At 37.4% G+C, this 257,904-nt stretch overlaps 5 protein-coding genes, 1 long non-coding RNA gene, 10 other non-coding genes and 1 pseudogene across 24 annotated transcripts; 5 read left to right on the forward strand and 12 right to left on the reverse strand.

Annotated features, from left to right (window-relative positions):
- Positions 1 to 96,262: 96,262 nt before the first annotated feature.
- Positions 96,263 to 150,249, forward strand: Cep295 (centrosomal protein 295). The gene is made up of 30 exons (XM_026396091.2): positions 96,263 to 96,356; positions 100,967 to 101,097; positions 101,897 to 102,097; positions 103,231 to 103,355; positions 104,069 to 104,162; positions 110,368 to 110,463; positions 119,588 to 119,728; positions 121,969 to 122,152; positions 122,576 to 122,743; positions 125,095 to 125,313; positions 127,855 to 127,947; positions 128,101 to 128,204; positions 129,689 to 129,826; positions 130,232 to 130,329; positions 130,597 to 134,044; positions 135,262 to 135,439; positions 135,577 to 135,720; positions 140,825 to 140,977; positions 142,028 to 142,131; positions 142,655 to 142,754; positions 143,672 to 143,920; positions 144,713 to 144,852; positions 145,767 to 145,941; positions 147,037 to 147,689; positions 148,309 to 148,443; positions 149,324 to 149,411; positions 149,498 to 149,662; positions 149,806 to 149,905; positions 149,982 to 150,081; positions 150,164 to 150,249. The coding sequence occupies exons 2-30, from the start codon at positions 100,993 to 100,995 to the stop codon at positions 150,200 to 150,202; spliced, it is 7,737 nt and encodes a 2,578-aa protein (XP_026251876.2). The 5' UTR covers positions 96,263 to 96,356; positions 100,967 to 100,992; the 3' UTR covers positions 150,203 to 150,249.
- LOC113188008 (small nucleolar RNA U2-19) lies at positions 142,230 to 142,309 on the forward strand. Its single transcript, XR_003301488.2, has one exon. It is a non-coding gene; the product is annotated as a small nucleolar RNA U2-19 (small nucleolar RNA).
- On the forward strand, positions 142,504 to 142,573 carry LOC113188007 (small nucleolar RNA U2-30). The gene has a single exon (XR_003301487.1). It is a non-coding gene; the product is annotated as a small nucleolar RNA U2-30 (small nucleolar RNA).
- On the reverse strand, positions 150,230 to 159,660 carry Taf1d (TATA-box binding protein associated factor, RNA polymerase I subunit D). 8 transcript variants are annotated; one of them, XM_077796888.1, is made up of 14 exons: positions 158,695 to 158,920; positions 158,473 to 158,596; positions 157,471 to 157,569; positions 156,190 to 156,568; positions 155,313 to 155,488; positions 154,479 to 154,530; positions 153,934 to 154,100; positions 153,155 to 153,203; positions 152,629 to 152,671; positions 152,359 to 152,400; positions 151,620 to 151,711; positions 151,278 to 151,325; positions 150,551 to 150,971; positions 150,231 to 150,312 (listed from the first exon to the last, which is right to left on the reverse strand). In XM_077796888.1, the coding sequence occupies exons 3-7, from the start codon at positions 157,539 to 157,541 to the stop codon at positions 153,954 to 153,956; spliced, it is 825 nt and encodes a 274-aa protein (XP_077653014.1). In that variant the 5' UTR covers positions 157,542 to 157,569; positions 158,473 to 158,596; positions 158,695 to 158,920; the 3' UTR covers positions 150,231 to 150,312; positions 150,551 to 150,971; positions 151,278 to 151,325; positions 151,620 to 151,711; positions 152,359 to 152,400; positions 152,629 to 152,671; positions 153,155 to 153,203; positions 153,934 to 153,953. The 8 variants fall into 8 exon arrangements, with proteins under 8 accessions (XP_077653018.1, XP_077653016.1, XP_077653019.1 ...); XM_077796892.1 differs by lacking the exon at positions 153,934 to 154,100 and having other exon boundaries at positions 150,230 to 150,312; positions 158,695 to 158,921; XM_077796890.1 differs by lacking the exon at positions 153,155 to 153,203 and having other exon boundaries at positions 150,230 to 150,312; positions 158,695 to 158,921.
- On the reverse strand, positions 150,388 to 150,516 carry LOC113188014 (small nucleolar RNA SNORA25). Its single transcript, XR_003301493.1, has one exon. It is a non-coding gene; the product is annotated as a small nucleolar RNA SNORA25 (small nucleolar RNA).
- On the reverse strand, positions 150,776 to 150,897 carry LOC113188004 (small nucleolar RNA SNORA32). Its single transcript, XR_003301484.1, has one exon. It is a non-coding gene; the product is annotated as a small nucleolar RNA SNORA32 (small nucleolar RNA).
- On the reverse strand, positions 151,098 to 151,170 carry LOC113188011 (small nucleolar RNA Z40). Its single transcript, XR_003301491.2, has one exon. It is a non-coding gene; the product is annotated as a small nucleolar RNA Z40 (small nucleolar RNA).
- On the reverse strand, positions 151,409 to 151,539 carry LOC113188015 (small nucleolar RNA SNORA1). The gene has a single exon (XR_003301494.2). It is a non-coding gene; the product is annotated as a small nucleolar RNA SNORA1 (small nucleolar RNA).
- Positions 151,780 to 151,918, reverse strand: LOC113188013 (small nucleolar RNA SNORA8). Its single transcript, XR_003301492.1, has one exon. It is a non-coding gene; the product is annotated as a small nucleolar RNA SNORA8 (small nucleolar RNA).
- LOC113188010 (small nucleolar RNA SNORD5) lies at positions 152,511 to 152,582 on the reverse strand. The gene has a single exon (XR_003301490.1). It is a non-coding gene; the product is annotated as a small nucleolar RNA SNORD5 (small nucleolar RNA).
- Positions 152,710 to 152,841, reverse strand: LOC113188005 (small nucleolar RNA SNORA18). Its single transcript, XR_003301485.2, has one exon. It is a non-coding gene; the product is annotated as a small nucleolar RNA SNORA18 (small nucleolar RNA).
- LOC113188009 (small nucleolar RNA SNORA40) lies at positions 153,342 to 153,469 on the reverse strand. Its single transcript, XR_003301489.1, has one exon. It is a non-coding gene; the product is annotated as a small nucleolar RNA SNORA40 (small nucleolar RNA).
- A 56-nt stretch (positions 159,661 to 159,716) lies between the features above and the next one.
- Positions 159,717 to 176,544, forward strand: Bkgd (beta-keto-L-gulonate decarboxylase). Its single transcript, XM_026396092.2, has 9 exons — positions 159,717 to 159,820; positions 162,772 to 162,926; positions 165,218 to 165,316; positions 168,025 to 168,098; positions 168,281 to 168,382; positions 169,586 to 169,762; positions 170,928 to 171,077; positions 173,567 to 173,683; positions 175,137 to 176,544. The coding sequence occupies exons 2-9, from the start codon at positions 162,872 to 162,874 to the stop codon at positions 175,308 to 175,310; spliced, it is 948 nt and encodes a 315-aa protein (XP_026251877.2). The 5' UTR covers positions 159,717 to 159,820; positions 162,772 to 162,871; the 3' UTR covers positions 175,311 to 176,544.
- On the reverse strand, positions 174,956 to 183,801 carry LOC113187966 (uncharacterized). The gene is made up of 3 exons (XR_003301480.2): positions 183,640 to 183,801; positions 175,249 to 175,321; positions 174,956 to 175,007 (listed from the first exon to the last, which is right to left on the reverse strand). It is a non-coding gene; the product is annotated as an uncharacterized LOC113187966 (long non-coding RNA).
- A 129-nt stretch (positions 183,802 to 183,930) lies between these two features.
- Positions 183,931 to 208,780, forward strand: Med17 (mediator complex subunit 17). Of its 2 annotated transcripts, XM_077796887.1 has the most exons (13): positions 183,931 to 184,302; positions 186,882 to 187,048; positions 189,568 to 189,787; positions 191,359 to 191,495; positions 191,587 to 191,671; positions 192,178 to 192,330; positions 193,197 to 193,327; positions 194,501 to 194,685; positions 201,381 to 201,518; positions 204,919 to 205,036; positions 206,973 to 207,132; positions 207,508 to 207,657; positions 208,120 to 208,780. In XM_077796887.1, exons 1-13 carry the CDS (start codon positions 184,053 to 184,055, stop codon positions 208,152 to 208,154), a joined length of 1,929 nt encoding a protein of 642 aa, XP_077653013.1. In that variant the 5' UTR covers positions 183,931 to 184,052; the 3' UTR covers positions 208,155 to 208,780. The 2 variants fall into 2 exon arrangements, with proteins under 2 accessions (XP_077653013.1, XP_077653012.1); XM_077796886.1 differs by lacking the exon at positions 208,120 to 208,780 and having other exon boundaries at positions 207,508 to 208,072.
- A 4,723-nt stretch (positions 208,781 to 213,503) lies between these two features.
- On the reverse strand, positions 213,504 to 214,017 carry LOC113187988 (cofilin-2 pseudogene; annotated as a pseudogene).
- Positions 214,018 to 217,609: 3,592 nt separating this feature from the next.
- Positions 217,610 to 243,362, reverse strand: Vstm5 (V-set and transmembrane domain containing 5). Its single transcript, XM_026396133.2, has 4 exons — positions 243,272 to 243,362; positions 218,052 to 218,378; positions 217,804 to 217,944; positions 217,610 to 217,674 (listed from the first exon to the last, which is right to left on the reverse strand). The coding sequence occupies exons 1-4, from the start codon at positions 243,360 to 243,362 to the stop codon at positions 217,631 to 217,633; spliced, it is 603 nt and encodes a 200-aa protein (XP_026251918.2). The 3' UTR covers positions 217,610 to 217,630.
- Between the last annotated feature and the right edge of the window lie 14,542 nt (positions 243,363 to 257,904).

Genomic DNA, 257,904 nt, shown 5'->3' on the forward strand with positions numbered 1-257,904 from the left:
GTATTGGATAGTTTGGGTAAAAATTTTGGGATGTTGAGTAATTTACAGGAACTCCAAAAAGGCAGAGAACAAAACTTAGAGAATGAGCAGCTAAACCATCCCATCTACCAATTTCGTGAAGGCAACAGTTGTCACTATCAGGCATTAGACACTCCACCTCTATCTCCAGAAAAATGGGCTTCATTCACCATGGCTTGCTTCTGAATCTATGACTCCCCCAGAGGAGGCTTTTGACAGAGCATAAGTCATGTGCCTGTGCTCCAGCTGCAAAAGAGACTGGGAAAGTGGATTTATGGCATTTGCCCTGGGAAGGCAGGACTCCCAGTGTGCAAATTTCCCTAAAAGTAGAAAGGCTTTCAGGAGATGCTAAGCTTCCAGAAAGCATTGGAAATGTCATTTCAGCTGCCATTCTTTTTTTTTTTTTTTTCAAAAAGGAGAATGAAGACAATCTGATCACATGTTGGGAAAGTAAATTAGGATAAGGTGGGTAATGCCCGTGTATTTTCTGGGAAGATGGACCCCAGTGTGGAAGGCCATGGAAGACCATCATGAGTTGTTTTTTTTCAATTTCTGCAGATGGCTAATTGTCACTTTGGAAACATCTTGACAGGTATAGGCAGTCAGAAGAGCAGTAAGGCAGGAGTAGGCTAGGAAAGTTAGGAAGTGTCTACAGGGGAAGGACTGAAGGTGAGTAGAAAGAAGACCTCTATTTAATACAGGTCAATCTAACCAGCTCCCTGAGATGGGGCAAGCCTAAGCTGGGTCCAACATGAGTGAATGAACATCCAGCCCCCACAATGTCAGTCTAAAGATGAGAGTTTAGACAAATGACTGGCATCCAGTGGAACCACAGGCAAGATGAAGGAGCAGAAGACAAGAGGTGCAAGCAGGCGTGAAGCAAAAATGAGTGACATCAGTCACTGGTTCCCACTGTAGCACAAAGCTCCAGTTCAGCTTTTCTGAGAAGGTAAGTGAAGGAGTTGGTTTGAGAAAGCAAGTGGGGGGATTGTGGGACTGAGCAGTTTTTCCATAGGGACATCCAAGTAGTTCTCTAATTGCTAGAGATGATGAACATTTTTTTTTCATATATTTGTTGATTGATCGTATATCCTCCTCTGAGAAGTATCTGTTCAGGTCCTTGGCCCATTTATTGATTGGGTTATTATTATTATTATTATTATTATTATTATTATTATTTTGGTGCTTAGCTTTTTGAGTTCTTTATATACCCTAGAGATTAGTGCTTTATCTGATGTGTGAGGGGTAAAAATTTGCTCTTAAGATGTAGGCTCTCTATTCACCTCACTGATTGTTTCTTTTGCTGAAAAGAAACTTTTTAGTTTGAATCCATCCCATTTATTGATTCTTGATTTTAATTCTTGTGCTATAGGAATCTTATTAAGGAAGTTGGGGCCTAATCTGACATGATGGAGATTAGGGCCTGCTTTTTCTTCTATTAGATGCAGTGTCTCTGGTTTAATTCTTAGGTCCCCGATCCACTTTGAATTGAGTTTTGTGCATGGTGAGAGATAGGGGTTTCATTTCATTTTGTTGTATATGGATTTCTAATTTGCCTAGCACCATTTGTTGAAGGGCTATCTTCTCTCCAATGTGTGTTTTTGGCACATTTGTCTAGTCTGAGATAACTATAATTGTGTGAGTTAGTCTTTGGGTCCTCTATTCTGTACCATTGGTCTACCAGTCTATTTTGGTAATATGAATTATAATGCATTCTGCTTCATATATTTTAAAAAATTAAATAATAAACTATTTATATAGGTGGAAAAAGAGAGAGAGAGAGAGAGAGAGAGAGAGAGAGAGAGAGAGAGAGAGAGAGACATCCAGGTATAAGGTAGGAACTGAGAATAAAGAAAAAAGGCAGAAATACATCCTGCTCTAAGGAAAAGTTAAAGTCTTCTAAGACAGATGCACCAAGTCTTTATTTGTTTGTTTATTTTTTAAATTTGTTCTAATGTTATATATGACAGTAGTATGCATTTCAATTCATGTTACACATACAGAGAACAATTTTTCATGTCTATTTGTACACAAAGTACAGTCACACCATTTGTGTCTTCAAACATGTACTTAGGGTAATGATGTCCATCTCATTCCACCATTTTTTCTATCCCTGTGCCCCCTCCCTTATCCTCCCACCCCTTTACCTTATCTAGAGTTTATCTAATCCTCACATGCTACCCATCATCCTCATTATGAATCAACATCCTTATATCAGAGAAAACATTTGGCATTTGGCATTTGGCTTACTGCACTTAGCTTGATATTCTCCAGCTGCATCCATTTACCTGAAAATGCCATGATTTTATTCTCTTTTATTGATGAGTAATATTCCATTGTGTATATATACCACATTTTCCCTATCCATTCATCTACTAAGGGCATCTAGGTTAGTTCCACAATTTAGCTATTGTGAACTGTGCTGCTATAAACATTGATGTGGCTGTGTCCCTGTAGTATGCTGTTTTTAAGTCCTTTGGCTTATAAACCGAGGAGTAGGATAGCTAGGTCAAATGGTGGTTCCATTCCCAGATTTCCAAGGAATCTCCATACTGCTTTCCATATTGGCTGCACCTATTTGCAGTCCCACCCAACAATGTATGAGTGTGCCTTTTTCCTCACACTCTTGCCAACACTTACTGTTGTTTGTATTGTTAATAGCTGCCATTTGGACAGGAGTGAGATGAAATCTTAGAGTAGTTTTGATTTGCATTTCTCTAATTGCTAGAGATGTTGAACTTTTTTTTATACATTTGCTGATTGACTGTGTATCATCTTCTCAGAAGTGTCTGTTCAGTTCCTTGGCCCATTTATTAATTGGGTTGGTTTTTTTTTTTTTTGGATGTTAATATTTTTGAGTTCTTTTTATATCCTAGAGATTAGTGCTCTATCTGATGTGCATGTGGTAAGAATTTGCTCCCATAATGTAGGTTCTCTATTCACCTCACTAATTGTTTCTTTTGCTGAGAAGAAGCTTTTCAGTTTGAATCCATCCCATATATTGACTCTTGATTTTAATTCTTGTGCTATAGGAGTCTTATTAAGGAAGTTGGAGCCTAATCTGACATGATGGAGATTTGGCCTACTTTTTCTTCTATTAAGCACAGGGTTGGGGCTGGGGAGGTGGCTCAAGCGGTAGCACGCTTGCCTGGCATGCGTGCGGCCCGGGTTCGATCCTCAGCACCACATACAAACAAAGATGTTGTGTCTGCCAAAAACTAAAAAATAAATATTTAAAAAATTCTCTCTCTCTCTCTCTCTCTAAGAAAAAAAAAATTTTAAAAAAGCACAGGGTCTCTGGTTTAATTCCTAGGTCCTTGATCCACTTTAAATTGAGTTTTGTGCATGGTGAGAGATAGGAGCTTAATTTCATTTTGGTGCATATGGATTTCCAGTTTTCCTAGCACCTCCTAGAACTAATAAATGAACTCAGCAAAGTAGCAGGATATAAAACCAGCATCCATAAATCAAAGGCATTTCTGTACATCAGTGACAAAACCTCTGAAAGAGAAATGAGGAATGCCTTTTTTAGACCCTCAAAAAATAAAAATAAAATAGTTGGGAATCAACCTAACAAAAGAGGTGAAAGACCTCTACAGTGCAAACTACAGAACGCTAAAGAAAGAACTTAAAAAATTGACCTTAGAAGATGAAAAGATCTACCTTGCTCTTGGATAGGCAGAATTAATATTGTCAAAATGACCATACTAATAAAAGTGTTATACAGATTTAATGCAATCACAATCAAAATCCCAATGATATTCCTCATAGAAATAGAAAAATCAGTCATGAAATTCATCTGGAAAAATAAGAGACCCAGAATAGCCAAAGCAATCCTTAGCAAGAAGAGTGAAGCAGGTAACATCACTATACCAGACCTTAAATTATATTACAGAGCAACAGTAACCAAAATGACATGGTATTGGCACCAAAATAGACTTGTGGACCAATGGTACAGAATAGAGGACACAGAGACAAACCCACATAAATACAGTTATCTCATACTAGACAAGTATGCCAAAAACATATATTGGAGAAAAGATAGTCTCTTCAATAAATGGTGCTGGGAAAATTGTTTGTTTATTTTTTTATGGTGGTAAATATATGTATCATAAAACTTATCATATTATCTGATTTAAAGTATACAATTTAGTGGTAGTAAGTACATTCACAGTGCTGTGCAACCATCACCACTATGTAGTTCCAGAACATTCTCATTACCCCAAATGCAAACTCCATAGCTATTAAACAGTCACTCTTAATTCCTCCCTCCCCAGCAGCCCCTGGAAACCACTAACCTCCTTACTATTTTTGTGCATGTGCCTACTCTGGATTTTTCATATTTATAGGAACTCATAAAATACGTGGTCTTCTGATATAACACGTGAGCGTCTTTGTGTCTGGCATAATGTTTCTGAGTGTTGTCCATATTGCAGCATAGGATGGTTAATTTTATGTGTCAACTTCACAGGATCACAGAGTACCAACATTAATTGAAATATGAAGATGTGTCTGTGAGGGTGTTTCTGGATGAGATTAGCAGATGGTCTTCCCAGTATGGTAAGCCTCTTCACTGAAGGTCTGAATTGAACAAAAAGGCCAACAAAGGGAACTAGTCTGAATGTCTTCTGAGACACTAGTCTTCTCCTGCCTTTGCACTTAGATTCAGACTAGAAATTATACCATCAGCTCTCAGCTCTCCTGGTTCTCTGACTTTTGGTTTAGAACTGGAACTATGCCATTGGCTTTTGTGGGTCTCCAGCTCGATAGCTGCAGAACTTGGGATTTCTCACCCTCAACAGCACTCTTTGAGGACCACAGTGGACCAGACACTATGCCAGGCTCTGGAGTTATAAAGACAATAAAACCTGAAACCCCTACCCTCAGAAACCTATCAAGAAGATAGCAACACGTACCAGGGACTGTTCCTAAACTTTACTGTTTTAGCTCATTAGTTCCTTGCAACAGTGGTTTGTAGTATCAATCATCACTATGGTCTGGATTGTTTGTGTCTCCCCAAAGTTAATTTGATGAAATCCTAATCCACAAGGTGATGGTATAAGGAGGTAGAGCCTTTGGGAAGTGATTAGGTCATATGTGTATATGGGACTAGAATCTTTATAAAAGGCACAAGAAAAATCCTTACCCTAGCTGTTATTTGGGTTTACAGTGAGAAAAATGGCCATCTATGAAGAAGCATATCCTCTTCAGATACTGAATCTGCCAGCTCTTTGACCTTGAACTTCCCAGTCTCTAGAACTGTGAGCAAGGAATTTCTATTGTTTATAAAGTACCTTTATGGTTGAGTTTCAGTATGTATTAAATGCTGGTATGCTGTGACCCTGTCAAGTTGACACATACAATTAACCATCCTACGTTGCAATATGGACAACACTCAGAATGCCTGTGTTATTTTGTTATAGAAGCTTGATCAGACTAAGACAATATCATCATAGATACTATTATTATCATCTTCATTTTCCAATCGGTCACCACAGAGCTTACAAAACTGTAGGCAGGGAAATAAAGAAACATTAGGAAAAAAATAATCGTGATCATGAAAGGCTCCAATACATTCTCCTCATTTCAGTGACTTAACAAAGTCATGTAGCTAATGACAAAAAAAACAAGTCAGCCTGGATTTATACAGTCCACACTACTAATCACCACCAGATTGAGCTTCAAAATGTATTTACATAATAGACCTCTTGAAGAACACAGGAACATAGAACAGAGCAATTAATTTCATCTGAAGAAAATTCAGGGAGGCATCAGATGTGACTATGTATCTTTGCCAAGAAAAATAAGTAGGATTTCACAGGGAACCGAAGGACCAGCAAGAGCAAACATCTGGAGCTGTGGTGGAGTCAGGGACCTCAGTGAAGCCCCCAGTGAAAAGAGCAGGGGCATGCAGGTGAAAATGAGGAGTAAGGGCACAGGCCTGCCCTAAATCTCCTTTTATATGTCTTAGTGCTGTCACTGCCCTAAAACTTGTACCTATGACCCTTCATTTTAGGACAAGAAATGCTCATCTGTATGCAAACAATCACACTGAGGTCTGAGGAAGCACGTACCGCTGCTGCCACCTAAAACAATTGTGCTTCCACTGGATCATGAAATGTCTGTTATACTTCAAAGTGCATATTTTAAATGGCTGATATTACTAAACAAACATGGTGAGCATTAAATCAGTGCACAGCAGCCTCTTCATTCCACTCAGTGGAGGAGGGGCTTTATGCCTGCAGTCCATGTCCCCTTTTCAGAATGGCATTAATCTAGTCATTCTGATTTCCTAAGTCCTGCCCCACTTCTACCATCATTGCTTCCAGAACAAATGCTGTCCTTGTTAGTGTGGCATTCACCTTTTTTTTAAACCATTTTTCAGCCTAACCTTCAACCTCATGTCTCTCCTCTCCTCCCCCTCCATCCTCATCCTCTCTATTCCAAGCACCAGCCAGCATCAAGCCATTCTGCATCTAAGAGAAATCACTGGTTGCCTGAATCGTCAGCCTTTCTGACAGCCTCCGCACACCTTCCTCCCACAGCTCTCAGCTGTGAGCTAGTGCTCACCTTATCATCCAGCTCTCTCTAAAACACAGAGATGTTTCCCTGAGGTTCACCTGGCCTGCTTTTTTAATAATCACTGAGCCAACATATGTACATACATCTAGTGACCATGTGAAAACTAGGCCTGTTAAGTTATAAATATTAATACAGGTCACTATTAATAAGAAATATATGGATTTTTTTAGCATTTGTTACTATATATTCTTAATATATATATTCTTAACATATATTTCACCAAATCTCTGCCAAACACCTGTTTCTTACACACACCAGGCACTGTGATGAAACGGAGGGCAAGACAGTGGTGAGGAAGCTGTCACCACAGAGCTTATAAAACATTGTAGGGGCGACAGGGCAGGGATAAAGAAACATTAGAAAAAACTAATAACCATGACCATGAAAGGCTCCAATACATTCTCCTGAGAAAGAACCTATCAGCAAAAAGGAATATCATAATTGGAGGGAGTTGCTTCGATTAGGTGGGCAAGGACAGAATTTCCAAAGAGGTGATGTTAGAGCTGATAGCTGATGAATGCACATGAGCCAGTCAAGAGAAGAACCAGAGCAAGAGCAAAGGCCCAGAGCGGGAAAAGGGTTTTGTGAGTATTTGAAATAGAAAGGAGCAGGGTGTGGCTGCTGTGGAAATTAGAGAGGAGGTAAGATAGGGCCATCATAAAGATTAAGTGAGAGACAACATCTAAAGGGCTTGGTGGGAGCTCAACAAAAGCTGTCTATCCACCATCATCATCATCTTTATTATCATATCATTTCAGCAAGATAGGAAATAGATCATACAGGACATTGCATCCCATAATAAGAAATTTAGAATTTAACAACAAAAACAAAAAAATTGAAAATTCGAAACCAGGCTCAGCAACTTGGCGAGACTCCGTCTCAAAATAAAAAAATAAAAAGGGCTGTCAGCACATCCCTGGGTTCAATCCCCAGTACCACACATACAAATACACACACAAGGAAGTTTCATGTGTTTTTGAGTCTGTTACACATTTTGACAGAAAGTGTTTGAATATCTTCTGATGCTGTGTTTAAGTCATGGATAAATTTATGTTGCTCCCTTGAGAAACTCATGGAGTTGTTCTCCAACACCAATGACCAAGTCTCCAAATTTCCAGGCAACAACAGGCTGTTCTACAATTCCATTAAATTCTGACACCATATGGAGATTGACGCATATCCCAGAAATTAGAGCCATAGTCCCACAACAGTGCCCCCACCTCAGACACCACTTACCAATCCCCAGGCACCCTTCCTTCTTACCGACTGGCTATAAATCAGGAATTCCCACAACTCCTTCCTCATACTGAGAATTTTCTAAAACAACACATAGAACCAAGAAGGTATCTAACTTACTACTATCAATTTATTATAGCAACTGTAGCTCAGGAATAACCAAATGAAAGAGATGTGAATGTCTAGGAAGGCAGGCAGAGAGGTTCATGACCTCTCTAGGTGTAACACCCTTCCAGCACCTCCATGTGTTCACCCACCTGCAAGCTCTCCAAACCCTATCATTTAGGAGTTTTTATAGAGGTGTGACCACACAGGCAAAACTGATTATTAATCTCCAGCCCCTATTCCTTCCCCAGAGGTAGGGAATTGGGGCTTAAAATTTCAGGTTTCTGATCAATGTTTGGTCTTTCTTGGGATCTGCTCCTAATCTGAAGCCATAGAGAGGCCCACCAACAATTGCCTTATTTAAACAAAAAAATTACTCCTATCACCCCAATCACTCAGCAAATCCCAAGGATTTAGGAGTTCTGTCAGGAACCAGGGATGAAGACAAAATATATATGTTTTTATTATTATCAGCTTTTATTGGACTAATTTAAGTAGTTTTTAGAAGAACATGCTATAGCTAATTGCATTTAGAATCAAATCTATGAATAAACAAATAATATGTTAGTAGTCTATTAATAACCACTAAAATCTGCTAGAATACTTTACATCATGCAGGTAGATCTTGTTATTTTCTAATAAATCACTGGCTTCCCTGGCCTCACAGAATGTGTTTTGCATTCCAATACAGCGGGCATAATAATTTTTGTGTTTGTATTAGCGAATGCTTGGTATAATTCCTGGTACATAACAGATGCTCAATAAACATTTCCCAAATGCATGAATGAACACTATAGAAATACTGCAGTAAGAAATTATTCCTTATCTTCAAGGAGCTTGCCGTCCATTTGGAAGGAAAGTAGAGACACGACACTTAGTAATAATTCTTTTCACAAACCTCATAAGAGAGAGGTACAATGGTGATCAAAGCTCTTAGACTATGGATTTAGCCTGAGCTCTAAGGACTCCTTCTGTGTGTACTTTGAAGAGTTACTTTACCTCTCTATGCTCCCTTTCCTTTCCTGCCAAGAGCAGTTTTGAGAAGTAGATAATGCACTTAAGTGCTAAGAGCAGTGCTTGGAACAAAGAAAATGCTACTCTTTGAACCCCAAAGAGGACATCAAAGTAGCACTGGTGTCAAGGCCAAAGTGTTTGTCTGGGTTAATAAGAAACAAGATTAAGAATGAGATGATTCCTGTGTGATTTGGCAACCTGTAAACCTTGGGAGCTTAGCCTCAACTCAGCAGAGAGGTCTCTGGTCTTCACAAGAGCCACTCACATTGGCAGCTCCTGCTGCAGAGCTTGGACCTTGGCTGGGTCCTGCACAGGTCCCTGCTGGAGTGTCAGCTTGGGAATGATCCAAGGCATGGCTGTGTCTGAACCATCTCCAAGAAGCCCGTCACTCTGTTTTCAGCTGGAGGAAGATTTGGGTGGCCTCTACTGCCAATTTCAGCTGGGCACTAGCCATATGCTGGCAAGCAGGCTCTGGGAAAATGTGACCTCTTATTGTGTATCCATCTCCAGAGCTGGTTCTTGGTCTCTGCCATGGAACTGGTTCAGAGCAATGAAGCAATGGCTGCCTTGTGGGAAGACTGGTTCATCAACCTGTGTTCTACCTGGGTGACTTGGTGGCAAGCAGGTTACTCCTGCTCTCCTGACTCTCATCCCTATTCCAGCAGGAATTGGTGCCCTCCTAGCTCTTTCTCTAGATCTTGGTGGTTCGTTCCATGGATTTAAAATGCTAAAAAGATGCAGAGATAAACCATATTTCTTCTGTCTCATTCCTATCCCTCACTCTTCCCAAATGATCAAGGTATGTCTCAGTTCAGAAAACCCAACAACAGAAGCCCAGCAGAAAACAAGCCAAGGCTGCTCAGCTCTTGACACTTCAGTCTTCAACTCAAACATTATCTGACACATTTCTAGAACACAACATTTTTACAGACCACTGGATATGATTATGGGTCTAACTGCTCATTTCTAATGCTACCCTGAATCTAGTTCAGTGATATGATCCATTGCTCTTCCTCTCAATTTCCTATTACTTGTTTCCATATTCATATATTAATTTAAATTATAATTTATCTTATAGTTGATCTTTTTTTTAAAAAAAAAATAATTTATTTGTTCTAATATGTTATACATGACAGCAGAATGCATTTCAATTCATAGTGCACAAGAAGAGCACAGTTTTTCATGTCTCTGGTTGTACGGCAAAATAGAGTCACACCATTCATGTCTTTATACATCTACCTAAGGTAATGATGTCCATCTCATTCCACCATCTTTCCTACCCCCATGCTCCCTCCTTTTCCCTCCCTCCCTTTGCCCTATCCAAAGTTCCTCCATTCCTCCCATATTCCACACCCCCTCCCCCACCAACATTTAATCTTTATAACAGGGAAGCAGACTATCAGGTGCTTAAAGTTCAGATGAAGGAGTCTGATGGCCTGGGTTGGAATGGAATGCCAGCCTCAACACTTACTAGTGGGCCACCAGGAGCAAATCATCACTGCTCTGTGTATCAGTTGCCTCATCTGTAAAAATGGGATAAATGTGCCAAAAAAATCACACATGTAAAACATTTAAAGGTAATCTTCTTTACTAAATCACCTTAAGTGCAGGAAGCCCTCAGTAAATATTTGCCAGTAATGTTCTTATTCCCAAAGCTTCTGATAAGTTAGTTACTCGTATCATTACCGTTTTTTTGTCTTCTGGTCTACTAATTACAAATATAACAGGTCATTTATATTTAGTTCATTAATTTATCAAGTTAAGTGTTTAATTTTTGATAACGTGTTAGTAGGAGTTCTCCAGAGAAAAAGAACTAATAGGAGATATATCTAGGTACAGATACAGATGAGAGAAGATTTATCATCAGAATTGGAAATAGAGAAGCTGAGAAGTCCCATGACCTGCTATCTGCCAGCTTGAGAACCAGGAAAGCCAGTGCTGTAGTTCAGTCCAAGTTCAAGGGCCTGAGAGTCAAGAGCTGATGGTATCAATTCCAGTCTAAAGGCCCACAAACCAGAAGTGCCAATGTCCTAGGCAGGAGTCCACAGATGTCTTAGTTTAAGCAGAGACAGCAAAATTCCTCTTCTTCCACCTTTTCATTCTATTCAGGCTGTTATGGTTTAGATCTTACCTGTCCCCCAAAGATCCATGTGTTAAAGTCTTGGTCACCAGCCTGTGGTGCTACTGCATGGTGATGGAATCTTTAGGGACTGGGGTCTAGTGGAAGGTTGACAGGTCATGGAGACATGCCCTTGAAGAAGATCTCAGGAACCCCATCCCTTCTTCTCTCTCTTTGCTTCCCAGCTTCCACAAAGTAGGCAGCTTTCTAATACCATGCATTCCTGCCATGATGTACAGTCTCACCACATGTCCAAAGCAACAAGTTCAAATGATCATGAACAGAAACCTCTGAAACCAAAAGCTAAAAATAAATTTAAATTTGTCTATCTCAGGTATTTGTCATAGCAATGGAAAGCTGGCTAATGCACAGGCCAATCATAGATTAAATGATGCCCACTTGCAAGGGTGAAGATAATCTTCTTTTATACTAAATCTACTAATTTAAATAATAATATCTTTCAGAAATAGGCTTACTCAGAAATCCTGTATTGCAAGCTAAATGGGCACCCTGTAGCCCAGTAAAGTTGACTCATAACATAAACTATCAAAGTAATGACACAAATAATATTAAAGCAGGTATGGGGGCACACACCTATAGTCTTAGCTATGAGGGAGACTGATATAGGAGGAACACTTGAGCCTAGGAGTTTGAGACCAACCAGATAACACAGGGGATCCTATCTCAAAAAATATTAAGTAGTAGACAGTAATATTTATTTAGTACTCTGTATGTCATGCTGTATACACTTGACTATTTATACATGTTGCCTCATTTACTCTTCATAATTAATGGATTCCAAAGACTGGCCATTGACTAGTGCTGATTCAAGGTTAAAATTTTCATCAGTCTACAATAAACACAGTGGGAAGCTTTTTCCTTTTAAAGACATTTCTATTTAAAAGAATTTATCTTTCTTACTTTTTGGTTTAAATACTTTCTTTTACAGTGATGGTCAATGTTAATCTCTTTTATTTGGATTGTTCTTACACGGAAAAATAAAAAATTGGCCACTCTATATTAGTCATTAGAACTTTGTTGGTTTGGTGCCTATTAGGTCCAAAAGTCTAAGATCTGTTTCTCACTACAACTCTGAAGTGTAGATGTTATTATTCCCAAGGCTAAGAGTGGTTACGTGACTTGCCCAAGGTCACACAGCTAGCAGAAGGCAGAGCCTGGATGTGACTCTAGGGACCTAGTAGCACTTGGATTCTTGATAATAACATGGACTGCATATAGGACAAATATTTCATTTCATTTCCTTAGTCATCATGTTGTAAGGTGTGATTCCCCATTTTACAGAATAACAAGACTCATTTGCATGGTCCTATCTTCTGGATCTATGAGAGCAGGATTGGCACAGAGCTCCTCGATTCCAACTCCTGTGTTCTCTTTGTATCTCCTATGTGCCTACAAAGCCAGGCTATCATAGATAACTGAAAAATGCGCTCTAGTCTCCAGGGGCTCATAATCTCTGCAGAGAGAGTCAAACAATTTATCATGAAGCCCTGATAAGCAGCATACTAAAGTGTGTGTATGGCACTTTGAGAGCACGAAGATGGAAGGAAGAAATTAATTCTGAGGCCTTTTCAAACATTTCTAATGACATTTTAATATCTTGCATTCATTCTTAAAGAATCCTATATGAAACTGAGGGTTGCCTATGACTATATTTATGAGCTCTTGGTGGAAAATCTTTTCCATTAGCAGCATATTTCTTATATTATAATATGATGCTTTGATTAATTCACTTAATGAGGATTTTCTGGGATTTTTAGACTAACACATTTTATTTTTAAGGTGAAAAATATTTTTAATAACAAAAAGAAAACACTTTAAATCGTTCAGCTTCCATTGTATCCTAAAGTGATAAAATATTTCTTCTTATGTCTTTAACTGTTCCAGTTGGAACTTTGGCAAAAGACTAAAAAGTCCTTGATTCTATTTCCCTTCCTTAGTGTCAGCTCTGTATTTAGAGTTTTATCTAGCAGTTTATAAATACTAGAATAGGAGAAAATACAAATGTGATAGCATCTGAAATAAATTACATAAAGGTCAAAAAAGCAGAAATGTTGAATTTCTTTTTAAGTCCCCAAACAGGTAGCAGGTGAAATCTTCAGTCCAAATCCTTCTCTCCAAATTACACGGTGAAGGCTGAGTCAGACACGCTGACACAGGGAACTCTCACTGACGTCAGCACACATTTGGAGAACAGGCTATTAAAGCTGCAGTCAGTCAGGCTGGCAACTCTTGCAGCAAAGATGTGCCCTTGGACTTTGTCTTTGAGGGTTAATTTATCACTACATTTTTCCAAAATGTGGACAGCCAGCTGGCTTCTAACACAGGGTAATATGAATTGCTAAGTCCTAACCTTTGGGGAGGGATATGTTTCCTGGCCTCAAAGAGTACATTTCTCTGCAATTTATAGTATCTTTGAGTCTTGTTCATTCAAAGTGAATGAGTCTCTGACCCAAGACTTAGAAATCAGATTTTCATCATCCTAAAGATCTATTTTTTGCTTAATCCAATTGAAGGCTTGCTCTGAGTAAGCTCCAGGTACAATGAACAGTAACCACAAACATGCAGATCCAAATATACATGAAACTCAGGGTGGAGGAGAGATAGGCACTGACTGATCACACAAGTGAACATGTAATACTGAATAGGGATAAATAGACTCAGGAGGGAAATAAGGTTCTTTCAGAGTGAATAATAAAGGAACCTGTCCTCTATTGAAGACTCAGGAATGAGTAGGGTGAGGAAGATTTCCAGTCAAAATCTGGACTGTGGAAGGGTCCTAGAGAAAATGGCATGGAAAGAGAGATCTGAGAATGGGCAGAGATATGCCAGGCAGAGCATGAGGGCCTAGCTAAAAATTTGACCCATATTCTAGAATGATAGGTACCTTTGGAGCATCCTAAGCAGGAGAGGATATGATCAGATATGCCTTTGGAAAGAAGTTCTAACAGCAACCTAGAGAACAGAATGGGAGAGGGAGGCTATCAGATAATCTGTAGGAAGACCAATTAAGAGACTATTGTGATGGACCACACCATATGATGGTGAGGATGTGGAACAGGAAGTCTCATTCATTGCAGAGAGTATGCAAAATGGCACAGTCACTTTGGAAGACAGTCTGGCAGTTTCTTAACAAAATGAAACATATTCTTACCATGCAATTCAACAATTATACTTTAGGTATTTATCCAAAGAAGTTGAAAACCTATGTCCATACCAAAACAAACAAACAAACAAACAAACAAAAACCCCCACTGTTTTTAGAAATTCTATTCACAGTTGACAAGACTTGGAAGAAACCATGTCATTCAGTAGAGAAGTGGATAAATAAGTTGTTGTACAGTCACATAATGGGGTAATAATTAGCACTCAAGAAATGAGCTATCAAGCCCTGAAAGATATGGAAGCAACTTAAATGTATATTAATAGGTGAAAAAAAACAATCTGGAAATTTTATATACTGGGTGATTTTAACTATGAAATTCTAGGAAAACTATAGAGATAGTAAAAAGATCAGTGATTACCAGGGGTTGGGGCAGGACAAAGGAATAAATAGGCAGAGCATGGAATATTTTTTAGGGCAGTGAAAGTATGCCATATACTATAATAGTAGGTAAACATTGTCTAACCCATAGAATGCACAACACTAAGAGTATACCCTAGTTAGGTATGAACTTTGAGTTATTATGATGAGTCAACTATAGGTCCATTAGTTGTAACAACTCTAACACTCTGGTGGGGAATACTGATGATGGAGGAGGATGTGCATGTTGGGGGAAGAGGGTCTATTAGGAAAATCTCTATATCATTCTCTATTTTGCTTCTAACTTAAAACTGCTCTTTAAAAATTAAATATTTTTAGCTAGATACAGTGGCACATGCCTGTAATCCCAGCAACTTGGGAGGCTGAGACAGGAAGATGACAAGTTTGAGGCCAGCCTCAGCAACTCAGCAAGACCCTCAGCAACTTAGCAAGACCCTCAGCAACTTAGAAAGACCTTGTCTCGAAATTTAAAAAATAACAACAACAAAAAAGGACTGGAGATGTAACTCAGCAGTAGAGCTCCCCTGGGTTTAATATCCAATATGGAAGACAAACAAAGAAACAAAAAAAATATTTTTTAAAAACACCTGGAAGGGGGAAAAAAGACTACTATAGTGGTCCAGCCAAGAAGTGACAACACTTTGGGCTGGAGTGATGGTGTTATAGATTGGAATGTCCCCCCAAAATCTCATGCATTGAAGGCTTGGTCCCCAATGCAGCAGTATTTGGAGATAGGGTTTGGAGGAAGTGAATGGATCATGAGGACTCCAACCTCACCAATGAATTAATTTGTCATAGTGAATGAACTGTTAGGAGGTGGTAGAAATTGTGGGAGGTGGAACCTAGTTGAAGGGAGCCCGTCTTTGGGGGCATGCCTTTGGGGACTATCTTGTCACTGGCCTCTTTCTTCTTGTTTGTGTTTCTCTCTCTCTCTCTCTCTCTCTCTCTCTCTCTCTCTCTCTCTCTCTTTCTCTTTCTCTCTCCCACACACACCCACACATACCCACATCCACACCCCTTCCTGGCTGCAATGGGTTGAAGTTTCCTTCCTCCACCATGCCTACTGTGGTTTGGGTGGAAAGTGTCCCCCAAATCTCGAAATCTCCTGTGTTAACATGGGAATAGTCAGAGTTGAAATGATTAGATTATGAGAGCTGTAACCAGATCAGTTCATCCTAATTTGAATGGACTAACTGGGTGATAACTGTAGGCAGGTGGGACACAGCTGGAGAGGATGGGTTAGGGTGGTCATGCCCTGAAAGGGTTCCTCTTTCCTGCCACCCTTTCCCCTTCTTTCTTTGCTTTCAGGCCACCATGAGGTGCAACTTTCCTCTGCCCTTCCACATGATGCTCTGCCTCACCTAAGGTCCAAAGTAACGGAGTCAGCCCACCATGGACTGAACCACTGAAACCATGAGCCCAAATACACTTTTCCTCCTCAAAGTTCTTCTTATCCGGTGTTTTGGTCACAGTGAAGCAAAACTGACTAACACAACACCCTTGCCCTATGATGTACTGCCTTGCCTCAGACACAACTCAGTGAAGCCAGCCAATCATGGATTGAAACCTCTGAAACTATGAGCCATAATAAATATCTCCTCCTCTGAGTTGTTTTTCTCAGTTATTTTATCCTAGTGATGAGAAGCTAACACAAGTGGCAATGAAGATAATGAAAAGAAAAGGGATTATTTAAGGTGAATGTGACAGGATTGAAGATAAATTGGACATTAAAGTAGGGGAAAAAGAGGTACAAAGGATGGTGCTAACTTTTGGTGTCTAACTTTTGGAACTGGGTAGATGCTGGTGCCATTTGATTAGATGGAGCCCTTGAAGAGAACCAGATGGCAAGAGGAAAGTCAGTGATTCAGTTGGTTATAGGAAATTTGCAGTGCCTTTGATATACCCCAAATTGCATGTCTGCACATGGGATCCACAGAGATCAGAGCTGGAGATACAAACTTGGGAGTCATCAGTTAGAAATGGACAATTATGATGGATTTGAAATCCTCAAAGCCAGGGGAGTACATGGCATTCAAACAGAAAAGGGCTTTGATGTGACTTTAGGAATTCCATCATGTGGCTTGGCAAAAGATGAGCATTTAAAAAATCCTGAGGTGAATTAGCCATAAAATAAGTCTCCTTTGCACAGGTTCTCTCCACGGCCTTTTATTCACAATTTTGTATTCTTTTAAAGATCACCCCCCCCCCAAATTGAAAATGCTTCAATCTCCATGAAATCTAGTTTCACCCTGGTATTCTTAAGGTAGGAGGGAATTTGGGGAAATATGCACATATGAAATCAACAGAAGAGAGTGTCTCACCTTAGAGGGACTGCTTCTAGGTGTTAAAGGGTGCTGAATGATAAAACAAGATAATGTGCAGAATACAGATCTGACAGGACTTAGAAATCATCAGGTAGGAAGGAGGGGAAGTTGTGAGGGAGCGTCGAGGACTTCTCCCAGGTTTCCAACCTGCAGGAGGGTGGAAAATGGTTCTGAGGTGGAATACAGTGAAAGGTGCAGGATTGGTCCAGCTCTCTCTAAGGCCATACACAATCCCCTTCTGATGGCGGAGATCAACTGTTAAGATGCCATTGGGTCTCTACCTCTTTTCTCAAAGTGAAACATACTTTTTCCTTCACTTATTCTTGTTACCTTCCTTTGAACAAATTCCACTTAGGCCCTGAAGGCTTTCTCCCGGATGTAATTCGTGCAGACCACATGAGCACAACACCCTCCCTCTGGAGTCCTCGTCTCATGCTTCTCCACAGGAGCGTCCTTTCACAGCCTTGCTAATTGAACACCCTGCTTTCTGTTCACGTTCCACTTCTAAGACATATCTCCCTCATTCTAGTTGTATTATTGAATATTTTTTAACCCAAATGCTGAGTCTTACATTTTCTCAGGACAAATCTCAGATTTGTAGATTTTCCACACCTTATTAAGGATGTTTTCTATCTGTTATTCTTATTGTATTGCTGTATTGTCTCTTTAGAAATATCTATGCTGTATTGCGGTGGTGACTTGTGACTGCATTCTATAACATGCTCTCTGCTTAGTTGACTGTATCTAGCTGACTGTATCTTAGTTGACTGTATCTAGCTGAACACAGGTGCATTCTTAAAATCAGAGTTACATGCATGGATATGTACGATCTAAAAATATGTTGAACCAAAAAAAGACAAATTGCAGAATATATGCATGATTTTATTGTATAAAGTTTTAAAGCATGTAAAAATAATATTATCAATTGTTTATAAATTATGAATTTATGCATACATGCTACAAAAACACAAATAAATGATAAACACCAAATTTAGGAGAGCAATTGCCTCTGAAAGGAAGGAAAGTGAATGATATTGAAAAGAGGTACCCAGAAAGCTTCAACTATATCTATAAATATTATATTTACTTTTTAAAAACATCTAAAACAAATAAAGCAAAATCGCTCAAATTTTAAAAGAATGTGTACCTGAGAATTTATTTTATTTTTCTCTATACTTTTCTAGATGCTTAAACATATTTTTAAACTTTAAAATATTTTTAAGTTCACAATCCAGTGAGAAAATTATAAGTGATACCAAAAAAAGGCACTAAAAAATGATTAGGAAGAGAAAAAATATTTTAACAGGAGAATTTATGTTGCCAACTTAATCACTAATAGAAGTATGGCAATGTAGGTAGGTGTCTTGTTCTTTTGATTCAACAAGCATTTATTAAGCCCCAATGTGTTAGTTGTTAGAGGACCAGGTGTGACTATGGCAGAGTCTGCATCACCAAAGCATACAATCTAGAAGGGGGACAGACTTTGTGAAGTGATAATCAGCCAACAACACATGCGGGTCAAGTAAAAGGTTCAGAGATACCCGTGTCTTCTTGGGTAACTGGGAAAAATCTTCACAGAAAACAAGCATCTAAGAGATCTAATAAATAGAAATGTGGAGAAAGGGCAAACTAGGTGACAGGTACAAGCATACATAAGAGTGTGGAGTTGTCAAAGTTCAAGGTGACTACAGATGAGTCTTGAGAGGGACTGATCTAGGAAAAGGTTCTTCATGGTGTGTTGCATACCTGCCTCTTCTAAAAGAAAAAAAAATATTTGTGGAAGGAAGGAATCTGTATCAACCTATTGACAAAAAGGCAGCTAAGGGAAGTATTTTATCTAGGGAGTGCCAAAATATGATTAGAAGTTTTGAGAAGGAAAGTGTTGGGTGGAGTTGAGTGGAAGAGTGGAATAAGACAGGAGACTCACGTTGGCACAGTGGAGAGATACTGTGGACCCAGCAGGAGAGAGTGTAAGAGCAGAGACTCATTTGAAAGAAATGTTTGAAGTCAATTTAGGAGAATTTAATAATGGATGTGTTGTCGGAAGTAACAGAGGGGAGAAAACGAAACATATTTTTAAATCCCAGTCGGCCCATTAAATCAATTTTAAAATGATATACTTTACATAAAATTCAAATGTATCTATTTTAAGTATGCAGTCTGATAAATTCTAGCAAATATATATACTCATGCATCCACAACCAAGGTGTGGAATATTTCAACCATCCAAGAAGTTCTCTTATGCTCTCCACAGTCAGAAAAAACTCCTCCAACCCACCAAACCCAGAAAACCACTAATATATTTTCAGTCATTATAAGTTAGTTTCCTCTTTTCTAAAATCTCATGCAAACAGAATTGTATAATAGGCTCTCTTTTTGTGTCTGCCTTCTTTCACTTTGCATATTTCACTTTTTTTTTTCTGGAACTGGAAATTGAACACAGGGGCACTTAACCACAGAGCCATATCCCTAGTCTTTTTGAATCTTTTTTTTTTAATTTTCTTTTTTTTTATTGGTTGTTCACAACATTACAAAGCTATTGACATATCATATTTCATACATTAGATTGAAGTGGGTTATGAACTCCCAATTTTACCCCAAATGCAGGTTGCAGAATCACGTCGGTTACACATCCACAATTTTACATAATACCCAATTAGTAATTGTTGTATTCTGCTACCTTTCCTATCTTATTTAGAGACAGGGTCTCACTAAATTGCTTAGGGCCTAGCTAAGTTGCTGAGGCTGGCTTCAAACTCATGATCCTCCTGCCTCAGCCTCTCCCAAGCTGCTGGAATTATAGGCATGTGCCACCAGGCCCGGCTCATATTTCACCCATTTATGTTGCCTATATCCGTAGTCTGTGTTTTTATATGGTCCAGTAGTGTTCTACTGTGTGGATATACCATATTTTATTTATTCAGTCACCTGGATAATTTAGTGGGTTCCAATTTGGGGCTATTATGACTAAAGTTGCCATGAATACTTATGCATGAATCTTTGTGTGGGTATGTTTTTACTTCTCATGGGGAAAATAGATAGGAGTGGAATTGCTAGAGCACATGTCAGCGTGGATTTAAATGTACAGGAAGCTTCTGGTCAGCTCTCCAGAGTGGTTGTACCATCTTACACTCCTACTTGCAGCATATGTAGATTCTAATTGTTCCATATTCTTGCCAACACTTGCATTGTCAACCTTCCAACTTTGGACATTTTTATAGGCATTTAGTGGTGTCTCATTGTGGCTTTGATTTTTATTTTTCTGATGACTTGTAATGTCTGTTCTTGTGCTTCTCAAAATGTCTATCTAGTCTGTTTGGTTTTAAGAATTCTTTATGGACCTGAGAAGGTAGAGAAGTCATTAACTTAGTGAGGAAAGAGCAGTTTCATGAAGATGGAATGGAGCAGGAATGATGAGTTCAATTTTGAATCATTTATATTTTAGGCACTTACAAGACATTTCAGTCGAGATTCAGGAAGAAAGCTGGAAAAGTTCTGGGGTCCTGAGAGAGAGTGATCTGCAAATGGGTTGTGTTTCAAGACACATAGGCTCATCTAAGAATGTCAAATGTCGAAAAATTAAGTAAAATAAAAACTAAAAGCATGGAATTCAGCATTAATTTTAAAACTGTGAGCAACAACTTGCTAGAAATCAGTTTAGTGGATCGTGACTAGTATTTTTTTTTTTAAGAGAATACAAAAGTGTGTTACAGGTATTGTAATATAGTAAAGTTAAGTATGGTTTCATGAAACTTTTTTTCTCTTTACACAAACTCTTTTTCATACACCACATACTGGGTCACATTATAAAATATCTCTTTGGACAGTAGTAGAAGAAAATCTTGAAAGAAGAGGTCACAGATGTCCTCCCCAATGTTATCCTAGTAAAGGGTAGTGACTAAAGATTCAGACTACAGACTCCATCAGAACTGGCTTCAAATCCTGGCTTCTTCCTCTTTGTTAACTGTATGATTTTGAATAAGTTATGGAAACTTTCCAATTTTCTCTTTCTTTAAGTACAGATTGATAGCAGTAATAATATTTGCATCAAACAGCATTGACAGGCAGCTTTTGTGAACACTGGATCCTAGGACCTCTCTTTCTCTCAGCACAGAAACAACCTAAGCGAAGTTCTCAGCTGAGTGCAGGTCCAGAGTGGATTTCCATCCCTGACTCTTCTACACTGGGCTGCATGTGGAGACCAAACTCCACAAGCTTCTGTCCCAGGAGGAGTAAGTGGAACTAAGCTTGCAAAGCACTCTGCACAGTGCCTAGAATAGAGTGAGCTCTCCATAACCACGGGCTGTCTTCAGTACTGATTATTACTCTTGTTAAAGCAGAAATCAAATGGCATTAGATTTTTAAAATAGAGATAATTCATATGCCTACCCTTAGAATGTTTGATTAGCACACTACTTGAAAAACAAGTGTTATATCCATATAATGGAATATCACTGAGTCATAAAAAGAACAAAGAATTGATACATGCTATAAAATGCACAAACCAATCTAAGTTGAAAGAAGCCCATCACAAAAGGATTGAATATGAAATATTCAGAGTTGGCACACCCATAGAGACAACCAGCAGATTCATGATTGCTTGCAGGTGGGGGTAGGAGGGGATGGACATGGGTTTTCTTTTGGGTTGATGAATATGTTCTGGAACTAGGCAGTGGTGATAGTTGCCCAACATTGTGAATGTGCTAAATGCCACTAAATTGTGTTTTAAAATTATTTAAATGGTAGATTTTACATGTAGTTTACCACAATTTTATTTATTTAAAAAAATCCCTATTCAATTTAAGGATGCTTCACATCCCTTTCTGTCTCTTCCCAAGCTACGTAAAAAAAAAAAAAAAAAAAATGGCTTTGGGAGCACAATGAGAAAGATTAGCTCCAGAGGTGGTAGAGCTAAGGTATGGCTCTCCTAAGAATAGGCAGGGATGAGGATGTTTGGAGGAGAAAGTGAGCTAGAAAAAGGGAAAGTGACTGGGGAAGAGGGGAGCAATTTCTTTTGCACAGAAAATTTCTATGTTCCCCCGATTGGCACGTGTTTCTGTCTACCCTGAAGGCTTAAGGATTGTGCTGCCTGCTGAAAGGTTGCAGGACTGTCTCTGAGTCAGGGGAACCCTCAGCCGAGGGGAGGACACAGGTAGACCCCTCCTCCCTCATCAGATGAGGAATGCATGTTGTTACTGTTCCTAAGGAAGAGAAGAACAATTGGACAGATAATTAATAATAAGCCCTCCTCTGTCAAGTGCTTGGCTTGGCCCCAGGAGCATGGTAGCTAAATAATTCTCTAATATAAACCAATTTCTCAGTGAATGGCATTATTGGAATTAATAATTAGAGTCAATTTACTATTAAAAACACTATTGAGTAGAGCAACACTGTGTGTAATCCAGAAACCATGAGATCTTTTAAAAATGCTTTCCATTGTTTTATAGGTATTTGATGCCTCAACAGTATATTTACTTTCCTGATTATGTCTGACTTGGGATAGTTCGGAAGTCATTCTCAGAGGTGAATCCTGCAAGCATTCCTCCCTTGGATCTTTTCCTCCCCCTAACATGGTTCCTTCTTTCTAGTCTAATAAATTTTGTCCTCAGACTAAAATCTGGTTTTTAAAAATTATATAACTACAACCATTTAGAACGATCATGACAGTAATTGATAAGTTTTAGTCTAATCTGTCTTAATATATTTTGAAAATATTTACTAGTCAATAATATTTAAATCTTCTTTCTAGTCATTCATTCAACAAACAATTTTGAGGACCAGGTAGCATGTGCAGAAAATACAAAAATAAGCAAAATATGATCATTGCTCTCAAGGAACCACCAGTATAGTAGAGAAAACAGTAATAGATATTTACTTTCAAATTTAATAAATATAAGTAAAAAGCAACCAACTCAGCCTGGAACCACAACATTCAATGAAGATAAACATGAAAACTATTTTAAAATATTGCTTTATAGGGGTGAGGTTGTGGCTCAGTTGTACAGCACTCACCTAGCATGTGCAAGGCACTGCGTTTGATCCTCAGCACCACATAAAAATAAATAAATAAAATAAAGGTATTATGTCCAACTAGAACTTAAAAAAATAATGAATTATAAAAATATTGCTTTCTATGATCTTAAGAGTTTGTTCATGTACATAGATCCAATACAATTAGATTATTATTCATACTTTCAGTAGACCTCAGACTTTCTGTATTTAAAGTATTATTAATGTTTCCTTTTTAATTATTATTATTATATCATCATTATTTTTAACTGATATGTTTCAGCATTTTTCATCAAACTAAGGATGATTAAAATGTTTAATTGCTTCTGTTGTTCTAGCAAATGTCTCAGGGCTACAGTTTACAAATGGGAGTTTTTGACCATCTGCAAGAAGATTGATGGTCACACCAGACTTCAGCTGTGGACTGAGGCTGACCATCTGCAGGACTTTAGATACTGTGTGGTGTGGGCATTTATTTGTTCTTGGCTGATTGATGGCCTCCCTCTGTCCCTGACCTATCTCTGGGCAATGCAGTCCAAGCTCTCCAGGTCTAGGGTGTTGGTGATAAAGACACTGGCAGGATGGTGAGCATCGTTTCACCCCTCCCAGGCCTCTAGGTTGATATCACTAAGGTCCAGTTTTCCCTCAGGCTAGGGAAAAGTCTCTTAAATGCCGTCCCAGTAGAACAGTAAAGAATGAAAAGTTAATAAAATTCTAGGGTCATCTCAACTCATGTCCCTTTCCCTTTTGTTCATTCATTTATACATGCATTGATAGTTAATGGGTGCCTACTAAATAAAAGCAGTGTTCAGGGTCCTGGGAACAGAACATACCATATAGGTTGGCTGATGTATGGAAGATAGTCTGTTAGCCGAGACAGACAAGAAACAAACAGATAAAGAAGGCAATAACAGATCTGAAATTAGCAAGGTGGGAGTCCGGGCAAGTGAAAATGAAGCAGGCAATTTAGATAGGGGAGAAATATCAATTATGGACAGAATATTAAGCCAGATGTTACCAGATTAGGACTGGGAGCTTTGACTGGAAGAGTAAAATTACTATAAAATAAGAGTTTAGCTGACCTACAACAAGTTTTCAAAGACTCAAAAAGAAGGTTTAGTGTACAGAGAGATATGCTTTGTCTTCATTGGTCATAGAATTTTAGACATTACGTGGTGTTGGGAGATAAATTGTGTCCCCTGAGATTTGTGATTTCAAGCCTTAACTCCAAGTACTCAGAATTTGGAGATGGGACCTTTAAACACTTGCTTACCTTAAAATGAGGCCTATGGAAGGCCGAATTCTACTCTGACTGTTATCCTAATAAGAAGATACAGAGAGACACTGGGGGTGTCCATGCAGAGAGAGAGAAACATGTGAGGATGTGGCAAGAAGGTGACCATCTACAAGCCAAGGAGAGAGTCCTCAGAAGAAACTAAACCTCTTCACACCTTGATCTCAGACTTCTGGCCTCCAAAACAGTAAGAAAATAAATTTGTGTTCTTTATGCAACTCAGCCTGTTATGATATTGTTACAGCATTCTTAGCAAACTAATACACTAGCCTAGGATCACTAATATAAGATTCTTATTAATGAAGAATCTTGCAACCTGTACTGCATCTAGACTAACTAAATCATAATGTATGTGGGGAAAGGGATAGAAATCTGGATTTTAAATAATCACCCCCTCAGTAAAAGAGTTTCTCATCTACACTGAAGCTTGAGAACTAATAGTATTAAAACCAACTTGTTCATTTTACAGATGAGAAAATTAGGACCCAAATGAGAAAAACAATATGCAGAAAGGACCTATAAGCCCAGCCTTCTAGCACAGAACTTGCTGCTTTTACCATGACCCCAGAAGGGCCTGAGAAGTGCTATTGAGTGACAGCTTAACTGAGAGGAGAGACTGTAGCAATGATGTGTAAGCAATCACAGTAATAATCCAACAATGTTTCCCTGGAACCAAGATTGAGGGCATGTGGGTGTGGTAAGGAACAAAGACTGAAAGAAAGTAGGCCAAGGAGGCCCTTATCTCTTAACCCTGCCTACGCTGTGTCCTTTGCTGATACACTGCAATCACGTGGACTTTTAGTAATTCTAGAATGAGGTTGTACTATGCCCTCTAAACCATTCTAGCTGTAGATAAAGCCTGTTTCTTCATTTTCTCTGGCTGGCAAAGAAAAATAATTGGCCACTATTGTTGATAATAACTCTTCATGTAACTAAAAGTATTGACTGATAAAATTTTAATATTTTCCTTGAAAAAAACACCAACTATTTTTCTTTAGTGAAGTCCATTTCTTGACCCATTTATGAATTTGGTTGTTTTATAATTTTTCAAATGCTTCCTACCTTACAGGACCCCAAATAACCATAATACAAATTGAATGCTCCAGGCTTAATGGTGTATGCCTGTAATCCCAGTGGCTCAGGAAGCTGATGCAGGAGGATCTGGAGTTCAAAGCCAGCCTCAGCAAAAGCGAGGTGCTAAGCAACTCAGTGAGACCCTGTCTAAATAAAATACAAAATGTGGCATGTGGCTCAGTGGTCAAGTGCCCCGGAGTTCAATCCCTGGTACAAAAAAAAAAAAAAAAAATGAATGATTATTGAATAATAACATGAATAAATGAAAAAATGATGCTCCTTTTGTCCCCTTCTTCATTTTTGACTCTGAAATTTTTGTGGCTTTAAAAAAATATTAAAAGAAAATAAAATAATGTATGCATTTATTCCCAGAAATTTGATCCTGCAAAAAGTTAGTAAGAGATGCAGATAAATTGTGTCAGTTTTAATATATAATTACCAGCTTGTAATGACCGGGTGTCTATAGCTCAATCTACTTCTTTAGATACCATGTTCTTTTTCTATCTTCTGTTCATCTTGCCCTTTACCTCAATCTTGTTTTTATCACCTTTCATTATAAAGCAATTTTTTCCTCTTAAATAATGAGAAGTTGTTGTCATGGAAAACTTCAGTTGTGCTATTTACTTAGCTCTACCAGGGTCTCAGAGATAGGGTAGTAAGGGATCTTCAGGGACATAAATAGATCTCAGACACATTAAAGTAGGTATGTAAATAAGCAAGGGTCTATACAAGATCAAGCTGGACTTATATTTAATAACTTACTCAAACATAACTGAATCTTATCACTTTTCTGCTCAAATATGTGTGTATACATGTGTACACACACACACATATATATATGTAAATATATACACATACATATATAGCTTAACATGGATCCTGGCATAGTACTCATACATGGATATTTATGCATTAAGTGTATGGTAGCAATTGACTAGGAGAAGAAACAGAAAGAAAGAGACCATTTTTCTGGCAGCCAGAGCATGCTTTTAAGGATAATGGGAGAATTTGCTAATGGATACATCTATAAAGGGGAATTGCTTGATTAGTGGCATTTTCATGGGATGTGAACTGTTCAGGACTTACAGGGTACGTTCACCTAATGTCTGGCCCTTAGGACCGAGACAGATGGTGGCTAATACACTCCAACAGTCCATCAAGCACCAATTTAGTTCAGTTGCCTGGCTTCATCTGTTATAAGCATTGCCAATGACAGAAGTTTGATCCTAGAATCCCAGTGAATAGAAACCACTGCAACCAAGGCTCCACCCAATATGTAATGGCAGTACTGCTTTGTAAGATTGTCCTGAGACTTGAAGGGTCAGTATTTGTCAAGCACTTGGAACAATGATATATGTTGGGGCCTTTAGGATGTCAGTTAAATAAGTAGACATCACTTGTTAAGCACCTACTGAGTGCAAGCCCTAATCAATGGACTGTACAGACGTTGCATTATTTAACCCTCTTATCCACAGGCCCTTTCTCCACTTCAACCATGAGGAAACTCTGCAAGATTAAGGGACTTGTCCAATATATACTGTTAAAAAAGTGGTGCTGTTGGGATTCAAATGTAGAAGTCCATGTTGTTCTCAATGTTAACCACAACATTTCAGTACCCTTCACAAGAAATCCTCTTTGGGCCTGAACAGCTACAGGGATAGAGAACTTGACCTTCAGAGAATGTCCCACTCTATTTATGGAAATGAGCAGCGTTGTTTTCCAGAAGAAAGAACACTTCTTTACTGTGAGCTGAAATTTGCCTCCTTTAGTGCTGCTTCTCAATAAGCTATTTTGTGGAATAAGTTTCTTTTGCTCTTCTGTTCCACGGGTCTCCAAAGGCTTCAGAATAGCTAACAGGAGAGACAACAAACCTAGAACTTAGAAATCCTCATCAAACTACCTTAGGTGTGTTTAAGTGATTCACCTGAGAAGGGGTCAAACTGGGAGAAAAGTCTGAATGCCAGGCCACTGTGCACTTTAGTCTTTGCTTTCCAGATGCTCAGAGACCATTCTGCAGATGGTAGATCTGTGAGCAGGTTGCTGTGGTCCAATGGGATAGAGATGGGGTCCCTGAGAAGTTGGCTCCTGTCAAGTTTCCTTCTGCAGTAACAAGCTTTAATTAAAGTGAGTCTTCAGCCTGCAGCAGAAGACTGCCAGTGCTGTGATGTTGGTGTCCAGTGGGGGCAACAGAACTGCTGACCGGGGGAGGCAGTGGCCTGGAAGCAAACACTGGAGAACACTCAGAGCAGAGAGAGAAAATGAACCCTTGCTGGCTGCCAATAAGATGTGCAGATGGGCAGATTGAATTCCAATCCGGTTCTGACACTCAAATCACAGTAGAATTCAGGCAGTTTATTTATGCCTCTGCCTCCCCTACCCTACATTGTCTTCCTCTGTAAAAGGAAAATAATAATAATGGGTTGTACCCTACAGAGTTGTTTTTCATAATTTACGGATATGAATACATGTCAGGTATTTAGGAAAGTGTTTGGCATTCCAGAGTTCCTTGATAAACATTAATTAGTACTTGAAAATCTCATATATATATATATATATATATATATATATATATATATATATAATCATCACAGAAATGTTTGGAACAGATTGTTCTAACCCCATTGTATAACTGAATAAATTGGGGTTTAGATAATTCAGTAACTTGCCCAAGGTCACCAGGTTACAGAGGGAGAAGTGATAGTGTGATGCTTCTGAGGTCCTCTTCTTCACCAGCCCAATAACCAATAGGAAAGACAAGCCAGGGAAATCAGTTCCACCAGGTCTGGAGAGTGGAGTGTGGAGAAGGCAAGGGAGATGAAGAGGGAACAGTATGTGCTGGATGGAGGCAGGAGTTCATCGGATAGAAGCCCAGAGGAAAGCATGACAGAAAGAGAAAGGCAGCAAGTTCTCTGGCCTGGTTGAAACCATGGCAGGAGTGCTACAATGGAGTGTAATGTGCAGAGGACCAATGACCTGTTCCAGGAATAAAGCCCTCAAAGCCTTTGCCTCCCTGATTCCTTCACCCAGGCAGGGAAATGTTCCACATCAGTTGGGTCTCCATCCCCAAACCCTATGTTTCACTTCTTTCTATCCTAGAATTCTTTCATAAGGTACAAAGCCTTTCATTCTGCAATCTGAGAAAATGTAAAACGCAAATTTGTTTGAAAAACATATGCCCTGTTTTCAACAGGAAAAGCAACATTGACTTACACACTACACTTTGACCATATCTATCTTGTTTATGGGCAAGAAACTAAACCCTAGCCTCACACTTCATAGAATGTAATATATATATATATATATATATACACACACACACACATACATAAATTTATAAATACTGATATCAAAATACTGTCTGAGAACATATTTTCTAGTGTCTGTCAGATAGTGCTCAATGTATGTGGAAATTAAATCATGTTCTTACAGGAAGAACATCTCATGAAGGCAAAGAAAAGCAAACTAGCTAATTTCAAAATTTTCTTGAAACAGTTTTGTTATAATTGCTCTTTGCTGTTTGTGTAGGACTTAACTTTTTTCATTTGCAATTGGGCAGTACAAGAAAAGAAACTTATCAGAAGGAAATGGCACACTTTATAAATGTCATTTAAAATTAACGAAAACGTGTGTGTGTGTGTGTGTGTGTGTGTGTGTGTGTGTATGAGAGAGAGAAAGAGAAAGGCCATCTCCATAGATTTTGAAACTAATTTTAAGAGACAGTTTTAATAGATTGAATTGATGGAATAGGCCTAGCATAGTGTGAGACTTAATAAATGTCTGATAAATTAGCTGAACAGAACTGATATATATATATGCATATACATGGAATACATCCATACATGCATACATATGAAACTGAAATTGAAAAGGGAGTTTTTAAGTAAAGGTAAATTTTGCCTTTGAACAGTTCAGGCTGACTTCTGCACCTTTTGGGTTGGTTCATTATTTCTTTGCAGAAGAATTTATTCTAAGATGAAAGATAGACTGGTGAAGTACGTGTGTATTGCTCTGTGCAGAGGCCTCACCCCTTGTTATTATCAGTTTCTTTCCCTCTTTGTTTTGCCCCTGTTCCTTTTTCCTTTAATTCTTTTGAATCTATAACATTGCCTCAATGACCTTTTTCTCTTTGTATGCACAAAATATGTATTAATCATGGGGGACATTCATTCATTCACAGTGAAACTTTCCTCAAAGGAACTGCCTCCGGTTGTTGCTTCTCATGGATACTCCAAGCTTCTTCATTTCCCTTTCATCAGAGAAGTGCTTTCCAAGGTTGCCATCTGATCCTAAGAGTTGCTAGACCTGAATAAGTGACTTAAGATCAACTTGAAAAGCAGGCATCTGAAGTTGCAGTAGTTCCTTAATGTCTTACTATAGTGACAGCCTCTCAAAGCTAGGATTGGTGAAAACAATGAGCAAATACTCAAAGTTAAAAAGTTGATTTGGTAGAAGTAGAGAGTAGAACAGTGGTTGCTAGAGCCTGAGAAGGGGGTAGGGGAGAGAATAGCTATGGTTGACAACAATTATATATTTCAAAATAGCTAGTAGAGGGGATTTTTGAATGTTTCTAACACAGAGAAATGATTAATGTTTAAGACCCCCTTATCCTCAGCCAGGTGTGGTGGTGCATCCTGTAATCACAACTACCAGGGAGGTGGGAGGATTGCAAGTTCAAGGTCAGCTTCAACAATTTACCAAAACCCTGTCTCAAAATAAAGAATAGAAAGTGCTGGGGAAGTAGCTCAGTAGTAGAATACCCTGGGGAAAAAAAGAAAAAGATCATTTACCCTGATCATTACATTATACATTGCATACATGTATTGAAATGTCACACTGTACCCCTATAAATATGTATCTTATGATATATATGATATATATATATGATATATATATGATATATGATATATATATTATGATATATATGATATATATATATGATATATATATATATATATATCTACTACAAACAAAATATTTTTCATCAGAAACATTTAAATGAGGTACAGACTCTAACCAATAATATTTTTAATATTTTAGATATTTCCCACCTCAATGTGAGTCCATTGGACATGGATTAATTTTTGCTTGATTACTCATATTCATATTTTTCTGTGCTGGGGGTTATCAGAGCACTTCATCTCTTACATCAATGACTCCAGATGGACAGGCATGTTTACATGTCTGCTAAACCAAGTGAATTGTCGCTTCCTTCAGTGTTACATTATTAGCAATTATAGCTGCCACTACCAGCACAAGTTGCTTCTAATCACCTGCTGGCTAAGAAACCAGCCACTCAGGCCAGTTAACATTGCATCCAAAATAAGAGCAAGTCCATTCTGAGTAAAGAATCATGAGTCTTATAGTAAGAAAAGTACGTGAGTTTAAGTTCCCTGATATTAGAGCAATTTGTTTTATTTTGCTTCACAGTTTTTTGTTGCTGTTTTTGTTCTGAGGAATGAGGCAGATTTGATTTGATTTAATTTTATTTGATCTTTTGCTTCTGCTTTGTTTTAGCTAACAAGGCTGCTACCAAAGTGATCTGATTATTCTTTAATCCCAAGAGTTTGTCTCAGGCTTCTTGGTGTCTTTCAAGGGAGAATATTTTGGCATTATAAGATTTAGTTGAGTGGAAGAGTAGATTACTAGAGTTACTGGACTAGGATTCAAATTCCTGACTTCTAATATAAAAGCCCCTAATTCAGAGTTTCAAACATTGTATATGCTCAAACAATAACAATTCATATCCCTTAAGATCATGCCTTTATTCCCATCCTCAGAATTTATGTGACATTTGGCTTATAACTTGTTTTCTTTTTTCTTTCTTGGTTAAAATTAAAATGCTTAAGCCCCGTGTGGTTGGTGGCACATGCCTGCAACACCAGCAACTGGGAGACTGAGGCCAACCATCTCAATTTCAAGGACAACCTCAGCAACTTAGCAAGGCCCTTAGCAACTTAACAAGACCCTATTTCAAGATTTTAAAAAGGGCTGGGAATGTGGCTCAGTAGGTAAGCATCCCCGAGTTCAATCCTTAGTACCAAAAGAAAAAGAAATAAGGGAAGGAAGGAAGAAACGAACTAATGAATGAACGAAAGAAAGAAAAGAGAGAGAAAGATGAATATATGGCTTAAAACACACACACAGCCGTGCACGGTTGTGCATGCCTGCAATCCCAGTGGCTCAGGATGCTGAAGCAGGAGGATCGCTAGTTCAAAGCCAGTCTCAGCAATGTCAAGGTGCTAAGCAATTCAGTGAGACCCTGTCTCTAAATAAAATACAAAAAAGGGCTTGGGATGTGGCTCAGTTGTCTAATGCCCCTGGGTTCAGTCCCTAGTACTCAAATGTGTGTGTGTGTGTGTGTGTGTGTGTACACATACACACACACACACACACACACATCCCCTTTAACTGAAGCTATCTCTAAACCTGAAGTAATGAAACACGGACATGACTGAAGTTTATTTCTGAAAGGTTACTGAGATAAATAAAGTTGCAAGAAGAATACTAAAGACTGAAAAATTATTATTATTGTTAATAATAATAATAATGTTGAAAGATTGCACTTCAGAAGTAAAGGTAGAGTATATCTTAAATGCTTGGAAATAGATTGTTGCATTCAGGTTGTGGATTTTTTAAAAAATATTTGCATAGACTTTATTACTTGTTATCCCTAATCTGAAACTCTGGAATTCAAAATGTTCCCAAATCCAAAACAGTTAGAATCTATCATTGGCTTACTGCATGTACAGTCACTATGTAGATTATAAATCTTTGTCATAAAACCAACCTCCAAGAATATTACGTGGCAAAATTTGTACCTGGGATGAGTTACTTATTATTTGTATTTAGGAATGTTAAAGTCGTATTTCTTTGAAAACATAACATGATTCAGACATGTTTTCCCCCCCACTTAGTCTCAAAAATCAAGGTTTTACAGTAGCAACCTGGAGAAAGAAATTGAACCAAAGCAATGCTGAGGATTCACTTTATTCTTTTCTCCCTTTCATCTTTTAAAAGGTGAGGGATACTAATCTTTTGATTTGCCTGATGTATTTTGACAGCATGTACTTCTAGTTGTTCCTATAAAGACGCCAAGTCCAGGACAGTTCTCCTTTGGACCATCATTCCCTCCCCCACCATAACTTTTAAGCATGGCATATTCCACAGATAATTATTAGATAGATAAGGCAGCTATATTTTAAGAATTTCTGATGTGGTTCAATCAGCATAATGGGTGTACTACAGGGAAGATGCATTTTAAAGTATTATCACCAGGTGATATTTCCCAAATCCCTAAGTCATATGGATAGAAATAGCAATTTAGGAAGAAGAGAGCAGAAAGTCTTTATATGTGCATTTCATAAAATGGATTGTACTTCATGAATTTCAATGCAGCAGGATATTCGCTCTGCTGTCATGCCATTACCAAACAAGATGCTTGTTATAAAAAAGAAATATGTATGATGGTTGAGGATGCTGCCTTATTAATGACTGTGTTCTGCACTCTGTAAAATACTTCACTGGGATGTTGTCACCTGTACTAAAAGATATACACAAACTTTCTTACCTAAATTATCTTGCAGAAGACATTCAGAATATGCTAGCTCCACAAATCCCCAAATAAAAAGCCAGTTTAACAAGCCCCATGTCCTTAAATTTTATGTAGAAATAAAATACCAGAGCTCTGATATCTATGGATGGTCCTTTTCCAGTGACTTGTAAGATATTTCTCTTTATTTAATTCCAGTACAGTTAGTTTTAATATCTGAAAGCTATGTAAAAACCAAGTGGCATATATTTTTAATCTGAGAATATATGGTTGGCTTATGAGGCATACATGCATAGCACTTGTCAGTCAGAAGATAGGAAGGGCCAAGGTTTGCACTGGTGGGAGTAGGATGTGCCTCCTTTCTGAAACTAACCATTCCTTCCCCTGAGCTCTTGGTCACACCTCTTCCAGGCTTTTCCAGAATTTTGTTCTTTTCAGTGTCATCAGTCTTTCCTTTTTCTACCAGCTCCTTTCTCTTAATCTATAATTCTGCTCAAATTGACCTCATTTGAAAATTTTCCCTTATTCTATTTCTAAAATAGATCTCTATTCTATAACATCTGTATTGGTCTTGTTCCCTGACTGAGCCCTGCCTGATCCACCAGCCCTACACACCTCTGTCATCAATACCCGAACCATCATGTTCATGGCTCATTGTGCTCTCTCCCATCCACGCATCTAGACCTTTGCTGCCAGATTCATACTCACCATGATGTCCAAAGGGTAAAAAGTGACCACTCACTGCCTGCAAAATAAAATCCCAGGTATGGCCAAGATCTTTTGCAGGGCTTAGAATATAGTCCAATGGTAGGCATGCATAAGGCCCTGGATTGGGTTTCAGTGCTGAAAAAAAAAAATCCTTTGCAAGCTAACTTCCCCAAAGTTATCCCCCAACATTCACTCTATATGAATCATTTTCTTGATCTACTTCCTGTACCCTGATACTCCTTGTTTTTACCCACTGTACATGCTCCTTGACCCCACTTCCTGACTTCTGTCTGTTTATTCAAACCAAAACATCCTGGAGAAGCCAGTTCATACCCTATTTCCTCCACAGACTTATGTCTCAGCTACAGATTGCTGTCTACTGAGTGAGCTCCTTGCGTAATAAGGACCTTCTCTTGACAGGTCCCTTCTCTCATATGTGCCAGAATACTGATTTTGAAAATGCTTTCTCCACTTGACCCAAGATAAAACTGTAATAAAGAATTTCATTTTAATAGACCTTAGTTACCAACAAATAAAGGTAACAAGCACTATGTACTGTTGAAGTATATTTTCAGAACAAATAAAACATACTGTTTTTATGAAGTTTTATAGTTCTCTATCTTATAAAGTGAATTAGACTTCCATTCCCATCAGTGCTGAAAATTCAACTAAGTGAATGAGGTCATCAGGGCTAGGGTCAAAGCTATCTGCATGCTTATGTTTGTGCATTTGTGCCTGTGTTTGTGTTCATACATTTCCTTGCTCTGGGAAGGCCAAAAGGCAATGAAATAGCAGTAAAATGAACAATTTAGTGCCCATATCTAAATACCATTCTCATGCAAAGGAACAAAGTTTCCTTGGAAAATAGCTAATTCCAGGGCTGATGCGAAGAAAATAGAAGATGTACCTGGAATATCTTATGCCAGAAAATAAGGAATTGATCCAAGAATGATGTATATTTTAAATACATAAATAAATATTTTATATACATAAATGTATATATAAGTGGTAATTTAGTTTGGGTTTGATCCTGAAGTTACAAAGAACATTACTGGGACTATCAGAGAAAGTGGAATGGGCTCTCTAAGGATATGATGCTAGTATGTATTAGTGTTACTTTACTAATTTTGATGATTGTACTTTGGTTAAGTAGGAGAGTGTTTTTGTCTTTAGAATATATACATTGAAGTATCAAGGACTAATGAGAATTTGTATCTGCAACTTATTCTCAAAGGTTTAAAAGGCCATATAAATACACATAGAGTATAAAAGGCAAATGTGTCCAATGTAACTATCACTTTAGGGAGCTAGGGTTAGGGAATAAAGTATGTGGGAGTTCTGTTTTACTCTTCTATAAATAAATTTACTTTTATATAAATTTGAAACTATTTTTTTTAATTACTAAGGAATTATATTTTAATCAAATACTTTTAAGCCAGTCTATGGCTCCCTCTCTTTCCTACTGGGGAGCTCAGCCCCTTCCAAATTCTACAAAGTTAGAAAAATAGCAAAGGGGGGAAATGACAAGGTAGTATAAGTATTTATTGTGATACTGTGGAACTAAATGCAATCTCTGCTGAGTTGCTCCCCAACACCACCTTCGGTCTCTGGGAAAGTGGGAAAGCTTATCTTTTTCATTTCTCTCTTCACAACTCAGGGATGACCAATACTGAAAAAAAAAAAGTTACTTTATTGCCATTATAAATAATAAAGGTGCCAACATGACACTAAAGGCAGAGGTTTTTTTAAATGATCAAATATATGTATTAAAATATTGGTAGAGACGGATTCGGTGGCACACGCCTATAATCTCAGCATCTGGGGATGCTGAGTCAGGAGGATCACAAGTTCAAAGCCAGCCTCAGCAATTTAGTGAGGCCCTAAGTAATTTAGTGAAACCATGTCTCAAAATTAAAAAAAAAAAAAAAAATATATATATATATATATATATATATATATATATATATATATATATTAAAAGGGACTAAGAGATTAAATGCCTGGGTTCAATTCTGGTACCAATTTTTAAAAAAGATATTAATAGTGTCATATTCTAAGTTATCTTCATTTCTAGATATTAAATGTAATTTCTTTAAATGATAATAATTCATTAGTTTAAAAAATTAAGTGTTGAACCCCTAATAAATTTTTAAACAATTCAATTTTTAAAATAATGAGCAGAGGTCACAAAGAGGACAAGAGTTTGTTTCAAATTATCCCTCCTTCCCTCGAGTTCCCTTGCTCCCTTCTTTCCTCCTGCCTGCCTTCCTCCCTTCCTTCCCAGGAGTAAGCACTGTGTATAAGTTTTGTCTGTGTTTAAACTCCCCAAGCAGATTTAATGCTCCTTGAGGTTTACACTTTCTTTGTCCCCTAAGGCACCTACTTGCAGGATAGCTTTTCACATGGGTGATTGGGTTGCTGAATGAGACAATGGAGTTTTACTGCTAATGCTGAAAAAGACAGTGAGTCCCTTAGGAACAATAATCTGAATTGTCACCATAGTTGATATGAGAGTCAGAATGGAATCAAGTCCCAACAAAAAGCCCATGTTGATCCAATGAAATGAAGTTTTCTAACTCTCCCGTTGTCACAAAACAATTTATAATAGGCAGCAGGGATGTGAGGAGTTGGCTCTGAACTCATGGAACGTTTTTTCACTTGGGCTGTTCAGATTTGTTGAATGCTCTCAACCTGATGTTTTTAAAGGGCCCTGCTGGGTTTCTCTTTAGGGAAGATTAATAATGTCAATCGGGAGCTTCTATGCCTGTTTACTTTTTGTCAAGTATGCTCCATCTCTTCCTTAAATTCTTAAAGAAGTAAAGAAGAATGTTCAGGACTGAGTATGTGAATAATTAACAGGCCCTGCTGCACTGTAACTGCAAGTATGGGAGAACCACCAGGCACCTAAGGAGAGCTGGGAGGAGCTGCCGGGCTTGGAGGCATGCCCTCCTATTCCATAGGCTTTTCCCAGTTTATGGGCCTGACTATGGACAGACAACCAGGTAGCTTTGGGCTTGACCACTGAGGGTGGTGTCCTCAGAAAAACCAAATAAAACTCACACCAACAAATTGAGAACTATTTTAATATTTTTAGGATACAGGGTCTTGCTATATTGCCCAGGCTGGCTCCAAACTCCTGGGTTCAAAGGTCCTCCCGCTTCAGCCTCCTAAGTAGCTGGAACTACAGATGAGTCACCACATCCCTATGTATGTATATTAAACCAACTTAATTTTTTTCAATCTTTAAAGCAAGTTTTTCTCTGCACTTTGGCAACTCATTAGAAAATTGCAAAAGAGGTGCTTTTGCAAATGGGCCTTCACACATGTTTTTTCAGAGCAGGAGGAAACATTCTATGGTATCCCATTTTTCTCTCTTAAACTCCTCCAAAGTGATGCATTCAAACTGGCCAAAATTAAAATTTACAATTGAGGCATAATTCACACACAGTTAAATTAACAATTAAAAATTCTAAACATATGAAATGACTACAATAGCAAAAGAGGCATATTAGAATTTATCCTCTAAAATACCATGGTTTTGAGGTGTTAATACTTCCCCTTTACCCTAATAATTTATACCCATTAACTGGTAACTTTTTGCAAATATAATGTACAATTAATTACTGATTGATGTAAACAACAACAACAACAACAACAACAAAAAAAAATCCATGTAGTAAAACATTTTAAGTGGACCCTAGGGGTTTCATTTTAAATGTTTCATCAGGTGTTTTACACACAATTCATAATATGTATAATTTTTAAAATTTTCTATATGAAAATTTGTTCTTCTCTGTCACCCTTTTGTAGCTGGTAATGTTTAGTAACCATTTAAAGTGCCTTTTAATTACATACCGCCAATCAAAATCTTAGCAAGGTGGGCTACACTTTAGTCCCAGGGAGACAGTAGTCTTTAATTACTGTTGCATTGTTTTTAATTCCACTTCCAAAATATATTCTCATTTGTAGTGACAAGATGTAAAAGAATAAATAAATTCATACATTAACACTTTGCACTTACAATCAAAATTGCACAGGACACAATGGTAATCAGACTACATTGTTTCAATCCCAAACCTAACAGTTTGGGAGATGGGACTCCTAATGGAAAGAATTAATCAGGGGCTTTTTTGATATTCATGGAACTGGGAGATAATCTTTCTGCAGAGTGACATCTTTTTGAGAGGGCCCAGCTTCTAGCTGTGAAACCCGTTCCTATGTGATTTCCTTCTAACAAGCTAGAAAGCTGCTTTAATCTTTAAACATGAAGCCTCGTGCTTACAGTATCAAAGGTAGGCAAGTTCTCCTACTGAGGTTCAAAAGCAGATAATAATAAGAACCCAGTTGCTAATGTCAGGCTGATGTCAGGCCTGAAATCACTTTTCACTTGATTGAGCCATTTTGTCCTCAGAATCACTTTGTTCTGTTCGGCCAAATTTCCTCTAGCCCCTAATCGAGCAGCTCACCGCATGCTTCCCCTGAGACTTCTTGTCAGAAGTTAGAGCCCCAGCACAATAGACATGTTACTTAATATCCAAACTCTGAGCAGCCCAGAGATAGCCAGGGAGTTCTTCTAGATGGTGCTCCTGGTGCACAGGTCCAGCTGCCCCATGGGTGCTGTTGCTTCCCAGATCAGCTTGATCTGGTTGGGGTGGCCACTCCAACCAGGCAGAGCCTCCCAGATGCCAGATTTTCCTTTTGCCTGAAGGGACTTAGCAAGATGCTAGGTTTCATGATGATTTTCATTGTTTAATTATGCAATTTAGGGAATCATTCTATAAAATGTCTATTTTAAACAATAAGTGGCACTAGAGAAGATTATGCTAAGTCAAGTTAACCAATCCCAAAAAAACAAATGCCAAATGTTTTCTCTGATATAAGGGGGGTGACTCAAAGTGGGGTAGGAGGGAGAGCATGGGAGCAAGATTAATTCTAGATAGGGAAGAGGGGTGGGAGGAAAAAGGAGAGGGAAGGGGAATAGCAAGGATGGTGGAAGGTAATGGTCATCATTATACAAAATACATGTATGAAGATTTGAATTTGGTGTCAACATACCTTATATATAAACAGAGATATGATAAATTGTGGTATATATGTGTATTAAGAATTGTAATGGAAGGAGACCCTCATTGTTATACAAAATTACATGTAAGAGGAAGTGAGGGGAAAGGGAAAAAAAACAAGGAGGAGAAATGAATTACAGTAGATGGGGTAGAGAGAGAAGATGGGAGGGGAGGGGAGGGGAGGGGGGATAGTAGAGGATAGGAAAGGCAGCAGAACACATCAGACACTAGTATGGCAATATGCAAAACAGTGGATGTATAACCGATGTGATTCTGCAATCTGTATACGGGGTAAAAATGGGAGTTCATAACCCACTTGAATCAAATGTGTGAAATATGATATGTCAAGAGCTATGTAATGTTTTGAACAACCAATAATAAAAATTTTAAAAAGAAAAAAAGAAGAAGAATTGTAATGCAAAAAAAGAGAGTTACATGTATAATGGAATAATTTGGCATGAACATACTTTATATTCAGAGTTAAGAAAAATTGTGCTGTAAATGGGTAATAATGAGTGTAATGCATTCCACTATTGTCATGTATGTAAAAAATTTTAAAAAACCAATAAGTGAAATAGAGAAAATGGCTTTCAAGTGACATTCCCTTAGATAAAGGCAAATCTGAGAGGAAAAAAAGTTAAATAAATGCATGCCTCCTCAGATTATTAGCATCTAACATTTTGTACACATGCAACAGGATTTGAGAGAATATACAGCCTGTTCTTTAGGGTGTAATCCAAGTTTTTTTAAGTCCCCGAACTCCAACCATCAGTCTCTGGTGATAAAAGCCACCTTATATCACTTTACTTCACTGTTTATAGTAGCTTCCTGTGGCTGCTATACCAAATTACCATACTCTAGAGGCTAGAAGTTCAACATCAAGGCATTGGCAGGGCCATGTTCACTCCAGAGGCTCTGGGGCAGAGGCTCTCCAGCTCTGCTGGCTGCTGGCATTCCTTGACTTGTGGCTGCATCATTTGAACTTCTGCTTCCAAGGCCTCTTTATCTTTTCCTCCTCTATCTGTGTAATACCTCCTTCTGATTATACAAGTAATTGCATTCAGTATTCTCTTCCCATCTCAAGACCCTTAACATAATCTTTCTGCAAAGTAATTTCGTGCCACATCAGGTAACATTCATAAACTCGAAAGATTAAGACAGGAACATGGGGGTAGGGGGGCATTATTTAATATACCATATAGTTACTGATCACTAAAACCTGACTTCTATCACCTGAAGGTGAGGACTTGCTGAGAAAAGAGAGCTGAGAAGTGCATCTGAGCTTGATCCCAGTCTCCTGTGGCCTTTCCTGATTAAATCTACCAAATAAGACAGAAAACTTCAGTTTCCAATCAAGTTGAGAGCCCCCCAGATAATGGAGTAAGTTATAAAAGGTTTTTCATCCTACCTTAAAACTCCCTTTTGGAGGATCCACAAAAAGCTATTTAAATGTGGTTTGTGTTTGATTCAAATGAGCATACCTTCTAAACTAAAATAGGCAGAGGTAGTGTGTAAATCTAAAGGTGCTGGGGAAATGGTATGACATCACTGTACTATCTTTTTGAGCACTCACAGCTATGAGCGAATAGTCAACTGTTAAGGCTTCAACCACCTTTCAAGGGACTAGAGCAAAAGTTAGTGACATCCGAATGTTTAGGTATGGTCCATAAATCCTGAATAGTTTCTAGCATGACCTTAACCTAAAATTCATTGTGACCTAAATTGCCTGGCTTGCTGATCTGTGCTAACCAAATATACTGAATAATTATGCAGTATTGAACTTTTCTTCGGTTGGGTACACACATTTAATGTATCAAAAACAGCAATACAACAATGCAACTTAGAAATGTAGAAGCAGCAGGCCTCAGTTCCTGCACTGGATTTAATGGAAAATGCACACGTATTGAGTAAAGCAAAAGTGAAAAATAAAGCAAGGAATCAGGAAACCTTGCCAGAAAGCTGGTGAGTCTTTGAAAGCTTTTCTTCTCAACTCCGAAGCCTGCTTGCTTGGCTTGACGGATCCTGAGCTGCTTGCCAGTAGAGTTTACTCCATATTAACTCTGAGAACATTCATATTGCATAATGTCCACTAATAATGACATCCCTTAGCTGCTAATTGATTGTGAAATGCTTTAAGAGCTTTATGATGGAAGGAAGGTACAAATAGTTATTATTAGATCATGCAATTCATTAACTTTAAAGGGCAAACAAAACCTCAATGGCAAGTGTTTCTGCATATCTCCTGTGAGAAAATAGACTTGTCGGGGCCACTGTTCTCTGCTGTTAGCAATGTCACCTCCTCACCAGAAGAGAATCTGCATATGTAGTTACAATATGAAATTTTCTCCTGAATATAGTTGGGAACAGAGATATTAGTGTGTTAATTTAGAGGGTCTGCTCTATCTAAAATATAATTTAGCCATCATATCTAATAACCAGTACTCAAATGCAAAAGCTTTTTCAGTGTTTTAAATATCACAGAGTTAAATGCAAAAAAAAATGGAAATCATGAGTTTAATACTTAGACTTCCATCAAAGGGACTCTACATCTGTATTAAAAATATTCAAATAAGTTTAATTTAAAGAGAAATATTTAAGTGGTACTTCCAAAATAATCTCTTCTATATAAATTATACTGTTCCACTTTCTGTTCCTTGAAACATCTTTGCAATGAGAAATCTCATATTGTCCTTTGAGACTCACCTTTGAGAGTAGTTTTGGCTAGCTACCATCAAAAACATTCTCTCTAAAAATGGGGACCTGGAGAGTGAAGAGTATTCACAAGAAACAAACCTAGAAATTCAAGTTTTGTGCATGTTTTTAGTTATCCCACTGATTAGACAAAATATTTGTTCAAAGTGTTTATATATATTATCTTTGTTGGGAAATTGTTTAAATTCTTTAATTGTCAGGGATAGAAACCCAACTGTACCATCATAAGCTAGGGGCTGTATTGGCTTATCAGGTCATGGAAAGAATAGAATGGAGCTGATCTTAGAAATATCTATCTGCAGAAATCCAAATGCTCTGGGGATGCTGTCCAGCCTGTCTGTGCTTCTTTCTGCATTTTGACTTAATTTGCTTTATTGAAAGTGGAGTTTCTCCACATGGCAAAGGTCATGGCACAGACTTCTGTGGGCTTACAGCCCCCTAGCTTTAAGATCCTTCGGGAAGGGGAACTTCTCTCTCCCATATGTTATTGAAAAAGTCCAGGGAAAAGCTATATTTGGCAGGGCTTGAACCACAAGACTATACAAGGACGAATCCCTGAGTATAAAGTGTCTTTAGATCTACCCATAACCATATAAGTACTGGGTTTTTTGGTATACACATCTTCACAGAAGTTTTAAGAATTAATGTCATTTGAGATCATCAATTCTTCAATATTGTTTGAGTTTTGGTGTCTTATTTAAGAAACCCTGCCCACCTGTGTGGGATACAGATGCCCACCTGTGCAGAACCCAGGCCCAGGGTAGGTCCAGGTCTGTCACCCCTTCACACACCCAGGAACCCATGCTTAACCCACTTCCATCTTGGGACATCTCAGACATCACCATAGTGTTCCCCATACAGTAGCCTCTACCGTTTGACAACAGACAGGGCCTAGAAGAAACTGCATCTTGGAGCATGCATCCTAAAGCCAGTGGAAGGCCCATCATTTCAGCCCCATCTCTGAAAGATCTTGCATTCATCTTGGGGCACCTCCACTGCTACCTTGAGTTACCTCTGCTATTGATGTCACCACCTTTAGTTGCAGTAGCATCCATCCTGGGACACCTGCATGGTCCAGAAGCCCAACATCAAGGTAAGGTGCGGATAATCTGCATGGATACTACAAGATTATATGGTAGAAACTGTATTATCTCAGGCCCACACTGCAGAAAAGGAAGATACACAGACAACATAAGAAAACATGGGAGGAAAGTGCGCCCCAGACAAATCAGGATACTACAATAACAGAACCCATGGACAGTGAAGTTGATGAAATATCAGAGAAGAAGTTCAGAATGTTTATAATTAAAATGATCTGTGAATTAAAGAATGACCTAAATGAGCAAATACAGGCAAAAAATGATTACTTAAACAAAGAGATAAGAGAGCAAATACAGGTATCAAAAGATTACTTCAAGAAAGAGATAGAGACTCTGAAAAAAAATCAGAAATCCTTGAAATGAAGGAAATAATAAACCAATAAAAAACTCAATAGAAAGCATAACCAACAGACTAGACCACTTGGAAGAGAGAACGTCAGATAATGGAGAAAAAGTATACAATCTGGAAAATAAAGTTGATCACACAGTGAAGAAAGTTAGAAACCATGAACAGAATATTCAAGAATTATGGGATAGTGTAAAAAGACCAAATCTAAGAGTTAGTGGTATAGAGGAAGGCACAGAGATTCAAACCAAAGGAATGCACAATCTCTTCAGTGAGATAATATCACAAAATTTCCCAAACATGAAGAATGAATTACAAAATCAAATACAAGAAGCTTACAGGACACCAAATGTATAAAATTACAACGTTATAATAAAAATGCCTAGCATAGAGAATAAGGATAGAATCTTAAAGAGAGGAGGAATCAGATCACATATAGGGGGAGACCAATTTGTATCTGAGCAGATTTTTCAACCTAGACCCTCAAAGCCAGAAGATCGTGGAACAACACAAACCATTGTAAAACAATGATGAAAATCAGCAGAGGGAGGTATTACAATAAAGGAAAAACTAATCAAAGGAGAAACCAAGTCAGGTTAGATAACAAAAATGTCTTGTAATACAAATTATGTCTCAATAATAACCTTGAATGTTAATGGTCAAAAATCACCAATCAAAAGACATAGACTGATAGATTGGATCAAAAAAGAAAAAAAAAAGACCCAACAATATGCTGCCTCCAAAAGACCTATCTCATAGGAAAAGACATCCACAGACTGAAGGTGAAAGTTTGGGGAAAATCATATCACTCACATGGACTGTAATAGCCAGCAGGGGTTTCCATCCTCATCAAATAAAGTAGACTTCAAGCTAAAGTTAATCAAAAGGGATAAAGAAGAACACTACATACTGCTCAAGGAAAACATGCACCAATAACACATAACAATTATAAATATATGTGCCCCAAATAATGGAGCATCTACATTCATCAATCAAACTCTTCTCAAGTTAAAGAGTCAGACCACAACACAATAATTCTGGGTGACTTTAACACATCTCTTTCACCACTGGATAGATCTTCCAAACTAAAGCTGAACAAAGAAAATATAGAACTCAATAATACAATCAATAACTTAGACTTAACTAACATATATAGAATATTTCATCCTTCAACACACTAATACACATTCTTCCCAGCAGCACATGGATCCTTCCTTAATATAAACTATATATTATGCCACAAAGCAACTCTTAGCAAATACAAAAAAAGTAGAGATACTACCCTGCATTCTATCATATCATAATGGAATGAAATTAGAAATCAATGATAAAATAAAAATAGAAGCTACTCCAACACCTGGAGACTAAATAATATGCTTTTGAATAAACAATTGGTTGCAAAAGACATCAAGGAAGAGATTAAAGCATTCTTATAGGTAAATGAGAACACTGATACAACATCTCAAAATCTCTGGGAAACTATAAAGGAGTTCTCAGAGTAAAGTTCATTGCATGGAGTCCATTCCTTCAAAGAAGAAAAAAATCAACAAATAAATGACCTAATATATTACATTTCAAAGCCCTAGAAAAAGAGGAAAAAAGCAACACCAAAATTAGTAGAAGACAGAAAATAATTAAAATCAGAGATGAAATTGAAACAAAAGAAACAATTGAAAAAACTGACAAAACAAAAAGTTGGTTCTTTAAAAAATAAATAAAATTGAAAAACCCTTAACCATGCTAATGAAGAGAAGGAAAGAGAAAACTCAAATAACTAACATGTGTGATGAAAAAGAAAATATCACACCAACACTGCAGTACAGAAGATAATTAGAAATTATCTTGAAAACTTGTACTCCAATAAAATAGAAAATATTGAAAGCATTGACAAATTTCTAGAGTCATATTATTTTCCCAAATTGAAGCAGGAAGATATACACAACTTAAACAGATCAGTTTCAAGTGATAAAATAGAAGATACCCCATCAGTTGCCTATCAACCAAGAAAAGCCCAGGACCAGATGGACACACAGCTGAGTTCTACAAAGACATTTAACAAAGAACTAATACTAATATTTCTCAAATTATTTTGTGAAATAGAAAAAGAGGGAGCACTTCCAAACTTATTCTATGAGGCCAGTATCACTCTGATTCCATAACCAGGCAAAGACACATCAAAGAAAGAAAACTTCAGACCAATATCTCTAATGAACCTAGATGCAAAAATTCTCAATAAAATTCTGGCTAATTGAATACAAAAACATATCAAAAAGATAGTGCCCCACGATCAAGTGGGGTTTTGCAATGATGATTTCTGTTCACCATACGGAAATCAATAAATGTAATTCATCACATCAATAGACTTAAAGATAAGAATTATATGTTCATCTCAATAGATGCAGAAAAAGTATTTAATAAAACACAGCACCTCTTCATGTTCAAAACACTAGAAAAACTAGGAATAACAGGAACATATCTGAACATCATAAAAGCTATCTTGGCTAAACCCCAGGCCAACAGCATTCTAAATGGAGGATAATTGAAAGCATTCCCTCTAAAAACTGGAGCAAGACAGGAATGCCCTCTTTCACCACTTCTATTTAACATAGTTCTTTAAACTCTAGCCAGAGCAATTACACAGGTGAAAGAAATTAAAGAGATACAGATAGGAAAAGAAGAACTTAAATTAGTACTATTTGCCCGACAATCTATACCTAGAAGATCCAAAAAAAAAAAAAAAAAATTCCACCAGAAATCTTCTAGAACTAATAAATGAATTCAGCAAAGCGGTAGGATATAAAATCAACACCATAAATCAAAGGCGTTTCTGTACATCAGTGACAAATCCTCAGAAAGAGAAACTAGGAAAACCACCCAATTTACAATAGCCTCCAAAAAAAAAAAGAAAAGAAAATACTTGCAAATCAATGAAAGAAGCGAAAGACCTCTACAATAAAAATACAGAATGCTAAAAAAAAGAAATTAAGAAGACCTTAGAAGATGGAAAGATCTCCCTTGTTCTTGAATAGGCAGAATTAATATTGTCAAAATGACCATACTACCAAAAGCAATATACAGATTTAATGCAATTTCAATCAAAATCCCAATGACATTCCTCATAGAAATAGAAAAACCAGTCATGAAATTCATCTTGAAAAATAAGAGACGAAAAATAGCTAAAGCAATCCTTAGCAAAAAGAGTGAAGTAGGTGACATCACTATACTAGACCTTAAACTATACTACAGTACAATAGTAACAAAAAAGCATGCTGTTGGCACCAAAATAGACTGGAAGACCAATGGTACAAAATAGGAGACACAGAGACAAACCCACATAACTACAGGTATCTTATATTAGATAAAGGTGCCAAAAACATGTATTGGAGAAAAGATAGCCTCTTCAACAAACAGTGCTGGGAAAACTGGAAATCCATATGCAACAAACTAAAATTAAAATCCTATCTCTTTCAATGCACAAACTCAACTCAAAGTAGATCAAAGACATAGGAATTAAACAAGAGACACTTTGCCTAATGAAAGAAAAAGTTGGCCAAAATCTCTATCATGTCGGATTAGACCCCAACTTCCTTAATAAGATTCCTATAGCACAGGAATTAAAATCAAGAATCAATAAATGGGATGAATTCAAACTAAAAAGCTTCTTCTCAGCAAAAGAAACAATCAGTGAGGTGGATAGAGAACCTACATTGTGGGAGCAAATTTTTACCACACACACACATCAGCTAGAACACTAATCTCTAGGGTATATAAAGCACTCAAAAACCTTAACACCAAAAAAACCAAATAACCCAATCAATAAATGGGCCAAGAACCTAAACAGACACTTCTCAGAAGATGATAAATAATCAATCAACAAATATATGAAAAAATGTTCAATATCTCTAGCAATTAGAGAAATGCAAATCAAAACCACTCTAAGATTTCATCTTACTCCAGTCAGAATGGCAGCTATTAAGAATACAAACAACAATAAGTGTTGGCAAGGATGTGGGGGGAAAAGGTACACTCACAATCTGCTGGTGGGACTATAAATTGGTGCAGCCAATTTGGAAATCAGTATGGAGATTTCTTGGAAAATTGGGAATGGAATCACCATTTGACCCAGCTATCCCTCTCCTTGGTCTATACTTAAAGGACTTAAAAACAGCATACTACAGGGACACAGCCACATCAATGTTTATAGCAGCACAATTCACAATAGCTAAACTATGGAACCAACCTAGATGCCCTTTAATAGATGAATGGATTTTTTAAAATGTGGCATACATACACAATGGAATATTACTCATCAATAAAAGAGAATAAAATCATGTCATTTTCAGGAAAATGGATGGAGTTAGAGAAGATAATGCTAAGTGAAGTTAGCCAATTCCCAAAAAAACAAATGCCGAATGTTTTCTCCGATATAAGGAGGCTGATTCATAGTCGGTAGGGAGAGGGAGCGTGGGAGGAATAGACAAACTCTAGATAGGGCAGGGGAGGGGGGTAAAGGGAGGGGATATGGAGTTAGAAATTATTGTGGAATGTGATGGACATTATTATTCAAAGTACACATATGAAGACATGAATTGGTGTGAATACACTCTGTATACAACCAGAGATATGAAAAATGTGTTCTATATGTGTAATAAGAATTGTAATGCAAAAAAAAAAGGAATACAAACAGGGCTGGGGTTGTGGCTAAGTGGTAGAGCGCTCACCCTGCACCTGGGTTCAATCCTCAGCACCACATAAAAAATAAATAAAATAAAAGTATAAAAAAAGAATACAAACAAAAATAAGAGTTGGCAAGGATGTGGGGGAAAAATCACACTCCTGCATTGCTGGTGGGACTGCAAATTGGTGCAGCCAATATGGAAAGCAGCATGGAGATTCCTTAGATAACTGGGAATTGAACCATCATTTGACCCAGCTATCCCTCTCCTTGGTCTTTACCCAAAGGACACTATACTCCAGGGACATAGCCACATCAATGTTTAAGGCAGCACAATTCACAATAGCTATCCTGTGGAACCAACCTAGATGCCCTTCAGTAGATGAATGGATAGGGAAACGTTGGAATATATATACAATGGAATACTATTCAGCATTAAAAGAGGATAAAATCAGGCAATTGCAGGTAAATGGATAGAGATGGAGAATATAATGCTAAGTGAAGTGAGCAAATCCCAAAAACCCAAATGCCAAATGTTTTCTCCAAGGATGCTGATTCATAATGGGGTTAGGGGTGGGGAGCATGGGAGGACTAGATGAAATCTAGATAGAGCAGAGGGGAGGGAGGGTAAGGGAGAGTGTATGGGGGTAGGAACAAAGGTGGAATGAGTTAGACATCATTATCCTAAGTACATGTATGAAGACACGAATGGTGTGACACTACTTTGTATACAACCAGAAATATGAAAAATTGTGCTCTATATGGGTAATATGAATTGTAATACATTCTGCTATCATACATAACAAATTAGAATTTAAAAAAATAAATCCTTCTATAGACTTATGGTCCTAGAAACAGTCTCATATTTTCTTCTTTATATTGATCCACTGGGAATTTATTTTTATGTATGGTGTGAAGTTGGGATCTAATTTTCTATATGAATGGCCAGTTGTCCAGAACTATTCTTTGGAATGTCCATTCCTTCTCTATTGAATCATAACCTACACTGTTGGTGTAACATTCTTCTATATGGATGAGGCAAATCCTGAATTCTTTATTCTGTCCCATTTGTTTACTTTGGCACTAATATCATATTTTTAAATTAATGTAGCTTTATAATAAGCATTAACATCTAGTCAGACTTCTTTTTTTTCCCCTCACATCGTTATATATGTAATCTGTATAATGATGAGGGTCTCCTTCCATCTTCCGTGCAATTCCCCTTCTCTCTCCCTTTCCCTCCCACCTCTCTTCCCTATCTAGAGGTAATCTTCTTCTCATGCTCTTCAAATGAGAAATTATATCCCATTTGATTCAAATGTATGAAATGTCAAGATCATTGTACTGTCATTTGTAACTAATGAAAACAAATTTAAAAAATCTAGACAGCAAGTACAATTCTATTCTTCATAATTCTCTTGACTCTTCTGGCTAAAATATAGAGATTAGTGTACTGGACACCATGTCTGGCACACTTAAGGAGGTGCATAGTGACTAATAGCTATACTCTTAATCACTGTGCATCACCATCAGTTTATTCATCAGATACACCATCAATCCTGAGTTTCTTGAAATAAGCTTTTAAAATCTGGTTAGATGCATTGTACCATTGTGGTTGATGTCTTCCAAGATGGATGACAAAAGTATGCTGCTTCTGTCATCAAGAGGCAGAGTTGATCTCCCTTTCCCTTGAATCCGTCTGGCTTTGTCACTTGATTTAACCAACAGAATGTGGTGAACCTATACTATGCTTATTCTGGGTCTATCTCTGAAGAATTTAGAAGCCCCATTCTCTGATTCTGCCTCTTAGAATTCAGCACACAAGCTCTATGGGAGAACAGGTTATCCTCCAGAGGTGGAGAGGCCCTGCAGGATGAGACCCAGGTGGACAGACAGACTACCTGAGGAAAACAGCACCCAGAGGACAGTCAGCACCAGGTTTTGTCTGTGTAAGATGCCCACATTCCCTCTGCCAGCTGAATGCAGCTGCAGGAGGAATCCCAGACAGCACCATGAAGAGCTGAATTGCCTGGCTAACCCACAAGTTGAGGAACATAATAAATTGTTGTTTCCAGACATTAAGTTCAGGGTGCTTTGTTATCCAGCAATAGAAAACAGAAACAATCATAGGCATAAAAGCTTAAATACGGTGGTTGTATCTCCGGAGACTAACAGAAAAACCTCCTCAATCCATAAATAGAATACATTTTCGAAGAGAAATAATAGAAAATTTTCAAACTGATCTGGAATGCCTGGAAAATCCAAAAGAGGTCTAGCTATTGACATGTAAATGAAGATAAGAGGTCTCCACTAGAATCAGACAAACTAGCAAGGGCTCCTATACCTGAATTCCTATTCTTTCCCCTGGGGCAATCTGTGTTTTAAAAAGAGAAGAAGAAAGAATCATTTAAAGAAAAAAAAAAAAAAAAACCTTCAGTTCCAATCACTTTTCAAACTTAGGCAGAACGACTTTCACAGCTTCAGTCAAGTTTGTCAAAAAGTAATTTTCTACCTAATTTACTTTCACAGGACGCAGACCTTCTCAGAGGCTGGAGGAAAAATTCCTTTCTGACAAGGGTGAGAATGGAACTTAGATTTCTTCCTCGCTTCCTTCCTTCTGGCTACTTTGCACGTGTCAGACACCAAGGACAGGCTCTGCTTCAATCCTGGGCACAGAGCGTGGAGAATACCTCCATGGCAGGGCAAGAGCCTGTTTGTGATTCCCTGCCACCCCTGCTCTGTTAGCTCCAGAGTCATGGTCATCAAACAAAAATACTGGGTCCTTGGGGGCTGTGACACAGCTAAGAATATGAGGAAGCTCAGTGCAGCTTCTTGTTTACAGAGGGGTCAAACAGAGGTGGAACAAACTAAAAACCAATTCTGACCCCAGTGTCAATAAGTAATTTATGACAATGCAGACAGAAATAAAATCTTCCCAGAAAAAGAAAAGTGGGCAGGAAAATACTGTGGCTTTCCAAGTGATCTCTAGATTTTTGGCTTATCTCCTCTCTCTTCTTTTAAGCTGCACATTTGCTTCATTATTTCTATGTATAAGAAAACTTTATATTAGTGAATAGCCCAGAAGGATGGCACAGATGTCTCCTTGTCTGGTGTCTCCACCCCACCTCCTGCACAGCCCAATCTTCTTTGTGTCCCTAATGCATTTGCAGGACTGTCATGAAACATTAGTGATTTTTAATTGCAGAGTCTAATTACAGCGAAAGAAATTATAATGCAGGGAATAATTTCATGCATGCACCAGGATACTCAAACCTTTTCAATTGTGCTCTCATTTGCATGGACTCACCTGTATATGCCATGTGCTATAGGGAAAAGTTGAGAAGGTGGCTGAATTCTCTTGCAAACTCTGCAATGAAGATGTACAAAATATGGACAGTTTGGACATAGTGGGGAAAATATGATCTTTGCCAGAGCCTACACTCACACTGACCAAGGGCGTCTAAGTCCAGAACTCAATCTTGCCACAAAGAGGAAGCTAGGGGGAGAATACTATGACTGACAGGGTAGGACGGACTTCCTAAAGTGCATTTGTTCAGCACTTATTATGGGATGGGATAGACGCTTTATACATACATAGTTTTCTCATTAATTCTCGCAACAGTCCTATGTGTTCATACTCCCACCTCTGTGCTATGGGTGGTAACTTCACCTCTACCTCAAATGCTCTTCCCCCAACTGACCCTAGTTCCCTTTCTGCATTTACCTCTAACTTATCCCTTAGGACTCAGTCATTACCAGCTTCCCTGAGAATGTTTCCCTGACCTCCTCTCCCCTGGACCTCTCAACTCCCATGGCAGCCTGTGTTGAGCAATAGGAGAGCTGTTACTGTATGCTGTGTGGAATTGTTTATTTTTCTATCAGCTTCCAGTAGAGTCCTGAAGGGAAGAATTTCATCATATTTATCTTTGACTCTCTCAAACTTAGCACAGTAGCTGGCATGAGATCTGTGCTTAGTTAATGTTTGTGGACTGAAGTGAATAAATTATCAAGTTAGTAAGGGGTGGAGCTTCCACATCAGCTTAGGTCTATTTGACTCCAAAGCCTTATCACAATAGCTGCTCTTCAAGAGTTTTTATTAAGGAGACAGTATGTAGAAAGCATAGTTTCAACAAAAAAAGAGGAGAGAGGAAAACTCATTGTCCAAGTTGAAAATGATGTGGGGAGTCTTAAGGAATCTTGTGGCATTCTCAGAGATGGGCATTCAGTGGTATGTTGCTGGAGAGCACAGGGTTGGAGTTAATTGTTTATAGACATCACAGCAATTCTGCCCCTTTCCCAATCTCTCTGTGGCCCAGGGGTCACTAGAATATAGAGAAAAAGGAATTATCCATTCGTAAGTGATAATACAGTGATAATGAACCTGAATCCCTTTCAGTATGACTGTTGATTTTCTTCCTGAACAGAGAGAACTAGATTTAAAGCAGATTGTTTCTCCTCCATGCCTGGTAGCATGAGGCCTCAGGAGACACCCATGTTTAGGACAGGATGGAGGCCCACAGGGCATGTTCCTCTCTACGACAGACACTTAGGCAGTCACAGGTGGTAAAAGGGGTCCATCTGGAGACTGGCCAGAGGCCTAATGGACAGGATGATGCAAGCCCCAGGAGAGCACCTGCTCCACCCATACCTTGGCAATCTCTGCTGCCCTGGCCCCTGACTACCAGAGACCTGGCAAAGATTTATTCCAACTTGCACTCCTCCCTAGTTCTTTCATTCCCCTTACTATCACATAAAATCTGAATTCATTTATTTGATACTGGCACTCCATGAACCTCTTTTCTGTCTTCCATTTTTAGGATAAGGAAGCAAATTACAGGTAAACAAGCTATAATCAGAAATTTATTTAATTTTTCTTTTTTAACAGCACAAAGGAGGGTATATCTTTCTTTACAAATCTTTATTTAACAAAGAACTTTTGTATCCATTAGCTCATTGATTTCCCCCACAATCTTCCAAAATAGGGAAGTCAGAGATTATGTTCACATTTTAATTAAGAAAACTGGGGTGTGAAGAAGTTGACATTTATATGGGTCATGTGTGTAGAAAATGGTGAACCAAGACTCAAATTCAGCTCTTGTGACTTTGTGTTCCATACTCTTTATTACTACATTAGTATTTATTAAAGTGATTGTGGTGAGCCGTTTCTGTGTACTGTGGCCGCCATTACAAGATGGCGCTGGTTTCCGCTGTAGTCTGTGACAAACAACTCCTTATCAGAATGAGTTGGCACGCTGTGACTTGGCACCCTATGAGAAAAGTCCACGTGGCAGTTGTGCATTGGGGCTTTATCTGCTTTATTAAGGCTGGGGCACACGGGAGTAGAGAGAGAAACAAGCTAAAAGACATGTCAAAACAAAGGCCTGAATAAACTGCTGAAGGAAGAATCCTGTGTCGTGTTTCCTTTGCTGGCGAGGGGTCGCGGCAAGTGATTACTATGTGCCATACTTCACAATGAGGTGTGTCATTTATTATCTCATTTAATTGTCCACACTTTTTTTTTAAATAACATTCCTAGTTCACCTCTAAATCTCTACATCCAAGATGAGAAACATTTCAAAAGGAGTGAACCAGGACAGCACACTATTCAAAAGCTTCTTCTTTAATGACATAAGGAAAATAATCAATGCTGACTATTAGTGAACATTGTTCTTTGTAAGACTGTGCTAGGTATACAATATCGAAGTTGAGTTTGAGTTGATCCCTTGCTTTAAGAGTCTAGACCAATGCTGCCCACTAGATCTGGAATGATGGAAATTTCTTACATTTGTATTGTCCAGTATGGTAGCCACTAACCACATGTGGACACTGAGCATTTAAAATGTGCCTAGCATGATGAGGAATTAAAATTTTCAATTTAATTTAATTTTCATTGCCTTAAATTTACATAAGCACACATGATAGTGGCTGCCATATTGCAAAGCATAGACTCCTACACTATCAAGTCAGGCAAACCTGAATTGAAATTTCAAATCTGCATGACCTAACTTCTTTGAATTCTAGAAACCTAAACATGAATATAACAAGATCTATTTCACATAAATGGCAGATGTAAACTGTTCAGGAGAAGGCCTGGCACCTAGTAGGTGTTTTTTATTTTACCAGTTACAATCTCTTAGCTAATGTCTCCAAAACCTGCTGGATTATAAGCTCCAAGAGAGCAAGAACTCTATTTTATTCACACATGCATTCCTAGCAGTTGGCACAGTATACCTAGAGGGCACTCTGTAGAGGAATTAATAAAAGATGGCAAACTGGATAGAAGCAAATTCAACAAGCAGTGATTAGAGCCTGTCATCTGTTATCATTTGGATATAAGGTGTCTTCTGAAAGCTCATGTATAAGACAATGCAGGAGTGTTCAGAGATGAAATGATTAGATCATGAGAGCTGTAACCTAATCAGTGGGGTGATTCATTTGCTAGATTAATAATCTAAAAAATTTACTGTACTAATTGGTAGCTGTAGGCAGGGAGGGTGTGGCTGAAGGAAGTAGGTCACAGGGGACATTCCTTGAGCATTTATATTTTGTCCCTGGTGCCTCTCTCTCTTTTTGCTCCCTTGTTGAGGGAGCTATTTTCTCTGCCACACTCTTCTGCCATGATGTCCTTCCTCACGTTAGGCCCAGAGCAATTGAGTTGGCAACCCATGGACTGAGGCCTCTGAAACTGTGAGCCAAAATAAACTTTTCATCCTTTAAATTGTTCTTGTCAGATATTTTGATCACTGCTATACTAAGATGACTAACACAGTGATGCCTTTATCTGCCTCATCCCCAAAAATGAATTTTTCCTGAACTGCATGCACTTGGGGTAACACCTGTATGTATTGGAAGATATTGCAAGAAACAAACTATAGAATTTGTGTAAGTGTTGTTATGAGGATGTAGTTGAGGATGTTGCTCACCATGTCAAATAGCTTTATGAGGTTATGCAGAATAATTTTCTATTTTAGAGTAGAATGTAACTATTTGAGTAGTTATGTTCCATATTATCTCATGACACTGTCAGCTATGCAAAGATGAAACTTTTATGTTCACATTGGCATACTTATAGAGCATCTGAAAAACCTGGAAATATAGGAAAAACTTGTTTTTAAACAATACATTAGTTACTTTTTCAAACAGCATGATAACTAACATAGATCCTTATCCAAAATAAAGGCACTGTGGGTTATTAGATTGTCAATCTGAAAAAAGTATTATAAATATACTATCTATCCTGTGTTTTGAAGCCACTCTGTTATATACTTGTTATATTTTTTCATATTAACAGTTGTACCCACTGCTTAAAATTTAGAGGTACTTCACTTGCAAGGATGTCAAGAGTGTATTATTTGCAAATGTAATTTGCATACTGTAAAATAATAAGCTTGCCCCACATTTCCAGACTTTATATATTCTATATACAGTCAAATCAGGGTCCAGCTTTCTTTATTCAGGGATTGTTTACTTAGAACAAACAGAATTCACACAAGCTAATTAAACCAAGAAGAGAGGTTTCTGGAAGGAAATAGCATTACATGACATTGAGAACTCTCTCTCCCAGGAGACAGAAGCTGAGTCATCTGTCCGGGCAATGCTTTGTCCACCTCATCCCCCCAGTTCCTAGTCCAATCCTCAGTGGCAGCAGCAACAGGCTCACCAAAGTACAAAGTTGGCCACACAGAAGTGGCAAAGGGAACAACTGGCTGAGACTGGTTTATCTGTATATAATGTCTCCTATATTCTTTATATTTTGGGAAGAGTCCTTATAAGCTATCTTAAATATTTTCTGGAAAAAGATGCAAGAGTAGCAGGGGAAGTAGGAGGAGGAGCTGTGGATGCTGGGGAGCAAAGATTAAATTATCATTTATTTAATAAACATTGATTCAGTGCCTGTAATACAAAACTACATAGAGCATATTCTAGTAAGCCCAGTGAAACTTTAGCCTAAGTGTCAACTTTGGCTAATGGTTGCTAACACCTTCTCTTCATCTTTTAGACTCTAGGCCTATGTGATGAAAGCCAATGTTCAGATTAATGATCCTGGCAGCCCAGGATCTTCTATCACTACAGAAAAATGAATTTATATTTCATAAAACTATCTGAGGGTGGAAAATGACTTGTTTATTTGGAAATATTTTGAACAATATCTGGACCAAAGGGATTTTTTAGTTCATTTTAAGCTAACCTTTCAATAAACAGGACATTCAGTTTCCTATCTAAAAGCCCTTACTATAAAAGATTCATAGCAGGCTAGACACAGTGGCACATGTCTACAATGCCAGCTGCTAGGGAGTCTGAGACAGGAGGATTGCAAGTTCCAAGCCAACCTCAGCAACTTAGCAAGGCCCTAAGACACTATTTTGCTGGCTTTGTAATAAGTATTCTGTATAAAGTGATATTCAGCACTTTTCCTATTCTCATTCAAACTTCAGCAGAAATACCAGGGAAAATGGAAGAATATGTGATACCTGCAACTTGGGTATTGTTTTTATGTACATATTGTTTTATGTACATACTCTATGGAATAGAGTTGTTTGAATGCTATAGAACTATCTTGCTAGGATTCCATATATTCAATAAACAAACATGGAAAGCAGAAATAAAATGAAATAAAAAATGAAAAGGACTGGTGATATAGCTCAGTGGTAAAGTACCTCTGGGTTCAATCTGCACTTCCCCCCCGGAAAAAAAAAAAAAAAAAGGATTCATGTCAGTCACAGTAGGAAAGTAAAAGAACTGAGAGTGAACAACCATGGAAAAATATCTTTTGGATCATTTCTTGCATGTATGACCTGAGTATACATGTAAAATGATGTAAAAGATGTGCTAACCCAAAGCCTACTGTTTTAACATAGCAGAATGAGAAACTGGGAAAATCCTAGAGGGAGCCACTGCATCCTAATGGCAATGATAGTTACACCAGGAACCATGTTAAGCACCTGGTTTGTAATAACTTATTTAAACAAGACACATGTATATATCTTGTGCATAACTATGACAAATGGAGATTATTATCACGCCCATTTCACAGAAAAAGAGACCGAGTCAAAGAGTGAATAAAGCCTTTTGATTACACAACTCAGTTTGTTTTTTAAGAACTGTTGGTGGCCTAGTAAGACCAAGTCTAAAGACCAGAATAGAAAGTGGAAAGTAAATCTGTGAACAATTTTGTAGCTGTCCAAACACCTAGTCCAAAAAGTTCTGCCTCAAAAATGGATTTGGGATAAGTAGGATTTAATTTTACTATTTAAACCAGGAATAACTTCCACCAGAAATCATACATCAAGGTGACAACAACTGATAAAAATCCCTGACAAGTTTAACTCAAGTTTAGCCATGTAACTTGGCCAAGAGGCTTTCTTAACTCAGGCATAACGTGATGGAATGGCATAATTGCACTGAGTCAAAATCAGATTTGACAATAGGCAAGTCATCTATTAAAGAAAATCATTCAAGATCATGACAGAATTGCTTGTTAAAAGCAATCATAAACCACGGTGCAAATATTGATGTTTATCAACATTTTTATTATCATCATTTTAGATGGATGGCTTAGCAGACTATTTGTTTATCTGCTCTGGGGCCTCTCAACTTGGCGCTAATGAGTTGGCCTTATAAAATTACTGAAATCAGACCCTGCTGGAAAAGCAGGGACTGAGTGGCCCCATAAGGGCTTCTCAGTATAATCAACAATCAACACATACTGTATTATTGGAAGGGGACAGTGCCATGTGAAATGGCAGAAGGAGTGAAGTTGCCTTTGGCAAGAATATATAATTAGATAGTGTTGCAGCAAAAAGAGAGAAAAAAAACACGCTTTTCAGTTTTTCAGTCACCGATGTAGTCAACAGCCCTGCTCTTACTTTCCAGTTGAGCTCTTCCTCCAGGCTCTTTGGAAAAGAGGAATCCTCTTCCTGTCTTCTGCCCACTGACCCCCAGGCCTGTGTGCTCTTCTCTCCCCATTTCTCCTAATGCTATACTTGTCTATTCCGGTATTACCTTGCTTCACTGTGGCCTGGGACCTAAGGGCAGAAAGCAAATGTCTCCAGTAGGAGATCAGGTAGGCAGGGTCACTCTGACATGTGAGCAGGACCCTCCGCTGCAGCCCAGGCCCCTCCACATCCTGTGTTCCTATCTACTCCACATTCTCATGTTAGATGCTCCCCAGAACACAGCACAATGTACTCATGAGCTGCTGGTGGGTCGCAATTCCAGATTTGGCAGCTGTGGAAGTTCTAACGTGGTATAAAGAATATGTAAAGGTAAATTTTAAATTCAAGCTTAAAGGGGAATGAGCTATTTTGGAAAAGGGTTTTATAGACGAGGACATTTAGAACGCAAATATTTAAGAAACTAGTTATAGTTATTTGCCTCTGGGAAGAGGCAACTGGGATGGGGTGGATGTGTGACTTAAGTTTTGCTGTACTTAAATCCAGTTTCATATTTTTTATTTTTTATCATTTGTAATTTTTAAATTAGACTTTAACAGAACTAGCAGTTCATCTAGTTGAAGTTGAAATATGAGGAATAATTTTTCTAAAATGGAATCCTTGACAACTGTCCATCTGCCTCTCTCCTAGATCTCCCAGAAGTCCTCTCAAATGGAAGCAATCCATTTGCCTATTCCTCATGTTTGCTCACAAATTGGCACATGAGTGCAGGGCAAATGTGTTAATGCTCTTCATGCTGCTTCCGACACATTGTTCATGCACCTTCATATAAACACTGGGTCTTCAACGCTCTTACCCTCCAGGTCCATGCTTAGTAACATCTACACTCATTGAGATTTGTTATTTAACATCTTCTTTTTTGTGCAGCTATCATAAAACACCACAGACTGGGTAATATATAGGGGAACGAAATTTATTTCTTACAGTTCTGCAAGCTGGAAAGTCCAAGGTCAAGGGGCCTTCTAAGAGCCTTCTTGCTGCATCATGGTGGAAGGCCAAGCACAAGAGAGATCATACAAGAGACAGAGAGGAAGGGAGTTAAACATATCTTCTTATAAGAAAACTACGCTCTTAACAACTAACCTCCTCTTACAATAAGGGCATTCATCTATTAAGGAGGGCTCTAGTCAACTCTTGAAGTTCCTACCTCTCAACACTGTTGCATTGAGGATATTTTCCAGAATATGAATCTCAAGGGATACATTCAGGCCTCAAGCCATAGCATGCTCTAAATATACAATCTGATTTATTGCCATTTACAGATGTGAAAGCTGAAATTAAGACAAGTCAAGTGACTACATGAACACTGGGATTTGAATTGAGATTTAAGCCTGTACTCTCAGTTCCAACACAATCCTCTCTCCCTCTCTGGTGCTCATTTCTATTACCTCCTGTCACCCCTACATTCACTGAAGGGTTTCCCATGTGAATTGGTATTTCTATGCTCTCCCTCTAGCATCCTTATCCTAGGTTGGGGGAAGGACCATGGAAGGGCATCTAGGAAAGATGGAGGAAAGAGAATTAAGGTCAAGAGTGCTTGCCCAGCATGTGTGATGCCTTGGGTTTGATCCCCAGCACCACGTACAACAAAATAAACAAAATAAAGGTATTGTGTGTCCACCTACACCTAAAAAAAAAAAAAAGAATTAAGGTTTCTAGGAAAAAACAACCATAAGGAACATTCAGCTCTATGTCTTCCTCACTCTTTATCCCTACTCACCGCAGTGCACACACACATACACTCACACACACACACACACACACACACACACACAAACACACCACTCCTCCAGTGCATACACCCCCACACACACATTCATATATGTAAACAACCATACTAAAGTCCCAATAACTATATGACCCATTCTTGAGAGTTTTGTTCCTCTTCTTTCTAAGATCTTGTACTTTGGCTTTTTATTTTATCTTTTATTAGAATAATCACTAAAAGTTTCACTGAAAAAAAAAAAAGAAGAAGAAGAAGACCTGTATGGTAGGTGCTTGCTTATTAGAAAAGAATGCTTTCTCACATGGGAAGGCTGTATGGAATTGGAATGGACACAATTCAGTCTGGAACAAGAGAATGGGAACAAAGGCTGTAGCAACAGGCTGAAACAGGATAGAGGAGAGGAACTGGGACCAGGGATGCTCAGGAAGACTGAAGGAGAAAAGGGACAGTCTTAGTCTGCTTAAAATATGTGTCAGCCTTCTGTTATAGTAACACATATCTTCAAAAAATCAGTTTATAAAGAGAAAAGGTTTGTTTTGGCTTACAGATTTTGAGGTTCTAGTCTATGATTGATTGGCCCTGTTGCTTTTAGGCCGGTGGCAAGGCAGTCTATTGTGTTGGAGACCATGTGGTAGAGGAAACTGCTTTCCTCAAGGTAGTCAGAAAGCTAAGAGAAAAGAGGAAGAAGCCCATGTCCCACAGTCCCCTTTGTGGTATGCTTCCAGTGATCTAAGACCTTTAACTGGACTCCACCTCTTAAAGTTCCCACTATCTCCCAGTAACTCCAGGGTCTAAGCCTTTAACACATGAGCCTTTGGGGGACATTTCTGACCCAAACTATAGCAGAAAGCTATAACAAAATGCCATAGACTGGGTGGTTTAAATAATAAAATTTTATTTCCCACAGTTCTGGAGACTAAGAAGTCCAAGATAAAGGCATAGGCAGATCAGATGTCAGGAAAGGGGTAATTTCCTAGTTTGCAATGGATGCTGGGTCTCAGTGTGTGCTCACAGGCAGAGAGCAGAGAAACAGCAAACTTTTTTGTGTTTCTTACAAGGGTATTAATCTCATCATAAGGGCTCTCCCTTCATCATCTTAGTTAACCATAATTATCTTCCAAGGATCCTGTCCTCCAATACTATCACATTGGAGGTTAGGATTTCAACAAATGGAAATGTTTGGGGTGCCCAAACATTCAGTCCATAGAAGGAATTTTTTTACTTTAACTTTTACAAAGCAATCATAGGAACAAAAAGGTTAATCACCTCCTTCCCCTTCCCCCTGGTTAATCAGTAGCCTGAAAATAAATAACTGAATCACTTTCCTTCTCTCAGCTACTCCCAATAAGCCATTCCACAGTAAAAAAACAAAACAAACAAACAAACAAAAAAAAGCTATAGGCAGAGTCTGTGTACTGGAAAAAAAAATAAATAGACCACCTTTGGTTTTCAGACTCAGAAGTAGTTGCAACAGCCTTACTAAGGAAGTAGCTCACCTGGACTCACACAGAAACAAAGTAGCAGAATTATCTGGATAAGTGTCTTTGTGTCTTTTGAATTTCCTACACCTTGTGTCCCAGGCAGAAAAGATATTATTTCAAGCTCTGTCAGGGGTCTGGCTTGGAAGAGAAACTAAAAGATATAAACTGTTTTCTGAATAAGGCAAAACTCAAGCTGTGGAGAAGGTTCATGTTGTTTTTTTCTTATTTCCCCTCATCCTTCTATTTCCTCCTTCATTCTCCCTTGCTGTGCCCCTGATCAGCTCCTTTTCCCATTATTTCTTCTTTCCTTCTTTTTTACAAAAACTATCAGACAAAGTAGCCATTGTTCCAACTGTATCACAGTGTTTGGAGAATTAGGAAAAATAAATGTCATAGCTCATTAGGAGACTGTCAGCCTTCAGAAAAGATCCAGGTAAGAGATGTAAGAATAGCATACCTGGAGCTACCAGACAGCAGCTCAGAATCCCAGAGATGAGAAGAGCTATGTGTTCACAGGAAGGTTACTTCATTCTCTGGGTTGATGAGAACAGATACTCGAGTACTTTTGCTGACGTTAGCGCCCTAAGCATAGGACCAAACCTGCAGTAGCTCTCTATAAATATTTTTACAGTAGGAAATCTTGGCAGAAGATATAAGCAAGATCTCTAATATTGCGCTGCTGGTTTGAGAGCTACTCTGACTCTATCAGAGATAAGGGTAGTGAAAATAACCTAGGTAACTTTTAGAGATGTCATGAGTATAAGCATCCACATGGAAATCGGGGGGGGGGGGGGGTAAAGAAGCCTGGAATAGAAATCAGGCAAAGCAAACAACATCTGTTGTGGAACCCATGCTAAAGGAGTATGTGGTTCCTTCCTGGCAAGTCCTAAGTCTGCTGGAGAGGTAACATGTAAAGAATAAAGTGATAGACTAAATAAAATGCAACAATTAGTCTAAGAATCTGTATGGAAGAATTTATTCTGTGCTAATGAGTAGAAAGAGTTTTCCCAACAACCTGTAGCCTTGCTGTCTTCTGACATAACCAGCTTCTCACCTCTCCTCTCCCATCTACAGCCGTGGGCCACCAATGCTGATATTGTTCCTACCCAGACAGCTGCAGGCAAAGACTTTTCACCTCTGAGAACCTCTAGTCTGACCTGACCCTGGAAGCCAGAAGTCCCTTGGTCCTTGATGGTTCCCCAAGCTCCTCACTTTTAGCCTATTTTCCACTTGAACTAACCACCCTCTCCTTAGCCCCTGCCTAGACTTTTGGGATACCTGATATCTGTCTGTTTCTATCCACTGATACCCCACTCTCCTGGGTCTTCGGCTAAACTCTGAGGTAGTGATCTGGCTTTACTTGCTGCTTTATCCTCCCCTTTACTTCCTACTTTATCCTCCCTTAGCTGAAGGGAGTTCCACACAATGTCTTAAAAGAATGTAAGAAGGGTAGTATTTGTTCTTGCTGTGGGTTATCCTTGGCTTGGTGAAGTTACCAACCACTTCTTGTAAGGTTTTGAATCCAAAAATGGTTTTTCATGGCATTAAGAGACCAAACAGTGGGACACCATGTCATAGTAATCCTCATCCTCTTCCTAAGCAATAGAATGAATTAACCTCACAGAGAAATTCAGCAAGTACCATCACAACATTCAAGAACTCTAAAAGGTACTGCAGCTAAACCCTCTAAATGTTCATGAGATGTCCATCTTATTCAGTCTGGTCCTGGTGCATCTTGGGTCTGTATGAAGAAGGAGTGAGGGAGAACTAACAACATGGACAATCCATGCCAGCTTCATTCTTTATCTTTTTCTTGATCTATGCACCAGAAGTAAAAAGACTATTCCTCCTTTGCAGGGGCCTTATGAGTTCTTCCACGATGGACTAAAAGCCTGTAAAATGGAGAAAACAGATCACTTATCTTTATATGCCTTTTATGCTGGGGCAGAATCTGTCACATAGTAACAACTTGATTAATGTTTGAAGAGCGAATAAATAGGACTCTGCTTAACTCTGAATCTTAACTTTGAATCTGCTTAACTTTGAATCTTCCAATTAAGTATTCCTCCAATGAATACTTTTTAAATTCAGTTCATTATTAAAAGAGGTTAGGGGTTCTTTTATGAAATGTTGGCTCAGGAGACATAAAATTTTTAGCTAAAACAATGATTCTCCTTCTATTGATGCAGCACATAATCTTTGGCCCAAAATACTTTAATTTGGATTCAACCAAATCCGGATGCTAGGGATTTCTTTCTTAAGGTTGATGTCACTGATGTCACAACATTTAGATATACAGTCTGGGATTTACAAGTCAGAATCTCAGATTCAACTAAGGTTGAGAGCAACCAATTGAAATGGAATTGACGAAGAGTTTTTCATTTGGACAAATTTTAAATACTCATCTAAAAATTATATTGTGTTTTCTTCAAAATGGCAAGAATACAAATGGATAGAGGATGTAAGCCTCTCTCTCTCTCTCTCACTCTCATAATACTGAAGCACTTAATTGGAATCTTGAATAACAATGATGACTTGGATATGGCTTTTGAAGCAGTGACAGTGCTGAGGACCACTCCAAGAAATTGACTGCATTACTCCTGTCTGCTACTTCAGGCAGTGCTACACTTACATATAAGACCAAGTGGGGATCAGTGGAGCAGGACCCAATCCACTGGGAAATGTCTTTCATTTTCCTTAACTTACTAATCTATTCTCCTAGAGATCATGCCAGGATTCAGAGAGTTAATAAGACATTTTCTAAACTTCTTAATGATCTCCCAGTCACAAGGCCATTCTCTGTAGCATTTGGTCTAAATGATCACATCTGCTCACCAAGACTTAGCTTCCCAGGGCAAACTTACTCCAGACAATATTGTAAATATGTCCGGTTCATGTTTGTGACTTGACTTGATGCCCTATATATTCTCTTACCCGTCTGGGCCACCTCCCTCTGCCTAGCCATCCTTTAGTTACCCCAGACCTATAGGTGAATGCTCTCCTTTCTTAGCTCACAGGAAAGGCTCATCACATGAATTCAAGTGACTGGATTTCCTATTGTAAAAAGTGTTCTTGTATAATGAAAATCTTTGTTTCTTCTCATTTGGGGTGGGGATAGCAAAGAGGTGTGTGTACATTGATGTGTGTGTATATATGTACATATGCACATGCTTATGGCTTTGTCCAATGCCTTCAAATTCAACAGATGTATTCTAAGCATTTTGGAAGGGTGCTGTGTCAAGCTTACCTTAGGATCACTGAGGAAACTTTTGAAACTACCAATGTCTGGCCTTTACTCTAGCCCAGTAACCAGACTCTAATCCATGGCTTAGAATCACCAGCATGGTGGAACACACTGAGTTTTAGTATTGGAAGGAGACAGGGGTTCAAATTCTAGCTCTGATACTTACAAGAAGCACAATTTTGAATAAATTACTTAACACTGACATGTTTTAGTGTCTCCACTTGTAAAATGAGGAGGTGATACTAATCTTACTGTAGTATACAGAAGTTACATTACATGCAGGAACCTAACTCACTGTAGAGGCCAAGTAATTTTGATTTCTTTTTCTGCAGTCCACCAGGGATTTGAGCTGGTTGCCAGAAATGACAAATACAAAAAAATCAAGTTCCTTGACAATGCCTTGTCGGCATAAACAGATAATGTCCTTTTGAAGAAAATAAAAATTTCCTTTGGCTCTCCAAAAACCTTCACCCAAGAAGAGATTTCTCATCTCTGGATGTATTTATTTATTTATTTACTTATTAAAGTATTATTGAACCCAGATCTTATGCATGCTAGGCAAGCACTGTACCACTGAGTTACATCCTCCAGACCCTGGATACACATTTGAATCACCCTGAGTTTAAAACAACAACCAAAAGAAAAAAAAAAAAGAGCTGGGCATGGTGGCACAAATCACATCTAATTCAGTGGTTCTGGAGGCTGAGGCAGGAGGATCGCAAGTTCAAAGCCAGCTGCAGCAACTTAGCAAGGCCCTTAGCAACTTAGTGAGATCCTGTCTCAAAATAATAAATAAAAATTGGCTAGGATGTGGTTCCTAGCCAATGGTTGAATACCCCTTGGTTCAATCCATGGTGGAGAGAGAGAGAAAGAGATGTGGGGAGGGCAGAGAAAGGAAAATTAAAAAATTCCACCCTATGGGCTGGGGATGTGGCTCAAGCGGTAGTGCTCTTGCCTGGCATGCGTGCGGCCTGGGTTCGATCCTCAGCACCACATACCAACAAAGATGTTGTATCCGCCAACTAAAAAAAATATATATATATTAAAAAAATTCCCTCTCTCTCTCTCTCTCTCTCTCCTCTCTCTCCCCTCTCACTCTCTCTTTAAAAAAAAAAATTCCACCCTAAAGATGGTGTTTTAGTTGCATTAGGATAGGACCTGGGTAACAGTATTCCTTAAAAATTTCTAATTTAAGTCCAGGATTGAAAATATACTTCTCCAGAACAAGGACATGTATTATTTTGGAGACCACAACAAATAAGTGGACAAAAGATGAATTTGCCTTCTAGCTCTGCAAAACTGAAAATGGAGATTATATTATTTGACTTAAAGGATAGTCATTAGATCAAATGAGATAATGTAAGTGAAAGTGTTTTTCAAACCACTTGGGAATTTTAGTACTTATCATTTTGAGATGACAATGTTTCAAGTTAGTGGCATGATAGGTCTACAGAGCTTCTAAGGTTTCCAGTACCTGAAGGAGGGTTTGAACTTAAGAACATTTCTGAAAATCATGATTTTTTAAAATATTTTTAATTTAGTTGTACACAACACGTTTATTTTGTTTATTTATTTTCACGTGGTGCTGAGGCTTGAACCCAGGGCCTCTTGCATGCTGGGTGAGCACTCTACCACTGAGCCACAACCCCAGCCCTGAAAATCATGATGTTGACCATAACAAGACTTTACTCACTTCCTCTAGGGAAAAAAGAAGGGTTTTTCTCTGGGTCAAAAAAATCATCAAATTTCAAAGCAAATTGAAATAGAAAATTCCTTACCATCCCAAACAACAATTTATCTGATATGTAAATAGTTGCTGGAACTTCTTATTTCTTCAATATAGCTTTTACTTCCCAAATTTGGCTCCCTCCCGTTTCTACAATACTCCTCCACTGACAGGTCTTTGAGGTAGATTGGAACAGTTCATTATTCTAATCACGCAGATCCTGGGTATCAGGTTTAATTTAGCTGCCTGTGCAGGAGGATGCTGGGTTATTTTCAAGCCTTTAGCCCTTGGCACTGTAAATCAGTCTGAATGTCAGCCAAGGAAAGTATCGAGATGTAAGTTAGCCTTGTGTCTTCAAATGCCATTCATTATTTCTGTAATGAGGAAAAACAAAACAATAAATGTTGCATTTAAACCCTACTTTGCGGCAGGTCATAAATATAAAGAAAGATGAATTGGTGAATTTTTCTAAATGCTGCTGTGATTCCCCACTCCCCTCAGTGTTCAGACACTCATTACAGTCTGCAGTAACAAGCCATTCTAATATTTCCTTAATCAGTGATTCTCAACCTTTGTAGTTTGAGAGAAATCCAGATCTCAGGCCCCATCCCAGACTTGCTGATTCAAAATCTGCATTTTAACCTGCACAGGCAATTCCTACACACATTAAAGTTTGAGAATGCCTATCTGACAAAATCATCACATCAAAGCCTTCCAGTCTAATATCATAGTTATGACTCTATCTCACAGATGTGGCAACTGAGACTCTAACAGGAGTGATTATGTGACTAAGTCAAAAACACACAGCTAGTTACTGACAAGCTAAAACTGGTCCCAGATCTACTGATTCTGAAAGAAGAGTACTTTTCACTTTATAGCATTGGTCCAGATGTAGGATTGTAAGGGTCTTTTTAAATGATCATTGAGGACACTGTGTCTATAATTTATTTTGTATCTTCTGCACAAAAGAAGCTGCTCAAGGATTATTCTTAAATAAGTTAAATGAAAGCAGAAGTAAAAGAAAAAAGTTGTGAGAGACATGCCACCCAGTAAAAGCAAGATGATGTAATGTAAGATTTCCAGGTAAGGACTTTTACCAGATAGCCAGAGAAAGACTTCAATCTATGGATTTCTGGTAACCCTGGAAACCTGCACCTCTGCAGCACAGGGATAAAAAGCCTCAGAGGACTGATATGAAGATTAGTAACATAATTAAATAGAAGGCAGATGGAACCCTTTGAGAAAGAAATCAATACCCACAAATATACAGAATACCAATATAAGAACCCTCCCCCACCCAAGTGATGTCCTCTGGCAAAACGCTATGGCCAAGTCCTGGGAAGAGCTAAACATGAAACATTTCGACTGATGACATTACCCCTACCATCTTGCATTCTTGCCCTACCTGATCCAAATTCTATACAACAGCAGTCCAAACTGTGCCAGAAGTTGAAGGAGTAGGACTAAATCATGGGATGAGTATGGGTAGACAAATTAACAGTGTAACCTTAGAAAAATTACCTAACTTCTCTGAATCTGTTTTCACATCCTCTACCATGCGGCCTGCGCAGTGGTTTCATTAATGAGGTTCTAGGCATAAAGTTAGTTAGACGAGATGGAAATAAAAACACAAGACTCAATTACCTTAATTCTATTGCTAGGTCCGAGACGGCTCCCCTCTCTGGTTCGCTCCCCTCTCTGGTTCGCTCCTCTAGCCGCCCAGCAGGGCAGCAAGGATTACTCAGGGCTAGCAGGAGAGAGAGAGCGAGCACGCCGGGGAGTAGCCTTTTATTAGGGAACCAGAGATTCAGGGGAGAATTCCATCCAATGAAGGTTGAGGGGGGGCGGCACTCCAAGGTCAGGGTCAGCGATTGGGTCCCCGGGGTCAGTGGTCAGGCACACCCCCACACGGATGGGCTCTCTCATCAGGAAAGGGCCGGGAAAAACTTCGACTTGTGCCAAAGTGCCTCAGACCCTCAACGGGAGGCACCCGATCACGTGTGAGAATGGCTCCCCACAACATCCCTACAATGGGAGATAATAAACCTGCCCTATTCCATCATGGATTTTTTTTGGGGGGGTGGGGGTGGAAGGGGGTAAGCAGGGATTGGGCTCAAGAGTCCTCAACCATTGAGCCACATACCAGCCCTTTTTTTGTATTTTATTTAGAGACAGGGTCTCACTGAGTTGCTTAGCACCTCACTTTTGCTGAGGCTGGCTTTGAACTTGCAATCCTCCTGTCTCAGTCTCCCTAGTTGCTGGGATTATGAGCATGCGCCACTGCACCTGGCTCCATCGTGGACTTTTTGAGTACTTGGTTATTCCACATGAAAGTATTTGAAAAATCATGAAAGCTAGTGATAAATTATAGTCTTATTAATTGCTAGTTTTTTCCTGGTCTTGCAGGCACAAACATCTGAGACCCAGATCCACACTATCATACTGAAAGTTGCCAATACAGTACAGAAGCCATCTGCTGCTGGGCTAAGTTGTGTGTCAAGCTAGATGCTCACAAATAGAGAAATAAACTGTGAGAGGCCCCCCTAATAAAACAACTACCGCTTTCAAACTACATTGCCTCACGTTCCATTACTATGGTAATATTTGCTTGGTTGAAACTGTCTTTGTGAAGTTTTGAAATGCAAATTTTCTTAGAAAAATAACATATTGGCTGGTTACTACTTACACTTTAGTTTGAATTAATCTATCCACAGATTCCTCAGGTACTACTGTCCTAAACAAATGTCCTGACCAAGGGCTTCAAACAAGGGAATTATGTGGTAATTTTGATAGTAGAGAAAAGAGAGAGAATTTTGGAGACTGAGATCCTGCCTGGAGAGGCAAATGTGGGTACCGTGTTGAAATAAGATATCAGGTACTCAGGGTGCCCCACAAGAGGTAAGAGTTCCAAACTACAGAGAGAATACCAAATAAGGGTGGTAGACTTTGCTGAACCAAACTCACTTTTCCTTTTTCTCAAAATTTAAAAGGAGAAGTATTGGATCCTATGTCCTTTTACCTGATCCAAGTCCTTGTTTTGGTAAATTCTTGGTCATTTCTCCTTTGTAGCAGAGTTTAGCTTCACATTGCTCCAGGAAATGGAAAAACAAAGCTAATTTTCTTGACTATTATTCTTCATAAACCATCATTTATCCCAGAGAAGCAGTTACCTGCGAGGTTCTCTTAATTCTACTATCTTTTTTTAATCAAAATCTTTTAAAGTAAGTTGGAAGGCCAGAGTTTCTCCAATGTAATTTATACCTATTTTAGGGGGAAAGCATTCAAGATCTTAAAAATGACTCTTTAAGGTCATAGACCTGGGAAATCTACAGAACCCTTTATTGGTGTAACAAGCTGCCTCAATTTCTCCAGGATGATCTAAAGATAAGACAATGACTGCACAACATTCGGCTGAACACAAAATCATAGCTCACAGCACCCAGGTGAATCCTGACAAGTTTTTTCTCCCCAAGGCTGCTCTTCATGAACCTTTAACACATCCAGTTCTTCCATTCCCCAGCTAGCCACTGATCCATGGCTACAAACCACGCAGATATCTCTGCAATTACCCTTGATCCCAACTTTGCTCTGAATCCCTGTGTTCCTCCAGTTCTGGTGGATTCCAATCTTAGCTTTCATTTCTGGCCTATTTTCATGCATTGTACTTGACCCTAGAATTTAGAACCCCAATGTAACTCAGACCTCTTTAGCTCATCATAATAGTTTAGATTTACTTGTCTCTAAATATTATGATTCTGTGTCCTGTGATTAGATTTTAAAAGCCTGTCCTACTGAACTCTGGAGTAGTTTTGGACTCACTTGGCCATAGAAAGTGGTCAGAAGAGATACCAAGAACTAGACAATGGTTTAACATCTCCCTTCTCAATGACAAGAATATTCCAGAAAAAGCCTAATCTCAGCAAAAAGATATGGAACAGAATGGTAGCTGGCCCATGTTGGACATAAGAGTGAGAAATAAATCTTTGTTATTATAAACAAGGAGATTTGGGAGTCTTATTTGTCACTGTACTATAACTGATTCACATATCCTCAGATTCTTACTTTTTACAGCAACTTCAATCAGACAGACAGACTGCCAGATATGACTCCAGCTCCAACATACCATGACCTTTAAAGCAAAGGAATTAACCCACCAGTGGGGAGAAGCAATGTGTTCTGTGATGATCCTAAAAGTGAGTAGGGCTGTACTGAGTCCCCTGATTTCATCTGTCTTTCTGGGTTAAGCTGTTAACAAAATCTCATCTCAGAATGTAGCATCCTACTTGATACCAGGATCCCCTGTGGGTAAACTAAGCATTATCATATGAGAAGGCCATGGTGGACTTTCATTATATGGATCTCTTTTAGATTTCATAAAAGGAAATCACCAATCTGGCCTTACCCAGTCCATCTATTCATCTAACAAATTGCCAAACTCTAATACTACAAAATTGAATTTCTAGGATCCAGCAGTAGTCATTAGAGGTGTAACTTTCTATGTCAAATTTTCTTCACATATGGATTTTCATTTCTTCTCTTCATTGCCTTTTCAACTATAGAAATAATGTGGCAAGGTCAAAATAATGCTTCTTGGGACTCTGAGAAACATAGGATCTAATTACGGTGCATTCCTCCAGTGTACCCTTGGAGCATTTTCTACCCTCTCTGGGCTCCACCTCATCTGTAAGTCTAGGATAACTTTTCAGAGATCGCCAGTCACGTGAGGTGTCTCTGGCACTAAGTAGGCATTCCAAAAATTATGGCTGAACACTGTTGTCACATTCCTCAAAGCCCCAGACTATCTTTTTATGGATAATAGAAAATTCTAGGTAGATGTATTTTGGGGACACTTTGTTTCATTAAGCTAATGTGTTCAAATTGTATATGTATGTTTTTTTCCCTGTCTTCCACCTCTCCAGAAGACCATGGTACCTTGAGGGTTTTTAAACAAAATAATGAATGAATGACTCAGAATGATGAGTCTTTCAATATGATTTACAACTAGTTATTCTTTCCACTTTTCCACTCTTAGTTCTCTTTCTGTTCATGCGTAGGTCCTGCGCTCACTTGTGGCAATTAAGAGAACATGAATGCATGTGTGTGTGAAGCACCCTGAGTTCTTCAGAAGAAGAATGTATGTCTATATGTATATGTATATGTATATGTATATGTATATGTATATCTATATCTATATCTATATATATATATATATATATAAAACTAGAGAAGAGATCATGTACATCCATGGCTAATTACTGCTCATAGTTCTTTAACGATGTCCCAAAATGTTTGGCAAAGAACAGATTGATTCTGCCTTGGTAGTTGATATTTATTGTCTGCAGTTTATACACGATTTATAAGCAGGAGCTAAAGCCATCTAGTAATTATCCTACATCTAGTAAATTATACATAAAGTAATAATAAAAATTTTAAACGGTGACCAACATTTCTGCCTGTGTTCAATTTCTAGTGTGAAGAATAACAACCTTTGGGATTTGTTCTTAAACAATATCAGATCTTCCCTTATCTAAACTCAGTATCTCTCCATTATCCAACCAAATCCCTCCTTTAATATATGTGTTCAGCTGTAGCAGGACTCCATGCATCTTCCAAAGCTTGGAAATGGACCCAGAAATTTCTTTGGAATCTCAGTCTGATGGAAAATCTTTGTTATTCTCAGCCAAGGTCTCATTTTGAAGTGCTCTGGAAATACAAGGTAGTTCTCCAAAAGCATGTTTAGTAAGTATAATAAAATATAGTGCTTTGCAAATTATGTTCTGTGGCCACTTGCTTCAAAGTGCCTGGGATAGAAGGGTTAAAATGCTGATTTATAGGCTCTGCCTCAAATGGTTGGAAGAGAATTTCAGGAAACAATATTTTTAACAAGCTCTCTAGGTGTATCTTCCATATACTAAATTGTGAGAATCACTAGTATATTTGTTAATATGAGTTCTAGAGTCAGGTGAAACCAAACTGAAATTCTTACTAGCTATGTGATCTCAGACAAGTTACTTAACTTTGCTGGACCTCAACATCAACACATCTGAAAAACTACCCTATAATTGTGTCATGGAGCTGGGGCCTTTCAAGAAACTGAAGCAATGCAAAGACCCCCTCTTCAAACCCTGATTTCTTGTTATCAAGTCAGAAAGATTTCAGACATGTTGCTCAGAGTAACAGAAATTAGTTTATTTAAAGGATAGGGAATAGGCAAAGGGGACACTCTAAAGGGGGAGAGTGGGACCTCTCAGAGAGGAGAGTGGACAATGTGCCTCTCCTGTACTCCAGTTTTATTGGGGATCCCACAGAAGTTTCCAGAGAGTCCCATGCAGGTACACCTCTTGACTTTTGAATGACTGAAGAATGATATCAGACTTTTAAGTCCCCACTGTCTTGGCAACTCTAGGTCACATTGGCCCATGTTGATCAGTTCATATCAGATTCTTACAAAAATTATGGTTAGGAGGAACGATCCTTGTACATATGCACATGCTTATGGCTTTGTCCAATGCCCTTATCTCTGAGAGTTTCAGGATCTGGTAACAAAAGTCTCCTCCTTCAGGGTAACTGGGTTGCTCTTATCAACATTATTGTGGGCCTGAATTTCTCATTCAGTTAACATGTATTTGCTGAGAAATGTGACATATTCTGTCCACTTAGGCCAGGCAGGGCTGCAGGCACATTACATCTTGGAAAAGCACAGTGGGCCTATTTTACAGAATTGTTCTCTTAACCTTGTGTTCCCACCATTCACATCTGTCTGTCACACAACAGTTGGAAAGATAAAAAGATTGAAAAGATTATCCATGAGTGCTTGCCTAGCATGCACAAGACCCTGGATTCAATCCCCAGCACCACACACACAAAAATTAAAAGAAAAGAAATTATGCATATAAAACAGTGTTTCTCAAACTCTAAATGCATAACAATCACCTGGGGATCTTGTTAAAATGCAAATTCTGATTCAGTGGTTGTGAGGTTCTGACTTTTTGTAGCAAGCTCCCTACTAAAGTCCATGCTGCTGGTCCCCCATCTCAACTTGAGTAATTACTGGGCACTCAGGAAATTCTTAATAATGTTCATTTTTCCAAGATTTGGCAGGTGAAGATAAAAAGAAAGTAGGTAATAGCCTTTTTTTTTTTTTTGGTTCTGGGGATTGAACTCCACCACTGAGCCACATATCCAACCAAATTTTGAATTTTATTTAGAGACAGGTTCTCACTGAGTTGCTTAGCACCCCACTTTTGCTGAGGCTGGCTTTGAACACGATCCTCTGGTCTCAGCCTCCCAAGCTGCTGAAATTACAGGCTAGTGCCATTGTGTCCAGGCAGGCAATGGCCTTTTTGAATGCTCATCACTCATTAAAATCACATGTAGTGTTTTGAAAAATGCAGGTCCCTGGGCATGCATTTCAGAAGACACTGGTAGAGGGGCCAGGGTTGTGACTCAGTGGCTCAGTGGTAGAGCACTTGCCTAGCACATGTGAGGCACTGGGTTCAATCCTCAACACCACATAAAAATAAATAAATAAAATAAAAGTATTGTGTCCAACTATAAAAAATAAATTATATTAAAAAAAGAAGAAGTCAACCTTGGTAGATATCTTTATGATTGAGACCAGAGTTCATTATTCTTGTTACACAGTTGGGGCCTCCTGGGCATTGTGAAGAACTCCCTTCAAGCCCCAATTCTTGCCATCAATTCAGAAAGATTTTAGACATGTCACTCTGAGTAACATAAATGAGTTTATTGAAGAGGTAGGAAAAGGGAAAGGGGACCCTCTCAAGAGAGAAAGTGGGTCCTCTCAGAGAGGAGAGGGAAAGTATGCCTCTTCTACACTATAGTTTTATTGGGGTCCAAGAAAGTTTCCAGAGAGTTGCACCAAGGTCCAACTCTTGACTTTTGACTGACAGCAGAATAACATCAGACTTTCAAGTCCCCACTACCATGAAAATTCTAGGTCACCTTGACCCATGCCCATCAGTTCTAATTGAGTTCTTAACCATAAATTCTTAATTTTATGGTTAGGAGGAATTATCGTTATCTCCCTAAGTTTTGGAATCCGGTCTATGAAAAGGACCACAAAAGTCTCTCCTTCCTGGGTAACTTAGGTTCCTCTTACCAACATTGTTTTGGGCCTGCATATCTCCTGCTGATAATAGTTTGCTGAGGAATGTGACATAGCCTGTCCACTTAAGCCAAGCATTGCTGTAGGCGAATTGCTTTTTCCAAATTCTTTTGGAAAAGAAAGTATGTGGGGGTCAGCACAATAGGCCCATTTTACAGAATTATTTCCTTAACTTCATGTTCCCACCATTCACATCTATCTGTCCCCTAATATTCCTAAAGTGCTACAAAAGTGATGCAGGATAGAAAACTATAGGATCTAAAGCAATAAGTATCTTGGGCAAAGTTTATTTGATAGCCACTTAGAGATTGTCCAATGTCTTCCTGGGGAAAAAAAAAATCTTATTCATCAAAATTCCAGTCTAAAGTGTACTGCCTGAATCATGGTCATTGAAGAGGAGAGAGAAAATTTTGGTCATAGACCCTAAATTGTTCTGGAACCTCTAGCAATTTTATGGTCAGTCTCCATTGCCTTTCTATCCTTTACTATACAAAGGAAGAAGGAGTTATAAGAGGCAAACACCAGGGCTGGGGATGTGGCTCAAGTGGTAGCGCGCTCACCTGGCATGCGTGCGGTCCGGGTTCGATCCTCAGCACCACATACCAACAAAGATGTTGTGTCCGCCAAGAACTAAAAAATAAATATTAAAAAAAAAATTCTCTAGCAAGATTGTGGAATCAGCCTAGATGCCCTTCAATAGATGAATGGATAAAAAAAAATGTGGCATTTATACACAATGGAGTATTACTCTGCATTAAAAAATGATAAAATCATAGAATTTGGAGGGAAATGGATGGCATTAGAGCACATTATGCTAAGTGAAGCTAGTCAATCTTTAAAAAACAAATACCAAATGACTCCTTTGATATAAGGGGAGGAAACAAGGACAGGGTAGGGACGAAGAGCTTGAGAAGAAGATTTACATTAAACAGGGATGAGAGGTGGGAGGGAAAGGGAGTGAGAAGGGAAATCGCATGGAAATGGAAGGCGATCCTCAGGGTTATACAAAATGACATATAAGAGGAAAGGAGGGGTAAGACAATACAAATGGAAGAAATGATTTACAGTAGAAGGGGTAGAGAGAGAAAAGGGGAGGGGAGGGGAGGGGAGGGGGGATAGTAGAGAATAGGACAGACAGCAGAATACATCAGACACGAGAAAGGCAATATGTCAATCAATGGAAGGGTAACTGATGTGATACAGCAATCTGTATACGTTCATAACCCACTTGAATCAAACTGTGAAATATGATGTATTAAGAACTATGTAATGTTTTGAACAACCAACAATAAAAAAATAAAAAATAAAAAAAAAATTCTCTCTCTCTCTCTCTCCTCTCTCACTCTCTCTTTAAAAAAAAAAAAAAAAAAAAAAAAAGAAGAGGCAAACACCATAAGGGGATCCAACTCCATCACCTGCTAGCTGTGGGATCTTGGGCATGGTACTTTAATTTCCTGATCCTCAGATACCTGTATATGCTTAGGCAATATCTATCTCACCTACCTCACAAACATATTATGAAAGTAAAAAAAACAAAAATACTCTTTAACCTTGCAACTCAAATTGTGGTCCGTAGACAATCAGTATCAGTACCACTAATACTACCACCAAGAGAGCTTGAAATGCAGAATCTCAAAACTACTGAATAAGAATCTGCAGATTAACAAACATGGTAATTCCTATGCAAAATTTATAAAATACTGCTTTATGATATTTAAAAAATTATTGGAAGGGTTATAAGATGAAATCATTCTTTAAGTTCTCTCAGTCTTGTTGGAAAGGAGCAAGGCATATTACAATGAAGAATTGGAGATGGATACAAAGTCAACAAATCAGGGTGCTAAATAATGTCCATACTTTTCTAGAAACCAGAACTCTTAAAAGAAAAAGCAGCAACAACTACATTATTTGGCACTCTTTCTAGCTCTGATTAATCAATTCTCTCCAAAGGTTTTCATGATTATGAGATAAGAGGATGATAATATTTTTACCTCAGTAGTAAATAATAGAATGGGGTTGTTTAAGACCAGAGTCAATTGTATTCAGTTGTCTTGGTCATTGTTGAGAGCCACAGCCAAAGGGGCCCCAGCAAACTTCCAGCTGCCAGCAAACTTCCAGCTACCAGCTGATGATTGGCTCACGGCGGCCCCAGCAAACTTCTAGCTGCCAACTGATTGGCTCCTCTATAGTGATGCTCATTGGGCTGTTTCCCCGCCCTTTCAGACCACAGAGCTGCTCATTGGGGGACTTTTTTTGGCTCCACCCACGCCACCCAGCCAATCGGCCTCAAGAGCAGAAGGGGTGGGGGAGGTTGAGAGGCTTGTGGGAAGCCGGTTGTGGCAGTTGGGCTCTGAGGGTTTTCCTGAGGAGCTGTGTGGTGCGGTGTGTGTGTTCTAAAAATAAAGTTTGTTTCTTTTGACAAGTGGCTCCTGAATTGTGCCCAGCCAGACTGTGGCAGTCATAACTTCTGGAACATAAATAGGCAGACAATCATCTGAGCCTTTTGTGAAAATGCAGACTTTAAAATAAAGTCTCAGAGTGCAGCCCAATGACCCAGGAAGAGGCCCACCCCAGGACCCCACACCTCACAACCACAGAGAAGCGGCACCCCGCATGCTGGGTTTCCTTATTCACCAAGGCGTGGCTCCACAGCCCAATATCAGGGTATACATAGGCTTAAGGCTTCCATCATCAAGAAACTGGGATATCGCCACTTCTATCAAGGGACAACAATAAGGACCTAGTATAATGTCACCAAGGTCCCTGTGGGCCTGGCTACACCAGAGGTATCTCTATTAGGGGTGCTAACAGTTCTCCTGTTGCGGAAGTAACAGGGAGTCTTGCATGGTTTGCCTATCTCTTGTTTCTCCTAATAACAGCCAACATTTTATGATTAATGTTTCACTAGTCATAAAATTTAATACCTTTATATTCTCACATCCTACTTCATAAACATCTCAGCCAATCCCCAGGCCCCCCTTCTACCATTAGAAACTGTAAACCATTACACAAACCTATTGACTATATGGTAGAAAATAAAACTCATCATTTCTGATTATAGTGACAAAACTGTAAATGTAAAAACAGAAGCTAACTGATCTATGGCTGTACATTGGGTACATTGAGTGCTGTAATATTGATCTCCCCCTTCAAGTTGATGTATTGGTAACCTGTAGGGATACTATAAGACAATAGGGCAGAAGCTGTAATACCTCGGATCTGCACTGCAAGAGAGGAAGACACATAGATATCATGAAAAAACAAGGAAAGAAAGTGCCCCAAACAAACCAAGACACTACAACAATAGAATCCATAGATAGGACAGTAGGTGAAATGTCAGAGAAGGAGTTCAGAATATACATGACTAAAATGATCTGGGAATTAAAGAATGACATAACTGAGCAGATACCAGCAAAAATCGATTACACCAATAAAGAGATAAGAGAGCAAATATAGGTAGCAAGAGATTACTTCAAGAAAGAGATAGAGATTAAAAAAATAGAAATTCTTGAAATGAAAAAAACAATAAGCCAAGTAAAAACTCAGTAGAGAACATCAACAACAGTCTAGATCACTCAGAAGACAACACCTCAAACAATGAAGACAAAGTATACATTCTTGAAAATAAAGTTGACCTCACAGTGAAGAGGGTAAGAAACCATGAACGGAATATCCAAGAATTATGGGATACCATCAAAAGACCAAATTTAAGATTTATTGTGATAGAGGAAGGTTCAGAGATTCAAACCAAAGGAATACACAATCTCTTCAATGAAATAATATCAGAAAATTTCCCACGTATGAAGAATGAATTAGAAAATCAAATACAAGAGTCCTATAGAACACCAAATGTACAAAATTACAACAGATCTACATCAAGACACATTATAATGAAAATGCCTAGCATACAGAAAAAGGACAAATTTTTAAAGGCCACAAGAGAGAAAAATCAGATTATATATAAGGGAAGACCAATTTGTATCTCAGCAGATTTTTTACCCAGACTCTTAAAACCAAGAGATCCTGGAACAACATATACCAAGCTCTGAAAGACAATGGATGCCAACCAAAAATTTTATATCCATAAATTAAATTTCAAATTAAATTTGATGATGAAATAAAACCTTCCATGATAAACAAAAGCTAAAATAATTTACAACAACAAAGCCTGAACTACAGAACATTCTTGGCAAAATATTCCATGAGAAGGAAATGAAAAAAAAAAAAAAAACAACAATGAAAATCTGCAAAGGGAAGAACTACAATAAAGGAAAAGCCAACCAAAAGAAAAACTAAGTCAAGTTAAATACCAAAAATAAACAAAAATGACTGGAAATTCAAATCATGTCTCAATAATGACCCTGAATGTCAATGGCCTAAACTCACAAATCAAAAGACATAGACTGGTAGAGTGAATTAAAAAAAAAAAAAAAGACCCAACAATATGCTGCCTTCAAGAGACTCGTCTCATAGGAAAAGACATCCATAGACTGAAGGTGAAAGGTTGGGATAAAATATACCATTCACATCTGCATGAACAAGTAGGAGTTTCTATCCTTATATAAAATAGACTTCAAGCCAAAGTTAATCAAAAGGGATGAAGAAGGACATTTCATACTGCTTAAGGAAACCATACATCAACAAGACATAACATATGTATAAATATATATGCCCCAAACAGTGGAGTATTTACATTCATCAATCAAACTCTTCTCAAGTTAAAGAGTCAAATAGACCACAACACAATAATACTGGGTGACTTTAACACACCTCTTTCACCACTGGATATATCTTCCAAACAAAAGCTAAACAAAGAAACTATACAACTCAATAATACAATCAATAACTTAGACTTAACTGAAATATATAGAATATATTATCCATCAATGAGTGAGTACACTTTCTTCTCAGCAGCACATGGCTCCATCTCTAAAATAGACTATATATTATGCCACAAAGCAATCTTAGCAAATACAAAAAAGTAGAGATACTACCCTGCATTCTATCAGACTATAATGGAATGAAATTATAAATCAATGATAAAATGAAAAATAGAAGCTACTCCAACACCTGGAGACAAAATAGTATCCTATAAAATGAACAATGGGTTGCAAAAGATATTAAGGAGGAGATTAAACGATTCTTAGAAGTAAATGAGAACACTGATATATCTCGAAATCTCTGGGACCCTATGACAGCAGTTCTAAGAGGAAAGTTCATTGCATGGAGTTCATTCTTTCAAAGAAGAAAAGTTCAACAAATAAATGAACTAACATTGCATCTCAAAGCCCTAGAAAATGAAGAACAAATCAACACCAAAAGCAGAAGACAGGAAATAATTAAAATCAGAGCTGATATCAATGAAATCAAAACAAAATAATTGAAAAGATTGACAAAACAAAAAGTTGGTTCTTTGAAAAAATAAATAAAATTGACAGACTCTTAGCTATGCTAATGAAGAGAAGGAGAGAGAAAACTCAAATTACTAACATGTGATGAAAAAGGAAATATCACAATGGACATTACAGTAATACAGAAGACAATGAGAAATTATTTTGAAAACTTGTACTCCAATAAAATAGAAAATATCGAAGGCATTGACAAATTTCTAGGGGCATATGATATGCCCAAACTAAATCAGGATGATATACACAATTTAAACAGATCAATTTCAAGTAAGGAAATAGAGGACTCCATTAGAAGCTTACCAACCAAGAAAAGCCCAGAACCGGATGGATACAAGCTGAGTTCTACAAGACCTTAAAGAAGAACTAACACCAATACTCCTCAAACTATTTCATGAAATAGAAAGAGAGGGAACACTTCCAAACTCATTCTATGAGGCCAATATCACCCTGATTTCAAAACCAAACAAAGACATATCAAAAAGTTCATCCCAGGGATGCAAGGTTGGTTCAACATACAGAAATCAATAAGTGTAATTCACCATATCAATAGACTCAAATATAAAAATCTATGATCATCTCAATAGATGCAAAGAAAGCATTTGACATAATACAGCACCTCTTCACATTCAAAACACTAGAAAAACTAGAGATAACAGGAACATATCTCAACATCATAAAAGCTATCTATACTAAGCCCCAGGCCAACATCATTCTAAATAGAGAAAAATTGAAAAACATTCCCTCTAAAAACTGGAAAAAGACAGGGATGCCCTCTTTCACCACTTCTATTTAACATAGTTCTTGAAACTCTAGCCAGAGCAAGTACACAGGTGAAAGAAATTAAAGGAATACAGATAGGAAAAGAAGAACTCAAATTAGCACTATTTGCCAACAATATGATTCTATACCTAGAAGACTCAAAAAAATTCCACCAGAAATCTTCTAGAACTAATAAATGAATTCAGCAAAAAAGCAGGATATCAAATCAACACCCATAAATCAAAGGCATTTCTGTGCATCAGTGACAATTCCTCAGAAAGAGAAATGAGGAAAACCACCCATTTTACAATAGCCTCAAAAAAAAATACTTGGGAATCAACTTAACAAAATAGGTGAACTACAGAATGCTAAAGAAAGAAATTAAAGAAGATCTCAGAAGATGGAAAAATCTCCCTTGGTTTTGGATAGATAGAATTAATATTGTCAAAATACCATACTACCAAAAGCTCTATACAGATTCAATGCAATTTCAATCAAAATCCCAATGACATTCCTCATGGAAATAGAAAAAGCAATCATGAAATTCATCTGGAAAAATAAGAGATCCAGACTAGCTAAAGAAATCTTTACCAAGAAGAGTGAAGCAGGTGGCATCACTATACCAGACCTTAAACTATACTACAGTGCAATAGTAACAAAAACAGCATGGTATTGGCACCAAAATAGACCTGTAAAATAATGGTACAGAATAGGAGACCCAGAGACAAACCCACATAATTACAGTTATCTCATATTAGACAAAGGTGCCAAAACATATATTGGAGAAAAGAGAGCCACTTCAACAAATGGTGCTGGGAAAACTGAAAATCCACATGTAACAAAATGAAATTAAACCTCTATCTCTGACCATGCACAAAATTCAACTCAAAGTGGATTAAGGACCCAGGAATTAAACCGGAGACCTTGCGCCTAATGGCAGAAAAAATAGGCCCAAATATCCATCGTGTCGGATTAGACCCCAACTTCCTTAATAAGATTCCTATAGCACACGAATTAAAATCAAGAATCAATAAATGGGATGGATTCAAACTAAAAAGTTTCTTCTCAGCAAAAGAAACAATCAGTGAGGTAAATATAGAGCCTACATCTTGGGAACAAGTTTTTACCACACACTTATCAGCTAGAACACTATTCTCTAGGATATATAAAGCCCTCAAAAACCTTAACAAAAGAAAAATAAATAACCCAATCAAAAAACGGGCCAAGGAACTGAAGAGACACTTCTCAGAAGAGGATATACAATCAATCAACAAACAAATAAAAAAAAAGTTCAACATCTCTAGCAATTAGAGAAATGCAAATCAAAACTAAGATTTCATCTCACTCCAGTCAGTATGGCAGCTATCAAGAATACAAACAACAATAGTGTTGGCAAAGATGTGGGAAAAAAGTCACACTCATACATTGCTGATGGGACTGCAAATTGGTGCAGTCAATCTGGAAAGCAGTATGGAGATTCCTTGAAAAACTTGGAATGAAACCACCATTTGACCCAGCCATCCCATTCCTTGTTTTATACCCAAAGGATTTAAAAATAGCATACTAGAGGGACACAGCCACATCAATGTTTATAGCAGCACAATTCACAATAGCTAAATTGTGGAACGATGCCCTTCAGTAGATGAATGGATAGGGAAACCTTGGTATATGTACAAAATGGAATATTACACAGCATTAAAAGAGAATAAAATCATGGCATTTGCAGGTAAATGGATTGAGTTGGAGAACATAATGCTAAGTGAAGTAAGGAAATCCCAAAAAACCAAAGGCTGAATGTTTTCTTTGATATGAGGATACTGACTCATAATGGTGATGGTAGGGGAGCAGGGGAGGAATGAAGGAACTTTAGATAGGACAAAGGGGAGGAAGGAGAAGGGAGAGAGCATGGGGTTAGGAAAGATGGTGGAATGAGTTAGATACCATTACCCTAAGTACATGAATGAAGACATGAAAGGTGTGCTAATATTTTGTGTATAATCAGTGACTTGAAAAATTGTACTCTATATGTGTAATGTGAAATGAACTGCATTCTGCAGTCATATATAACAAATTAGAATAAATAAATAATTTAATAAAAAAGAAGTCTCAGAGTCTGCATTTCTACAGACTCCCAGAAGATGCCCATACTGCACAAACAGTAGTTTAAAGAGTTCCGGTTGGGAATTCAGACCACCAGCCTATGCCAGAGGCCTTGACTGTTGGAAAGAAATATTTTTAGTACACCTTAACCCATCTGTGCCACAACAAATGGGAAGCACTATCCTAGCTTATGCCATTCAGATGGGTCCAGAAAATGTTGCTCCTGTACCAGAGGATATCTTTAGTACCTGACACACATGCAAATGGGCGGATAAGAAGACACCTGTCTTCCCTGTGCATACATATGGCAGCACTTCATGGTGTCAACCAATACTACCAAAAGGGGAAGGGAAATATCAATTCTTGTGGATATATGGCTTGGCAAGCTGAGAACCCTGTCAATGTAAACTTTTCCACTTTTCCAGAACTGTATAATGGTGTTCATTTACATGTCTCTCCTTGGAGCAGAATTATGTGAGTGCGCAGCTCCCAGGAACTACATAATATTCTCCTGCTGGTATCTGCTTTGTGCATAGATGTTTATCGACTGTCTCAGCTCACCCCTCCCTGCACTCCCCAAATAATTTGTTTTATGACAATCTGCCTTGGCATAGCATTCCTACTTCTCAGATTCAAGGGACTGTATGTTTTTTTATGTGTGTATATTTTTTTAGTTGTTGATGAACCTTTATTTTATTTATTTGTATGTGGTGCTAAGAATCAAACCCAGTGCCTCACACATGCTAGGCAAGTGCTCTACCACTGAGCCCCAACCCCAGCCCCTCAAGGGATTGTATGTTTGATGAGCCAAGTAATACTATACCACCTCCTTCTACCTTAACTCATGATATAGTATGGTAGTGAGACATTTATCTACAAGAAAGAATATGCTTAACAAACACTACCAAGAAAGCCTGAGTGGGCTCAATATTCACATATTCATTTACATACCTATATTCTTTTTTTAATATTTATTTTTTTAGTTGTAGTTGAACACAATATCTTTATTTCACTTATTTACTTTTTTTTAATGTGGTGCTGAGAATTGAACCCAGTGCCTCATGCATGCCAGGCGAGTGCGCTACCACTTGAGCCACATCCCCAGCCCCACATACTTATATTCTTAATGAAGAAATTTTAAAAAGCTCAAGGGAAAATTAACGCATTCGACTGCATAAAAAATTGTAACTTCTTTTTGACAAACACTAAAAAACAAGGGTGAAGACAAATGGCAACCTGGAAAAAAATATTAGTCACTTCAAGATTTAATATACAATGAACAAATCAATAAGGTAAATGATCACAATAGAAAGATGAATAAAAGATGCAATATAGGAATACACACAAACAACGCACAACAAATGGATGATAAACATATCCATAAAATATGCAAATAATTTTAAAATTTAATTAAAAATAGTTTGCCTATCAGAATACTAAAGGGCTGGGGTTGTGGCTCAGAGGTGTAACGCTTGCATATCATGGATAAGGCACTGGGTTTGATCCTCAGCATCACATAAAAATAAATTGAGGGTATTGTGTCCACCTACAACTAAAAAAATAATAATAATTTCACTACAGGTGAAAATATTGACAAAATCCTTTTTGGTGAGGTATGGGCCAGCAGAACCACAACGTGAACTGTTAATGGGAATATACCTTTAAGATTCATACCTTGGAGTGGTTCAAACCTACAGTCCTAGCTAGAAGGCTGAGCCAGGAGGATCACTGGAGCCCAGGAGTTCAAGGCTGGCCACATAGGGAGATCCTTATCTCAAAAAAAAAAAAAAGATTCATACCTTGGAATCAATCATCTCATTCACAGAAATCTACCCTAGGGAGACATTTGCACAAGAAGATGAACATTCATTCATTCAACAGACATTTATTTATTTTTCTTTTTTTCTCAGTGTTGGAGATTGAATCTAAGGGTGCTCTACCACCAAGTTACTTCCCCAGCCCTTTGTATGTTTTGAGACAGGGTCTCACTAAATTGGCTGAGGCTAGTGGCCTTAAAGATGTGATCCTCCTGCTTCAGCCTACCAAGTAGCTGGGATTACAGGGACGTGCCACCATGCATGGCTTGAAAAATGAGATTCCTATATATAATAAAACCATGGACATTGCACCTTAATAAAATAGTACATTATGTGAATAAGAATAATCTAATATGCTTGAATACTTATAAAATATTTCTTCACTAAAGCAATGTAGCTTAGTAAAAGAAACATGCATTTTAGAATCACAGTTAAGTACTAACTCTTATTTACCTACTTGTAAATTAAATGTTTCAAAACATTGGCAGTCATATCAGAATTTTTTATCTACAAAATAGATGTAGTTATCTCACAGGGATAGCATGGGGATAGAATAATGCAACATCTAGCACATAGAAAGGCCCAATAATGCTTGTTTAAAAATTGGATATTTCATTTCCAGTCTGATTCCATTTGGGGTTTACAGTAAGTCAAAAATGTCTTGTTTTTTCAAAGTGAATTATGATAAAAATATTAGGAATGTTTAAAATAAGTACAGAATTTTATCTAGGATGATAATCTCCTTTTATAAGCTAATAATATATTTTTATTTTACATTTCCTATTAAACTAATTGCATTCCTTGATTAGTTACTCATCATGAAATGGAAAGTCATGTCATGACATAAAGGACTAAGGAATTTTCCATGAATTGTACGTAAGACTAAAATTAACAGTGTTATAATAAGAAACAATGAGAGATACTAGATTTAATAAAAGGTTGATTAATTGCTAATTCCCAGCCCTTCTTTCCTTCCTATACCTCATATAAGGCTAAATTCCATTGTTTTTCTTATTTTTTCCATAATTTTTATTGGTGCATTATAATTGTATTATACTGATGGGAGTTGCTACGTATACATACATGTACACAATACACAATGTCATGATATAATTTGGCCAATATTACTCCTCAGCACTTTCCCCTCACTCCCCATCTCCTACTCTTTTGTCTTGAGCCTTTATGTATATGAGGCATTAAATTAGGAATTAGAAACACAGCTGGAAATAAAATAGGCAAAAATCTGTGACTTCAAGAAGCAAACATTATGATCAGAGAAGACAAATGACAAATCATGTGTGTGGGGGTGGTGAAGAAAAATAAAGCAGGGTTAGGGCAATAGAAGATGGAATGGGCTGTTCCTACAGCCTGATTAGGAAAGTTCTCTCTGATGAGGATGCAACTGAACAGAGATGTGAACAAAGTAGAGAAGCAGAGCATGGAGATGTCAGTGGAGAGATGACTACAAGCCAAGGGAAGAGGAGATACAATGGAAGGGGCATATTAGTGTGTATAAGGGTCATCCAGGAGGCCAGTGATTCCCGAGCAGTAAGAGGGAGGGATAAAGTGGTAGAAGCTGGGGCTGGCTGAATGTGGGGTGAGGTGGGGTGGGGATGGCAGCCTGCAATCATGTAGGGCCATGTCTGTCTTGATAGGGCCAGTGGGATTTTACTGTCAATAAGACAAGCAGAATTGGAAGACTTTGAGCAGAGCAGCAATGAGCTATGATTCTAATTTGTAAAGACTCTCTGGCTGCTGGATGGGTGGACAGCAGAAGTCTAGGCAGAAAGACCACTCTGGGAAGTGATAATAATCCAGGTAAGATGTGATGGGGGAAGGGCAGAGAAGGCAGTGGAAAGTAGTTGAATTTCAGATATGTTTTGAAGATAGTATCTTCAGGATTTCATGACAGAGAAGCTGTGAGTTGTAAGAGAGAGAAAGGGGTCAAGAATGACTCTGAGATTTATGGCTAGGAAGCATATTTATTGATATGGGGAAGCTCATAGGAGGAGAAGTCAGGTGAGGTAAGGTCAAAGAAATCAAGAGGCTTCCAACCTGTTGAATTTGGATATTAGTAGAGATGTCAGGTTAGAATCTGGGTTATAGAGCTGAAGTTTAGGCTGAAGATATGCATTTGGGATGATATCCATAGAATTTAGTCCTGAGACTACATGGGATTGCCTAAGGAATGAATGTAGAAAGGGAAGAAAAAAGGCCTGAGAACTGAACCCTGGGATATTCTAAAACTTGGGAGTTAGAACGATGATGGGGAAACCAGCAAAAGAGACTGAAGAGCTGTAGCCAAGAGGAGGGAATAATGGAAAAAGAATGGACAGAACAGAGGGTAATGGTGGGGAGTAGGAAAGAATTAATTGGTCATAACTTTCCTAGCCTTATTGTTTGTATATACGACCAAGGTAATTCCATATTATGTATGATCACAAGAGTGGAAACCTAATAGAATAAGTTACACTTTATATATGTATATTCTGCCAAAATACATTTTACTGTCATGTATAACTTAAAAAATAAATAAATAAGCAGTAGCCAATAAACAGGAGAAATTATTGAGAGAGAGGTATCTTGGAAGGCAAATAACAAGGTTCAGAAATAAAGGAATAATTGATGAGTGCAAGGCTGATCACAGGTCCAGAAAGATGAGTAAGGACAGAGCCCTGGGTTTGACAACAGGGAGGTCAGTTACCACTGGTAACTCGCCACAAACTGTGTGGAGAAATCCATAAGGGAAATGACTTGAGTGTGTTCTAGAGATGTAGGAGAGAAAGTGATATTGACAAAAATGAAACTCTTTCTAACATTCTAGCTGTCTAAGGAAACAAAGAAAAAGGACTATCACTAGAGGTGGAATGATCTCAAGGACTCTCTTTTTTTTTTTTTTTAAAGATGGGAGTTATTATCTCACATTAGTTTTCTAATAAATGGTATGACTAAAAGGGGAAAGATGACAAGGGAAAAATAAAGGACAACTATTAGACTAAGGCAGATGAAATAGAATCCAATTAATAAAAGAGCTTATATATTAGATAGAAGTAGATACAAATAATTTATTACACAATTATTTATAATGGTAAAAACCATGAAAATTAATGAAAAGTTTATTTGTAGGTACTTGATACATGCCTAAGAAAGTATGGGTGTAAGTACAACAAATTAAAACAAGTAATTAAAATTTAAGGTGAAAATTCTGTACTTATCTACATGATATTGTCTCTGAAATAAAAAGCAAGACAAACAAACAAAAACTGGTGAAGTAGAATTTTTAAACAAAAATTGTTTAAAGTGCTTTATCTACATGAGATTTAGAAGTTTTTGCTTTCTTTATAATATTCTATGTAGATTATTTTTTTACAATAAATAAATACATAAAACTATTTTCTTCATTTAGAGCTACTACCTGAAGACAGGTCCCTCCCTGAAGCCCTTTTGGAGACATTAAATCATTTATCACTTAATTTCAAATCCTTTCAAGACTCCCCCCTTATGGTGTCTACCCCTCAAACATCAATTCAAAGACCAAATCTGTCACTTAAGTTGCTTGCCTTTGAGCAATATATTTAACTTTTATAGGCCTGTTCTTTCATCTATGAGAAACTGCAATTTTATTAATAATTCACATTAAATTATTAATGTAAAAAAAATTTAAAAATCTGCTTCAGAAAAATGTTCTGAAGATCAAAAAGACAAGATAGGTAAAATGCCCAGTCCATTGCCTGGCACATGATAGATACTTATGGCTAGGTTGTTTTTATGTGATACTGCTGTCTGTTTGCTTCATGGGGCAGGTCTGGTATGCTGTGCACACTTAGAGATGATGGGGGAGCACCCTCTTATCAATAGCAATGATGCTGCCTTGGCTTTTTCTTATTTCTAATGACACCGATCCCTTTTGTATATAACCTAGGGCAATTTGTGAGAGCAGGAAAAGTAAAAATTCCCATATCTTCCCATGCACAGAAAATATTCCAAAGTTTGGCTCTTCTGTCCTCTAGTGGCAGACTTTTAAATTTTCACCCATTTTCTCAGCATAAATTGAAGAAATTTTGTCCAGAAGGCCATCTGAAGTTCTCCTTCACCTTCTACTATTGGTCCTGCCACCATCATATACATGTGAGAGCATCTATATCTGGCCCATTGCCCTCTTCCTTATTCTAAGTCTTAGAAGGTCATTCTTAAAATGCAAATGTGTCTAAAAAGAGTAGTGTGTGAATCCTTTAGTTTGAATTAAGCCAGACTGAGCAATGAGACATAGTGTAGACTACTTTTTTCAGCAGGAGAAGGGTCAGGAAAGTTGATGGGAAGCTAGCCATAATGGTGAGCCATAAAGGGCGCTCCTCACTGCTCCAAGGGTGAAGATAAGGAGGCATGAGTGCCAATAATGCTTCCTTTGCACTCAAAAATCATAGTTGTCTATCTAGGAGTATTACCTTCTAGGTGGATACAGTAAAACTGGAACATAGGTCTTGAATGGAAATACGTAAAATGTTCTAGTCCAAAAGGTGCCCTCTTTAACATGCTGACATAAAGAATCTCAGATTTGGGGTCAAAAAAGAAACATGCGGCCAGGGACATGGTGGCAAACGCCTGTAATCCCAGCAGCTCGGGAGGCGGAGGCAGGAGGATCTTGAGTTCAAAGCCAGCCTCAGGCAACTGCGAGGTGCTCAGCAACTCAGTAAGATCCTGTCTCTTAATAAAATACAAAATAGGGCTGGGGATGTGACTCAGTAGTTGAGTGCCCCTGAGTTCAATCCCACTCCCACCAAAATAAGAAACAAACAACAAACAAACAAATGAAACCACAGGGGTTGAATGCCACTCTTGCTATTAGCAAGATGTGTAGTACCAGGCAAACAATTTGACCTTTCTGAGCATAAGCTTTCTCATCTGTAGAATAAACATGATGATGATAATTCTGCTCTCAATGAAATACTTGGGAAGTCACAGAACATGTAATGGTTTTGTTTTTTCTATTAGGTCTCCCTAAGAGTGGTGTACTGTAATTAGTGTTGAAGGGCATGTGCAGAAAAGGAACACCCACCTTCTCACTGGGGCCTGGTGGCTTGATGAGATCGGAACAAGCTATGAAGTCCTAAGCTCTTTAGTAAAGCAGAGAAGAGAATGCACAGGATAGATAGGTCCCTATTGGAGGACTTGGTAAAAAATCCAAAAGTGGAATCCCAGTAGTGAAGCCTTAGGATTTGGGAAGAAATTGAGGGGGAAATTGGTACTTGTAACCTGAGAAATACTGTGGGAGATGAGCTATTCAACTCATAATACTAGAATATGGGCTTTATCTACAGAAGAAAGGTCAACATGAGCTCAAATGTAGAACCTATGGAGACGGTTTGAAAGAGATGGAACAAGCTGGATGGGACTCTAGGTCCTCTATAAAAGGTGGTTCTAGGGTGGGTAGTACTGGAAGGAAATGGTGGTAAGATCATTCTCAATGATTTAACTTGAAAATAGGGTTATCAAATGCCATTCCTTTAGGAACAAGTCAAGTGTTATACCAGGGACATTCTTACAGCCAAATTTTTATCACATTAAACATATAGGAAACAAGATCTCCTGCTGGCCAACAAATTAAATCCCAGAGTTATTTTTGAGATCAGGCCATAATACAATATAAAAGATAAGTCTGTTGTCTAATATTTGTGGGTACATACATATTTTCATTTGTTCATCAGATAATTACTGAAGGCTACCTGTGGTTCAAACACTACGCTCTTCCTAGCACGGAAGAAATAAAGGATAAATCAGACATGGTGATTTCTTTCAAGATAAAAGGCATCATTAATGTTAAGAGAAAGTTTGGGACATGGACAGATCTTAGCTGGCTGGAGGAGGAACACAAATCACAGATAATTCTTCAATATTTATACAGTAAATATTTATTGAGTTACTAGTTACAATAGAGCAATTAGAGAGAAATGCAAAGACTCAAGTGTCAGAAATATCTGAGTAAAAACCCTGGCTCTGCCACTTGAACTATGCAACACCAGGCAACATAAGGGCTCAGTTCAATACTAGATATTAGAATTTGAAAGACTACCTCAGCCTTGAAAGATGAATGCATTTTAGATTTGTGGACATGAAGGAAGGCCATTTTATCCTACCACTTAGCAACACATACTTGGCTTGATGGTCACATATTAGGCAAGCAGAACAGCAGGTATGCTAAGAGGAAGAGAACAACACTTGGATCCACACCACACTGATCCCACACTAACAAGGCGCAAAGAATATGACATAATTTGCACATCCACAATATTATGATCTTGTACTGTGAAATTCTGAGTTGTGACTATGTGAACAAATGGAGTTTTGTCATGTACTTTACGATCTTTGCACTTGCTTCTAGAGGAAGCATTATGGATTGAATTTTGTCTCTTGAGAACTGATAGGTAGAAGCCCTGAGCCCCAGGACCTCAGAATATGAAGAATATGAATAAAGAATATGAATAAAGTACTTTATTTAGAAATAGGGTCACTGCAGATATAATTAGTTGAAATCATACTAGAGTAAGAAGAGACCTCAAATCCAGTATGATTGAAGTCCTTATTAAAAGGGGGAGATCCAGGCACTCAGGCACCCACAGGGAGAGTGCTATGTGAGACAAAATGCAGAGATCAGGGTGATACATCTATAACTCAAGAACCACCAGAAGCTAGGAGGCTTGGAGCAGACCCTTCCCTCATGCCTTCAGAAGAAACATGGCCTTGCCAACAGATCTTGATTGTTGGACTCCCAGCCTCCAGAAGTGCGAGGCAACAAATATCTCCCATTTGAACCCACTCGGTTTGTGGAACTTTGTTAGAGCAACCCTAGAAAATTTACACAAGAAGACTTTAAGGCTTTTGAGAAAGGGGAATAAATAATGTTTGGGGTAGAAGTAAGAGTAGGAGGAAGGGAAGGCAAAATGGCTGGTAACAAAACATAGAGAGATGGGTAAAGAGAATCACACACAGTGTCTGAGGCCTGGAGCAAAGGTACAGATGACACTGATCTCGGGTGGATGACACAGAGATAAAATTTCCCAAAAAAGAATGACTTTGAATAGCAGCAGGTCATACTGACTCTAGGAAATAAGTGTTGGAAAGAGGAGACTCATGCTGAGGGGTCTGCCATGATCCAATCAGAAAACTAAAATTGTAGCTAGGAAATATAGTGTCATCATTTGATCCCCAAATAGCAAAGCACAGAGCTTCCTTCCTTCTCACAGGACTCTGTGTTCAGTGGCACTTCTCAACTATTAAAGGGAGCATGAACTGTGGCTGCGCAGTTTAAATCTAGTTAAAATATAGATTCTAGAGGCTGGAGGTATAGCTTACTGGTAGAATACTTGTCTGTCATGTGTGGGTCCCTGAGTTAAATCCCCAGAGCCATAAAAAATTAATTAATTAAAATGCAATAATACAGATCCTGATCAAGGTTTGGGCAGGGCCTAAAAGTCTTCATTTCTAACAAGATCCCAGTTGATGCCAATGCTCCTGGTCCTTGAGCCACACTTTGGGTAGAAAATGTGCTAATTACCACTATGTTTATAGATAATTGGAAAATATGTTGTATGAAGAGAACACCACACAAATAGTAATGATTCTTGTACTGGATAAATTAAAGCAGGTCAAGTGGTAGTAACAAATAAATGGTAGCATGAAAGTTAATGCCCTAAGTCTGTTCTGATAGCCAAACCATAATATGATCTCATACACTTCTAAGCTTCTATTTTCCTAATTTGTTTTTAAAACTTAATGGTTTCCTCTGCCCCCTGTGTTGGGGGTTGAGCCCAGGGGTACTTAACCACTGAGCTACATGCCCAGTCCTTTTTATTTCTTGAGACCCAGTCTCATCAAGTCTCATTAGGGCCTTGCTAAGTTTCTGAGGTTGGCTTTGAACTTTCTTTCTCTTTTTTTCTTTCTGCCTCAGCCTTCTGAACCTTAGGATTACAGGTGTGTGCCACTGTGCCTAACTATAGCTTAAGTTTTTAAAATGTAATCTTTACATCTGCTATATAGGATGAAATGGATATTAATATTTCTAGCACATGGAGTACCAATAAATGTGTATCTTTGTCCAATTTTATAGAGAGAAACTGTTAGAGAGGTTAACTATTAGTCAAGCAGAAGTTCAAACCCATACCTTCTGACTAACCTGAAAATCTCCCCACTCTATCAAACCCTTGACTGCCATATGCCTTTCTGGGTTATAAATGATCTCCTTTTTATCTAGACTTCCCTGTCTTTTTAAGCATGTAGATCACAGTCTATATACTTTTGATTTACTATATATTAGTGATTTTGAGAGGTAGCATATTAATATGCCACGAAAGATTTAAAAAATGAAACAAGATAATAAATTTCCCTATTCTTTCCTTTCATTTTTTCCTCTCAGAAAATGACTCAATTTTTTTTCGTTCAATACCTGCTCCACTCTTTACAAATAAGTTTTTTAAGAGTCTATTCAGCCCATCTTTCCTCTCATGTACTTTTAATTAAGCTCACTCCTATCTAGATATTGTCTCTTGTAAAGCTCTTGTGTTTATGCCAGGGAGAAAGCGGGTACTTGACAGATAGGTAAAGTTCTTCTGTTATTTCTGGGATCCTCTTCCTTTTGGATTTTATATGTAAGAATTGTTGAGGTTACTCCCCACTTAAATATTAGTTTCTCATACTTGATATGAACTAGGATTAAAGTGAAATCAGAACAGTGAAACCATTACCATCAGATAAACAAACTGCTCCACCCTAAACAGCTTTGGTTGCAGCATTAGGTGGAAGTCAGTCACACTAATGACATTACTGCCAAGGGGCAATTCTTCCTCTTGATTCTAGTTATTAATTGTTCATTAATTTAAAATGGGTTAACAACACTAGAAGCTAAACATACCTACTTCTCCCTAGGTATCTAATGTACAAGGATCTAATTAAAATCAAACCCCAAACACCAATAAACACTTTTAAAAGTTTTATTTCATCTTATAATCAGAAACAAATGTATTAAAATATAATCACCCCCAAAAGGATAGCAAACTATTGAAAACTTTGTTCTAGGCACTGTCTTAGCTTTAAACATCACAACAACCTTTAGATACTTTTACATCTTTTTCACAGGTAAGGAAACTGACTTTTAGGGAGGTTTAGTCACTACCTCAAAGTTATAGAGTAGGTCAGCCAGAAATTTAAATCTAAGCAGTTGGACTCTAGGCCCAAGATCTTAAGCAATATTCTGTTCTATCTCCCAAGATGCCCATATGTTATATAGGTTAACACATAAACCTAGAGCTTCTTTTAAATAGCTCCTGTCATTAAAGTACAGAATGAGCAGGCATATCACCAACCTCAGGAATAGCTGGATCTGGGAATTTGAACACTGTCAGGATTCTCTTTCCATACTCGTTGCTGGGTGTCAGACTCATTCTTTTAGATCAGCTTGTGGGGAATGTGGGTTGGTCAGTTTTGCATCATTGTGACCAAAATGCCTGATCAGAACAACTTAAAGGAAGAAAAGTTTATTTTGGCTTACAGTTTCAGAGATTCAGTTTGTGGTGGGCTCTGGGCGCAAGTGAGGCAGAACATCATGGTCAAGGGGCATGGAAGAGGAGCGCTGCTCTGTTCATGGAAGCCAGAAAGTAGAGAGGAGAAGCCATGGGAACAAAATAAAATCCCCAAGGATATGCTCCCAGTGACACACCTCCTCCAGCCATGTTCTATTTGCCTATAGTTACCACCCAATATAGTAGTCCTTTCAAATTATTAATCCATCAAATGGATTTATCCACTGATTCAATTACAACTCTCATAATCTCTTAATTTCATCTCCAAACATTTCTGAATTAAACAGGAGCTTTGGGGAGAACTCATAGTCAAACCATATTGAGAAGCTCTAGTTTCATATATTAATATAAGCCCAAGAAGAATATATTCATTTCTGCTGGTTCCAGAAACAATTCCTATGACTCTGTTTACCCACTTTAGGTCATATACCCATCCTTAGATCAGTCACAATATCAAGACAGACAGAGAATTGCAATTTTTCCAGTCTGTGTCACATGCCTAAAGGGCTAGATCTGTACCAGAGGAGGAGAGAAAGATGCTGGATGGAAAAAAAAATATATATATAATAGCTGCTTACCTAACACATGTATAGCGCTGTAGAGTCTGTAAAATGTTCTCATATGTTTCTTGCTTTTTGAGTCACAAAACTACCCTATGAAGAGGGCAATTCAAGTATTACTAAGAGAACAGTGGTGGGTTAAAATGACCACAAGATCTTTGTCACTATTTCCATTAAGAGATGGAGTTCATTTCCCTTTCACTTGAATCTGGGCTGGCCCTATGATACTTAGCAAATAAAATGTGATAGAACTTATTACAACTTCTCCTCAGCATCACCTTCAGAAGCATTTGTAGCTTCTACTTTCTTTGAGAATGCCCAATCTTAGCATACTCCTTCTGGAAACCAAACCACTAGACAGTGAGTTGTTCAATCCAACCACAGATGCTCTGGTCAAGAGTTCCAGCTGAAGGCTGGGGTTGTAGCCCAGTGGTAGAGTGCTTGCCTAGCCCATGTGAGGCACTGGATTCGATCCTCAGCCCCTCACAAAAATAAATAAAATAAAGATATTGTATTTATCTACAATTACACACACACACACACACACGTAGTTCCAGCTGAGTTCTCAGGTAATAGCCAATGTCAATGGTCAGCTGACATGAGTGAATCATTTTGGACATTCCAGGATAGTTTGGTTGCAGCAATTAACAACCTAAACAGACGCAGAGCCTGGTGGTCCATGCCTGTAATCCCAGCAACTCAGGAGGCTGAGGCAGAAGGATAGCAAATTTGAGACTCTCAGCAATTTAGCAAGAATCTGTCTCAAAATTTAATAAGGGCTGGGGATGGAGCTCAGTAGACATCAAATAAACAAAAAGAAAAAGAAAAGGAGGAAAAGGGGTCAGAGGAGGAGAAGAGAACCAAAACAGAAAATAAGAGTCATTCGTTTAAGGTCCCACTGCTAGAAAGTATGGGTTATGATGCTAAGCCAGACATTCTGACTCTAAGCCCACTGGCCATTGATTCCTCATTGCCTTCTATTTAAAACAGAACAAGTCTCCATTCATATCACCATTTGTGGAATTTCTTCCCAGGATGCCAGCAGGGAAGTGGAGCATATAATTTGTTCATTCATCAGCTGGTCGACAAACATTGGAGAAGGTCTATATGCCAGGCACCTGAACAAAATCCACTCACAGTTCTCAAGGGACTCAAAGTTTACTCATTGGAGAGCCTCGTTAACAGCTGATTTCAATAGGAACTCACAAATACCCTGATGGGGAAACTGCAGAGTGCTTTTGGAAATCATGGCCCTGCACTAAACCTAGCCCAAAACATGAAATAATAGGCACATCTTCTAGGGTGTGGAAGGGTAAGTCTGAATCAATATAATTATTCATCAAGATGTGACAGATGGAGGGCAGGGAAGAAAAACCCAAGTATTTGGGAAGAAACATGAATTCTAGTCCTAGTTCCACTCTTATATGTTCTTTTGGCCAAGTCATTGAAACTCTCAGCTTCCTGGTCAATAAATCTGAGATGGGATCACACTATTTCTTCTTTATGTACTTGAGAGTTCCTACCTTCAATTCCTGTCTTTAAGTTTGGTATTCTTTAGTTTGGTTCTTAGGTCAATGCGTTCTCATGCTACAGATTCTTCTGAAGTGATCCGCTCCATCCACTCCCCTAGCTTTTGGTTTTACTCACAAAATAAAACCCATATATGCTTGAACCAGTTATTTCTGTAGACGCTCTCTGAACGCATTTATCTACTTTACATTGTTAGATGTTCCAAAGGCACACGAATTCCAAAATGTACAGACCTGAGCTCATTATCGTGTCCACTTAACTACCATTTCTGATTGCTTCCTTGACAATCAGTAATCAACAATGCTACACAAGCTAGTGGCCTGTGAGAGTAACTTCACTGTCCCTCAAACTCACATGTAATCATTTGTCCAGTACTGTTAATTTTGTTTCCTAAATATTTCTGGAATTCATCCCTTTGTCCAGATAGCCCACCTTCAAGATGGAATCTTAACACCAAAGTCACTCCCATAGCTCTGGGCAAATAGCTTTCCCTTCGGGACTTCCGTTTCGGGACCTGTGAAAGGAGAGAGTCCTGAGAAGGAGAGTAAGCCCTCAAGTCCTAGTAGGTCTGAGAAATAATAGGCCTCTACGTAGGGCCGCGCGTGCTGGCGCGCCTAGTGGCGCGCCTGCGCGGGGCTCCAACAGGCGCGGCCTTTCGGCGGCCCCCACAGGGGCAGGAGCGGGCGGGATTTCGCGGTTTGGTCCCGCCATTGGCGGGCGGTTTGAATGACGGAAGTGACGAGGGCTTGGCGATGGCCGCTCCGCAGGCGCACAAACGGCTGTTGGGAAGCTGGTCGGCCGCCGCTGTTGGAGTCGGCTTCTTCTGAGCCGGGGCTGCAGGCTTCGGGCTCCCGGTTCACAGGTGAGTGAGGGTTTGCACCTGTCTCCCCGCCGTCCTGGGTATGCACGACGCCCGGAAGCCCAGACGCTGGGGGTGTGCACCCAAGGAAGGAAGTCCCGGATTGCAGCCCGGCCCGCGGATCTCGGGTGTCGGCAGTCAGCGGGCCTCGGCTGCCGTCGGGCTGCGGCTGTACTGGGCGCACGGGATAGGAGACGCGTGCGGCCCGGGCTGCTCCCTGCCCTGTTGCACGAGTGGTGTTGCGTGCCTTTCCCGGGCGGGTTCTCAAGGGGTTCCCCTGCTGCCTCCCCCGCCCCTAAACTTCCACGCCGCGGGGTGGGAGGCTGGGGGTGTTTGCTGCTGCCACTTCCTGCAAATCACTTGTGGATGTGGTCTGAATCCTGGTAGCTGTTTGGAGTCGTATTCTGCGAGCAGATCTCTTTTGGGGTCTGCCACCCTTAAATTTCTCTGGTATTCTGTCACAGAGTCAACTTAAACAATGACAGTTTTGAGTCTTTAATACAAAATGTATTTGGAGGCTTCGCATTGAGTAAGTCACATAATTACTAGAACAACCTGTTGGGGAAGATATTACTTCCCTTAAATCATTTTGATCTCATTTTCTTAAATTGTTTAAGTGATTTGTCCTGAGTCGTCTTCTAATAAGTGGCAGCGGTGGATCTTGAACCCGCGTCGTGAAAGTCTAGTATTTTGTGTTTACCAAGTGCCAAGTACCGTTTTATTCTCAGTCTGAGATCTTACAAGACAAGTAGAAATAGGGCAGCACAGGGAAAACGTCCAAAGTAGAATTCCATTTGGTAGGCATAGAAGGAAAAATGTAAATTGAAAATAACATTTATTGTTAAACACTATAGTAATTGATTCGGACAATAATTGTCAATGGCTATTAAAGTAAGTAGGCAGAAGTATGGTGAAAAACATGTTTTTTTTTTTTTTATATATAACCTCTACTATATCAGACACTTATAAGAAATATAATAAATATAGTGGAGGCACCATGTGATAGGCACCATCTTAACCAAGTGGTCAAAATTGCATCACAAGTAGTAAGACATATCATCCTGATAGGTCTGGATGAACTTAATTATGTAGTGTTTTGCCAGAAATGCACAACCTCTGCCTAGTCACAAGTAAAGATTAGATGAATTTAAATTGAGGATGCTGAACTAAAAAACCGGCTGGTGTTCTTTTTTTTTTTTTAATTTAAATATTGGGGTTTTGAAAAGAATAAGGAACTGTGTCCCATATTAGAGGATACCTGGCAATCATGAGAAAGTAACCCACAGACATTCATTTCTTGCATTCTAAACTCTATTTACATGGAGGCCATGCTCCCAGCCATTGTCAATGGCAGTGTCAATAGACCTAAGAGAGGTCTATTGCTATGAAAACTCCACAGAGGTCTCTGAGCCTGCCTTAGCATCCCCTCTCCTTCACTCAGTGTCAGACTTTTATTGTAGTCTGAGTGCTTCTAGCCTTTTCCAGCTCCTTCCCTGTTTTCTCTCCCAGAGGCATCTCCCCTAAATTTAATCCCATCTTGTCTTTTGCTTTCTGGAGCATCCAGATAAACAACACCAAATGCCTAAGATTGGGTCCTGATCCAGAAAGTAGATGGTAGTAGGATAATTGACAAAATTTGAATAAGGTCTGTAGGTTAGTTAAAAGTATTGGGCCAGTGTTCATTACCTGATTTTGGTCATTGTGTTGTGGTTATGTAAGATATTGACATTTGTAGAAACTGAGGAAAGGTGTATGGTAATTAAAATTATTTTCAAATAAATTTTAACAGTTTTAAATTATGCATGAAAAAAGTGATTAGATAAAAATAACTATAATCCTCTGACAAATGATGATGAATACTCAAAAAGAATATGAAAAATTAGTTTTATCCTTTTATATTAGAGTATAATTTAGAATAAAATACCCAGATCTAAGCATTCCATTTGAGGAATTTTTACATATTTGTATACCTGTCTAACCATCATACAGATCAAAATATAGAATACTACAGGCAGGCTCCTTTGTGTCCCACTTGGAGTCATTAATTTTCACAAAGGTAATCCCTGTTTTAACCTCTGTCCTTATGGATTTGTCTTGAATTCATTGTTTTTGAACTTAATATGAATGGAATTTTATTATATGCTCTTTTTTGTATCTGGCTTTTTTTTCCATTCAGTGACATTTTAAAATTATTTTTATACACACACACACACACTTTTTCTTTTTCTCCATCCAGTCATATTTTGAGATTTACCAGTAATTAATTATAATAGTTTGAATATGAGTGAATTTTTCAGACAAATTAAAAAAGACACATGTGGAAGACTAAATTTAGTCTTACTCATTTTTTCCCCCATACTTCTTATTCTTCATCTTCCCTCAGAAAAAACAATTTAAATAAAACCTTTTTCAGTCCACATATCAGAAAGTCAAGAAGCCAAATGGAATAAGGAAACCAGATTTTCTTAGCTTTGCCACTAGATATTGTCACTTAGGCAAGTCCTTTAACCCAGAGGCCTTTATTTCTTTGGGTATTGTTGTGGTTTAGATGTGGTGTCACTCAAAAGCTCATGTGTGAGATAATGCAAGAAGGTTTGGAGGAGAAATGATTGGACTATAATATCAACCTAATCAGATAATTAATCCCTGATGGGATTAACTGGGTGTTGGCTGGAGGTGGTGAGGTGTGGTTAGAGGAAGTGGTTCATTGAGGGGCATGGCTATGGGGTACATATTTTGTATCTGCAGAGTGATGTCTCTCAAGAGAGCTGCTTCCCTCTGCCATGCTGTTCCACCATGATGTACTGCCTCACCTAGATCCCCGAGTAATGGAGCTAGCCACTTATGAACTGAACCCCTGAATCCCGAAGTAAACCTTTCCTCCTCTACAGTTTTTCTGATTGGGTCTTTCAGTCACAGCAGCGAGAAAGCTGATTAAAACATGTATAAGATGAGATAGTTAGCATTTTATCATTACCAAACACTTGGGAGTATCAAATCACTAAGATGCATTGGAAAAAATTGTTAGGTGCAAGAGTCCTGTGGAAGATCCTAATTGACTGTATTTATGTAGTACTTTACATGAATTAATTTGCTGAATGTCATTCAGTCAATATACTTACTGAAGTACCTATGTAGGTTCAAGACACTGTTTTTAGACTATGGATATGAAACAGTAAATAATACTATATGTCTTCACTGAGTTTACATTCTGATGGAGAATTCACAGAAAAAGTATTAAACCCATAGTTTGCCAGCCTCTATTCTGTTTGCACCTGATTGAGAAGACTATCATTCATAGCATGGGAAATAGTTTTTATTTTTCATATTTATTTGAATATTAGCATATTTTAGATCATAACACCATCCTTCAATTGTTAGGAATCTTGATCCATAAAGTGGCAGACTGTAATTAACAGAAAACTGGAGTAGGTCATACCTAAACAATATAGAATTCAGTCCCATATAAATGTACACAAAATATATATTACCATTGGGCAAGTTAGGGGTAAGTGAATGAGTGGAGCAGGAATTATTAGAGGGCAGCTTCATGAAGGAAGCTAGTCTTATGCCAGCTTTAGAAAGATGTTCTATCTATTAACGCAGTTTACCTCCCTGATTATTGTGAAGAGAGTTGAGAAGTGTTGACGTGTCTCAGATGAAAACATGGTTTTGCATTGATGTTAAGTGTATAATTTTTCGAAGTGGTAGTAACATGAACAAGTTGATATCAGAATTACTTAAGGGTTTTCAGATTCTACAGTCTACAGATTCTTAACTCCCCCCCCCCATCCATTTTACCCATATAGAGGTATATTAAAAACTGGGGAAGAGTGAGAGATTACCTACCTGAGTATAAAAATAGTTTTAGAAGAATATACCAGGAAATGGGGTTGGGTTTGTGGTTTCTTGGTAGAGTGCTTGCCTGGAATGTGAGAGGCACTGGGTTTGATTCTTAGCACAGCATAGAAATAAAAAATAAAGGTCCATCAACAACTAAAATAAATAAATAAGATAGATATTAAAAAAAAAATACACCCGGAAATCGAAACACTGACACATTCAATTATTCTAGAAAGGATTTTTAAAAATAGTCATCCATTTAAAACCACACCATTGTATTATTGATGAATTGTTTATCGGGTTGTATGGCCCATGGAATTGATGTGATCCCATCAGATACAGTGATGCTTTGTAATTGAGATAAACAAGAAACCGGGAGCTGAATCAAGTGACCAGCAGCCCTTTACTATGGTATACCAGTCTCACTGTTTTCAGCAGTTTGTCAAGAATTCTAAAGTATTAAACTATATTATGAAAATATTTGTTCTCTGCCAACACATCTTTTTAAATCTTCTGCTATTTTACATTTAAACTAAGTAAACTCTGGAAAATACTCATCAAGGACAAGTCAGGTCTTTTCCCTCCCCTCTGAGAAGCACTGATCTAAGTGCTGGGTTTATAATTGCTATTTGCAAACAAGTTGGAAAATTTATTTTATTTGCCTATATACAGCCCTCTATAAATATGAATTTTTAAAATTATTTTAATCCTTGCTGCTCTTTTTCAGTGGCATATATCCTTATAGACATTTTTCTTTTTAAAGAAATCAGATCCTTTACATTTGAAGTATACAGAAATGAAAAGAAAGGTAAATGCTGGCAAGCTGAGATTGAGTCCCAATGAGGAAGCCTTAATTTTGAAGGAAGATTATGAAAGAAGACGAAAACTAAGATTGCTACAGGTATGATTTCTTCTGAATAAAGCTTTAAAGTCTTTCTTTGTCTCTCCAAACTGTTTAGGTTTTTATGTTTTGTTTTGATTTTGCATCAGAATGTCCTAATTGCACTTAAGAGCCTCTTCTGGCAGTTTAAAAAAAAAAAAAAGGCTCTGGTTCTTTCATATTAACTAGTTTTGAAACATTTGAAAAATATGGTGAGATGGTAAATATTTTGGGGATAGTTAGAAGATAGGTATTATTTGATTAAATAAACATTAGAAAATAGGTCTTTAAATATTTTTAAATGATCTATTGTCTGCAGATGAGAACAGAACATAGAGTGATTTCCCAGAAGACTTGTTGAAACAATTATTTGTTTTTAAGACAAATTTAATAGAAATTGTAGATTGTTCTTTTTTAGCTGTCTAGAATGTTTTGTGAAGCATGCTATTCTGTCTAGAATTGGTGATGATGTACCACAGAAATGGAGTTCTCATCTGGCTCTATCTCTGCTTCTTTGGGCTGTGAATTTCATTAAATCATATTTACCATTTTAACCTTTTATAGGTTATTAGAGTGATAGTAGCAGTTCCATTAGAGGTGTAGGGGAGAAAAACAATACAAATAAAGGCCTTTGAAGTAGTCTTGATTCTTATTTTTTCGACATTGTTAGGATTCTCTCTTCTACAAAGAACTTAAGATGAATCTTCAGAAGAATTGATGGGCCTGAAGAGAATTCATTTGAGTTCCTATTTCCAGATAGCTTTTCAAAAGAGTTTCAATAAGCCTCCTTCACATAATTCATTAAATGTTCATTCTTTAGGTTCGAGAACAAGAAAAGGATATTGCCTTACAGATAAGAGAAGATGTAAAGCAGAGGAGAAATCAGCACTTTACTCGTTTGGCAGAGGAGCTAAGGACAGAATGGAAAGAATCACAAACTCAGAAAATACGAAACTTGGAAAAATTGTATTTGGCAAGCTTAAGAAATATGGGAGAGGGACATCGACAGGCCAAAGAAAATGTGAGTGAGCTTCTTTGACTATCGGATTGTGGCAGTAATGTCAGTTAAAAGTAAATTATATTTGTTGAATGCTTGGGTTATAAAAATATTTTCACGTATCCAATTTGTTTTGGGCAGCCTGAGCTTGCTGGGTTTTTTTTTTTTTTTTTTAATCAATTTAATTTAATTTGAAAATAGTACTGTCTTTCCCCTAATAAGTTATGGTCAAGTAAAATATATCTTTCTGGGATGTTTAAATTAGCAGTATTTTCTTCCAGTTCTTTCTTACGTATATAAATTAAATAATCACCTTATGAATTAGAAGTTGTTTATCTCAAGCATTTTGGACAGATTCAGTGGAATAAATTCAGATTTCTAATTTCAGTGTCATTCCTTATACCTCTAAACATGTATGGTTGGGTGTATTACATATCCTTGGATTTCATTTACAAATAATAACAATTTTTTGATGACTTGCAGAAAGGAAAGGTAGATCTTATTCAGTATTTAACGCTGCCTCCTTAGTTTATTTTGATTTGTTTACTGTCGTCTGTGGTTAGAGAATATTACTTTGCCATTTCAGAATCAGTCCTACAATAAACAGGCTGGTTCCAAAGAAGATAAATCTTTGATAAAGATTAATGAGAAAAAGAAATATCTTTATATAACGAGGCAGGCAGTCTGATTCTTGGTCCTAGTTTTGGTCTGTGTTTTTAGCATTAAGTTCAGAGATCATATTTTTGTAGCTCTATGTTTGCCATCATTAACTTTGTGCTTTAGTGCAGTTTTCCCCCAACTTTAGTCATTTGTGTGGCATCTCATGATTTTTGCTCTGGCTAGTAACCACTTTTGTTACCACAGCTTGGCATTTTAATTTTAAAGGATTCTTTTATTATTTAATTTAACCCTTGTCCTAGTACTTTGATAGTCTCTTTTTGTAATATAAGTTAAATGCTTATGTTAGCTTTAAATTCAGTTGTTTCTATATTTAGTCCTTCCTGATATAACATATTGTCAGTGGTACCACTGAATATTTTGCTGTAGTGTGTAAGGAAGTATGCCAAAATTGAAAAGTCATTTTTATTCTGAAATCAAACAGTTGCATTTCTACTAATCTTGTTTAACATGACATTTTAAGTATTGCATACTTTTAGGAACCTGATTTAGATGCTCTGGCACGTCGGGCAGCAGAAAGGAAAAGAAAAGCAGACATAAGGCATCAAGAGGCCCTGAAAGTACAGAAAAACCAAAAAGAAATATTAACGAAACAAAAAACCTGGTAATGTATTAATTTTCAAAAACTAGCATGGCTAGAAATGGGTGCTAACTAGTGTGATACAGTGGAGAGTGGTTTACTGAGGTAAACTTAATAATGAATGAGCTTTCTCTTCTAATTTGTAATCTGAACATTTTGAGTGTTATAGTAGTTGCGAAGTTTCTAGAGAAATATATAACTGGTTCAGAATGTACAAGTCAACCAAAATCTATTTGACTGATGTAAAAGAGGAATAAAAATCAGTGTAAATTAAGAACGTTAAAAGAAGGCTAGAGATGTAGTGGTAGAGTGCTTGTCTAATGTGTGATGTTCTGGGCTTCATCTATGGTACTAGGGGGAGAAAAAATATTGAAAGTGGTAGAGACTATAGATTCTGAAAGTCATTAGTACTTTTTGTATGCCGTAAGAAGGAACCTATTACTGGTCAGCAGTGGTCATTTTATACAACATTTCTAGCTTTAACTCTAAACTGTTCTAAAAAACATTTGATGTTTGTTGGGTTGGTCTACACTGTGGAGCTTATGTTTTTAGATAGTCCTTTTATTGGTAAATGTTGTCATACACATCCAATGTGTATAAACAGTATGCTGAGCCTGTGGTATCAGACTGTAGGACTTGTAGAGATCCTCTGCCTTTTTTATTTTTAACCCTGAGATATTACCTTAGAGATTAATTGATCTCGCTCTCTCTCTCTCTCTTTTTTTTTTTTTTTTAAGGCATATAAAAGCTCGAAAGGAAGCTTTGCTTGTGGAAAAAAAGAGATCTGCTAAAATTACAAGTCGGCCACCACCTCCTCCAACTCTTTTCGAGGTGAATTACTTTGAGTTTTGTGGGGAACTAGGTTATGATAAAACTTTGCTGTTAAAACTCAATGGAGTTCAAAATAATTTTCATTTGTTTAAACTTAATTGTACAAGTAATGCATAAGTATAACTGGAGTATTTTAAAATAACTATAGATACCATTTCACCCATAAACACTTCAGTATGTATGTTTTTTAAAAAACAACATAATATTGCTATTTTCCCTAATATTTTGTAATGTTCAGTGTATGTTCAGTTTTCCTCAATGGTCTCAAAGTTTTTTATTTGTTTATTTGAAAAATTATAATGGTTTTGGTTTTCAAAAAATTATTAATAGTTCTGGTATGTTTTGAATGGTAATTGAAGATTGAATTCAAAGCCTTGTACTTGCTAGGCAAGTGCTGTATCACTGAGCTACATCCCTAATCCTTTTAAATTTTATTTTGAGGCAAGGTCTCACTGAGCTGCCCAGGTTGCCCTCAGACTTGGAATCCTTCTGCCTTGGCCTCCTGAGTAGCTAGAATATAGGCACAAGCCACTGTGCACAGCACCTTTTTATTCTTTATTTATTTATTTTAGTTGGATTTTCAGTTATTTATTTATTTGTTTTTTGGTTTCAGGAATTGAACCCAAGGGCATCACTTTTATTTTTAATGTGCTTTATTTAATGAAAAAGAAACAGCATAAATTGTCATATAGATGTTTCCACATTTTGGATTTGGCTCACTATAGTCACCATTTCATGGATAAATTAAGGTTCAGATAAGTATTTCAAATTTCCTCAGATTATGAGATAATGGAAAAGATTTATGGAAGTAAAATGTGTGCTTTTGTGATTGGAACTCATTTTTTAAAAAAAGTTTATTGAGCCAAGAAGAAATTAATTTTTTAAAGTATTTCTTCCCTTGTTTATATTAGCTTATAGTGATTGTTGAATTAGCTACTTTGATATACATAGTTATTTTTGTCTGAAAATATAAGTAGAAGGAAAAAAAAAGAAATTAGGGATGTCTAATTTAGTTGTATATTCAAGTATATTTTATGTGCATGTCATCAGCATAGTACAAGGTATTCTCTTAGGTCTTTAATTTTGTTACTTTCATGCTTTTACTTATATATTTATCTTTATATATATATTAGTTGTAGTTGGACACAATAACTCTATTTCATTTATTTATTTTTATGTGGTGCTGAGGATTGAACCCAGGGCCCCACACATGCAAGGCAAGTGCTCTACTGCTGAGCCAAAACTCCAGCCCTATTTTCATGCTTTTATGATGAACCATCTGCCATGTAAACATTTGATCCAATAGGGTTCAGATGGAAGAGTCATGTTTCAGCCACTCCCTCAGTACCATGTATGCTGCTAAAAACACAAGCAGTGTTTTAGCCATGATGCCTTTTGATTACTTTTGTCATAATTTCTAATGTTCATAAAATGTCAAGATCAAAAATTTATAAAAATCAAACAATATTATCTGTGTAAGTGTTTTGGTAGGTATGAATTATATGTAAATATGTGGTTGTTCTTTTTTCCAAATTATTATGAAAATTTTTCAAATACATAGAAGTTTAGAGGACAGTTAATACCTTTTATATACAGGTTTTAAGTAGATAAGTGTAACTATTTGCACATTTAATGTAAAATACAGGGGTGATATTTTACCCTAAATATTTGAACATGCTTCTTATAAGAATATTCTCTTATATAATCACAATACCATTATCACTCTAAGAAAATTAGCATTAATTCCTTAATATCACTTAATATGCAATCCATATCACTATTTTTTGATTGGCCCTAAATTCTCTAGTCTTATAACTTTTTCTTTTTAAAATTAGGGTCTGTCTTGGTTCTCACATTGCTTCTGTTTTTTTTTTTGTTTCTCTTCTCTACAGCATTATCTACCCCAGCTCTTGCTAACTTATTTGTTTTAGACTTTTGAAGAGACTAAGCTAGTTTCACATATTCTGCCCTTGTCTTATTTCCACATGGGTTTATGCACTGTATTTCCATTAAACTGGAGGTAGGCTTAAAAGCTTGATTATATTTTGCAAGAATACTGTATAGGTGATGTTGTGTAGTTTATGATGTCACTTCAGGCAGTACAGAATGGCGGTTGCTTTCCTATTAATGATTCTAAGTTTGATCAGTAGGTTATAGTGGTGACTATGAAGTATGTCTATCTAAAAGGCATAATTTTCCCTTTTCAGTTACCACCTATTCTGTGAGGTAACACTTTGGAGCCTGGCTGGTATTGTCATCCTGCATTTATTCTATTTCAAAAAAGAAATATTTCTCATCAATGGGCGTGAACTTGAGCTCCTTTTAAGAATACAGATGTAAATTTGTCCTTCCCTTTACCAAATTTTGGAGTAAAGTTTTATTGTGCTTATCACAGTGCTGGAAAATCTTTTTTTCCTTTCCCTTTGTGACTATAATTGTAGATTAGTGAATTTTTATTTATTCAGTCTTAGTTATTGTCATTATTCTTTTTCTTCTGATGTTTGCAGTATCTGAAATTTTTATCAAAAGCAGACTTCAAGCTGGCTCTATTTTCTCACTGCTTCTTGAGCACATCTTTGTTCTCTAGCCCAGGTATGACCCAGGCTCACTGTGACCTCCCTATTTCCACATCTGGAGTCTCCAAAGAGCCCAGATTGTTTTTAGTGATGATTTTTTCTTGTAGACCAAGATCTGGGTGATTATATTTTTAATTTAATTAGAAAACATTATTTTAGAAAGAGATCCATTACTGAAGCTTCTAAAGGCATTGGGAAAGAACAGTGTCTTTGAGTATGTTTTGAATTGGTTGTGAATGTGTGTATTGAAGGGAGGGAAAGGATTTGGGTTTAAGTTGTGCAGTGAGTATCTGGGGACCCTGGAAGTATACCCTGTGAAGGAGCAGTGTCATATACACAGAATATAGGTACATTTGTAACTCTGTTCACTCAAACAAATACAAATGTGAATGTTGAGAAGTCTGGGGAAATGGGACTGTTTAATCTTCTCAAACTATAGAAGGTCTTTCCTTAATTAATCCAAGAAAATAATGTGTTGTGTGTGTGTGTGTGTGTGTGTGTGTGTGTGTGTGTGTGTGTAATAAAATCTTATGAGAAAACTTTCTATAGTGAAGAGAATGGACTCTTTTCATGTACTTATAGATTTTAGTTGTCTTGGATTTCTTATTTGTATCTCATTTAATCACTATAGTACCTCGTCAGGGTAGAAGTTATCTCTGTTTCACAAGTGAGGAACATTGAAGATCAAGGACTGAATAATCTGAGCAAAGTAATTTAATAGTTAAGGGAAAGAATCGGAGTTTATGTCAGGGTCTGTCTAATTCTGTAAATCTTATGATCTTTCTATTGTGATATTTAGCTTTCCATGAATATACCTTCTCTGTTTTCACTTTTTTCTGTTAAACTATTATAGACTCTAAATTCTGAAATGTAAACAACCATAATCTTTATAGAACTGCTAAAGAATAGTTTGTATTGAGACCCCTGAGATGTTATAAGGGCTCATATCTCTGATATCTTATACCATATATATTTTTAAAGCATATTACTTCCAGGTACTGTGGTACATACCTATAATCCCAGCAGCTTGGGAGGCTGAGACAGGAGGATCGCAAGTTCAAAGCCAGGCTAAGCAACAGCGAGGTGCTAAGCAACTCAGTGAGACCCTGTCCCTACATAAAATAAAAATAAAGCTGGGGATGTGGCTTAGTAGCTGAGTGCCCTTGAGTTCAATCCCTGGTACCCACCTCCCCCCCCCCAAAAAAAAAAGCATATTACTTTTCTTTTTTTGCATGGCTTTCAGAGAAAGTGTACCAGTGTGGGAGAAAGTCAGTTCCTTTTATCTGTAGTCATGGGACTTCTTCTTTTAGTGGGTGCCCTTTTTTCATTACTCTTTTAGCCCATCTCAAGTTAAAAAGCAAATCTTTGATTAATTCTCAATCTTATACTTTTTCCCTTCTGAGCTTGTGTTGAATTTTTTATGTCAGTGCTACCACTTTATAGTTTTAGAAGTATTTTTTTATACATTATTTGATTCCTACAACAATTGTCACAGTTGGTGCATTATATATAATAGGATTCGTTGTTGCATATTCACATGTGCACACAATATAACAGTATAGTTTGGTTAGTTTTGTTCCCCAGTACCTCCCTTTTCTCTCCCTTCCTCCTTCCTTGTGGTCCCTTCCTCAGTTCCCTTCTATCTTCATGAGATCCCTCCCCACCAGGCTTTTCCCCTGTTTTCTTTCTAGCTTCCATATATGAGAGAAAATATACAAATGTTAGTCTGTTTTTTCTAGTTCTGTAAAGAAAGTTATTAGCATATTGATGGAGAATTTATTGAATCTATAGATTGCTTTTTGGTAGTATAGCCATTTTAACAATATTAATTCTGCCTATTCATGAACCAAGGAGGTCTTTCTTCTTTCTTTAATTTCTTCATTCAGTGCTCTACAATTTTCATTGTAGAAATCTTTCATGATCTTCGTAAGATTGGTCCCTAGTTTTCTATTATGTTTCTTTTTTTTTTGTGAGACTATAAATGGAATTGTTCCTGATGTCTTTTTTTAGCAAATTCATTATTGGTGTTTAGGAAAATTATGATTTTTTGTATTTTAATTCTGTATTTTGCTACCTAATTTTCTTGAAAAAACCAAGGGACAGAGAAGTTATAGTACATTGCTATAGTTTCATAGCTAGTATATTGTGTAGAAAGAAGAGACTCAACAGAAATGTTATTTCTTTGTGAACATTCGTTTTGTTATGTTATATACAAAATGATTAGAACTTCTAATGATTAGAACTGTTACTTTGAACTCCTTCAAGGCAGGAGCCATTATTTTATTTTACATTTCAACATCATTTACTGTGCCTACCTCTTTTACGTATAGTAGGTACTTAGGAAATTCCTGGTTACTTTAGTTAGTTTAATTATATATCAGTACATAATAAATTATAGATTGAATCTGCTTTGGTGAGAAAGGCAGAAATATGAGAAAACGAGTGAAAGAAATAGTGTATTTATCTTTTTGAGAGTTGTTTTGTTGTGGAATAAGTATAATTAAATGTTAGCTAATGGTTTGGGACCAAAAATTAATATGTATCATTAAACTATAATGGAATTTTTGTAATTAGATATGGAATAGGATATAATAGTGTGTGTGTGTGTGTGTTCCTATGAATTAAGTTCTTGTAATTTGATTTGACCAGTCTTGTAAACCACTTTTACTCAGATGTTTTAAAATGGAATATGTCTCTAAATTACTTGGAAGTTGAAGTGAACTTCTAAACTGAAGTAAAAGATATTGATTATATTAAAGACACTTGGAAAATGTTTTGAAGTACTAGTGGATCTGGTACTTTTGTTAAAATTCATAATAATTTAACTTTGGAAATAGTGATTTATTTCATTGTGAGTTTTAGCTAATGTCAAATGAGGTTTACTGATTGTACTAGTTCATTTTCTATTGCTAATAAGATAGTACCACAGACTGGGTATTATAAAGAAAGGTTTATTTGGCACTATGGTTCTGGTGCATGGTGGAAGGACTGCATCTGTTGATGGTTTTCTTGCTGGCAGAATCACAAATTGAAAGCCAGGTGCAGTGCTACATGCCTGTAATCCCATCGGCTCAGGAGGCCGAGGCAGGAGGATTGTGAGTTCAAAGCCAGCCTCAGCAATAGCAAGGCGTTAAGCAACTCAGTGAGACCCTCTCTCTAATAAAATACAAAATAGGGCTGGGGATGTGGCTTAGTGGTTGAGTATCCCTGAGTTCAATCCCCAGTACCTCCCCCACCCCCCCACCCCCCGGCAAAAAAAAAAGAATACCAAGTTAATGTTTGGGGCCTCATATTGCACCAGATAGGTAGTATGCAAGAAACCAAATTGACTTTTATAGCAGATTCATTTTGAAAAAAATTCATTGATGATTTGAAAGGGTTTATCCATTCCTTAGAAGAGAGCATTCCTTAGAGATCACTTCCTGGTGATTCCACCTCTTAATATCATAATGGGGATTAAACTGCAATATAAATTTTAGAGAAGACAAACCATATTCAAACCCAAACCCAAATTATAGCACTGATTAAAATGCAAGTTGTTTTTGTGTTTGTTTTTACATTGGATCCAGCGTTAAGTGAAAATTAATGCTTTTAACCTAAGCTCTCTTTTTTATGTTTGTGTGTTTCAGAACATTGAAGTAAAAAGAATTTCTTCAATGAAAACCAGTAGTTCTACCTACCATCATATTTCTACTCTTGTGAATAGAGAGATGGTCACAAAACAGGTGATTCACTTATTGTTTATTCGTACTCTCACTTTATTATTTGTGTTCACTGAATTCATTTCTATTTTGGTTCTGTGTCTGGTTTTGCCAGATTTCAAAAATTTGAATAATTCTACTAATCATACTAGGACAATAATGATCAAAATCATGTAAGTATGTTTTGGATTTTCATGTCAGATATGCAGTGTTCTTATATGAATAAAAGAAAGTAGATAGCTATTTAAATGGCTATCTTTTAAAATGGTGGATTTTTAAAACTTTCTTATATAAAGTAATAAATTTATGCTCTCTGTGAAAAAATTTGGAACTATGCACATGAGTGTTAATTAGGGAAAGTACCAATGATTCCATGACCAAAGGGTAGTATGGTTAATATATTTAATTCATTAATCTGTCTTTATAAACATATACATATGTCCCCCATGGGATTTGAACCAAGGTCACTTTACCACTGAGCCATATCCCTAGTCCTTTTTATTTTTAATTTTGAAACAGGGTCTTGGTAAGTTGCTCAGGGCCTCGCTAAATTGCTGAGGCTGTCATTGAATTTGCTATTCTCCTGCCTTAGCCTCCCAAACAGCTGGGATTAGAGGCGTGTGCCATTGTAGCTGGCTTACACACACTTTTAAAATTATTGTTTTTGCAATTCTGGTGATTGGGTACTTTATCACTAATCTATATCCCTAGTCCTATTACTGTTTATTTTGAAATGGATCTTACTAAGTTGTTAAGACTGGTCTCAAACTTGGAATCTGCCTCAGCTTCACTAGTCATGGGTGCATCACATCTGGCTAAAAACATAATTTATAATAGCCATTTAATTGTTTATTATAGAATTTTAAAAGTCATTCCTATGTTATTTTGGTTTACTTGCTTCTATAAATGATGTAAACATAATTATCTTATACTATTTATATCCACATCTGATTTTATATTGCAAATAGACCCCTAGAAGAGTAATTATTTCCAAACTGTATAACAGTTGATATAGGTAATTAAATTGCCTTTTATTTTTATTTTATTTTATTGATTCTTTTTTGCTGTACATGACAGAAGAATCCATTTCTACATAATTATACAAGCATGGAATGTGTCTTATTCTAATTCAGTCCTCAGTACTTCTCCTTCCTCTTCTCTCCCCCATCCCCTGCTCCCTTCCCTCTACTGATCTTTCTGCTATTTACCCATAGTTATTATTTTTTTAAATCAATTTCTTGTGTTTGGACACATTGGTGAAATTCCCTGTGGTATACTCATATATGCACAGGAAAGTTATGTCAGATTCATTCTACTGTCTTTCTTTTTCCCCCTCCCTTCTCTTTATTTCCCTTTTCTACTTCACTGGACTTTTATCCTAAATCCTCACCTGTCTTATTGTAGATTAGCTTCCACATATCAGAAAAAAAAAAAAATTGGGGGCTGGGATTGTGGCTCAGTGGTAGAGCTCTCGCCTAGCCGAGCGGGACCTGGGTTCGATCCTCAGCACCACATAAAAATAAAGGCATTGTGTTGTGTCCATCTACATCTAAAAAATAAATATTAAAAAAAAAAGTGAAACAACTCTGGAGCTGTGGCTGTGGATGTAGCTCAGTGACAGAGCACTTGTCGAGCTTGCGCAAAGCCCTAGGTTCAATCCCCAGTACAAAAAAAAAAATCCTAAAAAATGAAACTCCTGCTGAATAAATTCTGATTGAGTTGGAAATAAAACTTTAAAAAAACAAACAAACAAAAAACATTTGACTTTTGTTGTTTGGGGGTTGACTTATTTCACTTAGCATAATAGTCTCCAGATCCATCTATTTACTGGCAAATGTCATAATTTCCATCGTGTATGTGTACCATATTTCTTCATTTTTATGTGGTGCTGAGGATTGAACCCAGTGCCTCTTGAATGCTAGGCTAGAGCTCTATCCCTGAGCCACAACCCCACCTCCACCTTTTTTTTTTTTTATTAATCTATTTAAGTCAACCTAGGTTGACTTCATAGTTTAGCTATTGTGAATTGTGCTGCTATAAACACTGATGTGGCTGCATCCCTGTAGTATGTTGACTTTAACTCCTTCAGATATACTGAGGAGTGGTATAACCAGGTCAAATGGTAGTTCCATTCCTAGTTTTTTGAGGTATACCCATACTGCTTTCCATAGTGGTTGCAACAATTTGTTGTCCCACCAATAATGTATGAGTGTGCCCTTTTCCCCATATCCTTGCCTGTGTTTATTATTTGTATTCTTGATAATTGTCATTCTGGCTAGAGTGAAATGAAATCTCAGTATTGTTTTAATTTGAGTTTCTCTAACAGCTAGGGATATTGAACATTTTTTCATAGATTTGTTGACTGTATTTCTTCTTCTTTTTTTTTTGGTACCGGGGCACTTAACCACTGAGTCATATCCCCAGCATTTTTTTAATATTTTGTTTAGAGACGGTCTTGCTGAATTGCTGAGGCTGGCTTTGAACTTGTGATCCTCCTGCCTCAGCCACCTGAGCTGCTGGGATTATAGGTGTGTGCCATTACACCCGGCCTGGTATTTCTTCTTTTGAGAAGTCTGTTTCTTTGTATATCCTGGATATTAAAACCTCTCTGAGAAGAAAGTGGCAAAGATTTCCTCTCATTCTGTAGGGTGTTTCTTCGTGCTCGTTTGCTATGAAGAAGATTTTTAATTTGATGCCGTCTCATTTATTGAGTTTTTATTTTACTTCTTGCACTTTAGGAGTCTTGTTAAGGAGGTCAGTTTCTGAGCTGATATATTGGAGTGTTGGTCCTATGTTTTCTTTTAGCAGGTGCAGTATGTCTGGTCTAATTCCTAGGTCTTTCATCTACCTTGAGTTGAGTTTTATACAGGGTAAATTTCATTGTGTATTTCCAGTTTTCCCAGCACCATTTGCTAAAAAGGCTTTTTCTTCTCCTATGAATGTTTATGGCACCTTAATCAAGTATGAGATAACTGTATTTATGTGGGTTTGTCTCTGTGTCTTGTATTCCGTTGGTCTTAATGCCTGTTCTGGTGCCAATAACATGCTCTTTTTATTACTATAGCTCTGTTTTATAATTTACAGTCTGATATTTTGATGCCTCTTACTTCTTTTTCCTTGCTGAGGATTGCTTTGGCTATTCTGGGCCTCTTATGTTTCCAAATGAATTTCATGACTGCTTTTTCTATTTCTATGAAGAACATCACTGGAATTTTGATTTGGTAGTCGTTTTAGTCAGCTTTTTCACTGCTGTGACTAAAGGACCTGAAGAACAATTTTAGAGGAGGAAAAGTGAATTTTAAGGCTTAAGGTTTCAGAGGTCTCAGTCCATAAACAGCTGGGTTCATTCCTTGGGACTTGAAGTAAGGCATCATGACAAAAGAGTGTGAGATGGAGGGAAGTGGCTCACATGATGATCAGAAAGCAAAGGGAGACCACTTGGCACATAAAAAATATATACCCCAAAGTCTCACCCCAGTGACCATCTCCTCTAGGCACACCTTATCCATCTTAAGTTCTCACTTGGTTAATCCCATCATGGGATTGAATTAGTGCTGGGGTTAAGGCTGTCATAATCCAATCATTTCTCCTCTAAACCTTCTTGCATGTCTCACACAGGAACTTTTGGGGGACATCTTATATCCAAACCATTACCATACTATGGCCATTTTGATAATATTAATTCTATCTATCCAAGAACATGGGAGTTCTATCCATCTTCTATAGTCTTCTTCATTTTCTTTCTTAGGGTTCTATAGTTTTTATTGTAGAGGTCCTTTACCTCTTTTGTTAGATTGATTCCCAAGTTGTTTTTCTTTTTTGAGGTTATTGTGTTTAGGATGGTTTTTCTAATTTCTTTCTCAGTAGATTCACCATTAGAGTCTAGGAAAGTGATTGATTTATGTGTTGATTTTTTTGTATCCTGCTACTTTGCTGAATTCATTTATGAGTTCTAGAAGTTTTCTTTTAGAGCGTTTTGGATCTTCTGAATAATAGGATCATGTCCTTGGAGATTGTTTAAGCTTTTCTTTTCCTATTCATATCCCTTTAATTTTCTTTTCTTGCCTAATTGCTGTGGCTAGAGTTTCAAGGACTGTGTTGAATAGAGGTGGTGAAAGTGAGCATCTCTGTCTTCTTCCTGTTTTTAGAAGGAATGCTTTCAATTTTTCTCCATTCAGAATAATGTTGGCTCTGAGTTTGTCTTATATATCCTTTACAACTTTTGTTTCTTCTGTCTCTAGTTTTTCTAGTGTTTTATACATGAATGGATGCTGTATTTTGTCAAATGCATTTTCTGTATCTGTTGACAATAATGTGATTTTTGTGTTTATTTATGTGGTGGAATACAGTTATTAATTTTTGTATGTTGAGCCAATTTTGCACCCCTTGGATGAACCCCACTTGATCATGGTGCTCTATCTTTTTATGTGTTTTTGTATGCAATTTGCCAGTATTAAGAATGTTTGCATCTGTGTTCATCAAGAGTATTGATGTAAAGCTTTCTTTCTTTGGTGTGGCTTTGTCTATTTTGGCATCAGGGTGATATTGGCTTTATAGAATGAGTTTGGAAGAATTCCCTCCTTTTCTATTTCATGGAATAATTTGAGGAGGATTGCTATTAGTTCTTCTTTAAAGGTCTAGTAGAATTCATCTGAGAATCCATCTAGTCCTGGGTTTTCCTTTGTTGGTAGTCTTTTGATGCTTCTTCAGTTTCGTTACTTGAAATTGATCTGTTTGAATTGTCTGCATTCTCTGGGTTTGATTCCTTCATCTTAAGGATATCTGATTGGTTGTTTTTCAGAATCTCTATTTCCTTAGTGAAGTGATCTTTCACTTCTTGTATTTTTCTTGATTTCACTCCCAAATCATCTTTTACCTCATAGTACAGTTTAACTATGAACTTTTCTAAATTCCTTCTGACATTTCTTCCATTGTGGTGTCAATAAAGTCTGTTGTTGAGGCATTTGGGTTGTTTGGGGTGTTTTGTTCCCTTTTATTTTCATATTGTTTGTATGTCTACACATTATCATTATGGTTATGACTCCTTTTTTTAAGTGAAAGACTACTTTTTGAACTTCTTAAGATCCCTGTATTGGGTGAATATCCAGAAAATGGTATTTAAATTCACTGTGTGATTTCTGCTGATCCCAATATCAGCCCAGCTTTAAACAATGCCTCTGAGCCTATTTGCTATAGTTGCTTCTGGCCAAGGCCTCAATATATTCAACCTTATAAGAATTAAAAGTTATTGAAGTTGATCACTGCTGTTTCTCAAGTTCAGTTATATACATACCTATGGTAAAATTCTCTTAATTTTGCTTTTCCTTCTGTGCCTCCCATTTGTGCTGTGAGGAAATCTGGAACTGCTGCTTAGCTCATCTCCACCATCTTGCCTCTCCACATTATTTTGTGGTTATACAGTTTCCAAAAGGGAAATGGTCAGACCCTGTATGTCCTGAAGCTCACTTGCCATGTTCTTGTTACATAATCATGAAAAACTTTTGATAGTAAATTGTCTTTTTAAAAAATATCAATAATATGAAAATGGTTGTCTTACCATACCATTGCCTGCATAGAATACTATGGTTTAAAAATAGTTGACAATCTTAAGAGTGATAAATGATATATTGTTATTATTATAATTATTAATTCTTTGTAACAGTGGATTTTAATATTTCTGCTGAATACTTTTGGTCACTAGGAAAATAAGCTATCAGTAGAGTATTTGTGTGGAGTTTAAAATGCAACAAATGTACATTTTGGTTGACTGCTTAATAGCAAGTGTTAACCATACTCAGTTAATACATAGCATGAATATCATCATCATAGAATGAACCCCTGAGAATTGAGACTAAATATGAGATTTATTTAAAAATTATACAAAATATAATTATGTTTTCAATGTCATTGTAATACAGGAGTAATAACTAGTGTGTTGCTAATTTGCCCTCTTTGTTTCTATACTGCATTTTTGCAGTTTTAAATACATGTTTCCTTTTAACTGAGATTGATGAAGAAAGATTTTTCTCCTGTCTTCATCAACATAGGTGATAATGTTAGATTAAGTCATTAAGCTTGCCTTTTTGATATTAGCTAGACCTCTTTCCTCTTCAATTTCTGGACTTTTTAAAGATTGGACCAGAAGTTAAAAGAGTTTCATAACAGTAGTACCCCAGCCAGAGCATTTTGTACTGATTAAAGAAGATGCTCTCTGAATATTTTCAGAATAGATTGATGATTTTACAGTTTTTATTCTAATATTTTATTGCTGCTTTACTCCCTCACTTGGGTAAAAATCTGTTCTTAAATCTTGGATTTAAAAAGTAACAACAATGAGCTTTGCTTTCAAGATAAAATCATCTCTGAATTTTCATCTGTATCTCACATGTATAATAATTTAGCATCTGCTCTGGAATAGAATATTCTGATCTTAACAGCAAGTATAATAAAAAAAAATTGTGTATTATTTTCATAGGTGTTTGAGTATTTTTCTTCTTGAGTTTTTTTTTTTAAATAAATAAACTGCTTTTGTTTGTTCAGTATGCCTTTTTAACTTATAACAGTTGATATTGTGGAATTTTTTTGATATTCTGAAACAGCAGTTCCAAACCTTCGTATCATTAAATTTGTCTTTTGCTGAAAAAGAATAATGACATTAGCCTGCCATGCTCCTACTTCAAGTCAGTAATTCTCTGTTATGTTTACTTATTCATTTTCAGTACACACCAATTAACAAAATATAATATGTTGGCCTTTATATTTCTCTCTTTGTCGATGAAAATTGTGTACACTTTTTCAAAATATGAGTCCAAAAGTACTTTTCCAGCCTCATCCATTATTTTGTTTTCTGATTTTATTACAATATCGTATTTAATTTATCAGATTTAAGTATGATAGTTTGCCATGCTATCATACTTAAAAAGACTTCTATCCAAATAACTGATGGACAAGATGAAAAATGTATTTATTAAACTGCTTTACTTTTTTTTTTTTTGCACTACAGATTATAACTCATGAAAAAATTTTTCAGAAATATCTTTTTGAGTGGTTTTCATAGTTTAGCAAATTTCACATTTTTCACCTGCATCCACTAAAAATGAAATCTAACAATTTCATTCAGATTTTTGTTTAAAATTTTCTATAGGGGTCTAAAGTGTTCTTGTAAAGCCTCGTTTTGAAATTTGGTGACTAAGAACAAAAATTGTTTGGGGATCATAAATTTTATTTTTTTTCGGTGCTGGAGTTTGAACCTAGGGCCTTGTGCATGGTAGGCAAGAATTCTACCACTAACCTAGACCCACAACCTCCTTAATTAAAAAAAAAAATATTGTTGCATTATAATTATATGTAATAGTGGGATTCATTGTGACATATTTAAACATGTACATAACATAATTTGGTTAATTTCATTTCCCAGGATCTCCCCTTTCCCTCTCCTCTCTCCCCCTGGTCCCCTTCAACTCTGCTAGTCTCTATTTTCTTGAGAGTCCCCCCACCCATTTTTTTTTTCCTTTTTTCTCTAACTTCTACATATGAGAGAAAACATGACCCATGACCTTCTGAGTTTGGCTTATTTGCTTGCTTGATATAAAGCTCTCAAGTTCCACCATTTTCCTGTAGATTACATAGTTTCATTTATTGGTGAATAAAACTCCATTCTGTATGCCGCATTTTCTGAATCCATTCATTCATTGACAGACACCTAGGCTGGTTCCCATAATTTGGCTATTGTGAATTCTGTTGCCATAAACATGTCTGTGCCTGTGTTGCTAGAGTATGCTGACTTTAATTCTTTAGGATATATATACCAAGGAATGCTATAACTAGCCTCCCTAATTATTTTCTCTTTAGATCAAGTATATTTATTGTTCATGTTATATACTATTTGTAAGGTTTTCCGTTCTTAAAATTTTGGTTTACCAAAATTGACATTCTGCTTTTAATTCATTCTCAAGAGTCTGAAGAATTCCTAAGCAGTTTTTTTCTTGAAAATTTCCTGATCTCAAAGGAATAATATGTTCTCAAAGGTTATTTTTGTTAAATGTTTTGCATGTTATTACACTAAATAATTCTATGGAGATTTTACTTTTTATTCGTTTTTGTTCTGCCTCATATTATTTAGGTTTGCATAAATATTTACTCAAAGGTGAAAAATATTTTTATTAAACTTGTTTGTCCAGTATATTCTTTCTTACTAGTCATCAGTTTTTTTTAATCTGTTTTCCCACTATATGAGAGTTTTTAGTTATACATATAAAGTTTGTTATTGTTTTGATTTATTGATAGAATTTCAACATATAAAATATATAAAGATGTTAGCTCTGAGCTAGTAGGCATGTTGGTTCACACCTGTAATTCCAGAAACACGGGAGACTGAGGCAGGAGGATCACAAGTTTCAGGGCAGCCTGAGCAATTTAGCAAGACCCTGTCTCCATATAAAAAATTAGAAAAGGACTGGGGATATAGTTCAGTGCCCTGGGTTCAATTCCTCCTTTGACCTGGTATATTTAAAATGATTACATATATTGATCATGGTTTTCAGATAATACAAGTAAATCCAGGTTATATTACTATTGTTATGTTAATGAGATGGTGATTGGCTATACAGTGGCATAATAATTGCTATACATAAGATCTAGGAAGCCAGAATTTATATTAAAGTTAGTATTTTAGTTTTTCCTAGACCAAGCTAAGTAGCAGATGTTTGCTAAAAAAGAAAAAAAAAAACCAGACAAATCCCTTTCTTTATATTAATTACATGACTTTGGATGTTTGTCATTTGGTTTCTTTATCATATTTGTGAGACCTTTCAACATTGTCATTTTAATATTTTTTAACTTAAAAATGATGGGCTGGGGATATAGCTCAGTTGGTAAAGTGCTTGCGTTGCATGCACAAGGCCCTGGGTTCAATCCCCAGCACTACCAAAAAATAAATAAATATGATGGAAAACATGTGCTTGGATAAATAAACACTAAATACATGCTATTGATTCTTGTGGGCATTTAAAAACAGCTCTTCTTAACAGTGTAATTTTATGTAAGTAAAAAACATGATTATAAATTTTTTGCTGTTAAATTATTTTGTTTCATACTTTTATAAAAAATTATCTAAAGTCAATCTAAAATGTTACTGATTGATTGCTAGCCAGATGCTCACTTGGCCGCTGAAGAAGAAGCTAAACGACTGGAAGAACTGCAAAAGCAGGCAGCACAAGAGAGAATGGAGCAGTTTGAAAAGGCACATGTACGGGGTTTCCAAGCCATGAAAAAGATCCATTTGGCCCAAGTAAGAATTAAATTGTACCTGTAATAATTACTACTACTAATGGTACTACTACTACTGATAGGCTTATAATAGCATTGCAGAACTGATTAGTGAATGAGCTTAAAGTAAGGGGTGTGAAGGTGTTAAATATAGTTCTGATTCATGTGATTTGTTTCCTAACCTCCTTTGCCATCCTACTTTGATATCAGGTTGGAGTAGGCTATTTTCACTTTCAACGTATTGCTGTAAATATTTTACTTATAAATTACTTTTAAGTTCAGTCCAGAAATAGCCTGAGAAGAAATTAATCATTTTCCTAATTTAATAATTTGAATTGCATTTGTGCTTTATTGAGGATTCAATTCATTAAATATTTATTGAGCTAAGCACTTACTGACGTTGCATAATATTGATTGAAAGGTAAAGTCATGATCCTTGCTCTGAAGAAGTTTTGAAAAAGTGACTGTTGTAGACCTGCGAAATAGTATCATTTTAGCTTCTCTTCTGTCATACTTATTGTTCAGTTAGTGCTTATTTCTGAAATAGTATAAAAATTGTCCTGTTAAAAGCCTCATTTTATTTCTTGAATTTGACTAATGAGTTTGGATATTTTAAATACCCACCTTGGGGATGAATTTTTAAGCACTTATGTAGAAATTAAACACTTACCTTATAAAAGTTTTATTTGTATGGTTTGGACTAAATTATGATCTTTTCCCTTAAATTTTAGACTTTTGCCAACTGAAAGTGTATTATGACGAAAATAACTTAATGTCTAAATTATTATTATTATACTTCTAAGGCTTAAATCTATAGAAAAAAGCACGAAAAGCAATCATAAATTAAACACATTCTTCAATAAGAGCAATAGTGTTTAGTGGTTAGGAAAGTGGTCCCCACAATAAGTTTGCCTGAATTTACCTCTCTTCTTTACTCCTTGACTGTTTGATCTCAGGCAAGTTACTTAACCTCTCTGAGCTCTGTGTCATCATCTCTGTAATGAGGATTAAATGAGTTTAGTAAAGCCCTTAGAAATGTGCATGGAATTTCATAAGCTCACAGTAAATGTTAGTGATCATGGTAATTGTCATTATAAATTAATATAAGAAGAATAATGTAAAGATTTCAAGGAGCCAGAATATTACACTTAATCAAAAGTTTTGAATTAGTGAGGTGATTTGAATCATAAATGAAGAGAATTTGTTAATAATTTGATTACTTTTCAGATTTAGCAAAAAAAAAAGTCATCTCCAAATGACATAATATTTAAAACTTTCGAAAGAATAAGGAATATGTATATATCATCACTGGACAACCACCTAAGCTGCAGACCTTCTCTACCTATTGTAAACATGCTTCTTTCATACGAATGGTTAAAGCTGTGTAATGTCACTGCTAATAAGAGATTTCCTTTTCCCTGTCTGACCCTTTTTGCTGCAAACTCTGTTGTGTTCTGGGGCCTTATTTCCTGCTGGAGTCTGTGGGAACTAGTATTTGGCATCTGTCTGCCTCTCAGTTTAATCTTTTTGCCTTTACTCGCCCTTGCTCTCCATGCCTTAGCTATAGTGAGCTGTTCACTATTCCTGAATACTCCCTGCCTTCATCTCCACACCTGTGTGCTGCAGTTGTGTCCTCTTATTTGTACTTCTCCTTTACCCACTTTTATCTAAGTTCTCATCCCAAGGACTGAGAGTTCTGTCTTCATTCTCTCTCCTCTTTACCTGATACCACCAGTATTCAGTTAGATAACCTCACTAAAATGCTGTACTTAAACTTTAATATAAGCCACACCCCATAGATACATGCAGACTCCTTTAATCATGAGAAACGATAAGCATGTGGAGTAAGACGCCACATTCCACAGTAACTCTGGATCTTAGTGCTTCCTTGAGACAGGTATATTGAGAATTGGACCATAGTACATTGCAGGAGTTGTGACAAATTAAATAGAAATAACTTCATGACTTCCCCCAGAAGGGAGAACTCTAACTGGCAGAAACTTTATGACCTAACCAGTACCACCTTCTCATAGTATTAACATAATGCTAGTTGTTTGTTGTCTCACTACTAAACAAAGGTTGGGTTTTTTTTTTTTTTTCCCTAGCATTTTTCATAGTAACTGACATTCAGCAAATATTTGTTGAATAGTAGGGGAGAGGATAGATCCCAGGCCCTCTTTCTCCCAGTTTCCTCACTTTCCTCTCACTGTTAATGTAACTATCTAAAGTTTGACTCAGCTGTTTTAATCCTCATTCTTAAAGAATCAAGAGAAATTAATGAAAGAACTCAAACAGCTACAACAAGAGGACCTGGCACGTAGGAGACAGACTGTAGCACAGATGCCACCACAACTAGTTGAACTTCCATACAAGCGCAATGAAATGAAAGAAGACTGGCAGAGAGAGCTGGAATTTGCCTTTGAAGATATGTACAATGCAGACAGGAGTAAGATATTTTCAGCAGTGCTTTTAAATGTTTTGGTGCAAAAATAATATTTGTGATGATAAAGCAGTTTTTGTTTGGAAATGTTCTCAGTTTGAAAGAGGACTTCATATTTTAGATTTAAAAACTATGATGGCCTTTAAAATTTTATGATCATCCAGGTGCAGTAGTTCATGCTATAATACCAGCAACTCAAAGAGTCTGAGGCAGGAGGATCAAGAGTTCAAAGTCAGCCTCAGCAACTTAGGGAGGCTCTAAACAGCTTAGTGAGACCCTGTCTCAAAATACAATATAAACAGGGCTGGGAATGTGATTAAGTACCCCTGGGTTCAATCCCTCATACCTAAATAAAATAAGGTAAAATTTTATGTTCAAATTCTTTTTAATCATGTTGGAATGGAAGCATGTGTCTATTTTTCTTTAAAGAAGTGAAAGGAAACCTGATTTTGCACCTTGAACCAGAGCCTTTGCCTGCTGTGACTGATCAGATCCAAGATGAAGAACTAGACCTTTCAATGGAACAAGATAATGCAGGTGAAACTGAGAACCTTCAAGGAAAAGAAGCTGAAGTAATATCTCCTAGTGAAATAGACGGTAAAAGCACCTTCTGAGCTGACTATTACAATATTTCACAGAAAAAAAAATGTGAATCATTTATCAACAGGAAAATCTGGTGTAATTTAAATGCAAATAATTTCTAATGGGAATGTTGGCAAGATGAAATGATGTTTTCGTATATTTTTCATTAGAGATCTGCTTCATATACCTGGTAGGAAAGCTGTTGTATTCATATGTATAGGTACTTTGGAGTTCTTTAGGTTATTGAGTGAAATGCTCAATTCTGAAGTCATTGGAGTCAGATTTCTTTTGTTTTTAGATTTTAGAAAATCATCCTTTGTTTAATTACTACTGGGTACTTCATGTATAGTGATGAATAGCACAAAATTTCATCTCCTGAATTTTATCTTATCTCCAACATCCTGAACTTTATTTTAGTTTGGCTTAAAACTCAGTGTCTAGCAATAAATTTATCATTATCTCTTGCCTACATCTTATCTTCCTATCTTTCTTATATTAGTTAGTAATGGTACCACAGTTTGCAGTTACGAAGTCAAACCAATGGGAGTTACATTTAACACTTCCCTTTTCTACTTCCATATCTCTTTAAAGGCCAAATTCTTTTCATTAAATGGCCCTCTTCCCCCCCCCCCCCCCCCCGCCATCTCTCCTGGTATTACCCTTGTTTAAAGCCATTGAGGCTTTTCTTGTCATTTGCACCCTACACTGTGGATGTAACCCTTTATGTAGGTCTCCTATTGGACCCTTCAGGTAGGGTCTCTAGGCTTTATCCTTGTCTTCTTCTCTGCCAACATTGCTATTCAAACAAGTATAAGGTTGCTGTATTTTGGCTTTGGCATAAATTGGGTGGAAGATGGTTTCAGGGCTCATTTGACTTTCTAGGATTCCCACTTAAATTTCATTTCTGGCTTCTGCCAGATCAGCAAGTTCTTTAAAAACATATTTTTACCATTTCATCTAGCTTTTTTACTTATTTTCATCGGAGGTATCATTTACATCTCTAGTTTGTCAGAATTGGAAGTTCTGAAGGGATAGTCACTCTTCAGTTCCTACAGATTCCATTTTAGGATGCTGACTTCATGTTATCAGATCCTTTCATTTTTCATAAAAGCAAGGGAACTGGACATTATGGTATACATCTGTAGTACTAGCTGCTAGGAGACTGAGGCCTCAGGAGGGGCTTGAGCCCAGGAATTCAGAGCCATTCTGGGCAACATAGACCCTGTCTCTTTAAAAGAAAAAAAAAAAAAAGTCATCTAGGAATTTCATTGTTTATTAAATCTTTGTTTTTAAATTTTAGCAACTAATCCATATTTTTCAAAATGAATGGATTACAGACTGATGGTAATTGAAAGAAGATAGCCAGAAAAGATTACTCAAGTATATGATTTCCATGTTTTATGAAGTTGAAAAACAAAAATAGGCAAAACTAATCTGTGGCTTTGAGGTTAAAATAGTGGTTATTTTCACAGCATGTTGACTGGAATGGGTATGAAGACACTTGTAGGCTCTGGAAATGTTTTATGTAATGATCTGGATGGTGTTACATAGACATATCTGAAAACTCATTAAATTGAATGTACACTTAGGTTTTGTGCATTTTATTGTTAATAAGTTATAACTCAGAAAAAAAAATGTTCTTTAAATGTGGGTCATACAGAAATATAGTTGGCTAGTTTTCAACCTTTGTAAATATTCTTAAATTTTATTCCTTATTAAGCCAAAGAAATATGTATTTGCACCACAATTTCCATAGAGAATTGTTAATTTAGTATTGAGTTTTAGCATTTTACTATCAGTCTATGTGGACAAATGTTTAAATTATTATTACCTTGTTTTTTTGATAACCAACAGGATCTCTTTATGAAGGTAGATGGAAGAGAAAGTTTCCCCAGGTAGTAACAAGAATAACTTGGGAGGAATTAATTTTCTCTTAAAGTTATAAAGTGATGTTTTCTTCTGTAGCTTATGTTTGTGACCATACTATAGTGCAGAGTATATAGAACCTTACAGCATGTATTTCAAAAACTAACCTTACCCACAGGTTAATTAGGAGATATTCAGTCTGTCATCATTTAACAAGCATAATAAATACCCTTAGCTTAGAATTTGTGTTATATGCATATTGTTGGAAAATAGTTGAATTTTGGTACCTTTATTAAGTTGAAAAAAATCATTCTTGGTTATAGAATTATGATTGGAATCAAGTAGCATTGTTGTATTACTGCAAATTGTAAATAATGTGCTTTTAAGTAGAGATTATAGCAGTAAATGAACATAAAGATAGAACAATTTGACTGCATATGATAGATACTGAATAAGTTGTGTTTTATCTTTTGGGTTTTTGTTCTTGTTTTTCCTTTTAGTCACCTTGGCAATGAAGACCCAACAGGTCCCTTCAAGAATTCTTTTTAAAAAATTGTTAAATAGGATTCGAAGCCAAAAATCTCTCTGGACAATTAAATCCATGTCTGAAGATGAGAGTGAAATGATTACGACTGTAAGTGAAATTGAGAGTAGAGCACCAACAATTGAATCAGGAACAGTTGCCAGTGAAGAAAGAAAATCTTCTGAGCAGGAACAAGGTGGTTGTCTCTACTAGATTTCTTCTTTGTATAACACATAAACCTTTCTTAAGTTGTTCAAAATTATGCTCAAACTTGAAAACTCAGACTAGAGGTCAAAATTAAGAAACATAATCCCAGAACTTGAGGGCAACAATCAAATGTTGAAAACCTTAGTGAATCTCTTAGACCACTTTTATTGTATTATTTTGCTTATTTATTTATTTATTTACATATATGTATTTATGTTTGCATTTATAAATTCCAGCGTAACTGATGAACCAAAATTAACCAGTCCCCTTTGCTAAGACATTTAGGCTGTCTCTCATTTTGTGTGTGTGTGGGGGGGTATTTCTAGTGAAGTCTTTTTATTTCCTTAGGAAGAGCTTTTGAAAGAAGTAGTTCTTAATGAAAAGATAGGACTATGTTAAATACTTTTGAATGTGTTGTGGCTTTCTTTTACATTCCCATCAGAGATTTGGTTCCTTTTTTGGTAATAGATAGGCTACTTATTTAGTAAGTGAAAACTAAGATGATAATAGGTAAGATTTAGGGTTTTTTTAGAAATTACAAAGATCATACTAACTATATCTTCTTCAATTATGTATGAGCAAATGAGATGTGATTAAAGTGTATGAAAATGTTTTGCTAGCAGGCTATCAGGAAACCTTGAAATGTGTCCTTTGGTTGGCCTCTTCACTCCACCTTCTCTTGGTTTTCATTTCTTACTGGTTCCTCCTTTATCATTTCCTTCACTATTTATCCATTTAAATAACCACGAGTCCTTACCTCCAGAGCTCTTTCTTAAATATTTTCTCTGTATCAAAACTCCCTACTTGGGAGGCTGAGGTAGAAAAATCTCAGGTTCAAGACCATTCTGGGAAACCTGGTCTCAGTAAAATTTTTAAATGGACTGGGAATGTAGCTTGGTGGTACAGTGCTTGCCTAGCACGTGCAAGGACCTGTGCTCAATTCCCAGGATCAAAAAATAAAACAGAACTCCTTAGTTGATCATCTATATACTAATGTCATCCAGAGAGCATGTTTCTGAGCTTGGCCTCCCTTTGAATCCAACTCATTTATTTGACTATTTGACATCTTCCCTTACATATCTAATAACATCTTAAATTTGTTCCAAACCGAACTCTCATATCCTCCCTTACCCTATACCTGTTTTTCATATAATCTTTCACAGTTTGATAACTTGCAATATTTTAATTCCTTTGATACAGCCAGAAAGCTAATGTTATTCTGGTTTCCTTTGATCATATCTGACATATGAAAGATTTCAGTGAGAAAGAGGGCTTATAAGATCATCAGAGGGATTTTGGCATCTAGAAGATGGCTAGAGTAAGGACAGGCCGTAAAGTTATTAAAGGGGAGTGACCAGAGAAATAGAAGAGAATGGGGTTTTGGAATCTAAAACAAAGGAACCCTAATATTCAGTCCATAGCAAAGTTATTTCAAAGGGGGCCCTGTTTGGGTAGACTTTCTCTGTTCTTACCTTGCTTCATTCCTCCACTTGCCTGACTACACCCCAGGCACATGGGTCTCTTTCAGTTCCTTGAATGAGCCAAGTTGTTTTTATCCTCACAGGGCCTTTTATACCTGCTGATCTGTTTGGATAGCTCTCTTACCTCCCGACATACTTTACCTGCCTGATTTTTTTCCTCACCTTTCAAATTTATGCTTAAAGGCCATTTCCTCGATAAATCATATCTGATCCATTAATTTAATATTATCTTTATTATATAGCCCCTCATTTTCCTGACAGTGCCAATCATAATTTCTACCTTTATAATTTTTTCTGTGATAATTATGTTTCTAATCCCTCACTCAACCTGAAAAACTTCATTGAGGTCTTTTCTCATTCACCATGTTTCCAGCTTCGAGCATGTGTGTGGATGCCTAATGAAAAAATGAGAAAGTAAATGGGTGCTCCATGCAGTGTGTTGGCTACCCTTATATGATAAAAATACACTGCTTTAAATTCCTTCTCTGCTTTGGTTTTATAGTTAATAAAAAATTCTAGTTTGAAATGCATCAAAGATCCTGATATTTCTTTATCTTCTCTTTTTTAATGTTGCTATCATGCTTATTATTCTGCTCCCTTTTATGCTTTTCCATTGTATTTGAAAACCTTGCCAGCATACCTTTTCAAACAGTTCTTTCATTTGTCTTGTTATATTAACTTTGAATAATACAAGTGGATACATATATAGTCATCAAAAAGTGACTGGATCTTAGCCAGGTGGGGTGGGACATGCTTGTAATTCCAGTGACTTGGGAGGCTGAGACAGGAGGATTGCAAGTTGGAGGGCAGCCTGAGCAACTTAACAAGACCCTGTCTCAAAATAAAAAAGGTTGGGGATGTAGCTTAGTGGTAGAGCATCCCTGGGTTCAATCCCTAGTGCCAAAAAAAAGATGATGATCAGATCTTTAAGTAAGACGTTCAGGTAGACCGAAATTGAATGCTTAATCTGAGTGTAGATTTGTGTTAGTTTGCCCTCTTTAAGCTTGACCTGATGATATAGTCATAATATCAATGATACTGTCTTACAGTTGTTGGAAGTGACATACTGACAATTGAGTCTGGACCACTTAGTAGTGAAGACAAATCACTTTCATGCCAAACAGATGCCAGAAAGGAAGAAGGTATTTTTTTTCCCACAATTCAGATTAAACTTGTTTAACTCTTCACATCTTTTCCCAGTAAAATTACATGTAATAAATGAATGCAAGGGTATTAATAGCAGTGTCAAAATTCTAAATTTTTAAAACTTATTTTTGTTTTGGGGATTCTCATAGAAACAAGTGCAGTTCCATCTGTCACAACTCTAGCTCAGAGTTCAGTTCTACTTCATCCTCAAGAAGAAGCAGTCAGAGTTAGAATGTCAGCAAGGCAGAAACAGGTAATTGAAAATATTACTTTTACAGTTTTTCTTCTCCTAGGTACTCCAGCTTTATTTGACCCATGTAATTTGTCTTAATACCTGGCTGGTTTTGATGTCATGTTTTCTACCTTGTGATACATACACTCAACTGATAAAATGCATTGTCTTTACTTGTGCTATTCATTTGACCCTTACTGTGTCTTCTTTGTATTTTGTGCTTTGTATACATTTTATATTCCCTATGAAATCTATAAGGTTTTTAAAAAAGGAAATTGTTGTCTTTAAAATAGTTTATTCTACATAATTTCTGATATAATCCTTTGTACAGAGTAAGTGCTTGATAAATATTTATTGATTTAATGAGTCTTTGTCATAATATATTAGATGGGCTTTGTAACCCTCCAAAACTTTTGAAAAGTAGTATTAAGAGGAAAAATTTCAAGTTCAACCTCCTTAACTGTAAATTTGGTCTCTATTCTACTTTTAATAAGTGATTTTTAAAATACAGATTACCTTGAAGGAGGCTAAATTATTCCTAAGCCAGTTTTTAGGTATAGTTTTTCAGAGAAATATAGCTGGGGAGTGAGAATTCTATGAGTTGGTATTTATTCTCAGATATTCTAGAACAGCATTGTCCAATAGGACTTTGTGTGATGGAAATGTTCCACATTTGAACAATGTGGTAGCTACAAGCCCCTTGAGCTGTGAGTCCTTAAAGCGGCTAGTGCAAGCTGAAGTATTAAATTTTAAATTTTAATTTTAATTCATGTAATTGTAAACAATGATGTGTATTGACAGTGCAGTTCTAGAGATGCTATGGAACTGTCAACAATATAAATTCGGTGGATCCTAAGTGAAGGAAACTAAGACGAGGACAGGAACACCACTCTGTATAGCCACTATTGCCTGATTACGTATAAGTAAAGTATTAGATCGAAACATTCCTCTTTGCAAAATACATCTGTGCCTTTTCCCACTTTTTCATTCAGTATTTTGTGTATCAGGAACTTTTCAAGGTGTTGCCTGTACATTTGACAGGCAACAAAACAGACTAGTCCTTTGGTTTCTAGATAACTTCTCTCTTAATGGGTATTCCTAAGAAATAAGAGTGCTATGGGGGTTTCAATATTTAATTTCTTCAGTCATTTATACTGGGAACAATGTAAAATTAAAGATGTAAAATAGAATTTGACCACACTGCTTGCTGTTTCTCTGGAGGAGGTTCTTCAGTGGCGATTAGGCTCTCCTTGTACTCCTATAAAACAGAATAGTTAATGTGTTTACTCCTTCTTATGCTTTACCCTTCTTTTCATTTTTTTTTTTTCCTCCTTTCCCATCTTATACTCCCACCCTTCCTTTGACAGTGCCACTAACAGATAAAACACCAGTTGTGGTCAATAGGTATTCTTGGTGATGAGAACTATTTCTTGTTACTGTAACACATTAACTTTTCTTTTATATGAGTTTGTTGTTAATAGACCAATAGTATTTTTATTACCTAGATAATGGAAATAGAAGAGCAGAAACAAAAGCAGCTGGAATTACTTGAACAAATTGAACAACAGAAGTTAAGATTAGAAACTGATTGCTTCAGGGCTCAGCTAGAAGAAGAAAAAAGAAAAAAAGCTCAACACTCTGGGGTAGGATGCCAGAAATCTTGTCACTGCATAAATCATTGGGGGGCAATATTGAAAATATGAACAGTCCTAGCATTCAGAAAAGTAAAATGTCTAATTGTTATATATTTAATAATGTATATATAAAAAGTGTCTACCAACCTAATGGCTCTCTGCTTTTAGTTTCTCTGGGATGCCAGCATAGACATGACTATGACTTGTGTGTCGTGTATATGTGGAACTTTTGGATTTGAAACAGAATGGTGATTACTTCATTTCTTACTTCTTATAAAAGTGTCAGTCTTTTTATTAAAAAAGAATATAAAAAGCTATATGGAAATCTACAACTATAGAATTTGAGTTTATATAAGATACTTTAGTGTTTGTTCCTGAATTTGCCTTTTAATTAGTAGCTCTGTCTTTTCTTAGGTTGGCATTGCTTCTGTACCATGCACTGTGGTTGCTGATGACAACAGTCATAGGCAGATGATCCACGACTATCAACAACAGCTTTTACAACAAAACAGGTATTAGCTAGTGTATCATTTCTATGTGACAGTAAGCTCCATCTTTGTGATTTATTATTTGGTTTATATGAAGATCTAATTGGAATTCCTTTAGCATTTTTCTAAGGGAAGTATAATATTGTTCCTTTTCCACCATGATTATGACCAACCCTAGATTGCTGTTTTTTTTGTTGTTGTTTAAATGTAATATAAAAACACTTGAAAATGTGGGGCTTTTTTTTTTTAACTAAAAAGTAATATTAATTTTTGTTTGTTTGTTTTTGGTAGGTTACATAGGCAATCTGTTGAAACAGCCAGGAAACAATTACTTGAATATCAAACTATATTAAAAAGAAGGTACCCATCCACATCAGCTTCATCATTGATTTCTGATCCTATTATATCAGTACCACCATGGAAATCTGAAAAACCCACTGCTGTATCAGAGCACTGGGATCAAAGTCAGAGTCATAACAAATATCAACCTATGCAATCCATACAGTTCTCAAAATTAGAACAAGATCATATTCAGGTACTGAGACAAAATCACTTTCCACAAGGACAGGTAAAAACAACAGAAATATTAAGCACTTCAGATGTTTTAGCCAAGCAGTCTTTGGAATCACAAAAATATCTAAGACAATCCTCTCAAACTGAAACACAACAGAGTGACTATGAATTGATTCCTAAAGTTTCTCACATACTTTCAAGAGCTTTGTCACATGATAGGCCAGTGGAATTGCAGGACACTAGAAAAATATCTAAAACATCTATGGCAACAACCTCTCAGACTTTAGATTCCCAGCAAATATTATCAGAGAACAGTGAAAATTTATCTTCCAGGCTAACTGAAACTTCTTTATTCCTACCTGAGGGCTCTTTTAGTATTCCTCCTGTTAAAGCTGAATCTGGAAAAGTTCAGGAAACAGTGAATAGAAGTTCAGTTTCTGTAAGTCATTCTGTAATCAGCCAAATACATGATCGACCTTTGTCATCCCCAGAGACTATCACAGCCCAGCAAGATAATTTGAAGTCTCTCCAGAAACAATTAGAACTACAGAAGGAAGTCCTTCAGGCAAGACAGGAAGCTCAGGAGCAATTGCTTTTGTCCAAACAGAAAGAATTGGAAGAGCAAATTGGACGCCCTGTATTCCTCCCAATGGTAACTCCAGATGTTTTTACTTCACTGCCTTCTGCCAAAGCTGAATCAGGGAAAATCCAAGAATCTTCTACAACCAAGAATACTACTACACTTTCCTCAAGTGATCCTGTCATCTCAGGCCTTCAGGATAGGCTTTTGAGTTTTTCACAACCTATCTTATCACAGCAAAATAACTCTAAACTTCTCCAAGAACAGTTGAATGTTCAAAGGGATAACCTTCAGGCTAGACGGGAAGCCCAGGAAGTCTTATTCATACCTAAGCAAAGTGAGTTAGATGGAAAAATAAGTTATGCACAGGCCGAGCCTTCTTCTCTGCCACATCAGGTAACTGAGCATACACGTTCTTCACTACCTTTTGCAGATAGAAAATCTGGGAAAATCCAGGAGCAGCAATTCTCCAAGAGTGAAAAAGGACTTCTCTCAAACCAATCTGAAATCCCAGAATCTCAGGATGGGTTTTCAAGTTTTCTACAACAGTTCCGACCTCTGCATGATAGTTTAAAGTTGCTCCAAGAACAGCTGACTACACAGAGGGATACTCTTCAGGCCAGACATGATGCTCAGATGGACTTACTTTTCCACAGACAAAGGGATTTGGGGGATGATAAATCTGGGCAGGTGAGTTCTTCATACTCAACAATGGTTGCTCAACATTCAGATGACTTGCAGGTTTCTGCTAAAGCTGAGCCTAGGAGAGTTCAGAAACTTTATTTATCTGAGGAGGAGAATATAACTCCTCCTAGTGATTTGATGATCCCAGCTCTTCAGGATAAGTCTCTCAGTTTTCCATACCATATCCTGCCACGACAAGAAAATTTGACAACATTCCAGGAACAGTCACACATACAGAAGGTAGTACTTGATGCTGGACAAGTAGTACAAACTCAGGAATTTGTTCCTGAACAAAATGAATTGAAGAGAAAAATTTCTTCTGATCAGACTGGTATCTCTTTACCTGTATCCCAGGTAGCTGAATCTGAAAGATCACAGGAGTTTATGTCAATTAAGAGTGACAGTACAGTTCCCTTAAGCCATTCTAAGATCCCAAGATTTCAGGAAAGATTTTTGAGAATTTCAAAACATATACTACCTCTACAAGATAATTTGGAGGAGCACCAAGAATGGCTAGACACAGAGAGAAAGGATTTTCATTTGAGCCAGAAAACCCAAGAAAATACATCTTCTGACCAGACTGGCTTGTCTTCCTTCATACCCCAATTAAGACAACTTTCATTTACTTCCTTCGCTTCTGCTGACTCTGTTACAATGCCGGAACCTCTTTCAACAGATAGTGATAGTAAAGTTCCCTCCAGGCATTTACAGATTCCAGAATTGCAGGATAGACTTTTGAAGATATCACAACGAATCCAGCCTCAACGAGATAATTTGAAGGCAATTCAAGAACAGTTAGCTACACAGAGGGAAGCCTTCATTCAATCTAGACAGGAAGCTCAGAAAGAAATGCTTTTAGATAAACAGAGTAGGTGGAAGGGAAGGATGTCCCCTGAGCAGGTGGGGACCTCTTCCTCACTACTGCTATCTTTATCTCCTACTGAATCTGAAAGAACCCAAGAACTTTGTCCAACTATCAGTGATAGTATAATTTCCTCAAGTCATTCTGAGATGCAAAAATTGCCTGATAGGCTCTGGGGTTTATCATCACCTGTTTTAACTCAACAAGATAATTCGATTGTACTTCAGGAACAGTTGAATGCACAGACAATTTCCTTTCCTTCTATTGAGAAAACTCAGAAAGAGTTTGTGTTGCCCAGACAATGTAAATTTGAGGAAAAAGTATCTTTGAAGGATTTTATCCAACCTCACCATGGTGATATGAAGGTGCTTCAACAAAAGTTAGATACACAAAGGAAAGTCATTCGATCTGGACAGGAAGTCCAAGAAGAACTGCTTTTGCAAAGATTAAGTAAATTGGAGAAAAGGGTATCATCTGAGCAAATTAGTTCCTCTTCATTCCTTTCCCAGGAAACATTGCCTGCTGCTAACTCTGAAAGAATGCAAAAATCTTCTGCCACCAAAATTGGTGATACTGAAACCGTAAGATCACAAGACAGGCTTTTGAGTTTTTCACAACCTATTCTGCCTCAGCAAAATAATTTGACAGCACAGTTTTACCTAGAAAGGAGCATGGTAAATTCTAATGAAAAACCTCAGGAAGAACTGCTTTTAAACAAACAAAGTCAGTTAAACAAAAGTGAATATGCTGAGCATGACCTCTCTTCTTTGTTTCAATCTAAGGAATTAGAGCATTCATTCATTCCACTACCTTTTGCAGAAGCTAAATCTGAAAGCATTTGTGAATTGTATTCACCTAAAAATGGACACGCAGCTCCTTCAAGTGATTCTACAATTCCAAGTTTTCAGTCTAGACTTTCACAGCCTGTCTTAGCACAGCAAGATAAGATGGGTCTTCAGAAGCAGATGGATCTACAAAAAGAAGTTCTACAATATGGCCAAAAAGCCCAGGAAGAATTGCTTTTACAGAGACAAACAGCATTGCAGCAGCAGATCCAGAAACATCAGGAAACTTTGAAGGATTTCTTTAAGGGCAGGCAGGTATGTTTTAAACTTATATACTTAAGAATTAAACGTTGGAGCCAGGAGTGGTGGCGCACACCTGTAATCCCAGCAGTTTAGGAGGCTAAGGCAGGAGGATCGTGAGTTCAGCCTCAGCAACTTAGTCAGGACCTATGCAACTCAGTGAGACCCTGTCTCTAAATTAAAAATATGTAAAAAGGGCTGGGAATGTATGTGGCTTAATGGTTAAGCACCCCTGGTTCAATCCCAGGTACCAAAACAAAACAAAAAAACAATGCAGGGTAAAACCTCACTCAGTTTTGATCCTATACCAACAAGTTTTTAGTTACTGAGAATAAGTTTTGATCTTAACTGTGCTTAATTTCCTACCCTACACATTGGAAATTAAAACAAAAATTGATCAATCTTCTGTGGTAATTATGAGATTATTTGAAACTCAACCAATTTAAATGCAACTATCACAAAAGAATATAGATTCTTATTTGAACGTTTGTTATAGTGGGTTTTAAACTCATCGTAGATTAAAATTGTAAAAATAAACTGTTTAGCAGAATTTTTCATAGGCATTAACACACCTTGTACTCTTAATGTATAACACTTTGTTGACATTTATATATGGATCAAAATCAGTTCTGTCTTCTTCCTTAAGGGACCTATTGACTGACTTTTAAGCTATCATGATTTTAGGCTGATGGAGAGCTGGACTTGGGTTTGAATTGTTGACAAGACTGGTATAGTCACTCAAATTCACAGTTTATCTACATGGGAGTTGAAAATGTGCTTTCCTAAATATGAATGTATCCATTTTATTTTAAAATGCTACTTCTTAAACCTTATTATTTAGTATAAATAGTTCTACAAATCCTTGATGTTCAGGAGAAGCTTGAGTTGAGTGAGTCCAGGAGCAGTTAAGTCCTAGGGACTTAATTTGTCATTTGGAGGAAAATTAATGGGAAAGAAAACCAGAGGAGGATACCCAAGTATAATCTCTTATTGAAAGGAACAGTGAAGGCTTAGTTTTAGTTGGATGCTAAGCATGGTTATATTTTTTAAAGGGAATATTACCCTTTTAATATTGGAAGCATATCTCTTTTTTAATCTGGAGAAAATTATAATAGTATAAGTGATGGAACTATTTACTTGAGTTTCTAATTTAGAAAGAAAAATGTAAATATAATTCTTCTCATAATTCCTCCACTTTTGTCATCCCCACCCACATCTGCCCACTTTTTTAGGCAAGTAAGCTCTCAGTCGAAAATGTTTTAAAAACACAGGAGATGGAGCAGCTCAGAGAATGGCTTCCTCATATCCAAGACCTAACAAGAAATGATCAGCAAAGCATTAGAGATGCAGATAAGAGCAACTCTGATGATAATTGGTTGTTTTCTGAAGATGGTAGTGCCAAGCAAAGTGGTAAGATAATTGCATTTTATTGTAATTATTCTGCTGATTATTCTTTGCTTTCATCCCCTGAAGTTTCCTGGTTGTAGAAAAATTTACAGTATGTTAATAGATTTTCATTGTGCCTAACTTTGTCCTTGATGTGATAGGTGAGCACCTGGACAAAGAACCAGGTAGAAGAACCTCAAAGCCACCTGTAGCCAGAGTTAAATCTGGATTAGACTTAAACCAACATGAACTTAGTGCTATACAAGAAGTAGAATCTCCACCTAGTGGCAGAACTTCTATACCAGGTAAATAGATGGTTTGATAAGATAAAAAGATATTTTCATGGTTTGTTAGTTTTCTACCTTCTTTGAAGATGCTAAAATTTAGAGACTTAGTTGTTGAGTACTTTTGAAAGGAAAAAACTGATTTACATAAGTAGTATTTATGTAATAGTATTTCTTGGACTTAAAGACATGTGGCATTGGGTAACCAGTGTATCTGACATGTGAGGGAAACAAATTTACTGCAGACAAAATTCTTTGATATTCTGTTTCTGATGCTCTTTATTCTCTCTGCTTCTGAACTTGTCTGCATTCTAAACTTGTTTCTTGTTTGTTTTCTCTTTTCCCTTATCACTTTTCTATTTTAGTACTTTCACAACTTTTTTCCTATGTCTATTGCAGGATAATTATTAACACTTAAAATCCTGGCTTTAATGACAATTAGAACAGATGTATTTCTTCACCATACTTCTTCCTACATCCATTTACCTGGAAATATTCCTTTCTGCAATATTTTGTGAGCAGTCCTATCTGAATTTCATAATTATTTTTAGATTTCAGACTCACCAAATAATTTTTGTGATCACGTTTATCAAAGCAAATCTTTTAAGGAGGAAATTGGCATCTTTAATGATAATATAATTATGTTATCTTTAATGATAATATAATTAAATTAATTAACACTGGCTGTTTTGGTCTTCAGCCATAAAGTATTGTGTCTTCATTTCTGATTGTTTGGAAGAATTAAGGAAGGTAGAGAGCCAGAGTAACCCCTTTTTTAAAATTCTTTATTAGTATATTAAAGTTACACATAATAGTAGGGTTCATTTTGACATAATCATACATGTATAAAATTTGATTTGCTCCATTTGGTCCCCAGTGCCTTCTCTTTCCTCCCCTTTTCTCTCCCCACTATTCTCCTTTCTTTACTCTAGTGGTCTTCCTTCTATTTATCTGCTTACTTTTATTATTGGTGCTTTATAAATACACATAAAAGTGGAATTCACTATGGCATATTTATACATGCACATAGCATAATGTTGTCAAATTTCATTCTGAATTTCTCCCATTTCCTGTCCCTCCCCCTCCTCAGTCTCCTATCCTTATGATATTGATCCCCACCCCCCTAATTCCCCATGAGAAAAACATTTGATCCCTATTTTCTGATTCTGGCTTAATTCACTTAGCATGACATTTTCTATTTTCATATATTTACCAGCAAATGCCATATTTTCAATCTTCTTTACGCTGAGTAAAACTCCATGTGTACATAAATGACATTTGTTAATCCATTCATCTATTGAAGGGCACCCGGGCTGATTTCATAACTTGGCTATTGTGAATTTCACTGCCATAAACTCTGAGTGGCTGTATCACTATAGTATACTGATTTTAATTCTTTTGGATAAATACCAAGGAGTGGGAAGATTGAATCATATGTGGTTTCATTCCTAAATAAACAGTAGAGGAATCTCTACTGTTTATAGAGTGGTTGTACTAATTTGCAGTCCTACCAACAATTATGAGCTTATCTTTTTCTCACATCCCCACTAGCATTTATTATTATTTGTATTCTTGATGATTGCCATTATGACTGGAGTGAAATGAAATCTCAGTGTAGTTTTGATTGGCATTTCCCTGATTGCTAGGGGAATTGAACATTTTTCATAAATTTGTAGGCCATTTGTATTTTCTTCTTTTGAGAAATGCTTGCTTAGTTATTTTGGTAACTTACTAATTTGATTTTTTTGTGTGTGATCTCTTTGAGATCTTTATATTCTGAATATTATTTGCTTATCAGGAGTATCTGGCAAAGATTTTCCTCTCATTCTGTAGGCTCTCTTTTCACATTCTTTTTTTTTTTTTAATTTTTTTTTTTTTTTTTTTTAGTTATTCATGGACACAAAATCTTTATTTATTTTTATGTGGTGCTGAGGATCGAACCCAGGTCTCACACATGAGAGGCGAGCGCTCTACCACTGAGCCACAACCCCAGCCCCTCTTTTCACACTCTTAATCATTTCCTTTGCTGTGCAGAAGCTTTTAAATTTGATGCTGTCCCACTTTTTAATTCTTGGTTTTATTTCTTGAGCTTTAGGGGTCTTGTTAAGGAATTTGGAGTGTTGACCCTATGTTTTTTCTTCTAGCATTTTCAGAGTTTCTTTCTGGTCTTATAAGTTTTTGATCCACATTGATCTGACTTTTGTGCAGGGTAAAGAATCTACTTGTATTCTTCACGTGGATTTCCAGTTTCCCCAGCACCATTTCTTAAAAAGGCTATATTTTTTCCAACATATATTTTTGGCACCTTTGTCAAGTGTCAGATAACCATAACAATTGGGTTTGTCTCTGTGTCTTCTATTCCATTGGTCTTCACATCCACTTTGATGCCAATACCATGTCCTTTTTGTTAGTAATAGCTATATAGTATAATTTAAGATCAGGTATTATGATGCCTTCAGAATCACTCAGAGTAACTCCTAAGAACCAGTCCCCTTTCTGTTTGGGTTTTTTTTTTTTTTTTTTGAGGGAGGAAGATGTACCAGAGATTGAACTCAGGGGGCACTGGACCATTGAGCCACATCCCCATCCCTATTTTATATTTTATTTAGAGACGGTCTCACTTGCTTAGCACCTCGCTGTTGCTGAGGAGGCTGGCTTTGAATTCGCAATCCTCCTGCCTCAGCCTCCCCAGCCTTTGGGATTACAGGCATGTGTCACCATGCCCGGCTCCCTTTCTGTTGTCTTAAGGAGCTTATAAAGTAATGATTTTATTACTAGGCTTTGAAGTTTTTTTCCTGTTTTGCATTATTTGACAAACCACAACTCTTTAGGAACTGATTAGTGCTTTCTATAATTCAGATTATGAGGAAGTGCTCATCAATGATTTTTATAATTTAATGAATCATGTTTGAAATTGCAAAAATGTCATCTTGTCTAAAAGGGAAATTAACATAATCCCTTATCTCCATTCTATCTTCCAGCCTTCTTTTTTCATTAAATAGTGTCCACATTTCAAGTCTCAGTACTTCTCTTATTGATATCTCCCAACACCCAATAAACTACCAAGTCTCAGTTCTACTCTGAACTCTTAAATCTGCCCACTTCTTTCCATTCCTGCTGTCACTCGTTTAATTCAGACTATCATTTTTTTTCTTGAATACCTGCTAAAACTTGCAGTGTCTCCTTATTTCAACTCTTGCTTTATTCCTGTTCATTTTCCAATGGCATATTCAGAGTAATCTCCCTCTTTTTCCCCACTTAAAACTCTGCAGTGGTTCCTGTTGATTGGAGGAATGAGTCTAAATTAGCTGAAGGCCCTGGCTTCATCTACAAGGCCCTTCATGATCTTGCTTCTTGATTTAAGCGCCTTTGTCTGATAAATAGGTTTCTGTATAATGTCTGTCCTAACACTTCTTAATATAATTTTTTACATAGTTTATAGTTTACACTGTTTTCTCTGTTTGTGGAATATCTTTTAGTTGGAAGTTGAATAAGGTCAATCTTTTTTTTTTTTTTTTGGTACCAGAGATTGAACCCAGAGGTGCCTTTTTAATATTTTACTTAGAGACAGGGCCTTGATAAGTTGCTGAGACTGGCTTTGAACTCTAGATCCTCCTCCATCAGCCTCCTCAGATGTTGAGATTACAGGTGTGCACCACTACGACAATATAATAAGGTCATTCTTAACAAGAATGTTATTTTTCCCTAAGGATGCAAAAACTGGTTTGGAGGAAGATGAAAAAAAGGTATTCTTGTTATGTACAAAGCAGTTATTAAAATGTCATGCGGACGGGGCAATTATCAAAAAGTCCTAAAAGACTCTTTTTGGAGGCTGATAATAAAAATGAAGTTGAATACACTGATTTATATTGATCTTCCAAATTTTTTTTTTTTTCCTCTGTTGTTCATTTCTATTTCTTTTCTTTTTGCTTTCTGGGCAACTTTCCTTAACTCGTTTGAACTTTTCATCTCAATTTTTATTCTATTAAATTGTAATTTCCCAAAGGTTGGTTTTTCATTCTGTCCCTGTTCCCCCCCCCCCCTACCCCAGCCTTTTCATAATATTCATTCTGTTTCATGGATCTAGAATGTATCTAAATATTTACAGATTTTTTTTATGTTTGTTAGGGTTCTGTATTTTCTGTTTATCTGGAGTTCTTTTGTTTTCTCTGTCTGACATTTTAGAGGATTTCCTCTAGTGCTTTGCATATTTGAGTAGGATACTAAAAGTCCTGCTGGAGGACTGGTGGGAAAGGTATGCCTTTTTCATCAGAGACTCTCAACTTAATATCTGTAGTTCTTTTTCTTAAAAGGAAGATCCTGTAACACCTTCACAAGCCTTTCAATTGGCACTGTAGCCAGACCTGAGGAAGCTGGGTTGACAGTGCAGACTTTGATGCCTGATTCCCTCAATGTGTCTGTCACTCCCACCCTTGCCTCATTTCTGTGCCTAATGCCCCTGAATTCAGAGTGTATTGAATACTGTTTATCTAGAAAACAGGCCTCATCTCGGGATGATGTTGAGAGATAGGGAGATCAGGAGACCAGAAGACCTAATTGTTCCAAGTATGTAGTTTTAAACATGATCCCTTTTTTCTCTTCCTGGACACATCTTCCTTTCATAATATTCTAGTCCGTTTAATTCCCAAGTTTTATCTGATTCCGGTAGATTGGCTTGCTTCTTTAGGGTATCTCATGGGCCTCTGCTTGTTTTTATTTTTGTGTCAAAGTATAACAACGAGATACACCAATTGTAAGGCTTTATTTCAGTGATTTACAAGTCACTGAATAAACCATGTTTCTTTTACCCAGGTCAAGAACCAGCACTTGAGAGAATCCTATAAATCCTTACCTTTTGCCATCCTGATTACTTTCCCCTCTCTTCTGAGCCCCTCATTTGATGTCTTTCTATTTGTTGTTGCTATTTTTGAACTTTATATTATACCTTAAAACACTACTAATGTTAATAAGTTTTCCAGGCATTTTTCCTGTGATCAATAATGAAGTATCATCAATGTTAGGATATGGGGGTATCATTAGTTAATCTAAATTGTCATTTTAGTTTTAGCTAGCTCTGGAAACTTAAGCAAAAATTTGATGACTTTTTTTTTTTAATTCCTCCCAGGTAATCAAAATTTTTATCAAGACAGAGACCCCATGAGGGTCTCAATAAGCCGAGAACAAATTTTCTTTGAGAGCCCAGTGACCCGTGTTCCAGTTGGTTGTCTTCAACCAGCTGTCCAAGAGAGTATCTGCAGCAGTGATGGTGATGAAACAGGTGAGAGATGAATATGGTGGTGTTGTGCTCAGGGATATGTGGACTAAATGATATTTATTGTAGGGTGATTTCTAAGATGATGAATAACCTCAGTGACTGTTGGTAATCAGATCATTATGGTACACCCATACTCTTGTTCTGTGCACTTGTTAAAAAATAATGAGGGCAAAGGCTGGGGGTATAGCTCAGTGGTAAAGTGTGTACTTAGCATGTACAAGCCCTGGGTTTAATCCCAGCACTATCTTATTAAAGTGGATCAATGATAAAAAAGAAGTAATGGACGGGAGCTAAAACAAAAAAAAACCTGGTTATAAAAGGTAAATATTTAAAAAGTGGTTTACAGCTAATAAAGCAGTATTAGAACTGTATTCTATATAGTCAGTAAGCATATTATACATAAAACAGTTGGAGATAGATAGATATAGAGAGGCTTTACCACTGAACTATAACCCCAGAGGCTTTATCACTGAACAGCTCAAATATAGAGTGCCAAATATAGAACTTTTTAAAGATAATATTTCATAGTAGTGTATCTCATTTAAAATGTGAATTGTTACAAATAGGCTTTAAGCACAAAACTTGTAGAACTGCCAGCTATATAAAACTTAACAACCCTCATAGACCTCCTACTAGTATTTACTTAATGAAACTATTTAAAAGCAAAATCACTAATATTCTAAATAAATTTCACTTCCCTTGTTCAACTTTTTCTGTATGAAAATAATAACATGCTTTTTGTAAAAAAAAAAAAAAAATCTATAATAAATGAACATATAAGATTGAAAATAGCCCTTTTCCATCTTTTAGCCCTAACATTCATGTATTTTTAAAGGATTTTATTCATGAAATAATAGTGACAACTACAGTTAAAAAAAAATGCTACTCAGTGTTTTAAACAAAAACTAGATTTTCTTTTTACTCTAAGACAAGGCAATTTTAAAAAGTAAATTGTAGGAAAGCACAGATTGGTGCTCTCTGATGCTAAGAATTTAATTTTTTCTAATCCAAACCATTTCCTCCTCATTTTGAATTCTGAAATTCATATTTTAGTTAAAGTCAAAGAATCTGATGTTGAGAATCATGCAATATTAAGTTATGCTCTGGAGGAGGAAGAGCGTGCACATCTGGGTCCAGCTGTAAAACCAGATGATCAGGTTAGTAATGTCTCTGTATATACTAAATTTTGGAACTTTCTGGTTTCATATTCTCTTTAGTTTGTCTATGTTCTCTGAGATCTGCTCTTATTAGAGTGGATCAATGATGAAAATAGCCAAATCTGAACATCAGAAGACATCCTAGTCAATCTGATGCATGATCTGTAGTGTTCTGAGAAGCAAAACTGTAGTCATTTAAAACAATTGGGGCTTGTGTCTGTGTGTGTGTGTGTGTGTGTGTGTGTGTGTGTGTGTGTGTGTGTTTTTCACAAAGGTAACTGAATAACTGAGGACATGCTAATGGATGAGAGAGATTGGGGAGGGGAGAGAGAGAGTTTATCTAAGAGTGTTTATCCAAGGCTAATCATTTCTGAGCAATGATGAAAAAATTTTACTACTGACCTTTGTAACTATGAAGGTTTCTACACTTGACCTGAGCTCAGAATTGACAACTTCTGAGGTTTTTAGAGTTTATAGAGTTTTTAAGCTACATCATGATATAATATTTCCCTTAAATTTTTAGACTGACAAACGAATTTTTCATGAGCCATTATCTTCAGTAACTCTTTCTACTGGGAGCTTTATAAGTTATGAAAACACAGATTTGAGCCTTACGGATCCAGGTAATAACATCCAGTTTAGTTGCAATATAGTGGTGGGAGGAAACATTGCTTTTTCATAGTGTACTTGGCGGGGCAGAGCTGGGAGAATAGTTTCTTTAAATCTCAAAAGCAAAGTATTCATGCCAAATAAAATATAAGACAGTGGTTGGGCATGGTGGCACACACCTGTAATCCCAGTGATTTGGGAGGCTGAGGCAGGAGGATTATGAGTTCAAAGCCAGCCTCAGCAAAAGCGAGGCACTAAGCAACTCAGTGAGACCATGTCTCAGTACAAAAAAGGCCTGGGGATGTGGCTCAGTGGTTAAGTGCCCTGGTACAAAAAAAAAAAAAAAAAAAAAAAACTGTATTAGAGTGACATTCTAAAAGTGGAGGTAGGTGTGGTGACATATGCTTGTAATCTCTGCTACTTGAGAGGCTGAGACAGGGGGATAACAAGTTCAAAGCCAGCCTTGACAACTCAGTGAGACTGTCTCAAAATAAAAAATAAAGCTGAGTATAGTTGCACATATCTGTAATCCTAGTGACTCCAGAGGCTGAGGCAGGAGGATACCAAGTTGGAGGCTAGCCTCAGCAACTTAGCAAGTCCCTCAGCAACTGACATCCTGTCTCAAAAAATTAAAAGGGCTGAAAGTGTAGCTTAGCAGTAGAGCACGCCTGAGTTCAATCCACCCCCTCTGCCAGGTACCACAATAAATAAATAAGACTGGAAGTCACAAAGATGCTCTGTAGATCGCCAACAACTCTTTGAGAAATATTTACTCATGCCACATTTTACCATTCAGTGGAAATCTGAGCAACTTTCTTTCTTGATCTTTAGCATTATATATTGCCATGTCTCTATCAGAATATGTCTTTAAGGAAGTGTTAAAAGGAATATGTTGTTAATGTCAAATATTTTCATTAAACTCAATTTTCAGAGTCATTTTCAGAGCACATGGACTACCGGGAACAAAAATCTACCAGCAGTAAAGAGGAGGAAATGGATATTTTAAGTTCTATAATTCCTTCAACACAAGTTATTTATCATCAGCAGAACTCTTCAGATGTTCATAAATCTCTGTTGCCTGCAGTAGAAGAATTTACATCTGGTCACACACACTTTCAGCAGACCACAGACAAGTACATAAATGAAGCAGATTTGAGGCCTGAGAAAACAGACTTGCAGGGTAAAATTGTTTTAAAGGAATACTTTCATATAAATTAAGTTTTCACCTTTTATCCTTCTTAGTTTCAATTTACTGTTTGAGCTTCATGTTTTTATCGCCTAATGCAACACAGTTAAACCATAGAAAATATAGAGGGCGTTTAATTAGAGAAAGTATCTGGAACCAGTTTGAAGAACAAGGAGAGATTAATGAGCAAATCTTCCTTTGCTTTTGAAATGTTCCCTATTCCAGGTGGGGCCAGGTAGGGCTCAGAATTCAGAAATAGATTTGAATTATAGGCTATTTCCTAACTGAAATTATGGGCAAAATTTAATATACCCTTTAATCATCTCTAAAAGAAGGATGTTAGAGTTTGAAGGAAATGGTACATGAAGCACAATTTTGGCCCATGGTAATACTGAGTACAGTGCACCTTCCCTCTTTTTTCTTTTTCTTTTTAATCATTGATCCTGAGGTGAGAACAGCAAAGATTATAGCAAAGCAATGATCATATATGGCCTGTTATTCCTAATTAACCCTAGAAGTCAGAAGCTGATAGAAATGAAAACTGATGTTCTTCAAATGTTTTAGAGAGAGGATCCATATTTTTTAGTGCCTTGGAAATAATCATCATAGGACTTAATTTGAAAACATCTACTGATCATGAAAAAAATAATTATGTTGCATTGGAGTTACCAAAAAAGGATTTTAATGAATATTTTTAGTACTCATTTTCTAGACTTTACTTTAAATTTAAAAAATAACTATCTTTAAAAAATAACTATCCTTTTATTCCCCTCAAAATTCCAACAGTTGACCTTGACTTTCCAGAATTGGAACATATTTTTCCAAATCTGCATCGTCAGCTCTTTAAACCCTTAGAACCGCATCCAGATTTTGATTTATCATCATTGTCATCTGGGATTTCTCAAGACGACAGAAACTTTTACCAGGTATATTAAAATAGATACTCTTTTTGGCAAGTGAATATTTAAGCACAGTTTTAATTCTTTTTTTCTTTTGTTGAACAATGGTTCTCAGCCTTGACTGCCTTTTAGAAATAAAAGGGAAACTTTATTAAGAAATCCCAATGCCATGCTGGGTTTGGCGGCACACGCCTGTAATTCCAGTGGCTTGGAAGTCTGAGACAGGAGGATTGAGAGTTCAAAGCCAGCTTCAGCAATGGCGAATCACCAAGCAACTCAGAGATACCTTGTCTCTAAATAAAATACAAAATAGGTCTGGGCATGTGGCTCAGTGGTTGAGTGCCCCTGAGTTCAATCCCTGGTACCAAAAAAAAAAAAAAAAAAAGATCCCAATGCCCAGACTATACCCCAGATCAGTTAAATCAGAATGTCTGTGTTTGTTTTTAAATGTGGAACCAAGATTGAAGAGAGCTAATTAGAATTTTATCCTATCTGCAGTATCTTTAGCTAGTGCATATGACCCCATATAGGCCTGATAATTGTTTTTGTTTGCTTTTTAAAATTTACTTCATTGGTACAGTTTTAACATATTTAAATAAGTAAATATGACTTTGCAAAAGTTTTAAAAGTATTTTCCTACACAGTGAAGGAAGTGAGATTCAAACCTGGGACTTTCTACTTCCATAGCCCAACATCTTGACATCCCATACTGTTTGAATAAATCCGAAAATTAATTTCCACTTGTTTAGTTCACTGTTTTTTTTTCCTAAGTAATCTTTTTCTTACATCTCATATTGACTGAAAGAAAGAATTGGGTTTATAAATCAGCAAAGTATCACTGTGTTAGTAAAGTAGTAATTAAGGAAAAGTAATATCAAAGAAAGTGATTATTGATACAACTAATAATATACAATCAGCCTTTCCTTGTTTTTTTCTGTCAGACCTCAGATCTTTCATCTGAAAGACACAGTGCCACTGCACCCAAAAGTACAGTTTCTTTCACAGCACTGAGAAAGGCCAGCTTGCATCCTTTTTTTAACACTAGCCTAAACCAGCCACCAGACCTTAACCTGGCTCAAGCTGCAGCTCAGAGTTTTGCTACAGATGATATTGAGGGTAGGTATGACTAAATAAAAAATGTTAATCCATTAAATCCCAAGTTTTCAATTCTGCACATATTTTAGGTGCATACTGGTGCATTCAAATGTATTGGAAATCAAAACCTATACCTTGTATATCCTTTATGATCATTAAGAATGAAAATACAGGGGCTGGCGTTGTGGCTTAGTGGTAGAGTGCTCGCTTAGCATGCGTGAGGCACTGGGTTCAATCCTCAGCACCACATAAAAATAAAATATTGTGTCCACCTATAACTATAAATTTTTTTTTTAAAAAAAGAATGAAAATAAAAATGTCCTATAAATAGGACACTGGAACAATATGATCTTTTACATAGGACATTGGGCAAAAATAGTATCTGGGACACTGGAATAAAAAAGGTTAACTTAAGTGATTTTTTTCATGGTTCCTTATATCCCTTTCCTTGGAAATTATACCTGGTCCCCCTAGATTTGTCCTCATTCCTGTCCTCAGTATTAGAGGTTTTATGTATTTAGTTAAATAAGAGAAGTGGAAAAATAAATTTCTGTTCTTTATAGTCTCATACTGGGGAATAAAACTGACCAAATTATATTGTTGTATGTATACAAATATGTAATAGCAGATCTCACTATAATGTGTAATTATAATGTGCCAATAAAACTAAAAATAACAGAAGTAAAAAATGTTTAGTTTGCATTTTTACGATACTGAACTTTGTAATATAAAAAGCAAGAGTTACCTCTTGACCTTCAATTCTACTTCTACCTCTAGTTCTAGCCTAATAGAACTTTTTTACACACACATATCTATGTATATACCTATACACATGACATACATACATGTACATTTTATTCTATTTGTTCAAAATCAATATTGTTCTTTCATAGAGGAAAATCATCATTTTGTCTGATACCCAAATTGTGTTTATTAAACATTAGAAAAAGAGGCAATATGTGTTAGGAGCTGTAGAGTTGATTGAAAAATCACTGTGACCATCTTTTATTTGTCTAGTCATATGTTTACACATCATTATTCACTCTTAAAACTAGGAAAAGCTTAACTATGAGAGATAAAATTTATAAGACTGATTTTTAAAATTTTTAAATGCAGGATCTGAACAATCTTTTCAACAGCTTCTGCCAGAATTTTCTTCACAGGAGGGGAGCCAGCATGCTGACCTACCAACTATTTTTAGCATTGAAGCAAGAGATACTTCCCAAGGCATGGAAAATCAGAACTATCCCTCCAAAGAACAGACTGAAATATTACAAAATAAGAAAAAAAGTGTTCATTTCCAGGTTTCCAGAGGAAATTTAAATTCCACTTACAGTTCATCGGATGAGGCTAATGTATTTCATCAATTACAAGTACAGCATAGTACTCCTTGTAGTTCTTCCTCTAGTGAGTGCTTAATAAAACATGAACAAGAAAGCAGAAGAGAAAGATGGGACTTTGAAGAATTATCCAAAAAAGATGTCCTTACAGTGTTACCCAGCCAAGGACTCACTGCAGATGAAAATGAAACTTGTGGAGTTTTAGCTACAGATCCACATGTTGAAATTGATTCTCAGTTATGTGTAAGAACAGCGGAGATGGGAACTTCAGTTCAGACACCACATTCATTAAGTATACAAAATGAAAAATATTTTGAGAATTCAACTAAAACTGAAACTCCACAAGTCATAAACCTGTCTCAAATAGCACAATCAGAGTCTCTTAAAAGTTCTGGATCATTTTCATTACAGAGTTCTATTCCAATCTGGGTAAGTGAAATCTATGGAAAGATTTTTCAATATAAATGAAGCAATAAGGTTACTTATTAATATTTCTGAGATGAAATGAGAAAATTTCCAAATTTTGAAAGCTTATGTTTAAGAGTTTTACTACTTTGTTTTTTTGGTTGTTAACTTTCCACTGATAAAAGACTGAAAATAAGGGCTTCATCTATAACCACAGAGGTGTTTTAGTTGGTTATTGTTTTTTCCTCCTTTACATTCTTCATTATGTAAAACTAGTTACTTCCTTTGGAACATAATCTGGTCTTGTGGCCTACATTTGGCTGGAACTCAATAGCCACTGCTGTCTTTAGGATATACCCTCTCCAGTTCTATAATTCCCCATCTGTCTAGCCACATTAACATTTATTTTGGTTAGTAATCCTTTCAATACAGCTACCATACTATTTTACCTACCCCATGCCCAAAGTCCATTCTAGTATTTTTAGTATGCTGTGGTGGGGGTAGGTCCCAAGGGGGAATCTATCATCTGTTGATCTTACTCTACAGTATTTTTGCATTTATGTCCACGTAAGATTCAAAGTGCAAATTGTATATTTTGAACATTTAAAGGGCTATTTTCATGACTTCACGTTTGTTTTACCAGGAGACAGAATCTGGTCATGGTATAATGGAAGAACCAGAACTTACTTTAGTAAGCACCAGTGATATTAGCATGATTGAAGCTGAATTTGCAAACTTATCTCTAGAAGAGAAGAATGGGGGAAAAGGCTACCTTCAGGTAAATTTTATAGCAGTCATTAATTTAAATATGCCTTATACAGGAATCTGACTGAATTGGGGAACAGAATAATTTACACAAGGCATGCAACATGGCTAAAGCCCTCAAGGCCTCCTAAATGCATTGCTTTGCAGTCCCCAATATACACATTCATGATGGTGTAGATAGTAAGACTTGAGAAGCAGGTATCCTAAAAGGTAAGGAATTCCAGGTCTGGGGCAAATTCACTTTACTTTGAATTTTGCAGATCTGAAAAGATGTTGCTGTTTGAAAAACAGTGAATAGTAAATTCTCTGCATGTTCTTTGTTCCACTACAAGCAGACCATCTGATCCTCACACACTTGGTAGTGTGAACCCTAACTGGACTCTACTTTCATTGTCTATTGTTTCTTGATCACATTTGTAATATTCCAGTTGTGGTTTTAGGTCATTTCTTACTAGCTAACTGATGCAGAAAAGTGTTTTCTAAAAGCCAGTGCTAAAAAAAAAAAATTCTTTTTAGGTATAAGAGGAAATTAACATGACAGGTTGTGGGAATACACAGATAGATGGGAAAGGGCTATAAGAGCAATGCCATATAAGCCAAGCATGGTAGTACACTGCCTACTACCAGAGGCTGAGGCAGGAGAGATGGCAAGTTGTAAGCCAGGCTCAGAATACCTATAATGCTGCCCCAAAACAACTGAGACAATTAAGGTGGTGGGAACCAAGGGTTCCAAAACAACACAAATTTATGTTCCCCCACCTAACACACTAATAAAGAACATGTTTAAGATGTTCAAGGACTTGTACAGATAGTTGGCAGAACAATGGAGTCCTAATTTTGGTGACAAATCATTTTTTGAAGAGGACAACATGACTGAATTTTCCTGTCTTTAGGTGAATGAATTCATTCCATCAGAAACAGAAAATTCAGATTATCCAGTCATATCAGAGTTTTCTATGCAGAAGTCAACAGAATCTACAGGTATGGCTGAGTATCTGAAATGGTGAGTCTATATAAGCTATATACTTAAATAATTCAAGCACGGCTCCAACTCTTTCTTAAAATAGAAACACTGCCAAAATGTACCATGGCAGGAAGCTTACAAGAAGCATTTGTAAAGAGAAAAAAATCATTTTTGGAGAGATCCTACCAGAGGCAGAAAGAAATAAGGAATAAGAGTAAACTCACTGAAAATTCCCAAACCAAAACAGTTAAGGAGAAACAGTGTACAGGTATGCTGTCTTTGAATAATCAATCGACTCTCAACCACTTTCCTGGATGATTGTGTGAAATTAAAATTGTCATACCAGGGCTTTGCCTATGCCCTAGTAAGCATTGAGACTCTACAATCTGGCCTTTATTTCCCTTTTCCCAGGTTCATCTGTGAGTCGCCTTAAGGGAGTCAATAAAGTTAAAATGAATTTTCCAGAAGAAAGAAAGAATGCGCACACCCTCATGCACCAAAGGGCTCTAAGGTAGCTTTTTTTTCTTTATTCTTAGCAGCTCATTTTTCTTCAATATTGTATTTAATTCCATATAAATTACTTTCAGACTATATAATCAATTAGCTGAAGTGAAACAACAAAAGGTAGAAAAAGCAAAACAAGAAGCTTATGCCCAGAACAGAGAAAGGGCAAAAGAATTTCATAAGGTAAACAAGCCCCCTCCCTTCTTATATTTAGGGCATACCACAATAGGAACTGCTGCTTATTTTTTATTTATTCTCTCCACAGAAAACACTAGAGAAACTTCGAGCCAAAAATACAGGCTGACTCTTCTTTAGAATGGTGTTTTTCTTTTAAAATTGTGTAATTTTAAGTCAATAAATTTTTATTTAAGGAATTTCCATTGTGATTCCTTTGTTGTCCATTCCAAGAATACCCTAAAAAAGAGCATAGACATTGTTGGTTAAACATTCCCACATCTATCAATCTTCATGATCACAAGTTGCTAAATAAATGTTATCTCCTCAGGAATATACAGCACTACTGAGTGACTATGGGGTCCTGTGGAGAACATCAATCTGTGGTCACTGCGTTAAGGGCTCCTGGTTTCACAGCCCCAAAAGCCCTCTTTGAAATGACCATTGTATTATATAGGTCTCAAGTACACACACATACCTTTTTAGAAGATCTGATGCTTATCTGTTTGTTTCAAGAGCCCTATAATATAATAAGGATATAGAGAATTAGAGCAATCAAGAATGAGTTCTGGAGCCATATCACCAAACTGGTGTAAACAGTTTGTGTGGTTTGGCCCCAGAAACCTAATTATCTACCATGGTGAGAATCTGAATGTTTTAAAAGTCTAGGCAACATAGACAAAAAAAAAAAAAAAGTATACTTGAATGTTCCCAATAGGTTGAATGCTAGCAAAGTAGCAGATACAAAACCCCTAGAGGGAATTATTTTATGGTCATGTCCACAGCAAATAAGAAACTGTATTCTAAAAGCCTTGGTAATGACCATTATACCCTGGAAAATACATTATAAGGTTAAAAAAAAAAAAAGTTACTTGCCAGATGATTTCACAATTCTCCACCTGTGAAAAAATTATATTTAAAATGCGGTCATCATTTCATCCAATCATTTAGAGAACCCAAAATGCCCTGATCACTAACCATTTTAAGGACAACCATTTTGGAAAATACATAGTATATTTAAATTTGGATGTTCAGAAAGGCTATTTTCATTCAGCCCATTCAGAGCAGTTGAACATATTGCCCATCATCATAACATAGCTAATCAGTGTTGAGCACAGTTATATCTTTTCCTCTTAAATACTGAAAAATCTGATTTGGGTGCAATGATTATTAGACTGCCTTTTTGTAACAAGTAAAAATCTTACCTAAGTTATTCAGGATTTAATTTCTTCAAGTAATTTGACTTTAGGATCCTAGGAATTGAATTGTACAATTTCATTAATCATTTCTTATCATTTTTAACATTTTTCAATATTTTCACTTATGAACTTAAGCAAAATGTTACAGGTCTCATTGTCACCACTGCAAGATAGATACTGTGATGGAAGCATAACCTGTGTCAATTTAGCCACATTGACCAATTCTGAACACCGATCAACAGTGCCCATTCTCATCTAGAATGAGGCTTTATAAATATTCCTCTGAAGCTTACCCAAACACTATGCAAAAGGGCTTCTATATCTGTATGAAATTTCTTTTCTGCTTACCAAATAGGAGAAAACAAACAGCAGAAGCAATATCAACAAAGCCTTATACTTTGGGATATAGATGGATCTGCTTGGTTCTCAGGTGTTGACACCTTACAAAAAGAAAAGCATTATTCACCATTTAAGACTATTAAAATGAACTAACAAATACCTATAAAAATGCTGTATCAATAGAAATACCAGGTTTAACATGCACAAAGCCAAGAAAACCAACGATGCCAGATACTGAATTTCTATTGCACTGTCCTTTGAACACGCCAGCAGGAAGAAACTGCTGAGTGCAGATACCATGCAGTGCGGAGACTAAACTGTTCCCTCTATTCCCAAGTCTGTTGTGCTGCTGCCAAAAAATGTGATGAGGAAACTACCTTTAAAAACTCTAATGACCTGGTATATATGTGTAATAAGAATTGTAACGCAAAAAAAAGTATACGTATGTATGAAGACAAAAAACTCTTAAATGATCCAGCCTCTCTAAATACTGCGTAGGATATAAGGCCATGAGTCCCATTCCCACACTAAAAATGTCAATGTCACTTGCTCAAATTGTCAAAGCCTTTCATTTGTCAGAATGCCTTTCATTTCCTATTGAATCAACAAATCCAGGCAAACATGGTGTTAGAATAAATCATGTAGAGCTGTCATGTAATACAAAGGAGGAAGTTAGGAAATACTTCATGTAATGTTAGAATGCCTAAGATCTTCAAGTCCTTAATAAATTAGTAAAAATTTCACTTACTTCTCTAACATAAAAATCACCAAGTTCAAATCATATTCACTCCTATAGAGAAATTACCAAATGAAAAATTTAGTGAGGGACACTATAAATATTCTAATATAAAAACCAAAACATAAGGGAAGTTTCATGTGCAGACACATATATTCATTCAGCTCTGTCAGAATAAAGTTTTAGTTCATATCTGTGTCATTCAGCAGTTGAACAGTTAAATTCATCATTTGAACTGTAATGGCATTCCAAAGGATTATACTGAATCCTACAAAAACTTACCTATTATCACACTCAGTACTGCAAATGTGGAATATGCCTATATCTAAGATAAAAAGAAAAATTAGGTCTTTCATACTTTTTAATTGTCTTGCAGTTACTTCCCACAGGCCTAACAAACAGTCCTATGAGGAAAGCAAAACCACAGAATTACTCTATGAGGCGTTTCCAACGACGAGTGGCTACAAGAGAAGCCCCATCGGGATAGACCTCAACCAGTGTTTAGATAAATGGAAGACTCCAGAGGAAAACAATGATTAGCAAGAATTTCTGATGCACAATAGAACTATAGTTAAAAATAATAATAATAACCATTGAATTTCACCCTCCCTTTTAAATATTGAGTATACTTGAACTGGGAAACCATGTTTTAAGACTTCCTAAGAAAACTTTCAAGTAAAATGAAACCAGTACTTCAGCACTATAAAATATTTGAATCCAAGATTGCTTTCTGGCAGTCAATGTCATAATTCAAAATTAAATAAAGCCACAAGTATTTCATTAAAATGAATTAATCTAATATACTTACACCAGTTAAAATATCTTCAAACCAATGCATCATTTTCTGAAAAGACAGCCTTCAAAAAACAAAAAAAAAACAAAACCTTTCTCTTGAATCCCAATATGAAAATTGGAACATGCAATCAACAAAGCTGAGATTCTCGTTTTAGAACCTTTTCATTTATCAAATCACATCATTTTAAGCTATAATAGACAGTATACCTGCTTATATGTATCAAAACTCATACTGAACAATGAGTTCTGGGTTGCAAAAGAGGATTTATTTTTTGCACTTGTCTACAAGTCTTTGTCCAAAAGTTAAACAAAAACACACACAAGTGCTACTGTACAATGCAGTGTATTTTAATAGAATAGCTAGCTGCACAATGTTGATTACAGTAGAAAGAAAAATGGAAGTTGAAAGCAGAGCACAGTGGCACACATCTCTAATCCCAGTGAAGAGGCTGAGACTTGAGGCCAGGCTCTGAATCCCCACCCAGTCTCAAATTTTTGGATGTAGCTCAGTGGTAGAACACCACTTGGTTCGATCTCCACTGGGGAAAAAAAAATGCCACTTTGGTATTTGTCAGTAAGAAATGTTTTAGGAAATCTAAGGAAATTGAATATTTGGTTTTATCTTTCTATTCAGGATTAAAATCTTACTAAAGTTATTCTTTACATTTGTTTTACAAAGTTATTCACAAGTTGCTTGTTATTTTCTCTTTCACAAGGCTTTCACATTTATGCACATTAAACTTCTTTACTCATTTCTTCCTATGAAAAGTCACTTTTCTGTATATTATTTACCTGCTTTGACTTCATCTCCTTTAAGGGCACTCTGTATTCTGTCCAATATTTTTGGCATTAGAAGCTCGCTTTTTAGAAAAAGTGGTTTCTTTATTATTATTCTCATGCTCTAGATATATGTTTGTCTTCTTTGGGAAGTCAGAACTTACTATAAAACAACTATCCTCCTGCATTAAAAAGAATATTAAACAATAACTAAAAGCAATTACAAATGTTTAAAGACTAGGTTACTTGAAATAAACTAAACTACATCTAGATTTTAAAAATCTAAATTAGCATCTGCATATTTTTTCTTTTAATAGCCTAACACCACGCATTAAAACGTTCATAAAATTAGGGGTAGGCATGGAATGCAATGGTAGATCACTCATTTAGCATGCAAAAGTTCCTTGATCTAACCCCCCATAAAGACCAAAAAATTGAAGAGCCCATTTTCTCATTATCAATTATATAAATTATTATTTCCTGCCGAAATTATTGGACATAATATTCCTCCTATACTAACTTCAGCATTCCTCACGACAGGATAAAAATAAATCACTTACTACCAACTTGATATCACATTCATGTTCAAGATGTGCAGTCTCCTCATCTGCTCTGTAATATTAAAATGCATAAGTTAATGGAGGTGGAGTTATGTCTCGTGGTAAAAGCACTTGCCTAATGTGTGTTCAGCACTGGGTTTTATTCTTAGCACTATATATAAATTAATAAATAAAAATACTTTTAAAAAGGCACAACTTAATGATAAAATATTCTAATTAGTTATATATTCTGCTGACATAATTCAAACAGTAATACTAGTCACGTCTTGTTTTAATAGTGGATGTTTTGTGTGCCGAGTTCAGCTAAAATATCCTAATTAACCTACTATATGTCTATGTTTTGATGGTATCTATGTATTAATGGTAGCTGAGTGAGGTGGCACATGCCTATAAATCCATAGAGTTGGGGAGTTGAGACAGGAGAGCCCCAAAGCCCAACAATTTGGTAAAACCCCAAAGCATAATAAAAAATTAACATGTTCTCCACTTCTATCCAAATTTCATTCTTTGTGAGGACGTAAACTCCAGTATGTATATATACCATATTTCTTCATTCATCTGCTGAATGACACCTATGCTGGTTCCATTACTTGACTATGGGGCACTATGCTGTAATAAGCATGGGTATGACAATTAAGTACAATATGCTGATTCATTTACATAAATACCAAGAGGTGGTATAGCTGTGTCATATGGTAGTCAATTCCTAGACCTTAGGAATCTCCATAGTGCTTTCCAAGTTGCTGCCAATCTGCAGTCCTACCATCAACTCATGGGTGTCTCTTAAGTTACATATAATCTATGCCCAAAGTTATTTTACATGATTCCACTTACACAGACTCTTCAATAGGAGAAATTGATCCATCATCATCCAAATATTTGTATCTACGACTATCAAGATCTTCTTTTTCCAAATCTTCACTAACATTCATTTGCTTCAAGGATTCCTTAAGGTGGTGTTCATACTTCAATTTTTCAATGTAGTTAAAAAATCCTCTTGCAACAGCTTGCTATTAAAAACACATTTTTGTCTTAGTCTTACAAAATTAAGGTGTCTTACTCCATGAAAAAGTCAGATACTTATATTTAAAACAATTAATCATACCCTCACTCACACACTTGAATCCTAACCATTCTGTACTTCTGAACCAAATTACCAAATGTTTATTATAATATTCTTAAACAAAAGATTACAAAAAACATCAATCCTCTCAAATAATTATAAGTTCCAGCAAGACTTTATATTAATCATGCATTCATTCAGCAGTCAATTGTCAAATATACTGCTAAGTATTAGATTATTCACGAAGGAATTCCATCAGAAACAGCTAACCTTTAATGTCTACTACACTTTGGAGATACCAGTCCAACTTGTATTAATGCAAAAACTGGGGAATCATTTGCTTCAGGGTTATGTTTAAAGACCTGATGACACCAAGGGATTTTATATTAAGCAGATTTGGCCTGCCATTATTCAGATTCTTAAATTCACAGAAGAAATATGCCAGGAAGAGTATACCCAGAAACACTAGTGAAGTTTGTCCTTTATGATGGAGTAGATTTTATGTGAAGTAAATATAGAATAGTATCCTGAAAACTGCGAAGGACCTGAAAACTGGTCCAGGTATATCTTAAGACAATTCTATAAATGGCCAGGTCATTTCAGACATTTTATTTTTGTGTATCCATTACATACAAAATACTAACTTACCTCAAAGGCTAAAATTTTTCTCCAAGGTAATGGTTTTCTTTCATTCTCAGATTGTAAAAATGGGAGTCTAGATCCTTTGTTTTTAATTTGTTTCTTATCTATTTGTGACCTCTTGGTTTTTCTTCTTCCTTCTGGCTTTTCCTTTGTTCTTAATTTTGGCTTGTACTTTCTCTTCCTCTTTCTTCGTTTCTTTTTCTTAAATCTTTCAAAAATAGCTTTTAAACTCAATGGTTTTGGTTCTATAGATGAATCACTTGATGAATCTGTAACACTTTCAGGTGAATGAACAAATTTTCTAGTGGGGTTTCTTTGGCTTCTTTTAGGTGGGGAAGTAACACACTGGGTTTTAAATAAGCTGCTACCAGATGAGGAGTCATCACTAGGAAAATGAAAAAATTCTGTTGTAATGCTAATTACTCTTAATACTCAATCACACATGTGCTTTTCTTCTAGGATCAACTCAGGAAAACATTCTCAGAATACCTAAATATTTTCAGAAAGGTACAGTACCAGCTAGTCTCAGGTCCTGACAACCATATCTAAAATGGCCATAGTACTGTTAAAAAAGAAATGTTATCTAAGGAGTGAATAAAGAAAATGTGGCAAATATATACAAAGGAGTATTACTCAGCAATGAAGAATGACTTAATGACATTTGCCTGCGAATGGATGAATCTGAAGACTAACATGCTAAGTGAAGTAAGTCAGTCCCCAAAACCAAAGGCCAAATATTCTTTGATATGTGTAAGCTAACCCATAATATGGAGGTGGGGAATAGTGAGGGGTAGAATACAATAGATTAGACAGTGGAATTAATTTGACAGAATTTTCCCAGATACATATATGAAAACAGTGAATCCCATCATCATAAGTCCATAGGAATGAGATTCTTAACTAGAATAAGATATAAATGCTTGCTTGCACAATTATATCAACATGGATTCTACTGTTGTATAACTAAAAAGAACCAATAAAAGTTGTCTGATTTGCTGCTAGTGTCTCCTCTAAGCATACAATCTATTAGACAAAAACTGGACAATTCAGTCTGGAAGAGATACCAAGAAGATACCATCTTCCTAAACCAAGAATATATTATAGTATAATAGATTTTGAATCAAAGTACTTGCAATAATCCAATAAACCTGGAAGGTGTCATCTGTTTTCCTTTCCAATTACTGAAATTATCTTAACCAATTATACACAATGATTTATACTTTCTTAGTAATTCAAACACTAAACACTTTGACCGAAACTACCATTCTCCCCAGAAAGTTCATTTACCTTTGGTTTTCAACTTCCACAGCTGCATCAGACACCAGATAGTCAAGGGAATCCATTCCTGATTTATCCATCACTTCTGTTTTGACTTAAAACTGTTCTCTGAAATTATGAAAATTCAGAAAATGTCATGCAGCTTCCCTAAGCAATAAAGGCTTACACAGCCAAGATATAGAAAGTACAAGCAGTCAAGCCATGTCACTCTACATGAACCATGCAACTCTGTGAATTTAGGCAAAATAACTTCTTAAGCTTTTTAAGTTCTAGGAACATAGCAATTTCTTTAAAAAACCTAGAAACTGCATTCACAGGTGCTTTCAGTTTTTACATGATAATTAATGTGCAATTACTAATACTAATGTACAATCAATGGCCAAATATATAATCTAAAATTCTTAAGCCTGAAATTTTCATTTACTCTGCCTTTTCATGTTCATCTCTGCATTCATATTGTCATATCTTTGATTCTGTCTTTGATCTTATAGTTGATGAAAACTAATTTTCAGCAAGCTAAAAACCACACAGAAACTGCCTTGTCACCATTTTCTATTAGTATACAATAAGCAATAAAATCTTTATAAGACTTAAGACGTAAGATGTGTCTATTTACTGCATCTCCCGTCTTTCATTTTTCATTGTATTAGCTAGTTTACTTTAAAACTGACATGTAAGCCGTGATATTAAGTTCTAGAATGATAAACCAGTAAACTATTTCAGGTATAAAATCTCAAATTTGTGAAATAAGACAGATCCATGTGACAGTTTTCCTAAATGCAAAATCCTGTCATTACATCAACTACTCAAAAATCAACATTTGCTCCAATAATATTGTTAGGGGAAAGACAGATGAGGATGGTGAGGACGTAAGATTAAGAGAACAATTCTATAAAATGGGCCCACTTTCCTGTTCTGACCCCCACATGCTTCCTTTTCCCAAAAGTATTTAACCTGCAGCCTTGCCTGGCCTAAGTGGACAGTATTTCACATTCCTCAGAAAACTGTTACCTGCAAGGAAAGGAAGGCAGGAAATATCATTGATAAGAGGATTCCAAGTTGTTCTGGAGGGAGACACTTTGTGACCCTTTTCACAAACCAAACTGGCTTACAATAATTCCTTTTAACCATAAACCTGTAAAAATTGATTTGAGTTCTAATTAGAACTGCTCAGCTTGGGCCAAGGGAACCTAGAATTGTCACGGCAATAGGTAGTTGAAAGTCTGATTTCACCTTGCTGTAAAGTGGAGAGGTGGACCTGGGTAGGACAACTTCTCTGGGAACACTGTCCCTTCCTTTCCTCTCTTGAGAACTCTCTCCTCTGGGGGTCCGTTTACTATCCCTTCAATAAACTGATGCCTGTTATTCTGAAAACATGTCTGAAATCTTTGGCTTGATCGCAACAGTCGGAGTTTGAAGTGTAGGTCTTCTGGCTGCCTCAGTTTCTTGGAATGCCCCAGCTCTGTAACAGCATTAATGCGCCAGCTCAATTCTTTTGTAAATTTACTGAAATACAGCTAGCTCCAAAATCACTTTAAAAAAATCTATGTAGAAAGCATCCCTACTTAGTTGTCGCTTCCAATTGTGGGATTATTTTTTGGAGGCTACGTGGCCAAATAAGACACTTAACGAAACTAACTTGTACTTGGTACCTTGCGCTGGCTGAGAAGCTCCAGGAAGCACCCAACCTCAGGCAAGAAAAATGGCGTCACACAATAGTGACTTCACCCTATAAGATTTGCCTAGACGAGGTAACATCAATATTGACTCGGTGAACTACGCCGACACTATAATCGCGCTCACGTAGGTCTCAATCCAACCCCAAGGCCTGATTTCTGAGGCTAGATCCACAGCAACACGGCGTCCTGGGAAAACTACACCTGCAGCCCTTCACGCAGGCAAGGCCCGGACAGCCACCGCCTCTCCCCTACTTATCTACAAGCCCCCCCCCCCCCCCGCTGCATCCACAAGCGCCGCGCTGTGGGGGCCTTGGGCCACATATGCGAGGCCTGCAACAGGACTCCGCGACTGACTCGGGCCATGAAACCCTGGCGGTTCGCGCCCATAAGCTTCCCCACCCGGGAACTACAGCACACACGAGCAGCTTACCATCTCCAACCGTATGGAAGAAAAAGAAATCGCCACTCTCGCGAGCTCCCTAAATGTGGGGCTGAATTCTCGCGTTACTACTTAGCTCTCGGGACGAAGAGAGTGCTGGGAAAACAGACGCGTCGGTGCACTTCCGACTCCCGCGAGGGGTGGAGCAATTGAAGCGGGCGGAGCCTACCCACTCAACCAAAGGAGACGGGGTCGACCGAGGAGAGGTCACCTAGGTCCGTGGGCTTCGCCCACAGTTTTGGTAAGTTTAATAGCCAAGAACATTTTTAGCAAATAAGTTGTGAGGTCAAATGAACTGAATACATGTGAACAACGAGGAAGTGGGTGATTTGTTTCCGGTGAACTTGCGTTTGCTAAAATGAGATTGTCTACTTTTGTCCTCAAACATGTCATCTGTGTTAAAATATTGGGAAAGGCTCATATTTTGATCTGACTCCAAATGTATAACATTTGTATTGAAAGCCAGTATTATTCCCTTAGTACACCCGCTTAACATCCCACTCATGTACATTTGCTACCACAGTACTTTTCTGCGCCTACCAGAAGTTCCATATTTTTAAACAAGTTATTCAGGCTGTAGCTTCCCAGGGTTAAACTTCTGTTTCTAATTCGGTAGGGAAATAATATGACAGATCTTTTGAGGTAGTAAAGGATATAAAGTTAGGATTATTTATTTGGATTTAACTTGAGTCCTTATTCCTACTGTAAGCATAAGAATATAAAGTGCTTTTATTGCCAGAAGTGATGGTGCACACCTATAATCCCAGCTACGTGGGAGGCAGAGGCAGGACTATGGCAGCCTCAAAAACTTAGGCCCCGGGCCTGGGGATATGACTCAAGAGGTAGCACGCTCGCCTGGCATGCGTGCAGCCCAGGTTCAATCGTCAGCATCACATACCAACAAAGATGTTGTGTCCGCCAAAAACTAAAAAATAAATATTAAAAATTCTCTCTCTCTCTCTCTCACTCTCTCTTTAAAAAAAAAAAAAAACTTAGGCCCTAAGCAACTTAGTAAGACCCTGTCTGTAAATTGAAAAATAAAAAGGGCTGGGGATGTGGTTCAGTGATAAATCACCTCTGGTACCAAAATCTAAAAATGATAATAATAAAATGCTTTTATTATCCTCATTATAAATGAATATGCTATTCATTGTACAGATTTTGATGTTTATAAATAAGTACATGCTAATTGCCTGATAGAGTGTGATAAAATTTAGGAAATCAGTGAAGACTACACAGTAATTATTTTCATAAAATATCTGTCAATCTATTTAATAAGAAAAAATTAAAATATCTTACTCTGAAATAATCATAGATTATTCAACTCAAAAACAGGTTTAAGATTTTAAGTATGATTATTAGAACTTCTTGTCAACAGTTATGTATATTTAACTTGGGAGATCGGATTATATTAAATAACTAAAGGACAGTAAAAGTTAGTATTTGATAAGTACTAAAGTAAATGTCTCCAGGCACAGTGGTGGAGCTTGTAGTCCCAGCTTTACAGAAGACTGAGGGGGGAGGATGACTGGAGCCAGGCCAGTATGGGCAACAAAATGAGGCCCCCCCCCTTATCTCTTTTTTTAAAAAAAAGTAAATTTCAAGTCTTAAATATATGCAATAGCATGTTTATAGAGCATATGTTTAGAAGTATCATCAAAACTAGAAAACCAGCTAGTTTCTATGAAATCTATGAATCTTTGGAAATTTTTAAAAATACATTTTTGGAAAAGTAATTCAAATGATTCTGACTTTTCATATGCTAAGTAAGCATGTTAAAACCAGAGACATTCCAGTTAATGAGATGATCTATTAACAATTTTTTTTTTTTTCAGTACTGAGGATTGAACCAAGGTTACTCTTCATGGAGCTACATCCCCATCCCTTTTTTATTTTTATTTTGAGATAGGGTCTCCCTAAGTTGCCAAGGCTGGCCTCAAACTTAAAATCCTGCCTCAGCTTCCTGAATCGCTGGGATTATAGGCATGTGCTACCATGTCCTGCTCTATTAACAGGACATGGTTTTTGACCAACCGTTTATTGAGAACTAAAATACATAGGGGTCAGTTTGTAGCAAAGGGTACAAAGGAGAAGTACAGCTTTCCAGTGAAATAATGTATTGTCCTTAACTTCAGAGCCTTGTGAACAGGCCTTACATTTGTCTAATAAATGGCAATGAAGAATATTCTAAAAGAAAAAGAATAAAACAAACAATTCCAGCAGTGCTCTTAGAAATAGAAATTTGCTTTAGAGTTTTGTCCTTAATCCTTATTGTGATTGGTCTGGAGTAGGATTCTCCACCCACTTTGTCATCATTGTCTTTTTTTTTTTTTTTCCTTTTCTGCCTTCATTTTATTTATCTCCCTCTACTTGCACACATCATCACTTGAACATTTAAGGTAAGATACTAATCTCTGTAAATGTATACCTATTTATTGTAAATTATACTAAGCATGTATTTTAAAATATCAAATTATAATCAGCTAGGTTATCAGAATCATTGAACATGAAAACTATTTACCAAGAAAGTGTTTATTTTTGAACAAACTAAAATTTAAATTTCAGAATCTAATCGTCTGTTTCCATTCTACTAGTGATTTAAATCTTCTTTTGTAAAAATGATAGCCTAAGAAATTTAATTTTTAGCTTAAATGTCAAAATAGAGTAAGAAACACATTATAGAAATATTTATATGTGTATTTTATATGCTAGCTATATATCATATATATGTTACGTAGTTACATAGACTCCAGTACTGTTATCTACAGGCATTTAGACACTTATTCACAATCCTTAATAAGTGCCTTTTGCTTCAAGATCCATATTCCTTTGACCAACCATTAGAAAATTACATGTTCAACCCAGATAGATGACCAATAAAACGAGTCATATATATCTTCTTATATTGGTATTTCCTCTTATTAGTCTATTTTAAATGCCAACTATTTAAAACTATTGGGCTAAAAATATAGACAGTCTTAGCATAGAGTTCTTGCCTAGCATGCATGAAGCCCTGAGTTCAATTTCCAGCTCTGCAAAAAAAATAAAATAACAGTATTAAAAGAGGCCACTTACCCATTGTTCACTTGGAATATTAAATGCTAGAACTGTGGTTTCCTTTCTGTAAGGACAGAAAAGCCTAAATGCCCTTTGCCCTCATTATATAACTGAACTCTTAATGTTCACTTTCAGAACGGCAGGCACTGTTCACATCTGGTACACTGTGAACTCTTGTGATAATCGGCCAACAGGAGCTTTGATTGTACAACCTTATACCTAAAGAAGAAAGAAAATGGCTCATTCTGAGTTTTCTTTTCATGTGCCAAGTCTAGAGGAACTTGCTGAAGGTAAAAACAATATTAACTTTGGATTTTTAAGAACTATTTTAAGAGAAAAAAGATTCTAAGATTTATATGTATCTTACTAATGTTTATCTTGTTGAAATGGTACTTCTGATACAGAATTTGTCATTTCAATATCTATTCTGTACTGTTTTTATTGAGGAACTCTTAAATTATGTCCCCTAACAAAATTAAACTCACCATTTGTAGATTCTTGATGACACCAACTTCACATGATGAAATTGACTAACGTAACCCAAAATTTAAGTACATATTATGTCCAGAGTTGTACAACTTTGCTTTATTACCTTTTTACCAGTTATAATTTTTGAGTGCGGGGGCAGTGCTGGATATTGAACCAAGGAGTATTTTACCTCTAATCTACATCCCCATCACGTTTTATTTTTTATTTTGAGATAGGGTCTTGCTAAGTTGCTTGGGGCTTTGCTGAATTTCTGAGGCTATCTTGAAATTTGTGATCCTCCTGCCTCAGCTTCCCTAGTTAACAGGATTACACCATACCTGGCCAAAATACCTTGGTTAGAGGCTAGGTTCTGCTGCTCTTTGTGTTGCACAAATATTTGGATTCAAATTGTTAGGAAATAGGTTTTATTCAAAGTCAGCTTTAAATGGAGATAAAAGAAACTTGGTTTCAAATTTCTATCTTTACAAAACTTTTTTTTTTTTTTTTTTTTTTTTTTTTTTTAGTTTTAGTTTTGGGGATTGAACCCAGGGGCACTTAATCACTGAGCCATATCTCCAGCCCTTTTTAATTTTTATTTTGAGACAGGGTTTCACTAAGATGTTTAGGACCTAACTAAGTTGCCAATGTTGGGATCCGGAAATGCTTTTAAAAGAAAAAAGGTGGGTCAGGCACTGAGGCACATGCCTACAATTCCAGCAGTTTGGGAGCTGAGGCAGGAGTATTACAAATTTTAGGCCAGCCCTGGCAATTTAGCTAAATCCTGTCTCAAAGTAGAAAATAAAAAGGGTTAGGGATATAAACAGTTAAAGCACCCCTAGGTTTGATCTCCATCCAGTATTAAAAACAAGAGAGAGAAAAGAGGTAACAAAAGGCAAAGAAAATATACATGTGTGGATTTAGTTATCCTGTGAGACAGAGAACATGTTAGGGCTGTCAGGCCAGGACAGGGAGGCAATCTCCACTCATAGCTTCCTTAGCATCCCCCCAGGCCAGGGGGCACAGCTCTCCAGCTTTTACTCTCAGTTTGAGGAAATACAGAGGCAGAAAAATATATTAGAAACTTGCTTTAATTTCAGAGGAGTCCTTAATTGCAGTATTTTTTTGATCCTTAAAAATACATTGCTCCCAATGCGATGGTGCACACCTGTAATCCCAGCAGCTCAAGAGAGAATTGCGAGTACAAAACCAGCCTCACCAAAGGCAAAGTGCTAAGCAATTCAGTGAGACCCTGTCTAAATAAAATACAAAATAGGGCTAGGGCACTGTTCAGTGGTCGAGTGTCCCTGAGTTCAATCCCTGGTACTGGAAAAAAAAAAAAAAAGTACATTGCTCTTTGGATTTATAACTGTGACACCTATTCTGTTTTACATTTGTACTATGACATATCTACAAGAAAGTGCACTTATCTTGAGGTATAGCTTATTTAATGTTTACATGTAACTGCTGTCCAAATCAAAATCTAATATGTTTTTCATATCCCAAAAGACTCCTTCATGGAGCTTCCCAATGTCTTTATCCTGAGAGGTAACCACTGTTTTGACTTTTATCACCGTGGATCAGTTGCCTATTTGAAATACATAAAGTTAAATCATACAGTCTTTACTCTTGTTGTGTGTGGCTTCTTTTGCTCAACATTTTGTCTATAGTCTTCCTTGTGTTGCATGTGATTGCCTACTTTTTAAAGAGTTTAAATATTTACAATTTAATAAGTTTTTAGAATCTCCCTTAAAGAAAGGTGGTCCTCACCTGAGTGTAGTCTTTTTATCTTCAGAAGTTTATAATCACCGTGGATAAGATTATGTTTGTGTCTTATATTATAACTTCGGATTATGTCAAAGTCTAAGTTCATACGTAAGACTATTTCTTGGTTGATGGTATAGCCCAGTGGTAGAGCCTGTGCTTAGCATGCCTGAGGCCCAGGGTTCAATCCCTAGGACCTGAAAAAATAAAAATAGAAGACCATTTCTGCACTCTTTTTTTATTACACAAGTTTAGGTTAGGAGTGTGATGTAGAAAATTTGAAGGAAAATTTGATATATGATGGCCAAATTTTTCCCTAATGTTAAATAACCCTTTTTCTTCTCTTTATTAGTTATGCAGAAGGGACTAAAAGATAACTTTGCTGATGTCCAAGTGTCTGTAGTTGATTGCCCTGATTTGACTAAGGAACCATTTACCTTTCCTGTAAAAGGTAAGCAGTTTTTGCAATATGCTTCTGTTTTTTATTTGTAATCAGTTTTTGAAACCAGTGTTATTTTTATCTATGAATAAAGGATATTTTCATAGCTTTTAGGCTAAATTGTGCGTAATTTTTGTGCTCTTGTTTTTTGGTGTTGGTGAAATTTCATTTTGTAACCTTGTGGAAAAAGATTGTATTTTGTAATTTTTGTAACTTCCTTGGTTATATAATATACAATAGGCTAGAATATTGGTAACACATGAGAGTTTTGTTCAAATTACTGTTAGGGAAACTTACTTTAATTTTTGTTTTTATTTATTTATTCAGGACCAGAAATAATCTTAAAAGGCTTATTTAATGTTTGGTACAAGTACTAGGTCCAGTAGATGTGAAAACTGAGGTTGAGAGAGAATAAACTCTGTGTGAATCATAATCAGGATTTGAATGCAGGTCTGTATGCTTTGGAAATTTAAACTTCTCCTAATATAACCTACTATATGAGGAATTTGGAGATAATACAGTGTTGTTTTACTATGAAATTGATATCTTTGTTAAAAAATAGTTTGCCATAGAATTCCTGAACTCTAGTTCTGTCTCTACCACATAAGAATTTAATTAACCTGAGTAAACCATTTAATTTATCTCAGCCTCAGATACATGAACATAAGGGGACTTTAGTTGAATGTTCTTGTTGGGTCTTTTCACCTTAAGCAGTCTTTAAGTAGAACTGTATACTCCAGCAGGTTTGTTTCCAAATGGCAATTTCTCTTAGCACTGTGAAATCATTCACAATACTTTTGGATAGCCATATTTCTTCTATAGGAAGGAGTGATATATTCTTCTTACTAGTTAATTAATTAAAATAAAATAAAAATCAGAAAACATAGAAGAATACAGGGGAGAAAAAAAAACAGTTAATCTTAATTGTGTCTTCCAAAGGCTATACCTGAAAAAAACTTCTGATCAATCATATGAGAGTCAGGAAATGATAGTACTGGAAGCCAGGGGTGTGTGTGTGTGTGTGTGTGTGTGTGTGTGTGTGTGTGTGTGAGAGAGAGAGAGAGAGAGAGAGAGAGAGAGAGAGAGATCTTTCTCAAACATGGTTAGACATTTTCTATGTGAATTGGTCTCACTCAGGTCACTGATAGCCTTAGTTCATTTATGAGTATTACTTCATCTCCACATATTTCATAGTTTGGCCATCACTGCCTGACATTTTCCCTTTAGTGATCTCTCCTCTCTCTCTGGTTTCTCTTGTTGTGTCTGGCATCTTTTGCTCAACATTTTTTCTCTTCTTCCTTGGTTCCTACCTCCTTCCTTATTTTTTCCTAGCTCCTTTCTCTTTATAGCAGGCTCTTAAGTATTGATATTTTCCAGAATTGTTTCTTATCATCTTATTTTGTGTACTCTCTCTTGAGTTTTTTTTTTTTTTTTGTGTGTGTGTGTGTGTGTGTGTGAGTGTGTGTATTCACTTGTGGTTTTAATTACCGACTAGATACAACGAAATCTGTTCCACCCAGATATCTACAGATCAGTATTTCTATTGCCAGTAGAACATATCCTCCTATATATATTAAGGACAAGTCAACATATCTAAAATTTAACTCATTACTTCACTCTAGATGCTTATTTCCTTTCTTCTTTCTATATTTTCCTTTTCTCCATCTCTACAGTCACCGTTTTGAGCTATTATTTGTCTTTTCCCTGGACTATAAATAGAGTCACCTAATTGTTCCTTTAGGCTTCAGCTTCACTATCACTTATGTGTAGAGTCTTATCTATTCATAAGCTCTGCTTATTCGTGAAAAACATTTCCTATATCCCCGACTACAAAAGGGACCTATAAAATTCTACATCTACCCCTCTGCATAGCTGAAGAAATAGAGCAATCATATCTACTTTACTATGTAATATGTGAGCAGGAAACTGTCAAGACCACTTTTTCTCAAACAAAAGGTAGTTTATTTTCTACCCTACACTTAAAATAAAAGTGCCTTCTCCTAAATTGTGTCTACATATTTCATAGTTTGGCCATCCCTGAGTGACTAGGTTAAACCTCAGATGAGTCCACAGCCTTGTACTTTGATGATAATTAAAAATGTAGGAAGACTGGGGTGTAGTTCATTGGTAGAGTGTGTTCTAAGTAGGCATAAGGCCTTGGGTTCAATCCTCAGCACCAGAAAAGAAAAAAAAAATCTAAGTAGAAAATATCTAGCATCTAAAGGTATCTTTAATTACTTATCATGAGTATAAACAATCTTGGGAATAAGTAATTTATAAGAGGATCTTGCAATATGGACCTAAAGAACATATATTCTACCAGAGAAAAATGTTTTAAATTTTAAAAAGATTTTAACCATAAATAAAAATAAAAAGACAAGAAATCAAATAGCCACTAAAAAATAGTTTTTAAAGGTTTAAGACTAATTTGAGAAACCTCACCCAATCCAAATTTTGACTCCAATTCTAGCCCTCACCCTATCATCAACTTTCAGTTGCCTTTATGCTGTCACCTCTATCAAGCCATACTTAGTCATGATGGTATTGGAGACACAGGTACTTAAAATAGAACAGGAGTACTAGCTACTTACATCTTCTAAACCTGCTATTTGCAAAACTATGAGACTGAAGAAATTATTTATTCTTAATAATTTGATGACTTCCATCATTTTATATGTAAATTATATTTGCCTATTTTTAAGATGGCTTGTGTTTTTTAGGCATCTGTGGGAAAACTAGAATTGCAGAAGTAGGAGGTGTGCCTTACTTAATTCCTCTTGTAAACAAAAAGAAAGTAAGTGTATTTTACTCTTCATATTCATATGAAGGTTGTAGAACTTGGTTGATTCCTATTTATTATCAGAAGACCTGTTGATCAATGTGGCAGGGATAGAAATACTAATGGACTCAGTAATAAAAAATAAACCAGGAAATTTTTATAAGTTAAGATTTAAATAATTTTCTTCTTCTTTTTAGGTTTATGATCTGAATATAATTGCAAAAGAAATCAACTTGCCTGGAGCCTTTATTCTTGGAGCAGGGGCAGGCCCATTTCAGACTCTTGGGTTCAATTCTGAGGTAAGCTTATATATAATTATTTTATTTTATTGATTTGACTTTTGGTTTGTCCTTTTTCATTTAATTCCCTACCAAAAAAGCCCACTTTCTGAGTGTTATGGGTGGTAGATATCATCTCTCTCCAGATTGGCACTGCTTGATATGGATTTGGACAATATCACATGTTCTAATTGATCTAGCTATAAAGAAACACTAATCTTTAGTTTCAGTTTCTCTTAGGAACTAGGTTAAACCTCAGATGAATCCACAGTCCAAAGGTATCCTGCTGAAGGCCTTGAAATGTAAAAGATTTTTATCATTGTATGTTTTTAAACATTTTTTTGGTTGTAGACAGATACAATATCTTTGTTTGATTTAATTTATTTATGGGTGCTGAGGATTGAACCCAGTGCCTCATGCATGCAAGGCAAGCACTCAACTACTGAGCTACAACCCCAGCCCTAGATTTTTATCATTATATATTATAGGATTCCATGCTTCTCTATAAATCTTTGCTTTTGATATAAAGGCAGTTTTGGATTAGAAGAGTGGAATATTTCATGATGTAGTCACCTCTTTACAAATAGTAGGAAACTATTAAAATAGTATGATGGTTATTTATCAAAGTTAATAGCTATTACTAGTGTATGTCATTTATGCTGAATAATGTTAATCACTATTAATACTATTAATATTATAATATATTATTACTTAGTATAGGTGATATATACCAGTAATATATAATATATAATACTTGTTTGTGTAATCTTAAAATATCACTATTACTTCATATATCCTGACTACAAGACTAAATGACTTCTTTCGTCTGTCCATAATAGATGTGACTCTTAGTAGTCATCCAAGTTCCAGTATTTAAGATAGAAAACAGGTTTAAAATTTTAAGTTGAACATTTTCAAGCGAATATTCAAATTTATATCAACAATATAACAAATATTGTAGACATTTTATAAAGTATCTTTTCCAGTATTTTGTATTTAAAATTAGATGCTTCATATCCCCACATTTTGGGGAAGTATGTTTCTTTCTTGTGTGTGTGTGTGTGTGTGTGTGTGTGTGTGTGTGTGTGTTTCTGGAGACTAATCATGTATTCTCATTAAAATTTGAAATGAATGTCTTAAAGTCTGAGATAAAATATGTTGTTACATGACTCAAGATACCCTCTCTGCACAGAGATACTAAGATTGACTAATTTTTTTTTTCAGTTTATGCCAGTTATTCAAACAGAAAGTGAACACAACCCTCCTGTGAATGGAAGTTACTTTGCTCATATTAACCCTGCAGATGGAGGATGCCTATTACAGAAATACAGCCAGAAATACAATGATTTTGGATGTGCATTACTGGCTAATCTTTTTGCCAGCGAGGGCCAACCTGGCAAGGTGATTTTGTCTATAAAAACACAGAAGTCTTTAAATGTTCTCAGATAGCTAAAAATTAGAATTTTTATTGCCCTAAATATGGTTTTTCTAAGAAAATCAGAGGTACTACTGTCAAAGGTCTTTATTTAACCCAGCTATGAAAGATTCAGAATAGTATAGGCAGAGTAAAAGTCTTATCTAAAATCAATGTTAATAAATATTTAATAGGCAATACCTTTTTCTAACTAATTTGGGAAGTGAGTCATTTATATGAACTTTGTGGCTAAATAAATAATATCTACTTACAGGTATTAAATAGGAAATTCACTTATTCCTGACTGGTAACATGTTGTGTTAGATAGAAATGGGGGTAGCAAAACATTAGAGCGAAAGAAGGATAAGGATAATTAATGTCTCACTTCATATTTTCTTTTCTAATATTTTTTAAATTGTCGATGGTCCTTTATTTTATTTATTACTTTATTTATATGTGGTGCTGAGAATCTAACCCAGTGCCTCACACATGCTAGACAAGCGTTCTACCACTGAGCCACAATCCCAGCCCCTCACTTCATATTTTCTTTTGATTAGTGCACAAAAAAAATGATTTCAGTGTTGGTATTTGTGAGGACTCTCAGATTTTGTAAGATATAGCCACCCCAATTACTTTGAGAAATGAGGTAGTGAAGTAAAAATACCTAATAACATAGAGAAAACAAAGTCCAGTATTTTACAGGAAGTGAGAAAATTTAATCATTTTTCCTTTACCCCATTTACCAGAAGTTAAACCCTTAAGCTAGGGAATTCTCAGCCTTTTATCCCCTTGACATATATGTTAAGAGTCTCTACAGTTCAGTGTAGCACTTAATTCAAGAAAATATGAATTTATTTATATTATTATTATTAACTTATTTATTAAAGTTATATATAATAATGTATGTGTGTATATACAGGACTATATATATATGTGTGTGTGTGTGTGTGTGTGTGTGTGTGTGTGTGTGTGTGTGTATAATATACATATGGTTGATGAAGACTCAGGGGATTGAGACACCTCAGCTTACATTTGGATATACTAAGCAAACAGAATATTGCTTGATGGTATTAAGTTATACCATGTTATATTTAGTAATTAAATAAAATTTTACAGCTTATCCAATATAATGTATATTTATATCTTCTATAGGTCATTGAGGTAAAAGCCAAACGAAGAACTGGACAACTTAACTTTGTGACTTGTATGAGACAAACTCTGGAAAAACAATATGGAGACAAGCCTGTAGGGATGGGAGGTACTTTTATAGTTCAGAAGGGAAAAGTAAAGGCTCACATTATGGTAAGGGCCTATGTATGTATACTCATATGTATGGATATATATATGTGCACATGCTTAAATTAATATCTCAGAATTTTTAAATACATTGGGAATTCTACCTTTAAATACACCCTAAACAAATCCTTTTGTTGTGAGTATATTACTTAAAAGTTTAAATGACAATACTGTAAGTCATAATACTAAATAATGATGAGGTAGAGTTCTTTTTCACATTACTGTATTGGAACTTTTTTTTCAATGTGCTTGTTTGTAAGATCGAGGGTTTTTTTTTCTTCTTTTTGAGGTACTGGGGATTTAAACTCAGGGATGCTCTACCACTGAGTGACATCCCAGATCTTTAAAAAAAAAAAATTTTTTTTTTTGAAACAGAGTCTTGCAAAATTGCCTAGGCTGGTCTTAAACTTGGGAATACTGCTATTTCAACCTCCTTCGTCGCTGGAATTACAGGCACACACAACTACACTTAGCTATTTATTTTGCTGTTGTTGACTATACTTTTGTTGTCATAGCTAAGAAATCATGACAAAACCCAATGTCATGAAATTTTCCACTGTTTTCTCCTAAAAGTTTTAGCTCTTACATTCAGATCTTTGATCCATTTGAATTAATTTTTATATCTGGTATAAGGTAAGTGTCAAACTTCATTCTTTTTTTTGCACCAGGGATTGAACCCAGGGGTACTTTTCCACTGAGCCATTTCCCCACAATTTTTTTTTAAAAAAACATTTATTTTATTTAGAAACAGGTCTCACTGAGTTGCTTCGGGCTTTGCTAGGTTCCTAAGGCTGGCTTTGAACTCACAATCCTGCTGTCTCAGCCTCCCAAGCCACTGGGATTATAGGCATGCGCCACCAACTTCATTCTTTTACATGAGGATATGTAGTTTTTCCAGCAACATTTGTTGAAAAGACTGTTGTTTTCTCATTGAATATTATTGGCATCCTTGTTAAATCATTTGACCCTATATTCAAGGATTTATTTCTGGCCTCTCTAGTCTGTTGATCTGGCTGTCTGTCTTTATGCAGTAATGCAGTTTTGATTACTGAGAATTTTTAGTTTGCTTGTTTGTAGTACTGGAAATTGAACCTAAAGTCCCTCTGTCGCTGAGCCATGCTTCCAACCCTTCTTTATTTTGAGACAGTCTTGCTAAAAAGCAGGGGCTGGTCTTAAACTTTCAATCTTCCTGCCCCAGCCTCCAGAGTTGCTGGGACTACAGGTGGGTGCCACCATATGCAACTTGGAGTAACTTTTGAAACCAAGAATGTGAGATCTCTAATTTTTTTTCAAGATTGTTTTTAAAAAATGGGTTTTTTTTTTTTTTTGGAAACAGTCTTGCTTATGTTGTGTAGGGTGGCCTTGAATTTGCCATATTCCTGCCTCTGGCTCCAAAGTAGGTGCAATATTACAGGCATGCACGTGTATCACTGAACCAGGCTAGTATTGATTTCTTCCAAGTATCCAATTCCTAAACACAGGATGCCTTTCTATTAATTGGAATCTTCTTTAATTCAGCAAAAATTTGTAGTTTTCAGTATACAAGTCTTTTACCTTCTTGGTTAAGTTTATTTCAAAGTATTTTATTCTTTTTTGATGCTACTACCCAATTTTAGTGTCTTGCTTTCCTCACCCCTTGTTACTTAATAATCATGGCATTTAAGATTAGGATGGTGGGGCTGGGGTTATAGCTCAGTGATAGAGTACTTGTTGGGATCAATATCAATACTCACCCAGCACCACACACACACACACAAAAAAAAAAAAAAAAAAGAAAGAAAGGAAATATATACTCAGGAAAACTGAAAAATAAAACTAGGAGGTTGAAGGTATGGCTCAGTGATAGATAGAGCACTTACCTAACTTCTCTAGAATGTGCAAGTCTATGGGTTTGATGCCTGATTTTATCAACAACAAAAAAAAGATACTAAATGCTAAGTGAAATAAGCCAGTCCTCAAATACCAAAGGCCAGATGTTCTCTCTGACATATGAATCCTAACACACAATGAGGGTGGGGGGATAAAAGTCCATTGGATTAAACAATGAGGAATGAAGAGAAAGGAGGGGGCATGGGATTAGAAAAGACAGTAGAATAAATCAGACATAATTTTCCTATGTTCATATATGAATACATGACCAGTGAAATTCCATATCACGTTCAACCATGAGAACAGGATCTTAATTAGGATAAGTTATACTCTATGTATACTGTGTCAAAATACACTCTATTATCATGTATACCTAAAAAGAATAAATAATAAAAAAATAGTCAATGGTCAACTCTCATCCTTTTTTTACCTTTATTCATTCCTAAATTTTAGTTTGTACAACTGGTTACCCTTTGGAAAACTAGAGTATTTTATTTAACTGATACCAAAAGCAATGGAATTATAAGAAGGCTTAAAAATTTTAACTTAATGAAATCATGTTTTTAAATTTTTAAATTCTAAATAATATTCAATATGTTTACCTGTTTAATGGTCTTTTATTGTAGCCTGCAGAATTTTCTTCCTGCCCATTGAACTCTGATGAAGAAGTGAATAAATGGTTGCATTTTTATGAGATGAATGCTCCTTTGGTTTGTCTACCAGTTTTTGTTTCCAGAGACCCAGTAAGTCCTTGTCTATCTTTAACATTACAATTATAATGCTTGAATTTTAGAATATTCCTTTAGATTTTTGGGTTCTTGTTATCTAAGAACCAGGTTGTCTATAAAATTATCTTGAAAATTAAGAGCGAAGGTGACTTACCACCCTATGTTAGCCAGAGCAGGATTTTACCAGGGATGGAACCCAGGGGCACTTAAACACTGAGCCACATCCCAGCCCTTTTTATTTTGAGGCAGGGTCTCACAAAGTTGCCTAGGGCATCACTAAGTTATTGAGGCTGGCCTCCAACTTGCAATCCTCCTGTCTCAGCCTCCCAAGTCACTGATATTGTAGGTGTACGCCACCATGCCTCGCAAAGCTGTTTTAATAGCACCTAAAGTCTTGCTATTAAATAGAATAGCAAGAATCACAACTAAGATTCAGGTCTCCTATCATGTTCTTTGGTGTTCTAATACTACACACTGGAAAAAATTAATATAGACTGATTCAAAGCCAAGTATCTATAAAAATACTGATTGGTCATATATTTTGATCCAATATGATTACATGTCTAGGATTTAATCTTTAAATATATGCTGTGTAAAATGGTTAATTAAAAGGTTATTAATAACAACATTGTTATAATAGCACAAGATTTGGAAATAATGTAAATGACAGTTGAAAAGTAACAAAAGAATAAGGAAGCTCTTATGGTCTGATAGACATTATGTCAAAGCTATATTGTTAAGTGAAAAAAGCAATAGCAGAAAGGTGTACAGAGAGCTACAATTTGAGTGAAAAAAGTAAAAGTAAATATTTCTGGAAGGATACACATGGATCTGTTTCCATTTTTTGCCTGTAAGGAAAGGAAATAACCAGTGAGGATAAGAGAGAAGAAGACACATTTAATTGAATATATCCTTTTGCATGCTTTGATTTGAAATCATGTGAATGTAATTCCTATCTAAAATATAAAAACAGGTCTGGGTATTGTGGCACATGGCTATAATTCCAGCAACTCAGGAGGCTAAGGTGGGGGATCATGAGTTTAAGGTCAGTCTGAGCAACACAGCAAGACCCCATCTCAAAACCAGAAAAAACTACAGTCCAAGCACCTTGAGAGACAAAGGGAGGAGGAACACAAATTCAAGATGAGACTCAACAATTTAATGAGACCTTGTCTCAAAATAAAAAAATAAAAAGGGCTGGGGGTGTAGCTGAGTGGTAGAGTGTCACTACCACAAAATTAGAAAGAAAAAACAAAACAACAAAAAAACATGAGCTAGGTATATAGCTTGGTGATAGAGCACTTGCCCAGCATGCAGGAGGTCCTGGGTTTCCTTGGCACTACAAAAAAAAAATACATAAATAAGTAAATAAAAACTTTGTAATATAAATTAAAAAATTTATCCTCACTCATTAAACAAATTCTCATCAAAATAATTTGAGTATATACTAACTTTTCTGTTGCCCTAGGGATTTGATTTGCGACTGGAACACACTCATTTTTTTAGTCATCATGGAGAAGGTGGACACTATCATTATGACACGACTCCAGATATAGTGGAATATCTTGGATACTTCTTACCTGCAGAGTTTCTTTATCGCATTGATCAACCAAGAGAGACCCATTCAGTTGGACGAGATTAAATCATCTTATGCTTAACAAAAATAAATAAGTTAATTAATTAACTCATTACTAATATAAAATCCAATAGAAATTATCTCATCACTTAAAACCCTTTTTTTGTCTTTTAAATGACACTGTATTCTCTATTATTTCACAGGTATATATCTGAGAGAGATTATTGGGAACAGAGATACATTTGAGATGGTCTTTTTTTTTTAATGCTCACATAAATTTATTGAGCCAACCGCATTTTTTTAAAATTCTATAATATCAAGCAAAGTCTATCATATGTTTATATCTCAAATATAAATATGATTAGGAATCATGATTATTCCTACTAATAACATTAACTTATATTTGTATAATGTTCATTTTTTCAAATTAAGTCTTAAGACTGCTAAATAGATTATTTCTAGGCATTAGCAAAATCAGTTTAGAAATGTTGATGGTTAAAGCCAGGCATGTTAGCACATGTCTGTAATCCCAATGACTTGGGAAGCTGAGGTAGGAGGATTGCAAGTTCAAAGCCAGCCTCAGCAATTTACAGAGGCCTTTGAGCAACTTAACAAAACCCTGTCTCAAAATAAAAAATACAAAGGGCTGGGGATGTGGCTCAGTGGTTAAGCACTCCTAGGTTTAACCCTGGTACCAAAAAAGAAAGAAAGAAATGCTTATGGTTGAATCTTTGTATTGAATTTTAAAAATCCATTCCAGAAATCAGAATATAATTTTTTTTTCATGGAACAAGGTAAACAAAGTAAGCCCTTCATCTTTTTCATGAAGTTAAACCATACTCAGAAGTTTGCAATTTGCCTTTCACAAACATTAGTTAGCAACAAAATGGTTAGCCATGATTCTTCCCTTGTTCTGATTGCCATATGGAAGCAGTTTGTTGGTTATTTGCAGTAAGAGAAAGGTAAAGAAAGAAACAGCATCAAAATACAACATTTATGTGAGCATACTTTAATTTTCAATAAGGCTACTGCTGAAAGTGACTAATGTCCTTCATGAAATATAAAATTATATTCAATTACTGATTATATGGTTGCCTTTGATATTCTTCTATAATAATCATTACCTAGAAAATCAACTCTCCATTCTTGCTAATGCCAATAATGTGCAAATTTAGGTGCTTTAATTTAGTACTAAGCATACTTCAAATAATATTTTGGACTGTTTATTTTCAGTTTTAGCTGTAACATGTGAGTATAAATTTGTGCTATTTTTAAATAAGCACTATTTTGAAGCAATGAAATTAATAAAGAAATAAAAAGAAATTAATAAAAATTTTGTATTGTATGTCCTTTTAATCTTTCCTCCATTGAAAAATACTATTTTTTTAGTTTTCAACCTGTAATTCTTTGCATGCTTTTGCATTCCCAATCAAACCAATGAACTCTTTTTTTTTTTTTTTTTTTACTGTTGCATATTAATTATACAGAATAGTGGGTTGTATGTATTGTGGTATATTTTTACATGCATATAACCATAATTTGATCAATTTAATTTTCCAGTATCTACACTTTCCTCTCCCCTCTTTCTCTCTGGTTCCCTTATCCTAATGGATCTAATGGCCTCCCTTCTATTTTTACAAGATCCCCTTTTCTCCTCCTTTATTAGCTTCCACATATGAGAGAAACATGACATATGACACTGGTATGAAATCTGTCTTTCATTTAACATGATGGTGTCTAGGTTCATCCATTTTCTAGCAAATGACACAATTTTATCTGTTTTTATGGCTAAATAAATAAAACTCCATTATGTATAAATATCATATTTTCTTACCGTTTTTCTGGTGACAGATTCCTAGGCTGACTCCATTACTTAACTATTATGAACTGTGCTGCTCTAAACATGGGAATGCATGTATGTCTAAAGTGTGCTATCCTCAATCCTTTTGGATAAATATGAAGGAGTGGTTATAGCTGAATCATATAATAGTTCCATATTTAGTTTTTTTGAGAAAACTCCAAACTGATTTCCATAGTGGCTGTAGTAATTATATTCCCACCAACAGTATAAGTGAGACAGGAAGATAGCTTTCCTCCACACCACAGATAGGTGGGAAAGTGTATAAGAGAAGAAAAGGAGGAAGAAAAGACTGTGAAGATTGCTACCCCAGCTGGTCCTAACCACAAGCACAGTTCCTTAACAGCCCCTAGCAATGATCAACTGCAAAATGTTCTCTAAAGCACTTCCTCTTGAACCAACAAATTCTCACCACCATCCTTTTGCTAATAAAGACTCAGAAATCACTTTTCTCCAGATTTGCTGAAGAGGACAATTAGAGCTGATTGGCCTCTTTCTGTCACCCCACCAGTCGCCTCTAGGTATAGATCAAGCCTATTAAAAACCCCTAGACAACAGACACCTGTTGGCAACCCTCTCTTGGGACCCCACCCTCTTCAGAAGCTCTGCTTTCTATCACTCCAATAAATCTTATTACTTTACTCTCACCCTGTGTCTTTGGGTTTCATTCTTCAAATTCATGAGACAAAAAACCCACCTGACCACCATGGACCATGATACATAGGATTCCATTTTCCCCATATCCTTGGCAGCATTTATTTGTACTTTTGATTAGTATTTTTTAATAAATTTGTATTGAACACTTACTCTGTACTCTGGAATGTAAACTACATGATCCTAAGATGTTTGTTTACTACTATAGCACTAGTGCCCTTAATACTGCCTGGTTGTTATGGTTTGGTTGTGAGATGTCCTCCAAAAGCTCCTGTATTAATGCAGGAATGTTTGAAAGTGAAATGATTGGATTGTGACAGCAATAACCTAATCAGTTCATCCTAGTTTGAATGAACTAAATGAGTGGTAAATGTAGTCAGCTGGCGCGTGGCTGGAGGAGGTGGGTCATTGGCTGTGTGACCTGCAAGGGTGGTTCTTTCTTTGGGGGCCTTGTCTTTCCCTCTCCCTGATTCCTGGTCTCCTTGAACAGAACAGTGCTCCTCTACCACACCCTTTGGCCACGATTTCCTATCTTACTTTGGGTCCAGAGAAGTGGGACTATGTACTAAACCTTTGTTAACTATGAGCCAAAATAAACTTTCCTTCATCTTAGGTTGTTCTTGATGGATATTTTGATCACAGTGACATAAACCTATTACACTGGCCAATAAATATTTGTTGAATAATGAGTGAGTGAATGATTATGCCAGACACTTCACTAGACATTGAGGATTTGTCTAGTCTGGGAAGACAGACAAGTGTATGCCAGGTAGTATTAAGTGCTACAAAGAAAATTAAAATGGGGTGTATTGTAAAGAAGGATTTTTTTTTTTTTTTGTACCAGGGATTAAACCCAAGGGCGCTTAACCACTAAGTCACATCCCCACCTCTTCTTATTTTTTAATTTCAAGACAGGATCTCATTAGGTTGATCCTCCTACTTCAGCCTCCGGAGCTGCTGGGATTACAGGTGTGTGCCACAAAGGAAGACACTTGTGGCCCTCTGAACAGGATGGACTCCCTACCCTAATTTGTTTTAGATGTCAAGTTGAAAGGGTTTATTCCTCACAAAATGAAGTTTTTCAGAGAAAAAGAGCAGGGACGCTTCTAAGAAGGTCTAAAATTGACCTGACACAAAGGGAAAAGAAACTGGCTTGGGTTTTTGCTGACTGAGGGTAATTCCAGTGTGATGGTTCCTACATGACATTTGAATTTCCCACGGGGTGTCAAAGAAGGGCACATTCAGGCTATCTTAGCTTGCCAAAATGTGGGTAGGAGAGGAAGAGGGGAGGGAATAAGGTGTAAAAGCTGTCAGCAGTCAAATATCAAAAATGGAATCCAACCCTTTATTAAGTTTTTATATTGGAGGATCTGGGGAAAAAAACCTCTCAAGAGACATTTTAGCAAAAACTTGAAAGAATTGGAATGATCTATGAAGTTATTTGATAAGCATCCTTCCTGGCAGATTCAAAGGCCCAGTGGCAAGAGAGGAGTTGGTATGTTCAAGAAACAGCAAGGAGGCATTGTGAACAAAACAGGATCACCTGAATGTATGCAGTTAAGATCCTACTGCATGCAAAAAAAAAAAAAAAAAAAAGCTGTGTATTAGGTAACTTCTTATGAAGAAAATTATAAAGCTACTGGAAATTTACAGAAAACTCAAATAGTTACATTCATATCTAGGAAGATAACAGTCTCAGAGAAGTATCAATACTTAAATCTATAAATTTAATTCAATGCTGGTATAATCCCACTAGTGTTTTCCATAGAACCTCATCAGTTGTTCTAAAATATATGAGCTGGGCTGGGGATGTGGCTCAAGTGGTAGCGCGCTCGCCTGGCATGCGTGCGGCCCGGGTTCGATCCTCAGCACCACATACAGACAAAGATGCTGTGTCCGCCAAATACTGAAAAAAATAAATATTAAAGTTCTCTCTCTCTCTCTCACTCTTTCTAAAAAAAAAAAATAATAAAAAATAAAATAAAATATATGAGCTAGCAAAGGGTCAAGATAAGCAAAACTAATTTTGAAGACAAGATCAGGGAGGATTTAATATAAAAACATCAAAACTTACTATAAACTCGTAAGGTGTGGTTTTGATAGTGATGGACACTCAAACCAAAAAAAAAAAAAAATCTTTCCATATGGAGACATAATTTTTTTTTTTTTTTTGTCTCACAGAAATGACACTGAATTCAAGCCTGGCATGATGGTGTATGCCTGTAATCCCAATGGCTCATGAAACTAGGGCAGAAGGATCCCATGTTCAAAGTCAGTCTTGGCAACTTAGTGTCGCTCTAAACAACTTAGCGAGGCCCTGTCTCAAAAGATAAAATACAAACGACTGGGGATGTGTCTTGGTGGTTAAGTACCCCTGGATTCAATTCCCAGTACCAAAAAAAAAAGTGACCCTGAATTCAGATCAATGAGAGGAGGAAAAGAAAAATGCATTAAAGGGTGCTGGCACAGTCATATGAAAAATAAAATTGTTTTGGACCCAATACCAGATAAATTAAATATGAATACTAACACTTTTTAATAAAATATTTAAAAGAAAACACAGGATATTAATACAACATTGAATATGAAAGTATTTCCCAATGAAACTATAAAAGATAAATTTGACCTGACAGCATTAAAATGTAAAACTTTTGTTGTCAAACTCGCTCAAAAAGAAAGAACATAGAGAATATATTTTCAAAAGTGCCAAAATTTAATTAGTATTCAGAATGCATTAAGAACATCTGAATCAATAAGGAAAGACACGGAAAAACCAGCAAAAAGTATGAACTGGCAATTGGCAGATGAAGAAACATCAATGGCCAATATTAAAAATTTTTACTTCCAGAAATTGTGAATTAGTTCATTCTAATGAATAATCTCATGATAAATACTTTTAGAAGCTGAAAAAATGCAAAATGTACTCTCTTGAAGATACTTGAGAGTAAACTAGATAGTTAAGGGCTGCTAGACCAGCATCAGGGAGAGAATGAGAGCTTATCCTATATTGCCAGGATCTACAGATGCTTCAGCGAGTATGAACTATTACAGTAACTAGCCTCGTACATGCCAGGGAAAATGCTCTGGCCTAGAGCTACACCCCTATAAAAATTTTATTTTTTAAATTATTCATGTATTGGCACCAGGGATTGAACCCAGAGGCACTTAACCACTGAGCTACATCCTCAGTCCTTTTACAAATTTTTTTTTATTTTATATAGTTGTAGATGGACACAATACCTTTATTTTTGTTTATTTATTTGTATGTGGTGCTGAGGATCAAACCCAGTGCCACAGTGTGCAAGCAAGGCAAGTGCTCTACTGCTGAGTCACAACTCCAGAACCCCCCAGCCCCAGTCCTTTTTATTTTTTATTTTGAGAAAGGATCTCACTAAGTTGCTTGAAGCCTTACTAAATTACTGAAGCTGGCTTTGAACTCTCCTTGAATGGTTGGGATTGCAGGCCTGCACCACTGCATATGACTAAAAATTTTGTTTTCAGACAGGCTCTTGCTTAGTTGCCTAGGCTAGCCTCAAACTTGTAATTCTCCTGCCACCTGTCATGATTGTGTTTTAAGCCTGTGATTTTTGACATGCTTTGTTTTCTTCTCCCATATTTTTATTGATGCATTATAGTTGTATATAATGGATTTTTTGTTACATTCACACATGCATGCAATAAACAATATAATTTGGCAATATCATTCCTCAGTATTTCTCCTTCCATTCCCTCTTCCCTTCCCCCCTTGGGGTGTTTTGTTATATAGCAATAGGTGACTGATTTCAAATAAATACACCAGGACTGGGAATGTAGCTCACTGGTAGAGCACTTTCCTAGAGTGTCCAAGTCCTGGATTCAATTTCTAGCACTGCAAAATAAAAATTTTTAATTAAAAAATAAAATAATAATTCATAGCTACCTGTAGGAGAATGCAAGGAGATGTGAACTACAATGAGGACAGAAGCTTTAACTACTTTATCTCAGTATTTTTTTAAATTTTTTTTAGTTGTAGATGAACACAATGTTTTAATTTTATCTATTTTTTTAAATGTGGTGCTGAATACTGAGGCATGCAAGGTGAGTGCCTTACCACTGAGCCACAACCATAGCCCAGTAATTTTTTTCAGTAATTTTTTATTTCTTAAGTTGATGTGAATACACAGAGGTTTGTTACTTTCTTTTTAACTCTTACATATAAAGACAACCTTTTTTATGATATGTTCTAAAGACATTCTTTTTCATATGTTCTTTTGTATTTAATTTTTTATATATTTTCTTAAAATATCTTGTTTATAACTAAAGAAACTTTTTTATACTTAGATCTTTAATCCATTTGTAACTTTTTTCTACAGTAGGAATATAACTGAATTATTTTCCAAGTGTGCTAGTTTACTGGCCCTGTTTCTCCTTTTATCCACACCTCTTGCCATGTGAGTAGTCCTTGACTAAAGAGGTTGAAAGCATCCCCTCTCTCACCTTTGACTTTTGGGTGTGACCATGCAATTTTTTGGATTGTACAGACTTAATGCAATCAAGGCTTTTATTTTATACCATTGCTATCAGCACAAGAACATACTCTAAATAACCAGCTGGTGCAAAAATAAAAATGACTGTAGATCTATAACTTGAAGGAGAACCAACAAGTGGATCCTAACCTAAGTAGGTATGTGCACCAGCCAACAGAGAGCCCAGCCAAATACAGGAGTACTTTAAAAGGTAAAGATTTGGGCTGGGATTGTGGCTCAGTGGCAGAGCCCTTGCCTTGAAAGTATGAGGCACTGGGTTCAATATCAGCACCACATCAAAATAAATAAAGGTACTGTGTCCATATACAACTAATATATATATATATATATATTTATATATACATATTTATATATATAAATATGTATATATATATATTTTTTTTTAAAGGTAAAGACTAGACTGGGGATGTAGATCAGAGGTAAGGGCACAAGAGCATGATGAGGCACACCTGTAATCCAGCAACTTGGGAGGAAGACTGAGTTCAAAGCCAGCCTCAGTAACTTAGCAAGACCCTGCCTCAAAAAGGGTTGGGGACATGGTCAGTGGTTAAGTGTTCCTGGGTTCAATCCCTTCTCCCTTCATCATCCCCCTCCAATAAAAACTAAAGTACTAGGAATTAAAAATGTATGCAATGGGCCTGGGATTGTGGCTCAGTGGTAGGGCACTTGTGTAGCAAGCGTGAGGCATTAGGTTCGATCCTAAGCACCACATGAATAAATAAACTAATTAATTAAAAAATAATAAAATAAAGATATTGTGTCCATCTATAACTAACAAAAAAATTTTAATGTATGCAATGAAGAGTAAACAGAGTGCTTCTCAAACAAGATTGTGAACAGATTCACTTGTTTGACCCCAAACAGACTTTTCTTTCGAAAATTCACTCGCCTCTGAACACACCCACATACTCTTGTCAATATGGAATGGCACCACGGTGACCTTATTTTCCTATCTTAGGAAACTAGTTCAAAAATCTAGATATATCTGTCAGAACAAAATTTGGCAAAGATTCACGATCAATGATATACATAGTCCCTAATTATAGTTCTGTAACGTAAAATAATCCATCTTTCCCTATGCAATAATTATTCCACTAATGAAGCACTTTATTGGGGACTCATACTGAAATATTTTCACTCAGGCATGAAATATTAAGCACATGTTAAGTGACAGTTTTGTTTGCTGAAAATATTAGCTGTCACGGAATATTTAACAACGGAAACCAGATAATTTAAACTGGCGATACACACAACTGTTTTCCTCAAACTGCCCTTAAATTATAACTGTTCAGAGATTTTTTTTCTAGTGTAGGTTTAAGCCCCCAAATCCCAGCACTCTCAGCGGGACTCTCATTACCAAAATTCAGGGAATCATTCCTTTCCTTTTCCTTGCCAAAGTTCGTTCTTCCTCAGCTTTGTTCACCCTTCGCTTTCACAGGACTCTTAACTGCAGACCCGCACCAAAGACCAGCCTCTTCGCCTTTGGGAGTCAAAACCCGCCTTTCCCACAGCAGTGACACACTCCTACACACCCGGAAGCTCCGCCTCCTACACACCCGGAAGCTCTGCCTCGTACACCTGATCCTTAACCGGAAACGCTCCCGGAGTTCCGGAGCCTCACCGGTTTCGTTCCGTGAGACTTGTGGGGCGGAAACGTCGCAAAGCATTCTGGGGACGGCGCTGTGCCGGAGCTGTTTTAGTTCTTGGGGTTCTGTTTGTCTTCGGGAGGGTTACGGATTTGCCGGCTTCCAGCCCACTGAAGCTGCCAGCATGTCAGGGGTGCGCGCTGTGCGGATCAGCATCGAGTCGGCCTGCGAGAAGCAGGTCCAGGAGGTGGGCCTGGATGGCACTGAGACTTACTTGCAGCCGCTGTCCATGTCGCAAAATCTGGCGCGTCTGGCCCAGAGGATCGACTTCAGCCAGGGTTCTGGTTCCGAGGAGGAGGAGGCGGCGGGGGCCGAGGGCGAGGCGCAGGATTGGGCGGGCGCGGGGTCCAGTGCAGACCAGGACGACGAGGAAGGTAGGGCTGGGGTCTCTGTGCCCGCCGGCATGATGTCACTCTGCCTCTCTCTCCCGCGCTCGGTGAGATTGCCTGCGTGGGACTACTTTGAAAGTGTCACTCTCACTCAGTAGTAATCTCATCGTCGTCTTTTGTCATAACCGGACACCTCAGACATTTCTGGACTCTTAGGACACTCTTTGTGCAGGTCCCCCGGAGAGGGAGTGGTTGAGACCATGTCATTGGTGAAGTGTTCCAATAATCACTTAAAAAAAAACAAAAACAGACGCCTATAATGTGTCACACTAGTGGTTAAGAGCTCAGTACCTCTTATGGCTTATTAGCTGTGTGGTCTTAGAGTGAGTTAGAAAGACAATTGCAGGCTGGGGATATAGCTCAGTTGGTAGAGTACCTTGCATGCACAAGACCCTGGGTTCTATCCCCAACACCACACACACACACACACACACACACAAAAAAAAAAAAAAAAAGACAATTGCAAGTTTTTGAAGAGGAGACAGATTGAGTTCTTAAAGATTACTCTGAATGCTTTGTAATAAATGAATTATAGGGAAAACTAAACTGGAATGGAGGAGGCTACTTAGGAGAGAATTAAAGAAGCAACATCAGTGTGTTTTTGGATTCTCCTAAATGAAGAAAGTAAAACAAAATATTGGAAGAAATAACAAAAAAATCATATAACTTAGGAAATATGAGACTTAAGATAGGAAACATAGACCTTATAAAGGAAAATATAACTATATAAAACTTAAAATTAAAAAAGATGCCATAAAGCAAAATGTAAGTGGCAGTCTGGGAAAAGTATTTGTAGTACATATTACGTAATTGGTTGATAATCCCTGATATTCAAAGAGTCCTTCAAACTGAAAAGAAAAAGATGACTGGAAAACTAGGCCAAAGATATATAAAATGTCAGCTCATAGAAGAGAGACTTCAGATGCTAATAAACATTGTAAACTCAGTCTCACTAGTGGAGAGAAATGAAAATAGTTAAGATGCATAAAATTGGCAGAAATTTTAAAAGATTATTAATACCTATTGTTGGAAATGTGAATTAATAAAGACACTTTGGGATTTTAATATGTGCAAAATTTTAAATGTGCATTATTTTGATCCACCAATACCATGCCTAAATATTTAACCCTACAAAAATGTTGTATGTTCATGAGTATGTGTCCTAGATGTTTACAACTGCTAGCATTGTTGGAAGTAATCTACAAGTCTGTTAAAGAGGAATGGTTAAATGTATTATGCATTCAAGTTCCAAATATCATGATGTTAAAGAATGAAGTGGTTCTATCTGGGTTGACATGGAAGTTATCTCTAGAACATATTAAAGGGGAAAGGGGAGCATGTAATAGAAAAATGGGAATATGTATATTTACCAGCTGTAATGATTAAGTATAATAATAAGAAACATTATAGTCATTTCAGACTTTATATAGGTATATGAATGACTAGGAAAATATTTTTTCTCCCCTTAGTACTGGAAATTAAACCTTGGAGGGCTTTACAACTGAGCTTTATCCTCATCTTTTTTGGTTTTTATTTTTGTTTTTCTTTTGGTATAGGATCTCCCCTAAGTTTCAGAGGCTGATTTCAAACTTTCCTTAGTCTCTGGGATTCCAGGAATAGTCCACCATGCCTGGCATACTTTCACTTTTTACTCTCATTCTTTGTCAGAATTCTGTATAGCAAGTATGTATTTAATAAAATATATGTGTATGTGTGTGCGTGTAATTAAAGGGAACATGTATTAATAGTAGCTAAAATTGGTTCTGGCATTATAGGTCAATTTGGGGGAGCGGTGTGTACTGGAGATTGAACTCAAGGACACTTGACCACTGAGCCACATCCCCAGCCCTAGTTTGTATTTTAGAGATAGGGTCTCAGGGAGTTGCTTAGCCTCTTGCTTTTTGCTGGATCTGGCTTTGAACTCGCCATCCTCCTATCTCAGCTCCCTGAGCCACTGGGATTACAAGCGAGCACCAACATGCCCTGCAATGGGCCATTTTTTAGTTCATACTTTTCAGTATTTTGGAAATTCTCTAAATTACTTATTCAAATACTAAAAGCTTGAAGGGAAAGGATCATTGAAAACCTTGCATAAGAACCAGGCATGTAATCCCAGTAGCTGGTGAGGATGAAGCAAAAGGAACTCAAGTTTGAGGCCAGCCTCACAACTTTGCAAGAAGACCCTGTCTCACAATGAAAACTAAAAAGGACTGGGGATGTAGCTCAGTGGTAAAGCACCCCTAGATTCAATCCCTAGTACCAAAAAGGGTGGGGTGGGGGGCGGGCTTGAATAATTTTAAAAATCTATAATGTTATAATGATAGATACAACCTGTGGAAATTAAATATCATATTTGTTTTGCCATAGTAGGATTGCTAATTTAAATGTTAATAAAGATTCAAGAAAGTATGTAGGAAATGGGCAGGCTGGGAAAAGTAATTTGAAATAAAATATATTTTTTATTTCAATTTTATTTTTTCTATTAGTACTCTAAAACTCTAAATGAGTTTTCTATCTTCTATCCAATGTAACACTTCTGTATTTCTTTTTCTCCCATTTTCTAGGGTTGGTAAAATTTCAGCCTTCCCTTTGGCCTTGGGATTCAGTGAGGAACAATTTGAGAAGTGCCCTTACAGAGATGTGTGTTCTGTATGATGTTCTCAGTATTGTTAAAGATAAAAAATTTATGACTCTTGATCCTGTTTCTCAGGATGCACTTCCTCCAAAACAGGTATTTATGGGCTTTATTGAATAAGCTTTATGGGGCTTTTTAATACATTCCAGGACCATTTTTTGGTTGTGTGTATTGTTCCCTTTTCCTTTCTTGAAAAATGAAGTCCGAATGTAGATGTGAAGATTAACTAATCAAAAACAAAGGCACAAAATTGCACCTTCTATTATTTTATTATATACCTTTGACCTTTGGAAGAGTTAAATTTCATTAACACTATAATAATTTAAAGTTCCTAAAACCCTTTTTTTTTTTTTCCTTTTGGTACTGGGGATTTAATTCAGGGATGCTCTACCACTGGGCCTTATCCCCAGCCTTTTTAATTTTTATTTTCAGACATGGTTGCTTAGGGCCTTGCTAAATTGCTGAGGCTGACTTTGAAATTTAATCTTCCTGCCTCATCCTCCTGAGTCACTGGAATTACAGGTGTGTGTCCCTATACCCATGGTTCCCAAATCCTAACACATTTTTAGGGTCCTTGATCTGTCATATATTTTACAACAATGTGATGATAAGCCATGTGTGGTGGCACACTTCTATAATCCTAGCAGTTTGGGAGGATGAGGTAGAAAGATCACAACTGAGGCCATCCTGAGCAAATTAGTGAGGCTATATCTCAAAATGAAAGATAAAAAAAGATCTGGGGCTGTAGCTTAGTAGTAGAGCACCACTAGGTTCAATCACCAGTGTAGCAGGGGGAAAAAAAGTGATAATAAAATGACTTTGGAGACTTGGGTACAAATCCTACCTCTGCCCTCACTAGTTGTGTGACTTTAAGTAAGTTGTTTTCTGAGTCTCAGTTCTCTCTTCTGACTAACCCCTCCAGTTTTTTTTTTTTTTTTAAAGAGAGAGTGAGAGAGAGAGAAGTTTTTAATCTTTATTTTTTAGTTTTCGGCGGGCACAACATCTTTGCTTTGTATGTGGTGCTGAGGATCGAACCCGGGCCGCACACATGCCAGGCGAGTGCGCTACCGCTTGAGCCACATCCCCAGCCCCCCTCCAGTTTTTTAGAGATTGATTGGAAAAGTTATGCAGAATTATGGAGGATATTGAAAACTGGGTAGAACTGTTGATATTTGATAAAGAATATATTCAGTTAACATTTTAAAATGAAAGGAGCTGAAGGAGGAATTGGTGAATGAAGAGTCTGCAACATCATTTCTCACATAGTAATAGTTTTGGAATCTAGAGACATGGTTTTGGAAGACTTCATAGAGTTTAGTAAATCTGCTTCCTTCCTTTTGCAGAGAGAAAACTAAGGCCCATAGAGGTTTACACTGTGTTGAGGGTTACAGTGAAGCCAGTAGTTAGAGAGCAAAGACAGAGAGAGCTGCAGCACCTCACTCAGCACACTACTTTCCCACCATTCTGTGCTTTTCCTAGAAAGCATTCTCCAGGAATTTCTTATGATCTCTAGGAATTTCTTTGTCTTAGATTTCCTAATATAATCAAAAGATTGTTGTGGCATTTTTGTGAAACATTTTATGTGCTTTTGACTTTTTATACAGCTTGCAGTCTTCCTTTTATTAAATCTGACTTTGTGACTTTTGGGAATTGTATCTGGTTAATAAAATACATGAATTGGTAGTGATTATGAACATATATGTATGTATATATGATATAGATTTTGATTTCTATTCAGTTATCAAAAAAGTCAGCATTCAGTAAAGTACATTTAATATTAATGCTACATGTTTTTGGTCTTAATTCCAAAAGCATTTTAATTGCTGTGATAATACAAGATGATTTTTGAGTTATACTCCATTAGAGTCATGTATTTTATCCGTCAAATCAAATATATGTCAGGCATCATTGTACTGTCTATATATATAATGATTTATGCCATCACATTAAATTACCATCCAAGCAGGATTAGATGTTAATTGCAAGTGTGAGTGTCACAAAAGGGTATACACATTGATGGGGGCAGAGATGGCAGTATATAAGGAGAGGAATGGCAGTGCATTAGAAGGGACCCTAACCCAGCACTGGTAAACTCATGTCGAGTGTTATGTTCTAATTTCTGGTCCATTGTGATGTTTTTCATTTAACAGAATTCTATATGAATTGACCAAAGAAATAAATTAAGGTGTTTGTTTTGTTTTGTTTTGTTTTTTTACCACTGGTGCTGGAGATAAGGGTTTTTTATCGTTGTTGAATTTGTTTTGTTTTGTTTTACCTTACTGGGAATTGAACCCAGAGGTGCTTCACCACTGTGCTACATCTTCAGCTCTTTTAATTTTTTTTGTTTTTTTTTAATTTTGAGACAGGGTTTTGCTAAATTTTCCTGTCTCAACCTCCTGAGTAGATAGGATTTCAGGCTTGGATTAAAGTTCTGTGCCATTGTGCCTGCTCTAAGTTTATTTTTTTAAAGCATTATTATGCATACTTCACCTCCCATCCAACTTCTCTTTGCTTTTCTTTAATTTCTAAATTTTCTTTTGAGTAGATGTTTTGTTTCTGAATTTAAAATCATCTAAAAATAATACAAAACTGCAGTTTAGAATTGTTTTTTATAGAATCCTCAGACATTGCAACTAATATCAAAAAAGAAGTCACTTGCTGGAGCAGCACAAATACTGTTGAAGGGAGCGGAAAGACTGACTAAATCAGTTACGGAAAATCAAGAAAACAAACTACAAAGAGACTTCAACTCTGAGCTCTTGAGATTAAGGCAACACTGGAAACTTAGAAAAGTTGGAGATAAAATTCTTGGGGATCTGAGCTACAGAAGTGCAGGTATAGATAATTGTTATAAACTATGCTTTTTGTGTAAGTGTATAGGTTTAATTGTAATGCTACATACACATCCTTCTTAGAAAGGAGACATTATATTGTTTCTTAGCTACATGTTACATTTTGAAAATTTAATATCTGTACACATAAGCCAGAAACTACTCTTATTGTTTAATTTCAGTTTGAAAACCTTTTCAGTACACTTAACAGAAAGTTCAGAGATGAGGTTTATAAGACTCCTGGATCAGAGATGTAAGCTTTGAATGCTAAGAATGAGGCTGGATAGTTGAAATAGCAATTGTAGAGTGATATCTTAAAAGAATTCATTTGAGCTGGGGATGTAGCTTAGTTGGTAGAGTGTTTGCCTTGCATGCCCAAGGCCCTGGGTTCAATCCCCAACACCACAAAAAAAAAAAAAAAAAAAAAAAAGGATTCATTTGCCAGAGCAAGGGCATCATTATGCTTAAATTAAAGGAAGAAAAGTTTATGTGGTTTGGTTAAACACTAGAGGACTGAAATGCCTCTGCATTGATGTGAATAGGGGAATTTTTAATTCTGAAAGTAAAATCCTATTACAAACATGAATTCAAGATGATACGTCCATTTTTACATTTTAGTAGAAGGTCTGTAAAAGCAGTGCTTGCTGGTTTTAAAAATTCTAAGTTCTTTCCCACAAATAATTATGGGCAAGTATATAACCTAATTTCTCTTTGGGATGACCACCCATGATTATGAAAGGATTCAAATACATCATTTTTAATTGCAAGAAGACTTTGATTATCTTCCTTTGTTATAAAAGTTACATTTAATTGCCAACAGGTCACATAATTTAACAGATTTACCCAGATTTTTGTATGGCGCAAAAACAGTCACATCAAAATCTGATAACTGGTTGAAAAAAGGGTATTGTGTGCACTATTTTTTCTTTCTGTTGCTGAATTCAGAACACTTTTTAATTGTAACCTGATTACAGAGACTGAGCTCCAGAAGTAGTACATTTGTAAGGTTTAATTATTTTCTAGAAACACTTCCATTTTTATTGAAACTCCATTAGAAACTACATTACAAAAATTTGTGTGGTCTGTGGAGTTCATATTATAATGATACCATTAAGTTAAGGAATTTTTTTTAAGGTAAATAACTTATTTTTCCTGCTTCATTTAATCCTTTTGCTCATTGTTCTGCTCTTACCTTCCTCCAAAACACACAACCCTTTTTAGTTTTTTTTTTTTTTGGTCCTGGGGATTGAACCCAAGAGCACTTTACCACCAACCTATATCCCTAGACCTTTTAATTTATTATTTTGAAACAGGATCGTACTAAGTTGCTTAGGGATTCCAGTCCCTTTTATATTTTTATTTTTAAGCAGGTCCTTGCTAAGTTGCTGAGGCTGGCCTTAAACTTGGGTGATTATCCTGAGTGTGTGCCACCATGTCCAGCTCAAAATACACAATATTTTTAGTGGGAACTTAATTTTATAATTCAGTGATGTGGATATATAGTATTACATAATTAATAACATGTGCTAAATTAATGTGTTGTTTTTTATTTTCCTATCTTTAATATCTCATTAGGGTCTCTTTTTCCCCATCATGGTACATTTGAAGTAATAAAGAATACAGATATTGATCTGGATAAGAAGATACCTGAAGATTACTGTCCTCTTGATGTACAAATTCCTAGTGATTTAGAGGGGTCTGCATACATCAAGGTATTTGTCAAAGCACTTTTTAAGTAACTTCTTATCAATTGCCCTGAAGCTGGTTTGCTAACTTTTCCCCCTTGTGTTTATTGTCATACAGGTTTCCATTCAAAAACAGGCTCCAGACATAGGTGATCTTGGCACAGTTAACCTCTTCAAAAGACCTCTGCCCAAATCCAAACCAGGTGTAGTTATGTTCTTTCTTAATTTATATTTTTAGATAAACTGAAAATAAATATAGATAAGACAAATAGATGTTTTGGAGTAAGAACAATTAGAAATATACTTTTTATAATTTGTAAATAAAGCATAAGTAGTAGTGTTTTAACTAAGTGACATTCACAGTTTCCTATTTCACAATAACTCCAAATAGTTGAATGAGAAAATTTAATATACTTCCATAGAATATTAAATGGATACAAAATTTAATTTATGTTTCTCTGCCATTTGAAATAAAATGTCATAAAAAAATAAAGCATTAGTGAATAGCTGTGCAATTTTTTTTTGCTCTAAATTGAACTTATTTACTAGTTTTCTCTGTGTGAAAGAAGTAAGATTTTTATATTTTAGAAAGAGTATACAGTAATGCAGTGTTTTCCAAACTTGTTTTATGTATTCAAGTTTTCATGTAAGCTGGATTATACATAATATGGTTAGAAGTTGATGTATACATAAACCTCTTGTCTTTCAGGTTCACCACATTGGCAGACAAAATTAGAAGCAGCACAAAATGTTCTCTTATGTAAAGAAATTTTTGCACAACTCTCTCGGGAAGCTGTTCAGATCAAATCACAGATCCCACATATTGTGGTGAAAAACCAGATAATCTCTCAGCCCTTTCCAAGTATGATCAGATAATTCTTTGAGATGGAATGGATAGCTGTTTGGGTGTGTAGGGGGAATAACAAAAGCAAAGAGAGAATAGTGTGCTATCCAGAATAGCAGCCAGTAAAGTACAAAACACAAGCTACACTTCCAAGTCTGTTCTCTATACTAAATGGTGTAACTCTTGGATTTTAAAGCAGTGTATATAAAAAATTTACACTAGCATGGCTACTCTTCAGCATCAGTTAAACAACTTAGATTTACCAGGGATACTGTCCTGTCTAAATGAAATGTTAGCTTAAAAATGTTTACTTATTATATTTCTAATTTGTGGAAATTGGGTTTTTATTATTCAAGAGCAATTACTTATTCTAAAACTCAGTTTATAATTAGCTGTGCTCTTATATTTTACATAAACTCTTAGGATTGTGTCCTTAGGAAGGAGGAATAGGTTTTAGAAGTGAAAAAATTCCATCCCAGTTCTAATGGGAGCAGGGGAGGGTGTCTATCTTCCAGTTGACAAGACCAGATACCAACTCTGTATTAAAAAAAAAATCAACAGTAGCAAAAACCTTGTGTTTTGTTTTGTTTTTTTTAAGGTAGGAAGAAAAAAAATAATTGTATGGCATATTTACCAGTCTTCAGCCACAATTAAAGGTCGGCAGCCATATTATAGGTCAATAGAATTTGAATCATCCAAAGACATATGAGTTTCTTATATTCATGAGTGGTCATTTTCATATAAAAATGTTAATCATAAAGCCTGATCTTCAAGTTTAGAATGTGCCTTTTTGAGAAATTATTCTGATTATACTTTATGGAGACAGTTTGTGCCTGTCTATATCTTAGCTTATATGTGTCTGTCCTGCTTCTTTTTGTAAATAGGCTTGCAGTTATCTATTTCTTTGTGCCATTCCTCAAATGATAAGAAATCCCAAAAATCTGCTACTGAGAAGCAAAGTCCAGAGGACCACCTCTATGTCTTAGAGCATAATTTGCATCTACTGATTAGAGAGGTAATGAAATAAACATTTTTCTTTGCATTGTGGTAATCATGTCCAGGGCAGTGACTATGCACTAATCCTTGCCTGTGCCTCAGTTATTCATTTAACAACAACATTGACTACCTGAAATGAAAGAACCTTGCTACATGCCCAGGTATACAGGGGTGATCCTAACCCAGTACCTGTACCCAAGAGTGTGTGTGTGTGTGGTGATGGGGGATGTGTATTTGATACCAGGGACACTACTACTAAGCTGCACTCCCTGTCTTTTTTTTTTTTTTTTTGAGACAGTCTTGCTAAGTTTCCAGGGCTAGCCTCAAACATGTGTTCCTCCTACCTCAGCCTCCTGAGTTACTGGGAATTTCAGGCCGCCATGTGCCATTATGCCTGGCTCCATGCCTACTTTTTAGTGGTACAAGTATACACATTGTATAGGAGAAATATAAGAAGCATATGATAAAGGGTGCCAAGGGTAGGATGATTCTGATTAAGGTACAGTGTGAGGAAAAGTATCTTGCCATGGCCTGTGAATGGCGATATTGAGTTACTTCAGGACATATTCTACACATAGGTCATCTCCAACTGTGTTTCCAAAGTTCTGATTCATAGTTTAAGGCTAATTTCTTTAGAATCTCCTTAGAAACTTTATAAAAGTACATAGCCCAGCCTACTTAACTCACTCAAAAATCTGGCTGGATTGTGATAGTGTAAGAGCCAGTATTTTTTGAAGACACTTGGGGGCTAGGACTGTAGTTCACTGAGCCCTGGCTTCAATCCCCAGCACTGAAAAAAATTCTAAACATTAAAAAAAAAAAAAAAATTAAAAGCTCCTCCAGGGTTCTAATAGACAGCCAGGTTTGGGAACCAGTAATTGAGGTTGTACTGGGATAACTATGTCCTGATTGTATGCATTCTCTTGATAAGACTCTGTGAATAATAATTGTTTTGTTTTTAAAACTTTCAAAATAAAAGTTATAGCTTGAGAGGGGGCCCTTTTGTCTACAAACTTGTATTATGCATGATCTAGAAGATAACTTGCATATATTTCTGTGCCAACATTTCTTTTGTATATAGTTCATATCCATTGACTTCTCTTTTTCCAAAATATGAGCCATGTTTTTTATTGAACATTGTATAGTATTTACTCTATAGCTAGTGGTCATTTAAAATGGCTATTTTTATTAGTTTCATAAACAGACCTTGAGTTCCATCATGATGCCTCACCCAGCAAGTGCACCTTTTGGCCACAAGAGAATGAGACTTTCAGGTCCTCAAGCTTTTGATAAAAATGAAATTAACTCATTACAGTCCAGTGAAGGACTTCTGGAAAAAATAATTAAACAAGCAAAGCATATTTTTCTGAGGAGTAGGTAAGGATGAATAAAGTTACTGTTTTTCTTTGAAATTGTAGTCCTCTTTCTACAGTTGTTTCATTTATGTTATTATTTGGATGTTTTAACCTTTTTTTTTTCCCAGGGAGAGGAAGGTGGCTGCAGTGTAAAAGTTTCTGGTGGTGGACTAGGTCTTAGCAAGTGTGGGGAAGACTTTGATCCATGGTTGATCTAAATTACTGTATTGCTTCTGTCACTACAGCAAATGTTTGCAAAGATTACTGACTAGGGATGTGCTTTAGGACAAGTTGCTTCATTCCTTCCTCTCTGCCTTCCTTTTCTTTCTTTCTTTCTTTCTTTCTTTCTTTCTTTCTTTCTTTCTTTCTTTCTTTCTTTCTTTCTTTTTTTAAATACTAGGATTGAACCCAGGGCACTCTGCTACTGAGCTAAGTCCCCATCCTTTTTTCAAAAACATTTTGAGACAGGTCTTGCTAAGTTGTCCAGGCTGGCCTTGAACTTGTGATTTCCTTACTTGGTTTAAATGGGATTATAGGAGTGCGCCATTGTTCTCAGCAGAACACCATACTTTGTTCAGTAACCCATCTTTGAGATATTTATTCCCAAACATTTTATGATTTGGAAGAATTTTTTCCCATATTTACTTATTTAATTCTGTTCTTTTTTTTTTTTTTTTTTTTATTTATTTTTTTTATTGGTCGTTCATAACATTACATAGTTCTTAATACATCATATTACACGGTTTGATTCAAGTGGATTATGAACTCCCGCTTTTACCCCGTATACAAATTGCTGTATCACATCAGTTACCCTTCCATTGATTGACATATTGCCTTTCTAGTGTCTGATGTATTCTGCTGTCTGTCCTATTGTCTACTATCCCCCCTCCCCTCCCCTCCCCTCCCCTTTTCTCTCTCTACCCCTTCTACTGTAAATCATTTCTTCCATTTGTATTCTCTTGACTTACCCCTCCTTTCCTCTTATATGACATTTTGTATAACCCTGAGGATCGCCTTCCATTTCCATGCAATTTCCCTTCTCACTCCCTTTCCCTCCCACCTCTCATCCCTGTTTACTGTAAATATTCTTCTCAAGCTCTTCGTCCCTACCCTGTCCTTGTTTACACCCCTTATATCAAAGGAGTCATTTGGTATTTGTTTTTTAAAGATTGACTACCTTCACTTAGCATAATCTGCTCTAATGCCATCCATTTCCCTCCAAATTCTATGATTTTGTCATTTTTTAATGCAGAGTAATACTCCATAGTGTATAACTGCCACATTTTTTTTATCCATTCATCAATTGAAGGGCATCTAGGCTGGTTCCACAGTCTTGCTATCGTGAATTGAGCTGCTATGAACATCGATGTAGCAGTGTCCCTGTAGCATGCTCTTGTTAGGGCTTTAGGGAATAGACCGAGAAGGGGAATAGCTGGGTCAAATGGTGGTTCCATTCCCAGCTTTCCGAGAAATCTCCATACTGCTTTCCAAATTGGCTGCACCAATTTGCAGTCCCACCAGCAATGAACAAGAGTGCCCTTTTCCCCTCATCCTCTCCAGCACTTATTGTTGTTTGACTTCCTAATGGCTGCCAGTCTTACTGGAGTGAGATGGTATCTTAGGGTAGTTTTGATTTGCATTTCTCTGACTGCTAGCGATGGTGAGCATTTTTTCATGTACTTGTTGATTGATTGTATGTCCTCCTCTGAGAAGTGTCTGTTCAGGTCCTTGGCCCATTTATTGATTGGGTTATTTGTTATCTTATTGTCTAATTTTTTGAGTTCTTTGTATATTCTGGTTATTAGGGCTCTATCTGAAGTGTGTGGAGTAAAGATTTGTTCCCAGGATGTAGGCTCCCTATTTATCTCTCTTATTGTTTCTTTTGCTGAGAAAAAACTTTTTAGTTTGAGTAAGTCCCATTTGTTGATTCTATTTGTTAACTCTAGCGCTATGGGTGTCCTATTGAGGAATTTGGAGCCCGATCCCACAGCGTGTAGATCATAACCAACTTTTTCTTCTATCAGATGCCGTGTCTCTGATTTAATATCAAGCTCCTTGATCCATTTTGAGTTAACTTTTGTGCACGGCGAGAGATAGGGATTCAGATTCATTTTGGTGCAAATGGATTTCCAGTTTTCCCAGCACCATTTGTTGAAGATGCTATCCTTCCTCCATTGCATGCTTTTAGCCCCTTTATCAAAAATAAGATAGTTGTAGTTTTGTGGATTGGTTACTGTGTCCTCTATTCTGTACCATTGGTCCACCCGCCTGTTTTGGTACCAGTACCATGCTGTTTTTGTTACTATTGCTCTGTAGTATAGCTTGAAGTCTGGTATCGCTATACCGCCTGATTCACACTTCCTGCTTAGTATTGTTTTTGCTATTCTGGGTCTTTTATTATTCCATATGAATTTCATGATTCTTTTATCTATTTCTACAAGATATGCTGTTGGGATTTTGATTGGCATTGCATTGAACTTATAGAGAACTTTTGGTAATATCGCCATTTTGATGACGTTAGTTCTGCCTATCCATGAGCAGTGTATGTTTTTCCATCTTCTAAGGTCTTCTTCTATGTCTTTCTTTAGGGTTCTGTAATTTTCATTGTATAAATCTTTCACCTCTTTTGTTAGGTTGATTCCCAAGTATTTTATTTTTTGGGGGGATATTGTGAATGGAGTAGTTGTCCTCATTTCCGTTTCAGAGGATTTGTCGCTCATATACAGGAACGCCTTTGATTTATGCGTGTTGATCTTATATCCTGCCACTTTGCTGAATTCATTTATTAGCTCTAATAGCTTCTTTGTAGACCCTTTTGGGTCTGCTAGGTATAGAATCATATCATCTGCAAATAGTGATAATTTAAGTTCTTCTTTTCCTATTTTTATGCCTTTAATTTCTTTTGACTGTCTAATTGCTCTGGCCAGTGTTTCGAGGACTATGTTGAACAGAAGTGGTGAGAGAGGGCATCCCTGTCTTGTACCAGATCTTAGAGGGAATGCCTTCAATTTTTCTCCATTCAGAATGATGCTGGCCTGTGGCTTATCATAGATTGCTTTTACAATGTTGAGGTATGATCCTGTTATCCCTAATTTTTCTAGCGTTTTGAACATAAAGGGATGCTGTACTTTGTCGAATGCTTTTTCTGCATCTATTGAGATGATCATATGGTTCTTATTTTTAAGTCTATTGATGTGGTGAATAACATTTATTGATTTCCGTTTTAATTCTGTTCTTTGGAGTAGATAGTGTTAACCCCATTTTCACAGGTGAGAAGATTGAGGCTTTGAGAATATAGGGAAGCTTGCCTAAGGTTACAAAGTTAAAAGTAACAAAATTGGTATTTATGTTCAAAGTTTCTTGGTAAGTGATTAAGCCCCAGCTTAAATTTATCTTTCATCCTAAATTCCTTACTCCTTCCATGGTATCATGCTATCATGCTATCTTTTTCTTTCTTCTTTATTTTTATTTTTATTTTTGTTACTGGGGACTCAACCTACGGATGCTTTACCAATAAGCTATATCCCTAGTCCTTTTTATTATTATTATTTTTTTCTATTCCTTTTTGTTTGTTTGTTTGTTTGAGATAGGGTCTTGCTTAAGATGCTAAGGCTAGCTTGAAACTTGTAATCCTCTTTTCTCAGCCTCCTGAGTTGCTAGAATTATAGGCTTGTCCTGTATTTTCTAATGTCTTCCTAATTCATTTTACTAAAAGCTGAATTTCTATTCTAAGACTGTGAACTAATGTGCCCAAGTCCATGTATCTCCTAGTCTTATTTTCTTTCTTTTATGCATATTGTTTACAGAAGGACTTGATGTGGTTGGACATAAATAATGTGATCTTTTTCAGTACTAAAGAGTGGCTCTTCTATTTCATTGTTGGTACTTGGTGAGGAGGTCAGTTTTTACTTCATTCATAATTTTGCCTTGATAGTACTTCAGAATTGTCATTCAATCAATACTTTATTTATCTTGTATTTTATTATTGATATTTTATTGTTGATTTTCAGTTTTTTCTTGCTGATACAATCATAGTTTTATTAATACATTAGTTCCTAGTCTTAGATGGAAATTTAGGCCATTCAGCTTTTACTTAAATGAATTAGGAAGATATGTATAAGAAGATAGTATGATACAGTGGAAGGAGTAAGGTATTTAGGATGAAAAATGTGTTTAATAAGCCAGTGCTCAGTCACTTGGCAAGTAACTTTGGGCAAGTCATTTAGTATCTTTGGCTCTATACTTATTTCCTTTTAGTTGGGGATATAAGATTGATCTTGGGATTAAATTAAGAAACATATGCCAAAGCTCCTTATAAACAGTAAAGTATTACATAGTAGGTTACTATTAATATTCCATTTATAAATTTCAGTGACAAAAGCTATTAATTTGAGTGTATTACTAATCTTGCAAATTTCTGAATGAACATAAATTTAAATATTCTATGAATTATATGAGGGGCATAATAAATAGCTGTCTTTATCGCTATTATAAATTTGAAAGTAGTAAGTACCCATCTTGTAAGCAGCAAAACTTTAAAAATGTTAATTTTGCCCCAGTTATACAAATAATGTGATGTCCAATAAGAACAGTAAAGAAAAAAAAATCTATGTAATACTATATACAGTGAAATCTATTAACACATTAATGTATTTTTACACATGTGTGTTGGTGTGAGTTTATCTCTCTTTCTCTTTTTTTTTAAACAAATCTGGAATCCTAAAATTTTTTTTTTTTTTTTTTTTTCGTACGAGGGATTAAACTCAGGGGCATTTGACCACTGAGCCACATCCCCAGCCTTATTTTATATTTTATTTAGAGACAGGGTCTCACTGAGTTGCTTAGCACCTCGCTTTTGCTGAGGCTGGCTTTGAACTCAAGATCCTCCTGTCTTAGCCTCCTGAGCAGCTAGAATTACAGGCGAGTGCCACCGCACCCATCTTCTAAAATATTTTTTAGTTTTTTATTTTATTTTATTCTTTGGCACTGGGAATCAAACCTGGGGCCTTGATCATGATAGGCAGGTGCTCTATCACTGAGTCACATCCCTAGTCCTAGAATTATAAAATCTTATATCCTGGTTTCACTTAGTATTATATTGTAATTCTTTTTCTTTTTCATTAAATGCTTCTCAAATATATTTTAGTAGTCATGTGATGTATTGTTATGTGAATATTCCATTGTTTTCTTCCCAGTTCTCAGTTACTAGGTATTTTTTACTTCCAGTTTATTGGTACGTGCTGAGTGGAATATTATCACATATATATCTATCTGTTATAGGCATTTCAAAGCACTGTCAGGGAAACAAATCATGGAAAAAGAAGAAAAAGTTAGGAACTGATATAAGACACCGTAATGGAGCTAACCTTACAGGTGTTTATGTAAAAGCCCCTTGTCCCCAGTGGCTATTTTTATTTTTTCCTATTTTCTCAAGGCTTTTCTTTCTCTTTCCAGTAAATTAGAAACAGTAAAGTATTACATAGTAGGTTACTATTAATATTCCATTTATAAATTTCAGTGACAAAAGCTGTTAATTTGAGTGTATTACTAATCTTGAAAATTTCTGAGTGAACATAAAGTTAAATATTCTATGAATTATATGAAGGGCATAAGATATAACTGTCTTTCCAGATAATTAGAAACTAGGAGCCTTCAGTATTTTTTTTAAGTTGTCAACGGACCTTTATTTTATTTATTTATATGTGGTGCTGAGAATCTAACCCAGAGTCTCACACATTCTAGGCAAGCGCTTTACCACTAAGCTACAACCCTAGCCCTATGATTTATACTTTGGATCTAAACAGTTACTATTATGTAAGATACAAAAGAAAGATTACTGTATTTGGAAATAGATTCCCTGGTTTGGTGCTGAAATTGGACTCCAATGTTTTGCAGCCTAGCCTGCAGCTACGCAACCTTGGGCATATTGCTTAACATTGCTAAATTTCTTTTTCTTTCCTTCTAAAAAATGGAGATGATGGTACCTATCTAACACAATGGGTGTTAAATTAAGTAATACTATACTCATTACAATATTTGGTATATGATGAGTACTTGAATCTCATTTCTCACTTGTATTAATATATTTTCTCTCTTGGAGTACAAGGATTTTTGTTGTTGTTTTTGTTTTTGGAGGGTTTTGTTGTTGTTTTGTTTTTTGTGGTGCTGGGAATCGGACTCAGGGCCTAATATATGCAAGGCACTCTATCAACTGAGCTATATCCTCAGCCCAAGATTTTGGTTGTATTTAAAGTCTCCAACTTTTCTTGAATATGATGATGATTCCATTACAATAATAGGTATAATTATGGATGTGTCCCAAGTCATTTGTTACCAGGGATAAAGTACAGACATTTATGAATGATTCATATCAAGTTAGTACCAGAGAAGTATCTTTCTCACTTGTGGTTTGACAAACTTTCTTGAGTGAGACCAAACTAATGGAGTTAAAAGGGAATAAATGCATCCTGAATTGTGGTAATCAGGTGTATGACCACAGCATGTTGTAATGTGAAGCTGAGCACCAGCACATCAGTGCAGCATGTGGGAGGTTCTTAGAACTCTCTGTACCTTTCTGTAAGATCTTTTTTTTAAAGTGGTAACATTTTCAAAAGTACTCATCTAATTTCCAATTTTTCATGAAAATGTTATGAGTGATTTAAATCCTTTCATTTACATGGTGACTTTTTAAAAATTTTACCTTCTTTTCTTTAAAAGAACTGCTGCAACCATTGACAGCTTAGCAAGTCGCATTGAGGATCCTCAGATACAGGCTCATTGGTCAAATATCAATGATGTTTATGAATCTAGTGTGAAAGTTTTAATCACATCACAAGGTTATGAACAAATATGCAAGTAAGTATCAAAAATAAAAGGTAGGTGTCTAATGTTAAGATGCTTGTTATGTCCCGGTTTTTGTTGAGTGATTATGTTAAGCTTTTGGTTTCTATTTGCTTGGGTGGCATAACATTCCAGCAAATTATATCAGCTATAAAGTGTTTGTGAGAATGAGAGGTAAGAATATCTAATATAGTGTCTCTTAGATAAATGTCACAATTTAAGCTACAGTAAGAGGTAAACTCCAGCACTGAATAGAAAGCTGTCTTGCCATCTCTAATGTTTAGTTCATGTTTAGAGGCTGTGGCAAGTCTAGGCTATATGAAGAAGTAAAGAGGGCCATTTATATTAGAGCTCATACCCTCCATTTTGTGCCTAGAACAGCTGAAGTTTCTCATCAGAGCTAGTATTGATCTGGATCTAATCCAGTTCATGATTGTGCCCTTTAAAGTAAATTGATAGCTGTCTGTCTGTGAAGGGGTCAGAATGATTTTTGTCCATTGATGGAAATACAGTGTATTTGATTTGCATTCACACATCAGAAGTTAATACAGTTGGCTAGGAGCCATGAAAAGGGGTTTTGGGTCTCATGTCAGTCTCTACAAAATTTAATAACTGACAAGATATAGCTGAATTCCTTCTTCCAGGTTAGTCTGAGAGAACTGCCAGCATACATTTGTCAGGATCTGTGAGTCCCTTTTTATTTTTCAAGTGTTAGCTGCATATTCAGACATACCTAACTAACTACAGCAAGCAAAACACTGTGAGAGACAAAATTGCCACCATTTGGAGTATGAGTGGAAAATGCATTTATAATGCTGTTTTTCATTATGGAAATTTTAATTCACTGTTTTTTAAATGTAAAATAGTAGATAATGTAAGATCAAATATGGAAGATTAAAAAAGAGCATACAATGAACAAAAAAATAATTTTGAAATTCCAGGGCAAAAAGGTAGAGTGAAGCTGGATCATAGTTTTCTAATTCTTTTTATTTTTGTATTTTTTTTACTTGTTCTAATTAGTTATACATGACAATAGAATGCATTTTCACACATTATATATAAGTGGAGTAAACACTCTCCTTATGGTATAGTTTTCTAATTCTGTACCTCAGAAAATAAAATAATCAGGGCAATTTGTTTGTTGGGGGGTGTTGAATATAAATAAAACAAGTTTGAGTGGGTCTTTAAACTGTTATGGTGGGTGATAGGACCATAGGCCTTCATTATATTATAATCTACTTCTGTTTGTGTTTAATTTTTCTCCATAATAAAATAATTGGTATGAAGATACTTTGTATACAACCAGAGATACGAAAAATTGTGCTCTATGTGTGTAATATGAATTGTAATGCATTCTGCTGTCACATATAAACAAAAAAAATATTGAGTGAGCACAAAAGGAAGAAAAAATTATCAGCATTCAGTAGTTTATGTCTGGAACCAAGACCAAAACAACTGTTAGATTTAATTATAGAACCCAATGTAAATTCTGTGAAGAAAGTTTAGTAATAATGTAGCCTTGACAGAATGAGAGGGCATCAGGGAGTAGAAGGGACTAATAAGATGCCTTTTTTCTCATCTTTTAGAGCTGGAGTTAATTTATGACATTTAGAGTTAAAGGTCCTCACAACTCCTCAGGAAAAGCCATGTTAAACAGTCTTACACATCTTTCTAGGAAAGTCTGCATTTACAGGCATATGTATTTCACCTATAACCTGTTTCTTTTACACAGATTTGTGTGTTTTTTTAAAATAAGGGTTAGGGTTCACATAGCAATTTTAAATTCCCTGTCATATAATTATCATTGCTTTCTAATTTCAGAACATTTCTGTCACCCCAAAAAGAAACTATGCTAATAAGCGGTCTTTCCTGATTCTGTGCTTTTTCACTCTGAAATGTTATATCAGTGAAAAACATTCCTTTTCAGAACACATAGATCTATCTCATTCTTTTTTCAGCCTTGTGTTTCATTTTATGTATCAAGACTTTTAACCCTCTATTAATGAACATTTTTGCTGAGTGCCAGAAAAGTAACTTACACATGTGCAAATATATCTTTATTAGATAAAGTTTTTATCAGATGATGTAATTGCTGGATCAAAAGATAAGAACATTTAAATTTTTTAGTCATATTGCAAATGGTTTTTCAAAGTGGTAGTCACAAGTATGTTCCTACCTATGGTATATAATAAAAATTCCTATTCTTTTATACCCTTATTTTAAAAATATTTTTAAAATTTGCTTAGATTTATGTTTTTTCTTCATGCCTTCTGAGTTTTGTGTTTTTCTTTCAAAAAAACAATGTAAATTTCAATTGATCAAAATCAAAACTTTATGTAGACTATTGTTAAAATACCTTATTCACAAATACTTGCTATAAAACAATGTTAAAAACGAGGTATATATATATATCAAACATAGAAAGACGGTGCTGTTTTTCTATATTTGTTTATCTAAGTTATTTAATTTGAGGGATTTCCAGTCTCTTGTGCGTGTTCTTTGCTAAAATTTTAGGTTGTTTTAGAAGATTGCAGTGATCTGAATGTTATTTATTGAATATTTTATGAGTTTCTTTGTTTAACCTAAGCCAGTTTAATAGAATGTATGTATTCTGAATTGTTTGCTAATTAATTCAGGAAGGGCCAAACCTTTTTATTTTCTGTACGAAAATTTAACCTTTGGTTAACTATAGTCCCAATTTCTGAGAAACCCGATAAGGAAAGATATGATCTGTATTACTAAGTGTCATTGTTTATTGAAACATGATCCCAAAATGGTAAACTGCATCTAGATTGAGGGAAATTTTTTTTTTCTTTTTGATACCAGGGATTGAACTCAGGGGGCACTAGACCACTGAGCCACATCCCCAGTCCTATTTTGTATTTTATTTAGAGACAAGGTCTTACTGAACTGCTTAGCACCTCGCCATTGCTGAGGCTGGCTTTGAATTCGAGATCCTCCTGTCTCAGCCTCCTGAGCCACTGGGGCCACCTCATCCAGCAGATGGAAGGGAATTCTAAATGCTGATGGGGATGACTTTGGACTTCTCTGAATGGGAAAACTGAGCATCTCTCTTATGGGGACCCTGGAAATACTCCTCTACAGTTATACATATTCCCAATATGAATTTTTTCGTAAGAAAGGTGTACTGCTGCTGTGTAGACACCTGCATGTGCTTCTGTGTGGACTGCCTTAGAAGAAGAGCATCTGATGTTGGCCTCCTGAGTAGACTGATGTTCATTGTGATCTGCAATGAGTCTGATTGTTCAGTTGAACCAAAGAAGACCTTTTCTTCCCCAGAAGTGTTGATGTAGCATAGTAAAACTGTTATGATTTTTCCATGATTAAGTTTTACTGTTTGTAGTACTATATATTTTTTGAACATTTCTGATTTTTAGTGTATGTGTCTATAAAGGTCCATTCAGCTGCAACTGAATATTGGAGTTGATCAGATTCGAGTTGTACACAGAGATGGAAGAGTAATTACACTGTCTCATCAGGAGCAGGAGCTACAGGATTTTCTTCTATCTCAGGTAATTGTTGCAGACTACAGATCATAAGCCCCTTCCTCTTATATTATAACTGCTTAAAGAGCAAACTGAGTAAGAAGTAGTTAAAATGTAGTAAGTTATATAAGGAGAAAATCAGTGTTTCCCGCTCTTTCGTTTAATTTTTAACATTATAATTTGTGACCTATTGGTTAGTCGAAAGTGTTGATAAATTCTTAGATTTGTTGTACTTTGTGTTTTGGATGAAGAACAAGTTTTGAGATTAACAAGTTTCTTGTTTTGCAGATTGCTGAGGTTTAGCCTCTTCAGAACTAGAAGTGAATATTAACCTAAGAAAATTAGAGAAAGGGGGTCAGATACAAAACTATAATGACCATTATCTATAAAAAGAAGTGGAATGTTTTAATCATTAACCCTAGGAGAGAGTTCCTCATATTAAGGCAGTCTAGAAAAGTACTAGGTACTAGTCCCCACTCTACCACAAACTTTCTTTGTGACACTGTACAAGTTTCTGGTCTGTCCTTCATCTATAAAAGGCAGTACTTTTCGTATCTTGTTTGTGAATTTTAATCTAGTGAAATGCTGAATTATGGGAGAAATGATAAGTTTTTGAAATACTAGTGTATAATACTTTTTTTTTCCCCACATAAAATTAAGGGAAAAAAAATACTAAAACTCTCCATTCTTGCATCATATTGATTTGCCTCTTTGGTGCCAAATACATAAAATGCATTTGTGAGGCACGACAGCTCTTAGCTAATTATGTCCTAAATGGCTTTGGTTATCTGAAGCACACACATAAAAATGTATTGGAATGTTACTGAATAACTCCCAGAATTGATGGGAAGTGTAGAGGTGAAGGTTTGCAAATGGCAGGGATCAAAGGAAGCTAGGTAGGGGAATGGCAATGTTGCTCTCCTGGCACTACTGCATCCCCACTGGTGGCAGAATGCATTCATTCAGCGTATGACCAAGAAACAGGTGACAAGCCGGGTGTGTGGTGCATGTCTGTAATCCTAGTGGCTCGGGAGGCTGAGACAGGAGGATCCAGAGTTCAAAGCCAGCCTCAGCAACAGCAGGATGCTAAGCAACTCAGTGAGACCCTGTCTCTAAGTAAAATACACAGTAGATCTGGAGATGTAGCTCAGTGTTGAATGCCCCTGAGTTCAATCCCTGGTACCCTGTCCCCTACCAAAAAAAAAGATGGCATACTCGGGAGGGTCTGTTGATTAGGGTCTATGTACAATATTATGGGTGTAGGAGAGCCACCAAGCCACAGTGTGGTAACTTGCTGTTAGTAGAAACTGGGTAACCAGGCCCCAGGGTCTTAGTAGTCACCAGTCCTAGGCCAGGGTTGGGGGAAAGAATAAGTTATAGGAACTCTAAACGGGAGAGTAATGTAAAACAAGCCACCTTGATGAGACCAGCAGCCTTTTGTCAAACAACCAGTCTGGATAACTTCACAGGGAAAGTACCAGGGGAATAAATGCTTTTATCACACTCTCTTCCTTGCCACCTTGCTGGCTCTCATTGATAATCCTCATTACATAGGTGGCTGCCTTTGCCTGAAGTCAGAGGACATAGAAGCTGGTAGCCAACACTTGAGCCTCCCAGGGCAGAGAAGTTCAGTAGAGACTGGATTTGAATAGGGAGTAGAAGATACTTGCTTGCTACTTTTAGTGATGCCTTACATTCAGTGATCTATCAGGAGACTCCAGTTGGCCAAGTTTAGTTCATGTGCCTGTTTTGAAGCTGCTGGTAGACAAGGGATTTGAGTATCAGGCAATTTTAGCTACTTCAGTGGAAGATGGGGTTCTGCTCCTTCTCCCTAGTAGTCACATAGAATAGGACTCTTCAAACGTAAGACATGGAAAACCCCAACAAAAGTTTATGAGCATGATCAAATTGCAAAGTAAATATCTGTACTGTTTGTCAGTCAAATTTCTTTTTTCATCCACAGATGTCACAGCATCAGGTTCATGCAGTTCAACAGCTAGCCAAGGTTATGGGCTGGCAGGTACTCAGCTTCAGTAATCATGTGGGACTTGGGCCCATAGAGAGTATTGGCAATGCCTCTGCCATAACAGTGGCCTCCCCGAGTGGTGACTATGCTATTTCAGGTACTCTCTGCTTCTTTGAAAGAACAGACCTTTTGGAGTTTGACCTTAATATTTAGCTTTAATAATTAAGTATATGTAAAAGTAGTAGTTAACGTACATACACTGATATTTATCTGATAATACTTATTATTCAAAACAAGATTATTACTTTTCTTTATAGTAGTTATAAAAATGTTCAGTTTGGCGAGCACATTTTCTAGTAGATCCTCAAAAAGTGTCATCAACATTTTTACTACTGCAGACCTAAACATTTTGTGGATAAAAACTTTAAAAAATATAGCTGTAAACATGGAAATAGTAATAGAAATAGTAATTAACACTCATTTTTGCAAATCAGAAAACAAGGATAAATCCCATTTTGATTTTTCTCCATAGTTCGTAATGGACCTGAAAGTGGCAGCAAGATTATGGTTCAGTTTCCCCGTAACCAGTGTAAAGACATTCCAAAAAGTGATGTTTTACAAGATGGTAAATGGAGTCATCTTCGTGGGCCATTTAAAGAAGTTCAGTGGAATAAAATGGAAGGTCGAAACTTTGTTTATAAAATGGAGCTACTTATGTCTGCACTTAGCCCTTGTCTGCTATGATTTTTTTCCTGAAATTGACTTGAGATGTTTGCAAATTAATTATAAGCACAAAGAAGAGAAATCTTCCAAAGGAGTATTATTTAAAAATAATAATTAGTAAATGTTTTCCTAGCAATTTGAAATCTTTCACTTTATAAGTGATGTACTTTGAAATGCAGAAGTTTATGTACAGTTGTAGGTATATGGGGAGATGTAAAATAATACATTTTTTTTTATACTGCAGTTAACCTGAAAGTGTTATTAATGGAGGGGATTAAATTTGCTGTTTAAAATACCCAGTCTTTGATGTTAGCATCAAATAAAGTGTGTAGTTAAAAAATCTCCAATTTTTGCCGAGCTCTTAATAGCCCTAATGAATTGTTTCCTTAATCAACTTCTCATTCCACTGTTTCTAAAACAGATCACATAAGGACATTGAGACACTCTATCATCTAGCTTTCTTATAGAACTTCATTTGCACTGATGAAGCCAGACCCTGTCCTTGAAGTATACAAGCACATGGCAGCAGAGGAACAGGTCTTCCCTTTAATTCTAGGGCTCCTAGGGTGTGCTCCTGTATTAGTAAGTGAAGGATTTCTTCTCCATTTGTCTTCTTTTGCATGTCTTGGTCTAAGCAGGTAGTTATAGAAATTGTTTGGAAGGGGCAGCTGAAATCATGGAAAGCTGCCGATTTGGGGCTGGGATGTACTTCAGTGGTACAGCGCTTGCATGGCATGCATGAAGCCCTGGGTTCAATCCCAAACACTGCAAAACAAAACAAAAACTGTATCTGTCTTTTTTGTCTGTTCTCCAACCTGAGAGACCTCATGAGCAGCACTAAGTTCATGTTCATGCCCAGCTCCCTGTGGTAGCCCTTGGATTGCTTCCTCTAATTATAGTCTTTTCCATTAGCTCTCTGCTTTCTCAAAGGGAAAAAAAAAGTAATGTATTAATGGGTTGATTTTTCAAGTAGTATGTTTGTACTTACCCCATTCTAAAGCGTGCCAGAAGAATTCCCATTAGTAAGAGGCTTATGTGCTTTTTAATAGCACTGAAAATAATATATGTAAGGTCTCCTTATAAGTAAAGCTTTCAATTTTTAAAATGTTCTACTTTAATAATTTATAAGATTATCATTAATAAAATCCTTTGTATTTCTCCATCTTCTTTTCTTCTTTTTGTGTACTGGGATGAACCCAGGGGTGTCATACCATTGAGCTACATCTCCAGCCCTTTTAATAAATTTTATTTTTTATTTTGAAACAGGGTCTCACCAAATTGCACAAACTGGCCTCTAACTTGCAATCCTCCTGTCTTAGCCTCCTGGATTGCTGGGATTAAAAGCCTGTACCACCACCTTCTCTCTTTTTCTTTAAAAGAAAAAAAAAAAAAGTGATGCCCAGGTGCCATGGTATATGTCTGTAATCTCAGCAACTCAGGAGGCTTCTGAAGCAGAAGGATTACAAATTCAAGGCCAACTTGGGCAATTTAGGGTGACCCTGACTGAAAAAACAAAAGGGTGGGGATGTAGCTCAGTGGTAGAGTGCTACTGGGTTCAGTGCCCAGTACCAGGGGAGGTGGGTAGTGAAGATTGTAGGCCATGATATAATAATACCTTTGTGCCTTTGTTTGCTTTTTTCCTCTTCTTTTGAAGGTATTGTATCTTGACCTGGGGGTGCAGTTCAATGGTTGAGCATTTGTCTAGCATGCTTAAAGCCCTGGCTTCAATCTCCCATGAAAATGTAAAGAATTGCTATTACTCTGCAGCTTTCAAAAATTTTTTTTTGTGTGTGTGCCAGACATGGTGGCACATGCCTGTAATCCCAGGGACCCAGAAGGCTGAAGCAGAAGGATCACAAGCCCAAAGCCAGCCTCAGCAACTTAGTGAGAGGCCTTAAGCGACTTAGCAAGACCCTGCCTCAAAATAAAAAATAAATAAGAGGCCTGGGGATGTGCTCAGTGGCTAATCTCTGGTACCAAAATATCTTTTGCTGGGAGTAGGGTGGGGGGCAGTACTGGGGATTGAACCTAGAGGTATACTTTATCACTGAGCCCTTTTTATTTATTTTATTTTTATTTATTTTGAGACAAGGTCTCCGTAAATTGCCACGCTCATCTCAAACTTGTAATCCTCCTGCCTCAGCCTCAATTGCTGGGATTACAGGTTAGCACCAACACGCCTGTAAAGTTATTTTAAAAATCTAGTGCTTCAAAAATCCTGGTGGTCCACAAAATTTGCCAGGCTAACAGGTACAATTCTAGTCACATGAGTCTTTCTTGTGATTTTTTTAAGGTTCACACTGGCACAGTGATATCAAAGTTTCTGGAGGACCAGTTTCATTTTGTGTTATTAAATTTCCCTCCATTGTAGATTGATAGTTTGGTAAACTAATAAAAATGAATTACTAGAAAAATGAAACTTAAAAAAGATATAAAACTCCCTTTATTGGATTATCAGACATAAAATTTCTGTAAAATATAAAACTTTCTGAATGCTTTGTTTCTGTGCTTATTCTGTTGTGAACTAGTAGTGGCTCACGGACCAGGACCACCCTTTAAGGAGAATGCACAGGTTCTTTTAAATTCTATAGACTCAGAATCATATGTCCTCCTTTCCCCATTTGTTTTAGTCACTTTAATAAAAGCCATTACTTACCTAGAGGACAGTAGAAACTGTAGCAAATGAGGGTTGGGAAAATGACAGCTTAGTTTCTGTTAGCAATTCCTATGCCTTATGTTTATTTCCATTTTCCAGTTTGACATTCCATCGTGAATTACCTTGATATAGAAGGACATACTGTGGAACTTGGTTGACAGGAGAAAAAACACTTAGTTCCTTAACAAGCATTTATCAGGTTGGCAAAAGAGCTACCTTTGAATGTCTGCTCTGCTACTAGCTAGCTATAAGCCTGGCAAATTTACCCACCCTCTGAGCCTGTTTCCTTACTTATTATTGGGGACAAGGACACCTCTCCCCAACCTCAACTTTCAATAAGATTGATAATGGATCTTAAATTCTAATGTACTTCATTGAATAAATGAATACCCACACAAATTCCAATGTACTTCGTAAATATAAAGCATTAAACAACTATGGTTCTAAGAGTCAAACCAATTAGAAGTTAGAAAAACAGTACCAGCTTTATTTATAATCTGGAGAAAGTATATCAGAATGTCCAGTATTCCTATTTGTAAATGTTTTGTAAATGATTGAAAACCATGAGTGCTTCTGTGGATAAGAAGATTTAGGAGTTTTTCCAGTTAATTTTTAAAACCCTGCTTTGTAGTCTACCTCTCTCCTTACTCCCTGCCTTTAATTTGTTCACTCTTAACATCCCAAATCCTGTTCTTTGATGCCTGACATACTTGGGGCTAAAAATAAAGCCTTTGAATTTCACTTTAGGATGATAACTTTCCCAAGTCTTATAGACATAAAGGCAATTCACTACTGAGAAATCTGGTTACACAGCACCATAATGCAAGTGCTGCTTAGAAGTCTTTTGCATTGTTCTCAAGTTTACTGTCTCCTGATAGAAACTTACCCTGTAGAAATGCTCCAGGAAGAGATTCATAAAAGATTGTATAAGGATTATCAAAGAAGACTATAAAAGTGAAGGGACCAATCTAAATGTCCTTCATTAAGAGGAAGAATAATTAGATAATACTAGAGGAGCCCCTGGTTCAGGTGTTCATTCTTACTTTTCTAAAAGTAGAGATCATTTGTTAGCTGCCATAATCTGGTTTCCCTTGCTTAGAAACCAGAAAAACTTCCGTGTTACAGCTTCATCTTCCTATTTGCTGGTGGTGAATTGGTGTATAGAAATATTTGTGCCCGTGTGTGTGTGTGTGTGTGTGTGTGTGTAGTAGAATAGACTATTTGACTTGAAATTTGACAGATGAGGAAGAAGTTTGAGATATAAACATGACATACAGACTGAAAAACCTCCTGATATTTAGTGAGTGTGCCAAGGAGAGGCTAATGTCAGAATCTCCTATTTTACCCAAATTATTCATGGCCTTTCTTTCAACTTTCTTTATAAGTGCACCCACCCAATCTGAGTTGCTTGGGACCCAAAAAGTCAGCTAGGAAGAACTATCATGTGTTCAGTATTTGGAAAAGCCTAGTTGAAATAGTATATCCACTCTCTCAAACTTCACCAGACTTATTTACTAGAACACTTTCAACTCAAAGTAATATCCCTGATATCATTTGATCAGAAATTCTAATTAGCACAGGAAACTGGGTAAGTTCACATTGTTTGGTTAAAAAAAATTCCACTAAAGTCGGTAAACTATGAGGTACCTGAAGGAAAAGTATTTTGCATAAAAACCTGTTACACCAAAAGAATTTAACCTACCTGTGCATGCACTTTTAAAGGCCAAATCTAAAGCTAAAACTTGCAAAATTTCACATTAGCCACATTAGCAATATCCTCTCTCTCACCATCAAATATTCAGTCTCCAATAAACTTTACATAAAATCCACTTATATTATAAAATGTTGAATTCCTTGAAAGAGGAAGAGACTCAAAGGAGATAGAATTAAATGCATTAGTTAGCAAGAGTAAAGAAATCATGTAGGTTGAAGGAACTCGTTTAATGTCATAGAAAGTTTGTCTAAGATTTTTATTTTTGTATATATTATTTTAAACAAAAAATAGTTTTTCAGTGAACAATTATAACATATCCATGCTGTAGATTGCCTTGTGCAGGAAAGAGAAAGAATAGAATTGAGGAAAAGATAGAGACACAAAATAATACCCAAAATCCCTTAAGGAAAATCAAGCAAGTTGAAGGGTAATATGTATAATAGAATCCAATTTGACTAAAAAGAAAATAGGTTGAATATATTATATCATAGTTCATAAGCCAATCTAGAAGGATACACATCAAATCTAACTATTGTTCCCTCTGGGAAGTAGAGTTTAAAGGGAGAACGTTTACTTTATGTATAGACTTAACTATCATTTGAATTTTCAAGAAGGATTTATCACCTTTGTAATTAAACCAAAACCAAACACACCTGATTTTTTTTTTTTAATAAGCTACCATTTTTATTGCAACGTGGCCATTTTTGTAAGGGTGGGGAATTTGACCTTAAAACAATGTTTCACCTAAGGCTCTTTATTATAAAGAAATTGCCATCATGATTATATTCAAAGTATCTTTAATTTTGAGAGACTCACATGGTAAACAAAATTCCTACACTTATTCAGAAGTGATTTCAATGGAAATCAAAAAGGCATTAATAACAGCTATTTCTTTTAAGAAGAAATGCAGATAATAGGAATGAACAGTCAGGTACTAGATAAATTGATGACACAGTTAATGAAACTTAATTGGCATTTCTTTTGGGGGATTAAGCTCATCATAAAAAACAGTGCCTCTAATGCATAGTATTATATTCATGCTGCCATGTCACAAAAAAAGGCTTGCCAAAGCAGGTGAGATATATGAGTGCCCCAGTGCCTCACAGAACTACAATTTTACCATCTGACCAATGGATAATACTCTCAGGACATTCAATCTGCTTACACTGTACAGATTCTGAGCTATTTACAAGGACAGTTACATTCATTGTAATATAGGGAGGTATATAACCAGTTGTTTGGGCTAAAATAAGAGAGGAAAACATTCTTTGGATTCTAAGTAAAAGTAACCATGTTAAAGAGTCTAATAGCCAACATTGACAGGATCTTAAATGAATTATATCTCATTCGTTGTGTTGGAAGGGCCCAGTGGAAAGCTCTCAAAATCAAAATCTAATGCAATCCCAATGGACTGGAGAGGAGAAATGAAATCCCCTTAAGATCCAGGTGGCACTTGACTGCCATTTTTTAACCATTTTCCTTCAAGTGAAACTACTACAATGTCTCTCACTTTCTCTTCAAGTGTCAAATGGTCCTTAATATCATCCAAGCCATTTACTTGACCCTAGTGTTTAATATCTGTAAATTTCTTTTTAATGGCATCTTTAAGCTTAGCATGAAGCAGAGGGCACTTTCAGGAGCCCAGAATGTAAATATTAGGTCTTCTTTCTTACATTCTTGTTTTGTATGGGGCATCCTACAAAGCATATCGGCAATCATTCAGAGGTAGCAACTTCACAAAGATGTGTAGGGGTCCTCTACAATATCACCAATGTCACCCACCAAGATAATCTTTGCTTCCTCTATAATTATTTATATTTTTTTAATCACTTAAACAGAAGAAAACTGCTTTTTCATTCTCGGATCTTCTCTTGTGTATAAGATTTCCTTACTTTCATGTCATTAAAAACTTTGATGACTTCATCATTCACTGTAACTCCAGATGCCATAGCACCCATGCTTGTGACTGCAGCAGTGGTGGCTCATGACTCTGGGCCTGATTTTTTTAAAGTTTTGGAAATAGTGACCTCAGCAACCATATTCTTTCTCCTTAAGGATCGGAAATGTTGCTGGGTGGATTCAGATGTGCAGAAAGCCATACACGCTGGCAATTCACACCATTTGTTAGTGGGAGTTGATTTATGGATGGTCGTGCTGACAATAACCTCAGGATTTGCTGTGCTTTCAATCAAGTAAATGAATCTGATGCCTCCCTAGGAACTGATATGTAAATGCTGATAGCAGCAAGAGACCAAGTGTTTCCACTTTCTTCTAGGGTTGCCAAGGAGACTGTGTAACATCTCTGGGGGCGGTCTACCCTATCATATTTGGCTCCTTGGTCATTCCTTGGCACTTAATACTGTCACCTTTTCTCTACCCATTGTTATGCTTATCCAGCCCCTCTGAGTGGAATTTTCTCTTAGGCCTTGTCTCTATATTCCTGCACTAGACAAGACACTGTGATAATCTTACTTCTCACTGCCTTTGTTCCTCCTCTGTGTGGTACTGCTTCAAATCAGAGTAAGCCTGAAATGCTTTCAGTTATTTACCCATCTTATGTGGGCTTCAGAGGTCGTGGATTCTCTGTTTCAATTTTCCTTACAAATCTAGAACATCAGGAAATGAGAAAGTACAATATATACTTTTTTGGATTCTTAGATCATAACTGAGAAGATGTTGTTGACAAAGCTTGTCTGTTCTGTAGGACAATTTATGCACCATTGAACTAGATGGTACAATTTTCACTCCTAGTTTAAGCCCTGTCCAGAGGCAGAAGGACTCTAGAATTACAATTAATATTTTAGAAGCACAAATTTCAAATTGGTTCTTCTGGCTACAATAGAGAGAGAACTGTTGTGCTAATAAGGTGTTTTTCTGAAGTGCTAAAATGTTTATTGTTTAAACCAATGTAATTAGTTCCATTGTCATTTAAAATATGTGCCAGACTCATGGCTGTGTTAGATTCTTTTTGTATGCTCGGAACATTACCCAGAGCCTTTGAGTTCTTGGCAGGAGTGAGCTCACATAAAAGACTCGGACTTTATATTCAGGTTTTATTTCATTCTTTGAAACATTTTTTCACAGTTTGAAACAACTTATAACTTAACATTACACTGGCCAAGCCCTATGATTTAATATTTTCTTTTTTAACAACAGACAAAAACCTTAGGCTGTGAGATATAAAAATAGGATAGCTTTAAAAGTGCACAAATAAATCAGCCTTTCAAAGAAATGGAAAGCTATGAAAATAACCTTTATGAGATTCTTTGGGGGCAATTTAATTTACATCTGAGTGTGCCTGTGGGGGTCTGCTCTGAGTGTCTTTTTCCATTTCTCCTTTTACTCTGAAGTTCACCATCCCTGACTCCTGACAAACTGAGCAGTGGAGTTCTGAAGAGCAGATAATGTGAAAGAGGAAGCACACACTCCCCAGCTACCCAACTCCAAACTCTGCTATAGGCTTCCTGTGAGAAAGAGGAGAAAGACATAAGCAGCTTATCCTTGATCCCCTTTTTCTCTGGTATGTCTCACCCTGTTTCTCCATGGCTGTGCAGAAACTGTCCTGGCACGGGGCCTGGTTCCTCTACTGTCTGGGAAAGGGCCATTAAGAGTGCGTGTTTGGATGTGTGTATACAAAGGTGACCTGAAGATGAGCTCCTGCCGCATACCAGGTGCTAGAGCTACATGTCCATTGTGTAAACTTGCTACTCTCTTGTCTTTGGAATCAAGTATGGTAGTGCCTTTGGAGTCCTTCATTAGATCACTACCAGTTGCTATCTGAATACTCCAAAGGACCTCTTCCTGTAGCTCTGGGTTCATTATTTAGGGAAAGGTCTAATCTAATGGATTTCTCCAGGCAACTCCTTACGTGCTATATGGGAGCAGAAAAGATATACATTGGGAATCTGAAAGGAAGAAGAAGAAAAGGAATGTCTTAGCACTTTTGCATGCATGAATTTGCAATTGAGGCCTGGGAACACTGCTAATACCTTAGCCTCCATCATAATTGGGATAGTATCTTTGGTCTGAAACCACAATTATTGGAGAGAGAAATGAGAGTGGGAGATAAATTCATACCTGCCTTTATTTTCTACCTTTATTTTCTTCAATTCTCTACTGAGAATTGAAGTCAGGGCCTCACACAGGCTAAGCAAGCACTCTTCCACAGAGTTACATTCCCAGACCTTTTTATTTTTTATTTTGAGACAGGGACTTACTAAGTTGTGAGGCTGGCCTTAAACTTGAGATCCTCTTGCCTCAACCTTACAAGTAGCTGGGATTACTAGGCATGTGCTACCATCCCCAGCTCATGCCTGATTTTGGAGCTTGCCAAATGGAAGTGGGGATGGAAAAATTTTCAGGTAAACATCACCACAAACTGGAGACATTAAGGATGAAGGCCTGTTGGGATCCAATCCCCAAGATTAGCTGGAGCCTCTGTACCCCAAGGCATTTCAATTTCTAATACTCAGTATAGCATTTTCCAGTAGAGCTTTCCAGATCCTTGAAGGATTCTCATGCTTTTCTTAAACTGCTCAGAGTGCTCTAGACACACTGTGGGCTTCTCTTGATATCCTGACTGTGAGGTAGGTGAGAGCCAAGCATTCCTCAGCTGGGGTAGGAGAGAAAACAAGAGCTTGACTGGAGATGAAGTGTTTGTGACTGAGCGGGACAGATCTTAAGCCTGAGATTACTGTGTTCCTGGTTGCACCATCTATATGCAGGCTCAACTTTCACACAGGTGGTGTTATCTAGCTTGCCAGGAAGACCAATGCTGCCCATAGTGAAAATGAGCCTTATTTTCCCTCACGCTGACCTAACTGGGCTATGAGAGAGAAAACCCAATTCATTTTGGAATGGTAGAGAAAGAAAAAAAAAAAAAATTCTGTTTCCTATGTCCACAGATGGTCCCTCAGATTTGCATCAAGCTCCTCTCCTTAAAGCTCTAAGCTATAGGGTCCCACCTCTGAGCAGCTCACTATAGCACAAAAGCACCCCCTTAGACTCTTTTTACCTCTGCCTCTGAGGCAGCAGAATGTCCGAAAGCCTCAGATTTTCTCACAAGAGCTCTCACAGCAGTGCTTTTGAGGTACAAGATAGGAGGTTGGTGGGTGCAGCAGTTTCCAGAGCAGATATAAGCACAAAGGCACAGAAAGCATGTTCCAATGCTGGCTGCACATCAGCCAATCTGGAGATACTCTGGCTCCTGACACAGGGATTCCTCCAACAGACCATCCTTGGGGCCAGAGCAAGCTCTGTGAGCCGCAGTCAATGCCAGTCCCTCATCATTGGTAATGGGTCAACATGACCCTGAAACTTCAGTCAAGCAAAGCTCCTGGCTCAAACCCCAGTCACTCTTCTTGAAGTCCTGGGACTGAGTTTGTCCAAGCAGTAAACTTCAACTCCATGTGGTCCATTGTGTTACCTTCTGGCTGTCCTAGCAGGAATGGGTTGCATGGCAGGACCACAAGAGGCTGTAGAGTAGATTGTCTATGTTTGTTCTTTTGGTTAGGAAATAATGTTTTCCTCTTGAGGTAGGAATGTAACTGGGCCCAGCCTTGACTAGCATTCAACATCTTGTAGCTCAATCTCCTCAGTTGTGCTTTCTGCAAAGCAAAAGACAAGTCAATGAACTGAAATCAGCCACACAGTGGTTTCTTGGTATGAACAAGATAACACATGCCACTTGTGGTCTCAAAACCACAAATGAATAATCACAAGGCCCCAAATGTTACCTTTGAGTTTGTGTCTTCTCTTCCTCTGGAATTTATATGAACACTTATTACAGACCCACATGAGGCTGATTAACACTGCGGCCACAGCGGCGAGTAAAGCAAGGAAGACAGCAACAAAATGGAGGTCTTCGTAGAGGATCTCTAGGGATGTGGGGAGGGAAAGCAGAAGACAGATCCCTTTTAATATTGTGAAGTCGACCACCCACACTTGTGTTCAGAGGTGACTCAGACCCCTGTGGCTGTCTTACCAGACACATGCAGGACAATGGTGCCAAACTGGCTGCTCCCCAGGCGCTCTGTCACAGTGATGATGTAATAGCCTGAATCCCGCACTCCCACACTGAAAAGTTGGATGGAGCCATTGTCAAAGGTGCAAACTCTGTCCTTATGGCTTTGGGAGATGTTGGCCTGAGTCCCTGGTTTCCACTCCACGATTTTCTGCACACCCCAGTTGGACGTGTACTTCCATTCAATGGTGGGCACCCCATGGCAGGAATATTCAACGGAGAGCAGGATGTCTTCTTCAACAGTGGCATTGATGATGGACTGGGGAATGTACAGTGACACACCCTGACCTGCAGGATGGAGTGCTAGATGTCAGGCACACTTACACTTTAGTATAATGAACTTATACTTTAGTCAACTTATTTAACTCATTAATTTATTTCACAAGCATTTATTGAGTACCTGTTATATGCCAGGAATGGTTAGAGGCTCTGGTATTGATGCTGTAAAGGTGGACAAGATACAAATTTCCCTGTGTCTAACTTACACTATATATGGGAGAGACACAAGGGATCAACAAGCAAACAAGGTAATTTTAGGTAATGACAAGTGCTGTAAAGATAATGAACATTGCCAGGCGTAGTGGTGCACACCTTTAATCCCAGAAAGTCGGGACACTGAGGCAGGAGGATCACAAGTTTGAGGCTAGCCTGGGCAACTTAGTGAGACACTATCAAAATAAAAAAGAGCTGGGGATGTAGCTCAGTGGTATATCCTCTGGGTTCAATCTCCAGTACCTCAAAAAATAATAATAATAAACAAGGATAATAGTGAGGTGATAAACAGCATTAGATGGCCAAGGAAGACCTTGCTGAAGAAATGACTTTTGAACCGAGACCTAAAGGACAAGGAAGAGGAGAAGGAGGCAACCCTGTGAAGACACAGGGGAAGAGATTTCAGAAGGAACAGAAAAGGCATGGTAAGAATGAGCATGGATGAGTTTGAGGGTCAGAAAAGTCGTCAGAGTGCCAGAAAGCAGTGAGCACTGGAGAAGCTTTAGGAGTTGAGATTTGAGTGGTGGGCAGGAGCCAAGTCATGATTTCGGGTGCTCAGGAGTCATGAGAAGTTATAGGCTTAGGCAGAAGGATGATGTTCCCCAGGAAGCTGAGAATATCTGCCACTGAAAAACATACTGGTTGGGGGACAAGAGGAGCAGTTAAGTGGTTCCTTATCTAAGGAGATAAAAGACAGTGGTGGCAGTCTTGGAGGTTGGTAAAGAGCAATCTGATTTAGGACATGCATTTGGAAGTGGGGAATGCTGACCAACTGGATGTGAATGTGGGGATGGGTGAGACAAGGTGGCATCAAGCAGAAGATGTGGTTGACGAGAAGTGCCATTGGCTGAGGGGTATCTGTGTGCGTGTGTATGTGTGTGTGTGTGTGTGCATGTGTGTGTTAGCACAAAATACTAAGCAGGTACCATGCACCAGGGCCTCTGCCAACTGCTTTATACTTTTCCTGTCCTTGAGGTCTCATCTGATCCATTGTAATTCTATCAAGGATTTACCTCACATTCAACAGTACCAAAACTGAGATTTATGCAGGGGCCACTAATTCCAAAACTCACACATTTAACCTCCATGCTCAAATCAAAGGTCAGTAGTTGGCAGCAGAGGGAACAGAACTTGTGACAAATGCCTCCCACACAAGGAGAGGAGTGGTCAAGATGGCTGCACCCTGGAGAGTAAACAGGGCAGGATACAAACTTGGTTTCTATCTCCACTTCCTGTTTAGACCCCTCATTCTCTGGGTTCTCAGTTTCCCTAGGTACCCTGCTGCATGACTCCAGGGAACCATACCTGTCACTTCTCCAGGGCTTTCTCATTGTCCTCTCCCATCTCCAGCATATCGCATTTGTAACCCTCTTCTAAGGCCTGGCTGGGTATCTAAAATAATCCAATAAATTCCAGGCCGAAAATTGGGAATAATGGCTTTCAAGAGTAAAAGCTGCTAAGTAACAGAAATGTATTTCTCCCTGTAATATTGTAATAAAAAAAGAAATAATTGGTTTGCATCCCTGGTTCCTGTCACATAGCTCCTAAACCTCTTGGAATCTCTGGAGTGGTAAGTATCTTTTTTATGCTTACATGACTGGAGTTGGGGTCCCTTAGATAGCTTCAAGATGGGTGCTGGTCACAAGAGAGATCAAGATTGGAACTTTCAGCCCCTCCACCTCCAACCCTGCCAGGAGAGGGATCCAAGTCAAGTTGATCACTTGTAGCCAATGAAGTGAGCAATCATGCTTACCTAAGAAGCTTCCATAAAACCCCAAAAGGACAGAGATCAGGGAGCTTCTGCACAGCTGAACACATGGAAGTATCTGGAAGGTGGTATGCCCTGAGAGGATATAGAAACTCTGAGCCGGGTTCACATACCTTGGCCTGTGCATCTATTTATCTATAGTCTTTGTAATATCATTTATAATCAATGGGTAAATGTAAATTGAGTGTTTCTCTGAATTCTTTGAGCTGCTCTAGCAACTCAATTGAAGTTCAAGAAGACAGAATGTGGAAACCCCTGATTTATAGCCATTAGGTCAGAAGCACAGGTGCTAACTTAGCCTGTGGGGATCTGATACTACTTCAGGTAGATACACCCTGTTGATATCTGCTGGAATATCTTGTATCCGAATTATTGTGTTACATATGATAGTACGAAAACATTTGCTTCCTTTAATTTCTTGGATACCCCAATTTTGATTATTAAAAAAGATGTTAGGGTTGGGGGTGTAGCTCAGTGGAAGAATGTTTGCTTAGCACAAGGAAGGCCCTTGGTTCAAACTCTATTACTGGAAAAAAAAAAAAAGGTTAAATATTGAAAGTCGAGTGCAATTAGTATATACTCTCCTAGATTCACCAATGGTTAATAGTTTACCATATTTGCTTCTTTCTTGAAAAAAAATTCTCAATTTCATTTTGCTGAACCATTTGAAAGTAAGCTGCAGATATCCTGACACTTCACCTAAGAACAAGCCATTCTCCTAAATATGCACAACATGATCCATTCCCAAAATTTAACTTCCTATAGTACTATTTATTAACATGTGGTATATTTTCACATTCCTTCAACTGACTACAAAATGATGCTTCAAACTGTTTTTTTTTTTGTTTGTTTTTTTGTTTTGTTTTGTTTTGTTTTGCTTACATGTAAAATCTGATCAAGGGCTGCTTACTGCATTTGTTTGACATGTCCTTTAATAAGATTTCTCTACCTTTTTTGTGGGGGGGGGGATTTCATGACATTAAAATTTTAGAGCTCTACTCCAGATTTATTTGTTTAGAATAAAAGTAAAAAACAAATCAAAACTGCAAAAGTGATGTTTTCTTGTGGCATCACTCCTGGAGACTAATCATGTGAGTTTGTCCCATGATTGAGTTAGATCCCTTGGGTGGTATGTGGTACCTTAACAATGGTACATTCTCCCTTGTAATTTAGTAAGGTACTACTTAGAGACCACGTGACTGCACTACCACCCAACTACAGTGTGTACATAGATCTTAGCATCCCCCTATATTTCATAGATGGCTGCAAAATGGTGAACTTTAAATGTTCTCATTCTAAATTTATTGGTGGCAGGCATTTCTCTGTAAAGAGCTACTTATCTGTGTACCTGATCATCCCCATTTTCTCTTAGTGTCCTGATAAACTTTGATTTAAAAAAAAAATTAAGATGTTTTACTCTATTATGCTCCTTATAATTTTTTTCTTCTGGGTTATCTTACATTTGGCCAGTGGTATCCTCTGCCAGTCATTTCAATGTTCTTTGAAATGTTCTCAGTAGTTTGTAAGCATTTTCTTGAATCGAATACATTTTAACAATGTCTTAAAGCCAGAGAAAGAGAAACTTGAGAAATTCTGTCCTTGGGCAGGTAAGTGAGGAGGTCATTTTGTACAGGCTGGTCCTTTTATATTTCATGCTCATATTACTTGGGGTGTCCACTGGCTCTCTCATGGACTACCTTTGGGGTTAAAAACCTAATCCTGGTCTGAACATACGGGAGCTCAATAAAAGAATCCCAGAACTCCAAGATGGAAGGCATCTTACTGGCCAGCCTCCCTCCCAGTGTGGGAAGTCAAAGAGCTCAGTGTTCAGCCTCTGGCAGGACTCTTCCTTGAAGTGACAGAGTATTCTCTACTTACAAGGTAAATTTTGTCCAGATTAGGGAAACTTGATTTTAAAAGCTCCCTTTTATTTCTACCTGAAATCTGCCTCCTTTGCAGCCACACAGACTGCAGAAGTTCTCTTTCAGTATAAAGAGTTCTTCAGATACCTAAGGACTATTCTTCTGACTACTGGAATCACTCCTTCTCATTCAGGCCCTCACTGGTGACAGAGTTATTCTTCAACACAGAACAAAGTGCAGAGTTTAAGGCTCTGGAATAGAGAAGGAAAGAGAGGTCAAATTCTAGGTCAGCCCTGGGAGGGCAGGAGTTATGCGTTCTTCATCCTTGTGTTCCCTGTACCCAGCACAATGCCCAACAACACCCAACAACAGTGTGTACATAGATCTTAGCCATCTCCCTATATTTTATAGATGGCCTGTTGATCAACATTTGTCAAGCAAACGAATAAGTGAATGATCAAATATTTATGGAAACAGGAAACAACATCAGCTGTTTGGGTGGTTTGAAAAATTAGCTACATCTAAAAAGTAATATACATAAAGAGAAGTACAATTTAATTGAGGCTTTAAGTACCAATCATCATGTACTTTATAATCGGTATTTGTTACATATAGTGATGTGCCCACATAGCTATAAGTGGCAAAGATGGGATTTCAAGCAATTCTGCCTGATTACAAAACCTGTATTCTACCTTGTGACTGTCTATTTAGGTATCTATTGCTCTATCATCTATCTAATTTAACATCATCTATTTTTTGTTCCTGATATCTCTGGCCTCACATATAAGCAGTTGGAGTAGTGATTTCTGTAAGAGTTGGAGAACTATATTTAAAACTAGTGATAAATTTGTATCATAATCTCTGTGTGGGGCTGGGGATGTGGCTCAAGCGGTAGCGCGCTCGCCTGGTAGGCGTGCGACCCGGGTTCGATCCTCAGCACCACATGCCAATAAAGATGTTGTGTCCGCCGAGAACTAAAAAATAAAAAAAATAAAAAAAAAAAAAAAAAAAAATCTCTGTGTGTTTCATGTTCAGTCTGTAAACCTTGTTGGCCAGGGTTACTGACAAACTAGTCTCTTAAGAGACTAACTTTTTTTTCAGTACTTGGGGGATGGAACCAAGAGGTTCTCTACCCCTGAGCCACATTTCAAGCCCTTTTTTATTTTTTATCTTGAGATAGGGTCTCACTAAATTGCTTAGGGCCTCCCTAAATTGCTGAGGCTGGCCTCTCACTTGTGATCCTCCTGCCTCAGTCTCCTGAGCTGCTAATATTATGCCATTGCACCTGGCTTCCACCAGCCTTTTGTGTGTGTGTATGTGTGTGTGTGTGTGTGTGTGTGTGTGTGTGTGTGTGTATGGTGCTGGGGATTGAACCCAGGGCCTTGTGCATGCAAGGCAAGCACTCTACCAAATGAGCTATGTCCCCAGCCCACCAGCCTTTTTAATAGGCTTATGACCCTTCATTATGAGTCTTTCAGTTACTTTGGCCCAAGAAATAGCAAAATTGAAGAACAAGCAAACACAATAACCCCAAGTATATTGGCTGCGATACCAGCTGGCTCTCACTGGTTTCTGTATTTTCTCTTACTCAGAAATTTTTATTTAATTTTATTTTTTTCCTCTTTTTTTCAAATTTTAAAATATTTAATTGATAAATGAAGGTTGCATATATTAAAAGTATATATGATAATTATTTATCTATGTTGTACAATGATTATTAATACACTTATCATTACCCATGCTGCACATAAGATCCCCAGAACTTGTTCATCTCTAAATTTGGACACTGTGATCAAGATCTCTTCATTCTCCTTAGGCCCAGGCTCTGGAAACCACTATTCTACTCTGTTTCTATGGCTGCCTGGCTTTCTTTCTTTCTTTCTTTCTTTCTTTCTTTCTTTCTTTCTTTCTTTCTGATTCAACATATGAGGTCAATCATATAGTATTTGTCTGTGTCTGGTTTGTTTCACTTGGCACAATGTTCTCCAGGTACATCATGTTGTCTCAAATGGCAGGATTTTGTTATTTTTACATTTGTTATCTTCATCTTCTGGATTATAGCTGTCGTACAACATGACATGATATCCCACTGTGATTTTGATTTGCATTTCCCTGATAGCTAATAATGTTGAGTGTCTTTTCATGTACCTGTTGTCCATCTGTATAACCTCTTTGGGGAAATAATTGTTCAGTTCCTTTCCCAATTAAGTGCTCTTAAATTGTAAGAGTACTTTGTATATTTTTATTTGCAAATATTTTCTTGAATTCTATAGATTCCCTTTTAATTGTTTGCTGTTTCCTTTGTTGTGCAGGTTTTAGTTTGGTGTTGTTCCATTTGTTTAATTTTGCTTTTGTTACTTGTGCTTTTGATGTCATACCCAAAAGGTCATTACCAAGACAATATAAAGAAGAGCTTTTTCCTGTTTAATAGTTTCAAGTCTTACATTTAAACTTTTAATCTATTTTTTTGTGTGTGAATGATGTAAGATAATGGTTTATTTTCATTCCTTTCATGTGGATGTACAGTTTTCAAACACCATTTATGAGGAGACTATCCTTTTCCCATCATGTATTCATAGTGTCTTTGTAGAATATTAGTTGAACATATATGTGTGGATTTGTTTCTGATCTCTGTAAAGTTCCATGTCTATGTGTCTGTTTTTATGCTGGTACCATACTGTTTTGACTACTATACCTTTGTAATATATCTTAAAATCAGAAGATGTGATATCTTTTAGCTTTGACCTTCTTCAGATTGCATTCGCTATTCAGGGTCTTATGGTTCCACATGAATTTTAGGATTAAAAAAAAAGTGTGTGGGGGTGTGGGGGTGTGTTGCTAAGGATTGAACCCAGGGCCTTATATATGCTAGTCAAGTGCTTTACCATTGAGCCACAATCTCAGCCCTGTTTTATCAATTTCTGTGAAGAATGCCATTGGAATTTTGAAAGTGATTTCATTAAATCTGTAGATTTCTTTGGATAGCATGGACTTTTAACAATTCTTCTACTATATGAACATGGAATTTCTTTCCATTTGTCTGTCTTCTTCAGTTTTTTTTTTAAATGTCTTATTGTATACCGAACATCCACCTCTTTGGTTCTTAAGAATATTTATTTTATTGTAAATGAATCATTTTCATCTCTTCCTCAGATAATTCATTGTTAGCATACAGAAATGCAACTGATTTTTGCATAATTTTAAATTCTGTAATTTTACTGAATTTGTTTTTATTATTAACAATTGTTTAGTAGACTTTTGTTAGGGTTTTCTATATATTAGATCATGTCACCTACAAACAGATAAATTCACTTCTTCCTTCCCAGTTTGGATGTCTTGTATTTCTTATCTAATTGCTCTCTCTAGGACTTCTAAGCACTTTGTTGATCAGAAGCGAAAGTAGGCATCCTTGCCTTATTCCTTATCCTAGAGGAAAAGCTCTCCATGGCTCACCATTGTATTGATAATTGATTGTGGGCTTGTCATATATGGACTTTATATATTGAGGTACAATTCTTCTGTACTTAATCTATTGAGAGTTTTTATCAAGAAAGGATGTTGAATTTTGTCAAATGCTTTTCCTACATTCATTGATATGATCATATAATATTTTCCCCTCTTTCTGCTAATGTGTTATATCACATTTACTGATTTGTGTGTGTTGAACCACTGTTGATCATGGTATATGGTCCTTTTAAAGTGTTGTTGAATTAAGTTTGCTACTATTTCATTGAGTATTTTTGCATTTACATTCATCAGGGATATTGGTCTTTAATTTTCTTTTCTTGTAGTAACTTTTTCTTTGGTAAATTTCTCTTAGAATTGTTCTTTGCTTCACTATACATTTTTAATACATTGTGTTTCCATTTTTGTTTGTTTCAAGATGTTTTTAATTTCTATTTGGTTTTTTTTTCTTTGACCCATTCATTGCTCAGGAGTATGTTGTTTAATTTCCATGAATTTGAGAATTTTTAATTTTCCACCTGTCATTACTTTCTACTTTCATACCATGATAGTCAGATAAGATGCTTGATAGAATTTAAATCTTCTTGAATTGCTAAGAGTTGGGTGGAGGGGGGGACCTTAAGGATTTTAACTAACCAGATATTTAACTAGGTTTAGTTAAGAATTCCTCTTCTGTCAATTTTCCACATATACTTAAGAATAAATGTTTAAAACAAGGATAGAAAATTAACAATTCCAAGGGTTTTAAGGCAAACTGCTTGTCAAATGTTTAAAAAGTTTAATTAATGAGTAACTTACTCCTGTGTCTCATGCTAAAATCAACCCAGAATAAGTCCAGAGAAACTTAATGGCTACTCAATAGTTAGACTTGGTTTAAATATTCTACTCAAGAAGGTTAGTTCAATATGTCAAATTTTAATCATAAAATGGATAGTAGGTAGCCATTAATAAGAATGAGCTTTGTTGCTATAGGTATATAGAGCTCAGTGGTACAGCACATGCTTAGCATGTGCAAGGCCCTAGATTCATTTCCCAACATGAAAAATAAATAAGTAAGCAAGCCAGGCACAGTGGTGCACACTGGAAATCCCAGTGACTCAGGAGGCTAAGGCAGAAGGATTATAAGTTCAAGGCCAGCCTGTGCAACTTAGTGAGACCCTGTCTCAAAATAAAAAAACAAAAAAATGGCTGGGAATGTAGCTCAGCATTAAGTTCTATATGGACAAAAAAAAAAAATGTCTGTGATGGTACCAAATAAATTTATAAAATAGAATAATGATCTCATTTGTATTTGTGTAAATATGTGCTAGTATGTGCATATTATACATGAAAAAATGTTGGAGGAAAATGTGCTAAACTAATTAACAGTCATTACTCCTTTGAGATTGGACTATAATAATATTTTATTCTCTAAGACTATTTTACATAATTTAAGATTATTTATTGAATTTATATTAAAAATACAATATTTAAAAATGTTTTTAAGTTTTCCTGATAAAACCAAGCAATCTGACCAGCAAAGTCTAAAGCCAAATTTAAAGTTTAAAAGTTTGCTTTAATATCTTCCCTTGAATTCTATGAGAAAATCCAGGAGGAACTAAATTTATAGCCATCTCCTTGATAGACGGTGTTGCCTCCATTAAAGAACAAGTCAAAGAAATGAAGATTTCAGCAGGACAGAAGTTACTGGAACCTGAACTAAAGAGCTATCTAAAAGCTCCAGCCCTTAGAGCCAGTCAGATCCTCTGATAACTAAAAGCCATGGAAATAAAGTACTAGGAAGGTGAAGCCATCTACTGAACAATAAGCTGGAACAGAAAGAACACTTGGAACGATTACTTATTCTTTTTCTTACAAATAAATCACATGCTTTTCAGTCTTAAAATTAATTATTTAAAAAAGGGGGATATATTTCCTAATATAACAACAAAGGTCAATACTGTTCAGATCACAGCTCCAGTGAACAAGAATACCAGTTAATAATGAGACATATATTACCAACCTCGTCTCTTAAATCTGGAGTTTAAGTCATGGAGATACACTGTGTTAGTCAACTTTATATTACCATAACAAATACCTGAGATAAGGCAACTTAAAATAAAGAAAGGTTTACTTTGGCTCATGGTTTTGGAGGTTTCAGTTCATGACTGATTACTCCCATTGCTTTTGGCCTATACAGTAAGGCAGCATCTTGGCAGAGAGTACATAGTGACACAAACTGCTCACCTCATGGTGGCTGAGAAGCAATGAGAGAGACCAGTGACTCACAGTCTCCTTCAAGGGCACACCATAATATTTTGGGAAGACTTCCAATAAGGCTCTACCTCCTAAAAGTTCCACAACCTCCCGGAGGCATATCAAACCAGGGACCACACCTTTAACACATAGGCCCTTGATGGACACTTCAACAAATCATAGCATAGACCTTAATTAGGATAAACTCATTTTCACCTCACTAATCTGAAACATCACTTATCCAGCAAATGTGATCATCAGATGCATCTGATAACCAGGAAATAAGCATTATTGTCATTCTCATCTGCATTAAGCCTTTAAGCAGCAGAGAAGTCACTAAGCCTAGGGTTCAGGAGTCCTAACTGAGAAACTGTTGGAGTGAGATGATGGCATGATGAATGATTACGAAAAGGTAGTTTTAAGTGGGAGTGAGGTGCAGTGGAAACCCCTGATGGGCAAGACACACCTAGGTTCCACACTGAGACCTCCACACTAGGAGATGGGGAGAAAGTGCCTTGGCTTATAAGAACCTCAGATCTCCCAAGAAGACAGGTGACATGACATGTCTAAGGTCCAGCAACAGGCCAGTCCCTGAGCAGGCACACAGCACTTGGGGTCATTCAAGCCTATGGGTTAAAGGCTTGGTCCCCAGTCTGAGATGCTTTCGGGAGGTGGTGGATTCTTTAAGAGGTGGAGCCTCATTGGAACTCTTCCTATTATATTCTAGTGTGCCAAGAGTAGCAGCCCCATCTCACCTGTCTCACCAACCAGGGGTGACCAACTGTCTCTGTGCCCAGGATTGAGGGATTTCCCAGGATGCAGCAGTTTCAGTGCTTTCAGAACAGTCCTGGGTCAACCAGGCTAGATGGTCACCCTGAGACTCAACCAAGAAATATTGAAGAGCAGAGATAAAGGACTTCTGGTTTCTGAGGCACCCCAGGGGTACCGTGGGGAATATGCAGTAAACCAGCTTGGGGAAGCTGAGGGAGTGGAAAACCAGTCTGCCATCTGGCTTCCTAACACATATTCCAAGGGATTGAATCCCACGCAGCCCCACCTGAATAGGAACCTCTGCTAATCCCTGAGCCTAATGTGTCCTCCCCAGGCTTTGTCAACGCAGGGTCCTGGTTCACTGGGTGCTGGACTGGTGAAGAGGATATTATCTCCATTTTACAGAGAAGCAAACTGAAGTCTCCCGAGGCTAGGTTATTTGCCCAATATCATGGTAAATTGCTCAGCAGAGATTCAAACCCTGGGTACTTTTTATTCTCTAATAAGCCAGGAAGTTTGCAAGAGTAGGGAAAGAGGGAAGAACACGTTTAAGTTGAGGGGTAAGGAGTAATCTTTTAAAGTCTCAGGAAAGAGAGAAAGGACAATCCTAGCTGAGAACAGAGAGACCACCCAGGGAGGCCCAGGGATCAAAGGGTGCCTCAGATTTAGGATTTGGTGAGCAAAACAGTTAAGGTTGGTAATGGTAAGAGGACTCTACGACAGAGTCGGGGGCAGAGCCACAACAGGTTGAAGACTTCCAGGAGGAATTATCCTTCAGGCTGTAGGAACCCAGGAGAGTGTTCAGATAGAGCCTTGGAGGATCAGAACTGAATTTCCAGACAGTCTGGCAGAGCTCATTGTCTTATCACACATATCACCTGCACTGCCCTGGGCCCACCACAGGCACCACAGGTGACTATCGGTCCCCCAATTCAATAGTTCCATGAGGGTAGGACCTGCCTGTGTGGTTCTCTGTTGTAGACCTAGAACCCCAAAGAATGCCCGGAATATGAATGGGAATTCTTGAGTATTGACTTATTAAAGGGTTATATATCCAGTCTAGGGGTGTGGGGTGCTGAACCCAGGACTATGTAAAGTTGAGCACGAGATAAGGGTTAAGACCCCAAGGCCAGCTCTGGTGTGATTCTTGGGACCAAATTTGCCTCCTTTGCCCTGTCTGAAATACACATGTGATCCTTTCACCTAAACTGCCCTGTAATACATGCATCATGCATTCATTCATGTGCACCAATGCTCCCTTATATGCACTCATGCACACAGAACCTAGTTCCTGAGTTTCTGGCAGATGGGAGCTGTATGTATAAAGAATCCCAAGGAATCCTACCATGGAAGTGAGGGTTTGAAGGAAATGTCAAGCAGACGTGGGTTCAAATACCAACCTGCATTTTGTTAATATCATAACTTTGATCAAGTTACCTCAAAGTCACTGAGCCTCTATTCCTCATCTGTAAAACAAGTATGTCACTTGGCCTCCCAGACCAACTTCTGAAGAACAGAAGGAAGTGTCTGAGATTTCTGCAGGAAGAACTGGCAGGCTATGCACCCCAAATTCCCAGCACCCAGCACAGGGCCTGGCTATAAATGAACAAATGATGACATGCATGCCCTGCCTGTCAAACTATTGCCAATTTGAAGAGACCACAAAGAGGGGATCTGTGTTGAGCTGAGGGGCACTACCTCTGTGTTAGCAGGTCTCCTTTCCTAACTCCAAGGAGAATAGGCAAAGTGTTAAGCATCAACTAAAATATTCATGGCCCTGGCCAGTTTGTGCCATTCTTGAACCAGGTCCCTCTGGAATTTGGAAAGCACAGCTTTGTGTAGGAGGCTGGTACATCAAACCCAAATAATGATTTTCCCCTTTAGTTTTCAAGAACAGCATTGATGACTGACATATGCACAGATAATAGGGTGCCTAGCCCTCTTGTTAGTTCAGGTGATGAATTTCCCCTCTCAGTACCTGATTAGTCAGAAACCAAGGTTCAGCTCATCCTGGATGGGTTCCCAATGATCCTTCTGTTTAATGGCCTTGAGAAGTCACCAGATACCAGCCAAACCCAAACACCCTTAGAGAGAGGCAAGTTTAGGTGAAGGCTGCCAGGCTGCTCACCTTCATCAGGTTTCAGAATTTGTACCCCAACCAGAAAAACCACACCCAAAGAGCAACAGTCACCATTTCCTATCAGTAATACCTGTTAAGCACCAGACCAGTACCATAGTCCAATGAAACCACAGGTGGGAAAGTTGAATAACCTGGCCATTATCAGACTGGCAAAGATGAAGAAGTCTGATAATATTATGCTGTTAGGAGTGTGTGAAAGTTATACTCACCCAGCACTGTGGTGACTGTAAATGGGTGTGATCTGGGCAGCCAAGTAATGAATAAAAATATTAAAATTGCATATATTTTCTGACCCAGAAATTCCACTTTTAGGAATTATTCTGTAGTTACTATGGGAACACAGATACAAAGATGTAAATGTTGTCATGATCACTTAAATGAAGCATTACCAAAGACTGGAGACAATCCATGTATGCACCAGTAAGGGACTAGCTAAATAAATGATCTATATTCATATTTTGGAATACTACAAAGACATTCAGAAGAATGAGGTTGATCCATGTATATTGATGTTAGATGATCTTTAAAGTAATGGAAAAAGCACACAGAGTAGAACAATGTGTAGAGAAAACTTTTGCTTGAATGAAATAAATTATCTGTGTATAAACACACACACACACACACACACACACACACACACACACATACACACAGAAACATCTTATCTATACAAGTTCACAGAACATCTCTGGAAGATTCTTTGAAAACCCAGGAACTGCGGTTTTCTTTGGGGAGGAGACTGAATGTCTGGGATAGAAGGAAACTTTACATTCCACTCACTACCCTTGTGAACAGCTAGAATATTTTAGAAAGTCTTTGAATTACTTAACAAATAAAAATACTATGATCCTAAAAATAAAGTGCACACCAAGAATGTGTGCCTTAGGCCTTTCATATTTGAAAATGTTATTCTCATATGACAAAGTATTTCACAAGCACTAACATCTATACTAAAGAGTTGACAAAATCAACATCTTCAGCATCTCCAAAGATAAATTAAATGCATGCACAGTTGTGACAAAATGCTTTGACTATCTCAGGAAGGATACAGAAGGAATTGGGAACATTCTGGACTCCAGGGGCCAAGGGGAAGACCTAGGCAGCTGGAGGTCAAGACTTTGAAGGATATACATTTTGAATTTTGGGTTGTGTGCAAATATTACATATTGAAACTTAAGAAAAATTCAAAACAATCAAATTAATTTAAAGTCAAAACAATAACTCCTCTCATCTGGGAGGGAGTTATACACAATCTCACTGAAAGACATTCCCAGCCAGCCAGCTCCACAAGATCGTCATGACGACCTCGTCCTTCTTCACCCCCACATTGTCACTGGGTCCTGACTGTCTTACCTCCAAAATGTAACCCGAATCTGACTTGTGCCCGCTCTTCTTTCCCCTATCCTACTGGTCCAAGCTGCCCCCTCTACAACAGTCTCCCAATTTGCCTCACCGTGCCTCCTCACCCTCCTCTAACCTATCATCTATGTGGTATCCTGAGTGATGTTTTCAATATATAAGTTGTATCATGTCACCCTCCTGCTTTAACCCATTGTTGGTTCCCTGATGCTCTAGCAATAAGTTAAAATGTCTTCAGTGGCGTGACCAGACAGGTGAGGTCTGGACTCTGCCTTCCTGTCAGGCCCGTGTCCTCAGCACACCCTCATTCTGTGGGCTCCCAGCACATTGGACTTATGCTCTGATGATTCATCATTTTCTCTCCACCACAGGGACTGTGCACATACTGCACTCTTTCCCTGCTCCCTCCCTACTTGCCTATTAATCTTTATTCTCCCTTCAGACCTCAGTCATTCTCTTCTGAGAAGCTCATTCCAACCCTCTGGCAGGGCCAGATATCCTTTTACATGTTCTCATGACACCTTTCCTTTATAATACCCATCTCAGTTCATATTATTTAACATCTATTCCTACTTTCAATTGAAGTTCCATGAGAATAGGAGCTGCCTTTCTGGTTCCTTGTTGCAGCCCTAGACCTGCAGAGTGCCTGACACATGAATGGCAAACTCTGAGCAGTGATTTCCCCTTATAGGGTTATACATCTGGTCTGGAGTTGCGAGATACAAACCCAGGATTATGCCAAGCTGAGCACCACATCAGGGTTAGGATTCCACAGCTGGCTTTGGTGTGATCTGGCTGCTCCAATACATGTGTACATGTGCACCGAGCCTAGTTCCTGAGTTTCTGGAAGATGGAAGCCAAAAGAATCCAAAGGAATCCTACCAGGGAAGCAAGGGCTTTGAAGAGATGTCAAGCAGACATTGGTTCAAATACTGACTTACTCTTTCTTAACATCATGACTTTGGCCAAATTTGTCAAAGTCACTGAGCCTCTATTTCTCATCTGTAAAACAGTGGTGGCCAGGGGCTGGGGCTGTAGCTCAGTGGTAGAAGCACTTGCTTAGCATGTGTGAGGCACTGGGTTTGATCCTCAGCACCACATGAAAAAAATAAATAAATAAAATAAAGTAAAAAAAAAAAAAACACAAAACAACAACAAACAGTGGTGGCCATAGCCTCCTCACAGTTCGGATATGTTAGAAGAAATCAAAGTGAATGCATGAATGGCAAGCACCTAGGACAGCATATCCCATCCCACAGTAAATAAACAATAAGTGGTCAGCAGGGGCATATACCAGTAATGCCTAGAAGAATCCCAGGACTAATCAGACATAATTCATAGTCTATACCTCAGGCCACTGCAAACATATCAGGAAATACAACTTTTAAAACAAAGAAAACAGGCAAATTGCTTTTCTGACTCTTAATTGGAAATTACAGAATGGTACAAGATCTACCCTCCTCCAGCACATCTGTTTCAGGGCAACTGGGACTGGGCTGGAGTTGGGGGATCTGTTGTTTGGAACAGAGGGTAGAAGAGGAGGGAAAGATGCCAGTTGGGGAAGTCAGGGAAGCACATGCAGTAAAGCCAGCAGACCCCCAGTGTAGGGATCTACCTTGAATATAGCCAGCTTGGTTGTAAGATCCATCATGCCTACCAGGTGACCTTAGCATGCATTCAAAACCTTATAGGATAAACAAAGTGGTTAAGATGGTCAAACTTCTCATGCTGGCCACTAACCTCTAGATTGTTTCTTGTTTTTTTAACTGATGTTTGACACATTAGTAGCTTTTCCCCCCTCTATTCAGAAAGCCCAGATGCATTCTGGTTGGCCATGGGCCACCTTCATCTAGTTTAGCATATAAACACATTCCTCTTGATAGTGACCAAATTATATTGTTATACTGTGTAATATGTGCATGTACAAATATGTAACAGCAAGTCCCATCATTATGTACAACTATAATGCACCAATTAAAAAAGTGGGGAAAAAATTAATAAACCCCTTCCTCCTGCCTCCAGGGACAGGGATCCTGTTGTCTTGCTGCTGCCGAAAACACACTTCGGTCCATAAGTCTCAATAAATGCATTCTGCAATTTTGGATCCATCTGCCTTCTTTGTCTCTCCACACCTTTTGCCCTTGGCAGTCAGTTCTTGTACAGCGGGTTTTCTCTGAAGCATCCTAGTTCTGCTTTGGCTGCATAGGCCCAAGCTGGGTGACTTTGCACAAATTCCTTCACCTCTCTAAGCTGCCATTTTCTCATTCACAGTTGGGAATCTTTGTGGCTTGGCTGTCAATGATACAATTAAAAGGAAACAATTAAAACCCCCATGTGGGTAAGAGATCTTGATAATAACCAGGAACAACTCTGGAGTGGAGGGGTGGGGGATATTGGTTCTTTTCTTTTTCACCCAAAGGAAGTCCTGATTTTAGGTCAGAGAATTCCATTTAATCTCCTCCCATTCAACAAGCATTTGGGAAGGGGTAGGGTCTGAGACAAACGTTTAATAAACACTTACTTCTAGTCACATTCCATTTGGAAGTTTGTTATTTTAATTTGTCTGTCCCATCAGTTCAACTCCACCTCTTCTCAGAACCTTTGCAGAGAGAGCCTTGGGAAGCCATCTCTCCGGCTCTAGTGATTGGACCAAGGCAGACCACATGTTCTGGGATGGGCCAATCAGATTCTCTCTCCTGAGTTTGGAATTGAGATGAATGGTCCCTCAGTTCTTCGGTGTCTCTAAAAAGAGGAGTGATGCCACTGGAGGCCACAATAATTGTGGAGAAAGCTGCTCATGGGTGGCAGAAGCACCAAGGCAGCCGGAGTGTGGCTTAGGCACTACTGGTGGGGAGAGGGTGCTCTGGGATGGGGGGAGCAGGCAGAGGGCTTCTGGGATCCTTGTTTAGTCGTGGGGAGAAACTTGGCTTGTCTTCCATCCTTGACAGATGAGATTCCTCAACTTCTCTCTGAAATGTTTACCCTTTCCCCTGGTACTCTTCTGTTCCATACAAATTGACTAATCTCTCTGAATCTCTTTCTCAATAAAGTGGGTGTGTCACAACAGCTACTTTGCAAGATTGTTGCAGAGTCAGTGACTGACACACAGTAAGCCTTTAGTTTTTCTGTTTCTCTCTTAGGTGATTAAAAAAAAAACTATATATATATATATATATATATATATATATATATATATATATATCTCCAAAGCAGAACTAGGATGCTTCAGAGAAAACCCATTGTACAAGAACTGATTACCAAAGGCAAAAGGTGTGGAGAGACAAAGAAGGCAGATGGATCCAAAATTGCAGAAGGCATATATATATAATATACATATTATCAGAGTTCACCAATGCTAGTTTGAGAAACTGGTGCAACAGAGTGATCAGGGGCCTGGTAAGGCCTAGATAGGAGCCACAAACTACAGGTGAGCCCAGAATCCATGTAGAGCATGGAACCACCAAGACTTGCTCTCTATCCAAGATTCCTACCCTTTTTGTTGCCTGCTATGTTTTAAACTGTGCCCTAAAAAGATATATTGGCATCCTAATCTGTGCTCAGAATGTGTATCATTTGGAGGCAGTGTCTTTACAGAGGTAATCAAGTTAAAACGAGGTTATCAGGGTGGGCTGTACACAGTGTGACTGGTCCTTCTAAAAGAGGGAATTTGGCTGCAAAGGAGAGAATGCCATGTGAAGATGAAGACAGAGATAAAGTGACTCTTCTTTAAATCAAGAATGTCAGATATTCCCAGAAGTCACCAGAAGCCAGGGTGGAGGCCTGGAACAGTCTTCAGAAGGGAGCAGCCCTGCCAACACCTTCATGTAAGTGAGGCTTCCTTCAGGACTGTCAGATGGGGCTGAGGTATGGTTCAGCAGTAGAGCAGAGCACTAGCAGAGCCTATGTGAGGCCCTGGATTCCATCCCCAGCACCAAAACAAAACAAAATAGAACACATTGCCCTTCTATGACCTTTGTTTCCAGAGTAATGGTCCTCAGTTATGTAGTTTGCCAATTGGAAAGGACTGAATCAGCTATTCAAGTTGTTTTCAAACCCTGATTAAATCATCCGGGAAGTTTTAAAAAATAGTACTCTGGACTAATGGATTCAGTCTTTAGGGATGAGACCAAGGCCTCTGACTTTTAAAACTTCCCATGTGATTCCAGGGTGCAACAAGGTTGATAACCACTGGAGGTGTGCAGCCTTTGCTACGGTGAAGACCATTTACTGTACCTCCTTCTGGGGGCACTTTAACAAAGCTTAAAGCCAAAGAAGTGTGTGAGGGAGGAATGTTTGAAACACTTGAGCACTTTCAGGGAGACATTTGGGGGAGGTAGACTCTTTCTGGTCTCCTTCAATTTCTACTCTACCTGGTTAGTCCTATTTCTATTGACATAGGAGAAACAGATAGGCTAAGTAATTCCATTTTCTCCCCCACCTCCAGTTTCATAATGCAGTGTTTCGAAGTATGTAGCTGCATCCAAATCATTGAGAGGACTTGTTGAAACAGATCACTGAGTCCCCTCCCTCCTTCCTCATTCAGTAGGTCTGAGGTTAGGCCCAAGAGTATGGATTTCTAACAAATTCCTAGATATTGCTGGTGCTAGTTCCTGGACCACATTTGTAGAACTTCAGTAGTAAGGATTTTGCAAGACCTCAGTGAAAAGTGGTTGCCCTGGTGCTTTCAGAATCTGGGAGGCTTAGGCCCCTCCTTTCCTTTTCCAGCATTGCTAACTCCACTTCTGTAAGGTAGGGGACCACCCATGATGCACAACTCATCTTGGAGGAGGGAAGACTGGGACAGACAGGCACTGCCAGAATGAGGGCAAATGGGCAAAGAAGAAAAGAAGACAGGTTCTGCTGAGTGGGATTGAGGCAGTGTGTGCAATGGATTCTAGAGTCAGACAAACTTGTGTTCAAAATTGCACTCTACCAGCAATAACTATGTGATCTAGGGCAAATTTATTAATTTCTTTCAGTTATAGAACTTCTGCACTAAGGATACCATAATAATACTATGCATAACTCCTGCAGAATAACAAATTTAAACAAGACAATACCGTGAAGAGCCTATCAGTTTCTAACACTTAGTGACTGCTCAATACATTACCATTTGGGAGAATTCTTTGAAGTTTCACAGAGTAGTTACTGAAGTGGTCAACTCCCCATGCCTAGGGGTGTGTAAACAGAAGCTGGAGAGATTGCAGTAGTATGTTTTTTTTTTTTTTTTTTGCAGTAGTATGTTTAAGACAGGAAGATGGCATGTTGGGTGAAGGAGGCTGGTTCTTCCTGCTTCAATCATGTAAGTATAGAATTGGAATGAGCCTTTGCTATGGTATAATGTTGATGTCTCCCAGAATTTGCATGCTGGAACCTGATGTCCAGGGTGATAGTAGGAAGAGGTGGGATTTTGGAAAGTGATTAACTCACAAGAATTCCACCAGTGGCATATAAAAGATGCTCAAGCAAGCCCTCCTGTGAGGATGTAGAAGGCCCATCTGTGTGAAACAGGTTCTCACCACATACTGAATCTGTCTTGAGCTGGGACTTCCCAGCCTCCAGACTCATGAGCAATACATTTCCATTTTTGTTTGTTGGCTTTTGAGATCTCACTACATTGTCCAGGCTGGTCTCAAACTTCTAAGTGTAAGTGGTCCTCCTGCCTCAGCCTCCCGAGTGGCTGAGATTACAGGTACATCATGATGCCTGTGATTTTATGTTGTTCATAAATTACTCAGTCTTAAGGTATTTTTTTACAGCGGCCCAATGGGTTCAAAATAGCATTTGTAAATCTGAAATTCTCTTCTGGAAATGCAGCAAGAGATTGAGCAACTTTAAATTCTTCCCTGTGGAATTCCAAAAGGAATTTTTCTATCATACTTTTTTCCAGGTACAAACAAGGGCCATCCTTGTTGGGTGGGAATTGTTCTTTCTGAAAGACCATGGTTTATGGTAGAGTAACACCTGTGCTTCAAATCAGATGCCAAGAAAGCCAGGCATGGCAAAGGTGACTGCCTCCCTTGCATAACCCTGGAAGTGGGGAACTGGCTGGGTCTGCCCTCTCTACAGTGAGCTGCAGGACCTGGGGTCAATGTTCAGGCCACTGGTCAGCCTGGGGACCTAGAATAGGGTTCTCCTCAGACGCCTCTGCAGTCAATATGTGTTGAACAGGGGGACAAAGGAACAAATGAGGTGACATGCTCTCCCACCATTTTTTCAGAAGGTGTTTATAAGATTCCTTGAAGTTACTTGGAAGGGAAGTACAGGATGATCTAAGACAAGGTGCATACATGACTGGATACCCCAGACTACAATATGGTGTTCCTCCAAAGAATCTAATGGGCCATTTTCTCTCCATCTTTTAGATCTTAGTTTAAACATCATTTCTTCCAGGAAGCCTTTCCCAACCCCTCAGTACTAAGTTGAGGGGCCCAGTTCTGTGCTTTCATTGCTCCCTGTTCCTCTGTATTAACACACTTATTCCACACTGTGATGATGATTCTTTTGATTAATGATTTATCCTCCTAGATCAACTGTCAGCTCTGGGAACCAAGGCCAGTCTATCTTGGTCACCAATGAATCCCCAAGATCTAGCACAGTGCCTAGCAACTCTGGCTTTCCATGAACACCTGCTGAATGAATGAATGCTTTAGGCAAACCCCTCAACTTCTCCAAGCCTCCGGTTCCATATAAAATAGGGACTCATAGCACCTCTTTGGAGGATAACTCTAAAGATGAGTTGAAAGCAGTTATTATAGTATCTGACACCAAGTAAGTGTGCAATGAACAGTTGTTTTTCTCTTGTAATTGCTATTAATAGTTATACAAACTCAGGAGATACTGGTCTCTCTTTTCTCCACCTCTTCCTCCTCCTCCTTCTTCATCTTCTTCTTTTTTTTTCCTTCAGTACTGGGGATTAAACCCAGGGGTTCTCTACCACTGAGCTATATATCCCTAGTCCTTTTAAAAGATTTATTCTTGAGATAGGGTCTTAATAATTTGCAAGGCTGGACTTTAACTTGGGATCTTTCTTCCTGAGTTGCTGGAATTATAGGCATGAGCCACCACACCCAGCCTAGCTCTTCTTATCTTTGGTTTTGTTTTAAGTGATCTTTCTAAAATACACATGTAGCTGTGTCTCCCCTGGCTCTGAAAAACCTCAATAATTTGTTCCTAACTTTCTTTTTAGTCCCCATCTCCCATGTTTTCCCCTCACCCCCAATTCCACTTGTACCAAACTACTGACCACTCTGTAATGCACATTTACCCCCTCAACCTCAGCTCAGATCACCCCCTCCTCTTTCTTCAGACCCTGTTCTGTCTTCAAGACACCTCTTAATGTCATCTTCTCTGTCAGGCTCACAAGGCTTCCTCAGCACAATGTACAGCCTGCCTTGTACTTATGAGAATTGAGTGACAGCCCATCTCCCCTGCTAGAAGGAACAGTAGGTACCACCCAGTGTTCAGGTCTGCAACACCAGCAAGCAGCAGTCTGTGACGTGGGAGATAGCTCATTCAAGCAGGAACTATTGAACTGAATTGACCATCTATCTGACCTAAAGAAACAAGTTCCAGATCAAGAATACCTGAAATCTTACCCTCAAGTATGTCGAAAAGTTGGTTGATGGGGAAAGGAAAGAGCAGGTCTCATGTTCCACTTTTAGGAACTGGCTTCTGAAAGGCTTCTATCCAGCCCCATAGTAAACCTGGGGTAACAACCTTAGCCTACTACAGAAGGTCAGACAGTCAGAGGAACTTCATTGTAGCTCCTCTTACCAGTACCTGGCAGTCAGGGACCCATATCTCTACCCTCCTCTGGCACTGGTGTAAGGGTCTATTAGGGGAACTATTCCAGCATCTTCCACCCAAGATCCAAGACCTTCCCAAGCTCCATTCCATGTCAAATGACTCCTTAGACTGAATGTGAAGACATTAATATGAGTCACTGAGAATACAGGCATGCACCACCATACTCAGTCCTTCAGATCTTAAAACTAGAGAATAATTTTTGCTGAATGCTCTGCCTTCAGAACCCAGTGGGGTGGGGTCACAACCCCTGAAACTTTGTTGTGTAACCCTATGTTCCCCAAGGCTCTGGGCAGTCACTCTCTGGCCTCTTGAAACCAAAGCAATGTCCCTTCCCACCCTTTCAAACTGAGAAGGCAGCCCTAATGATCTCTGAATCTCTTTTGGTTATTCCTCTCCTATCTGGAAGCACAGTGTAGATTTAAGCTGAATCACTGTATGGTTCTGTCCCATAGGATCTAAGAAGTCCACATTCTTCCTTCATTTTTTTTCCTGTCTCCATCCCTTCAGTTCAAACTGAAAGTATATCCGTTGGGGTAGTTGATTACCCTCTAGGTTCACACCCACACTAATCTTATCCAACACTATTGCCACACCCTTGGTGTTCTCTTCTGTACATGGTTTTTAATTTTTTTGCGATATGAACAGTTGAGAATTTTCCAAACCTTTAAGATCTGGTTTCTTTTTAGTTTAACAATTTCTCCTTTCCTCCCTACTTTCTTTCCTTCCTTCTTCAAATTCTGCTATGAGCCATCAGGAGGAACCAAGCCTCTCCTTTAACATTTCGCTTAAATATCTCCTCTGATGAATATCCAATTTCATCTCTTGCAAATTTCTCCTTCCACAAACTATCAGAACATAGGCTGGGAGAGTGGCACAGTGATAGAATGCTCACCTAGCCTGTTCGAAGCCCTGGGTTCAATCCTCAGCACCACATATAAATAAAGAAAAATTGTCTTTTCTCCATTGTCCATACCCCTTGTTTCTGTGTGAGCCCTCATCAGAATTGCCCTTAGTATCCAAATTATTAGCATGCCCCTCAAAACTCCACCAGCCTCTATCCATTATCCAGTTCTAAAATCACTTTCAGAGTGTTCAGTATTTATTACAGCAATGCCCTGCTTCTCAGTACCAGTTTCTGTCTAGAGCAAAATGCCAAAAAGTGAATTAAAAACCAGATATTTATTTCTCAGTTTTGGAAGAAGTACGAGATCAAGGTGCTGACAGATTTAGTTTTAAGCAAGGGCTCTCCTGGCTTACTAAACTGCTTACTATGTTTTCACAGGGCAAAGGGAGAGAGCTTTGATCTCTCTTCCTCTTAATTATAAGGACACTCATCCAATAAGAGGGGCTCCAATCTCATGATCTCATCTAAACCAATTACTCCCCAAATGCCCCACCTCCAAATATCATCACATTAGAGGCTAAGGCTTCAATCTATGAATTTTGAGAGAAAACATTCAGTCCAAAACAATGTCATAGAGGAAAGATTTAAAACACAGGGTATTTGTGTTTGTGGGTATGGCATAACACAAATCTCAGTATAAATGATGAATGTCAATTTTCTGGAGGAAGGCTGTGACAGAAGCTGAGGAAGCAGAGGAACTGTGAGAGGGAGGAGGCCCACTCTGCACCGTTAAGGCTGGGCCACAGCACAGGCCTCCTTCAGGCAGGTACACATTCATTCAGCATCTGTTAGGGATAGATATGGTTAGCACTGGGCAAGTGCTAGGGACTCAGAGCTGTGCAGGAGACAGTCAATGAATAATTGCATTTTTTCTTGTCTACCAGATATTATGTGTGCTATTTGGTCTGCAACACCCTGCCATTTCCCTGTCCCACTTCCCTGGCTGTTTCTATCCATTTGTTAGGTCCGGGTAGGTGTGACTCCCTTTGGAGCAATTGTTTCCACAAGCCTGGGTTCTGATCCTGTAGGCTCCTACAATGTGGAGTCTCCTGCCTCACAAGCCTTGCCACTCTCAGGATGGCACTCTTGTTTGACTGTCAGTATAAGCACCTAAGCTTCCTGAGGACAAAACTGTGAACCATGGTGTCCCCAGTATCCACTGTGGCCTGCTTCTTTCAGGAGAAAGTATAATTAGTGAGTGAGTGAATGAATGACTGGTCCCTGAACATCAAAGGCATCTGTACACATGTGTACCAATGGTGGTTGGAATCATATGCTTGGGGCTTACAAAACAATAGAGAAGTTCACTGCCATATTCAAACACATATTCATCTGCAGACTAACAACCAGCTATTTCTTGTTCCACTGCTGAGAGAGGAACATACCCCATCATAGTCTTTTTGCTTTCTAAGATTTGCAACTTTCAAAGCTGGGCTCTAGCCAGAAGTATAAAGAGCAACAGTGCTAGATGGCTAGGTTTGAATTTTGGCTTCACCATTGATTAGGTGGTCACCTTGTGCAAGTAACATAGCCTTTCTGTGCCTCAACTTTCCTCACCTGTGAAACATTTTATAAGGTTGTCCTGAGGATTAAATGATAGGAACCTTGTAAAGTTAGAGAGATTGTGAACACACTCTCGTCCCATATAAATCTCAGTTGACTAATATGTAAAATGGGAATGATGATAATGATTGAATGAATGAGAAAGTAAAATTGCATTACAATCTGCATTACAATTTGTGTCCACCAAGTTTGTGGGACAGTGGGCCAAATCATGTGGGGATTCTAGAGCTAGCCATCCAGAGCAGTGTCGCATGGTGAGGACCTTCTCTGTCCAAGAAATTCAGGAACCACTGCCCAACTCAAAACCCGCTAAACGCTTTTCTTTCAGAACCAGGCTGCTGTGGGTTGTCTGAATGGTCAGAACACTCTGATGACCCAGGAAGTCCATGGAAGGATGGAGGGATACCTATAGTAGGAGGTGGGGTGCGTGAGCCTTTGGAAACTGTAGTCTGGAGTCTGGTTATTCCAGGAAAAAATAAAATAAAATAAAACATGTCGCAGAGGAGGCAGCCTCCGCGCGGGGAGCCGGTTATCTCCCAGCCGGCTTCCGGCTCCGATAACTGCTGGCCAAGCTCGTCGGGCGGGGTGAGCGCCCCGAAGTGGCCCGGGCCGAGGGAGCCTCTGCTCTGTCCCCGGCGCTTCGGCCGCGATCGGTGCCGGGACTCAGGCTGCGCGTCCAGCCGGGTGAAGAAGTGGAGCGGGGCCTGCCAGCGGGCTCGCCGCGCGCCCTCCACCGGACAAAGTGGCCCAGGGCAGCCGCGAGACCCCAGAGCCCGCCCCGCCCCGTCCCGCCCCGCGCTGCCGCGCGCTTACTCTGCAGACAGTGGGCTGCGACCAGGCAGAGGGCAAAGAGTCCCAGGGAGATGCTTCGGGTCTTCCTCCACCCGCACCGCAGAGGCCTCATGAGCAAGCCCCGGGCAACACAGGCCCGGCATGGGCGTCCCGAGTGGCGGGGCGCAGCGCAGGGCCCGCCGGTGTGTGTTCCGCACTGACGCGCGCCGCTGCAGCTCCTCCCGCAGCCTTCCCTCCTGCTGTAGCTCCAGCAGGTTTTCCAGGACCAGATGCAGATGAGCTGGTTGTACTCTGGTTGAACCAGTTCCCAAGGAGGAGGGAGGGGAAAGAGGGAGGGAGAAGAGGGAGGGGGAAGAGGAAGAGGAGGAGGAGAAGGAGGGAGGGAGGAGAAGGGAGGAGAAGGGAGGAGGAGGAGGAGGAAGGGCACGAGCAATAAGAAGGCACACACTCAGAGGTAAATAATGGCGAATAATGAGCTGCCTTCTGACGTACAGGCGCCACTTTACGGGTATTAAGATCCAGCTAAGATGCTGGTGGATGGAAGGAGGGCAAGTACTAGCTGTTGCCTAAGGACCCAAAGGGACCAACTGATGGCTCCGTGGGAAAAGGAAAGGCTTTTAGGAAAGTGAAATGCCAAGCTGAGGAGAGAGGGATACAGGAAGACTCAGGCTGTTCTGGGTGGTAATGATCTCTGTCCTCCATCCGTGTATCCATCCATTTATTCAGGAAATATTCACTGATCACCTACTTATTTCACTGGGGCTGGTACATGTGGCCATTCTAGTCATTCAGAAAACATGGAATGAAGCTAAGCATGATGCTAAGTCCCAGAGATATAACAGGACAGATATGGGCACTTTTTTTTAGAAATCCTATCAAAGATGGGGATTGGAAAAAAAAAAAGCAACTGTATATGTGGATATATTGCTACAACAATTAGAAAACTCAGAATGCTGTAGAAACTCAGAACAAAAGCAACTAAATTCCAGGAAGGATCTGTGTGTGGAAGGAGAGGGTGGATATTGGTACTAGTCATGAAATTCTATTCTACTTTGTTAAAACTAGATTTCCCAGCCTCCCTTGCATCTAGAGGTTAGCAGTATGATCCAATACTGACTGGTGATATTTAAGGGGAAGTATTCTTGAGGAATTTCTGGAAGAGGTTTTGCTTTCCTGAAAAAAGGGACAGATAAGGCTGGGACTGCCCCTGCTTTGAAAATATTCCTTCTCTTTAGATCTGTGGCATGTTTCTTGCTTCTATAAAGTTACATGAATGAGGACAAACACTGTCGATGCTAAGTAAGAATGGTAGAACAGAAAGAAAGACCAGAACACTGTGGTACTATCACGTACTTTCCTATATCCTTTTTGTTTTTAAGAGGTACCTTGCGTATTCTATGTGCTCCTGGTGAGGCCAACAGTAGTGATCCCTGCTGATTGCCCTACAGTGGACTTGTTATCAAAGTGTCCTCTTCACCAAGCAAAGTATTTGGTTTAGTCATGGGCGGAAGGAGACATCAGAAACCTCTCTGTGAGTAATATGAGGCCACTGCTGGGATTGCTAAAACCAAGGGGGCTTGAACCTGGGGATACTGGTGAAAAACCAGGCTCTACTCAGAGCAAAGCCTGTTCAAGGAAGGGACATGACCTTGGAAAGACCACAGAGCACTCTTAGGCACATTCCCACCCTGCTAAGTTGTTTATCTACAAATGAGATCTGCTGTGACAGGTGTCCCTGACTCAGTCAGGCTAGGTGGGGACCCATAGCAACCCCCTAGCAGCCACCAATCAGCATGAGACTGGGAAATACCTGGGATGCCAGATGACCCTCCCAGTAGTTTACGGTGTTGGGAAACCATGCAGTTCAGCACAACACCCCTCTTGGTTTAAACCAATCAGTTCAAATGAATCCCCCTCTTGTACTAACCAATCACCCCCTACCCAACTTGTTCCCACCAGTGAATGTGCTAATCATGTTTTAGAGTTGTTATTTGATTTTCCCGCTGTGTGTGATGGTTTCCTAAGAGATGCTATGATGTATGTGAAGTCCCTGCCTTCTCCAAAGAATGTATAAAACTGCTGCAAACCCTGGGCTCAGGGCCTCTCAGCGTCACCAGTTGCTGTGTGCGCGTGGAGGTAGCTTGCAATAAACACCTCTTTGCTTCTTACATCGATCTTGGGTCTCTGGTGGTCTTTTGGGGGTCCCGAATTTGAGCATAACGCTGGCAGGCCATGCCTGTCATGTGAAGGGGCCCTAGATGAGACAAACTAAGCTGGGAGCCAAGCAGAGATGTAGAGCTCAAATGACATAGTTTTAAGGCTGGGATCTACATTCTTGGGTTTGCCAGTTATCCGCAGATAAATGCTCTCTTTTGCCTCAGCAAATTTAAGTTGGAATTCTATGCTATAAAATTGATGTATCAAAGGATACAAAATTACAGTTAGGAAGAATAAGTTCAAGAGGTCTATTGTACAACACAGTGACTATAGTTAATGGTGATTCTGTTACTGCTATTTACTGGTGATGAGTCCTTGCTTCCCCAATGCTGAAGTGTAACACCAAAGAAGCATGCTGAGGCAAGTTTAGAGTGGAAAGTTGAAGCTTTATTAAGGGCAGCAGAAAAGACTTCTCCCTGGAGGAAGAAGGGGACCCAAGAGGTGCAATCTGTGGAAGGGCAAGATCTTCCCTCTTTTGTAGCTAAGGTCTACTTTCAGCTTTCCTGCATTGCTCTCCTTTGTTCTGTTATCTTGCTTGCTGTCCTTTGTTCTATTATCTTGCAGTGATGGAATGTAGGTGAGAAGGCCCAAAGGGTGGGGGACAGGTGGGCCATAGGAGTAATCTGGGCAGGAAGGGCTTTTGGATTAGCATCTCCTTGTTTGCTGGGAGCTGTTTCATTAACATTTCCTTGGGATGGGCTCCATCTTCATCTTACTCAATATTAGACCCGATTTACCTAACTACACTAACTACCTATCTTTAAATCTGGCTTCAATTCTTGAGAAATGTTAAAAAAGTTGTCACCACAAAAATGATACCAAGGGCTGAAAAAGTAGCTCAATGATAGGCAGCTTACACAACATATGTGAAGCCTGAGTTTGCTCCTCATCACAACAAAAAACAAACATCAACAACAATAAATCTACGTGAGATAATGCATATTTTCATCAGCCAGATTTAACCATATCACAATGTGTATATACTTCAAAACATTATATTGTGGGGAAAGGAAGAATATATTGTGCATGTGAGAGGAATCTAAATTTTTGTGGTCAAAGGACCAACCATGACATTGTATTTTCTGAAAACGTTTGCCAGAACCTCTCCCACACCACAAGTGCTCGTCGCAGAGTGAGTCTGTTACTTCAGTAGAATCCTTGGATCCATATTCCTTATCCTTGGATTTGGATGGCCATGTATTGTGATGAAAGTGAGATGCTGTGACTTCTGAGGCCATCCTTGCCTGGTTCTTTTGGGACACTTGTTCCTGGCATGTTGCTACCATGTCACAAGGAAAGCCACAGAGATCATAGAGAGACCCTTGTTGAAAGAAACTGAGACTCTGGCCCCATCTGAACCTCCACCAATGAGCAGCCATAATGAGGGACTTGAAAGTGGGTCACTGTGTTTGGAGAACACTCATCATAAAGCTGGGTAATTAGGATTTCCTGAGAATTGAGAAATCATTTGAGGACTCATCCAAAATGGCAAAAATGGAAACTTCTGGGAGCTGAGCAGAGTTGTCCCTGTCAAACCTTCCCAAACTGCAGAATTATGAGAAAAATGAATGATTTTGTTATTTCAAATCACTGTTTTGGGGGAATATTGGTCATGTAGCTAGGCAATTAGGATTTCCTGAGACCTGAAAGTTATTTGATGACTCATCAAAATGAAATGAAGGGAAAGAGAGAGGGAAAGAGAGAGGGCGAGAGAGATTTAATTAAATTGTGAGTTTCTTGGAACTAGAGACTGTGAGCCATTCATCTTAGGAGCTAGCACATTGCTGGTACAAGGAAAGATTGGACAAATGTTTGATGGATAAACAAATAATTGTAAGTGCTTCCTAAAGCCCTCCTACATGGAATAAGGAAAACAGAAGTGTCAAAACCTCTTGTTTGACATTCTCAGTTAGTTAGATGGAGTCAGATTTTCTGGGAGTGGGGACAAAACATGAGTGATGATTTTAGAAAGCTCCCTGAGTGATTTCATTGGCAGTTGAGCGGGAAAGTGACTGCTCTAGACTGGATGCTTGTCACAGTTATGTGCCATGACTCCTAGGCCCAAGATATTAGATGTTTTCTTTAGTGTAAGATTTCAAAGAAGGGAGGAGGGAGACAGCATGAGACTACTTAAAATGTAATTATCTTTATTATATTATTCATTACAAATATATATATATATATTATATGATGCTGAGGGCCATTACCAAGTAGGTATTGACGCATCGTAATCCTTGCCAGTGTACCCCATGTTAAATGGACTTGCCTTGGAAATTTGCTGCGACCTTGCTTGTGTGTTTGAGAAAGATGACCCTGCTCAAGGTGATCGAGGGTGGATCCAGGTTTGAGGGGTATATATCCTTAAAGGGGTATATATCCCCCAAAGATAAACTTAAAATAACCCTTTTTTACTCTAAACTTTTTAAATTTGGATTCATCAGGACTTAATGCTGTGGAAAGACATATGTATCCGATAAATGTACATAAGCCTAAGGTACTTTGGAAAGATATTCTAACAGGACAATGGAAAGGTCCCGACCCAGTTATTGTCTGGAGTCGGGGTTCCGTTTGTGTGTTCCCACAGGGAGAACAGCAGCCGATTTGGATTCCAGAGAGGTTAACCAAAACAATTTCTACAGAAAAAGAAGATGATTTGACTGAAATCCATAACAGCTGATATCCAGAGCTCCAGCTTGGCTATTCTTACATCTGCGACAGTGATTAACCATGGTGCTTTTTTTCAATATCTATTTTATTATTGCATTTTTCCCACATCATAAAGTTCTATTTTATTTTTTGAGCTCATACAAACCTAGGTTAATGTTTTTCTGATCAGTTTTGTTTTTTGACTGTGTTTTATTTTTTGACTGTGGAGTTTTTAAACATTGCAATGGAGATTTCACTTAGGTATAGCTACAAGGCCTTTACTTATTATTGTCTTATGTGTTGTATGTTATGTGTGTACTGTTTTGTGTTGCATGTCAGTATGTGTGTATGTCCATATTTTTATTTGAGGAGCGCTCATGAAAAAATGGATCCGAATTTTTTTTTTTTTATTCACGTGATTTAAGTGGTTTAATCTAAATTAGGTAAACAGCTGTTAATGATTGTTTTCAAAGGTGGTTAACAGATCTGTTTGCTTGCTATTGTTTTTAAAAGTGATTAACAGATCTGTTTGTTTACTTTCACTTTTCCTTTTCATTATATTTAATAATTCTGTTCAGGATAATGTCTCTTTAACATCATTGCCAGAATTCCCATCTCCATCCCAGTGCCTGTGAAGACTAAGAAAACCAAACTACAGCTTCTATGATCACAGTAAACTGTATAAACTGATGCATCAATGAATATAACTCAACAAGTAATGCTCAATCAAGGACTTGATTTACTTTGGGAGGAAATGGACATATTGATAGACTCTTCCACTTTGAACTGCCTGCAGAACTTGCCTGGACTATATATCAGTTGCATGCATTGTGAACTATCGTCTGGTGCAGCGAATTGTGGTACTGCTGGCATATTTTTGCTGATGGTGTCACCAGTGATGCAATTTCCTTGCCAGCGCACCCCATGTTAATTGTGGTAACACTGGCATCTTTGCTGATGGTGTCACCAGTGACGCAATTTTTCCAAAGGAGCCGTCAATTGGCTTGGTGTCTTGGCATTTCTGTGTCTTCCTCCCTTCTACTAGTGATGGTCTAAAATTTGGGGGCCAACAGAGGTGAGGCAAGAACCTCACCCCCCCACTGGTGCTTAGGCCTATCCACAAGCATGGCTGAATGCTGGACCGGTAGTCAGTGACGGGTTGATCTGGTTGCAGTGGATTCAACCTAAGACAGGAAGTTGACGCCCAAAGGTCAGCTCTCCCATGACGGGTAAGAACCACATGTTGAATTGGACAACCTACCAGGCACGGTCCTAAGCCACATTGCTTGTTGTTTAATTAATCAGAAGGGGGGAGATGCTGAGGGCCATTACCAAGTAGGTATTGACGCATCGTAATCCTTGCCAGTGTACCCCATGTTAAATGGACTTGCCTTGGAAATTTGCTGCGACCTTGCTTGTGTGTTTGAGAAAGATGACCCTGCTCAAGGTGATCGAGGGTGGATCCAGGTTTGAGGAAGTATCCTGCAGGTTTGAGGAAGTATCCCGGTCCTTGGGCTTAGGGTGTTCCCGGTTTAAGGCGTTTCCCGGTTTAAGAATATGGGTTTTAGGGAAGTTGAGGTTGAAGATTATTGCTGCTGGGATTAGGGTGTTCCTGTTGCTTGTTCCCGTTGAGTTCTCGTGAGATTCAAATGGGATTTTGGAAAAAGCCTCGTGGAGTAGGTGAAGTGTGCGGCAGAACGAGACTGCCCCTGAACGTGTGTGGAGGCTGGTGTGAGATCCGGAATAAAGAATTGCTGTTTGAACCTACAGAGCTGTGTGGTGGCTCGTGATTCTGTGCCAAGCCGAGTCATTGGCACTTGGCTTCGGCAATATAATTATTTATATTAATTTATTATATTCATTCAACACGTATGAACTGTCTACAAGGTTCCAGGCATGCAGTATGTGGATTGAGGCATAGGGGGATGAATGGGGAGGACAAGCTAGAAAAATATTGAGACTAAGGTCTGTATACTGGTACTGAGGATGCCTGTTTTTGCTAAAAAGACATAACTCAGAATTCCCACTGAGTATGAAATATTGGCTGCTTCTTTGCATTCTTTGGTATACTCCATAGCCCTCAGGTGTTTGGTAACTCTTATCATCAGGCAACCACTTTGGAAAAACAACTAGTGTTTATTTTCTCAAAACCTTACAAGCCATCTTTCACTTCCAAGTAAAGTAAATGGTGTGTACCTGTGGTGATATAGCTTCATGACAGCCACATATCCTCAGGCATTTCTCATTTTTGAAGAAAGTCTTGCTTTTAAATATGCTCTTCCATTGTTCCCATAAGAATTTGTAAGACCATATATCCTGCAAAACTGACCATAATATTCAGATACCTGCAAATTCTTTCTTCTTTTGTCTTTCTTGAAAATATGCTTATTTATTATAGGATATATGTTATAGTAATAGTTGGGTGGCTGAACTGGGAAGGGATTGTAATTGTATGTTACAATATGGAAAGCCTCTATGAATTTTATCAAGGTTGGTTTCTTTGAGCTGGGCTTCTGTGGTACCATATAGTACTCTAAGACTCTGTGAGATGGGCTGGTTTCGGTTCCCGATGTTACTCTGGGACCACATGGAGACCAAGCTCACTAAATGGAAGAACCATAAAGGGCTGTCTTTTTAGCCTTTGAACTCTTAGGTCGAAACTGCCCATACCATGTTGCCTGCTTTTAGCCTTTCAAGTCAGAAGCAGTGATTAATATGCACAAGGTTTAGTTCCCCTATTAGATTACTGGTACCTTAATGAATTTCAGCATTAGACTGTATTTGAAATATCCCTGAACTTTAAACCAGTTATGGACAGGGCACAATAGCACATGCCTGTAATCCCAGTAACTAGGGAAGCTAAGGCAGGAGGATCCCAAATTTGAGACCATTCTTGGCAGTTTAGTGAGACCCTATCTCAAAATAAAATGAATAAATAAAAAGGGGCTGGGATGGAGTTCAGTGATAGAGCACCCTTGAGTTAAATCCCCATTAGCACAAACAACAAACAAACAAACCCCCTTGCTATGGTACTATTAGCTTTGTGATTGTGAGCAAATTTCTTTACCTCCAAACTACAGTTACATCATCTGTGAAATGACTGTAACCATACTATTTCGAAAGGTTGTAGTGAAGACGAAGGTAGAACATTGAAAATGGAGAGCTGGTACCGTCCTAAATACCTTATCTGCAATAATCGTTTAATCATCTACAGTTGATCCACTCTGGGGAGACTTGAGATCCAGACCCAGCCTTTATTACTCAGGAGGACCAGGGAAGCCATTTCACATGGCCATGCCTCACTTTACTCATCTAACAATGGGAGCAGTGATTTGTGTTCAATGCTTCCTATCTGAGCCACTTGCCAGTTTATTTAATCACTGCAGGTTGGGCCAGAGTCAGTCAATACTGGGTGCTCATATCCCACTGTGACGGTTGAATTTATGCGTCAACTTGCCTAGGCTAAGGCACCCAGTTGTTGGGTCAAACACCAATCTAGATGTTGCTGTGAAGGTACGTGTAAATGTGATTTACATTTACCATCAGTTGGCTTTCAGTGAAGCAGATTACCTTCCATAATACGAGTGTGTCTCACCCCCACTGTTTGAAATTCTAGGAATAAAGACTGAGTTTTCCCGAAGAAGCAATTCTCCTGCAAGAATATAGCAAAGAAACCTGCATGAGTATCCGGCGTGCAGACGCGGACTGCAGCATCCACCATGGGCTCTCACCTGACTGATTTCCAGCCAGCTTGTCTGCCCCACAGATTTCAAGGTTGCCAGCCCCCACAACCACAGGGACCAGCTCCTTAAAAATAAATCTCTCATTCTCACTCCCTCCCACCATTTCTCCTTCACTCTTCACACCTGCCCCCATGCTGCCTCTGCCAGTGGCTTTTCTAGCTTCTCCAGCATCTGTGTCTGGTGGAACCTGTGGTAGTGACTCTGCCATCTCAACCCCTGTTGGCCCCAGAAGAATTGGGGAGCCTTCTCTTCAACCACGGCTGCTCCTAACCAGGCTCCCCCTTCTGGTTTTCACAGCCCTACCGCCTTTGAAGCCCACACTTTTGGACAATACCAGCCCCTCCTTGTTCTTAGGGGTACCATCCTGCATCCTCCAACCCCCATCCCATGCATTTTGAGCATTATGTCATCTGCCCCAGTTTTCTCTTAAACTCTTTGCACATCACCATCTTTGCTGGCTCCAGCTGATGGCCCCTCCAGACAACACAGGCAGAAAAGTGCAATAAACATGAGCCTACAATGTGAGTAGTAACAAATGTCAAAAAGCATGAAAACAAACAAATCATAAACACAGAAGTTACATAATTATAAAGCAAGCACCTATGTCCAGGTAAAAAATCAGATTTTTTTTATATTGCTGTCTCTACAGAGGTTGCCTGTTTCATACAAATGGAATAATGCTTTTGTGATTTTTAAAAATTTGATGTTTGCATATGTGATTTGTATAAATTTGTGTTTTTGTGTCTTACTTCTAAGATTCTTCCATGATGTTGTAAGCAGTTCTTTCATTTTTTTTTCTTTTTCTTTTTTTAGTTCCTTCATTTTCCTTTGTCTATATTAATGTTTGGTAAGCTGTGGCTTATGGACTATTGGTAGTACGTTTAATATAGCCCATGAACTAAGAACAATTTTTAAATTTATTAAGTTGTAATAAAAAAGAGTATGAGATGTGTGACCCAAAAGCCTAAAATGTTTGCTATTTATTTCTTCATGGTAAAAGCTTTCCAACCCTCCTTCTATGTGAATATACCAACAATTTACTTATCTGTTACCTTCTTAATGGGAGTTTTAGTGGTCTGCCAGGTTTCTGTTCTCTAGACTAAAAGGCTCAGGGGTCACTCCAGATAAACTGGGCTAACTGGGCTGCACGAAATAACCACACAAGAGACACAATACCGTTTTCTTTGGGGTCGCTGTGACTGCTCCTCTGACCATAAGGGTCTATAGAAAGAGAGCCAAGAGCACACACTGACCCTTCTTATTGAGAAGTTATTTAAATGAGACAAGGGGTCAGGTTTCAGGGGCTGAGTCTATCTTCATGATGTCCACTGTCAGCAGGTTGACTGACACCTGGGTAGGCCACACCCAAGGGCACAGTAAGAGAAGGGGACACACACAAGGCACTTCCATGGAAGATTCTATCCTAAACAGGGCAAGGGGTTATATTACAAAGGAACAGGTGAGCATAGCTTCACCTATGGGAGTGTAGCAAGACACACTCATGCACGAGACACCCAAGAAGGGTGGGGAAAGCTCTGCCACACTTCTGCAACTGAGCGCCTCAGCACCCAGCCGGGGAATATAACTCAGTAACGTGTAAGGTTGGTCTCCCACATGGTCTGAGTTTTTTGGCTGCTGAGGAATATTGCTATGAACATTCTTTTAAAAATTAAAAAAAAATTGGTATTGAGGATTGAACCCAGGATGCTTAACCACTGAGCCACATCTCCAGTCATTTTTATTTTGAGACAGGATCTCACTTAGTTGCTTAGGGCCTTGCTGAGTTGCTGAGATTGGCTTTGAATTTGTGATCCTCCTGCCTCAGCCTCCCAAAATGCAGAGATTACAGGAGTGTACCACTATTGCTGGCTATGAACATTCTTGTATTTAATTTTTTTTTTTTTTAGTTGTAGTTGGACACAATATCTTTATTTTTATTTATTTATTTTTATGTGGTGCTGAGGATCAAACCTAGGGCCTCATGTGTGTAAGGCAAGTGCTCTACCACTGAGCTACAACCCCAGCCCTCTTGTATTATTTTTTAATTTTTAAATTTGTTTTAATTAGTTATATATGACAGTAGAATGCATTTATGCATTTTGATATATCATACATAGTTGGGATATAATTTCTCATTTTTCTTTGTGTACATGTTGTAGAATCATATTGGTCATGCAGTAACAAATATACATAAAGTGATAATGTCTCTTTCATTCTACTACCCTTCCCATCTCCACATCTCCTCCCCTCCCCTCCCCTCACTTCACTCTATCTAATCTAAGGTAACACTATTCTTCTCTAGTGCCCCTGGCCCATTGTGAATTAGCATCCGCATATTAGAGAAAACATTTAGCTTTTGGTTTTTTTGGATTGGCTTATTTTGCTTAGCATGATATTTTCCAACTCCATCCATTTACTGGCAAGTGCCATATTCATTAGTCTTTAAAGCTGAGTAATATTCATTGAAGTTATATATATACATATCACATTTTCTTTATCCATTCATCTATTGAAGAACACCTAGGTTGGTTCTACAGTTTAGCTATTGTGAATTGAGCTGCTATAAGCTTTGACATAGCTGCATTACTATAGTATGTTGATTTTAAGTCCTTTGGGTATAAATTGAGGAGTGGGATAGCTGGATCAAATTGTGGTTCCATTGCAAGTTTTTGGTGGAACCTCCATACTGTTTTTCATAGTGGTTGTGCCAATTTGCAGTTCTACCAGCAATGTATGTGTATACCTTTTTCCCCACATTCTCACCAACATTTATTTTTGCCTGTATTCTTGATGATTGCCATTCTGACAGGAGTGAGATGAAATGTTAGTGTAGTTTTGATTTGCATTTCTCTAATTGCTAGAGATGTTGAACACTTTTTCATATATTTGTTGATTGATTGTATTTCTTCTGTGAAGTGTCTATTCAGTTCCTTAGCCCATTTATTAATTGGGTTATTTGTTTTTTGGTGTTAAGGTTTTTGAGTGCTTTATATATCCTAGATATTAGTGTTCTAGCTGATGTGCATGTGATAAAAATTTGCTCCCAATCTGTAGGCTGTCTCCACACATTATTGATTGTTTCCTTTGCTGAGAAGAAGCTTTTTAATTTGAATTTATTTGAATTTATTGATTCTTGATTTTACTTTTTGTGCTTTAGGAGTCTTGTTAAGAAAGTCAGATCCTAGGATGACATAGTGAAGCTTTGGACCTACTTTTTTTTCTATTAGGCACAGGGTCTCTGTTCTAGTGCCTAAGTCTTTGATCCACTTTGAGTTGATTTTTGTATAGGGTGATAGGTAGAGGTTTAATTTCATTTTGCTACATATAGATTTCCAGTTTTGCCAGCATCATTTGTTGAATAGGCTATCTTTTCTCTCATGAATATTTTTGGCACCTTTGTCTAGTATGACATAACCTTATTTATGTAGTTTTGTCTCTGTGTCCTCTATTCTGTACCATTGGGCTACAAGTCTTTTTTTTTTTTTTTTTTTTTTGGTGCCAATACCATGTTGTTTTTGTTACTGTAGCTCTGTAGTACAGTTTAAGTTCTGGTATTGAGATGCCTCCTGCTTCACTTTTCTTGCTAAGGATTGCTTTAGTTATTCTGGGTCTCTTAATTTTCCAAATAAATTTTATGATTACTTTTTCTGTTTCAGTGAAGAATGTCATTGGGATTTTAATAGGAACTGCATTAAATTTGTATAATGCTTTTAGTAGTATGGTAATTTTGACAATATTAAATCTGCCTATCCAGGAGCATGGGCGATCTTTCCATCTTCTGAGGTTTTCATCAATTTCTTTCTTTAGTGTTCTGTAGTTTTCACTGTAGAGGTCTTTTACGTCTTTTGTTAGATTGATTCCTGCCAAATGCCAATGTCTCGGCTTGGCACAGAATCACGAGCCACCACACAGCTTTGTAGGTTCAAACAGCAATTCTTTATTCCCGATCTCACACCAGCCTCCACACACGTTCAGGGGCAATTCCAATATGTCCGAACCCAAATCCTACTCCACGAGGCTTTTTCCAAATCCCATTTTAATCTCACGAGAACTCAACAACCCGCAGGAACACCCTAATCCCAGCAGCAACAATCTTCAACCTCAACTTCCCTAAAACCCATATTCTTAAACCGGGAAACGCCTTAAACCCAAGAACCGGGATACTTACTTCCTCAAACCTGCAGGATACTTCCTCAAACCTGGATCCACCCTTGATCACCTTGAGCAGGGTCATCTTACTAAAGCACACAAGCAAGGTCGCAGCAAATTTCCAAGGCAAGTCCATTTAACATGGGGTACACTGGCAAGGATTACGATGCGTCATACCTACTTGGTAATGGCCCTCAGCAGATTCCCAAATATTTTTTTTTTGAATGGGGTAGTTTTCCTAATTTATCTTTCAGTAGATTCATTGCTGATATATAGGAATGAATTTGATTTATGGATATTGATTTTATATCCTGAAAAATATATATATATATATATTATTTTTTTTCTTGTTAAGAAAGTCAGATCCTAGGATGACATAGTGAAGATTTGGGCCTACTTTTTTTTTTCCCTATTACTTATTAGGCACAGTATCTCTGTTCTAGTGTCTAAGTCTTTGATCCACTTTGAGTTGATTTTTGTGCAGGGTGATAGATAGAGGTTTAATTTCATTTTGCTACATGTGGATTTCCAGTTTTTCCAGTACCATTTGTTGAACAGGCTATCTTTTCTCTAGTGAATGTTTATATATATATATATATATATATATATATATATATATATATATATATACATACATATATCCTGCTGAATTCATTTATTAGTTCTAGAAGTTTTCTGATGGAAGAATTTTTTTGGATCTTCTAGATATAGAATCATGTCATCAGCAAATAGTGATAATTTGAATTCTTCTTTACCTATTTGTATCCCTTTAATTTATTTCTTCTGTCTAATTGCTCTGGCTAGAGTTTCAAGGATGTTGTTGAATAGAAGTGGTGAAAGAGGACATCCTTGTCTTGTTTCAGTTTTTAGAGAAAATTCTTTCATTTTTTCTCCATTTAGAATGATGCTGGCCTTGGGTTTAGCATATATAGCTTTTACAATGTTGAGGTATGTTCCTACTCTCCCTAAAAACATTAGTTTTTCTAATGTTTTGAACATGAAGGGTGTGCTGTATTTTGTTAAATGCCTTTTCTTCATCTATTGAGATCATCATATAATTCTTGTTTTTAAGTATATTCTATTAATATGATGAATTATGTTTATTAATTTTCGTATGTTGAACCAACCCTGCATCTCTGGGATGAACCACACTTGATTGTGATGCACTGTCTTTTTAATATGCTTTTGTATTTGATTTGCCAGAATTTTATTGAGTATTTTTGCATCTGTGTTCATTAGGGATCTTGGTCTTAAGTTTTCTTTTCTTGATGTGTCTTTATCTGGCTTTGGTATCAGGGTACTAGCTTCATAGAATGAGTCTGGAAGGTATTTGGATACTAGCTTCATAGAATGAGTCTGGAAGGGTTCCCTCCTTTTCTATTTCATGGAATACTTTGAGAAGTATTGGTGTTAATTTCTTCTTTGAAAGTCTTGTAGAACTCAGCTGAGTATCCATCTGGTCCTGGGCTTTTCTTAGTTGGTAGGCTTTTAATGGTGTTTTCTATTTTATTACTTGAAATTGATTTGTTTAAATCATGTGTGACTTCCTCATTGCATAGGTCATATGTCTCTAGAAATTTGTTAATGTCTTTGATATTTTCTATTTTATTGGAGTATGAATTTTCAAAATAGTTTCTAATTATCTTCTGTATTTCAGACATCTGTTGTGATATTTCCTTCTTCATCTTGTATTTTAAGTAATTTGAGTTTTCTCTTCATTAGTGTGGCCAGGGATTTATTTATTTTATTTTTTCAAAGAACCAACTTTTGTCAATTTTTTTCTATTGTTTCTTTTGTTTTGATTTCATTGATTTCAGCTCTGGTTTTAATTATTTCCTGTCTTCCACTCCTTTTGGTGTTGATTTGTTCTTCTTTTTCTAGGGCTTTGAGATATAGTGC

Source organism: Urocitellus parryii, chromosome 4 (genome assembly GCF_045843805.1).
Source record: "Urocitellus parryii isolate mUroPar1 chromosome 4, mUroPar1.hap1, whole genome shotgun sequence".
Classification (NCBI taxonomy): domain Eukaryota; kingdom Metazoa; phylum Chordata; class Mammalia; order Rodentia; family Sciuridae; genus Urocitellus; species Urocitellus parryii.

What these genes read in the sequence shown, in the direction of transcription:
- Cep295 (XM_026396091.2), top strand. Translation starts at nt 100,993, where the DNA reads ATGAAAAGAAAGGTAAATGCTGGCAAGCTGAGATTGAGTCCCAATGAG. An exon ending in TATGTACAATGCAGACAGGA is followed by an intron (nt 122,153 to 122,575) that starts GTAAGATATTTT and finishes TTTTCTTTAAAG; the next exon opens with AAGTGAAAGGAAACCTGATT. An exon ending in TGGCAGAACTTCTATACCAG is followed by an intron (nt 135,721 to 140,824) that starts GTAAATAGATGG and finishes AATTCCTCCCAG; the next exon opens with GTAATCAAAATTTTTATCAA.
- Bkgd (XM_026396092.2), top strand. Translation starts at nt 162,872, where the DNA reads ATGGCTCATTCTGAGTTTTCTTTTCATGTGCCAAGTCTAGAGGAACTT. An exon ending in TCTAGAGGAACTTGCTGAAG is followed by an intron (nt 162,927 to 165,217) that starts GTAAAAACAATA and finishes TCTCTTTATTAG; the next exon opens with TTATGCAGAAGGGACTAAAA. An exon ending in CTCTTGTAAACAAAAAGAAA is followed by an intron (nt 168,099 to 168,280) that starts GTAAGTGTATTT and finishes TCTTCTTTTTAG; the next exon opens with GTTTATGATCTGAATATAAT.
- Med17 (XM_077796886.1), top strand. Translation starts at nt 184,053, where the DNA reads ATGTCAGGGGTGCGCGCTGTGCGGATCAGCATCGAGTCGGCCTGCGAG. An exon ending in TGCATCTACTGATTAGAGAG is followed by an intron (nt 193,328 to 194,500) that starts GTAATGAAATAA and finishes TATTTTTATTAG; the next exon opens with TTTCATAAACAGACCTTGAG. An exon ending in GGTTATGAACAAATATGCAA is followed by an intron (nt 201,519 to 204,918) that starts GTAAGTATCAAA and finishes GTGTCTATAAAG; the next exon opens with GTCCATTCAGCTGCAACTGA.
- Vstm5 (XM_026396133.2), bottom strand. Translation starts at nt 243,362, where the DNA reads ATGAGGCCTCTGCGGTGCGGGTGGAGGAAGACCCGAAGCATCTCCCTG. An exon ending in CATTGTCCTGCATGTGTCTG is followed by an intron (nt 217,945 to 218,051) that starts GTAAGACAGCCA and finishes CCACATCCCTAG; the next exon opens with AGATCCTCTACGAAGACCTC. An exon ending in GAGAAGACACAAACTCAAAG is followed by an intron (nt 217,675 to 217,803) that starts GTAACATTTGGG and finishes TTTGCTTTGCAG; the next exon opens with AAAGCACAACTGAGGAGATT.
- Taf1d (XM_077796891.1), bottom strand. Translation starts at nt 157,541, where the DNA reads ATGGATAAATCAGGAATGGATTCCCTTGACTATCTGGTGTCTGATGCA. An exon ending in GTGGAAGTTGAAAACCAAAG is followed by an intron (nt 156,569 to 157,470) that starts GTAAATGAACTT and finishes TCATTTTCCTAG; the next exon opens with TGATGACTCCTCATCTGGTA. An exon ending in TCTCCTATTGAAGAGTCTGT is followed by an intron (nt 154,531 to 155,312) that starts GTAAGTGGAATC and finishes TTAATATTACAG; the next exon opens with AGCAGATGAGGAGACTGCAC.